The sequence below is a fragment of the Triturus cristatus genome, chromosome 7, assembly GCF_964204655.1.
Source record: "Triturus cristatus chromosome 7, aTriCri1.1, whole genome shotgun sequence".
Lineage (NCBI taxonomy): Eukaryota > Metazoa > Chordata > Amphibia > Caudata > Salamandridae > Triturus > Triturus cristatus.
In genome coordinates, this window is record NC_140590.1 from 214,585,364 (window position 1) to 214,873,721 (window position 288,358).

Sequence of the window (288,358 nt, forward strand, 5' to 3'; positions counted from 1 at the left end):
AAAAAACCTGAAAATTCAGCCTCTATCCGTTAAAGTTCTACAACATCCACTAAACAATATTCGCATGGATATTATAGCAATAGCCCTGTCCAGCAGCTATAAAGAAGAAGCCTTTGTTATGAGGACATCAATAATTTGGGGGATCATGCCAGATATATTTCCAAAAAAAAGAAAACTGAGTTTTCTGATGAATAGAAAAACTGGAAGAGTGTTTCGCACTGCAGCTACTGAGTTATGTTCATGCGGGTGCTTAGAATCAGCCAAACATGTTGGAGAATCTCTTTCATCTGTAAATTATATCGCGATCCGCATCCTGAAACCTCAAATCAGTGCACTTTCTAACATTTTTATTTTATAATAAATTTGAATTTATGACAGGGGCAGCTGGCAGATTCTAAAAGAGGTGGGGCGGAAAGTTCCAATCCAAAATGGACGACTTTCTCGGTCCAAGTTTCCATGCATAACGTTATTAAACCCCAAAATTCATCTATGTCAATGAACTTATCTGTTTATCTCCTTTCAGACCATTACATTTCTAGTGCAACTGACCACAGTATCTCTCGAATCTTTATGACATTATTACAAAACATTGGCGCACGCTGTGTATGGTGGAGGGCATTGTGCTTTTGCAGCCTAACCATCCAAGACTGCCATGGCACACTGCGCCTGCCCATGAATCTTCGGACAGGATGTGGCGTAATGACCAGAGCTGGCAAATCTTTATTTGGGAAACCGGGTTCGAGTTTTGGCATCCGCTCACCATCCTGTGAGTCTGGGCAAATCACTTAATCTCCCCGTGGCTCCCAAAATGAATGTGTCCTTGTGTAATTAAACTGGTGCTTATGTAAAGGGCTCCAATACCTTCAGGCTGAGTGTGCACTATGATAAACGCAAAAAAAAACTTCAAACTAATTTTAACTGGAAATGGAAAAACTAGAACAGCAAAGGTAATTAATGGCACTTGTCTCATATTTTCCCTATTGCAAATGCAGTTGTGTGTTAACATCTGTGTTTGGAAAACTGGTGCTCTGATTTAAATGGTGCTGGGAAAATCACCCAATTATTGACTGCTGCCTTTTCTGAAAACCGACACAAGCGCCTTGAGACCCTCACGGTTGAGTAGCTGCGCTATGCAAACTCCTGATTGATTGACTGATTGATTGATTGAGTAAAAACATAAACAAAACATTTCTCAAGTCTGCATTTTGGAGAGTTCAAAATCAACAAAGTGTTTCAGAATATCCACGTAAATGTGCACTGCCCATGAAACCAGGAGTGGTCATGATTATATTGATTTCTACTGGGGAAAGTAAATTTCCTCTTACCAAGTGTCTCCGGAACTGCAAAGCGTTAATTTATTGTGCAGTTGGTGAAGAGAGGCCTAGACCCGGCTGCCATGCTAATGATGACATCAGGCTGCCTGGTAGCTGCGGGGAGGCGGCATGAGGCCTGCAAAGTTTCGCTGTTCGAGCAGTCAAGAAAATTATTTCCATGTCAGTCAGCCCCATGAGTGACAGGAGCAGCTTCTCTACAGCATACCGACGTCACCTGTTCTTTCACTCCTCATCGTGGCCAGTCCTCTGGCTCTGGGCCAGGAAGGAGCTACAAGACTCCTCCCCAACGAGGGGGCCCCTGCAGCTCAGGCCCCCCGCACTGCGGGGGCTGCGGGGGCCTGTGTTACGCCCCTGCAAGAGAGAAGGAATGCTCTCACATCTTAGAAAAGATCACATACCTACTTGAGTAGGGGGCACATACAAGCTTTTTCGCGACCCACGCTGGAAGCCATAATGGATTTTATCTGGTCAATGAGGGGCGGGAATGTTCACCCCCGACAATAAGGAAGGGTTTTTATCACGAAGAAGAGACGCCACGAGTAACTGCACTAAAGACGGGTCCCTGCATGGGCCACGTGCAGGCTCTGCCCAGACGTCCTCCAGGCGCAGGTGTCATCGCACCTTTCCAGGGATGTTCTTGGAAACCCTTCCTAGGCTAGCAGTGTAGGAGAGTAGGGTCTGCAATCCTATGATCACCCAGATTTTTTGCTTTTGCTTCATTGGTTTACGACTTTCTCCGGCTGTGGGCCTGCCAATCAGACCCACAGCCTAGCTGTTCTCTCTCGAAATTAACACACATGTACGTTAGGTGCATCCACTAATTGGAACTGGGCCGCCTTGTCAGTCCCTGTCTCAGCATACCACAGGTATCCAGGGCACCGGTGTACCCAGGGCCTACCAGGGGCTGAAGCATGTATTATGCCACCCCTGGAATGGCCGCCCAAATCTGACACAACTGGCTGCACGACAGCTGGGGCCACGTGGTGTAATCACCCGTTGCTGTAGGTGTAGTATTCCTACACCTAACCCCTAAAATGGACACATGGATTCCTATCAGTCACTCCTATAGCAGGCCTTATCAATCCTGAAGGCAGAGTGCAGGGGATCCTGTGGGACGGTGCTCTGGCGCGAGCTGAGCCCGTCGACGGCTTGCGGAACCAAGTCCTAATAGCCGTGCCATGGTGACGCGGGCCAACTACTTTTAATGCCTTATAATCCTTGCGGTTATCTGCTAACTTTGGCCTCGCATCACCTACACATGTCGAGTAAGGTGTCATACGAATGGGAATACGAACCCCTCGCCAGTCCTGGTGACGGGGTTGGCATTCCCCCCTTTTAGAGGGACACGACATGGAAGTAACCTTGAACCCCGGTTAAAATTGACTCAAGCCTCAGCATCACAAAATGGATGCTGCCACCAGACACAAGTCTGACCTCCCGCTGCTGGGGGACCTTCCAGCGAGGGGAGCTTGGACAAAGGGTTTCCTGTCGAGGGCGGTGTCAGCACCGTCCCAGACAGGGTTTGTGTATCCCAGGTAGGCAGGGCTGAAAGGAAGGTGATTGCAAGTGGCACCCCGGTTCTCACTGTGCATAGCCCGGCTCAAACCAGTTTCGGGGGCACACCAGCCCCTGAGCTGGCGCGAAGCCGGACAAAGGATAGGGGTGTAACCACCCCCCTCCTGGCTCCACCCATAGGTAGAACCTAGACACGGGCCAGCCCCTTTTTCTTAGAATAAAGGTAGGAGCGAGTCCCCTTCCCAAATTGGATAATCAGATAATCGGATACCTCTGAATCACGAACCACTTTCCACGAAAGGAACTCTTGACTATTTCTGAAGACTCTCCCTTGTGGCTAAGGAGTAGCCACCCTGCACCAGCAGGCACCACCTAAGCGCTTGCGGTTTGCTGTAAGTCTCTCCTACGGATCAAGACTGCCCAGCTCGACGAGACCCGAGTTCCCTGCCATCTCTGACCTTTTACCTCCCTCATCAGCTCAGCTGAGAGTCGTAGGTGTGACGAGACCTGCGGGACCGGCTATCCTCAGAACCTGCACGACGCTTATCTAGCACGCCCACCGAGGGACCCTCGAGTGAGTGCACCTAGGGTTTGAGAAGCCCTAAACCCTGAGCAGCTCCAGCATCGAAGTCTGTCTCCCCAGCATCCACGAGATCTGCGTGGGGGCCCTTCCGCTCCTTGCTGTTCACCGCGTTGTCCGACCACTTGCCGACCGGCTTGTGGCCCTCTTCACGGCGCACCACGTTTTGGTTCCATCACTAGTCTGGTTGCTCCAGACTGGCTCTTGCTCCCCTTCAACAGAGGAGTACCCCGGACCCTCCTGGTCCACTCCCGACGCCATCTTGACTCCCCCGCTTGGGTTGCCACTGCCAAGATCCGCTGCCCCTTCCTGGGCCCAGCATCATCGACAGCAGACACCTTCGTGGGACAGCTCGCCCTCCATCCTGGTCGCCGCCGCGCCTCCTGGTCCGAGCAACAGCCGAGTCCGACGTCACCCACTCACCTGGTCGAGGTGACTTCAGCCGGTACCCTCCTGGTACCCACACGATCGCTGGCTAGCGGTTGAGAACTGAGTCCCCTCTGCTTTCAGGTTTTCCTTCATCACCGATCCAGGCTTGGATCGCTCTGAACATCGTCACTGGTCGCCTGCCAGCAACTTCTTCTTTCAGGCTCCTGAGACTACACGAGGACTCCCGACATCTTGACGAACTTCACGCAGCCGCAGCCTCCGGGCTAGGTAACTCGAGCATCTCGGTGCTCCATCGCAGGTTCGCTCTACAAGTGTCCAGTTCCTTTTTCGTTTAGTCCCACTGATCGGATCACTCCGGAATCAGTACCTCCAGATTCTAACCATTCGCATTTCACTGTTAGTGTAGGTGGTTTCTCGTGCCCTCGGGCATTTGTGTAAATTGTGCAACTGAAGTATTTTCCTAAGAGTTTTGTAGTGTGCTTAGCTCCCTGACTCATAAAGAGCCAGGGTAGTCTTGTTATAAATAAATATCCTTTTATTTTCATAACAACTTGTGTGGTGTCCTTTCACTTGGTGTTCAAGGGGTATATGTGATGGTAAACAGCTGGCTTAACACGCCCTCTAGAGTTTAGCCTAAGACTGCTCGTATCCACGCTACTAGGATAGCTGGTCTAAAAGGTTGACTTACAACCAATCATCAATGAGGGTCGTTTGGAATGATACACAGTGATCACTAGAATAGTGAGCACTACATATCAGGCCAACTTCCCACATTGGTGAGCAGCGGTTGGGATTTGAGCTTGCTGTTGTTTTACCACACACGTATCCTAAGAATATCGCAGTGAAAGATCACATAAGTACCCAGGTACATATAACTTAACTTAGAATACTCCGAGTACTACTGAACCGGCTGTTGTAGTGTAACAGGGCTTAGCACACCCTGACTACAACTCCTAGCAAGGGATCAGTAGGTAAACCCATAGTGTAGGTAGGTGCAACACTTACACCTCACTAGAAAAGCATGTCGATCCACGGAGAGTCTTCGCAGACTCCCTTAGTGGTCAGTGACCCTCCACAGGTCGTGTCACGATATGCAACTCTTAGCTTCAAGGAGATGCGACAACTGTGTGCCTCCAGGAAGCTAAACCAGGGTTCTAACCCTACCATCGCAATACTGATAGGTCTCTTAGAGGCGTACGATGCTAGGAGGTCCTCTAACACAGGTCCCCCCAGTGCAGATGGGAACATGCCGCCCTTAGAGGGAACCCTCGGTGACCCGGACCTCGACCCTCACACAGAGGAGGAGGACGAGGACGAGTTATCGGGAGACGAGGCAGACAAAGGTCCAGTGGTAGTCGGCAGGCTTACAAGGACCAACTTAAGCAGGCATGAGAATGGAACTGGGGGAGCCCCGGGCCCACGCTCAAGCAGGCTTAACCTTGGGAACGGACGGGCTAGGTCTCTCTCCAGAGGCTCTGGCAGATCGGTTCATACACATGTTTCTCAGGCATCTTCTCAGAGAGGAATGACTTCCCCTCAGAGGAGGGAGCATGAAGCGAAGATGCGGGAGGTCAATCTGAGGATCGAGCGGGAAGAACTTGCCCTCGCCAAAGAAAGACTTGCCTTGGCCCGAGAACAGAAATTAAGTGGGTTAGATCCCACTGGTGGCAGCATTCTCCCTAGAGAGAAAGACAGGGGTATAGACACTAGACACCTGAGTAAAATCGTGCCCCCCTTTAAACAAGGGGACGACATCCACAAGTGGATAACTGCCTTGGAGAGGGCCTGCACTGTCCAGTGCGTCCCCCCAAGTCAGTGGGCAGCTATACTGTGGCTTTCCTTTGAAGGTAAAGGAAGGGACAAGCTCCTCACTACAAGAGCTGAGGATGCTAACAACTACCAGGTCCTGAAGAACACACTGATTGATGGGTTCGGCTTAACCACGGAACAGTACCGGGTGCTGTTCCGGGACACCCAGAAAATTCAGTCTCAGGATTGGGCTGACTTTGTCGATTGTGCCACTAAGGCTTTGGAAGGTTGGTTGCTGGGTAGCAAGGTTACTGATTACACGGGATTGTACAATCTTATCATGCGAGAACAGATTTTAAACAACTGTCAGAACCAATTGTTGCATCAGCACCTTGTCGACTCGGATCTGACCTCTCCCCAAGAATTGGGAAAGAAGGCGGACAGATGGGTCAGAACAAGGGTCAAGCAGAACCAGAATCAGAACCAGGGTGGTCAGAAGAAAGCAGACCAAAAGGGTAACAAGAACGAACAAAATGACCAGAAGTCTTCGACAGGTCCCCAACAAACCAAAGAGGGTGGGGGTCAGGCTTCACAGAAGAAGAAGACTCAAGAAGGCCAGTCAAAAAGGTGGTGCCAATACTGTAAAAGTAAGACTCACTGGTTTAGTGAGTGCACCAAGAAAGGAGGGCAAACTCCTGCCACTGCAGCCCCTAAGGCACCTGCACCCCCTAGTACAGTCAGCAGTGGTAGTGCGCCTCCCAAGGCATTAGTTGGGTTAACCTTGGGAACCGAGGGGAGTGACGACTTAGTCGGCACGCTCACTCAGGCCGTCCTTGTCTGTACAGGGGATATGGATATGTCCCCTGACGCCAGTCCCAATACTTTGGGCAAATTCAGACAGACACCTTTGATAAATGGAAGAGTGGCTCAGGCCTACAGGGACACGTGTGCCAGTGTCACCATGGTGACGCCTAACTTCGTGGACCCTGGACAGATCATGCTAGGTACCAGTTACCTAGTGACCAATGCCAGCAACGTCACTACCAATCACAGTATGGCAGTTGTTGATTTCTCCTGGGGAGGGGTAAGTGGCCCGAAAAAGGTTGTGGTTAGTTCAGACCTCCCCGTAGAATGTCTGTTGGGCAATGATTTGGAAACGTCACAATGGTCAGAAGTGGAGCAGAGGACTCACATGGAGATGTTAGGCTTGCCAGCACATGTCCTTGCTGTGACCAGGTCACAGGCCAAAAGATGCCCCACTGAACAGGTGCTGGATCCTGGAAGAACGGACCAGGCACCTTCCAAGAAAAGGAGCAGTAAGGGTAAGGCTTCGCCTTCCCCCTTGCCCCAGGTCGTGGATCAAGTCTCCGAGGAGGCTGACCTTAAAGAACTGAGGGAAACTGAGCCGCAAGAGCTTGAACCTGGTCAGGTTGAGTTTCTGGGCTCAGGGGGACCCTCCAGGGAAGACCTGGGGAAGGCACAGTTAGACTGCCCCTCACTTGAACCCCTCAGACAGCAGGCCGCTGCTGAGGCTGCAGGGAACGCCACAGGTACCCACAAAGTGTACTGGGACGATGGACTCCTGTACTCCGAGGCAAGAGACCCCAAACCTGGTGCGACCAGGAGGTTGGTCATCCCCTTGTCTCTGAGAGGTTTCCTTCTCACCTTGGCCCACGAGATTCCCCTTGCAGGTCACTTAGGCCAGAATAAGACTTGGGACAGAATTGTTCCACACTTTCACTGGCCCCACATGTCCGAAGATACGAAGGAGTTTTGCCGCTCCTGTGTCACTTGCCAAGCCAGTGGTAAGTCAGGTGGCACGACAAAGGCCCCCCTCATACCACTGCCAGTGGTGGGGGTACCCTTTGAACGAGTGGGGATCGACATTGTCGGACCAATGGAACCCCAGACAGCATCAGGGCACAAGTTCATACTGGTGGTGGTGGACCACGCCACCAGGTATCCTGAAGCTATTCCCCTTAGGACCACTACAGCACCTGTGGTGGCACGGGCCCTACTTGGAGTGTTCTCCAGAGTGGGCTTCCCTAAGGAGGTCGTCTCAGACAGAGGTGCAAACTTCATGTCGGGATATCTGACTGCTATGTGGAAGGAATGTGGTGTCAACTACAAGTTCACCACACCCTATCACCCACAATGCAATGGGCTGGTTGAGAGATTGAACCGGACCCTAAAAGGGATGATTCACGGACTACCTGAAAAGCTTCGGCGGAGATGGGATGTCCTGATACCCTGCCTCTTGTTCGCCTACAGAGAGGTCCCGCAGAAGGGGGTTGGCTACAGCCCTTTCGAGCTTCTGTTCGGACATCCTGTAAGGGGACCCCTTTGTTTGGTAAAGGAAGGATGGGAGAGACCTCTCAGAAAGCCGGCATCAAACATTGTGGACTATGTGCTCGGTCTCCGCTCGCGGATGGCGGAGTACATGGAGAAGGCGTCTAAAAACCTGGAGGCGAGCCAAGAATTACAGAAAGCTTGGCACGACCAAAAGGCTGTCCTGACTGTGTACCAGCCTGGACAGAAGGTGTGGGTGCTGGAGCCAGTGGCCCCAGCAGCACTCAAAGACAAATGGTCTGGGCCCCACACGATCATTGAGCAAAAGGGAGAGGTCACCTACTTGGTAGACCTGGGAACTCCTCGGAGCCCCCACAGGGTGCTCCATGTAAACAGGCTCAAGGCATATGTCGACAGGGAGGGCATGGGCTTGCTCATGGCCACAGATGAGGGACAGGAGGAGGAGAGTGACCCTCTCCCAGACCTGCTCTCTCAGAACCCTGACGATGGATCAGTAGATGGTGTTGTCTTTTGTGGCAGCCTCTCTGGACATCAACAAGAGGATTGTAAACAGGTTCTTCAATCCTTTCGACATATGTTCTCTCTGACACCCAGTCAGACCAAGTGGTGTACCCATGAGGTCGACACTGGGGACAGTCTGCCCGTAAAGAGTAAAATCTATCGGCAACCGGATCATGTCAGAGACTGCATCAAGACAGAGGTGCAGAAAATGTTGGAGCTGGGAGTCATTGAACCCTCGGACAGCCCCTGGGCTAGTCCCGTGGTACTCGTGCCGAAACCTCACACCCAGGGCGGTAAGAAAGAGATGAGGTTCTGCGTGGACTACAGAGGTCTCAATGCGGTCACTAAGACTGACGCCCACCCGATACCAAGAGCAGACGAACTTATCGACCGGTTGGCCTCGGCCAGCTACTTAAGTACGTTTGACCTGACAGCTGGGTATTGGCAAATCAGGTTAGCTGAGGAGGCCAAGCCCAAAACAGCATTTTCTACCCCGGGTGGGCACTATCAGTTCGTGGTAATGCCCTTTGGTTTGAAAAATGCACCTGCCACCTTCCAAAGGCTGGTGAATCGAGTTCTCACTGGGTTGGACGACTTCTGTGCGGCGTATCTGGACGATATCGCTGTCTTTAGCTCCACCTGGGAGGATCACCTGGTCCACCTGAGGAAAGTGTTAGAGGCCCTGCAGAAGGCAGGCCTCACTATCAAGGCCACCAAGTGCCAGATAGGGCAGACACAGGTTGTATACCTGGGCCACCTTGTAGGTGGAGGCCAGGTTCAACCATTGGAGAGCAAAATACAGGCCATCCAGGACTGGGCTCCTCCAACCACCCAGACTCAGGTTCGAGCTTTCTTGGGCCTGACTGGTTATTACCGGAAATTTGTCAGAAATTATGGATCCATTGTGACCCCGTTAAACGACCTGACAAGTAAAAAGATGCCAAAAAAAGTTCAGTGGACAGCAAGCTGTCAGAAGGCATTCGATGACCTAAAGCAGGCCATGTGCACAGCACCTATCCTAAAGAGTCCAGACTACTCCAAACCATTCATTGTCCAAACAGACGCTTCGGAGCTGGGTGTGGGAGCTGTTCTATCGCAACTGAATTTTGATGGTCATGACCAGCCCATAGCTTTTATTAGCAGGAGGCTGACCCCCAGAGAGAAGAATTGGTCAGCTATTGAGAGGGAGGCCTTTGCTGTGGTTTGGGCCCTGAAGAAGTTGAGGCCATACTTGTTTGGCACTCACTTCAAGATTCAGACCGACCATAAGCCCCTCTTGTGGCTAAATCAGATGAAGGGTGAAAACCCCAAACTACTTAGGTGGTCCATTTCCCTACAGGGGATGGACTTCACAGTGGAGCATAGACCTGGCACTGATCATGGCAATGCAGATGGGCTCTCCAGGTATTTCCACTTAGAGCAAGAAGACTCACCTGGTCAAGGTTAGCTTATTGTCCCAAAGTTTGGGGGGGGGTCATGTAGGAGAGTAGGGTCTGCAATCCTATGATCACCCAGATTTTTTGCTTTTGCTTCATTGGTTTACGACTTTCTCCGGCTGTGGGCCTGCCAATCAGACCCACAGCCTAGCTGTTCTCTCTCGAAATTAACACACATGTACGTTAGGTGCATCCACTAATTGGAACTGGGCCGCCTTGTCAGTCCCTGTCTCAGCATACCACAGGTATCCAGGGCACCGGTGTACCCAGGGCCTACCAGGGGCTGAAGCATGTATTATGCCACCCCTGGAATGGCCGCCCAAATCTGACACAACTGGCTGCACGACAGCTGGGGCCACGTGGTGTAATCACCCGTTGCTGTAGGTGTAGTATTCCTACACCTAACCCCTAAAATGGACACATGGATTCCTATCAGTCACTCCTATAGCAGGCCTTATCAATCCTGAAGGCAGAGTGCAGGGGATCCTGTGGGACGGTGCTCTGGCGCGAGCTGAGCCCGTCGACGGCTTGCGGAACCAAGTCCTAATAGCCGTGCCATGGTGACGCGGGCCAACTACTTTTAATGCCTTATAATCCTTGCGGTTATCTGCTAACTTTGGCCTCGCATCACCTACACATGTCGAGTAAGGTGTCATACGAATGGGAATACGAACCCCTCGCCAGTCCTGGTGACGGGGTTGGCATTCCCCCCTTTTAGAGGGACACGACATGGAAGTAACCTTGAACCCCGGTTAAAGTTGACTCAAGCCTCAGCATCACAAAATGGATGCTGCCACCAGACACAAGTCTGACCTCCCGCTGCTGGGGGACCTTCCAGCGAGGGGAGCTTGGACAAAGGGTTTCCTGTCGAGGGCGGTGTCAGCACCGTCCCAGACAGGGTTTGTGTATCCCAGGTAGGCAGGGCTGAAAGGAAGGTGATTGCAAGTGGCACCCCGGTGCTCACTGTGCATAGCCCGGCTCAAACCAGTTTCGGGGGCACACCAGCCCCTGAGCTGGCGCGAAGCCGGACAAAGGATAGGGGTGTAACCACCCCCCTCCTGGCTCCACCCATAGGTAGAACCTAGACACGGGCCAGCCCCTTTTTCTTAGAATAAAGGTAGGAGCGAGTCCCCTTCCCAAATTGGATAATCAGATAATCGGATACCTCCGAATCACGAACCACTTTCCACGAAAGGAACTCTTGACTATTTCTGAAGACTCTCCCTTGTGGCTAAGGAGTAGCCACCCTGCACCAGCAGGCACCACCTAAGCGCTTGCGGTTTGCTGTAAGTCTCTCCTACGGATCAAGACTGCCCAGCTCGACGAGACCCGAGTTCCCTGCCATCTCTGACCTTTTACCTCCCTCATCAGCTCAGCTGAGAGTCGTAGGTGTGACGAGACCTGTGGGACCGGCTATCCTCAGAACCTGCACGACGCTTATCTAGCACGCCCACCGAGGGACCCTCGAGTGAGTGCACCTAGGGTTTGAGAAGCCCTAAACCCTGAGCAGCTCCAGCATCGAAGTCTGTCTCCCCAGCATCCACGAGATCTGCGTGGGGGCCCTTCCGCTCCTTGCTGTTCACCGCGTTGTCCGACCACTTGCCGACCGGCTTGTGGCCCTCTTCACGGCGCACCACGTTTTGGTTCCATCACTAGTCTGGTTGCTCCAGACTGGCTCTTGCTCCCCTTCAACAGAGGAGTACCCCGGACCCTCCTGGTCCACTCCCGACGCCATCTTGACTCCCCCGCTTGGGTTGCCACTGCCAAGATCCGCTGCCCCTTCCTGGGCCCAGCATCATCGACAGCAGACACCTTCGTGGGACAGCTCGCCCTCCATCCTGGTCGCCGCCGCGCCTCCTGGTCCGAGGAACAGCCGAGTCCGACGTCACCCACTCACCTGGTCGAGGTGACTTCAGCCGGTACCCTCCTGGTACCCACACGATCGCTGGCTAGCGGTTGAGAACTGAGTCCCCTCTGCTTTCAGGTTTTCCTTCATCACCGATCCAGGCTTGGATCGCTCTGAACATCGTCACTGGTCGCCTGCCAGCAACTTCTTCTTTCAGGCTCCTGAGACTACACGAGGACTCCCGACATCTTGACGAACTTCACGCAGCCGCAGCCTCCGGGCTAGGTAACTCGAGCATCTCGGTGCTCCATCGCAGGTTCGCTCTACAAGTGTCCAGTTCCTTTTTCGTTTAGTCCCACTGATCGGATCACTCCGGAATCAGTACCTCCAGATTCTAACCATTCGCATTTCACTGTTAGTGTAGGTGGTTTCTCGTGCCCTCGGGCATTTGTGTAAATTGTGCAACTGAAGTATTTTCCTAAGAGTTTTGTAGTGTGCTTAGCTCCCTGACTCATAAAGAGCCAGGGTAGTCTTGTTATAAATAAATATCCTTTTATTTTCATAACAACTTGTGTGGTGTCCTTTCACTTGGTGTTCAAGGGGTATATGTGATGGTAAACAGCTGGCTTAACACGCCCTCTAGAGTTTAGCCTAAGACTGCTCGTATCCACGCTACTAGGATAGCTGGTCTAAAAGGTTGACTTACAACCAATCATCAATGAGGGTCGTTTGGAATGATACACAGTGATCACTAGAATAGTGAGCACTACATATCAGGCCAACTTCTCACAAGCAGCACCTGGCTGCTAGGGCTGCAGTACTCTGGGTGCTCACGAGAGGCGACGACCGCTCCAGTAGCAGTCACGGTGCTGTACCCCGAGCTGTTACTCGCACACTTAGCTGATACCTGGCACTTGTATGTAGAAACGAACGAGCTGGGACTGGGGAGAAGGCATGATACGGAGTAACTTGGGTGGAACATCAACATACATCGCCATCTGCTACCAGCAAAATGGAACACCAGTGCCCCGAAAACAAACCTTCTGAAACATTAATCTGATCAAAGCTGTCTCTGGATTCACGCACGAATCCTTCCCAACAGCACACGGCAATCACATCATTTCTGACTTTAGTGGTCTCTGGAGTCAGGCTTAAGTCCTTTCTTACATTATATAAATACTCCTGGACTAAAAAGCTGCGTCTTCCAATTCGGGATGGCAGAGAATTTATTAATATGAGAAATAGATAATTTTTAGCTCGTTTTCTATGGCTTGAGAAAATATGCTAATTCTGCCCTGTGGTGATGATGATGTATTATGGCATAAATGTATTCCTTTATGTTCTTAGATAATAAGTCACTTGCATGTTGATACTTGCGATGCATACTACAAACCTACCTCCCTGAATTAGTGCTGTGGGACAAGACATACAGCACTCGGATTTGGCTGCCACACTTTTCATGACAGTAGTGATTGCTATGGACGTTCATGCCGAATAAACTTTTTGAATAGCTAGCCAGTTCCTATAGTCTGTATTAGCAAAGCCATGCTGGTATCTATCCTGATTGGAGTGAAGCCACCCGGGGTGTCCCTGTTCTCATGGCTTATTCAGCCTTTGTTTTTGGCCGTTTGACTCTTTTGTTTCTAGTAGCACCGAACATCTAACTTTAAGTAGTGGGCGAGTCATTTCCCATTATACTCGTTGCCAACAATATTGCCATAATTACGAATGACCCTGGTTGTGGATAATTGTCAAGAACCCAAATGGAAATGCTGAATATTCAAGGCAAGCTACTCTTTCAAACCCGTAAGAAGCAATATATCTCTCAAGTTGTACATTTTGGGGGATATGAGGTGAATTGTTAATTATGAGATCGGTGTTATTAACCTATGTAGACAACAATAATGCATCCGCTTGCCCCAGTCGAGATGAAAAGGAGCTTTGCATGAGTGGTCATCCTTTGTGATAATATCTATCTACACATGCCACCCCACTATTTCCTTTAAAATTGCATGTGAGTTTATTCAGTTTCTCTTTTGGAGGAGAAAGTGGGTAAAAGGCATCCAGTTTATCCTGACAATGTTGCTTCTGACCTTCTAAGGGACTTGCCCCCCTCATGGCACACCTCTGCCTGGTAGCTGATGCTGCTGCCCCTGTTGCTGCCCCTGGTCAGGAATTCGAGGCCTTCCTCTACCTGCCTGCACCTCACTTCTGGTGGGCTAGTGGTAGAGCGTCTGTGCTCAGCTGCTGGGCTGGGCTGCCCCGCTCTCTTTTCTACCATTGTTCTTCTTTTTTGCCGCCGCAGCAGAGGTTGCCCCCTCCTCCCCAGCACTACTTAATGGTTACCACACCAAAGCCAAGCCTGCCTGCACCTGGACCGTGCCCAGCACCAGGGACACTGGTTCTCGGGCTTTCCACTGCTCCAACGCCAGCATGCTCATCGCCCTCTAATCCCGACTCTATGCCACCTGACATTGCCAAAGGAGACCCAAGGACCCTTTGCCTGCGGAACTGCAGCAAAGCCTTTACCGACGCCGCATACTGTTGCTGCCCAACCGATCAACGCCACTTCCTACAGGCTCAACTGCATCCTGCTAAACGTACGCCCTCCACAAACTTGTCACTAAAAGCTGAGACCTCTTCAGCGCCCCCTCTCCTGACATTGTATTCTTCACAGAAACCTGGACCAATCCCTGCTTCAGCCCAGAGCTCACCACAGCCATCCCTGACGGCTACAAAATCAATCATAAGGACCACACCGATCGACCAGGAGGAGGCATCGCCATCGTCCACAAGTACACCCGCCATCTGACCATTGCCTCTAATGGCCCTACAACAACCATGGAACACCTCCATATCTAGAACAGCCCCAACACCACCCTCCATGGTACCCTCATCTACAGGCCACTCAGACCCTGCCTGTCTTTCACCGACTCCATCATAGACCGCATCGTACCCCAGGGTCTCGTATACACTGACTACATCCTACTCGGCAAAGGCAACTTCCATCTGGACAACCCCAAAAACCAGTACACCATGTCCCTGCTGGACAACCTCTCCAACATTGGACTCAACCAGCGAGTCACTGGCTCAACCACGCAGCCAGACACTTGCTCGACCCCCGTCTTCACCACCAGCTGCAACACTGCCTACAGCCACACCACCCAACTTCTCTGGACCAACCACAACAGCGTGCATTTCACCTTCACCACCAAAAAAGCAACACTCCAGGAAAGCCAGCTGGTTTACTTATGCCCTCGAAGTCCAGGTGCACTTCTAAGGTGACTCAAAGAGATGGAGGAACAACAAACCCCCCAAAACCCACACAGCCTTCAAAACTGCCATCAACACACACCACCAACACCACCTCAAAGCCACAAAGAAAATGGCCCTGCAAGACAGAATCCACGCCAAAACACACAAGCAAGGTATCCTTCACCATTGCCAAGGAGGTCACCAGGCCCAACAGCAACACCATACACACCACACCCTCCCAAGACCTCTGAAACAAACTCAGGACCTTCTTCCACAACAAGGTTATCTGCAACAGTTTTGACACCCAAGTCCCTGCCTCCACACCCGTCACCACTGCACGCAACCACAACATACCCCAACAGATCCTTCTCAACTGGACTCAGCTCACCACAAAAGTTACACTCAAGACCCTGAAGAGCATCTTCTCTGGAACCCCATCAGACCATTGCTAATATCACATCTTCCATAGAACAGCCACCCCCATTGCCCCAGAGCTTCACCGCACCATCCACTGCTCCATCGAAACCGCCACCTCCCTCGATGACTGAAAACATGCAGAGATCAACCCTCTGCTGAAGAAGCCATCCGCCGACCCAACAGACCTAAAGAACTTCAGTCCCATCTGCCTCCTCCCCTTCCCAGCCAAGGTCATCGAGAAGGCCATCATTGCATAGCTCTGAGTTCATTGAGAAAAGCCACATCCTGGACAACTATCAATCCGGCTTCCAAAGCAAACACAGCAACGAAACCACTCTCCTCGCCACCACAGACGGAATCCGATCCCACCTCGACCACAGTGAAACTGCAGCCCTCCTCCTACTTGACCTCACAGCTACCTACGATACACTCTCCCACCGCACACTAATCATGAGACTACATGATGTTCGCATCCAGGACAAATCCCTGGACTGGATCTACTCATTCTTTAACTGCCAAACATAGTGAGTCAGGCTACCTCCATTCCTCTCAGATCCTACAAAGATCAGATGCGGAGTGCCCACAGACTCTTCCCTGTGCCCCACCCTCTTCAACATCTACATGGCCCCTCTTGCGGCCATCATCAGAACCCACTGACTCAACATCTCCTACGCTGATGACACCCAGCTGATCCTTTCCCTCACCATTGAACCTACAGCTGCCAGCTCCCTCTTCCACAGCGGGATAAAGGTTGTGGCCATGTGGATGAAAGATTATTGCCTTAAGCTCACCTGGGACAAGCCTAAAGTACTCCTCCTAGGACTCGCCCCCTTAGCCTGGGACAACTCTTGGTGCCCCCCCCACTTTGGGGCAACCCTCCCACTCCCACAGATAATGTACGCAACCTCTTCATCGCATTGGACTCCTCACTCAATGAACCGCCAGAACAACGCTGTTAGAAGCCGGAGATCCCGCGCGCACCGTTGTTGTCAAGTGCGCAACCCGGAACCCCCCGCTTCCACGTTAGGCCAAGAAAGGACACCGTCCTAGACAGCCCTGCTCACCCCCTTATTAGCTTGACACTAGCAGCCAGGCTTATCTCCTAGGCACGAGTGTTCAGTATGTGTAACCACACCCACAGCAATCCCAATGTGGTCACCACAAATGGACTCCACACGTATAAAAGGAGTATACTTTATATAGAAAGATATACTAAATGACCACACAATACAAATCCAACATATACACAATAGGTAATATTGTTTCCGGTGGGTTGGGCAGTCCTAATCCCCAGCCACTGCTTCTAACCAACAGTTACACTGACTTTTAACCGTTCTCAACAGGTTAGGTACGTTGTATCCCTACAATCACACACGTTGCAAAACAAAAGGAATACTGCCCTACTTAACGATGGGTTCCTGTACCATGCCACAATGAAATAATGCAATGCATAGCATCACGATCATGTACTGAGTCAACACAAGATAATGCAACCCGGATCACTACCAGCATGCCCTGTTCAAGGAAGAAATACAGCAATGCGTCACGCTGCAATTACGGACAGTGCGATGGGCAGACAATGCAATGCGTATCACCACCAGCATGCCCTGTGCAAGGAAGGAATAAGGCAATGTGGGGGAACAACCTTTACAACGCAACTTTTACAACGCACTACACTTACAATGCATTTTTTACAACGCAACATCCACTACAACGCATTCCATTACATCGCATGACACTACAACACATTTTTAAAAACTACCTTTACAACGCATTCCACAACATCGCATACTACCTTTACAACGCATACCATTACAACGCATAATATTACACTACACTATCCAACACTTACCCTACTGTTGCACCCCCTGGAGTTAGAATAGTAATTTTTACCCCTATACTATCCAACACTTACCCTACTGTTGCACCCCCTGGAGTTAGAATAGTAATTTTTTTTCCCATATACTATCCAACACTTACCCTACTGTTGCACCCCCTGGAGTTAGAATAGTAATTTTTACCCCTATACTATCCAACACTTACCCTACTGGTGCACCCCCTGGAGTTAGAATAGTAATTTTTACCCCTACACTATCCAACACTTACCCTACTGTTGCACCCCCTGGAGTTAGAATAGTAATTTTTACCCCTATACTATCCAACACTTACCCTACTGTTGCACCCCCTGGAGTTAGAATAGTAATTTTTACCCCTATACTATCCAACACTTACCCTACTGTTGCACCCCCTGGAGTTAGAATAGTAATTTTTACCCCTATACTATCCAACACTTACCCTACTGTTGGACCCCCTGGAGTTAGAATAGTAATTTTTACCCCTATACTATCCAACACTTACCCTACTGTTGCACCCCCTGGAGTTAGAATAGTAATTTTTACCCCTATACTATCCAACACTTACCCTACTGTTGCACCCCCTGGAGTTAGAATAGTAATTTTTACCCCTATACTATCCAACACTTACCCTACTGTTGCACCCCCTGGAGTTAGAATAGTAATTTTTACCCCTATACTATCCAATACTTACCTTAAATGCAATGTAATATTATGCGTTGTAATTGTATGCATTGTAAAGGTAGTATGCGATGTAATGGAATGCGTTGTAAAGGTAGTTTTTAAAAATGCGTTGTAGTGTCATGCGATGTAATGGAATGCGTTGTAGTGGATGTTGCGTTGTAAAAATTGCGTTGTAAGTGCATGCGTTGTAAAAGTATGCGTTGTGACGCCATACATCCGGCAATGTGTCACAGTGCAATTCAGTACAGTGCAGTAAAAACCAATGCAGTGCGCCACGCTATGATCCTGTATCCTGCTAGAGAAACATAATGAGTTCGTTAAGCACCACTTGTGTCGGAGTTTGTCCAATAGTTTGCTAGCAGCAAATATGCAAAGTGTTATACGACTGTTTTCAGAAGTTGTGAGACTGGTTGCCCCGAACACGGATCAACGATGACACCCAAGTTCCACTCCAGGTCCCAGTCCCTGTACTGCCCCGTCCGGGAGCAGCACGGACCGAGATCTGGGCTGAAGCGATAGGCACACACAGCTACCAGCAGCGAGAGGCCGAGAGAGTGCCCCTCCGAGACCGCACCATGCCCCAGGCGATGATCCACTTTACCTGGGGGGCGCGACCCCACTCCTCTCCTGCAGCAGCAGTTTGGCCTCACTCCAGAACCTTGTTCCCACGGACAAGGCGCACTCGGGATGGTAGTTGGCTTCTGCGGGGCATCCGGGCCACCAACGTGCAGCACAAAATTCTTCCATGAAGCCTTCCACACAACGCTGGTACCACCCCACGTTGCCTTTGAAGGCCTGATCACGTGGCCCTCCTCTCCAGTGCTGTTAGGACTTCTTCGCTCCCCGGTGCTCACCGCTCCCTGGTACTCCTCACCAGCACCTCCGGTGGCACCTTCGACATGCACCACCGGCGCGTCTGAGACTCACTCTGCCTTCGATAACCAGGCGCACCTCACTACGCCTCTGCTGGCACATTGACACGCACCCTGCGCGTCTGCGTCTCACTTCGTCTCCTGGTGCATACGATCTTCCGGCACTCTCCTCTAGCGCCACAACTGCACCCCACACGCACACTGCGTGTTGGAGGTCCACCTTGTTTCCTGGTGCACAGGATGACCCAGGCGCTCTCCACTAACTCTCTGGTTGCACCACGACACGCACACTGCGTGTCTGAGTCTTACCTCTCCTCCTGGTGCACACGAGGTACCAGGCACTCTCCACTAACGCCCTGGCTGCACCACCACACGCCGACCCGCATGTCGGAGACTCATTCCTTCTTAATGCCCACGATGTCCTGGCGCTCTTCACTAGCGCCTTGACTGCACTGCGACACGCACCCCCTGCACGTCCTGAATCTCGGCTCTTCCACGATACCCACAATCCACAGGCGCTCCAACACCTGTAGCCACACCAAGACACGCACCCTGCGCATCAGTCTTGATTCGCTCTGGGTGCCCACCATCACCTAAGGCTCCCCTTCGGAGGTCTCAGGCTGCCACAACACGGTCCCACCACTGCACCCCTTGAGTCTTCCTGGAAACATTTATGTTCCTGTGTTTCTGAACAGGGAGCTAGCTCACCTCGGGCCCTTGGGCTATAGGATGCTGCACACAGCAAAGTCCGGTTCAGAAAGAAGGGGGGGGGCATGACCCACTGCAGCACCCCTTCAGTCTCTCCTCAGTCAAGAGCTACAAACTGGCCACAAGTCCCAGATCACGAAGCAAGGTTCAAGTGTCTCCTGCAGCCTATTCATCAACTCTTCCTGAGGCAGAGGTTTTCTTCCCGATCGTGGACTGGTCAAAGCCGCCAGAGACTCGACCAGTCCACTGCATCTTCAAAGCACTCCTAGCACTTCCCTGAATGATACTGAGACTGTTCTCGATGACCTCATCAACATAACCAAAGTCCTGGGGTTACAGTTCTTCTAGTTATACCCCTTATTGTCTTTGAAGTTTCCTTGTGCTCCGGGGTCCCTGACCCCTCCCTAAATTAGTCTTGCATATCTTCACCCCTCCCCCCAGTGTCACTGTCCTCCCTTTGATACTGGGGGCCTGGATCTTTAATCACTCAAAGGGAGATGGTTCTATTGTTTTATGGCTCTAAACCAGGCCTCTTCACCTCGCTAAGCCTCTCCTTCTCCCCGCTCCAGGTGCAGGGCAGCCTGGCGCCATCTCCTCTCCTCCCCTCGGGCACGACCTCCCTCAACCTTTCTTGCCTCTCCCAGATCCAGGCAGGCAATTCACATTCTGCTGAGACAAACAAAAAGGTCTAAAGCTAAAACTCAGCCAATTTCTCAAACAGCGGCTTCTGGACACACAGCGACAAAACCATCTACCCAAAAAGATGCGTTATGACGCTGTGAGCTCAGACATACCAAACTTCACTGTTGGGAAACTAGGCTAACAATACTACACCCAGCTTCCCCCATTCTGTCCTATGGGCAGGATGGCCTTTCACCAGGGAAAATGAAATGGAGTATTTTCCACTGTCGGCCTAGCACCCACACTGCACCCTACACTGCACCCTGCCTAGTGGTTACCCAGGACGTCCTACAGGGGTGCCCCATGTGTATGTAAAGGGAAAGTAAGGCCTGACAAGTGGTAGCACTTGTCAGGACAACATGCTAATTTAACGTAATGCGCGAAGGCCCTACACTGAAGACCTATGTTCCCTTTCTGCGCATTTCTTTAGTAATAGTCCTGGCACACACAGTGCACATCACTTAGGGATCTTGCAAGTAAGGCAAACATACCAATCAAAGACAACCAATCACCACTACAATTTATACAGGGAACATATGTACGTTCACACTGATTAGCAGTGGTAAGTACCTACAGCAAGTACCTACAGCATCTAATTTCGCAACTCTGTCAGGAAAACGGTCTAGGGGTAAAGCAAAACGTTTAGGAGAACTTTAGCCAAAAAGGCCAAGTCCAACAAACGCCATATCCTCATCCTGTTTCCACACTCTCCGAAAAACATTCAGATGGATCCCCGCAGAATCCAGGAAAGACTGTCACCCTTGCACTCATCACCAGAAGACTAGACTACAGTAATGCACTCTGTCGGCATCACCCAGAAACCTCTCGGGGAATCTTCAAAACGTCTCAGCCAGACTGGCCCTCGACATTCCCCCCCCCTGCAACCACATTACTCAACTCCTCCGCCAACTTCACTGGCTCCAAGTAAACAGAGTCCCCTTCCAGATCCTCACACATGCTTACAACGCTCTTCAGAGTGCAGGAGCAACATATCTGAACCACCACTTATTTCCACGCACCCGCCAGACAGGTTCACTCTGTCCAACTTGCCCTGGCAACCGTCTCACTGATCCACAACACCAGAACCGGAAGAAGATCCTTCTCCTACATTGCCACCAAGACCTGGAATACCCGCCCCTCCACCTTGGCAATCACCCTTGCTGATTCGATTCAGGAAGGATCTCAAGACCTGTCTCTTCGACTGAACCTCCACGCCCAGAAGGATCACCAGTCTACCCCCTCCCCATGCCCCCCTCAGCGCCTTTGGACCCGTACGGGTGAGTAGCAGCGCTATATAAATTCCTGATTAGTTGCTCAGGTTAGGGGCTTGCATTTGCCTAGTTTGAGAGAACGCTTTCTGTTATCAGCCTTATTTTACAGACCGTTTCTCAGTGGATCCCGAACTCATCCTATCATATTGCGGTTTGAGGACTTTGTAGTGGGACATTCCCATGCCAAAAGACGCTTGGCCTTTCTAGAGCATAGATTCTGCATTTGATCTTCAGAATTGTCTTTGCTTCCCTTTCAGTTGAAGGACCTTTGTTTGGGTGACCCCCACTTTACTCTCTTGGTTTTACGAGCACTACTTCCAATTCAAGACTTTTGTTTGGCAACCAAAGGCTTTCTGGGTGTTGATGTCATATTGCTTACTGGTAATATACGTTACTATTGGTCCTTTTATCCTCCTCTCATTCATCACTATTTAAGTATTTCTACCTCAAGAGACAGGAAAAAAACAAGAAGAATGTTAGGTATATGCTCCTATAAGGCTATACTCACCCAGCATTCCTCTTGCAATTCCAAGTTGCCACAAACAGAAGGCTGGGTTGATTAGAGTGGCATACTGAATGGGGCAAGGACAATAGGAGAAAGCCTCATGAAGATTATCCATAAGTAATGACATTACCCTAGATCCCCCATGTCCTCATCCCATTCGTCACTAATGAGGAATAATAAACCCTAGCTGGCTGAAAAGCTCAGCTTTAAGGAATGCTGGGTGAGTCTAGCCTTATAGGATGCTGCCTTGTGGGAGGAGCATATGTGTTGCATTGTTCTTAGTTTTTCTATTATCTTTTTTTCTGTCTTGTGAAGCAGAAATACCCCAATAATGATGAATGGGATGCGGGCAAGGGAGAGCTGGGTGTAATGTCATGTTTTACTTCCATTGACCTAATTAGACTTCGGAAAACAATGTCTTTTAAGTCAAAGTGTCTGGTTTGGTGTAGTGATTGTTATGACCTGGAGTGAGGTGGTCACGCTAGTCTTTATTCAGAAGGAATATTGAGTAGAAAAGCCAGTGGTCATTTTCCTAAACTCCACCATGGGCCTTGAACTGAGAATTTATATGCAGAATTTTGTAACTTGTGTTTATTTATTAGGTGGCACCGTCTGCTTGCTTCCTTACAAGATGAAATGTACATTCAAGAAAGAAAATCTTCTGCTGAGTTTAATGATGTCCTCCAGTAAAGGCACAAGGACTGCCTAAGCCTGTGCCTAAGGGACAGTGGACAAATGGCCCTTTAGTATCGGGTAGATTTAGGAGCAGAAAAGAAAAGTTGTTAATAATTTACGGTGATGATTAAGTACACAAGCAATACAACAGGTGGTTGAAGTGTACCCCTTTATTGTCTGGAGCCTCCTGTAACAACGTCCTTCAGCCCCGCTCTGTCCCTTGCCTAATGACTCTTCTTGTACACTAGGTTCCAGCATGGAATCTCCTGTGTTGCCAAGCAACACATCGATACAAGAACACATCACATCCCCGTTCTTATACAACAAAGCACTAAACTAATACAAACAGAAACTATCCTAATAAAATCTTAATTAGAGAACAAAAGTTAACATGAATGTAGTACCAAAAAAAAAAAAATTAACAATAATGTAGTCACTCTGGAATTACTTATATATCCAAGAGCTCACACCATCACGTACATAATCTTCCAACTATTTAGGGAGTCGCCCGGTTCTACCCACTTAATTTTCTTCTCCCTCCTCGGAAACAACATTCCGTTGCGCCATAGCCACCTCAAGACTCTTGTCCAAATGACTCATCATTTTCCGCACTTACACCACTGGACTGTGTGTCCACACTACACCCAGCACTTGCATCCTCCTCAACCACAGTTTGCTCACTGTTTCTGTCCTTACCATCTCCCTCACAGGCAGAATCAACATCCAAACAATGAAAGTCACCAACAAAACTTGGCATGGAAACTTCTTCCCCAGTCATCCTAGAGGTTAAAGCAATCCGATGCATATCCCTCACCTTACCACTTCTGACAGCATTCTTCAGAACCTCCACAACTTCCTCTAGCTCAAAAAAAAATGGCCCTCACCTTTCTTTACCTTGCCCGGCTTCTTTATGCGGACCCTGTGTCAATTCTAGTAGGTTTTGCTCCTTGTCTACCATCATAGTAATTTTTTTAGTTTGGCCTGGTGCTCCATTAATCTAGTGCAAACTGACGTCAGGGACCAGTGACAAATGTTTGGAATAAACAACCACGCTGGGTAGCACTTAGACCGAGGTTTACGCTTCTCATCACAAATGGAGAAAGTGCAGTACAATCACTTTAGTAACCCTGTACGCCAAAAACTGCCTTATGCAATTGAATCACCCAATCGAGTCTGCTGTTACACGCTGATTGTATAACCCCTTTTATCACTGGATTGATCCTCTCCACAGCACACTTCCCTCTTGGATTATACTGTGCTGTAGTTTTAGGATTGATGCCAACTTTTTCAAAATACTCCTTGGCTGCATCCGAAAGAAATTGTACACCATTATCACTTAAAATGGTCCTGGGTAACCCTTCAGACACAAAGGTGTTGTCCAAAAGCTTCAGAACAGAAGTGTTGATTGCATCCACAACTTCTACCATACGCCACTTAAAGAAGAGATCCAGTAAGACAATGACATACTTTTGATCAGTACCCACATGTCCAAACAAATCAATGGCCACAGAATCCCAAGGATCCTCAGGGGCACACATTTCCAACATTGGAGGGTGCAAGGTTTGTACGGTTTTGTCTGTTGTACTACAATTCCACACATACCTTTCCACATCAGCATCTACCCCCAGTCACCAAAATAGGTCTCTTACTACATTCTTCGTTCTCACAATTCCAAAATGACCATTCTGACATAACTGAATAATCATTTTGCTAAATCCAGATGGTGGTACAATTCTCTCAGCTCACAAAATTGTGTTATTTTCTATACTCAATTGTGACCTGACTTACCAAAAAGGTCTTAGTCACTCATCACACTTGTTTGAGCACTACATCCTTTCCACACTCCAGCAACCACTCCTCCTTGCTCATCGCAGTCACCAGTGCCATGCACAAATGCCACCTGAAAACTGTTACATGCGTCCTTTTCAGCCTTCTAGTTTAAGGGGCAACCTAGACAATGTGCAAGTACATTGTCCTTGCTGGGTAAGTATAGCACCTTGTGGATGAAATCTTGCATGCGCATATAAGGTCTAGCAATTCTTGCAGATGCTCCCACAGTGCCCTCTGTCAGCAACTTAATTAAGGGTTTGTGGTCGCAAAAAATCATAACCGGCTTACCCCACGCAAAGGATCTAAAATGAATCCATGCCCAAGCGTAAGCCAGTGCCTCCCTTTCTATATCTTCTGTGAGAGTTAAGGCCCTTGAGGGGAAAGACACGATTAGTTCTTTACCATTCTTATCTTTCTGCGATAGCACAGCTCCTAACTCTTTAACACTTGCGGCAGTGGTAATGCAACTGTCCAAATTTGGATCAAATCCTTCTAAGGCCTGAACTTTTTCAATAGTTGTGGTGAGTAAATGGAATTCCTCTTGACACGCACTTGACCATTTGAATTTTGCTTAATTTTTCAACAACTGCCTCATGTTAAAACACTTAGATGCAAATTGGGGAATACATTTTGAACAATATTCAACTGGCCCTAAGAAGGACCTCAATTCATCCTTTCAACTAGGGGCTGGAGCTTCCTTGATAACATTTACCAAGGAAGCTTTAGGCTTCACCCCATCAGCACAAATTTCATGTCCCTAATACGATAATTTCTCCTCAGCAAATGTACATTTAAACAATTCAACAGTAAGGCCTTTTTCCCTCAAGATACTCATGACGTTCTTAAGTCTACGGTCTACAGTCGTGAACTTTCTTGTTCTCCCCAAAAATTCGGATATCGTTTGAAAAAATCTGGTGCCCTCAATTTTGCTGAATAAATTAAACCTTAACCTTTGAAATTCTGCGGCAGATGATGCCTACCCAAATGGCATTCTCCTAAATTGGAAACATCCAATTGGTGTAATAAATGCTGTTAACTTCTTGGAATCGGATGACCGAGAAATCTAGTGATAAGCCGCTGATCGATTGTGGAGACAACTTTTGCACCCTTTAAACTACTAACCATCTCTAATTTTTGGTAGTGGAAAAAAATCAATTACAATGTTTTCAGTCAAATGGCGTAGATCAACACACAAACAAATTTTTCCATTACCACGCCGTGTAACTACTAAGGGAGAAATCCACTCTGAACCTTCAGTAGGCTCTATAACATTAGCAGCTACTAATTTGTTAAGTTCATTTGACACCTCCTCCCTTAGCATGATTGCAATATTCCAAACTTTATGGATTTAGGGAGTTGCACTCTCCTTCAAAACTATGCGATGCTTAAAATGTATTAAATTCCCTAATACTTTACTGAACACCTCAGGAAATAAGTCGGACATTCTGCTGGCCACAAGGGTTCCATCATCCACTACTTTGATCTACTCCTCGCTGTTGGGGTCAAATAATTTGAAATTTACCTTGGTCCATCCAACCCAATACTGGTGGACCCTTCTTGGCAATGTACAATTTGGCACGTGTGCTTCTTCCTTTGAAACTGAATGTAAACCACCTGTGCCCCAACATTACAATTGTTTCTCCAGAATACCCTTGCGGATGTATAACAACAAACTAATTTCTCCATAATTCCTCATTTATGATAGTGTATGGTGAGCCGGAATCAGCAAAGATTTTTATTTCCACACCACCTACACTTAACATGCATTCAGGTTTATTCATGATGATGTTGTCATCACATTAAGAATCAACTTGTTAGACAGATTCATAATGTTATTGACATTACCATCCTCAAACTCCCTGTCCAAATCTTCGTCAGGACTTCCCTCTTCTAACACGCACACTTCACGCCAAATCTTTTCCTTCTGCACGCTTTGGCATAATGACAGCTTATACCACAATTGCTGCACTTCTGTTTTGTGGCAGGACAAGATACGCTATGGGCTAAATGATCCTTATTGTCACATCTGTAACACCTGTTTCTACTTGCTGTACCTGTTCTAGTTTGTGGCTTGTACTGCTTAGGAATAACTTACTGTTCACCTTAGTAACTGTTTCCAAGCCATTGCTTTTTCCAGGTAACTCTTTAGCACACCTGCCTGACATTTGCCCTTTACGCACAATTCTAATTATATCAACTAAAGGGGAGTCGCAGTTCACCCACAACCGTTCCTGAACAGCTTGAGTATTTGTATGCATAACAAGCTGATCCCTGATAAAATCATCCAAAAGATTCCCAAACTTACAATCCAATGTCAGTTTTCTCAATTCTGACACATACTGGTCGACAGATTCTCCTTCCACCTGTTTACTCTGAAAAAAATCTATACCTAATTATACATATACACATTTTAGGAGTGAAATAACTATCAATGTCTTTCAAAGCTGCAAGAAATACATCAGCATCTCCCACAACTGGTGCCTTAGACATTTGGTTATAAATTCTTAAGCCATACAGGCCTAAAGTATGTAATAAAATTATTTTCTTTTGTACAGCAGGCATTTTTTCTTACTTATCGATTGCTGCAATGTAGTTCAAAAAGGAATCTTTCCATTCACTCCATTTGAGTTTTGGTTCCACTTCAGACAGCCAGAAAGCATGAGGAGTTGATATGGAGAAATTCTGAGTTGCCATTGTTCTCACTAGTCAGTAAAACTTAGATGCACAACAGTCCATATCCCTAAACGCAGCAGCGTCCGGTAATAAAAGGAAATGCAATGTATGCGTACAGCACCCTGTCTCAGTTAAATCTTGAATGTATCTTAAAGATACTATGCGCCATGTGATTTCTAACTTCCAGTCCCAATCACTTGAGGTACGCGGCTCCTGGATTCCAATGGACAGTGTTGAAAATGGCCATTTTTGCAGGGTTATCCCCAAATATTTTGCTTCTTCCTCCTATTTTTTCCTGACCTGCTGTAGTTGGTTTTAGGACTCGGAGTACTTTACCACTTCTGATCAGTGATAAAGTGCATATGCTCTTTGTGTACATTGTGTTATGGACTGGTGTTTCCATGATTGGCATATTTGATTTACTTCTCAGTCCCTAGAAAAGTACACTGAGTGTGCCAGGGCCTGTAAATCAAATGCTACTAGTGGGCCTGGAGCACTGATTGTGCCACTCACATGAGTAGCCCTGAAAAGGTAACTCAGACCTGCCATTACAGACCCTGTGTGCAGTCTTGTAATGCCATGTCGACTTAGCAAGAACACCCACTTGCCAGGCCCTAACCTTCCCTTTTCTTACCTGTCAGTCACCCCTAAGGTAGACCCAAAGTACCCCTGTGGGCAGGGTGCAGTGTATGTGAAAGGTAGGGCATGCCATGGTGTGTGTGGCATGACCTGATAGTGAACTACTGCCAATTTCATTTTCACTATTGAAAGGCTATCTGGCCCATAGGAAAGCATGGGAGTTAACTTATAACCTCTTCCCATTGGGACCAGATAGGAAATTAAAGTTTAGTATGCCTGAACTCCAAATCTAAAGATGCATCTTTTAGTATATGTGATTTTTACATTGTGTTTGAAAATACTACTTTTAGAAAGTATGTATTTTCTTGCTAGCCATCCTGTGTGCCTCTGCTAGGATGTGTATTGACTGTCTGGCTTTGGAGTGACAGGAGTTGGGGAGGTGCATTCTCTCAGATGGCCACCAGGGGGTCAGGGCTGGGCTGAATAGACCTGGGCTGCATTCAGAGTAGTGGAGGAGTTGTCACTAGCACCTGAATAGGCCCAGTCTGCATTTAGAGTGGTGAGAGGAAATGTCCCTGGCACCTGAATAGGCCCAGTCTGCCTGGGACAATGCTGTCTCCACCTGCTAGGAAGCTGCACCAGAGAGGACCAAACTGGTTTTGGCTAGGTACAGACACTCTCTGCCTTAGGAGAGCAAAGGATTTGGTGATATAGATATTGGGGCACGGAACTTTAGAATTCTTCTGGACCAAGAAGAGCTGTAGAAGCTGTGTGGAGAAACTACCACTTTGCTGAGTGCTTTGCTGTGTTAGCCTGCAGTGGCTGCTTCTGTCACGGGCAGTGAAAGGACTGGACTGAACTTTCTACAACTTCTTTCTTTGAGTATCTCCAAGGGCTTGAGGTAGAGCTTGCTCACTGTTCAAGAAGTCTCAGGAACAGCAAAGACTTCAAGTTCTTCTGCCATCAGCACTGGGGATTGTGTGTTGTGTGCTGCAACAGAAGAAAAAGCAACCCGATGACGCTGCCAACTCCGTGTCCTAAAGGCACCGCAGAGGGCAACGCCGCAATGTGACCCTGGTCTCACCGACTATGCAATCTGACACGGCCACCAAACTGCTGCTTGCACCGTGACCTGTGGGCACTGCACTCCGCACCGCCTCGTTCACGATGCCACCTTGGTATCCCCGCTAACAATGCCGCCGGCACTGTGGTTCGAGGGCACCGCTTGTAAAGTTGCATGATGCTCTACCCTCATCCCGCATCGCAGCCTTGGCCTGCCAGCGCCATTGACTCCAGTTCATCAGCCGACAACAGCGCTCCAGCAACAACGCCGCTGCTTGCAGAGTGACCTGCTAGCGCTGTGACGAGCACTGCATCACTTTGCACTATGACCCTGGTCTCAAACACAATCTGAAGCTGCCATCGAGCCGCTGCTCGCACTGCGACCTGAGGGCATCGCAGGCTGCACTTCGCACCACAGCACCCGACGCCCGCTGACGCCAGCGCTCCTGACTTCAACCGCGAGGAGTTTGATCTGCAACCCGTGTGACTTTGAGGGCCGATGACTCCTGCACCAACCTCCGGAACTGACCCCTACGGACGCTGTGCTTTCAGAAGCTCATCGAGGGGTCGCTAACGCCATCCATTTCTATAGGTACTGTTTTGCAGGTTTCCCCGACACCGTAGCTGGTCCGCGAGGCCACTGTCAGCCAGAACTGTTTGGATTTGTTTGTTCACGACACCGTGATAACCCCAGATAGAGCTATCCACTTCAAGGAACTGTAGTTCAAGGTTATTTTGATAACTGAAGATTTCTAAGTACTATATTGTGGATCTTTATCGTTTTTGGTCTTGTTTAGAGTGTATAAAAATATTGGATATTTTTCTAAACTGGTCAGGTGTCCTTTTGTAGTGCTTTCACTGTACAACTGTTGGTTATGTGCAAATGCTTCACATATTGCCTCTAAGAAAAGCCTGACTGCTCGTGCCAAGCTACCAAGATGCTGAGCAGGGTTTATTTTAGGAGTGGAACTCCCTCATCCTGACCAGAAGGAAGGTCCCTACTTGGACAAGGTGCAAACCATTGCAAACTATAGACCCCCATTTCTAACAAACAGTTATTGTAATAAACATACAAAGCAACATGCTGCTCGGCTTAAGTAATCATGAAGAGTTTGTGAAGATGTTAGAAAGGAACACAATTGCGTCATGCCTGGTCACGCCCATTGACCTGATGCGCTTGCGTGTCAATGCTCAACGAGCTTCCAGACCTTCTCCCCACAAGAAGATTGTGACTGCAATGGTTCCAAATCCTGCTACGGATTCGAGTTTCGCTTTTGGGGCAGGAAGGTTTGTTGCTGAATGGTTCCACTGCGCTGACCACTAAAATGACAGTTTAGCAACTGCCAGCTTCAAAGGTAAACATGTTCTTAAACAGTTGTTAGCGAATACCTCTAATGTCCAAACTTCCACGAAAATGAACCTTCGCAGTGACCACTCAGGTAGAGGTTCCACCAAGGTCCGTCGCAAAATGCCGGATTGTCAACTTAGAGCAGATCAGAGGTCTTAAAACTTTTGAAGGTTGAGCCCCCCCAGCTCAATTTGTTTAGCTGTTGGCCCCCCCCCAACACCTGACAGAAATTTCTGGAATCTGGTACATTACATAATCGACCGCCGCGCGCATATCCTGGGCCATATCCAGCAAATAATGTTCAGCACAATAAGAGTGTTTAGTAAAGTGCAGGTTTGTGAGTAGGTGTGTTGAAATGACAGATTATTACACAGCTCAAACCACCATTTCCTAGATAAAATATGTGCAAATTGTTTTTACTAGGATGCTTTGTTTTACACATGACATTGATTGATAACACCACCAACATAGATGTGACGGGTGTGCCTGTTTTTCGCCACAGTCGGTCAATCTGTGGATGGATTTTTGCTACTGCCATCCTCAGGTTGTCATCCGCATCCAGGGGCAGATCTACAAGGCACTTCCGAAGCACAGGGATGCGACATATTTACAAGACTATGACGCACCTCTGTGCTTCCCCTTGCGCTGGTGCACAAACTGCAGCCATGCGCTAGCGTAGGCATCCTTGCACCATGGTGCAAGGATGCCTACGTCGTGGGGAGATTGTTGTTGTGCAGGAAGGGGCCCCTTCCTGCACATAAACAATCACTACAGGCATTTCCCTCTTTCAATGCATGCTGTAGAATGCAGCACGCATTGAAAGATCAAAAAACAAGGAGAAATTAAAACATTTCTCCTCGTTACGCCTCGCTAAGCCACATTTAGGGTGGCGTAGCATTCAGACGCATTTCCAGATTTACGATTCCTCGTAAATCTGGAGATGTCTTGTTCCATGGGTGTTGCGTGGGAACACCCACAGCAATACCCATGGAACAACCCTTCAACACAAAGTGCTGCGTGTGAAGGGGCCGTATTTACAAGGAGAGGAAACGTCACGTAGTGTGGCTTTTCCCATCCTTGTAAATATGGAGGAGACCCCTGAGCCACCAGTATGTCACGAAAAGTGACGTACTGGTGGCGTAGGGCGCTTGTAAATCTGCCCCCTAGTCTTTAATAGCGCAAGTGCTGAGAACCCAATCTCACATAAATAGGACGAGCTGAAATGCAAGAGAATTTTGATAGCATTTTCTCTCAAAGCTGAATATTCTGCAGACATTTTCAGCCAAGACAGGGACTGTAAGGGAGACAGTGTTGTCAGATTTTTCGAGCACTCCCTAGCTCAAAGCTGGTACACGAGAAACAAATCTTCTCTAGAAATCATTAACAAACGTTTTAGGCAGCTTTATAATGGGATAATTGCCCACCAACCTGTTATGGACCCGAAGACAAAGTTGAAAGTCCACAGAGAGGGCGTTGAACGAACACCTAATTGAGAATTCCTAAGTAGCACGAAAAGTTGCTTGCCTGAAGCAGTTTGGGTTAAGGACACGTCGGGCTTATGTTTAAAAAAAATAGAACTAATAATAAATGAATGATGTCTATTTTACTGCATAGCAATGTTGTCTGACAAACTTTGTGGTGGCAGGGACACGTTAAGGATTTTGGGTGCCCTGGGCCAAAACTATTTTGGGGGACCCTATTTAGTACAGCTTTGAGACTAAATGATTTACTTTCAGCTCTGCCTTACCCTCTTTAGCCAGGCTACTAACGGTGCACAGGAGCTATGGTTGAAATTCTAAAAGCGTTTACATCTAATATTCATAGATAGTGATGTGTGTTTTCACTGTTGTAACAAAGCAGCAGCCCAATAATTTTACAGCGAATAATATCTGTGACATCCTTCAATTTCTCATATGTGAGGAACCGCTTGGATCTAAAATAAACTTTTTTATGGTTGTTGCTTGAAACAAACATTTCTCTGCAAATAGTAATAGACTCCTTACATCAATCACATTAAAAAGAAATAACACAAAACGGTATTTACAAGAATCTGTTTAGGAATTATTCCAGGCCATCAGGGCAAAAACAGAGCTGTCTATCAAGGGGCCCCTGGAAAACAGGATTGCAGTGCATGTAAATGTGCCCTTTTGTACTTTAGGACGAAAATCTTGATGGGGCACGACATGCCCATACTCGTGTACTGGGGCGCAACTAGACCAGAACTTCAGGTGGGGGCTAACACTCCCAGCCAGGGCTGGCCAAGCACTTGTTGCACACAGTGCAACAGTCTTTTTTGGTGCCCCTTCCACATTTCCTCCTTCTCCATGAATTTCCTCACTACCACTCACCAACGATGCATCTCATCTCTCTTCATTTTGTTATAGCGCTACTCATTGTTTACTCACACTCAGTTCTGTGATCTGCATGGTACACATTCTATGGATCAGGCACATTAACCCTCTGAGCTGTGTGGGTGGCAGGAGTGTTCATGTGAGTGCACAGGGAGCCACGCGACAGTTTGCGAGTAGGGTAAGAGGAGTGACTGCAGGGTGAGCGAGGTGACCATATGAATTTGGGTGCAGATATAAGTGTAGAGTGGGACGAATTAATGTATGGTTAGTGGTGGGCTTATTTGAGTGAGATTGCAGATTGAGCAGTGACGGGGACAGGTGAGTGAAGTGTCACTTGAGCGCAGGTTGAGTAGTGTGCTTGTGTGATTGCAGGGTGAGGTACAGGGTGAACAGTGCAAGTGAATTGTGAGTGCAGAGTGATCACTGTGAGTGCAGGGTAAGTGGGTGAATAGTGTGAGTGCATGGGGATCAGTGTGAGTGCATGATGAGCGTGAAAGTGAAGTGCGAGAATGAGGAGCGAGTTGTCTGAATGCAAGGTGCATTCCCCAACATTTGAAGTAACTCAGAATGTTATTGACAGCAGCATAGGGTTTCAAAAGTGTTAAACTATTGCTAATATGGCAGTAACCAGGGATCTGGGTGGAGGAAATAAATAATGTGGTGATCCTGCAACAAACTCCCAGTCTTGTGATTAGGGTTGTCAGCTCATTATTTTGATGTCCGAGGCGGTACAAAAATAAGCAGTCACGTAAAGCTGTTTTGACAGTACTTGTCGATGCATAATCTCAACAGCAAATATAAATAGAAATAACTTTTACTTGTTTTCTAGGGCTGCCCGAATAATCTATGGCTGATAATAAAAGGGAACATGCTTCTTTATTTACAGACAAGCAATTTGCAGTCTGTTTAAAAGAACACATGGCTGGCTGGCATTTTGCGCACCTGCCTGTGTAGTTTTTAAATAAACTTTGTCTCCTTTCTGGGAAGCGCTAACCCTCCCAGGAGGGGGTTAATTCATAGAGCTGAAATGCTTTAAATGCAGTGAGAGGCAGGATGTCTCCACTGCTTAAACTGAAAGCAAACAAACAGACAGGCATTTCAGCTGCAGTGCGAGGCTAGGAGTCTCCTCTACTATAATATCGAATGTGAAGGCTGTCTATTTGTTTACCTTCGGTTTTAGCTGAGGAGACTTCCTGCCTCCTCACTGCAGCTGAAGCTGAATGAATTAACCCCCTCCTGGGACGGTGAACATAATAAAAGCATGGGCACTTCATGCCCCGTCGATTACCCCTCCCTCCTCCCTCCCCAGAGTTCTCTAAAAAGACTTGCGACTCAGGGGAACAAAGGCAAAATTAGTGTGGAGTGTGCACCCCCCTAGGATGGTGTCGCGGCCCCCCAGGGGGGCGCACCCCACAGATTGAAGAAGTCTGACTTAGAGGATGATTCTTTATCCTCACCCATTGAAGGATGCGCTCCACTATAACTGCAACAGCAGAGACGGACGTTGTGGTGAGCCTTCCTTCAGTAATCTTGGTGCCGAATGCTGCTGGTGCCCTTAGTAAAGTATGACAATGCCAGAAAAGTTCATAAATAGCAGAGAAGTTAAGGTATCGTTTTTCAGAGCTGCATTTGGGTCCTGCTCCAGACATTCGTTGCTAATTGTTAAGTACACATGCACTACACCAGGTGGTTGAGTGTACTCCTTTATTGTCTGGAGCCTCCTGTAACGTCCTTCACCCCGCTCTGTCCATTGTCTAGTGACTCTTCTTGTACACTAGGTTCCAGCATGTAATTCCCTGTGTTGCCAAGCAACACATAGATACGAGAACACAAGGATCGAAGAAGGATTTAAAGAAAGACGTGCCAATATTTTAAAAAAGTAAGTGCTGTACCAATTTATTATAAAGACCCAAAAAAATATACATTAAATGTGCTCTAAATAGACCACTTGACTGGTACAAAGTCGCAGAGTTCTTTTGCACAGCTGTAGAAGAACTGGGTATTTCTGAAGGCCAAGCGGAGTCATTTAATTACTTTTTATTATTTTTTATTAGATATTTTTTTTTATATAGGCCACCAACATCGAGGAGCTTCGGCTTGCTCACCCCTTGATGAACATTCATCCTCCATTATAATTCAGAAAGAGGGTTGTGAAGTCGATTATTTATTAAACATACTTTTTAAATGTGTTTTTCTATGAGCAACGCAGAAAATACTTTGCAACAATATAGTTTACCGATTGAAAAAGTCAAATTCTCCTTAAAACACTACTTTACTTTTTTGAAACAACAGAACCCTCAAGTAAGATCAAACAAATGGTCTGTGCACGTAGGCAATTGTGCTATAGGCGAAGGAGACAATCGACGGAGCACATACCAATGACTGAAGTTTGATACGTGGCCATCCAGAGCATGCAATTTGTTTCTGCTCTCTATGAACCCACTGTGGCATCTTAAGGTGTTTCTCCTGTTGCCAGGTGCTTAAGAATGTTTTATTCTGTATGTACTGTGATGATGTAAGCACCAGCAAGGCAGTTGGAACCTGGCTTTCATCCATGCAGGAGCTTCTTGTGGATGGGATCTATTTCTTGCAATAAACTTAAATATCCTTTCAAGCAATCCTGAGTAACCTCATCCTTACATTTGGCGACAGAGGATGGCTTCACCCTTATGGATTGGCTTCAACCTGAAAGGAAGATCTCAACACTACTTCAATTCTTAAAGCAGGTTTTAGAAGAACTTCTCTTGATTTATCTACATTACAGGTACTATTTACTCTATCACCTTGGATTTTGATGTCCTACAGCAATCACTTCCTCACCTTTATATACTAATTTTGACTTGCTAAATTAGATTTATACAGCAAATATGGGTCTAAACTGAATGCTGTCAGGTCTTTGCAGGCTTTTTCTCAATTGGTGGTGTGTGGTGTGCCCGGATTCATCTCTCCCCTACAAGCTTTGACCACTGCATCTTGCTCTGACATACAGATCCTGATTGGATGTGCTTTCCAGCTTGGAGACACTTGCTCCTAATGTGACTGTGCCCCGTGAATTACAACGTGCTGCTCGATTTGTACTCTCTGCTGTTTCGCCGCATAAGGTTTAAAAACGGCATTTCAACTGGGAAAGCATCTTTTGAATTTGTCGGTGAGCGCTCACCTGACGATCGTGTCTACGATCGAAGATGGGAAGCGCTCGCTCTCTTCTACCTCGCGGCTCTAGCTTCCAATCCTTCACGCTCGCACATTTGGAAAATTCTTCAGCAGCGTATCTTCGTGCCGACGCGTCACGTCTGTGACATGTTTTCTCAGTCAATGGACAGCCTTTGGTAACGTTGCTAGGTAACGATCCAACACAGCGCATTTATTGCGCATTCAACGCGTTACCTAGCAGCACTTTGACAAGCAGCACAGCACAGCCTGAGAAATTAAACAAGCCTACAAAAGGAAAATTTTGTGTATCTCTTCAGTGATACACACACTTCAAAAATCAAAGGTAAACCCAAAGTGTGTCATAACAGTGACACACACACTTCCTTAAATAAAAAAGAGGTAATTCTACAACAGTGACACACACACTATTGTGTGTCACAGCTTAAAACTATTGAGCAATCATTTACCTTTCTCAACTTGACTGCAACACAGGTCTAATTTAAAACTTGTACTTTATTTTGTTTTACAGCTTCCTCAGGAGATAATTAATTTAATTGTTTATCAAATTGATTAGAGAAAATTTTAAATTTAATTAATATCTAAAATACATTTGTAAGTCATTTATTTTTTTATTTTACCAAAATGCAAAATGTCACTGCACCTCCGTTCTTTTTGTCATCACCGGGAGATCCTCCTATAAAGTGGCGGAAAGTTTTCGAGAGGTACACAAGAGTGTGCGGTTCTTCCTTAAGTGCAGAGAGGAAAACTGCTTTACTCTTGCATTGCTTAGGATTAGAAGGTCAGGAAGTTTTCAATCACCTTCCTGAACTTGATGATCGTGACCTTAATGAATATGAAATTCGCATTGCAAGTTGAATAAACACTACCTACCCAAGGGCAGTACCATTCTAGATAGGTACCATTTTGGAAGGAAGACTCAATTGGAGGATGAGAGTATTGAGAACTACGTTACGTCCCTTAGGAAGTTGGCATCATCATGTAAATTTGCTGCAACTCTTCATGAAAGAATAAGAGATCAGTTCATGCTGGGATTGTCGGAGAGGAGTTGTGGCAAAAGGATGAGCCAACTTTGGAAGATGTTATTGTAATCGCCAAAAGGATCGAACACTCTATAAAATGTGTTGATGTTATAAAGAAAAATGGCAAAACTAAAGAGAAAATCTCTATTCAAGCTGTCAAGACTATTCCTAGAGGAACTACTAATCATAAAGCAACTATAAAAAATAAAACCTCAAAGGAAACACCCAAGAAATTTGAGTTTTCTAATGTGAAATGCTTCCGTTGTGAGAAAATGTGACATTTTGCAAATGACAGACAGTGTCCAGGATGGAAGGCGATTTGCAGTAAATGCAAAAAGAAAGGCCACTTCACTGTCATGTGTAAAGGGAAGGACTATAAAGGGAAAATAAGTGAAGTTTATTATGATGTCGATGGCAATTATGAATGTAAAGATGAGGTAGATTGTGGTCAAATCCAGGTACAGGTCGTACAAAATGGGGAAGGGAAAAGTTGCCCTATTGATGAAATCCTAGTGGAAGTGAAACCTACTAAAGATCTTTTCGACTCAGGTGCAAAGATTACCATTATCTCGAAAGATTTCTTTATCAAAGAAATTATAGGAAAAGTAAATGTTTTTCGCCCTGACATAAAACCCTTTGCATATGGCGGTGAACCCATTAAGCTGTTTGGTTACTTCTGGAATTTGAATGACTATAAAAACAGGTTTTAATTCAAAATAGGAGAGGGGGGACCGGGACCCTATTAATGGTCCAGTGCCCGTGCTCCACAAGAGTGATTAGTAAATCAAACAGGGGGCACTTTTCCAGGGTGAGTGTTGCAAGGAGTCAACACTCAGTACTCAAGGATGAGAGGACACGAATAAAGAGAGAAGGAGAGGGGTGCCAGGTCAAGGGGTGGGGAGAGACGCAAATTGTCTCTTGTTGCCCTCACACATCCCAAGGGATGTCATGCGTCATCATCAGGCTGTTGCTCCTCGTCGGGCCGGCGGTGCAATGCCCTACGGGTCCCCCGAAGGGTCTCTTTGGCGGAGATCTTTTTAGAGAGCTGCCGATGGGTGCATGTGAGTGTGTGGGTGAAAGGTCTAATGTGGGGAAAAGTGCATGCGTGCAGTGCGTATTAAAACTGCCTAAGGGTTGCCAGAAAAAAGTTTTTTAATGAAGAGGTACCCTTGGCAGGGTAAAAGACCCGTAGGTTAGAAGTTACGAGATGTGCCCAGGTACCTATGCTGAGGTTGACATGTTTCACGCCTGAATTGGTCTGAAAGATCCTTGGCGTTTCATCAGGACCAAGTGTGAGGGTGGTGTGTGGTGAGTGCACGGACGTGTTTACTGTGAGTGGGGTGGCATTGGCCCTCTCACAACTCAATGTGGGGAAGAAGGTCGCCTACAAACTAATTGTGGGAGGTGGCCAAAAATCCGAAGTAAATCTATGCCCCCTTGATTATGACCTGTGCAGAAGATAAGAAGGGAAGGGAGATAAAACACACACAAGGTTCAGGTATATTAGCTCAGTACCCTGCGGTATCGCCTTCACACTAATACCCAGGGCCTTAACGATGAAATCCCCTGGTTGGAGCTATAACTCACTGACAAACACCACCTTTCTGGGCCTGCACCATCTCGCACTGACTTGACATCCTTATGTGATCTGTACCCACAGTTTTAATATGCACTGCACGCACGCACTATTCCCCACATTAGACCTTTCACCCACATACCCACATGCACCCATAAGCAGCCTTCTAAAAAGATCTCCGCCAAAGAGACCCTTTGGGGGACCCGTAGGGCATTGCACCGCCGGCCCGACGAGGAGCAACAGCCCAATGATGAAGCATGACAGCCCTTGGGATTTTTTCAATACATCCGACCGGACCGCTTTGAACTGTTCGACCGCGCCACGTAATCCAAGGACCTATCAAAGCCCTTGTTTGCTCCACAGCTTACCTTTTTCCTGTCTACATTATATCTGACAAATATGCGGCTGGATTTATTTTTTGACACTATCTCCATCAACGACTGCAATACCCAAAACATTGATCTAACTAAAGGACCTTTCAAATATGATGGAACTTGTGGGAAATGGGAACCTAACTTTCCTCGTACAATAATAGTCCATCAATACGCTAACAAGCCTTGATAAAGTTACTTAAAGTAACAAAACACCTGTCGGCTGTCATTGGCTACTTCACAACTGGGCTGTCTTTGACTGTTCTCAATCGTCAAATTTTGGAAAGTTCTAGGACTGGAACTCCCACTTTGACCTATGTATCTGCTCACAGTGCTCTCAGTGAAGAATAACATAAACCAATATTGAAAATTTGTATTGCACTTGAAATTACATACAATGTGTTTAGATGTGCTTTGAAAAAGTTATACATGATACGCTTTGTGGTGTTCAAACTTATCAGTATTGTTGTAATCTGACTCATATATAGCGTTTTGTAAAAAAAAATAAACATTTTTTGGACTGTATAATATTACAAATTCCATACAAGTAAATATGTGCCAGTGATGTTCTCTATTTTCGAACAATTTGTACCTTTCCTTTGCTTTTTTGTTTAATAGGCAAAACAAAGAAATTACCGATATAATGGCCTAAATAGGCCATTCCTGTCATACCTATCTACTTTCTTTTGAAATTATTATTTATTGACTGTAAGAGTGCCGAGGTACAATTTTTCTTAAAACATCTCTTGGGATGTGTGAGGGCAACAAGAGACAATTTGCGTCTCTCCCCACCCCTTGACCTGGCACCCCTCTCCTTCTCTCTTTATTCGTGTCCTCTCATCCTTGAGTACTGCGTGTTGACTCCTTGCAACACTCACCCTGGAACAGTGCCCCCTGTTTGATTTACTAATCACTCTTGTGGAGCACAGGCACTGGACCATTAATAGGCTCCCGGTCCCCCCCTCTCCTATTTTGAATTAGTACTTAGCACGGCGGCTCAGCCGAGGGACCTTATCTCTCTTTCCACACTTCTCTTTCCCTCCTTCCTTTCTGAGACATGACCACCTCCACCATTCGGGACAACCTAGGCCTGAGCTTTGATGAAGACATTGTGGCAGAAATTTTGAGAACTCCGTCACTACTGGATAGTGACGGCAACACAGAGTCAACCAGTGCTCAGGGCGACTGGAACTAGCTAGCCTCTCTTAAGAAATTGCAAATAAAAATCGTCCTCCATGACTCAGTTATGACTGAATACCTTAGAGCCAACGCAGCACATAACGGCCTGCTGGTCCGCACTGCACCCAGGATATACCTGGAAGACCTGTCAAATATCTTGGAAATGCACCCGTGATTGGATTACCTTAATAATCAGCTCTGCCAAACGACTCTCTGAAGCACTAATAATAAACATCAACATAGTAGAGAATGGCCTCAAAACCGGCATCAGCATGTCAGCATATAAAACCCGTCTAGCAGAGATTAACACAGAAATATCGGATCATCGTGACTATCTTCTCAACCAAAAAATTACTAAACTACAGAAAGACCTCAAAAAATTTGATAGAGAAAATATCTATCCATACACAAAAGAGGATTTCCTACCTACAGATACTGATGTCTTGTCAGACGATGGCTCTTCCACATCCAATCAATCAGGACATTCCTCCTATAGCAACTCCAGCAATCAGAGCTGGGGTAGACGACCCAATCAACAAGGCCTCCTACCACCACCTCCAATGCCACCGATGTACGGATACCCAGTCCAACCATATCCACAACCAGGACCTATGTGGTACCCTCCGTACAACGCACCTCAACCAGGGTTCCAACAACCTTTTTTCCACAAACCTCCTCCTCCTTTTCAGAACAGAGGCAGGGGCAGAGGCAGAGGAAGAAGAAGAGGAAACAAACAAGTTCAATGGCAGGACTCAGACAACCAGCAGAGAACAACAAGGAGCATGACGCACCTAAAAAACGGATCGTCAACCTTTCGTCCAGGGTACTCAATCCGGATGAGACCACAGCACTTGAGATGGGGTTAGGATTTGTACCCACGCCCAAAGAAGACAATTTCCGGCTTAACGAAGAACTACATCAACTCTTCTGTAAGGTCAGGCTCAGGGCCTTCTTCAATGACACTACCACACCTGAACAGGAGGACACAGGACTGAGACCACCCTCCAGATTTACACCAATGGCAGGCACGGTCCCAAATGAGGTCCTCACCTTTGAAAAGGCGGTGCTTAAGGAGGCCAATCTTCTAAAACCTCCTACCAGTTACAACAATATGCCCAACAAACTACGCAATGCTGTCAGCTCTTTAAGAAATGATACCACGATCATTATCCAACCCGCAGACAAAGGGGGCACCACAGTGATTCTCAAAATCGAGGACTACGAGCGGGAATGCACCCGCCAATTGAGCAACACCGAATATTATGAAATCCTGGAGACTGATCCAACCTCATGTCTACTTGGACAGATCCGCATAATGGTGAATGAAGCTTCCACGGAAGGCTGGATCACTGCCAAAGAAGCGGCATTTCTTGTGAACAATACACCCAGGATGCCCTACTTCTACCTCCTGCCCAATATTCACAAGGGAGACACCCCTTGCCCTGGCCGTCCAATAGTATCAGGCATCAACTCACTTCTGGAACCCCTCAGCCAATTTAGCGACTTCCTTCTACGCCCTGTGGTCCAATCAACACCAGCGTACTTAAAAGACACCCGAGATGTTCTCAACCTCATCCAAGTGATCAACGACGAGAATACGGAGGACATCAATCTACTGATCACACTTGATGTAGAGGCGCTATATACCAACATTCCTCAGGATGCCACCATTGAGGTCACCAGTAACCTCGTACGAGAGTCTGAACTCCCCACCAACACACCGGCGGATTTCATCACAGCCCTCATTTCAATGGCCTTAGCCAATAACTTCTTCAGGTACAAGACCTACACGTACCATCAGGTCCAGGGCACCAGTATGGGTAGTACCTTCGCCTCAAGCCTGGCAGGCCTGTACATGGCCCATTTTGAAGCTACCCACATCTTCACCGATAATAACCCATTCCACAAGAATCTTGTCACGTAGAAACGTTACATTGATGATATCCTGATCTTTTGGAGGGGCCCTGAGACTACGGCCAAGACTTTCCACGAATGGATCAATAACCAGGACCCACACCCACGCTTCACCATGACGGCCAGCACGAAGGAGATCCCCTTCGATCATGATCAGCCTCGAGAATGGAGTGTTGCACACTACCACCTATAGGAAAAGCACAGACTGCAATAGCCTCCTTAGCTTTAAAAAATTTCATCCCAAAGCACTAAGAGAGAATCTACCTTACGGCCAATTCTTGAGAATTAGACGCAACTGTAGCAGGATAAATGAATTTGAATCCCAAGCCAATCACCTGGCAGATAACCTCGTGGAGAAACACTACCCAGGACAGGTTATCAGGCAAGCCAGAAAGCGGGCCAGGAACAACACACGAGAAGGCCTCTTCGAGACAAGGACACCCAAAACCAATGACCTCATAACCTGCATCACAACTTTCACTCCTCTCTCCAATCAAATCAAGCAGATAATTAATTGGAATTGGAGGATTCTCAACAGCGACACACTTGCTATCCAACCTCCCCGGTTTGCCTTCAAGAGAACTATCAACCTACGCGATCAACTGGTGAACACACGCCCACTAACACCGCAGGCAATCAAGGACACCACCTTGTGGAATCTCCCTGCTGTCACAGGAGACTATCCATGTGGCATGTGTGGGGCATGCTCCTCCACACGGCACACAAAGTAACTCCAACTGGGGAACTTCCGATGGGAACAACGCAAACACACAAACTGCAACACAACCAATTGTGTGTATCTCATCACATGCCCTTGCACCCTGTATTACATTGGAATGACTACCAGAGCCATTAAGACAAGGATCAGCGAACACAAAAGCACAGTGCGATGAGCGCGCACAGCACTAAACTTACTAACCACTTTCTGGAAAAAGGTCACCCGTGTGAGGCCATCCAGTGGACTATCCTAGAGGCCAATTCAGGTTGGAACAGTAACTCCCTCTTTAGACGCGAACAAAGGTGGGTCCATCGCCTTCACACTAATACCCAGGGCCTTAACGATGAAATCCCCTGGTTGGAGCTATAACTCACTGACAAACCCCACCTTTCTGGGCCTGTACCGTCTCGCACTGAATTGACATCCTTATGTGATCTGTACCCACAAGCCGCTCCACTGTACTCTATGGACGACAGTTTCACACACAGACACATACATCCGTGCTACACCAGCACCCCACGCGGCATACTTGTCAAATATCAATGCGCTCTGGCCTTACCGGCCTCCGCCCTCTGCCAACTCTGTACTATCATTTTTTGAAGTGTCCCTTGGGATGAGTTACACGACCTCTTTGTGAACTCCGCCCTCCACTACCCTATCTCAATGCTGTTACTTATTATGCGTTCATGTTAGTGAAGGCAGGGTTTGCGCGCACCAATAATACTGAGTCTAACCATTGGGTGCATTTCTCATATTTCATTCCTTCACCATACTATGTGCCCACCAGAGGACCTAGCTCGTACCCCCCTCTGGACCTAGATGCATATGCCACACACTGCGTGGTAACTTCCCCTCCCGTGTAACCCACTTCTAAGTACCTCCCGCATGCGTACACCCAGCGCACATCATGGCACGCATGCGCGCTACTACACACTAGCGCCTCATGGCACTATGTGGGCTAACTCCTGTGTCACCCCTATCTCAGTACTTCGCGCACGCGAACTTCCAGCGCGCTTAGTGGCATGCATGCGCGCCACCACACACTAGCGTCTCATGGCACGCACACGCGTAGCTAAGCCAATGGATGACAGGGCACTACGGGACCTAACCGAAAGTAGGCACCTCCTCTGTGACCGGCAGCGAACACTGAAAAGACAGCCTAGCTCTCTAGTTCATCACTTACGAGCTGGCGTCCGGACAGGGTAGGCTATCTGCGCCGACACCCAAGAAAACCGTGAGTAACCGAATACCGCGCTGCTTCTATGAAATTGAAATTAATCCTCTGTACCTTTAAAGTGTTAGCGCTACGATATTAATGGTTCGGTGTTTGAACACTTCTCGTTTCTCTTTTCCCCCCTCCGCTTTTTACTCATCTCCCTGGCCTCCCTTCGGCAACCACAGCCCAAGAAGGTGCGGGCATCCCACGCCGTAAGCTCAAGGAGTTATTTTATCTCCGTGTTTAGGTAAGCCGATATCCAGCCCTTGACTTGCGCACTTCAAGCACTTTTTCTTTCGTGGGTATATGTTTAGAGATTGGCCGAGGCACGCGCTAACCCTCTCTGCCACATTAGTAACGACATGGAGGACAAGCAGAGTGTGGCTTTGTGGTGCTGCACACAACCTGGCTTGTCTCTACCTACCACTCACCTTAGGCGTTTGACTGCTGTCACGGCCTAGACCGGGGCAGTACTTTGGGGGGGCTCACCTACTTAGCCCTGGCACAACCGTTGTGCTTGGTCCATTAGACACCCCCCTCCCATGCCTCGCCATGGATGGTGGTGCAAGCAACCCCACGGTGAGAAAACTGTCCTTCCACCACTGACTTGTCATGTCTCTCCTTGTTTTTAGCTATTCGCACTTCCTGGACCTTTGCTGTCTGGGTAATCATACCGCAGGGTACAGAGCAAATATACCTGAACCTTGTGTGTGTTTTGTCTCCCTTCCTTTCTTATCTTCTCCACAGGTCATAATCAAGGGGGCATAGATTTACTTCGGATTTTTGGCCACCTCCCACAATTAGTTTGTAGGCAACCTTCTTCCCCCCATTGAGTTGTGAGAGGGCCAATGCTACCCCACTCACAGTAAACACGTCCATACACTCACCACACACCACCCTCACACTTGGGCCTCATGAAACGCTAATGATCTTTCAGACCAATTCAGGCGTGAAACATGCCGACCTCAGCATAGTTACCCGGTCACATCGCGCTCACTCTGGTAACTTCTAACCTACGGGTCTTTTACCCTGCCAAAGGTACCTCTTCATTAAAAAACTTTTTTCTGGCAACCCTTAGGCAGTTTTAATACGCACTGCATGCACGCACTATTCCCCACATTAGACCTTTCACCCACACACCCACATGCACCCTTCGGCAGCTCTCTAAAAAGATCTCCGCCAAAGAGACCCTTCGGGGGACCCGTAGGGCATTGCACCGCCGGCCCGACGAGGAGCAACAGCCCGATGATGAAGCATGACATCCCTTGGGATGTGTGAGGGCAACAAGTGACAATTTGCATCTCTCCCCACCCCTTGACCTGGCACCCCTCTCCTTCTCTCTTTATTTAGTGTCCTCTCATCCTTGAATACTGCGTGTTGACTCCTTGCAACACTCACCCTGGAACAGTGCCCCCTGTTTGATTTACTATAAAAACAGGTTCACAAGCGCAAAAATTTACATATCACAAAAAGGGGATAGCATATTGAGCTAGTTCCACCAGATCCAAACTATTCACCCCATATTTTATTGAAAAAGAATTTTGACTTGAATTCAATTTCTGTTGTCCAGGACACTACAAGCAAAGAATTTTCTGATGTGCTAAGAAACAAATTTCCGAATGTTTTTTCAGATAAGTTAGGTTGCCTCAATGGGTACCTCCATCGGATTTGTATGATAGATAATACTAAACCTGTGTGCTGCAAGGTTAGGAATCTACCTGTTACAGTTAGGGAAATGGTGAAAGTTGAATTGGAGCGACTCAAATCTGAAGGAGTAATTGAGGATGTAGAAGCAACTCAATGGGTTGCTCCGGTAGTCGCTGCTAAGAAGGGGGATGGGTCTCTTCTTTTGTGTGTGGACCTTCGCAAATTAAACAAAAATGTTGTCATAGACCGTTATCCGCTACCAAAGATAAATGATATGTTGATGTTGTTAAAAGGTGCGAAGGTCTTCAGTACCATCGATCTGAGATCAGCTTATCTCCAAATTAGATTGGACGATGTCTCTAAAGACTTAACGGCATTTGTCACTCCCTATGGAACGTTCCGCTTTGCAAGACTCCCTTTTGGTCTTGTATCAGCAGACTCAGTTTTTCAGAGAGCGCTGGAGAGGGTTTTTAAAGGTCTTACAGGTGTTAGGGTTTATCAGGATGATATATTAATTTTTGGAAGTGATACAAAGGAACATGATGAGAGACTTTTCATGGTACTGAACAGGTTGCAAGAATTCAATCTGACACTGAAAATTGAAAAGTGCATATTCAGGAGAAGCTCGATTGAATATTTGGGGCACACTATCTCCGAAGGGGGTGTTTTACCAAAGGAAAGTTTAATTACTGCCATACAGAACCTAACCTCCCCAACGAATAAGGAAGAACTGATGAGCTTACTAGGTATGGCCGAATATTATAGAAAATTTATAAATGGCTTTGCCTCATTGTATGTTCATATGAGGACTTTGCTCCGCAAAGGTTGTGAATTCATTTGGGATAGTAGCTGTGAACAAGAATTTTATACCCTTAAAGAGAAGTTGAAAACTGCTCCCAGACTGTGTAGTTTTGACCCTGAGAAAAAATCTATTTTAATCACTGACGCAAGTTTGAAGTGGCTGGGAGCTGTCCTTTTACAAAAGGATTGTTCTCATGAACAGGTCATTCTTTTCTTGTCAAGGAGCTTGCGGGGCGCTGAGTTACGCTACTCCGTGATAGAGAGAGAAGCGCTCGCCGTATATTGGTCAATAAAGAAGTTAAAGAACTTCTTCTGGGGTGGTGTATTTGAAGTCAGGTCTGACCATAAACCTTTATGCAAGCTTTTTAGGGTATTGGCGCAGTTTCAAGTAGAATTACCAAATGGGTTGTTGGTCTCAAGGATTATAACTTTGATGTCAAATATTTGCCTGGGGTGGAAAATAAGGTGGCTGATGCTTTGTCCAGACTTGTTGTCAAAAGTGAGCTTAATCTTGATGATGAAATTGAACAAGATGACGATATGGTTTGTGCCATTGAGGAATCTATAATTGACAAGGATAGATGGGAGAAAGCTTTGCAACAAGATCCAGAATTAGTGAAAGTCTTAGAAGCTGTCAACAAGGGTTGGGAGACAAAACACAAAGGTGATGTAAAGATAGAGAAATGTTGGCATGTCAGAGACCAGTTATCTGAACGCAATGGTCTGCTGTTCAGGGGTTTGAGACTTATCCCTCCCAATTCAATTAGGCTAGAACTTATATCTCTTGCACATATGACACATCAAGGCATTTCTAAGACAAAAGAGAGACTTAGGTTGAATTATTAGTGGCCAGGCATGGATTTACAGGTTAAACGGAAAATAAGAGATTGTGTAGAGTGTGAAAGGGTGGCCAAACCCAGAACACAACCCATGATCATAAGAGAAAGACCTGATGCCCCTTGGAAAGAAGTGGGATTAGATATTCTTGGCCCGATACAGTCTTCTGGAACCAACTGGTATTTTTTTGTGTTGGTTGACTTTTTCTCGAGATGGCCAGAAATAGGAATCTCTAGAGGGATTGAAACCAAACATGTAATCAATTTTTTAGAAAAACTTTTCGCTAGAGAAGGGATACCTTCTAGTATCCTTACTGACAACGGCATACAATTTGTATCCAGAGAAATGGAGTCATTCTTGTCAACACATGGTATCAAACACAAAAAATCTTCTTTGTATCACCCAGAAACAAATGGAATGGTCGAGAGATTTAATCGTGTACTAAAAGAAACCATTAACATGGCACGCTCAACTGGTCTAGATTGGCGTAGTCAAATACGGAACAAGGTTGAGGCTTACACGTTGTTGCCTCACTCTGTGACGAATAGTACCCCCTTTGAATTGTTCAGGTCTAGGTGCCCCAACATCTTAGTTGTACCTCCCTGGGTAAATAACATGCAGCCTGAATTACTTTCTGAAAATGAAAAGTCTAACTGGCAATTAAATGAGTCAAAAAAGGTTGAATCTAGAAAAACACTTCATGACTTGAGAAAATCTGTAAATAAACCAGCAGTAAAAATTAGGGATTGGGTTCTCATAAGAAATCCATCCAAAAGGAAATCTTCTTCAAGAGTTTTGAAACCCATTCAAGTAATCAAAATATTTAACAATGCTGTAAAAACTGCTGATCACCGCATTTGGAATTTAAACAGGGTGGTGGTGGTTAGGAAAGACTTTGTGGCTGGTCATCATAATCCCAGTTCTCATGATTTATCTCATCCCTCATGACATTTGCAGATCCTCGAGAGTTTCCTTTCCACCTACATTTTTAAAAGACTTTGTTAAATAGATTTTATGTATTTTGATTTTAAGATATAATTTGATCTTAAGGTATAACTCACCCTCCTTCTTTATAAAGGACGGGGATGTGTGGCATCTTAAGATGTTTCTCCTATTGCCAGGTGCTTAAGAATGTTTTATTCTGTATGTACTGTGATGATGTAAGCACCAGCAAGGCAGTTGGAACCTGGCTTTCATCCCTGCAGGAGCTTCTTGTGGATGGGATCTATTTCTTGGAATAAACTTAAATATCCTTTCAAGTAATCCTGAGTAACCTCATCTTTACACCCACCTTGGGGGGGGGGGGAACCCGAATATGATGGGAGTATAAAAAGACATCACATACTACAGCAGTACAAAAAGAAAAAAAGAAACAAGTAACATTCAACAAACAAGCATTGGCAATATCAATAGGTCTGACTTTAAAGGAATGCTGTATAGAAATGTGAAGCATTATAAGTAAATAACCTGGGAATTAACCCCTTCAGTGCCCGCCCCTTTCCCCGCCCTGTGCCGGCCGTTTCATTAGCGGGCGGGGTTTGTGACGAGCTGGTCTCGTCACGGGCACAGCGCAACCGCGGCCCATGACGAGACCAGCTCGTCACGGGCATTGAAGAGGTTAATATGTATTTGTGAGAAAGCTAAGAACTGTGGAATAATATTGGTTAAAAGGTCAGGCTACAGTTGCCCTCCTCCTATTTCTGCTGATGCCAGAGAAGGGTAAACACCATACATTATCTAGTTATCACACCATCCACTATCTAGTTATTTAAGGCACTTTTATAGCATTATCATGTAAGGTGTGCACCCCTGCAAGTTCAAGCTGAGCCAGCTCCATCAACAAACAAAATGATCACATGGAGGGCATGGGTTTCAGCCACTCTATTCTAATATTCCCTTCTTTTTTTATCAGGTGACCCAATGTCACAACCACCCTAATGGGTTCCGATTGTTCTTGATGCATAAGAAGGCTCTCTTTCTCACCAAAGCTATTGGGTTCAAATCTGGGAATAGCTGATGACTATGTCCTCCTAAAGCCAACTTTTGACTTCCATGATCCCCGTCTCGCGCCTGCTACTGCCCAGAACTGCTTGATTTAGTGGGACAACTATGCTTTTGTCATGACTACGTGCTGAAGACTAAATGTAGTTTCTTCTAGTAGTTCACCCACAGGAGCCACTGATGAGGTGCATTCTGCTCGGTTCACGGGTTCCTCCCATGTTTTCCTTATAAGACGTAGGCCGTGGCATTTGAAGGAATTATTCCTGGATTCTTTTTTCCTGCCGTTGCTCATTCACACCAGACACACCTGTCTGTCAATTCACATATCCCTCATGCAGTTAGACAGCTTACGTTCCATGGCATCCAGCGGGGTCTGCTAGCAGGGCTTCTGTGCTCTCCTGCTGCCACCAATTATGTGGTGTGAGACCACCAATGACAGGTGATCACCGCTCTTGTCACTCTTCAGATGCATCACCTGGATGCCAAAATGACCCCTCCCCCATGGCAGCAGTTTCATTAACCTCACGAGATAATGTTACTGCCACAACTTCCGCAACTCCTATTTTCTATTGCTGTTCCCTCACAAGATATATTTGTCTTTCTTGCCTTCATTATACTCTTGTCTTCGCAATGGTCTGCTTCATGGCTGTCTGTATTGGGTTTCACTTTCTATACATAATAATGACCTGGAGAAAAAATCGAGAATGTCCTCCGATCAAATGCTTAATATACGAAACGGCTCTCCGGATATAAGCAGGTTGCATTAGAAAAGTGGCTTGATTGAAGGAGGGCGATCAATGGGGCAGCAGTGTGTTAGATTACTGAACCCTTGGTAGCCATTACTGCCTTGTCTCTTCCCCTTAAAGTTTTTTTTATTTATTTACTGGCAGCATGCCATCTGAATCATGGTGCCAGTTGTTGCGTATGTGCGAGACAGCCACAGGGCAAATAAAAGCGATTTCAGTATTCAAGTTTGAGGAAATTTTAATGCTGTAAAAGTGGTTCCTGATTTCACAAATTAGGTATGCGAGTGACAACAATAACTATGGGCTTATCATGTAGGAAGTAATTGTGTTGATTTTCCTGCTTCTAGTTATCTTTATTAATTGTGATTATTTAATTGCAGGGCTTTTAAAATGGACAGGAGAGGATTCATTATCCTTGCACTGACTGCAGGTGAGTGAATACCAGCATTTCCTTGTGGGGACATTCCAACCAATTTGAGTATTAAATGGGGGAGATAATCCAAACAGTTGGCCAAAAAAAGAAGGCACACATTTGGTCAGATTCTTTGTGCCAATCCCTTTAATCCACTGTTGTTGGACTTGGCCCTTTTGGCAGGTTCACCCCAAAACTTTTTGCGTTCTCCTAGCCTTTTTGTGTAACCTGGTATTGGTGATTTTAGGCCTTTGAGCACTTTAGCACTGGGGTCCAGTGTAAAGTGTGTGCGCTCTGGGTATGTTTGGTGAGATAGGCCTGCCCTCCCATAGGAATGCTTGGGGAAAATGTGTGTCCCTGGTAGCTCCTGGTGTGAGAGGAGTGCAGGGTCGAGTTTGGTATGTGTGAACTCGTGAAAATAAATGCTGCGCAATGGTGTGCGCAGATTTATGGTGACTGGTGGAGAAGTGCCACTTCTAGAAGTTGGCATTTCTGTGGACTGTGTGTCTGCCTGCCTGGTGTGAAGTGCATGTCTGGCTTGTAATTAACAGGAGCTGAGAGGGCTGGGGAATTCCAGGAGCCAGGGTGAGTCTGCCCGGTAGTGAATGGAGAGATCTGCATGTAGATGGGAGGGAGGAGTTTCACCTAGGACCTGAATAGGGCTGTGCCTTCCCGCCACAATGCCGGCTCCACCCCTGTGGTGCATCTGAGTACCTAGAACCCATCTGACAAAGGAGAGAGGAGCTGAGCACAACAAAGTGCTCCAAAGCTCCCCCAAACCAGTTGCATCTGGTTTTTGCCCCAGCCCTGTGCTGTGTCACAAAGGGAACATTTTGTATAAATATAGGGGCTGTGTCCCCAAAAAATTGTTCAGTTCTTGGTTGCTGTTCCTGCTGGGGGCATGCTGCTGCTGGGGCCCAGGGGGGGCTTCCATGAGGGCTTGCCTACCTGGGCCCTGCCATGCCCCTGGATGCCACAATGACTCTTTGGGGACCTTTTGCTTCATTTCTTCCCCTAAGTAAGGACTGATGCCTTTGATAGAGTGCCATGAGATTCTGAGATTTGTAGGGGTGCATCATATTCACCGTTAGTCAGCACCCACATATTAATCAATGTATGTTTAGAAGTGCCATAGAATTGTATTACTGTAATCGTTTAACATAGAGGTGATTAGAAAAATAATAATTTTTTTGTGAGGATTAACGTTGCAAGCTATTGTGAATGTATTTAGTAGACAGCCCAATGATTAGTTTTCGTATAATGCAATGTATTAGGTTAAACGTGTGCCATGTTAGAATTAAATACGAAGGCTGCTTATTTACTCAAATGAGAATAATGAATTAATGCTTAGAATGTGATTGAGTAGTGCGTTTAATCTTGTAAAGGCCCGATCGCATATACGTTAGAAGAGAAGGTCTGTTCATTTCTTATGTTCGCTAATGTTGAAGGCCGAAAAACGATTCCCGTGTTAAAGGCTTGGGTTGTAGAGAAATGTAAAATCTTGAGACATGAAGTCTTTCTTTTCTCGTTCCCATGTTTCTGTTGCAGGTGTAAGGACATTTAGCTCGTTAGTGAGAATAGGTCTTTGTTTTAGGAGTTAGAGTGCTGTGAGAAGCCAACAGGGGAGTGTATTGGAATGTGAATCAGATACATTTGCCGAGCAAAGGGGCCTGAGACTCAAGGTCAAGCTAACGAACGATGGACGACAGACAGCTTCTGATGGAAAATTACCGAAGGAAGACCTGGCTGAAGAGGTGTGCCGAAGGGCGTGTTCTGTGATTTGGGGGTTTTGTACTAGGGACAGTGCCCCGTGGGTTGAGCAGATGAGAATTAGATGGGAAGCTAGAAGGAGCATCTTAGATTGAGTTCTTACTAAGTCAATGAACTATTTAGGAAGTCTTCACTTCTGACACCTTTTCTTTAATCCTCGTGCCTGGGAGGGAATGCTAAGTAGGGATGTCACCTTAGAGTTAGTGTAGGGATAGAAATGTTTTTTTTTGACTACTGATTCCAAAAATTGATATAAGCATAACGATCATCTTTTCTTTTTTAGCCGAATGAGAATTTTGCGTAGACTTGCATTTGTACTAGTGCCCATTTACCTTTTGTGCCTTGTATTGAGGTGTCTGTGTGTTCAGATGTTTTTGATTATAATAACATCTTACAAATTTTAGATTTGGAGTCAGTGGTCCTTGCCAAATGAAATCAAATTGTGGTAGATATATTTTGATAATTGTGTTTATCCCCTCTACGCTATCTGGCAGATAAAAGATCCTGGCGACCTGTGAGGGTTCTTGTGGATAATCAGGTAGACAAGAATCCGGCCCTATCAGTTGGTAGCAGAGTAGGATGGATATTTCCGATAGCGAGGGAAGATCTAGATTAGGATAAGTGATCCTTGAGGCCCACAGAAGTCAAGTGATGGTGACTCATCGGATGGTGAGCAGCGGACGACGGCGGCTGATGGAGATTGGCGGAGAGTAGCGGTGCGACAGAAAGCAGCAGTTCGAGGAGGAGTGAGTATGAATAGGGTGAGATGTTTGTACATTGTGGTGTTGATTTGGTATGTGATGTCTTGTGGAGTTTGGAGTGAGTGTTGAGTGATTGTGAGATCAGGCTGTGAGCGCGTGCAGCCCAGGAAAGTCTTAGGCTCGACGAGTAGCTTAAGCGAGTGTGGTGTAGAACACACCCAAGGTAGATTTTGTTGACCACTGAAAGGGGATCGTGAGACGTCATCGATCACCCGGACCGAGATAGGGGGTGCGAATGGACGGACAGTCAGAGAAGTAACTTGTTTGGGACAAACATTTATTTCAGCGTATGAATGGAACGAATGCAAGGGTGAGACGTGAATTGTGAAGGAGGGGAACTGCTGCGAGCGGAGGAAAAGTGATGTCAGAAGGTGTCGCGCTGTGATAGGTCGGTTGGTGTGAGTCGCGCTGTTATTGGTAGGTTTGACATCAGGAAGTAGACGAAACATTGCGTACGATTGAAATTTGTTCATCATGAAGTGTTTTAAAGTTTTCCGAGAATTGTGCAGAGGTGACAAACATGTGGTTACTCGTAGGGGTGGGCGGAATTTGAGAAATCCACTTTCGCAAATTATCGCGAAAATGTTACAAATTATCGCAAACACGCGGAAATATCGTGAAGATGCGGAAGTTTTTTCCCGCATGTTCGCGAGATTTTCAGCATGGTTGCGGCTCGCCAACTTACCCATGTCGTTGCTCGCGGGCGCGGCCATCTTGTTTTCAGTTGTCTCACGGTGCATGATCGCGAGAAGAAAGATGTGATCGCGTGACGCATGACATCACTGCGGACGCGAACTGTCGCGAGACAGCGCAAATGGCTAAAAACAATACAACATCTCATGGAGAACGCAACCGGATCAAGAAAACTTGTCGGCGAACGCAGGGATTCAGGTAAGGCGATCGCGCGTGCGCAAGAATGTATTATTTTACAGCGCGAGCAAGAAACAAATTATCGCGAAGCTGCGGAATGCGGAAATTTTGACATTTTCACGCTTTCCGCGGAACGCAAAAATGTCAAATTATCGCAATTTCCGCAAACGGAACGAAATTTTAGCCCAGGCCTACTTACTCGTGGGGGAGAAGAGGCCCCTACCGAGGATACTCCAGCACATTATATGGCAAGAAATGTGGGGTTGCATACCATAATTTGGCTTGAGAATTGGCATAAGATGACTCAAGGTGAAGGAGAATTAGCTTTCCCACGATATGGCTCATTTAGGTTGGAAGTGTTGTATCAGTTGAAATCTGTGATGGCGGCTTTACGACCTTTGCCGAGACCAACTCAGTTTGAAGCATTGCATGCATGGGTTAAAGCAGCACATGATAGGAAAAGAGATCGAAGTCAGGAAAGGGTGAAAAAGTCAATCAAGGCATTTAAGAATGCGAGATGGGATGTAGAAGAGAAAAGATGGAGAGTACAGACAATAGAAGGAGACAGGTTGTATCCCTTATTGGTAAAAACTGATGGCTCTAAGACAAAGAGTGTGGATGATGATGATGACAGTGACACAGATGATAGCCTGCTAGAGAGGTTGTTATCTGAGAGACCACCTCCATACAATCCTGATCTTTGCGAGGGGAAATCGGCTCAGACAGAAGGTACTAGTGGAGTACCGACCCAGTTAGAAGTGAGAGTAGAAGGGAAAATCTCGACAGGAGTTGAGGGTACTAGAAATCAGCCTGTAGCCAGCGCAGAGGTTGGGAGAGGTGTGCGATTACCAGATGCTCTAGAGGTACCGGTCACCATTGGAACTATTGTTTCTGTCTACGACCCAGATCAAGAGAAGGTTGGAAGTTCAGTACAGTCAGTTGTAGGAGCAAGGAGTGTGGCTGAGGGAAATGGATCAGTGAGTGGGATGGAGCAAACTCCGAAGCCTATAGAATGGAGTACGCCATTACCAGCCACAGCAGACTCCTCTAGGGGACAGGGAGAGTCGAGACCAGTGAGACAAAGGTCTTTGGTGGAGTCAAGATCAGATTTGCGAATGTGGGCACCGCCAGTGAGGGATCAGAATCAGAGTGTGAGGACAACAGCAGAAAGCAAACGAGGCACGATAGTGAATCGTTCCGTTCCTATGAGTATGTCTGAAGAGAGTAGATCTCAAGAACGGGAATTTGAGTACAATTAAAGGGATGGTGTAGCTTATCGAGAAGCACTGAAGGGAACTCTGAAAGGGAAGATGTTAGATTTTGTGAGGCTGAAGGCAGAGGTAGATGAGATAATAATTGGAAATTTGCCTCTTGAGAGGGTCTACATGTATGAACAAGATGAGTTACTCTTTGTGGCAAAGGATGTGACTCACAAAGCACGAACTGCACATGAAAAGTTGTCAGAATTGGCCAAAATGTATGAGGTGGACTTGTCCAAAACAAAATCATTGCAAGGAAGTCATAGATTGCAGTATAGTGATCAGGAACTGGAAGAGAAAAGGGTCATGGGATTGCGGGCCCATATCAAAGATTTGATCATAGCAATGCGTGCATGGATCATGCTCAATAAGTGGGAAGAAAGATGGTCCAAGAATAAAAGCTCTAGGAGAACCATAGGAGAGACGCCACCTCCCGGTGGGGGGATGATGGAGGTAGGGAATTACCCTTTACGAGAGGTACAAAATGGAGGACTTGTGCCCAGGGGATTGGGTACTTGTGCGTAAACACGTGAGGAAGAGTTGCCTGGATGCTCGTTGGCGTGGTCCGTACCAGGTAATACTGGTTACGAACACGGCAGTGAAGTGTGGGGGATTGCCGAACTGGGTGCATGCCTCCCATACCTGCAGAGTTCCAGCACCCTTGGAAGATACAGCCCCTCTCGTGAATGAAAATTCAGCTGAGGTGGCAGAGCCATCTGAGAGGGCAAGTCAAGCTGTGAGGGTTGCTGATGCAGTTGGTTGTGCACTAGATCAAGCTGAAAGGAGATGTGAAAGTCTAAATCCAGAATATGACTCAGACGAAGAAAGTGTTGCTGTGTGTGGAGTAGAGTCAAATTCTGCTGAAGAAGGAAGTAGTGCACAGGGTACTCGAAGGGAGAGCAGAAGTGCCACAGAAGCAGAGAGAGTTTGGCCCGTGAACCAGAGACGGGTAAACTTGAGATTGGCACCTGGAAGAGATCTTGCCCCAGTTTCGGAAACATCTGAATCTGAGCAAAGTGACGAAGAACAAGCTCAAGTGAATCTGAGAAGGTCAAGGAGAGCAAGAAAGCCGTGTCAGAGGTACGCCTCACCAGAGTGGACATACGCTGTGACTGATGCCAGGCATACCGAGCACCGGGAGGCTAAGATCCTTGACATTGATCGGCAATTCTCCGAACTTGAAGATAGAAGTGCTATTGAGAGTTCCAGGATTGGAAATCGAAGGAATATTGACCCTCAATATTCCGAATCCACCGCTTCTGAGTAAAGTTCGTGAGTTGATTTTGGAGACATTGGTTTTTCCGACTTTTGCTGTTATACCATCACCTCAGGAGTTGGTGATCCTTCGTCTTGAAATTTTGCAAGGAGTTTTACTGCTTTTGGGAGCGAATATTGTTCTGGACTGAAAGTGAACCTTCCGTTGTATGTAAGTCCGAAAAAAAATAACCTAGGCCCGAGTTGGAGAAGAATACATTTAGGGACTTTCCGCTAGGGACAACGAAAAAGGGTTAGGGAAGTCTTTTGTGGACTCTGTAAATAAGGAACTGAAATTTGCTAGGGGATTTCCAGCTTTGAGACCTTGTGTGAACTGGTTTGACGAGCAATACTCGGATGAGAAAGAGACTTTTACCTGTTGCTGTTGAACTGAACCTTACAAAAATGGGCGACACTGGAAATACTCACCGTAGAGCTAAGTTAGTGATAGGTACACTTTTAGGGGTAGTGATAGCTGCTATAGTTGTGATAGTTGTAGCCTCATATATAGCTTTTCATGAGCAGGAGGGGGAGGTACAGGGGACACCTACACCTACCACCTCTAGACAAAAAGGGGTTACTATAGGAGCTCAAAGGGCTTTGATACTTGAAGAGAGTCGTAGATTCCGTGTAGATTTATCTAGAAGTGATTTCAATCTTAATGCTTAGGCGAAGCTGTTGTATGAGTATGTGGATGTGCCCGTCCGCGCCTGGACCGCGCCCAGCGCCAGACCCCCTGGTTCTCTTCGCCGCCAGCGCACCTGACTCACCAACGATGCTACAACCCTCCTCGCACTCAACGCCGGACAAAACAACACCTGCCACCACGCCACCCCGAGACGCACCCACGGACCCTTCTCCTGCCACGCCTGCCGATTCTCCTGCCTCTGACCCTGCACCGCACCAGCCAAAACGAGCCCCAGCAACAACCATCTGAAGTGCATCCTGCTCAACACCCGCTCCATCCACCGACACGCCGTCGAACTCTGGAACATCCTCGACTCGACATCACCAGACATCGCCTTCCTGATGGAAACCTGGACGAACGCCTCCTCAGCGCCCGACATCGCCATAGCCATCCCGGATGGCTACAAGATCACCAGGAACGACCGCATCAACCAGACGGGAGGAGGCATCGCCATCGCCCACAAGAACACCATCCGCATCACGACCAACTCAGATGACACCCTCACCTCCGCCGAACACCTCCACTTCCAGATACACACCAACCCCAAGACCACTCTCAGAGACACCCTCGTCTACAGACCACCGGGACCACGCACACAATTCAGCGAAGTCATCACTGATTTCGTCAGCCCGCACGCCATCAACTCCACCGACTACATCCTCCTGGGGGATCTCAACTTCCACCTGGAGAACAACAAGGACCGCAACACCGTCGCCCTGCTGGACAACCTCGCCAACCTCGGACTCAAGCAACTGGTAACCACCCCCACCCACTATGCCGGCCACACGCTTGACCCAGTCTTCTCATCCAGCAAGCACGTCGCCTTCAGCCACTCCACCAAACTCCAGTGGACCGACCACAGCTGCGTCCACTTCAGCTTCAGAAAAACGACGACCCACCACCACCCGCAACAACCCCCTCGTAGGAACTGGAACAAGACCACAATCGACCAGCTCACCACCTTCCTCAGCCAGAACCCCCCACCAGCTCAATGGACCCTAACGAAGCCGCCAACAACCTCACTCAATGGATCACCAACTGCGCAGACGCCCTTGCACCACTGAAGAACCCCGCCAGCAGACGCGGCAGCAAGAAAACCTCCTGGTTCACCGACGAACTCATCACCTCCAGGAAGAACTGCCGCTCCCTGGAGAATACCTGGCGCACCAACCAGACCACAGACAACATGACTGCCCTCAAACACGCCGCCCGCAAACACCACCAACTGATCAGCACCACAAAGAAGACAGCCTTCAAGGAACGACTGGACAACAACACCCACAACAGCAAAGAACTCTTCACCATCGTCAAAGAGCTCTCCAACCCCGACGCCGGAAACAACGACATCACTCCCTCGCAAGACCTCTGCGACTCTCTCGCAGCCTTCTTCCACGACAAGATCGCCGACATACACAACAGCTTCGGCCCTCCAACCACGAACCCCACCACCGAACCGATGCCCCCCACCGCCACCCTCCGCGCCTGGACCCCGGTCAGCACCGAAGACACAACTCGCACGATGAACACCATCCACTCCGGATCCCCCACGGACCCCTGTCCACACCACATCTTCAAGTCGGCTGACTACATCAGCGCACCCCACCTCCGCGACATCATCAACGCCTCCTTCAACACCGCCACCTTCCCGGATTGCTGGAAACACGCCGAGATCAGCGCCCTGCTGAAGAAACCTACAGCAGACCCCACCGACCTCAAGAACTTACGCCCCATCTCGCTCCTTCCGTTTCCTGCCAAAGTCATCGAGAAGACCGTCAACAGACAGCTAGCCGCCTTCCTTGAGACCAACTGTTCCCTCGACCACTCGCAGTCCGGCTTCCGAGCCAACCACAGCACGGAGACCGCCCTCATCGCAGCCACAGACGAAATCAGATCCCTACTGGACAACGGGGAAACAGCGGCCCTCATCCTCCTGGACCTCTCCGCAGCATTCAACACCGTCTGCCACCGCACCCTGGTACAACGCCTGAACAACACCGGAATCCAGGGGAAGGCCCAGAGTGGATCACCTCATTCCTCGCTGGAAGAAGCCAGAGAGTCCGCCTCACCCCGTTCCGGTCAACGGCCACTGAAGTCGTCTGCGGCGTGCCCCAGGGATCATCGCTCAGCCCCACCCTCTTCAATGTCTACATGAGCCCCCTTGCAGCCATCGCACGCCAACACAACCTAAAGATCATCACCTACGCCGACGACACCCAGCTGATCCTCTCCCTTACCAACGACCCGGACACCGCCAGAGCCAGCCTACATGAAGGGATGAAAGACGTCTCCGAATGGATGAAGAACAGCCGCCTGAAATTGAACTCAGACAAGACGGAGGTTCTCATCCTGGGGTCATCACCCTCCGCCTGGGACGACTCCTGGTGGCCCCCTGCCCTGGGCGCCACCCCCAAGCCAACGGACCACGCACGCAACCTGGGCTTCATCCTGGACTCCTCCCTCTCAATGTCCAGACAAGTCAACGCCGTCTCGTCTTCGTGCTTCAACACCCTGCGTATGCTTCGAAAGATCTTCCGGTGGATCCCCACCGAGACCAGGAAGACGGTCACCCAGGCCCTCATCACCAGCCGGCTGGACTACGGGAACACCCTTTATGCCGGCACCACCACCAAACACCAGAAGAAACTCCAACGGATCCAGAACGCCTCAGCTCGACTCGTCCTGGACATCCCCCGTCACAGCCACATCTCCGCACATCTGAGAGACCTCCACTGCCTCCCCATCAACAAAAGGATCACGTTCAGACTCCTCACCCATGCACACAAGACCCTCCACGACCTGGGCCCCAAGTACCTCAACAACCGCCTGACCTTCCACCATCCCACCCGCCAGCTCCGCTCCACCAGCCTCGCTCTCGCCACCGTCCCACGCATCCACAGAGCCACCGCCGGAGGAAGATCCTTCTCCTACCTGGCGGCCAAGACATGGAACTCCCTCCCCATCCACCTCCGGACAACCCAGGACCTTCTCGCCTTCAGGAAGCAACTCAAGACCTGGCTGTTCGAGCAGTAACATTCCCCCCCCAGCGCCTTGAGACCCTCCGGGTGAATAGTGCGCTATACAAATACCGTTGATTGATTGGATGCAATGGATGCGAAGGATTGTTATGTGTGCATGCAGCTACCTTCTTCTGTAGATGAGGGCATTAGATACCATCATCTTCCACTAACCTATGGGATTTCTTGTAGCTTGTTGCTTAGCATCTTTTATGAGAGGAAACAGTGTGAGTATTTATTTTCTAATTACGATGCAGTACTTCCTGAAGTGCCGACCTATAAGCATTTGAACAAGTAGGACTATTATAAGTCAGAGGACCGACTTCGGAAGTATTTCATACCGACTTTGAGTTTGGATACGGCTTATGCTCACCGACATAACTTGACATGTTTATTGTTGGAAACTGAATAGAAGTTTATTGGTCAGATAGAAGATAGATATAGAAAACTAACCCAGACTCGAGATACAGGAGAGAGTCCAGTAGATTGGACTGATGAGGAGAGCTTATACAGATCTAAGGGGAGTTATGGTCCCATAGCCCTAGATCAAATGCAGAAGGGGAAGTTGTGTGTGAGACGTCCTCAAACCTATTATGAAAAGGTTTCGGTGGGACAGAGTACGTGTGACCATACCTTTACTATGGAGGACTCTGCTAAGAACTTTCTGCAATGTCCAGTGTAAGTGATTCCAACTGTGTATTTTGTGTGCGGAAGGAATGCTTATGTAAGGTTGCCTGCAAATTGGTATGGTACATGTTATCTGGCTATTATTTTTCCGAAGATTTACCATGCGGAAGATTTGAATCTGTTAGAGACAGGACATCATTCTAAAGTACGGAGAGCTGCAAGTGCAGGAGCAGTGATTGGTGATATCTTTGGAGCAATGATACCAAGTTTAGGTGTGGTTTTGAATGATGTGAAGATAAGAAAGTTGGCGACTGTGGTTGATGAATTGTCGATGAATACTACAAGGTCGTTGTTGTTGGTGGATGGAGAGATGTTGTCGATAAGGACTATGGTTTTGCAAAATCATCTTGCTTTAGACGTATTGTTAGCAAAAGAGGGCGGAGTCTGTAAATTGTTGAAAGTCCAGGAATGTTGTATGTATATTCCAGACAACAGCAAGGATATGGAGAAATATATAGACAACATTACCACGATTCATCAGGAGATTGCAGACCCGACTGAAGTGGGTGTGTGGGAGAAGATTGGTAAAGGATTTGGTTGTGTGGGAAGTTGGTTTGCGAGCTTGGGGAAAGGGTTTCTTGGATTTGTGTTGAAGCCACTCATTATTGTTGTGATTTGTGTTTTCTGCTTGTGGGGACGTATTAGAGCCTGCAAGTGGTACAGGGGAAACAGAGTTGAAAGAGCTCTTAGAGTGAATGAGAGGCGAATGGCGAGACTGCAGGTCAGTCAATACCAGAATCTTAAGCGAATGGAGAGGTTCCGACAGAATAGAATGGCAACAAGCACTGTTTAGGTCGGTTCTTTCTCCAAGGGAATGAGTTTGTGATGGTGTGATGACAATTGTCATCAAAGGGGGAACTGATAGAGTGCCATGAGATTCTGAGATTTGTAGGGGTGCATCATATTCACCGTTAGTCAGCACCCACATACTAATCAATGTATGTTTAGAAGTGCCATAGAATTGTATTACTGTAATCGTTTAACATAGAGGTGATTAGAAAAGTGATAATGTTTTTGTGAGGATTAACGTTGCAAGCTATTGTGAATGTATTTAGTAGAAAGCCCAATGATTAGTTTTCGTATAATGCAATGTATTAGGTTAAACGTGTGCCATGTTAGAATTAAATGCGAAGGCTGCTTATTTACTCAAATGAGAATAATGAATTAATGCTTAGAATGTGATTTAGTAGTGTGTTTAATCTTGTAAAGGCCCGATTGCATATACGGTAGAAGAGAAGGTCTGTTCATTTCTTATGTTACCTAAAAACGATTCCCTTGGTAAAGGCTTGGGTTGTAGAGAAATGTAAAATCTTGAGATATGAAGTGTTTCTTTTCTTGTACCCATGTTTCTGTTGCAGGTGTAAGGACATTTAGCTTGTTAGTGAGAATAGGTCTTTGTTTTAGGAGTTAGGGTGCTGTGAGAAGCCAACAGGGGAGTGTATTGGAATGTGAATTAGATACATTTGCCGAGCACAGGTGCCTGAGACTCAAGGTCAAGCTAACGAACGTTGGACGACAGACAGCTCCTGATGGAAAATTACCGAAGGAAGACCTGGCTGAAGAGGTGTGCTGAAGGGTGTGTTCTGCGATTTTGGGGTTTTGTATTAGGGACAGCGCCCCGTGGGCTGAGCAGATGAGGCTTAGATGGGAAGCTAGAAGGAGCATCTTAGAATGAGCTCTAACTAAGTGAATGAACTTCTTAGGAAGTCTTCACTTCTGACAATGTTTCTTTAATCCTCTTGCCTGGGAGGGAATGCTAAGTAGGGATGTCACCTTAGAGGTAGTGTAGGGATAGAAATGTTTTTTTTTTACTAATGATTCCAAAAATTGATATAAGCATAACGATCATCTTTTTGATGCTTCTAGAATCTGTAATTCTTTTCATTTTTAGACGAATGAGAATTTTACGTAGACTTGCATCTGTACTAGTGCCCATTTACATGTTGTGCCTTGTATTGAGGTGTCTGTATGTTCAGATGTTTTTGATTATAATAAAATCTTACAAATTTTTGATTTGGAGTCAGTGGTCCTTCCCAAATGAAATCAAATTGTGGTAGATATATTTGGATAATTAAGTTTATCCCCTCTACGCTATATGGCAGATAAAAAGATCCTGGCGACCTATGAGGGTTCTTGTGGATAATCAGGTAGACAAGAATCCGGCCCTATCACCTTTTACTGAGGGACCTTTACCTGCTACAGGAGCAGTGGCTCCTAGCGCTTTGTGAGCGCTATATCTTAAGTGCTCAGGGGAGAAGACCGCGTGGGCCTTGCAGCGCGGCGCTGCTTAGAGAGAGAGGGGGAATCCCCAGCTTAGGGATTCCCCCATGATGCTGACCTTGCGCTTATTTTTATATTTACGGTGGTTGCCCACCCCACATGGCAGCCTTCGAGGTATCAACTTTTATTTTTTTTGCCCACCCCGCTCTATATTTTAATTTGGGAGGGAGCCTACCCCTCGTTTCACAGCTGCGGCCCGATCACCGGAAGTGGAAGCCCGGCGCCCGCCTGACTGTGGGCGGGGCGCCAGGTGGAAGTGCTGCAGGACGGGAATGGCAGCGTGCGGAGAGAACGGAAGCCCACCCCGCCTCCGTGAGTTGTGGTGAGCTAAGTCCTGGGTCCCAGGAGGGGGCCTGGGTGAAGGCAGGGAGGTGTTGCGGCATTTCAGCGGGGTTCCCATGTGCGAGGGAGAGCCCCGCCTATGTCTGCAGAAATCCAGGGTCCCAGGAGAGGGCCCAGGTGAACTGAAGTGCCACCGCAGGGGAGAAGTGCTGCCGATCCTGGTGAGGAGACCCGGAGCCACACAAGCGAATCCTGGTGAGTGCAAGAGTCTGAGCGGCCCCGTCTGGTAGCGGGCCGCTCCCACACTTGGGGGCATGTTTATTTTAAGAGCCTGTGTGTGGCTCTAACGCTGAGGGCACAGATGTGCCAGGGCCCCCATCACCTTGTCATTTCAGCTGCCCTGCTCGCAGAGGGCAGCTGCAACGCTATGGGGGCGAAGTATGTTGAGAGTCCCAGAGTGGGCTCCACCGAGGCACACTGTCGGTGCCTGATCGGTCCCGCTGTTGCGGGCCGCTCCAACACGGGGCATGATCGTGTTAGGGGCCCATAAAAGCCCCGCGGGCCAGTAGTGCCCGTGCCCTCCCAGTGTTGACTGATCCCAGCTGTACTGCGAGAGCGCAGGCAGCTGCAACGATGGGTGCAGAGTAACTTAGAGAGCCCAGTGGGGCCCAGAGGGCACAGTCGTGCCAGGGCCCATGTTCCTGGGCCCCAGCTGCGCCGCACCAGCACGGGCAGCTGCAGCATTTTGCCCATTTGCTCAGGAGGCACAGTGAGTGCCAGTGAGGATCCCAGCTGCCCAGCAATTAGTGGGTAGCTGCAACGTTTAGGCCTGTGCGCACTTTCTTCAGCTGCAAGTGGCAGCTTAGCGCCCTGACATTCAGGACAGAGGGCATTTGAGCCCTAGAGGATGCCAGTTGGACTAGGGTCATTGTGAGTGGAAGTGGTAGAGCACCTGGCTGTACAAAACTACACAATGTGTTTTATGCCCCTTGTGATTGCATAATGTGTTTTATGTAATGTGGCGTATGAACCCTGTTTTCATGCCTCTAATGAAGTTGATGATCATGAGGTTATGGCGTAATGTGTTTGGGCTGCTGATGTCCTAGTGCGTAAGGTGTTTATGCTTAGGAGGGTGTCTTATGCTAATGTGGTTGTGCCCAATGGTAGGCTATGATATTTTAGGATGGTGTCTAATATGACTGTGATAATGCTTAGGTCATTATTGTGCCAGTAGTTACTGGTTGTGCTTTACATTTACTTACCTGTTCTGATAGTTCTGACCGTGGCCCGATTGGTCCGGTCCTGTATATAATCCCCTGTGAATATTGCCTAGTGCCAGTTGGCACAGTGTATATTATGTGATTATGTTTCTAATTTGTTTATGACAATACAAAGGCTATTTTTTATATAACCTTGTGTGGAGTTCCTTTTGTGGTGTGCCTGGGATGTTGTTGCTGTGTGCGTGCGCAAATGCTTTACACATGGCCACCGGGATAAGCCTGACTGCTCGTGCCAAGCTACCAAGGGGGTGAGCAGGGGTTATCTTTGGCGTGTAACTCCCTCGCCCTGACTAGAGTGGTGGTTTCTGCCTGGCTGTGGCGCAAGCCTTAGTCAACCAGAAATCCCATTTCTAACAACTGTATGTTCAGCAGCCCTCCAAACAGCCTGAGCGGGTCCACTCTACGAAACAAACCGGATGGACCTCTTCTGCCTTCGTTTTTGACCTTAAATGCCACAGTGCTTTTCTTAATTCAGAATTTAATTTCTTGTTATAAATTTGGGAATTGCTTTAGTTTTTCCCTTTTTTCTTTTCTCAAGACTATTTATATTTATAACCTTTTTGTTGCAGGTATTTTAAACACATTTAAAATCGCCATGTGCAGAGTCCCATTTGAAACGGTGGAAAAAAGGGATTTTCGAACTTATAAAGAATTCCCGACCTAACAAGACAGCTTCTTTGATTGGATCAAAGCACTTCCATAGATCTGAAAATCTAGCATATCCTAACCCACCAAACTGTGTGCACTAAAATACACAGTAATACGGTTCAGCACCTTACACTTAGACTGGCTCGCATCCTTACTCCTAAACATTCTGATCACCTTAACTACATCTTTCTTTATAGCTCTCATCATCCAAACCCCTGTGGTGTATACCAGGGCTATGTAAATGTCAAACTATTTTTAGTACCCACCTCAATCAATATTCCTAAGGGTTTGTATCCTTCAGACTTGCATGCTACAGTAACGGGGAGCACGCTCTGATGCTACCGAACCATAAACCTCATTTAGCTCTCAGTTGCTCTGCATTCTGCTCGTGCTTCTCTGCCATCTCTGCATGGATACCAATAAACCAGCTGAACCTATAGCAACACAAATTATTCCTCTGCAGATCAATGATGCACATGTAATTGGTGCTCTGTGAAAGCTGATACTCCAGTACCATTAGCGTGTGCTATGATATGATTTGGAATAATTTAGAATTCTAACTTTTAGTCTCCAAACTAGCAGTTGTAAAAACATCCTCTCACTTACCACAAATCAAGTTCTCCATCCCCCAACCCTTCTGTATTGTCCTCGCTGGACACCAGTGACCATCAAACTTGCAGTCCCAGTAATTTAGCTTGTCCGCTCAACAATGTGTTACAAATGTTCCTGTGACAGCAAGCAATGGACCAAACATCTACAGCCCATCTCTACATAACTGTGCTTTATCCACCTGTTAAGAATGTCAACAATGCATTACTGGATGGGCTTCATGTGGAGTAGAACTTTCATAACTCAAGGACAACATAATTGCACATTTCAGTCTAGATAATGCACTCAAAGATGCACCTGAGGATCAAAATCACAAATTGAATGTTAAGCCGGACGCCCTTGGGTGGTGTTCGCCCAAACATTTCCCCTTGCACCTCCCCTTTTACTGAAATCAATTGTATTGGCTATAAGACTGTGCACTGCTAAGGTGCTTGTGCTCTCTTCCTAAAACATTGTGTTAGACCTGGCATTTTTGGCACGTTTTCCCCCTGTCTTTTTTTGCTTCTGACCTATGTTTTGACTCGGTGTTGCATTTTTTTTTGCTGGTTTTAGAACTCTGCACTCTTTACCACTACTGATCAGGGCTAAAGTGTTCCCTGTGTAAACTGTGGCTAATATTGGTTATCCCTGATTGGCAAATTTGATTTACTGCTAAGTCCCTAGCAAACACTAAATAAGCCCATGGCCTGCAAATCAAATGCTACTAGTGGGTCTGCAGCACTGATTGTGCCACCCACATGAGTAGCCCTGCAACCATGTCTTAGGCCTGCCACTTTAGTTTTACACTGCCATGTCGACCTGGCAAGTGCACCCACATGCCAAGCCCAAGCCTTCCATTTTTCTACATGTAATGCACCCCAAAAGTAGCCCCATGGGTAGGGTGCAGTGTATACGAAAGGTAGGGCATGTGCTGGTGTGTTTTACATACCCTGATAGTAAAATTCTGCTAGTTTAGTTTTTAGGACTGTCTCTTCCATAACTTATCATTGGTGTAAATTTCAAATGGGAAGAGATGGAGATTTGGAGTTGGGGTCCCTGAATTCACAATGTAAACATATATTTTAGTGAAGGTTGTGTTTTTAAATGGCGTGTTTGATAATGCCACTTTTAGAAATTGGACATTTTGTTGCTCTGACATTCTGTGCCTCTGCCTGCCTATGGAATCCACGTCTGGTTTAGACTGACAGTTGGGCTGGTTTTGCATTCACTTTAGACAGTCACACAAAGGAAGCTGAGGCGTGCCCTACATATCTTGATTGCCCATCACCAGGCTGATGGGTCTCCCTAAGCTAGAGTGGCATGAGGAATTGTCACTGACACCTGAATAGGGCTACGCCTGTACTCACACATCTGTCTTCTCCACCTGTAGTGTGCCTGGGGCTAGGTCTGGGGAAGGCAGGGTGTTGTGCACTACAAAGGCTTTCCTTTGAAGTTTGCCTACTTCAAAGGCAGACACTGGTACACATATTGGACCTCTGGCACTGTTCTATCTGAACACTTCTGGACTAAGAGAAGATTCTGCAAATAAGAAAAGCTGGAGAAGCTGTAGGAGGGGAACTGCCACTCTGCCTGTTGCTGTATTGTGCTAGCCTACTGCTTGCTGATTCTATCTTGGGCAGTGAAAGGGCTGGACTTTGCTTTCTGTATTCAGCTTTCAAATGTTCTCCAAGGGCTTGTGTGTGCTTGCCTCCTTATTTAGAAGTCTCAGGAACGTCAAAGACTTCACCTGTGACCCTTGAACTCCTCAGCTGGCAGTTCTGACCTACCAAGTGGTGCCAATTTCAGTTCCAGGTCCTTGGAGGTGGCTTTGCTGCACAGAACTGAAGAAAATGCACACATCGACATTCAGCGCCTGTCCTGCGGCTAAGAGATCGCTGTAGCCAGAGTCCCGAGCACTGTCTCCAATGCAGGCCGTGTTGTGCATCTAAAGAAACTGATGTATCATCTGCTTCCTGGCAGGGAAATTGAAGCAGCACCTGCTTCACTGCGTCAACCCAGCACGTCTGGATTTTTGACACATCCCAGCTGTTCGCCAAGTGCTTCTTGGACAGGGTGCAAGCCACTGCCAACAAGAGACCCCCCCCCCCCCAATTTGCAACACAGGGTAACATTGGCTTACGCATGATTAGCATATTTAATTTACATATAAGCTCCTAATTAAAGTGGTATACTGTTAGAAATGGGATTTTTGGTTGGCTAGGGCTTGTGCCTAAGCCAGGCAGAAACCACCACTCTAGTCAGGGCAAGGGAGTTGCATGCTGAAGATAACCCCTCCTCACCCCCTTAATAGCTTGGCACATCAGGCTTATCCCAGAGGGAATGTGTAAAGTGTTTGCGCAACACACACAGCAGCAACACACTAGGCACACCACAAAAGAAACTACACACACGGTTATATAAAAAAAAATAGCCTTTGTATTATTCAAAACACATTAGAATCATAATCACACATATAGACTGTGCCAACTGGCACCAGGTAATAACTTACAGGGTATTATATACAGGACGGGGCCAATCGGGCCACTGTCAGCACCCTCAGAAAGTACAAGTAATAAAACACAACCAGTAACTACTGGTAAGACACGGTACTTGGCACTGTATCCTATTCGCATTAGGCACCATCCTAAAATATCATAGCATGACATAAGGCATCAGCAACAATACATTATGCAACATCACATTAGGCATAAACACATTGTGCATTAATCAGCAGTGCAACACAGTAACACTACCACCAGGTGTATACATCACCTTAGGGCCTTGCGCCCTGTCAATATACACAGGTACTCCAAATGGCCCCAGGCCAACTGGCCTTCTCTGGGGCTCAAATGCCCTCTGTCCAAAATGTCAGGGCTCACAATTGTAGGGCCTACCAAGTAGCCCTCTGGCTCCCAAGGCAGCAGTAACAATGTGCGTCATGCACTGGGGGCTGAGGAGTGCACCTCACTCCTTCCTCAAGAAACAAAACATGCCCCCGTCATTGCAGCTGCCCGCGCTCTTGTGGTGCAGCTGAGAAAGCAAGTCCTGGCACCAACTGTGCCTGAAGAGACCCCTTTACTGGGACCCTCCCGGTTCTTCTCTCGGCACCATACTGCGCCCAAACAGCAATCCGCACTGGCACTGCCAGTTCCTCCAGGAGCGCCAATACGGCTCCAGGCACCGACAATGTGCCTCGGTAGGTCCCACTTTGGAAACCAAGTTGCCCTGCGTCGCAGCTGCCCGCTCTTGTGCGGTGCAGCTGTGCCCAATTAAGCACTGGCACTGCTGTGCCTTGTAAGCCCCCTTTACTGGGGTTCTTTAGCTGCCACTCTCTGAAACGTATGGCTTACAATGTGGCCCCCACCCGCCGGGGCCTCTTCGTGGACTCAGCTGGTCTCCCAACCACAGGGGGAAGGCACCGACAATGTGCCTTGGCCGGCCCCCAACAGATTCCCATCTCAGCCCCACTCACCAGGGTTCTTCTCGATGTAGAAGGCAACTCCACGGGGCTCCTTCCAGCTCACGGGAGCCCCGCTCAGCAACAGACCACAACTTAACCTGTCTTCTGGCTACTTCCTTCTGGCCCTCAGCACCGCAGGCCCCACCCACAGCCAGACGGGCGTTTGCCCGACTTCTGCTCGTAGTGTTGGCTGCTGCTTCTTGAGTCTCCACAAATGCGAGGTGGGCTCCCGCTGGACTAAAAATGCTGAATATGCTCCCGTCAACTAATAAGGAGCGCAAAATGTGGGAAGGGCTCCCGCTTTGCCTGGAAGCAAGGGGGATACCCTACGCCGGGATTCCCTTCACCTGTTGCAGCCTCGCGCTGCAGACACCAGCACTCTTCTTGGAATTAAAATACAGCGCTCACAAGGCGCTAGGCCCCCCAAAAGTCCTCAGGGCAAAGGCTGGGCCCAGGCAGGCCAGCACACAGGGCCATCCAGCAGGGAGGCAGTCCCTCGTGGCGGTTCCTTCTGGGGCCCAACACCAGTAAGTCGCCAGGAAGCACAAAAAAGCATCACCTTTTTATGGGGTCACAGTCCCAATATTTGAGGCTTTTTGGAGCAATCTGTTTACAGGGCTCCTCTTTTCCATTGTCAGGTGGGGGCTCGGTCATCCGACCACCACAGAGAGGTGGAGCCAGCATTCTCACATAGGCAGGCACAGACCTATTCAGGGTCAGGGGACTACTCCTCCCGCTACTCCAAATGCAGATCTCCCATTCGCTGACTCACCCTGCCCTCCCTGGAGCCACACACACACCTCCCCATCCCCTGTCACTCCAAAGGCAAACATGCAATCCACATCAGGTAGGCAGACACATAGCACACAGAAATGCCAACTTCTAAAAGTGGCAGTTCTAAAATGGTGATAATAAATCTGCGCACACCATTGCGCAGCATTTATTATTACTATTCCAACCGTACCAGGCTTGACCACGCTGCTCTTCTCATATCCAGAATTACCACTAAAACAGTTATCAGGGAATCCCCATTGCATTCCCATGAGAGGGCAGCCTCACAGCAGTGAGAAACCAAACTGGCGGTTTGTCACTACCAGGACATGTCACACACTTATGGTACATGTCCTACCTTCTACCTACAATGCACCCTGCTCATAGAGCTAGCTAGGGCCTACCTTAAGGGTGAATGACATGCAGTAAAAAGTGGGGTCACAGACATGGCACACACTTTAGGTGCCACGTCACAGCGGCAGTAACACTGCACGCACAGGCCCTGCAATGCAAGCCTACCAGTAGCATTTAATTTACCAGCCCCAGGTATATGAGATACCACTTTACAAGGGACTGACAGGTGTCGACCAATCTTACCATATTTACCACAGAGAGCACACAACACTTTACACTGGACAGCATTGCTAAAGTGCCCAGAGTCCTAGAACCACCAACACCATGTCAGAAAAAAGGCTAGGAGGAAGGCAAAAATTTTAGGGATGACTCTGCGAAAAGGTCCAAGTCCAACATATACCATAAAAGAAACCTAGGGATGGTAAATTAAGTACTTCTAGAGAGCCTGTAGTATTTGTTGCACCCACCTAATTAGTCTTTCAAACCTGTCTCGGGCATGCCATTGTAGCCTCTGTCTAGATTTATGTTGCTATTTTGACCACAAAATGCCAAGCCTCAACTTTCCTTTTTAATACTTATAATAGATCCTAAGGCAGAGCTGCAGTAGACCTAGAGAACGGACCCTGGGTGCCATGCATAGACAGTCTGTGTCCATGGCTACAGAGCACACTTCCCCAGGCTGGGAGGCTTCTGCTCCTTGGGTAGGGTGGAAAGTTCTAATCTGGTCCCCAGTCAGGGATCTGCCAGGCCCAGGATGTGGGCTCCTGGCCCTGATTTACCAGCTTGTACTGTTATAAAGTACAAAGGATGGTCTTCCGCAGGCCTGAGAATTGTCAATGTGAAATACTTGGAATATGGATAACCAGTCAGAATACTTGGTGGTTCATGTGCCTGGATGAGATGCCATTCTGCACTGCCTGGTCCTATGCCCCACCCACCAAGCTAAGTAGAAAATCCCCATGGAAGGCAGGGTGTGACCCGATTGCTGTTCTCTGAATCCAGTATAGGATAATGGGGTAACCCAGTTATGTGCAGAACCTGGGTATTTGTACATTAAGGGAACAGTGGTTCTGCCACCTAATGGCTTTAAAGCGTAGGAGCTTATTTATAAACAATTCAGTCCCTCCGTTCAGATGAGAGTAGTCATAAATGAAATGAGAAATTCCAAACAAAAAGAAAACTCATACTTCTGAATCAGTATAAGATTTTTAGTGAATTTAATTAAATCAAGTACTATGTATATTTAACTACAACAAATATATATACACACGGATATGGACTATGCATTTACATTTAGATGGACGTGAAGTGAACATAAAAAATCTATTTACATATCACACAACAATATGTACATAACACAAACTTTTACGACAAACATTTAAACACAGTGCAAAATATTTTGGATATGATTCTGCCCAGCAAGCAATTCATCTAATTATCTTAGTTGTTCTGGGTGATCATTGACACTCAATAATCTACGTCGACGTTTCGACCCCTGAAAAATATTGCGAATGTGTAATTGTAATCGTCTGTGGGGTTCTTCCTCAGGACTAGAAATTGAATCTGTGTGTGTCCTATTCAAGAGAAATGACAGTAATTTAGAGTCTGTAAACGCTTTGGAATGTAAAATTATGGAGAGACCTTATGTCTCTGCTCACCTTCAGAAAGGTTCCACTTGGATACCAAAGGGCAGCACGGCAACTCGTACAGTTAAGATGCTTAACCTGTCAAAGGTACATTAAATTAGGCCGGTAACCTCATGAGTCCTAAAGGAGCATACTCAATTATAATGTGCCCTTGCAGGGACTGTACCTGATTCAGGCGTAGCTCCTCACGTCAATGGATAGAATTAATCTGTGGCACACCGTGCCTTCCATTCTATAAAGGGACGATGGTTTACATTAGTCATGCCATCTGTTTCCATCTAAATATGACACAGTCGGTACCATTACATTTTTGAATAAGTAATAAAGATTAGATGAGTGTTACTAACCTCCGGCGTCTGGTGCTCGGGGTTTCCGTTAATAAATCACTCTCTGCTTCAGTAAAATACTCGTGGGGGCCCTTCCGCCTCCTGGGAATGCTTTTTACTAACACTGAAGGCTAATTAATCGCCTTTGATTATTCTAAAAGGAAAGTGAATAAGAATGCCTTCATTATGGAACAGCGCAGGGTTAACATCTCACCTCATACTAGCAGTGTGGAGCTTGCATTCTCCGTATCTCACCTCTCTTGCCACGATAAGGAAACCGGGAATCTCCTTCTCCGTAAATTATGGCAGTTTGAAAGTGTCTCTAACGTCCTCGTGTGTGGACGCTACGTACGTGACAAGGCTGCCCTCTTGTGGGGATCAAGTGAGAACAGCATTCCTCATAGGAATTCAAGGGGACAGGGCTAACTAAATTCATGGTTTACGCTATGGCTCGAGGTCCAATGTTTACAGCGTGATGTATGTATGTATTTATAGTGCAAATAGACTTGGTGTGTGTATGTGACCGAGTACATATTTATTGATTCTTAAAACAAAAACAAAATCAAAAAACCACACATGATGAATGTAAACATTGTCGGTCTTACATAAGCCAAAAGGAACAATTAATATTTCACATACATACATGTTGAATATGTTTTTATCGTATGGTCATGCACGTTTTACAATGGCATGTGTATTTGGATGTTATACATAAAAAGGTTATACATTACCTCATTGGAGATAGGCTGTGAGGAGTCATAAAGTAACAGATCCCTGTTGTCATTCCTGCCTAAGTCATGCTGAGCAGAGAGATCTGTCTCGAGATCTCCTCCTGTTCATTCAGACCATCGTTCACAGAATCAAGTAAATGGATCCATTTACATTCACGTAGATTCATTATGGCCGATAGTGAACCACCTCTTGGATTTGGCAATATTCTTTCAAGTATCCACCACTTTAGGTCACTGCTACTATGTTGTTTCTCGCTAAAGTGTTCAACTAGTGGGGCACCCTGCACTTTGCAACGAATACGTGAGCAGTGTTGCAGAATACGTGTCTTTATTTTCTGTTTAGTTTGCCCGATGTAGACCTTTTGAAAAGGACACTTAATCAGATAAATTACGTCCTGCGTATTACAATTAGTGTGATACGCAGGATGTAATTTATCTGATTAAGTGTCCTTGTGCAGGGTGCCCCACTAGTTGAACACTTTATCGAGAAACAACATAGTAGCATTGACCTAAAGTGGTGGATACTTAAAAGAATATTGCCAAATCCAAGAGGTGGTTCACTATCGGCCATAATGAATCTACGTGAATGTAAATAGATCCATCTACTTGATTCTGTGAACGATGGTCTGAATGAACAGGAGGAGATCTCGAGACAGATCTCTCTGCTCAGCATGACTTAGGCAGGAATTACAACAGGGATCTGTTACTTTATGACTCCTCACAGCCTATCTTCAATGATGTAATGTATAACCTTTTGATGTATAACATCCAAATACACATGCCATTGTAAAACGTGCATGACCATACGATAAAAACATATTCAACATGTATGTATGTGAAATATTAATTGTTCCTTTTGGCTTATGTAGTTTATAAATGGTAAAAATATAACCATTGATTGGTAATGCAATCTAGAAATGTGGGACATGCTAGTCCGCTATACACACAATGTTAAGTTTCTTTAACGTGTCTAGATAAGATATGATTAGGTTTTATTAATTATTTTTTTAATTTTTGAATTGCGTATGTGAGCCAAAAATGAGTGCTACACTCGTGACGTAAGACCGACAATGTTTAAATTCATCATGTGTGGTTTTTTGATTTTGTTTTTGCTTTAAGAAACCCTAAATAAGTATGTACGCGGTCACATACACACAGCAAGTCTATTTTGCACTATAAATACATACATACATCACGCTGTAAATATTGGACCTCGATCCATAGCGTAAACCATGAGGGCCTCATTAATGAAAAGTGACGCATCACTGCGTGAAAACAGTGATGCGCCACTTTTCACTGCGCCCTCCCTGCGACTCCAGTGATGCATCATATTTACAGTATGACGCATCATGTCGCAAGGAGTCACAGATACGTCAGTATTTCTGACGTATCAGTAGGCGCAAAAGTGACGCATCGCTGGAGTGTGTCACAAAAGTGACGCAACTCCAGCAATGTGTCCTTTCACATGGGGCAAGCCCCATGTGAAAGGGCCTGCGTCAGTCTTACGCCTGCTGTGAGGCAGGCGCAAGAAATTGACGCATTTGCACACTAGAAGTGGCGCAGTGAAATCTCGTAGATTTCACTGCGTCACTTCTACGACCCTTTGTTGCGTCAAAACGCCCCCCCCTTGCATACATTATACCTGGCGCAGGTATAATGTGGCGCAGGGGCTTACAAAGTGACGCATCTACCTAGATGCGTCACTTTGTAAATATGGCGCAACATGGCGCATGTTTTCTGCCACTGGTGCATCACAAAAAGTGACGCACCGGCGGCGCAAAAGTGACGCAGGGGCTCATAAATGAGCCCCTGAATTTTTAGCCCTGTCCCTTTGAATTCCTATGAGGGATGCTCTTTTCACTTGATCCCCACAAGAGGGCAGCCATGTCACGTACGTCACGTCCACACACGAGGACGTTACAGACACGTTCAAGCTGCCATAATTTCATTTAACGTTACAACAAACAAATGATGGACGGAATGCTGACAATGCAGACATTCTCCCCCAGTCAAGAGATCTGGGTTAAATCAATCGTTCTTTTGCCCACTACGCCACCCCAGTTCAGACATGGCCATATGCAAATCAGTCTTGACCCTGTGCCTCATGGGAACAGTCCAGCCCGAACTGCCAAGCCATGTCTTCCCTGGACCGGAATCAAGCATCCTAGGACCGGTTTCTGGCTATCAGCCGTCCTCAGCCAGGATAGCTTGACTCCAGTGGCGTAGTGAGCACAGGTCCCACGTCTGGGAATACCCATCCCACTTAGGGCGAAAAGCGTTACAACAAACAAATGATGGACGGAATGCTGACAATGCAGACATTCTCCCCCAGTCAAGAGATCTGGGTTAAATCCATCGTTCTTTTGCCCACTACGCCACCCCAGTTCAGACATGGCCATATGCAAATCAGTCTTGACCCTGTGCCTCATGGGAACAGTCCAGCCCGAACTGCCAAGCCATGTCTTCCCTGGACCGGAATCAAGCATCCTAGGACCGGTTTCTGGCTATCAGCCGTCATCAGCCAGGATAGCTGGACTCCAGTGGCGTAGTGAGCACGGGTCCCACGTCTGGGAATACCCATCCCACTTAGGGCGAAAAACGTTACAACAAACAAATGATGGACGGAATGCTGACAATGCAGACATTCTCCCCCAGTCAAGAGATCTGGGTTAAATCCATCGTTCTTTTGCCCACTACGCCACCCCAGTTCAGACATGGCCATGTGCAAATCAGTCTTGACCCTGTGCCTCATGGGAACAGTCCAGCCCGAACTGCCAAGCCATGTCTTCCCTGGACCGGAATCAAGCATCCTAGGACCGGTTTCTGGCTATCAGCCGTCATCAGCCAGGATAGCTTGACTCCAGTGGCCTAGTGAGCACGGGTCCCACGTCTGGGAATACCCATCCCACTTAGGGCGAAAAGCGTTACAACAAACAAATGATGGACGGAATGCTGACAATGCAGACATTCTCCCCCAGTCAAGAGATCTGGGTTAAATCCATCGTTCTTTTGCCCACTACGCCACCCCAGTTCAGACATGGCCATATGCAAATCAGTCTTGACCCTGTGCCTCATGGGAACAGTCCAGCCCGAACTGCCAAGCCATGTCTTCCCTGGACCGGAATCAAGCATCCTAGGACCGGTTTCTGGCTATCAGCCGTCATCAGCCAGGATAGCTTGACTCCAGTGGCGTAGTGAGCACGGGTCCCACGTCTGGGAATACCCATCCCACTTAGGGCGAAAAGCGTTACAACAAACAAATGATGGACGGAATGCTGACAATGCAGACATTCTCCCCCAGTCAAGAGATCTGGGTTAAATCCATCGTTCTTTTGCCCACTACGCCACCCCAGTTCCCCGGGCAAAAGAACGATGGATTTAACCCAGATCTCTTGACTGGGGGAGAATGTCTGCATTGTCAGCATTCCGTCCATCATTTGTTTGTTGTAACGCTTTTCGCCCTAAGTGGGATGGGTATTCCCAGACGTGGGACCCGTGCTCACTACGCCACTGGAGTCAAGCTATCCTGGCTGATGTCGGCTGATAGCCAGAAACCGGTCCTAGGATGCTTGATTCCGGTCCAGGGAAGACATGGCTTGGTAGTTCGGGCTGGACTGTTCCCATGAGGCACAGGGTCAAGACTGATTTGCATATGGCCATGTCTAAACTGGGGTGGTGTAGTGGGCAAAAGAACGATGGATTTAACCCAGATCTCTTGACTGGGGGAGAATGTCTGCATTGTCAGCATTCCGTCCATCATTTGTTTGTTGTAACGCTTTTCGCCCTAAGTGGGATGGGTATTCCCAGACGTGGGACCCGTGCTCACTACGCCACTGGAGTCAAGCTATCCTGGCTGATGACGGCTGATAGCCAGAAACCGGTCCTAGGATGCTTGATTCCGGTCCAGGGAAGACATGGCTTGGTAGTTCGGGCTGGACTGTTCCCATGAGGCACAGGGTCAAGACTGATTTGCATATGGCCATGTCTAAACTGGGGTGGTGTAGTGGGCAAAAGAACGATGGATTTAACCCAGATCTCTTGACTGGGGGAGAATGTCTGCATTGTCAGCATTCCGTCCATCATTTGTTTGTTGTAACGCTTTTCGCCCTAAGTGGGATGGGTATTCCCAGACGTGGGACCCGTGCTCACTACGCCACTGGAGTCAAGCTATCCTGGCTGATGACGGCTGATAGCCAGAAACCGGTCCTAGGATGCTTGATTCCGGTCCAGGGAAGACATGGCTTGGTAGTTCGGGCTGGACTGTTCCCATGAGGCACAGGGTCAAGACTGATTTGCATATGGCCATGTCTAAACTGGGGTGGTGTAGTGGGCAAAAGAACGATGGATTTAACCCAGATCTCTTGACTGGGGGAGAATGTCTGCATTGTCAGCATTCCGTCCATCATTTGTTTGTTGTAACGCTTTTCGCCCTAAGTGGGATGGGTATTCCCAGACGTGGGACCCGTGCTCACTACGCCACTGGAGTCAAGCTATCCTGGCTGATGACGGCTGATAGCCAGAAACCGGTCCTAGGATGCTTGATTCCGGTCCAGGGAAGACATGGCTTGGTAGTTCGGGCTGGACTGTTCCCATGAGGCACAGGGTCAAGACTGATTTGCATATGGCCATGTCTAAACTGGGGTGGTGTAGTGGGCAAAAGAACGATGGATTTAACCCAGATCTCTTGACTGGGGGAGAATGTCTGCATTGTCAGCATTCCGTCCATCATTTGTTTGTTGTAACGCTTTTCGCCCTAAGTGGGATGGGTATTCCCAGACGTGGGACCCGTGCTCACTACGCCACTGGAGTCAAGCTATCCTGGCTGATGACGGCTGATAGCCAGAAACCGGTCCTAGGATGCTTGATTCCGGTCCAGGGAAGACATGGCTTGGTAGTTCGGGCTGGACTGTTCCCATGAGGCACAGGGTCAAGACTGATTTGCATATGGCCATGTCTAAACTGGGGTGGTGTAGTGGGCAAAAGAACGATGGATTTAACCCAGATCTCTTGACTGGGGGAGAATGTCTGCATTGTCAGCATTCCGTCCATCATTTGTTTGTTGTAATAATTTCATTTAAGGCAGTCAGAAACTCAGAGAAGGAGATTCCCGGTTTCCTTATTGTGGCAAGAGAGGTGAGATACGGAGAATGCAAGCTCCACACTGCTAATATGAGGTGAGATGTTAACCTTGCGCTGTTCCATAATGAAGGCATTCTTATTCACTTTCCTTTTAGAATAATCAAAGGCGATTAATTAGCCTTCAGTGTTAGTAAAAAGCATTCCCAGGAGGCGGAAGGGCCCCCACGAGTATTTTACTGAAGCAGAGAGTTATTTATTAACGGAAACCCCGAGCACCAGACGCCGGAGGTTAGTAACACTCATCTAATCTTTATTACTTATTCAAAAATGTAATGGTACCGACTGTGTCATATTTAGATGGAAACAGATGTCATGACTAATGTAAACCATCGTCCCTTTAAAGAATGGAAGGCACGGTGTGCCACAGATTAATTCTATCCATTGACGTGAGGAGCTACGCTTGAATCAGGTACAGTCCCTGCAAGGGCACATTATAATTGAGTATGCTCCTTTCGGACTCATGAGGTTACCGGCCTAATTTAATGTACCTTTGACAGGTTAACCATCATAACTGTACGAGTTGCCGTGCTGCCCTTTGGTATCCAAGTAAAACCTTTCTGAAGGTGAGCAGAGACATAAGGTCTCTCCATAATTTTACATTCCAAAGCGTTTACAGACTCTAAATTACTGTCATTTCTCTTGAATAGGACACACACAGATTCAATTTCTAGTCCTGGGGAAGACCCCCACAGACGATTACACATTCACAATATTTTTCAGGGGTCGAAACGTCGACGTAGATTATTGAGTGTCAATGATCACCCAGAACAACTAAGATAATTAGATGAATTGCTTGCTGGGCAGAATCATATCCAAAATATTTTGCACTGTGTTTAACCCCTTGAGTGCCCATGACGAGATGGTCTCGTCATGGGCCGCGGTTGCGCTGTGCCCATGACGAGACTATCTCGTCATGAACCCCGCCCGCTAATTCAACGCCCGGCACAGGGCGGGGAAAGGGTGGGGCACACAAGGGGTTAAATGTTTGTCGTAAAAGTTAATGTGTTATGTACATTTTGTGGTGTGATATGTAAATAGATTTTTTATGTTCACTTCACTTCATCAATCTAAATGTAAATGTATAGTTCATATCTGTGTGTATATATATTTGTTATAGTTAAATCTACATAGTACACGATTTAATTCAATACACTAAAAATCTTATACTGATTCAGAAGTATGTTTTCTTTTTGTTTGGACTTTCTCGTTTCATTCATGACTAGTCTCATCTGAACAAAGGGACTGAATTGTTTATAAATATTTTCCTACGCTTTAAAGATTAGGTGGCAGAACCACTGTTCCCTTAATGTTCTCTGAATCCAGTCAACTGGTTGTACACACCATAGGAATACAGGGAGGCAAAAAATGGCCATGCTGCCCTGGATGTCCTCATGAGAGCTCTTTTGAAGCTTGTGGCCCAAGCAGGGTTTGCCGAGGGTAGATGAATTTGGTCAAACATCCACCTCTTCAACAAGAGTGCATGGATTACAATCTCTGAAAATGTCCTCGATACACTCAATGTAGTACAGCATGTCTTACAAAAAACCCTACTCAAATGACCAGAACCTTGGCCTTGCATTCTAACATCTTTAAACATTCAAGGTGAGCCACCAATACACCTAGACCTGGCAAAACATTATCAATAGACAATCTAATGAATAAACGTTTGCTCTCATCCTATCAAAATAATACAAGTAACAGCAATCTGCAGTATTCAGCGCCCTGATCTCCCTGCTGATAAATTACCCATCAGCCGAGATGAAAAAATAGAAGAAAAATAAAGCTCCTGATGACCTCATCATACCAATCATTCACATTGACCGCTCATCCTATCGGCCAAATGTAAGGACTACTAACAACCCGTGAAGCCACCAACAGACCTGAAACACTTTTCAAGGCATTGAAGGATAGCTTGACTCTCCTGACTGACACCTATTTCTTACTCCACATAATCCTGCAATGCCATCAGCCTTTTCAGTGGATGAAAATAGAAAATATGACAACACGGACCCTGCTGCATGTTATACTCCCAACTTCTCCGCAGAATGGTTTTCTTTCAACACTCAATCTCTTGCAGATCTCATCATTATCAACTCCCTTAATGTCGCTTATTATGAAGAGGTCTTCCTCTTCTCCTTCGCCAAAGCTCTCTGGGGACACTCCCTCACCGAAACTTCTCAAAGCATCTTGCCAGACGCTTCCATGACAGACCATATTCTACCACATCTAAAGAAACAACACTTTATCCTGATGACTTTGCCAACTACCAGTCCATCACTAACCTCTCTTTCGTTGGCATCATCACTGAAAAAGCAATATATTTTTAAATCCAAGATTACATTAATATTTACCATCTCTTGCATGTCTGCCAATCTGGATTTGTCTCATTCTTCCACACTAATACTGCACCCTTACACATCACAGATGCGGTCCCTGGTTTCACGTTATGTATTTACTTTTTCCATCTGCATTTATCCATATTTATTTTCTGGTTAATGTGGAAAAAGACACTGTAATGGGTACATTTCTACTTTTATTTAACCAACAAATGCTAATTCACGTTTGAACATCTAATGGATTTTAGCTGTTTACAGTACCATCCAGTCATTGGAAACATTTTGCATTGTAGAACAGCTTAGACAGCTGCACTGCTGCAGTTATTTTTAGCTTCATTAGAAAATCTTTGTATTTTTTTGGAGTTTTGGCTTCCTTGTCTGTAAATCTTCACAGCTCTTTCCCTAGCACTTATGATTGACAGTAGTGAGTATCATCCAAAAGAGAACCCATTTTCTGTGTTTAATGAAAAACTGGGAACCTTAATCCCAGACTGTCTTCTTGACCACAGAAGGTGACCTCTGTCTCTTGATACTGAAGTCTGGGCTGCCTTTAACACAGTTGAACATACTACCCTCATGTGCACCCAGAAGTCTTCAATCCAATTCACCCACAACTTCCTCCATGTTTCCATTCAGTGCACTGTCATCTTCAACCTCTACATGGAACTACTTTGTGGCCCACTCAGAAGACTCCATAAAAATTCACCAATATGCAGATGATTCACACCTCTATTTTAATGCTCCTCGGCTTCAGATATCCCATAGCTCAAACACTGCTCGCACATTATCCAGACCAGGATGCCCATCACCTACATGATGCTCAACCCAATCAAGCAATAATTCTGGTTATTTGACGGGAACAAGAAGCCATATAAACCTGGCTTAAAGACATTAACGTTGATGGATTTAAAACCCCAATGTTCAGCTTGGTATCAGTTTTCTTCTATAGAATGTGAATCCGTTGTACACAGAAAGAGGGTTCAGATCTGCTGTTCAAGCCCTTGTACTCTTGCATTTTTATGGTGGTAATCCCTGCTTCATGGCCTCCCAGACGCTACACTGGCACCCTACTAAGACCATACTCCATGCCTATTCAATCTTATCAAGGACCTGAAGAAATATTATACTACCCCTAAAATGATGGAACTCAGTAGGCTAACCTTGCTGGCCCGCACCATATTCAAAACCAGACAGTCCTGATAAAAAGGCAGCAGCAAGACTGCAGCTTGGGCCATATTTTAACTCCACACGGAACCCTAACCCAGCCTGGGCACGGGAAGGAGTGACTGGTTGGCTATTTTTCAATTCTCTGGTGCATGGTTGTTCTTAGTTGGTGAAGTCACTTGGCTGGTTGAATCGGAGACCGAATAGGACTCCTCTATGCTGAGTGGTTATGGACATTCAGATTCTAAGAGTGATAAACGGGTACACGCCTAAAGGTGGCACCACTTCACCAAACAGATCAAACAGTTGACCTCGCATCTGTGAAGAACCAGAACCTTTTGGACCTGGCGGCGCAGGGTACGCCCAATGTCTTCGGAGTTCTCCGGCTTCGCTACACAGAGACACGGGACACTCTGTCGGCGTTAGAGGATCAGGTTTATTTAGCTGCAGCTAGTACAGTTATCTCAGAAGTACACAAAGTAGGCTCTCAGGAGACTGCCACTTCACTCTGTGGCGCACAATCTCTTATAGTACATAGAAACATATTCATTAATTGAATCCACTCCCATAGCATACAAGAAAGAGCCAAATTAGGAAAGTTGGAATACAAGGTAGAACCAATAGGAGAAGTTGGAAAACAAAAGTGTCAGATGACTCGAAGAGACCTCTCCTCCGATTATGTTTGTCATCCCTCCCTCAAGCTAATTCATTAACAGGTTCATAACTAACTTGCAGGTGGCGAGACACGTTTGTGTGTGTTGGAGGACAGTTGTGAAACGAGAGAATGCTAGCAGAAGACAGTGAAGGCCAGACGATAAGATAAAGTTAGGGAAGAATAGTGTGAACCAACAGATAGTTGAGACGGGGATTAGAAAAGCCAGACAGGGATTAGTGTACTCGGCTAGATCTAACACCAGTTTTGCAAATAGAGGCAGAAGGCGTATTTCGACACCAGGCTACAGAAAAAGCAGAATAGACTTTGTTCGCCGTGCTGCCTGAGTGATGGCAACAAAAAATGGCGGCGGAGCACAAAAATGGCGGGTCACTTCGATTGCGATCAAAAATCGAAGTTCCTCATCTGTAGGATCTGAGAGACCCCTGGGTCCGGGTATGTGCGGTTGTCCTCGAGGCACTGCAAGGGTGAGGCTGGCAGAGCAGTGGAACGGCTCTCCATTGCCGTCAGGTGTCCAGTGACCCTGTCCTGTGTGCTGGGCAGGGGTCCGAAGGCTCTGGATTGTTCAGTCCTTTCTTACCATGCCAGTACTCTTGGTCCAGTGATGTCATGCCAAATCGTTACTTTTAACTTGTTACAGATTTTTCACAATATGATTGTGTTTAATCTTTTAAGATACTCTTCTATGCATCCAATGCCATGTTACTATGGAACTTTTCTATTAAGAGAAAAGCCTAATGCTGTGACGTCGAACACCTTATCTATCTGAGTGATTAATCCATAATGGAGACAGCTGCTTCACTCCTTTTATTTTAAATGTTTATTCAATGAAAAGCACAGTAAAAGGACACGAGTCTCAACCAGCAGACATATTTATCTAACGCTGACTTTGTGTAACAGTATTTGTCTACGTGGGCCCATTTTAAAAGCCGAAATGATAGAAGGGCAAATCTCCATGCCCACTCTCTGCACCCTCTATGAACTCCAATATTCTCTCCCAGAATCCACTCCACCAGCACATGCGGCAGCTCGAAGCCAGATACAACAAGCATTTGCAATGCAATAGGTCTCGCATTTTCAAAAGTTTAAGCTATTGGCATTGTTCATGACAATGCCTTTTTTATCTATTTTATAAAACAAACACATAAATAAATGCCATTATCATCTACAATACCAATAGCTAGTGTTGCATTATTAATAGCAATGCCAACTGCTCACACTTTTATAATGCGAGACCTATTGCATTGCAAATGCGTGTTAAATTGTGTGTTTGAAAATGCCACTTTTAGAAAGTGAGGAAGAACAAACAGCCGGTTTATTTTGCACTCCAATTTAAACAAAAGGAACAACAAATTTTTCTTATATCACAATAATCAATGTGGTGTGCATCCAGAGAGGAGGTTCAACCCACCCCCTTTCTGAAAGTAATGCAAAAACTAGGACCAAAGTTTTAGCCTCTGTATGCACTACCTAAAAGAACTCAAATGTGTATTCAACAATATGGTGGGTATTTCTTTCAAATGTGTTAAACAGCACACACACATGGATCCCATGGATAATACTTAAATCCCAATGTATTTCGGGCATGAATGCTGCCCTTCGTCAGAGGATTCTACAGATAAAGTAACTGGATGAGAGTATTCTTAATAACTCAATATACAGATCAAAACACTTATCAAGTATATATCCGCGAGGTGCAGAGCACAAAATAAAATGCGTAAAACAGCATAATGAGAATGAGATACACACAATAATTCTAGCTCAAGCAGAATGTGCCAGAAAGGCATACCAAAAGAGTAAGGGGAGGAGGAGGACACAAGTGGGAGATAAAAAGGTAAAAGATGAAAGATGTCCAAATCGATAGGAGACCAATGGGTGACAAACATATGTGTGCCCAATGTTGAAAAGATAACATGACTCGACAACTAGTACTAATAAGAAAACATGCTTGCATGCCTGAGTGAACAACATTTGTGCGTGAGGGCTCTAAAAGCCAAAGTGCAACGTGTTCCAAAAAAGCATGCAAAGTGAGACGTTACTCACTCGTGCCACCACAACCAACTATGTGAAACTAACTGCATGTTATGCCTGAAACAGGCGATGAGCCACAATGAAGTGTCATGAAAGCTGAACACTACATCATAAAATGGTGCTGAGAAATGAAACGCATGAGCGTTAAGCGTGCGAGAGACCCAAAAGAATAAAAACGTCACCAATTATAACTAAAGAGTGTAATTCACCAGCAAAAAAACATATTAATCGACAGCACACCAAAATAGAACAAGCTTAGTTCACTGGGGAATCTTCCGGAAATATCAGACAATGCCGTAAGACTAGATGAAGAAAAGGACGCCATTATAAACACACCGAAGGTGTGAGTGAACTACGATGAAAAACAAACGTGGAGCTCACGGTATCAAAATTCACCAAATTTGAACTCGCAAGGAGCCTATGGCAGAAGAACCGAGTAGTGCAGAGAAAACCGTATCCCTGTAATCGTCCCAAGTGACCAACATTGGCACTGGAGCTTGCATCTACGCGTATGCGTACGCATCAACAATTTAAATGCCAGCGTCAAAATGTGTGCTACTCTTAAAGGAACAGCGTGATGCACAAAATTAAACTGCCAAAAGTGCTCGCAACATTAACAAGCATTGGCCACGTGGCAGTAAAAGTAACGCCGCGTGGCCGTACATTAGCAGCCCGGGAGTTGTGCGCGCGCGTGCGCTAAAAGAAAATAATAAAAAAACAAGCATTGGCCACGAAAGTCATCGCGATCACGATCGCTGTGAAAGCCAAAGTGATCGCGATGACGCAGAAAGGCGTTCATAAGTACTGCTGGCTGGCCTAGCGCTTGGCGGCTGCGCACGTGCACGCTCACGTGCACGCATGCGCTAGGCCAGCCAGCAGCACTTAAAAAACTCACATACAAAATGTCTCTCCGAGCCAGCGCATGCGCTGGGCTCAGCGAGACCTAAAAACGAACATTCAAAACACGTTATAAAAATTCAGGATCCTTTGATCCATTTACTCCATCCTCCCTTCAGATCAGCAGACCACGCCAGGTTCCATACCTGGACAGTGCCCTAACTTGATGCACACACCGTTCCATCTCTCACAGGTTGTGTCATTCCATCCTGCCTAGTTGCATATTCATGTGTATGCATATGTGCATAAACATCCCCTTCCGGGTCTTACTGTCGTTACCCGCAGAATACCTGCGGTCTAGAGCTAAGCCTCCGCAGGCCTTTCACAGTAGTACTCGAAGACTCCAGTCTTGCTTTTAAATGTGGTACAGGTCTGCGTACACCTCATTGTGGACACCATACTGATGGCAGCAAATGCTGGGGCGCTTTTATTCATGCAGCGCAACGCAGCAAGCTACCTTGCTGTGCTGCATGACCGGGCTGTATTTAACATCGTATGGAGCATTTCTGTCTTTTCCATGTTTGGGGGCACTCTCTGCTGCCTAGCGCCAATGCAGGCTCGCTTGCACCATGGTGAAGGGGTACCTTTGTTTTAAGCAGAATTATTTGCGTGCAGCATGAGACGCCTTCCTGCACAAAACCACCATCTGAGGCCTTTTTCTCTCTATGTGCACTGCACCCCTCTGCTTTGTGTCCTTCCCTTATTCACTGCTAGTTAGTCATGGGGATATTGTGTAAAATGCACGGATAGACTATATCTGCATGTTTCCATTTAAAGAACATTTGCTCTAGGAAAGTGTATCTGTGTGAAGAATAGGCGTATTCTTGACACAAATCATGTCTGCAGAAGATCTGTCACTATCACCCAGTATGAAGCGCCTATAGTCTGCAACCACAATGGGATTCTGTGATGAATGATCCAAGGGTGGCATTTCCGGCAGGTCCTCTCAGCGGCTAGTTCAACCCCACAAGCACTGTTTGGGTTCAATGGATGCTGCTGTTGGAGCCGTTTATTTCCCTGCACGAGCCCATCGCAGACTCTGCCTGAGAGATATCCTCCACCTCAGTTAGTTTTCAACTGCGCATGCATTGCTAAAATAGGAGTGATTTTCTTCAGATGATTTTAGGAAATAAGCAGGAATTGTCCCAATCCAGTTTAGTATACACAAACGGGGCGTTTTATTCCTTAGGGTATTCTTTTATTTTATTTTTAGCGCAGTTTCTGAAATCAAGGGGCAGATTAATATCGGACTTGCACCACTTTTACGCCGCTGTTGCGTCACTTTTGTGACGCAGCGGCGGCGTAAACCCTGCGCCATGTTGCGCCCTATTTACATCGTGATGCATCTATGGAGATGCGTCACGGTGTAAAGCCCTGCACCACATGAAACCTGCGTCAGGTTTCATGTGGGCGTTTCTACTCAGGGGCGGCGTTCCGTCGCAGGAACGCCCCTAAAAAGTGACTCAGTGAAATCTATAAGATTTCACTGAGTCAATTTCCCAACGCTGATGCGTCAAAACCTGCGCCTGCTTGAAGCAGGTGTACGGTTTGACGCACCATGTTAGGGATAGGGTAGGTTGGAACAGTGCTGGAGTTGCGTCGCGCTTGCGACGCAACTGAAGCACTGTGCCAACCTTACACCGGCAGATGCGTCACGTATCTGCTTGTCCTTGCGCCACGATGCACCGCATTGTAAATGCGGCGCATCTGCAGTGGCGCAAGGGCAAACGTGCGTGACACATCTTCCCTGGCGCATCCATGCTGATTTGCAGGGATGCGCCAGGGAACATAAATCTGCCCCAAAGTGTTCTTCCTGATCTGAGGATTTTCGCTGTCCTACTGTGCACAAACCTAGGCAAAGAAACCAGAGAATACAACGGTGACCGGAAATGGGGGCAAAAGGAGTGGGAGCACACTGGGAACCCCAGGTCGCACCGGAACCTGCACAGATCGCTTCCGAGGGAGCCGGCTCCACCCAGCTGCTGCAGGCGCCAATGCTGGAGCACTCGCCACAGCTTACAGTCTAGCGTTCACTTGATGGTGGCCACATTCTCCTTGGTGCCAATCTCGGGATGCATCCAAAAGAATTTACAATTCCACGTCACAGCAGTGTGAAATACGACCCCAGGTGCAAGGAGCCACTATGGAAAAGCTCAGGGCACTGGGCAACGCCACATGGCAGAATCTGATGGAGCTGGCGGAAAGCAGAAGAGGCGATACTTGTTCTAAGGCAGCCCCTCCCCCGAGTGCCTATGCACCTCTCCCTCTCCGGGAGGGCTGAACCTGCTTCTGTGCTCTTCTGCAGCCCTCCAGAAGGGTCGCCAGGGACACCTCCACAAGCACCTACCCCTTCCTTCTTGCTATGTCAATAGCTGACACTGCCGCCTCCTGTGGGCATCGCGGACTGCAAATAGTGTAAAAGAATACAGTAAGAAAGGAAATATTGGCAGACAGGCAGGCAGCTGGCTAGCTTCCCCCCCTGGCATACCACCATTACTACCCGCAGCACTGTTGCTCACCAGCACCAAACATTAGGAGGTGAACTGGGTAGAGTGTACAGTTGTGTAAAATATGGATAAAGATGTGGGCAAATATGAATATTTATGGAGATGAAGGTGAAAATGCAGGTGGCAGGCTGGCTCCCCCACCCACCGAGTGCTTCAGTCTGTCAGCACCACAGTGGCGGCCACCCACTCTGAGCGTAGGTCTAAAATGGCAAATTCATGGTCAGGAGGCAGGCTTTCCTCTGGCAGGTACACTTCCCCCGTGGTAAGACTCCCCTGCCATCAAGCGCTCTAGAGCACTGTGCATCTGCAACATCACAGCTTCACCCACTCCGAGCCGCTCGAACCACCAGCGTACAAATTCCAGCGGCGGCTGCCGCGGGCGGAGCGCCGGCAGGGACGTCGCAGGGCGCTAAAACTTACGACTTAAGAGGTAAGACACAAGTTGATCCCATAGGTCAATTGGACGGGATTTGGCTGGCATTAGGTCCCAGAATTCGGACAGGAGTGTGTGACATCGCAAAGCATTCTCAAGCCAAGTGTCAGCCTTAGGAATTGTACTACTTGGTAGCAATCTCCATACTATAAAGCCCTGCTTTGTCCCAATTGGAGCTTTTTTTCTCAACCTGCATGCTCCAGCTTCAAGAAGCAGTGTCTGGCATGTACACATTTATTGACACCTACAAAGGTTCAGCATCCTCACCAAGTGGAAAAGCTTGACTTTCGAAATAGTAAGTCTACAGGTGGAGCTTTTGACTGGTGTTATCCACAAGGCTTAAACACCACCACGCTTTGACCCTCATCCACACTCTATTGCGGTCCGTGTAAAAATGCTTCCAAATGCTTTCTACTTCAAAAATTTACTTTGATTGGTGATTTGGTGTTTTGCTATTTCTTGTCACTATCTTGTCTTAAATTTTAAAAAACTCGATATTGCGATATTGTTTCTTACATTTTTCTTGGCTGATATTTTTCATTTTTGTAATTTGGGGTCATATCAACAAGGGCTTTATCTCTGCTTTTTTGGCTTTAAAAGCCCAAAAAGCAGAGATAAAACTAGCACCCTATCAACAACAGGGTGCTAACACGCAAATTTGCATGTTAGCACCCTTTTACTCTACGCTTCCCCTTGCATCTCTAATGAGATGCAAAGGGGGTGTTCCAGAGTAAAATAATAGGAGAAATGTCGCTAAGCGACATTTCTCCTATTATCAAGAATATCGCTAACCCTGTTAGAGACAAACCGCGGTTAACACTGCTTTTTTACGTCTAGTATTTTTCTGACTTAGCCATGATATCCTATGGAAGGAGGATATCATGGCTAAGTTTGTCTGTCCCTATCAACACGACAATCTCACGTTAGCCACTTAGCGTGAGGATTTTTATCGCTATTGAGATAAGCGTTGCTAATAGCACGCTATCTCAGCGATAAAAATCAACGCTAGCCGGCGATAATTATCATAGCGCTAAGTGCGCTTAGCGATAATTATCGCCGGTTGTTGTTGATATGCCCCTTGGTTCGGCGATTTTATTGTATTTCCTTAACGCATTGTTTGGTAATGATTAAAACTAACCAATTTTTTGCTCTAGCCACCGGGAGAATCTGAGGAATGTTGTCATTGATTCTGCTAAAATAGGGTCTTCAATTTGAGGGATCCCCTCAAAAATGAAAGGACAGTGTTCCACAACCAATGGGAGTTTACTGTTCTTCGATGCTTGCACAGTGCTAAAGGCACTTAATTTAATCTTTTTAGGACCCACAACAGCATTGGTGAATTATTTACGGATACGAACAATTTACTCATGTTTTGTAAGCTGTTCTATTCTCCTAAATCCGTTAGATGGCAGTAGAGCGCTTTCGGTCCAGCTGAGTGTTTTGTTTGCTGAGTTCAGGAATGCCTGCAACAGCTAGCATGATAAACACCCTTTGCTATGTGCCATGCTTTCTTAACAGAACTAATGGGCAGGCGACCGCATGGAAAAGTGACCCTCGCACTTATCAGATCTCAGTTCGTATTCTATGAAATCCTGAGAAACCATCATGGGTTACACTTATCAGAAGTGTTTAAAGTAAACACGCTCGGAAAGTTTAAATATCCAATTAGTTTGAAGATCCGACAAACCTAATTATCAGTCCAAGGTTAGTTTGCCTATGTATTTATAAACGGGCACTCATAAACTTGAAATATGACATCAGAGTTTCCTACAGCGTAGATCAAAGTGCTAAATTAAAGCCCAAACCCGTCACAACAATTATTTGACACACTAGTCTTATTATGGGAGCGAAGTGGAAGCACTACATAATGGCTAAAAAAAACAAGCACTTGCAATGCAATCGGTCGCGCATTTGTGGAAGTTAGAGGTCTTGATATTGTAAATGATGTTTTTTACTTGTTTTTTATATGCAGTGGAGTGATGTAATTTGCATATCGCTATTGCCTTTCAATAACCTTGCCGCGCTGGAGAACCAGAAAATTGAAAATAGGTTATGAGAGAGAGAAGACAAGAGTAATATACTGGCTGAAACAAAGAGACACTGCATCCTGGAAAACTCAAACACTCATAGGGAATGCAAGATTAAGTTAAGCATGTGAAATGTAAGCAGGAAAAAGATTACCTTAACGTTTTTACACTGGTTCAGAAATCAATGTTTTGGCTTGAAAAAGCTAAGGACATGACTACAGGGCTCCGATAGGGACCCGTTTAAATGCTTGTTGCTTATATCCTTCCAAAACTAAACTAAAGCCATATGGTTTAAAAAGACCACAACCCTGCAAACCGAGACCTGGTACACATTTTATAAACTAAAATAAGAAAAACAGCTGATAAGGATCACATTAAAAGTTTTTTTACTTTACGCATCAACCAGATATTGCAGTACTCCAGGAATGATGCACTTCCCCACCTGGGGAAACCAATGTTGGTCAAAGAAAGACGAGAAAACAAAAGTAGCGCTTCACTGGCAAACTCTGTAAAGTGGCGCTAATGGATGTGGTTGTGAATAAAACCAATTTGGGTACATTGCGACTACCTTGTCTTCCTGTCTTTAGTTTTTCTTTTTCGAATTTTACACCTTTTTTTCCTCTCCGTTCCGATGGTGCACTACTCCAATAGAAAAATGTCAGAAAAAGAAGACCTATTTGTAGCCAAAGTGTATTTCTTTTTTGGTTCTAAAACGTGGCCCAAACCCAATATGTCAAATCTTTGCAGTTGCTCAATGGAAACAGGTGCACACTTAATGCTGCTACGTGAAAGATCTCTGAACGCCCCCTGTGTTTTAAATACAACCCGAGAGGCGGCAGTGAGGCGATAACATCCTGTTACAGAACAGAACGAGGTCTTTCTGACTGCAGCAATAGAGATGTATGTTGCTAGAAAGATAACAAGAGCATTAAAAGGACTGTCCTGGAAGCCCCAGACCTAAACATAGGGGGTGCCTAAACAATTGCACAAGCTCTCTGCTATGGTAGAACGTTGGCGCTGCATAGCTCATGTGATAATCTCCCCTATAGGGACTAGTGGGAGGACCCATTGTGGTCTCCTGAATGGCACTTTAATTACCCGCAGCTCGGTCGGGTCTTTTCGCTCTAGCAGGATGCCGTAAATCTGTATCTCTATTACTCCAATTAGTCTCTGCATAGTCCTTGACAATATTATTGTAATTGCTCTACACCTGATCTGTTTCCATACTGCACAAAGTACCTGAACTTCTTTTTGGGCAGTCACTAGAGATGAAATGATGCACCACAGTTATATAGAAACGTTAAATAGGCGGGGGTGGTTAAGAGGTGTTAGCTTTGCTACAAGATAGGATATCCCCCTTGTTTACCTACTATGTTGTTTAACTACCTTTGCACTAATTTAATGAACATTCGAACAATTACCAGCACAAGCTTCTAACTTTTTTTGACCCTATTTTTAGCTTTCTATCATATAAAATAAGTTGTCGGTTGTCTCCAAGCGCTATCCATGGGTGCAGGAATTGAATTGCCCGAAACCACATGTTGAGTAGACGCCGAGACTCGAACCGGGATCCTCAGCTCGCGAGTCAGCAGCTGTGACCGCTGTGCCACCCCACCCTCTTAACACAAATGTCTGGCCATGTTCATGGTCTTTGTCCAATTTCAGAGTGCTGGTATTTAAATGTTAATACCTTTTTATATTCGCATCTTCACTGAGCTTTTAGTTCCATAAAAGAATCTGCACTAAGCAGCAAATAAATAACGGCAAGTTGAACAATTGCGCTTGGAAAAGACAAATTAGGTAGACCATTACTTCTTCTATGATTTGAGCGTTCAAAGCCCGTTGACTCACAAAAAGAAGCCAAACGTAATGTGATATGGCCTGGTACTACCTATACCCCCTCCTCCATTGTTCAACCCCACAGAATATCAGGGACACGGGTTTAGTTGGAAAAGGGGGTCATAGATAACCCCCGGCCGTATTTATTATCAAAATTAATCAAACATTAAATATCAATTTTTCAAAACCAATCTTTACGCAGACAATCATATTATTGACATTTGATTACATTGATATGTACAGATATCAGATGGCTAACCTTAACATCACTCTAATACAAGTTATTTCCTATCTGAATCTAAGCATACATCATTCATAATCATAATGGCAATCATTTTCTGCGTATCCATGTTTGAGCCTACGGCAAGGTCAATAACTGGTGTCAGATCCTTATCCCTTTAAACCCCGCCCTCCAGCCTGAGTGCGCATGCGCAGAGGCCCCGTTCACCGTGAGGGTACTTCCCCCCCCAGTTACCCCCGTACGCCCTGTATACTCTCTCCATCAGGGGCCCTTGCAGTTCTGCGCCCTTTACTGGCGCCATTGTGCACATGCGGGATGGCCAACAGCCTAGGAAAAGCGTAACTCCCCCCTCCCCCGCACCCATACAGCCACGACGGCTGTAACTGCCCCTGGAGAGTTCTAGGAGTGGACTCCCTTGGGCAACCGCATTCAAGGAATGGCGCCGCCCCTAAGGACCTTAAATTTACTGCTCACCAATCATGACCTTACCGCCTGACCACGGAAATGCACTAAAATACGACAATTTTTTACCTAAAAAGGGAAACAAGATATTTTACACCTTACAATCTGGAAAACAATAAGACAAGCACATGTACATAACACAACCTTTGCTCTAGGGGATGGTGGTTGGGCAAATATTATCCAAAGACCTCCTAAGGAGGTCACACAATAAGGCTGGGGAGCGCGAAAGGCAACAGAGGAAGATTCCTCTGCTCCCCAGCCTTTTATTAGTGGCGAGTGCTCGCCCCACAAGAGGGGCGGGCCCTGGCGACTTCCATGACCCGGAAGTGAAACTTTCACTTCCGGGCCATGTCTCACTGTGGGCTCATTGGAGGGCGAGCCCGTCGCGTCACAAGGAGCGCGACAGGCCTGCCTCCGGTGTCACCAGGTCAGATGCCGGCTTCGCCTTGCTACTTGACCAAAAAGGAAATATGGGCACATCGGCAGTTGTTCTCACCGTATTGGCTGGTAATGGCATCTCGACTGCAAGGTCCGCTGCACTGGAAAATGGCATACTGTGTTTGTGAACTACATGGAAAACCGATTATCATTGAAAACTAAAATAAAGTATTTTCAGACGGAAAGCACCAAAGACACGCCGGAACGATGAACAAGTGATCAAAGAGAGGTCTCTCGGCACCGTGTGTGAGCGGGTAAAAATGAATCATTCCGCTCAGCACAGATGATCCAATTGGAGTTACTTGCAGCAGCAGGCGAGGCAGAGACACCAGTAGGGCATTCTAAACTATCAGCACAGCTGTGAGGCAGGCCAGGCTGGAGCCAGATGACTGATTGAGAGGAAGAGCAGAGAAAATACACAAGAATGAAAGGGGAATCCGTGTGGTGCTCATGAAAGGGGCACAGTGCTGAATGTCCACGATTGATAAAAGAAACAACCCAGCAGGAGCCATGGTGGGGGAGGCCGTAGCAAAAAAGGCAGTAGCAACACAATTGTGGCATTAAGAGGAGGTGGGCGGAGTAATGGTATATTTGAATGTATGCAGCTAGGGCACTTAAGGAAAACACAGACCAATGGTAACGGAGCAGGAAACCCCCCAAAAAATGGTACCCCCAAAGACCAGTACTGTCTCATTCCACTATGGTACTTTTTCGAAGTCCCTGCTCTGTGGGAGGAACAGAGCAGAGAAAGGAGGGACAAAGAGCCAGGAGGGATTTTGAAGGACACTGACATAGATCAATAAAAAGCAATGTCAAGAAAGGGGATGGACTTGATAACCGCAGACCGATTAAAGCAGGTCTCAAAGAGACAGCTGCGCTGTCTAGCTCAACCTAACAAGCATTGGCATAGCCAATAGGTCTGGCTTTTCGGACCTTATAAGTATTTAGTTTTGCAGCACAATATCCTTGGTGCAACAACATCAACTGTTGCATGGCTAAACACTTATAAGGTCCCAAAGGCAAGTCCTATTGGCTATGCCAATGCTTGTTTAATTCTCTCGAAGGTTGTCCGCCTCTCTTGAAGGTATTGCCGTCAGGTTGGTTGGATTGTGGTGTCACACTGCACTGAGCAACTTCCTCCCACTTAATAAAAGTACAGCATTGGGATTGACCTGGTGTCCAAGCCAGATCTCTTCCTGAAGGTATCACGGGTAGGGATAAGAGGACATTTCTAGGTACATGACTAAGGGAACAATATCATTGGTTTATTCGTTCAAATGAACCCTTAAACCTTGTGACCTCAGTAGCCGTCAGAGATCCACAGGTAATACTTGCATAACTGATGCTGAAAAGTACTTAAAATTGCAAAGCTTATCAAAACCCAACCTACTAATGTTCAGACGATACACAGCACATTTTTAAATTCAATTTGAAAGGAATATTAAGTTTAAAAAAACAGAAATAAAGAAGAGTATGAGAATCTGTTTAATGCATAATCCTCAAAGGGAAATGCAACATTATAACTCTGATATTCATGCAATGGAAGATAAAGCATGATTTATAAAATATTATAATGACATTTCTGTTCTTTTAGGTCTGGCTTAGAGGCCGCTTTAGCTCACCTGATGGACTGATGTTCCCCCCCACCCATAAAAGAAATCATAACTGTGCTTCTAGAATGGCAGCCAGGTTGGAAACCACTCGTGTAAAAATATCATGTTAGAATGACGTTTGCCTGCATTTCTTCAAATGATCCCCAGATTGCAGTAACGTTGTTCTGACTATTAGTATGCGAACCTGGGTTTGTACCTATCAAACAATTGCATGACTCTCCCATTGTGTGACTGGAGTTAAATGTACACGCATCTTCTGTTTTTTTTATTTTTTATACACAGCTTGATGAAAGCCAGAGATAAAAGTCAAGTTCGGTATTCTTATATTTCATTTTGAATTCGACAGAAATCTGACAAACGTCCACAAAGACACCCATCCGCAATGTTACCATTCTAACATGGCTCCAATGTTCGCTTCCGGCTCTGTCAAATATTGGAAATGGTTTGTGGGTACACATACTGGTGCTTCCCAGTACCTCACAGCAGTGATGACTAACTCTACGAGTGTGATGTCACAGGTGTGAGTTCACTCGGGGGTCTCCTAAGGACAGGTATCATTTACTTGTAAAACCAACAGCAAGTGGGGGAGGAGAGTGGTGACACGGGAGAGAAGAAAAAGGAGAGGAATTTTGAGGCAGACAAGATGGGGAGAAGAAAGGGAGCGACAGACAGACGAGAGAGGCCAGAGAAAGAGATTTGAGCGAGGGCAAAAGGGAGGGGACAGAAAATGAGAAGAGTGCAAACGAGGAGTGAGAAAGAACAAGACGGCAAAAGTGAAAGCAGGGGTGCGCGCGCTCGCGACGGCAAACTCGCGAGCGGCAAAAGTGAAAGTAATACAGGGTTCAGATGGGGTCTCGGGCGCTGAAAGCTGGTGGCTACGCGCGCTTGTGCGTGTAACAGCAAGCTGGTGGTCGGCTGCCTCTGGGTAGCACTTCCAAAACCCGCTTACTTAATGTCTCTCTTGAGTCAGAGCATGCGCTGGCTTAGGCGAGACCTAAAAATTATCTAGCCTCGCAGGAACTGTTATTTATCTGGATACTAACACCTTATAAAGGCCCTCTACTAGCCACCATCCCCAGTATAAATGCTATGACTCGTAAGCTATCACTGTCTATCAGATGAGGCTCTCTGAATGACATCTCTCACATGGAATTCCTACAGTGGGTGCGCCGGCCCCCCTACCTCCCCACCCCCCATCACCACACAGGGCGGGTATACCAAACCAGTCGTTTGTATCCGGAAACCTTCCAGAGGCTTGATAAAAACTGAAGTTTTCTTGTCCTTGCTAAATAAAAGAGAAAGACAAACCACTTTCTATTATCAGTTATGTCTAAATAGGGGAAAATACTTCGGTCGGTGACTACAAGCACCTCGAGTAACATTCAGGATGCTGGCAAATCAGGCTGTAGACCTGTGATGGGCAGCCTGCCTACCTTGGTCCCAGTGTCTTTTACATTTCTTTCAAATGCATTTAGAATGCATTTGGGTGAGGGTCGGCCTGTCTGCCTCCTCTTTCTTGAATGATCTGCGGCCTTTGACACGGTTAATCACTCTTATGATCAAGGTGTTGTCTGGGCTCCTCATCTGGGACTCAACACTTGCTTGGTTTACCTTCTTGACTGGCCTCAGTTCATCTCTCTCCCTGGTATCCGTCAATTGTCAGTTGTGTGTTTAGTCATTACTATAACATTTACATCTGACCCCTTGTTAATTTCATTTGCCTCCTTTGGACTACATTCATGTGTCCTAAGTTGATGATACACAGCTTCTCTTCTGGTCAGTAACTCAAACCTGGATGAGCATTAGAAGCTCCAATTACATGCAGTCAAGATGGACCAACTAATTTTTGGAGCCATCTTTCTGTAGGGCCAGCGTATGACCTTGTGATCTAGGAACCTATCTGATACCTGGGAGTGTAGTGAAAACTCTGGGTGTAAGTTCAATCCTTGGAACACAAGTCACGGCGGTATTGCTCATAATAAGAACTTAATTTCTCAGTAGTGGCTGCATGCCCTAGCGCCCAACTGTACTATGCTACTTAGGAACTTCTTTAAAACTATTGACCAGACTGCAGCTACTTAAGAGAATGGTCTCTGGTTTACACAAATTTGATCATGGCGGCCAGGAGAAAGTTACAATGGTTCACATGTACAACGTATTCTAAAGCACTATGTGTAGTACCCAGACACTACAAGAAGTGGTGGCATGCACAGTTTGTATTTGTATTTGTTTTTGTAAAGCGCGACATTCATCCTGACGGATATCACAGCGCTGTTTAGCAGAACAAAGGTCGGTTATGGCGGGGGTCTTCAGCTACTTGTCTTTATGGCTTTGGAATAAGGTGTGATTTTAACTGCTTCCTGAATGATATATAATTTTCGGAGAGGCGTAAATACAGAGGAAGTTCGTTCAAATGTTTAGCTGCCAGATACGAGAATGAACGACCACCGGCTCTGACTCTTTTTATACGTTTGGGTCTGGCTAATGCTTGGTGTCTTGATCTCAGGCATCTAGTGGGGACATAGAATTCAATATTGCTCTGAAGGATTTTGGGTCCGACGTTGTGCAGTGCCCTATGCGCATGACTCAACAGTTTGAACCGTGCTCTCTGGCGCATGGGTAGCCAGTGGAGTTCTTTTATGCATGCGGACGCAGAGCTGAATCTACCTTTATTACAAACAAGCCTGGCAGCCGCGTTTTGCAGGACCTGTAGGCGTGAGAAGAGGTAGTCTGCCATGCCCACATAAAGGGCATTGCCATAGTCCAATCTGCTGGTAAGCAATGCCTGTGTGACCGTCCTTCTGCATTCTAGCGGGATCCAAGGAAACAACCTTCTTAAAAGTTTTAGGATAGCAAACCCTCTTCCACGCAGGGCCCGCACATGGTCCTGCATGGACAGAGTGTTGTCAATGGTTATGCCTAAGTTTTTAGCGCACTGTTTGGGCGCTGGGGCCACTCCCAGGGATTGTGGCCACCAGGTTGGGTCCCAAATTAGATGTGCTCCACCAAAGAGTAGTATCTCTGTGTTAGACCTGACATCCTTGGCGTGAATTTTTCCCCTATCTTTTGCCTCTGCTACCTGGATTTTTGATGCTGTGCTGGATTTCGTTTTTGCTGGTTTAGATGCTTTGGACACTCTGCCACTGCTAATCAGTGCCAGAGTGTAAGTGCTCCCTGTGTAAAATATCATCTTGATTGGATATAACTGATTGGCATATTTGTATCACCCTGAAGTCCCTAGTAAAGTGCACTGTGTGTGCCAGGGCTGGTGATGACAGATGCTACGAGTGGGCCTGCAGCGCTGATTGCGCCACCCACATGAGTAGCCCTAAAATGGTGTCTCAGGCCTGCCACCGCAGGCCTGATTGCAGTCCCCGGACTGCCATGTCACCCTGGTCAGTGTCCCCACTGACTAGGCCTAACCCTTCCCTTTTTATGCACATCAGTCATCCCTATAGAAGGCCCAAGGTACCCCCCTGGGCAGGGTGCAGTGTATGTAAAAGGTGTAGCATGTACTAGTGCAGGTACCATGCTCTGGTAGTGAACAGCGGCCATTTTGCGTGTTCACTGCTGCAAGGTTATCTTGCTCCATAGGCTAACATGGGGGAGGCTGGTGCCAATGGCTATCCGCCTATCTTCCCATAGGAACAAGATAAGACATGAGTGTTTGATATCCCTGAGCTCAGCATTTAATAACACATCTTTTAGGAGAGGTTGTTTTTAAATCCTGAGTTGGAGAATAGTACTTTTTAGAGAGTACCTGTTCTCTTGTCTGACCCTTCTGTGTGCCTGGGCATGCTTGTGGATTGACTGTCTGTCTTGAGAGTGACAGGGGCTGGGGATCCCCCAGGAGGTTGGCTGAGTCAGCCCTTTGCTGAATGGCGACATTTGCAAGTAGAGTGGAGGGAGGAGATAGCACCTGGGAGTGCCTGCCTGCCCCACTGCTGGCTCCACCTCCTGCTGGGCGGCTGACGACTCTGCCCCTCACTCTGAAAAGAAAGCAGAAGCCAGGAAAACAAAGTGCTCCAGCAACACCCAGAACTGGATCAGACCGGGCTCAGGACCCACTTGCACAAAGACTTCAAAGACCTTTAGGGGTATAAGTACAAGACCCCTGACAACAGATTTTCAGATTCTACAATCAAGAGGAACCTCTGCTGAAAGACGGACTGTGAAGGACTGAAGGAAGATTGCCTTGCTGTGTGCTCTAAGGGCTGACCTGTTCTGCTGTGCAACTGAAGCTGAGGAGGAGAAGGGGCCTTGCTGTGTGCTGTGGCCCTGCCTACTTGACCTGACAAGACTTTGCTGTGTGCTGTGTCTTCAACACTGAATCTCCAAGGGCCTGAGAAGAGCTGGCCTCCTGTTTTGCAACCCAGGGACAGAAAGGTTGCCAAGACTTTAAGACTCTGCTGCGTCCCCTCTGTGCTGCTGTGTGCTGCAAGGACCGTGGGCTGTTTCTGCCAAGTTTCTAAACATCTGCCCCGGGGAGTGCGCTAGCTGCTCTCTGTGTTGCTTGAGAGCGCCGCGCTGACCCTTGCCTGGAATCGACTGCCGTGAGGAAAAGATCGACGTGCTTATCGGCACGTGTATTGCGGTGGCCAAGAGATCGTGGGCGTCCCCTGAGCTGCTGCGAAAGCTTGGCGGTGTCTCGATCGACCCGCTGACTCGGGGTGCCTCGAGACATCCTGCCCGCAATTCACCGCCACGGCCCGGGGCCCGAAATCGCTTCGAAGCTGTGTTTCCCCGTTCCGCAAAGCCGCGGAGAAAGGAGCGAGAAGGCCGCGACCTGATTGGTTGGCGGTGGAGGCTTGGCCGGTTGAGCCGCACTGCGATTGGCTGACACCCCGTGACGTCCGCCGTCGTCACTGGAGGCTCGTCGAGGGAGCCGCGACCGGATTGGTCCATCGCTCGGGAGCTGGGGAAGCCCCGCACCGAACAGCCTGAGAGGAGCGTGGCTATCTAAACATCAAGAGCCTACAAACTGAATCTTTTTCTGTGAAGTACTGAATCACACAAAGAGACTAGAGACTATCTTCTTACGAACTTGACACCGCAAGAAAGCGAGTAATGTGCAAACCCTTTGATACTTGATTGCCACTGCTGAAACTAGATAAAGTTATATTTTGATATACTTATCTGTGTGGTCTACGTTTGTGGTGTACTAGGGGGGTCATTGTAGTTGTTAAGTGCGAATACCTTACACATTGCCTTGGGGATAAGCCTGTCTGCTCGAGCCAAGCTACCTAGAGGGTGAGCAGGGGTTATCTACCGTGTGTGTCCCTGTACCCTGACTAGAAGCAAGGGTCCCTATTTGGTCTAAGGTGCTTACCTCTGCCAACTAGAGACCCCCCAGATATAACATTGGTGGTCAGCGGTGCGGATTAGAACCAGTATTTGCACTTGACCTGCAGTGATTCTTTGTACATCACTAGTCTAGTTAGCAGTTACATATTGCACAAAGTTTTTGGAAGACCTAGGAAGCATCATGTCTCTGAATGGAGTAGGCGAGGAGGTGGAATTGCAATTTGAAGTAGAAAAGTTGCTCACATATAAGAAGGATCAACTAATGCAATTCTGCAAACAGCTTGGATGCCCAGTGAAGGGCAGCGCTAACAAGGCAGAGCTACAGAAAGCTCTAAGGGCCTGGTGGGAGGCCAAAAATGGTGTGACAGAAGAAGCTACTGGAGAGGATGGTACACCGGAGCACGGATTTGGATCCGATGATTTGCCAGTGAATAGGCCAGCGTCTAGGGCTGGCAGCACCCATTCCAGTAGGGGCCTTTCTCCAGAGGAACTGGAGGAAAATCAGAGGATTAGGGCCCATGAGATTGAACTTTTTAAGCTCAAAGCTCAAGCATAAGAGAGGAAACTGCGCCTTGACAGTGAAAAGAAGGCGGAGGAGAGGAGGAATGCTCTTGCTTTGGAAGAGAGAAAACTCCAGTTGGCTCATGAGTTGACCATGAGGGAGCTGGACATTAAAGCTAAACAGGTGGAGTCCAGTCCGAATGGTGGCAGCGCACAACCAGTACAGGCGGGTAAAGTATACATACCGAAAGATTTGGTGCAGAATTATCAGAGGGGTGAGGATATCTATGCATGGTTTAGATCCTATGAGCTTGCCTTGAAGATGAATGAAGTGCCTGAGAAGAGTTGGGGAGCAGGTTTGTGGAAGCATTTTGAGGCCTCTGGGAGGGATGTCTTGGCACCCTTAGAAGCAGCAGGTACCTTAACCTACCCCACTATGAAGGAGGCCTTATGCCTCAGGTATGGGCTTACACCAGAACAGTACCGCCAGAAGTTTAGGAACTTCAAGAAGCTTGATTCAAGTACTTGGGTGGAGTGTGTGAGTATGTACACGTGTGCACTGGAAGGTTGGATAAAGGGCAGCAAAGTTACTGATTATGTGGGGTTGTGTCACTTGATTAGTTGGGAGCACTTGAGTAGTCTATGTGTTCCAGAGCTGCGCCAGCATCTTTTAGACAGCAAGTTAACTGATCCCAGTGAGCTTGCTAAAGAGGCAGACCGCTGGACTAGCACCAGGGTCAACAAAGGGGTGGTAAGTATCCCAGCCAAGGGTGGACAGGGTCCCCAGCAGAAAGGTGGGGAGGACAAGGGTAACAATAAGGAGTTCTCTAAAGGGCCCCAAAACAGTTCCCAGGAGAAGGAGTCCCAAGCCCCCAAGCCTAAGAAGTCTTGGCCCCATAAGGGCAGACAGGATAACAGACCACCGCCTACTTGCTATGCTTGTAGGGAAGTGGGGCACATCGCCCCTAAATGTCCCAAGAAACCCCCAGCACCAGCTGCTGCTCCAGTCCCAGGGTTAGCTAGTGTAGCTTTGGGAGGGGATTTGATTTCCAGTGGGGAAGAGGGATTAGCTATGATGACCCTTGTCTCTTTAGGAGACCAAGAGATGGTCCAGGATACCTTGATACCCGCTAACACTAAGAAATACGGGCAAAAGGTGACCATCAATGGGAGGGAGATAGAGGCTCTGAGAGACACCCGGGCTAGTGTGACATCTGTCAGGTGTCAGTGGGTGTCTGAAGAGCAAGTCATTCCCAATGTGCTCCTCCCAGTAGTGGCAGCTGACACTTCAGTGCGCCTCTGCAAGATGGCGCATGTTCCCTTTACATGGGGGGGAGTCTCTGGTACCTTGGAAGTCTGTGTCAGTGATGCCTTGCCAGTAGATTGTCTGTTGGGTAACGACCTGGAGAGTTCTCCATGGAAGGACGTAGAGCACAGAACTCACTTGGAGATGTTAGGACTGCCAGCGTGGATCTGTGTATCCACACGTGCCATGACAGCCAGTAAGGGTGGATTAGTAGAACCGGAGCCTGGAACAATGGCCCAGGGAGCTGTCAGTAGAGGAAGGGGCAGAGGGCGCGGGAAACCGGCCCCCACTGTTCCCACGGTCCAGGAGGAAGCAGAACCTGAGGGGGATGCCCTGGACCTACAGGGGAACAGGTAGCCGAACTGGGGGAATTGCCTGAGCTGACCCATTGGCAGCAAGAGGGTGGTCCCTCCAGGGAGGAATTCTGCCAGGCTCAGAAGGAGTGCCCTTCTCTCATTGGTGTGCGGCAGCAGGCTGCAGACCAGGCAGCGGGCCTAGGGTCCAAGGAACATTTGATTTACTGGGAGGATGACTTACTTTATAGTGAGCCTAAGTTTGCTGAGCCCGGTGCAGCCCGTGTGCTGGTGGTACCCGAGCGCTTCAGGAACTTCTTACTGGGTCTGGCTCATGACGTGCCTCTCGCAGGACATCTGGGGCAAGACAAGACCTATCAGAGGCTTGTCACCCACTTCTACTGGCCCCAGATGAAGAAGCACGTCAGTACCTTTTGTAAGTCTTGCCAAACATGCCAAGCCAGTGGTAAGAGCGGAGGAAAGTGCGTGGCACCCCTCCAACCTTTTCCAGTGGTGAGCACCCCTTTTGAGCGGGTGGGCATTGATATCGTAGGGCCCCTGGACCCCAAGACTGCCTTAGGCAACAGGTTCATCCTGGTCTTGGTGGACCACGCCACCCGGTACCCGGAAGCAGTCCCTCTCAGGACAATCACAGCACCCGTGGTGGGCCGTGCATTGATGGGGATCTTTTCCCGCGTGGGGTTCCCCAGAGAGGTGGTCTCCGACCGGGGTACCAACTTCATCTCTAGGTACATGAAGTCTCTGTGGGAGGAGTGTGGGGTAACTTATAAGTTCACCACTCCTTACCACCCTCAAGGAAATGGGTTGGTTAAAAGGTTCAACCGCACCCTGAAAGGTATGATTATGGGCCTAGCGGAGCCCATGAGACGGAAGTGGGACGTCTTGTTACTAGGGGTGGGCGGAATTTGCGGAATTAACCTTCGCAAATTATCGCGAGAATGTTTAAAATTATCGCAAACAAGCAGAAATATCGCAAAGATGCGGAAGTTTTTTTCCGGCATGTTCGCGAGATTTTCTGCATGGTTGCGGGTCGCCAACTTACCCATGTGGTTGCTTGCGGGCGCGGCCATCTTGTTTTGAGTTGTTCTCGCGGTGCATGATCGCGAGAAGAAAGACGTGATCGCGCGACGCATGACGTCACTGCGGGCGCGAACTGTCGCGAGACAGCGCAAATGGCTAAAAACAATACAACATCTCATGGAGAACGCGACCGGATCAAGAAAACTTGTCGGCGAACGCAGGGATTCAGGTAAGGCGATCGCGCGCGCGCGAGAATGTATCATTTTACAGCGCGAGCAAGAAACAAATTATCGCCAAGCTGCGGAAACCGGAATTTTTGACATTTTCGCGCTCTCCGCGGAACGCAAAAATGTCAAATTATCGCAATTTCCGCGAACGGAACGAAATTTTTGCCCAGGCCTACTTGTTACCATGCCTGTTGTTTGCCTACAGGGAGGTGCCTCAGAAGTCCTTAGGGTTCAGCCCCTTTGAACTGCTGTATGGCCACCCTGTTAGAGGACCTCTCACACTGGTGAAGGAGGGGTGGGAGAAATCCCGTGGGAAAACCCCCAAGATGTGTTCAGCTATGTGCTGGCCATCCGCAACCAGACACAGCGCTTCAGGAAGCTCGCTCAAGAGAACCTAGAAGCCAGCCAGGAGGAGATGAAAAAATGGTACGACCAGAATACCACTCTGGTAGAGTTTCATCCTGGGCAGAAAGTGTGGGTGATGGCGCCGGTGGAGCCTTGTGCGCTCCGTGACAAGTGGACAGGGCCATATGAGGTGGTAGAGCGCAAGAGTGAGGTGACCTACCTGATCAACATGAAGACTCCTAGGCAGCCCCTGAGAGTCTTGCATGTGAACCGCCTCAAGCCCCACTTTGAGAGGTCTGAAGTGACAATGCTCATGGCTACAGATGATGGTGGGGAAGAGGATAGTGATCCTCTCCCTGACCTCCTGGCAACCAAGGAGCAAGACGGGTCAGTGGATGGTGTGGTCCTCTCGCCCACCCTGACCCCAGAACAGCAGAGAGACTGTCGCCAGGTGTTGGGTCAGTTCGCCTTCCTGTTCTCCCTGACCCCAGGTGTCACCAATTGGTGCGTCCATGATGTGGACACTGGAGATAGTCTACCTGTGAAACAGAAGTTTTACAGAGTAGCTGACAAGGTCAGGGCCAGCATCAAGGAAGAAGTTTCCAAGATGTTGGCGTTAGGGGTGATTGAGCCCTCCAGCAGTCCCTGGGCTAGCCCAGTGGTCCTAGTTCCCAAGAAAGCTGCTACTCCCGGTGACCCGCCAGAACTTCGGTTTTGCGTGGACTACCGTGGGCTCAATGCGGTCACCAAGACTGACGCGCACCCCATCCCCAGAGCTGATGAGCTCGTGGATCGGTTGGGAGCTGTCAGGTATCTCAGCACCTTTGATTTGACTTCGGGGTACTGGCAGATTGCCTTAACTGAGGGGGCTAAGGAGAGGTCGGCATTTTCAACACCAGAGGGGCACTTCCAGTTTCGCGTCATGCCCTTTGGATTGAAAAATGCCCCTGCCACCTTCCAGAGACTGGTCAACCGAGTACTGACCGGGCTGGAGCAATTCAGCGCCGCATACTTAGATGACATTGCTGTGTTCAGCTCCACTTGGGAGGAACACTTGCAACACCTCTGTGAAGTGTTGAGGGCTCTGCAAAAGGCAGGCCTCACTATCAAGGCCAGTAGGTGCCAGATAGGGCAGGGATCAGTGGTGTATTTGGGACACCAGGTGGGGAGCGGCCAGGTGGCGCCCCTACAGGCGAAGATTGATACCATTCTGGCTTGGGAGCCCCCCAAGACCCAGACAGAGGTGAGAGCCTTTCTAGGACTCACCGGGTATTACAGACGGTTCATCAAGGGCTACGGCACCATTGTTGCCCCCTTGACAGAACTAACCTCTAGTAATCAGCCCAGAAAAGTGAATTGGACCGAGGCCTGTCAAACTGCTTTTGATGCCCTAAAAACTGCAATGTGCACAGCGCCAGTGCTGAAGGCACCTGACTTTTCGAGTGAGTTCGTTGTGCAAACAGACGCTTCAGAGCAAGGTGTGGGAGCAGTACTCTCACAGATGGACGACGAGGGCGGGGACCAACCTGTAGCTTTCATTAGTAGGAGGCTACTCCCCAGGGAACAGAGGTGGAGCGCTATTGAAAGGGAAGCATTTGCTGTGGTCTGGGCCCTGAAGAAGCTGAGGCCCTACCTGTTTGGGACTCACTTCCGTGTTCAGACCGACCACAGGCCCCTCAGATGGTTAATGCAGATGAGGGGTGAGAATCCAAAACTGTTGAGGTGGTCCATCTCCCTACAGGGAATGGACTTCACGGTGGAACACCGTCCCGGTACAGAACACGCCAATGCTGATGGTCTGTCAAGGTTTTTCCGCCTTAGTGATGAGAACTCCCAAGAGGGTGGGTAGTTCTCCCCACTTTCAGCTGGAGGGGACACGTGTTAGACCTGACATCCTTGGCGTGAGTTTTTCCCCTATCTTTTGCCTCTGCTACCTGGATTTTTGATGCTGTGCTGGATTTCGTTTTTGCTGGTTTAGATGCTTTGGACACTCTGCCACTGCTAATCAGTGCCAGAGTGTAAGTGCTCCCTGTGTAAAATATCATCTTGATTGGATATACCTGATTGGCATATTTGTATCACCCTGACGTCCCTAGTAAAGTGCACTGTGTGTGCCAGGGCTGGTGATGACAGATGCTACGAGTGGGCCTGCAGCGCTGATTGCGCCACCCACATGAGTAGCCCTAAAATGGTGTCTCAGGCCTGCCACCGCAGGCCTGCTTGCAGTCCCCGGACTGCCATGTCACCCTGGTCAGTGTCCCCACTGACTAGGCCTAACCCTTCCCTTTTTATGCACATCAGTCATCCCTATAGAAGGCCCAAGGCACCCCCCTGGGCAGGGTGCAGTGTATGTAAAAGGTGGAGCATGTACTAGTGCAGGTACCATGCTCTGGTAGTGAACAGCGGCCATTTTGCGTGTTCACTGCTGCAAGGTTATCTTGCTCCATAGGCTAACATGGGGGAGGCTGGTGCCAATGGCTATCCGCCTATCTTCCCATAGGAACAAGATAAGACATGAGTGTTTGATATCCCTGAGCTCAGCATTTAATAACACATCTTTTAGGAGAGGTTGTTTTGAAATCCTGAGTTGGAGAATAGTACTTTTTAGAGAGTAGCTGTTCTCTTGTCTGACCCTTCTGTGTGCCTGGGCATGCTTGTGGATTGACTGTCTGGCTTGAGAGTGACAGGGGCTGGGGATCCCCCAGGAGGTTGGCTGAGTCAGCCCTTTGCTGAATGGCGACATTTGCAAGTAGAGTGGAGGGAGGAGATAGCACCTGGGAGTGAATAGGGCTGTGCCTGCCTGCCCCACTGCTGGCTCCACCTCCTGCTGGGCGGCTGACGACTCTGCCCCTCACTCTGAAAAGAAAGCAGAAGCCAGGAAAACAAAAGTGCTCCAGCAACACCCAGAACTAGATCAGACCGGGCTCAGGACCCACTTGCACAAAGACTTCAAAGACCTTTAGGGGTATAAGTACAAGACCCCTGACAACAGATTTTCAGATTCTACAATCAAGAGGAACCTCTGCTGAAAGACGGACTGCTGAAGGACTGAAGGAAGATTGCCTTGCTGTGTGCTCTAAGGGCTGACCTGTTCTGCTGTGCAACTGAAGCTGAGGAGGAGAAGGGGCCTTGCTGTGTGCTGTGGCCCTGCCTACTTGACCTGACAAGACTTTGCTGTGTGCTGTGTCTTCAACACTGAATCTCCAAGGGCCTGAGAAGAGCTGGCCTCCTGTTTTGCAACCCAGGGACAGAAAGGTTGCCAAGACTTTAAGACTCTGCTGCGTCCCCTCTGTGCTGCTGTGTGCTGCAAGGACCGTGGGCTGTTTCTGCCAAGTTTCTAAACATCTGCCCCGGGGAGTGCGCTAGCTGCTCTCTGTGTTGCTTGAGAGCGCCGCGCTGACCCTTGCCTGGAATCGACTGCCGTGAGGAAAAGATCGACGTGCTTATCGGCACGTGTATTGCGGTGGCCAAGAGATCGTGGGCGTCCCCTGAGCTGCTGCGAAAGCTTGGTGGTGTCTCGATCGACCCGCTGACTCGGGGTGCCTCGAGACATCCTGCCCGCAATTCACCGCCACGGCCCGGGGCCCGAAATCGCTTCGAAGCTGTGTTTCCCCGTTCCGCAAAGCCGCGGAGAAAGGAGCGAGAAGGCCGCGACCTGATTGGTTGGCGGTGGAGGCTTGGCCGGTTGAGCCGCACTGCGATTGGCTGACACCCCGTGACGTCCGCCGTCGTCACTGGAGGCTCGTCGAGGGAGCTGCGACCGGATTGGTCCATCGCTCGGGAGCTGGGGAAGCCCCGCACCGAACAGCCTGAGAAGAGCGTGGCTATCGAAACACAAAGAGCCTACGAACTGATTCTTTTTCGTGAAGTACTGAATCACACAAAGAGACTAGAGACTATCTTCTTACGAACTTGACACCGCAAGAAAGCGAGTAATGTGCAAACCCTTTGATACTTGATTGCCACTGCTGAAACTAGATAAAGTTATATTTTTGATATACTTACCTGTGTGGTCTACGTTTGTGGTGTACTAGGGGGGTCATTGTAGTTGTTAAGTGCGAATACCTTACACATTGCCTTGGGGATAAGCCTGTCTGCTCGAGCCAAGCTACCTAGAGGGTGAGCAGGGGTTATCTACCGTGTGTGTCCCTGTACCATGACTAGAAGCAAGGGTCCCTATTTGGTCTAAGGTGCTTACCTTTGCCAACTAGAGACCCCCAGATCTACACTCTGATTTCCCTGCATTCAATTTGAGACAGTGCTTGGTCATCCAATTTGCCATCTCTGAGAGGCAGTTGTTTAGCTTGCCCTTGGCGTCTTCATTTCTGTCATCTATAGTAATCATCAGCTGTGTATCATCTGCATAAGAGCAGATGTTGAGTCCCCATTTCCTACTGATCAGTGCCAGGGATGAAACATAGGCATTGAAAAGTGTCGGGCTTAAGGAAGCTCCCTGGGGGACACCACAGCTGATGTTTTTTTTCTTCGAGAAGAACTGCCCCATTTGTACCATCTGGGTTCTGTTTTTAAGAAAGGAGTTGAGCCATTGGAGGGCTTTAGAAGGTCGTGAGAAACCGTGTGGAACACCGCAGACAAGTCCAATAGGATCAGGGCAACAGCTTTACCCTGATCCGTCGATTCTCTTATGTCGTCGAGGGCCGCTAAAAGGGTGGTCTCTGTACTGTTGTTGGCTCTAAAGCCAGTTTGAGAACGGTCTAGGAGTTCATTAGTCTCAAGGTAGTTGGCCAGTTGTCTGTTTACTAATTTCTCCAGAACTTTAGAAAGGTATGGGAGCTGGGAGATGGGTCGATAATTTTCGGGATTGTGAACGTTTGTTCCAGCTTTCTTCAACAGAGGGGTCACTACAGCCTGTTTCCATGTTTCAGGGAATACTGTAGTGTCCAGAGATCTATTAAGGAGATGAGTAACATAGGGGCATATTGTCGGGGTGATCTTAGAGAATATGTAATTGGGGCATGGATCTAAAGGGGATCCTGATTTTACTTCCATCATTACTTATGTTTCAACCTGTTCCCTTCGCTCAGCCCATTCTATTTTAGCATTTGAGCCTCGATACAGATACGGGGAGCAAGTATTTTCTTTCTTGGCCTCTCAACCATAGAACCCCCTTCATCTTTATGAGGATTATCACAGATCACATTTGTAAAACATAAAAAAATATATATTTATACTTGCTGCACTGTATACTTGTACCTTTACTTTGATCTCCTAGCTGTCTGCTTCTTTTTGTTTGATGGACTTGCACAGATTCTTGTTTCATTTATTCATTTAAAGTTGCTACAATGGCTCTTAGGTTGAATCTGTCCCTTAACTTGCACCTACATAGTACGTGACATCACGTTCAGCAGAGCTGGATGCCACACATGGTCTGGCATGCTCATACAGAGCACAGTCTAACCTTGAGCACACAAAGGCGTTTCTTTAAGCACCGAGCTCACATCCCAGACATGCCCGTGGGCTAATTCTAAAGCCCCACAGAAATCATTGGGGAGAACCGTCGGGCAACAAGACTACATAAATATGTAATTGCTCAGCCAATAAGTCTTCTAATAACTGAAAGGGGCTTTCCTTTGATTGGTCAGTTTACATCCTCTTTAAATCCGACTCTTTTTATTTTCTTGTGGCCATTCACTTATAACTCATTTCTGACTTTACCCACTGGCATATCCCCAATACCATACAAACCATGAAGAGGCACTTGGAGTTATGAGCCAGACCTACCGACTTTAACAATACCTGTTATTTGCTGTGTATTTGTTAGTAATTTGTTGGGTGACAGAGGTCCTGGTTTAGTGCTGCCTGTCTGAGGTGTATGATGCTTGGTTAGATATGATCAGGTGTCCTTTCTGGTGGCTTTGTGGATGATTCAGGGGCCTTCAGCTCCCTCCCAGAGAAGCGTTCTCGAAACTTAGCATTGATCCGCTTCAGGAAAGAAATTTAAGTGTTGTGTATACGGGTGGTGCAGGTTTACTATACCATTACAAGGTCCTGTCTGTATTAAGTGATTTGGAATGGCACAAGAAAGGAGTATGCATCCAGTGTAAATTAAACAGGGAGGCAACTAGTCTGTAATTACTTTATTGAAGAACACAACCAGAGCATGGTTATGGTGAACAACCAGGAACCACATGCTTGAACTTGGAATCTGTTCACTATAGTGACAGCACTAAGGACCTTAATTATCATGTAGTTGAGTCTCACTTGTACCACGCCAAAGGATGGCATTCAATGGGAGGTGCATGGGTGTTAGAAATGGGGGTCTCTAGTTGGCAGATGTAGGTACCTTTGTCCAAGTAGGGACACTTACTTCTAGTCAGGGTAAGGGAGATACACTTCTAAAATAACCCCTGCTCACCCCCTTGGTAGCTTTGCACGAGCAGACAGGCTTATCTCCGACACAGTGTATAAAGCATTTGTAAATACATACAGTAATACAGTGAAAACACTACAAATGGACACCACACCAGTTTAGAAAAATAAGTAACCTTTATCTAAACCAAAACAAGACCAAAGGACAAACACCCCCGATACAGTAATACAAATATGACTTTCAGATAGTAGAAATATTTCAGTTGAAAGCAAATTGCAGATGCAACACTTTTCACACAAAGTACCTGGGATGCATCACGCAAACAAAATGGGCCAGGTGGTGCGTCAGTTCCTTACACTCAGGAAAGGTGATGCATCGGTTCCTTGCTCGGTGGGGGGTGATGCGTCTGTTTCTTACCGGAGAGGAGGTGATGCGTCAGTTTCTTACTGCGTGGGAAGGTGATGCGTCGGTTTCTTACTGCATCCCCAAACAATGCAACAAACTTGTCGCCTCGCTGCGACAATCTGGGACGATGCGTGGATTCTTCATGCTCCCAGCAGCAAACAGTCTCTAGAGGTCCAGAACAACAGCAGGCACCTCTTTGCAAGTCACAACTCCCAGCAAGGAAGTTCAGGGGAGCTGATGGGGAAGTCTGTGTCCCTGAGACTGTAGATCAGGAGGCAAGCTCAGTTTCAAGCCATTGGAGATCTTCCTCAAGCAAGGGACATAGCAATTAGCAAAGTCCTTTTCTCCTTTCCATGGCAGCAACTAGCCAACTCCAGACAGCAATAAGCACAGTGGGAGTATTCCTCCTCAGCTTATCCAACTCTTCTCCTTGGCAAAGGTTCCTCTTGATTTCCCTAAAGTGATCTAAAGTCTGGGGTCTGGACCCCTCTTTTTACACCTAAAAATCCTTTGTTCTCTGAAGGCACAGAGTGTCTGTACCCAGCCAAAACCAGTTCTGTGGGGCACTTTACAATTGCACAACAACCTCCATTGTCAGTGTGAGCCCTGGCTCCAGACACTACAGGAGGGCGGAGCAGTCATTGTAGAAGGCAGGCACAGCCCTATTTAGGTGAAGGTGCTACTCCTCCCACCACTTCAAATGCAGACCAGGCCAATTAAGGCCAGCCCTGAATCATCAGACTTCTGGAGCCCCTGCCCCTCTCCAGCCCCTATCATCCAAAAGCCAGACATACAATACACAAACCTAGCTGAGGCACACTGGATGGTTAGGCAAGAAAACACCTACTATCTCAAGGCATACTAAACTTTACCATCTTGTACCCAGGGTCAGTTATGTTTATAAGATGTTATAAACAAACACCCCATTCTGTCCTATGGGAACAGGTGGCCTTGCAATAATAAAAAATGAAATTGGCAGTACTTCACTATCGGGACATGCCACACACATCAGGACATTTCCTACCTTTCACATACAATGCACCCTGCCCACCAGGGTACCTTGGGCCTACCTTAGGGGTGACTAATATGTAGAAAAGGGAAGGTTTTTGGGATTGCCACGTCGACATGGCAATCCCAGACTGCACACAGGCTCTGCAATGGCAGGCCTGAGTCACATTTTACAAGCTGCTTCTTGTGGGTGGCACAATCGGTGCTGCAAGCCTACCAGCAGCATTTTATTTACAGGCCCTGGACACACATAGTGCGCTGTACTAGGGTCTGACAAGTAAATCAAATAGCCAATCATGGGAACACTAATCCATAACACAATTTACAAAAGAGAGCATATGCGCTTTAGCACTGATTAGCAGTGGTAAAGTGCCCAGAGTCATAAAACTACCAACCGGTCACAAAATACAGGAGGAATGTAAAAAGTTCTGGGATGACCCTGCAAAAAGGGCCAAGTCCAACAGTGGGTTTTCCGGTGAAACTCCCATGGATTTTGATGCATTCCAAGATTTACCATAAGTGGTAGGCCGGGGAATGAGCCAAAACTGCTACACCTCCACAGGTATTTATTACAGACAACAATGATCCTCAGAAACGTAAAAATGATTCAAAGGTAAATATAGTTCAGAATCGATGCTATATTCCAGGAGTCCAGCCGGACAACCGATTTAATTTATGCAAATTAAAGAATACATACTTATAAGAACAATTGTGCGTGGGACACAGTCCTGTGCCCAAGGTAGAACAAAGACATTAACAAAACAAACAAGGCATTTCAGGCAAGACAGAGTAGAGCTTGTTCAGAGATGCAATGTTATAAGCTCTTATGAAATAGCAATTGCACTTATTAACACATTGGAGTAACGTGCATGCTATTTAGGGGGGTCGACGGCGTTTCGATCCTTTGTACAGGGTGTCAGGATCATCATCAGGACTTAGATGTGTACATGCCTGATTGTAATTGAAATTGCCTGTGGAAAAACCAAGTAGCAGGGGAAAAGGAGGGATGAGAGAAGAAAAAGGAAGAATGAATAATAGAATTATAGGCAAACCGCTCGAAAAGTTTAGCGCGAGAGTTGGTTGTGCAAGGTGACATGCGTGGCATATGAGCCAGAGTTATACATGTGAAACGTGGGTGAACGGATGAGTGAGGATAGAGGTCGCGTGATGGCTGGGCATGCGATAAGGAATGCAAGGACCATTTAAACGATCAATGTCGGGCGCGTGGAGTGTGAAATTGACCGGAATGGGGTGGTGAGGACAACGTTGGACGGATGCAGGCACGCGTGAAGTGATAACGTGCGTCTATTTGGATTTGAATGGTGTGATCGCCGATATGAGGGGATAGCAGGTGGCGGGCTAAGTCGTGAAAGGGTGCCGTGGAGACTGGCTGCATTAATTGTACTGATACTGTTCTCACCTTAATGAGCGAGAAACCGGAGAGCGTGTTGAATAGACAACAACTGTGAATGGGGCTCACAGGGAGTACGCTCGAGGCGGAACCAAGATAGGTAATTCCGATGGCAGAGAATTCCGCTGAAAATAGATATGCGTGTTAGTGAGGCAGTGAGAAGATTGGGTCGGCGGAAAAAGGAACTGATAATTACCCAGTTGAGGTTGAGGGAGATCCGAAGGAGGTTCTAGGGTAATTTAACCGATGCTTCAGAAGGAGACGGCGTGTCAATGCACTAAGGGGAGAAACAACGGTATGAACATGGTGCTAAAACCATTGTTCAAAACGGAACTGGAGGGAGTAAAGAGCTTACCAGTAGTCCGCCAGGTCCTGTTGGTTGCAGTGAACCGAGTGACGGAGTGCCGCGCGGGAAGTGACAGTAAATACTAAAAGGATGTGTGGGAAAACTAGACCGGATACGAGCGGCGCCATCTTAGAAGGAGGCTTTTACGTGGAGGTAGAAAAAAGACTCGACAGGTAGCTAGTAGAGGTGCGGACCACGCAATACATATAATCCAACAACAAACATATTCTAATTAGATTTCAACCACGATCTTATTGCAAAATAAAGGAATAAAATTTAAGTAGGATGGACCTGTAAGGGGGGAAGGAAACAGACATGGTTTCAATGTTAGGACGGCACAGGGTTAAAATAATTGCAAGGTGTGTCGTCAAGGTAAGAGAAGGGGTAGCACAGAGAATAAACAATCAATTACATAGTATGAAAAACCGGTAACAGATGCACTGAAGGTTAAAATAATTGCAAGGTGTGTCGTCAAGGCAAGAGAAGGGGTAGCACAGAGAATAAACAATCAATTACATAGTATGAAAAACCAGTAACAGATGCACTGAAGGTAAAAGGTTGTAAGAGGAGGTTCAAAAATGTCAGAGAAGGTTGGTCCAATCTTCGCTGCGATTCAGGCCTTGCCTGATGCTGTCAGTACGGATGATCATTCTCAGTTCTTCTCTATTCATGATTTTAGCAATGTCTCCGCCTCTTGGCGGTTGTTTGATGCATTTCAACACTGTCCATTTGATGTCAACATCTTTGTGCCCCATTTCGATGAAATGTTCCACAAGGGGGGCATTTGGGGTTTTACAACGCACTCTGCTTCTGTGTTGGCCAATTCTTAATTTTACCTTCTGTGTGGTCTGGCCAATGTAGATCTTGTTGCAAGGGCAAGAGATAAGATAAATAACATTGCTAGTGTTGCAGTTAGAGAAAGAATTCAAAGTGATAGAGACATTATTAAACATAAAATCCTTTCCTTCCATGGTAGTGCTACAGACATTACAGTTGCCACATTTGGCATGGCCAACGAGAGGGTCTAGTCCCCAGTGTGCATCAAGAGTGACCATTGGGCGAGGGGAGGGAAGGGCGGCCCTAATCAGATGGTCTTTTAGGTTCCGATTCTTGCGAAAGGCAAAAATAGGTCGCTCTACTGATAGGTTGCCTGCGTTGACCACAGGCCAGTGATGTAAGATGGATTTACGGATTTGGTTAGATACAGGGGAGAAGGTGGTCACACAGACTAAACGATTTGCATTAGTTTTGACTTTAGGAGAGAGTAGAATTTCTCTGGGGCAGTACCAAGCCCGTTTTTTGGCATTTTTTATCAGTCTTTTGGGGTAACCACGAGCTTTCAGTTTGTTTGTGAGAGTGAGAGCCTCAGAAAAGTAGTCCTCCTTGGAAAAGCAATTCCGTCTTATGCGGAGAAATTGGGAATATGGCAAAGAGTCTCTGAGTGCTCGGGGGTGATGGCTTTCGTATCTGAGTAGTGTGTTCCTCTCTGTGCTTTTTCTGTATAGTTTGGTTAGTAGCTCACCATCAAAATGGTATATGGTTAGATCAAGAAAAGGAATTTGAGACCTGTCGTATGTGTTGGTAAAGTTTAGGCCTAAACAATTATTGTTGAGCCAATGATTAAATTGGGCGAGTGCAGTCTCATTTTGCCGCCATATCAAGAAAATATCATCTATGTAACGGCGCCAGATGACGATGCCTGGTAGAAATGGATTGGTGGTGTCAAGGATGGTGTTCATTTCAAGGTGATCCATATAGAGGATCGCTAGGTTAGGTGCGAAAATTGCACCCATCGATGTACCCTTCACTTGCTGGTAATAGTCATTCTCAAAAGTAAAAAAATTTCGGGTAAGACAAATTTCCAGCACCTCCACAGGTAGTTATAACTTGGAGAAATATGTCTATATTTCTTCTTTTTTTCCTGCAGCACCAATAGAAAGAGGAAAATGCTTCAGAGGATTGTTTTCTGGCAGGAACGTGTCACTTCCTACACAAAAACAATCCTGCTTTCAACGCAAGCACGCTTGCACTAAGATGCAAGAGTGCTGGAGTTGGCACTAGGCAGCAAATTGTGCTCACTGCTGGGAAAAGACAGCAATGCGTGATATTATGTTAAATTCGGTGCATTCCGGCCCTCTTTTTATCGCACAGTGCAGCAAGGTGGCTTGCTGTAATGTGACATATTGATAAATATGACCCTGAACACCATAACATTCTTTCCAAGCTCTACAGGCATAGCCTCATCTCTGTTTATAGTCATGTCTGAAATGGGGGTCTCTAGTTGGCAGAGGTAGGTACCTTTGTCAAAATAGGGAGATCCTTGCTTCTATTCAGGGTAAAGGGAATACACACTTTAGAGAACGCCTGCTCACCCCCTGGGCAGCTTTGCATGAGCAGGCAGACTTATCCCAAGGGCAATGTGTTAAGTATTAGTACTCCAGATACACAGTAATACAGTGATAACACCACACATGGACACCACACCAGTTTAGAAAAATAAAGTATCTTTACCTAAATTTAACAAGACCAAAACAACACAAATCCAACATACGTGTAATAAGAATAGGTCTTTAAAAAGGTTCCAAGGGGGCGTGGCCAAGATGGCGAGCGGGTAAGACTTGTTTCCCCCAGTCTCCCCACTCCCATCCGCCCAGTCTGGCCCGCATCAGCGAATTATCACATCAAGCGCCTGGAATCGGGGTGGGTTGGGAGGGTCGGTCCTGTTTCCTCTTCTGCTCGTGTATGAGCCCGGATATTGGTGGTGAGAGATCTTGAGGCGGAATGAGAAGAGTGCTGATCAGACGCCTGGCCCGCACAGAAAATGGCGTCGAGTCTCGAGAGCCATTGAGGCCACAACTGGAGGTGACAGACTCCGGAGACGCTGGTGTCCCGGGAGATCAGTGACTCTAAGAGAACAGCGGGGTCCTACAAGGAGCAGGGTCCAGAGGGTACGACTGAAAGCCCGGATATTGGGACTGTTGGCAAAGTACTGGACGAGACAGCATGGGTTTGACAGAGGGGCTTTGGGACCCTGCCACCACGATCGCCAAAGTGGAGCACCCGGGACCCGCGGTACGGTGGAAGACCCTTGCTGCGGTTGCCCATTCCCCCATAGAGACTGACCTCGGGCATTGATCTATTGGTGGATCCCGTGACCGAGCAGGGGCACGGGAGTCAGACAGTGCTCCCAGCAGCGGCAACTCGGTGTCCGGTGGAGGTGAAATCCCCTGACGCCAGCTGCCTGAGGTGGCGGCGGTTGGAACGGGACCCGCCCGAGACAGTGAGTGAGCTGGGACCAGGAGGGGGGCCTGGTGAAGAGGCCGCATGGTCACATAGGAGGCACAGGGGAGGCGAGGCTCTCAGGCTGCGGCCAGATAGCATTCCGTCAGCCAGAGATCTGGGGGACCAGAGGGTCAGGAGGGAGAGTGCACGGGGATCGCCCAACCGGACTGGAGTATACCTTGGACAGGTCAGTGAGCGGGACGCCTGAAAGGAGGTAGAGGGGCCCACAGCCGGAGCGCACAAGAGGCAATTAGTTGGAGAAGCGAGCTGGGCTTCCCTGGCAGCATCCGGGTCTGAGGACATACGTGGGGTGGCAGAAGGAGGAGGAGGCAGGGGTGACCCGGGGCGACGCCACCACAAAAACAGGAAAGCCGTGCTGGAGGTAGGCTACTGAGAATCCATAAGCCCGTGGGAGAAGGCGAGCCCAGAGAAGGACATCTGAGACGATTCCCACACCTGAGCAGAGTAGCAGTGAAATGCCTGACTGCAAGGCAGGGGCTCCTCGAGGCCCTCGCACCCAGTACAGGGGCTCCCAGGCAAAGCTTAGCTCAAAAGCGGCGACAGCGGGCAAAGCTCGCACCAACACGAGGGTGTGCAGAGGCTTCTGCACTTAGTACACCCCGGCCAGCCAAGAAGAATGGCCTGAAGGACATGGTCCACACCACACGCAGGCAGACAATTGCTCCACCGAGGTAGCAGCCAACAAGGAGAGGAATGCAAGACTTGCCTAAAGCCGCTGACGTGACAGGGGCCATGGCCACAGCAAAGAGAAGGAAGGACCGCACTTTGAAGGACATGCTGGTTAAGCCACCACAATCCAATTGCGGGGAAGGTAGACGCTCCCTACCGGATATGGACTCCCAGGATGGCCCAGTCACACAGGCCTTCCTGGAGATACTTTTGGGCACACAGTGAGAGGACTTCCAGATGCTAAAAGGGGAAATTGCGTTGGAGATCAAAGAGGTGCAACGGGACATCGATGCTGTGGGCAAAAGGGAGGCATCCACAAAGGGCCAGGAACAGGCCCAGGGAGAAGAACTGGAACAGCTGCCACAGGAAGTGATCAGGCTGCCGCAGCAGCAAATCGACCTCCAGGCCCACCCGGAAGACCTGGAGAACAGGTCATGATGCAATAACATTCGTGTCCGGGGAGTGCCATCAAAAGAAGGTACGGACATCACACAATACCTACAGGGCCTGTTCTGTAGCATCCTGGCGGCCTGCCAGATTTCGAAATCAAAATAGACAGGGCGCATCGTGTGGTCCTTCCGCGTCGAGCACCTGCCCCCCCCCCCCCCCCCTCCCCCGCCGGACCTCCTGGCCTTTCTCCCGGACTTTAAGCTCAAAGAGCGTATCCTCCGAGCGGCCTGGGAGAAGCAGCCCTTGCAATACCAGGAACACTCTATTCCCCTGTAACAAGACCTGGCACTGATAACCCTTCAGAAGTGTAAGGAATTTGGAGTAGCTACGGCGCACCTCCGAAACCAGGGAATTCCATACTCTTGGGGCCATCCATTCTGGCTAATCTTTAAGTATCAAGGCAAATTGCACCAACTACGCTCTCTACAAGCCACTTGTAAGGTTTTAGGCATTGAAGGCCCACAGCAGCCAGAGACAAGGGCATCCAGCCAGGGCAAGACCTCTAGCGAGAAGTGGCAAACAGTTACCGGGCGACGGAGAGCGCATCCAGCAATGCGACCGGATCCCATGGCAATGGCACCAGAACGGCAATCTTGCTGGAGACAATATCCAGAGAAACTTCCCCCCATGAAGTCTAATAGACTCGAAAAAGGACAGATAAGTGACATACGCAGGGCTGGGGAACGCCTGATGATCCATTAGGAGTCAAACGAGGGGCTGGGGCATCTGGCTGAAGCGGGGAGATCGGGACACAAGGCCATATGTTGCCCATAAACCTTGATTCTACTGCGGACTCGCGAAATGGGTTGGTGAGCCCAGGACAATATGGGATTCAGCGGGGTTAGGGTTGGAAAGGGGCGTCGTTGTCGGGCGGGATTGGGATGTTTCTGGGGTTGGCTTCTGGTCTGTTGGGGTTAGGGAGGGGATGGGGGGGCGTCCGGTATCCATATGTTTTTTTTCTTGCAGGAAGTTCCGGGGGCATACGACGCACCACATCAAGTGGCCACCCATAGGCATCTGCTGCACCTCTTGGTGGGGTGAGTGGTTGTACCAGGGAGGGGGGCTTGCCCTGAGCGCTGCGCTGGATCTCGTTGTTGCCCTTTGTCATGGCTCCTAAGGAAGTGAAAATACTCCCACTCAATGTCAAAGGGCTTTACAACCCTATTAAACGATGGGCAATATACTCCTATTTGGAGCATACGGAGGCTGACATATGTCTTCTACAGGAGACACCTCCTCACCAAAGACTGTCATTGAATGCACTTGAGCGTTTCCCCAGCAATATTTCTCATCCACGGGAGGGAAGACGGCGGGGGTGGACATACTCTTATACAATTGCTTTAGACAGATCCTCCAGCTTTTCGCGATCCACAAAAAAATTGCAAAATCAGCTGACTAGCGCGATTGCCGCGATATTTGCAATTATTTCTGCGATATTTGCAAAAAAGTGTCAGCAAAACAAACCATGCACCTTCATTGGCTGTGGGCGCAGATGTCACTATGTGCCGCCGTCCAGCCGTCCAATACCTGCTTCCTCCTGGTACGGGGGAATCAATGTGCGCCGGGTAATGATGACTGCCTATTGAAGTGTGTTTCCTGACTGGATATAGACTTGCATCAGGAAAGTCCGAGATTGCACTGCCCGTTTGTTCTAAATTTAGTCTGAAAAATTCCATAGCGTAACTCCCTTTTGATATATCTCTGTGCCTGGAATTATAATGATTCAGTATCACGTTGGAAAAACAAGTGATCTCATAACGAGTTGCTGCCTATGTTATGTGACAAAAACACGTGATTAGATATAGCGAATAGGGTAAAGGAATTTCTGTGAACAACCACAGGAGGGCAGCAAACCCAAGTATTTATGATTTAATGGCCCTAAACGCAGGCCCGGTGCAAGGTTAGTCAAGTTCAGAAAGAAAATCGTTTTCTCACGAACAGGCACTTTCGGGAAGAGCAATGTGTATGAACATTCATGAGGAATGTGAACCTGGTTGTTATCTCTTGTCCAACTGGAATATCTGAATAGCTGTGGATTGTACACCTTTTTACATTATGTTTTTGATCATGCCTCTGTATGGTTGTCTAACTTTTGAAAACTCAAATACATTTAAACTTAAAAAGGTTTCAAACAACTTGGTCCATAGAAAACCATGGATGCAATATTTCTGACAAAGTACCTGTAGGTGCGGCAAAATTCACAAGGACAAGCAGCCGCGGAGATGGGAAGCATTGAGAAACAGATGCATCAAGGGAGATAGGGGGGGGAGAGTCTTTGTGTCCCTAAGACTCTAGATTCACAGGAGGCCAGCACACACAGGCCCTTACAAATCTTTAAGCAGGTTCAAAGCAAAGTTCCAGTCTTTTTCCTCTCCTTGGCAGAAACCGCAACTGCTGGCCAACCCCACACAGCACATAGCAAAGGGGCAGTACTCTTCCTCACAGCTCTTCTCCTTGGCAAATGTTCTTCTTGAATTAAGTGATCTAAAGTTCTGGGGTCTTAGGTGTAATACTTATACCCCAAAATGTCTTTGTTCTCTTTTTGCAAGGGTGTCTGATCCCAGTCCAAACCAGTTCTGTCCTCACTGGTGCAGTATGGGGTGGAGACAGCATTGTTGGGAGACAGAACTGGTGGGGGTGAGAAGAGAGCATTGTGCAAGGGAGGCAGGCCCTATTAAACTTACATTCCTGGGTCCCGGGCCCCGCGCCGCCTCTGCTCCTGGGCCTGGTCGCATGTTGGTGTTTTCCTGCACCTGAACAGGCATGCTCCCTCCCCTCCCATAAGCCAATCACAACACTGCAATGGCAGCATTGTGATTGGTGCAGACAACGCCAAGCAGGGCGCCTGTAGGGAGGCAATTTTCTCTATGTAGGCTGCATGCAGCCTACATAGAGAAAATGTTAAGTGCACATGACTGGTTTGGTCTGCCCCAGAGGGCTGACCAAACAGTTAGGGCCCACAACAGTGGACAAGCCACTCCTCCCCAACCCACTCGTCCGCCCCTAACCAGGCATACCCTCCTGCCCGCCCCCAACCAGGCATATCCTGCCTTCTGCTTTCTCGCGGTGCGAGAAGCAAAAACATAAAATTGTGTTTTAATGTTTCTGCTTCTCGCACTGGAAGGAAAAAAGTGGGGCGACGCTCCTCTGCCCTAATGGAGGAGCTGCCCCTGCTAAGCTCGGAGTCATTCAGAAAGGGCCAGGCACACCTCAACCCCCTCACCCCCCTGTGGAAGTCTGCAGTGAATGCACAGTCCCAGCCCCTGTCACTCCAAAACCAGACAGTCAATCTACAAACAGACCAAGGCACACAGAATGGTTAAACAGGAAAATGCCCACTTTTTAAAAGTGGCATTTTCAAACACACAAATTAAAAACCATCTTTACTAAAAGATGTTATTAAATTCTGAGTTCAGACAGCCTTAACTTTATTTATCTATCTTGTCCTAATGGGAAGTTTTAATTGCAAGATGTTACAAAACATTTCCCATTCTATCCTATTGAGCAGTTAGCCTTTCAATAGTGAAAAACCTAATTGGAAGTATTTCACTGTCGGCACATGTCACACACACCAGTATGTGTCCTACCTTTCACATACATTGCACCCTGCAGGGTCGGTACCTTAGGGGTGCCTTATATGTAAGAAAAGGGAAGGTTGAGGTTTGGCAAGTCGGTGCAGTTGCCAGGTCGACAGGGCAGTTAACAAACTGCGCATGAAAACTGCATACCTTTTCAGGGCTACTCATGTGGGTAGCACAATCAGTGCTGCAGGCCCACTAGTAGCATTTGATTTACAGGCCCTGGTACACTCAGTGCAATTTACTAGGGACTTACCAGTAAATCAAATATGTCAATCAGAGAGGACCAATTGCAGTCACAAATTACACAGGGAGCACTTGCACTTTGACACTGATTAGCAGTTGCAAAGTGCTTAAAGCATCTAATCAATCAAAAACTAAATCCAACACAGCATCAAAAAAAGAGGTAGATGCAAAACGTCAGGGGAAAACCACGCCAAAGATGCCTAGTCTAACAATCCAGAACCCAAAGTTGGCAAAATAACTAAAGGAAAACAAAACAAAATGCATTTTCTGCCTTGTGAAGTTTAAAATGTAGCCAAAGTATGTATCTAATGACGCTCAAGAGACATGGAAAAACATCACTGGGCAGGAATTGTGGGGCCTAAATTTGACATGTGAGTCATCTGCAAAGATTTTGCACTCTGATGGGTAGCTGTGCCTCTTTTGTTTTTAGTGTTTTTATTAGTAAACCAGTTGTGCTAAATGGGAAAGGCATGGCCACCTTACATTCACAAGCTTATGGATGTCATTGTCTGACAGGCACTTAGCGCACATGGGCCATTTTGATATGCAGGTGTGTTTTAAGTGAACTTTCCCATAGTTAAAAACTCCAAGGTAGGCTACAACACACAGGCAATGGATGGCGGTGTAGGCAACTATTTGTGCAAATAGAGTATAAATGGCAAACCAGCAGCGGCAGCTCACCCTTGTGGCTTCCTCCCCCCCTCAATAGTTTCTCTCTTTCCTTAATGATTGTTTAACAAAAATAGAGTTACTGATGGCTGGACTGCAGAGCCATTAGTCCCAGTCCCACACTCTTCCCTGTCAGAAAGTAGCCATCTCAGTCAGGCTTGAATCCATCATCCTTTGCCGGGCTGACAAGCTCCCAGCCCTGAGTCCTGTGAGTTAATTGTCTCAGGAGCTAATGACTCTGCAGAGCTGAACTGTACTCATGATGAGGCCAACATTAGTTCAGGGGTTTGAAGATGAAGCACTGCAGTGCTAAGGGGCTCGATGTGGCTCCAATCCATGAATAACAACATTACAAATAATCATAGCTTAACACGAAGTCAACAAACCTGACTGACCCCACCCCCCCTGGTATGAGTTATGAAGGAGTCGAGTTGGTAGCTTTAGGAAGGAGAGTGCATAGTCTGCAAAGTTTCAACGTAACTGGTTTTGGTGTCCCACTGTGCAGGTTTCACTTAGAGCCAGATATAGTAACCGTGATAGTGATTTCCTAATTGCCGAATTGCGATTTTCTACAACTCACAATTTTGTTAAAGCTATTCCTGATGTATGGAACTCTATGTGCCCTACCTTATTAATATTAATGTAAATTACAATTTGCAACCCATTATGATTGATGGCCATCACAGTGATGGTCCATGCTACCATCTCTGTGACTGCTTTTAAATAAAGCAGTCTGTTTTTGTTTTTGTTGTTCGTTCTTAAAGGAAAGCAGACTGTATTTCAAAACAACAATTACATGTTTAACTTGGTTGTGTTTTAGAGTAGGCAGCTGTCTGTGGGACCCCTGCCTGCTATTGATTTTTGTTGTTGTTTTTTTTACATTCTCAAAGGTGAAGGGGTTGTTTGGGGACTCCCCTCACCAAAATATCCGAATGATCAGATTTTGGTTGCAAAACAATAATCCATATCTCCATGATTCGGTGTTTGGAAGGGACACCCTAAAAACCCCCCTTCCAAATACCGAATTAAAAATCCACTTTGTGGTTCTGTAGAATTGGTGTTTGGAGACTTAGAAAAAGCTATTTCCAAATCTCAAAAATGCTTTGTACATCTGACCCATAAGGTATTGCTATGTCCTGGCAGATGCTGGAGAGGGGAGCACACTCTGTTGCCTCAGTTAGGCAGCTAAGTTTGCTGCCATGTGCTCCAACAGAACAAGTCGAGTTATCCTAAGTATTTTCCAGGCCTGACCCTTCTTCAACAAAGTGGCTCTGTGCTTGACCCATGGTCAAGATGTGCGATCCCTTTCAGCCTTTCTTTTTAAAAGATTAATTCCATTGTCTTCTATATGTGTGTTCACTACAAGTGTATGGGTCGAGGCAAGATGGCGGCCGCGCTGCTGGCCGGTTGAGCGGGCTGCTCCTCACTCCCCCTCACTCACTGCTATGGTTACCGTGACTTTTTTCTGACCGCTAAGACGAGAACGGAGCGAAGAGAACGTACTGCGGGAGCCTCCGATGTGCTGGCGGATTTTGCTGTTTTATAATCCCCCTCCCCGGCTGTTTTATTTGGTGTCTTGCAACTATAGCCCGAGGGTGTTCGACTACGGGCTACGAGGCATGATGACTAAACTACCCCCCCGTACAGCGAGACCACGAATTGCTGCATCACAGACCGGCACACCGGTTAAAACGCGGCTTGCTGCTACTGTTGCCTCAAGTAAAAAAACTTCAATGCTATCTGATCCAGAAGGGCTCCGGAGGCATAATCAAGCAGCAACAATAGTGTCAGAAGCTGTGGGACAGACTCAAAAAAGCTCGCTGGATGATCCACAAGGTATGGTCAAAGTGCAGAATCTGGCTATACCGGCGATGTTCACACATAAGGTGAATAGGAAGAAACGAAAAGACGAGTCTGTTACTCGGATGAATCATGGCGAGGATTTGGTCGGCTCGGAGCGCAATGAAAATAAGGAAAGTAATGTAACAGTGGTGAGTGGGGAAATTAGTAAGTCGGGGGTAGCGGAAGATATTACTGAATTCCCAGCTCCAATCCATTTAGCTACCTCGCTAGGCATTGAGCCTGTTGGTGAATCACTCTCACAGGCCATTCTGGGAGTTGAAGTCCTGTCAGCAGACATTATCGAACAGTCTAATGGTATTGGCTCTCTTGCATTTGTGGACGATGATGATGGAGGAGCTAGAAGTGTTTTAAATGAGAATGTCAGGATTGGGGCAAGGACTGAGGTTGTTATGGATTCTGTTGAGATCTCTACGGTGGCGAATATTCAGTATGGTCTGGAGCTCTGTGAACCACTTGATAAACTATCCAATGCAGACGATTTTTCTCTCTGTCAGACCATTCTTCAGATGAGAGTTTCGTAGACGATGGGTTGGAGGAAGTGGGCATTGGTGAAGGTGGAGCTAAAGCGGCAAGGCCCCCTACTGGATCACTTTCAGAGAACGCAATATGTGGCTCGACTACAGCAGAAGGAGCTGGAAGATTGAGCCCACCCGGCTCAGATGCATCGCTCTCCTGGGATTATGAGGGTTCGCCGAATACGATTGCCCCTCCTTTAGAATCTCATTTATCCTCATCAGCTGGTGATGTTGCTGTAAGGAACGAGAATGGGGAAATAATGTTGGCTACTATCTATGATTTGATCATGGCACATAGGGCAGAAACCCAGGCTGAGACCATACGGACGCAAAATTCATCTAAGAAATTACAGACTTCAATCCGGAGGGTGGTGAAGACTTGTACAGATATGTCTAACAGGATCAGCGAGGCAGAAACACGGATTTCCGCTCTGGAGGACGACCTTACCAAGCAGAGAGAACTTACAGGATCTATGAAAGCGCACCGAGATGACTTACAGTGGAAGTTGACTGATTTAGAGAATCGTGTAAGGCGCAATAATCTCAGACTTTTGGGGGTTCCTGAAGGGAAAGAAGGCGCGGATACTCGAAAGTTTGTAGCTGAACTGTTGGGTGAGGCTTCTCCGGAGCTCTCACAATGGGACTGGCGGGTAGAGATACAGCGAGCTCACTGCTTCCCTGTTAGTCAGAGAAAGAAGTCAGGCCAGAATGCTTCGTTTCCTCGTGCAATTTTGATATCGCTAAATAATTTTTTGGCTCGTGAAGCTCTTTATGATATCGCACGGCCTACAAAGAAAGGCCATGCGAAGGACTGTGATTTTTTTGTAAGGCCTCACTTTTGCTAGTCCACAGTTGATCTTCGCTGGAGGATGCGGCAGCTGATCCCACAGTTTCAGGTTAAAGGAGCACAAGTTTTCCTCCAGAACCCTGCAAAGCGAAAGATTGTTGCTAAGGGGCGGACATCGGTGTTTTTTGACGAGTTTTCTGCCAAGGAGTTCCTGCAGTCCTTATAACATTTAATTGATGACTGTATTATTCTCTTCGTAAAGTCTGGTTATGAGCTGATAAGGAGTAATGATTTATTGGTTACAATAACCCGTTTGATTTTGAATTAAAATGCAGATTATGTTTGAATTGGGTGAGGAGGGGAGTGAGAGGGTGGGCGTCCAACTCTACATCGCAAGGGACTATGGTCCCAATGCCTCATGGGGGTGGTAGGGTGGTTTCTGGGTGGAGATGGGGGTGTGGGGTAGGGCTAGGGGTTGTAGGGGTTGTAGGGGATGTAGGGGTTGTTTGCACTGGGTGGGGGAGTTCAGGGGGGACTGGGGGTGAAAATTACAGCAGTAGATGATCTCCTTTTGTTTTTGTATAGAGGGATCCCTTTAAATCGTTTCTATAGCACTAATCTGAAATTGGCAATAGCAGGTTTAAGTCAGAGAATGAAGGTAAACTTAAGGGGGGAGAGTATTGGGGCAGAAGAAATGATGTTTCTGGAACAAATATAATAATATAAATGGGCAAACTCTCAGTCTGTTCTCTTAATATATGTGGGTTGAATGACTCGAATAAGAGGCGGGTTCTGGCAAGGATAATTCAGGTGATGTCCTGGGATATTTTGTGCCTACAAGAGACGCATATATCATGGTCGAATCGAGGTTGGCTTAAGGCTTTGGGTATGGACCTGATTGTCTGCTCACGTCAGTCAATAAACTCAAGGGGGGTTGCTATTCTTTCCAAGAAGGGGGCACTAACGGTTAGGAAGTTTAAGGAGGATAAGTGGGGGCGCTGGGTATTTGCGGAGGTTATTTTTAATAGTAAAATGTTTACAATCTGTACCGTATATGGTCCAAATTTAGATGAGTCTGAATTCTTTGATAAGATTAATCTAGAATCGTCCACCTGAACACAACCGTTTATAATCTGTGGGGACCTAAATACACACCTGGATGGGGGGTTTGATGTTAAAAGCAATCAGACCTATTTTGGTAGGAAGCCTAGAGTATATAAAAGTGTGCGCAGACTGTCTTTGGATCAAGGACTATTTGATGCCTGGAACAAACTTAATGTGGATCAGCCAGGCTACACGTTTTTCTCAGCCCCTCATAAAAAATTGGTTCGATTGGATTATTTTTTTGTTTCTAATTCTTTGCTTAGTAGGGCGAATATATTTACTCCCCAAGGTTTATTTCTGACCATAACCCTTTAGTTTTAAAAATTGAGCTTGATACAGTTACACCACGGAATTCTGAGTGGACATTTGATAGAAAACTGCTGTTTGACTCTGAGTATTGTAACCATATTAAGGATTAGATTCCATGCTTTTTTGAGATTAATAGGAACTCTGCCCTGGAAGAGATGGTATGGGATGCTTTTAAGGAGGGACTTAGGGGTGAGACTCTTAGTTTCGTTGCTTATAAACGCAAAAAATTGAAGGCAGTCTTGGCAAATCGCATTAGGGATCTAGGCAATATTGAATGTGAGGTGGATAAAAAAATTAAAGAAGGAGCGGATTTGACTGAGATATTGAGAAGGCTTGCTATTAATAGATCTGTTTTATTTCAACAGTTTGCTGAGGAGGTGGCTGTTAAGTTTCAGTTATATAAAAGGGAATGTTATGAGTATGGGGAGAAGACTGGAAGAGTTCTAGCCAATCGACTTCGACAAAGAGAGGTGCAGAATAAAATCCTTAAAGTTAAAGATACTTAGGGAGTACTCCAGGAAACGCCCCAAGGGGTGAGGAAAGCTTTTCAAATTTTTAATGAGAACCTATATTGTAACGAGGACACGGACAAGGCGGATAGCTATTTAGCAGGGATTGTCTCCTCCTCCTTAACAGAAGAGCAGAAAGATATTTTATCTGAGCCAATTACATTAGAAGAAGTGGAGGCTGCTATCCTCTCACTTCCATGTGGCAAGGCGATGGGCCCTGATAAAATACCTCTGGAGTTTTATAGTAAGTTTAGGGCGGAGCTGGGGTCAGAGCTAGTGGCTTTAATGAAAAATGCTTTTAAAGGTTCTCCGCCGGATTCATGGTCTAAGACGATAATTATGGTTTTTAAGAAGAAGGGGAAGGATGGGCTACAGTTAGGCTCATATCGACCCATTTCTCTAATAAATAGGCCTGGGCGGTAAAATCCGTTCCGCTCACGGAATTTGCGGAATTTGGGTAATTTCGCGTTCCGCGGAGAGCGCGAAATTGACCAAAAATCTGCGTTCCGCGCCTTAGCGAAATTTTTGGCTTGTTCGCGTACTCAATGTGCGTGTTCACGAGATATTTCACCCCGAGCACGCAAACAGCGATCGCGAACAGGAAAAAAGTATCGCGAACAAGCAATTCCATGTGTTCGCGGAATTTCTGCGTGTTCGCAGAGATTTTTTACCGTTTCGCGGAGATTTGCGTAACGCGATTACGCAAATTCCGCCCACCCCAAACTCAGACAGTAAAATTTATTCAAAACTCCTTGCTAAGAGAATTGTTAAAGTTATGGGGGCCGATTCACAGAACTAACTTAAGACAAAATCCTAAACTTACTACTTTTGGTATTCACAGAAGTTAGGATTTTGTCTTAAGTTTGACTTAAGACAAACTTAAGACAGACTTAAGACAAACTTAAGACAGACTTAAGACAAACTTAAGACAAACTTAAGACAAACTTAAGACAGACTTAAGTCAGACTTAAGACAGACTTAAGACAAACTTAAGACAAACTTAAGACAAAATCCTAACTTCTGTGAATACCAAAAGTAGTAAGTTTAGGATTTTGTCTTAAGTTGGTTCTGTGAATCGGGCCCACCATCTCAATTGTCTCACTGCGTCAGCATGGTATTATTGCTGGACGGGGTACCACAGATCATATTGCCCGGGTCATATCCCTGCTGGATTGGGCACAGGCGACAGACTCTCAGGTTGGTGTGGCCCTGTGGGTGCCGAAAAGGCATTCAACAGGGTCTCCTTGGCCTATTTATGGTCAGTTCTTACTTGGAAGGGATTCCCCCCCCGATTTTTTTAAGGCTATACAGACTTTATATAGAAATCCGGCTGCCACCGTAAGGGTTTCTGGGGTGGAATCGGAGGAGTTTAAAGTGCTAAGGGGCACCTGACAGGGATGCCCATGTTCGCCTCTTCTGTTCGCTCTTTATATAGAGCCGTTAATCTGTAAATTGGAATGTGACTCACTAAATATTTCTGTTAAACCTCAGTTACATGACGTCAAAGTTTTAGCCTATGCTGACGACCTAGCAGTTTTGACAAGGGACGTGGCTAGTGCGCTAATTAGAATTGAGATTGTGACCAACGATTTTGCGTGGTTTTCAGGCTACAAGTTGAATTTAGCTAAGACCCAGATTTTGCACTCGGAAAAGGGACGCCCAGTAGACCCCAAAGTAGTTGATGAGGCAGTTTATTTGGGTATTAAAATCTCGGCAAAAGTACAGGATATTCCTGCCTTGAATGTTGACCCTATTGTTTCAGATTCTAATAAGACCTTGGAGAGATTAGATCATTTGCACTTATCACTTTATGGGAGAAGCAATGTCATTAAAATGCTAATCTTTCCGAAGTTTTTATATGTTTTTCGGGCTGTTCCGCTATTGTTTCCTAATTCTTTATTTTTGAGGATAGAAAGGATGTGTTCTCGGTTTTTATGGAGCTATAAAAGGGCGAGAAGAGCTATGAAGTGGCTTTATCTGCCTATTGTTCGTGGGGGGTGGGCTATCCCTAATTTTCGTTTTCATTATTATGCACCGATGCTTCAATATTTTGGAATTTTGATTTCTGGAGAAACGGTTAGCCAGGACTTGGCTATCTCTCCCTCTATTTACGAATTAGTTTTGGGTCTAGAAGCACGGTATTTATTAGTTAGGGTTATCGAGTCAAGCTATTACAAAAAAACTAGATTTAAAATTTTGTCTGCAGCATTTTTTGTTTGGAAAAAGATACGCTTGCTGGGCAAGTTAAAGGAATTTAATTGCTATACTCCAATTGGTTTGCCAGGGGCTATCTCAACAGTCCTTATGGACTCCGTTGCCCGGAAGTGGCGTACCGTTGGCATTTGGACGGTTGGGGATTTATGTGAACATGGTCAAATAATGTCATATGCCTCACTGAGAGAAAAATTTGAATTAGATAAGGGTGACTTTTTTAAATATTTGCAGCTGCGTAGTTTTCTAGACAAAAACATTATGAAGGGTATCTGCTCTTTAGAGGGAATTCCCATACTGGAGGCTATAATAAGTAGGGGGAAGCTGGCGCAAATATATCAAGAAGTTACTTGAGGACAGCTACATGATCTCTCTATGCAGGAACTAAAATGGGAAAGAAGGCTTGGAATTCAGAATATAGATCTTCTGGAGTCTTTAGAATTGGCAAGTTCAATCTTGCTGTCCGGAAGTCTAACGAGTCAGTGCTTTATGTCAAACTTTTATCTCTAATATACTCCAGCCAAGATCACAAAATGGAAGTCGGGAAGGGGAGATAAATGTCCTCGGTGTGGTGAGATAGCAGCGGATGCTGCACATATGTTCTTTTTGTGTCCATCATTGGCCCCTTTCCTTTCAGATTTGCAATTTTTTTTTAACTCCTCCTTAGAAATATCGGTGGTTTTCAATCCGGGTTGTGTCCTCTTTGGCATTGAGCTTGATTCGATAATTAGTAAAAGGTTAGCACCACATAGGGGTTTTCTATTTTTATGTATGGCTGTGATGCGCCTTTGTATAACCTCACAGTGGCTGAGCCCGGATCCACCCCTTTTTTCTGAATGGAGGGCTAGGATTCGTGCTTTATACCATATGGAAATGGCTCTTTATAAAGTGAAGGGTCATAGAAGAAAGCAACTTGGCGAGCAATTATGAGCACCGATAACCGGATGGATTTGAATAGTGATGAATGTTAAACAGCTTCAGTTTGGGAATTTATGTCTGCCATGTTTCTTTTACTGAATAAAGTTTGGCTATTTTGTAACCTTTATGAAATCTGATACTGCTGAATAAAAATCAATAAATAAAAAAATAAAATAAATAAAAAACAAGTGTATGGGTCTGTCAGCCCACCTCTCTACTGAGCCTGAATTCAGGAAGAGGATAAAACATGTTTAACATGATGTGTACGGTGATGTTCACTTTTAAAACGATTATTTAAATGTGGAAAGTCTATATTACGTTTTTGATCCTTTTCTCTCTAAAAAGGGATGCTCTTGATATTATAAAAACGAATGATTTTAGCCTGTACCATCATAGGACTAGTCCTGTCTTGGGAAAATGTGCCCTAAAGGACTAGCCTCTCTGTTCACAAACCCTGCAGTGTGCACATGCATCATTACCCTTCCCTGTTCTGAAAAAGTTGTTTTGAGAGGGCTCCTTACTTTTTGGGCAGTTGGCCACTTTTTTAGCTGTAGAGATTGCTGGTTGGAATATCTATTCTCCTTTCAAGTAATGATTAGACTCTGAGCTGTGTTGGTTTAGAAGGCTCTGTTCCTTATTGAAGGAGCTAAATCCCTTTATTTCGTTTAGCAGATGTGAAACTCCATTAAATTATGACTGATATCCTGGATGCCGTATTCGTTTGTGACAGAATATTGAACTAGCTGGGACTATTATGAAAAGTTGAAAAATAGTGCAATTGAAAAAAATTATCTTATTTAGGCTGTATATTCATGTTTGGTGAATTGTATTCCTCTGACCATAGTTTCAATTTATTAAAAATGATTTCTTTAGTGCAGTTGTTAGCAGGCGGTGGATAGTTGTGCTTTTAAATAAATAAATAAAGAAAATAATCGCACTGTAATGCAGATTAAGAGGGGAAAGCAGAAAAGGGACAAAGAACACCTAAAAAAGATAAGTCTTGATACAGACCCAGCAGGAGTCATACGGCCACTCAGGAGGACAAGCTTCCTTACAAATCTGGAGTTTTCGCAAATGTTTTCTGAGTGTTTATTAGAAATTCCTGTGGAAAGTATTACTTGTTTTCTTTATATTGAAGAAACTATGTTGAAAACATGCACCACTATACCTCGTAAAAAAAAAAAAATATATATATATAGTTCCCAACTTTAAAAGCTCCTTGATTTTGAACTCTCAAGCAGGAAACTGACTCCAATTTCTTTGTGCTCTTGTTTTTTATTTTGTGCAAAATGCCGCCATGACGCCCAAAGACATCATGATATGACATTTTGCGCCATTATGCATTTGTAAACAATGATAATAATTGTATACATACATTTATTGTTTACAATATCAGTTTTGACTAAAATGCATTGTCTGTTATTAGCGAATTCTTTTACAAAATATTGACCAAGGAATTAAACATAACATGTTAAAAACCTCATTATGGATCAATTAATAAAATTCGGGCGCATTATTTACATGATAAAAAACGAGTCATAAATACTAAAATTGAGGACAGACTGACTTTGTGCAATTATACACTTCATCGTATTTTTTCTCTACTTCCTGCCCCATTTAATAAAAAGACTGGTAAAAGTCATTTTATGATCATCACATAAATAGAGCCCAAGTGGGATACACATACAGCTGCACCAATTGGCATTAATGCTAGGACGTTCAGTTTGTTACTTATCTAAGTGCTTCACGAGTGTTTATAAAGTGCACAAGTGCAAAAGAACTGTTTAAAATTGGATAAAACAGTTACATAAAATTTGATTAAAAAGATGGGAAAAGTGATTACAGGGAATCTTCACAGATGTTACGTTCAATTGGCTAAATGTATACTTATGATATTCGTTTTATATTATTAGTTTTTGAAGTAGCTTTCCTCATCTTAAATGGCTACATAATATACAGATCCCAATTTCTCTGTGAGTGCAAACTATGGCTATACATTGATAATTCTCAGAAATGTATAGCCAAGTATATAAATCTTCTGTTGTATTAAGACCGTTCGGACTTTTGCTATCAAACTCTAAAATGTATTGGGTTTCAAATTTTCTTAGATTGGCTTCTCTATTGCCACCTCTCCTCAGAGGGGTTATGGAGTCCACAAAAAAGTACTTAAAATCTTATATTTGATTGTTGTAGACCTCCTTGATGTGATGGGCCACCGGATAGCTCGGAACCGAATTGGAAATAGCTCATATGTGTTGGAGAATTCTCTTGTGGACTTGCAGCTTCGTACTGCCAATGTACCGCAGTCCACAAGAGCACTCCAAAACATAAATAGCATATTCAGATTTTGTTAAAAATTAGGATTTCTGTGTGGGAGCTGATTTGAAGGGTGTGGTATATGAGCTTTTATTAATGTTCAGTTTGCAAACCTTACAAGAAGAGCATTTCTTGAACCCTTTTGGTCCCGATAGCCAATTCCTGTTAAGAGATTTCTGGGCTACTTTTCACTAGGTAATCACTGGTGGATGGAGCCCTTCTGTACGTGATAGTCAGATTTCTGGGGAGATATTCTCTGATTGTGGGATCATTATGTACTATGTGGCAGTTTTTCCTTACAGCTCGACTTATGTCATCTCTCTGTCTGTTATATGTCAGAATCGGTCTCGGGTTTGAAGATTCATATATTTGATTTCTGGGATTTCGATCAGGTTCATTATTTGGTTTAAACAACAAACAATCCCTACGCAATTGATTAAGTTTTCTTATGGCTGCATCTGTATATAATAGGGAATAGCACCCATGTTAGAAATGGGAGTCTCTAGTTGGCAGTGGCAGGTACCTTTGTCCAAAGAGGGACCCTTACTTCTAGTCAGGGTAAGGGGATGCACTTCTAAAATAACACCTGCTCACCTCCTTGATAGCTTGGCACGAGCAGACAGGCTTATCTCAGAGGCAGTGTGTAAAGCATTTGTGAACACATACAGTAATTTAGTAAAAACCCTACAAATGAACACCACACCAGTTTGGAAAAATAAGTCTTCTTTATCTAAACCAAACAAGACCAAAACGACAAAAATCCACAATACAGTAATAAAAATGACTTTCAAATGGTACAAATAGTTCAGTTCAAAGCAAATTGCAGATGCAACACTTTTCACACACAGTACCTTGGATGCGTCGTACACACAAACAAAAAGCGTCGTAGGGAAGGTGATGCGTACGTTCCTTACACTCAGGGAAGGTGATGCATCGGTGCCTTGCTCTAGGGAGGGTATGCTTCAGTTACTTACTGCTGCTGCGCAGGGAGGTGATGCATCGGTTCTTTACCGGAGAGGACGTGATGCGTCGGTTTCTTACTGCGTGGAGAGGTGATGCGTCTTTCTTACTGTGTCCCCCCCATGATGCAACTGACTTCGCGCCTCAATGCGATGATCCAAGACGATGTATGGGTTCTCGCAGCTGCACAGCAGGGCTTGCATCGGAAAAGGTGCGGTGATCTCAGAGATCGGTGCACTCGGTGCGGTGATTTCTTGAGCCGACGTTTTCGTCGGCTTTGCATCTGAAGCTGGCACAAATGCGTCCTACTACTTGTTGCATTGATTTTCCAGCTCCAAACAGCTGGAACAACCTCCAGAGGCCCAGGGCAGCTACAGGCACCAATTGGCAGGTCAGAAGTCCCAGCAAGGAAGTTTAGGGGAGCTGGGGGTGAAGTATTTGTGTCCCTGAGACTTTAGAACAGGAGGCAAGCTCTTTTTCAAGCTCTTTGAGATATTCCTCAGGCAGGGGATACAGCCAAGTCCTTTTCCCTTTCCTTGGCAGAAAGTAGCCACTGCAGGCCATTCCCAGACAGCAAATAGTACAGGGGCATATTCCTCCTCCGTTTCTCCAGCTCTTCTCCTTGGCAAATTCCTCCTGATTTCCCAGAATTATCTCTGAAGTCTTGTCTATTCCTGAGACTTCCAACGGGAGGCAAGTTCTACTTCAAGCCTTTGGCGAAAACTCTAACAGGATGATAAAAGTCCAGTCCTTTCCCTGCCAAAGACAGAAGCAACCACTTCCGGCCAAACCCAACAGCACTGGGGCAGTACTCCTCCTCCAGCCTTCCCGATTGTTCTTCCTGGCAGGTTCCTTAGTTCAGCAGTGATCTAAAAGTCTGGGGTCTAGGCCCCACTCTTAAGACATGAAATCTTTGCTCTCTCCTGGCCCAGGGCTGTGAGCCCAGTCCAAAACAGTTCTGGGGGGCACTTTGCAAGTTCACAACAACCTCCATTGTCAGTGTGAGCCCTGTCTCCAGACGCACTACGGAGGGGCAGAGCCATCCTTGTGGAAGACAGGCACAGTCCTATTCAGGTGCAGGTGCTACTCCTCCAACCATTCCACATGCAGACCGGGCCTATTCAGCCTAGGTAATATACATAGATGTAGAACAATCTAGGCACATCACAAAAACAAACAGTCAAGAGATGAATAGACAAGCACGCAGACCCCATTATCGCAATTGGTTGATCCATTTGCCCCATATTGTTTGGTGTTTGGCTGGGCATCCCCTCGCCTCGAACACTGGTTTCTATTGGGCAGTGCACCTGTCCACCCCTCTACGACACTTAGATAGTTAGGAGGGGGGGTGGGCAGGTTGTGTCCATGCCCTACCGATATTGAGTTTGGCCACCATAGTAGCTGTCCCCAAAAATTACTTATCTGCTTGGGACCCGTGTAAGCCATCCATAACTCCCAGGAGGAGATGTAGGGGGTTGTGGGGTACCTGCCACCCCAGGACGTGTGAGTTCAGATAGTATTTTATCCCAGTATTTGGAGGACTGGGACAAACCCGGACCATGTGGTAAAAATCTGCTGATTGCTGTCCGCAGCAGGTGCATGCAGACGAGTTACGCAAGCCTGCTCTATGCAGGCGTTCTGGGGTGAGAGAGGTGGTGTGGAGGTAGTATATTTGGATGAGGCAGAGTCTGGTGGACGTGGTGATGGTCTTGGGGGCCATAAGGGCGTCACACTAGTCACCGTCCTCCAGAGGGCCCAGCCATCTCTCCCACACGTGCCTTAGTGGGTCAAGCATTAAAGGGCTGTTATTTGTAAGAGTGCGGTATATTCCTCCCTTCCCCAGATTCCACATCATAACTTCAGCCTCTAGTGGGCTGAACTCAAGGAGTGTGGTTCCTGTTGATAGGTGGGTACTGAGGGCATGTCGCAGCTGTAGGTATTTATAACATTGTGAGGCGTGTAGGGTGAAGCGCCCCTGCAGGTCCTGGAAGGCCCGTATGTGATCTCCCACCCACACATCACCCAGTTGTGATATGTCAATGTGGTAACAATGTTTGAATCCCTCTAGTGCTACCACCTCCTTTAACTATGCACCCTGCCAAAGCGGTGTTTGCTGACTCAATTTGTTGTCCCATTGTGTGTTGCAGGGACGAACACCAGGTTAGGAGGACCGCCCGAGTTAATGATGGCAGTACTCTAGGGATAGGACACCCATACATGATGGCTTGGACTTGGGGGAGGTCCATGTCTCTTAGTTCGGTTCTGTAGGCCGGATCTGACCAATCTCCAGTGAACCAATCTTGAATGACAAGCAGTCGGGTGGCTAGGTAGTATGGGTAAAGGTTAGTCATACCCATGCCGCCATCAAAGGACTGAATCCGACAACGGGCAAGGGCTATACATAGTCTCCCATCTCTCCACAGGAACCTAGTGGCCATGGTGTCTTTCTCTTTAAACCAGCTTCGTGGGAAGTGGAAGGGGGTGTTTTTGATTAATGTATAGGAAGTGGGGGAGGATCATCATCTTAAATACTGCCACCCTCCCGAGAGGATTAGACGGAACAGTTTGCCAGCGCCAGAGGTCTTCCTTGGCCTTCTTGACGAGCGGGGTAACGTTTAGTGCCTATTCCAGTTCAGGGAGCAGAGCGACTCATATGTCCATATATTATGTTTATAAGATGTTATAAGCAAACTTCCAAATCTATCCTATGGGAATAGATAGCCTTGCAATAGTGAAAAACGAAATTGACAGTATTTCTCTCTCAGGACATGCCACACACACCAGGGCATGTCCTACCTTTCACATACAGTGCACTCTGCCCACAGAGGTACCTTGGGCCTACCTTAGGGGTGACTAACGTAAGAAAAGGGAAGGTTAGGGGATGCACTTGGCAGTCAACATGGCAGTATTAGACTGCACACAGGTACTGCAATGGCAGGCCTGAGTAACATTTACAGGCTGCTTATGTAGGTGGCACAACCAGTGCTGTAGGCCCACTAACAGCATTTGATTTACAGGCCCTGGGCACACACAGTGCACCATACTAGGGACTGACTAGTAAATCAAATATGCCAATCATGGAGCTCCCAATCCATAGCAACAATTTAGAGGGAGAGCATATGCACTTTAGCACTGATCAGCAGTGGTACAGTGCCCAGAGACCTAAAACCAACAAAAATGGGTCGGAACGGAAGGCCACAAAGCAAAAATTATGGGGATAGACTTGGCTTTTACAGCGGGTTTAACAACTCCTTTCAAGACACTCATTCTCACTCGTTCATGGAAAATTGATGGGTTTATTTCCCGCCTCACCATTTCAGCTCTTCCAGTCCCCACTCTCAGTAAGATGAGGTAAAAATGCCCATCCTAACTTCAGTTTTAAAATGTAAATTTATTGTAAAGACTTATGTTCCCTTGAGGCTGCGCGCGCGTGGAGACTTGCTTCCTACAGTGCCCAGACACACTGTGGGAGCGCGCTCTGCTCTCCAGGTGCTGAATACATAACAAAAGGACACTGTGAAAACATCCCTTTTCAAAGCGAGTGGCGCACCAGGAGGCCCAGTACAGCAATTGAGTGGCAAAGGGGCTGCTTACAGTATTCCAAGAGGCCCCTAGCAGGTAGTGTGAAACTACTCATATGTGAGTGTGTTTCACACTGTAATGAGAGGGCGTAGATGTGTCATTACGGCCAGTGATGCTGACAATGGAACTAGCGGAACATTGCAGGGCAAGTATATTAAAGTTTAGAAAGCCCCTGCTGCCTCATTCCTAGTCACAATAAAAATTTTAAGATATCTCTAGAATTGAATGTTCTTCCTGGAGTGAGATCCGAGTTTTGTCTAGTGAAAGTTTTGACTCATTGTAAGGTAGCGCAGAGTGTTAATATGCCTTATGCAAAGGACGTGTACCATGCACATCACAGACCTGTATTTATGAAGATAGCTCAGTAGGTTACAGTTTTGTTAGAGGAAGCATCAACTGCAATCAAAGAGCTGCATGCAAACTGCAAGGTATATATTAGAGTGTTATGTTTTCTTTTCCCTGTCTTTCACTTTCTTAGTGTTACAAAAAAGATTTCTTTGGGTAGAAAACAATTGTTATTATTTTCAGAATACCCCCATCCATGTTACATTTTAAATCCTGTTAAAAGGTGGTAGTAAGGGAATCTGTGGCGTAAGTGGTCATTGGGGTGCTAACAAACCATGTCAGACTGGGCACCACCAGCGCTAAAGCCAGCCCTGGAAAAGGGTTCCAGTTTTGATGCTCAAGTAAAGAGCTCCAATACCTTCCAGTCGAGGTTGCTAAAAAAATACATTAAACCTTCAAGTATAGGCAAATACTTTTAAACCAATCCTTTTATTTATCATCACAAAGAATACACCTTCAAATACATTAATTCAGGTTTTGCACTGTACAAAACCCCTGAATTGCATTTTAGTTCACTAATAGCATTTTTTTTTTGGGTGGAGGAGCTGGAACAATTGTAAATTCATTTTTGATAAATACTTTGCACATAATCTGATTTACTAAAATGAGGTGCTTCCGATAGCTTACTATAGTCTAACATAATCTGTGCTGCATGAATGACACAACACATTTTCAAGCCTTAGCTTGTGTATGGGTTCCAGAGCAGGCCCTTGGCTCGGCTGTCCCTGTTAATTTGTTGTCTCACCCACCTTTGCCGTTTGCCATAGTCCGGGTCACTGGAATTATGCATCAGCAGCAGACCAAATTATGCAGCAGGGTTGAATTATGCGGCAAGAAATGGCAAGTTATGCAGGGTAATGCTGCATATTTTATGAAAGTATTACTTTATTATTTTGACATTTTACACATGCTAACACTAACTGGGCAAATGTTTCACCTCATTAGTACCATTTAACACCCAAATACAACTATAAGTAACAGAAAGGTGACCAGTCAACCTTTGCGAAAGGTCTTCCACTTTACAGCAATACGGGCAGACCCAGTTTTAGTAACTTTTTATATATTAGAGCTAGAATCAACTTTTTGGGGATTAAAATCTGCATATTATACAGCAGATGATGAATTATGTGGCACATATGGCATCATGCACGCATGTAAAATATTATAATTCCAGTGCCTCACCTTGGAACAAGTATGTGAGCATTCTGTCAAGCATTGGTTTTTTTTTTTTTTTTTTTTTTTTTTTACTGGAATGGGATCCTTCCATTACAAAAAAAATCCATTAGACATTTCTCTCACTATATGTGTGCTGTAAAGTTCATCATACTTTCAAAGTTTAAAAGAAATTGAGACTTTTAAAAGTGACTTCACTGTTATGCCTGACTTGAGGTTTTTTTTGGCTCTATTCCCCATCTATAAATGTTATTGGATGGGAATTTGCCTCAAAACCCATGGGTGGTTGCTTGGGAATGCCCATGTACCACCTATGGTATGCCCCTCGATGCAAAGTAGCACATTTTAGTGCATAGTGCTACTTTGTGTTACTGTGGGCAACTTACTTACACAAATTATGATGTACGTTGGAAAGTAAATCCAACCATAACACTAGGTGCTGGGTTTGTGTCACTTTTGCTAATAAATCTAAATCAGAATCTCTAAACGGGTACTTGTCAATATTATGAGGACGATTTGTGTTCTTACTGAAAGCTCATATAAGGCTTCCAAATGACAAATGCAGAACAAATGTTGCTTTACTGTGCAAAATCAGAAGGCAATGAAGATGCCACAGAGAAGGGGCCACTTCAGCATGACAGAAAAGTGATTTGCGTCTGGCACGGAGCATGCCAAATGTCTGTAGACTGGTTTCAGATTGGAAGAGAACAGGGATTGGAAAGTAAGAAAAGGTACTGGATAGGAAATTAGAAAAGTAGGGAGGACAGAATAGTAGAGAGTTGGAGAGGAAATATGATTTGGGTGTGAGGAAGAGGGGAGATTTGAGTGTAGAGAGAAAAAGAAACCTATGTGGAGAGGATGATATGGAAGTGAGATAGCAAGCAAGAAAGGGAGATAAAAGAAAGAAAGGGGCGTGAACCAAAAAGTAAGGGAAAAGGTGGGGAAAGAAGGAAAGGAGGATAAAACAAACTAAAGAGAATAGGTGGACCAAGAGGTGGCATACAAGGAGGTCGGAGCCAAGGAGAGGAACAAGATGAGAGAGGAGCATAGTCAAAATAGAGTTGACAGAGTAAGGGTGGAATGAGCGATAACCGGGAGATTAGAGAGACCTTGTGGGAGAGAGAAGGGTAGGACATAGATTGAAGAGAGGAGACCGAATGAGGGAAAAGTGTAGCAGAACGGAAATAGAGAAGGAAAAGGGGCATTGTAAGGAAGAGCAAGGAGAGAAAAAAAGCTTTATAAAAAGGGAGGAAAGTGAGGAGGAGAATATAGAAGATCAAGTGGTAGTAGACAGAGATAAGAAAAGGTACAAGGAGGAGATGATAGTGGGATGGAGATAGCAAATAGAGAGGAATTATAGGTAGAATGATTAGGACACAAGATGCAGTGGCACCTATGCCTAGGGGTGCAAGGAGCCCTCTGCGCCCCAGTAATGGGTGTCTTTTAATTCCAACCCAGAGGAGTGTGAAAGTGTTTTTTTTTTCTTTTTTACCGGTTTGTATTAGGGCCCATGGCACCCTTACTATGCCACTGATTTTGGTAGTTTGCACTCCGCACATGGTTGTATATTAAGTTTTTGCTTATCTTCAGTGCACACAGCCTTGGCTTCAGTGCACGAAGCACCTTTATTGCCGCACATAGAGGAAAAAAAAATTAGAGAAAACATTGGTCAAGACATGTCATCCAGCATAAGATGAATAGTGATAATTATATGATGCTAGATTGGCGTTCCTGCCAGGGGTTACACACAAGTCAGCTGTATGTTGGTGAAATTACCATAAAAGTGTTCAAAGATCAGGGGGTCATGTCTGCTTATTGTTACATGAGATGGTCAATTTGTCCGTGGCTCGGGAGTGCCAGTGATTGTGTTCATAATTCAGAAATCTGACTCGCAGTCCAAGTGTCAAATCCTCTCTTGATCGTCCCAGGTTTTCCCACTAGAATCTGGTACTGCCCTTAGAGTCAGGACCTCCATGCACTGTGCATTCAAGAAACGACTGAATCTTTACCTCCAGTTCCCTTCTCTCCTTCCCTCCAATTCCTTTTTTTTGTTACCCTGTTCGTCTTCGGCCCAGCTTTGATTCGCTCTATTATCCTTTATGTGCTATGACTTTGGCGTTGGCAATTAGTCCAGATTGCCATGTCCTTCTCTTGTAAGTCCCAAATGCTGCCTGTCTCCTCCTTCGTGATTTCTTATTGATTCCACACCTTCGTAGGAACCTGGAGTCCTGTGGTTTACCTCTGTTTCCTTCCCCCCTTGGTCACCAGTGTATTGACCTCAAACCCGTCCAGTAAGTTTTTGCCTTCTGTCGCCAAATATTTTCCGAGCTCTAAACCTTAATTTATAGTGTCTGTACATTCTTACCATCCCGGGATCTTTATATTTTGACCATGCCCTTTTTTTGCTCGAATACCAGGTTTTGTATGATATATGCTTCAGTCTTTGTTCACACCGCTCTCATAGTGTAGACCTCGGTGTTGTCTTCTGTTCGTATATTTGTACTTGAACTAGTTTGCTCTGATCTGGGCCCTTTGTATGCCCTATGAAAAACACAAAGAAAACAATGAATGAGTTATCGAGGCTGCCAGGTATGCCATGATGCCACGTTCAGAAGTGACCCAGTATGGAACGCACACATGTCCACCATGTACATAGAACCGAAATGGTGAGAAGCAACAGCTATTTTCTGCATTATGGTATGCCGCATAACTGCCCTTGCCTCGAAACTGTACCACATACAAATGAAACGCAAGGTGCATGTTTCTGAGTAGTGAGTCTTATGTTCTCTATTTTCAGTGCTCACCTTCGTCACTGGAGATGATGATGAATCGGCGAAAGGCAAGTACAAATGAAGTGAAGCGGAACTTTAAATGCTTTAAGGCTTGCTTTGAATGTGTCTGTAATGAAACCATGTCAAGGTTCTACTCGTGCTACATGCTAGTCATACAGAAACTGTTCCAAGTGTGTTTGGAGCCTTGCACCGATGTGCATGTGACGCTGCTTCTCGGAGTAGAGGCCTCGTACACTGCAAGGGGAGTTAAAATGAACTCTGAGTTCAGTATTGTGAGGGTGACTTCTGCCCTTTAGTAAGACGGGTGAGCATTCACTCTGTTCACATTGTTGCTTATGCCCATGTGTCACTCATGAACTAATATGGAAGAACAGCTTTTTGTTACACCTTATATAAGTCACAGGGTTATTGATGCCCCCTGACCATACTACGCTTATTGCCAGCATTTCACATTGACCAAGAACACTCATAGGCCAAGTCGCCAAATCGAGATTTGGGGGCCCATTAGCATGTCGGGCGGATCGCCATCGCCCGCATGGCGGTGGCGATCCGCCCGACATTTGTGCCCGCCCGCATGCCAATTCCCCCCGCCATATTATTATGGCAGGGGGACCCCGTGGGAACGGAAAGACCGTCCGCTGGTTTTCTGTTGGTAGGCGATCCGCCCGATTGCCTACCGGGCAGAAAAGCTGTTAATATGGTGGCGGTGTCTGGTAGACACCGCCATCCATATTAGTATGCAGGCGAGGGCATGCCTTTCCGTGGTGGCTACGCCGCCACGGAAAGGCATGCGGTTTTCGACATTGGGGGCCCGTAGCGGGACCTCAGGGATTCTGGGGGGTGGGAGTGCACATGGGGGGGTACCCATGGTACCCCCCTGCATTTCAATGTACAACATGGCAGGCACCGCATGGTGCCTGTCACGTTGTGTATTGAAAGGCACAACTTGCTTTTGTGGCATTGGGGCGGGCGGTGCTTTCAGCACCTCCTAATTGTAGGTGTGGGACCGCCGCAAGCATTGCGGCCGGTCCCGTTTCCCGGGGGTATGGCAGGCGGACAAAGTCCTCCCGCCATACTAATGACCCCCTTGCTTTTGGTAGAAATCTTATTGCATGTGCATGGGAACAACAGGAGCTAACAGAACACGAGTAGCTGTTTGAGTCCTGCTCAGTTGTGCACTATGTTTAGTGCAAAATGCGTCCCTGCGTCCAAAATAATGCTAAATGCGGGACCGATACTAAGAGTATGGAATGGAAATGATGCAATTGTCACCATAGCCTAACTAAAGAGGATTAGCAATAAGATCAGTAATGTCAAAGCATTTTAACACTGATCACAAAACACTGTTCGCATTCGCTTCTCAATAGAACTTTTGAGATGAACATCACGTCTGTCATTTCTTTTCACTCATTCGGCCCACATGTATGGCAGCCAACGACCCAGCCCTAGAGGGTGGTGCACTGCCAGGTGAAGAGCACAAGCTGATACCTTTTGAGAGCCTCAAAACTGATAGTGAAAATCCGGGACGCTTTGGGTTCCTAAACCCAGGAACTTAGTGTTACTTTGAAATATCACTTTGCGAAGGGGGCGGGGGGGGGGGGGGTGTAACTTCTAAAGCCCCCCCCCACACTCCTTGAGTTCACTGATGGGCTCAAGTCATCCTGCCATCTATTATCTATTGGCAGGAAAACGTATGCAATTTAGAAAGTCCTGTAGCTCTTTATTGGGCGCTCCTGGACAAGAGCGGTGCATATTTGAACAGCAGCTCCAGCCGTAGACATATTCTTTACCACTGCACTGCCTCACACTGTGCGCCTTTTCTTCCTTTATATTTTTTTTAAATACTTTTTTTAAGGGGGGTGCCTGGTCCCACCCAGAGCCCCGTCCGGCTCTTCTTTATTATGGCCATGCTGGAGACCCACTGCCACCTGTACAGCTCCACATGCAACAAACTGTCCTCGCTGGTGCTGTAGCCTGCTCCCTGTCCGCTCGCTGCAAGTAGGGTGTTTTCCTACTGCGGTGGCTAACTCGCTTGTCCCAGCCAAGAGCATGGGGAGCAGGGTCAAGGCCACCACCATTGGGGGAGGGGGTTGCTTGACGGTGCTCCCTGTCTGTTTAGATATGTTGGGGTCTTTCTTGTATCAGCCCATAGGAAGCTGGGGGACGGGGGCTCCAGGGCCATTGAACCACAGGGTACAGGGCTACATGCATGTCCAAAACACCTAAATGTATTACATCTGGGACTCTGTGCTAACTCCCGACCAGTACGAGCCCTAGCCCACATTGGTGTTCTCTCCAAAATTTCCCTAGAACCCAACACACTTAATTGCTTAGGGGGGGGGGGGAGTCAAGGGAAGCTGACTATCTTGAGCTCCAATGAGCTGATTTTGACCATCTTAGGCTCCTGTTGCTTCTAGTGGTGAGCACTAGTAATGTGGACCCTCTGCAGCAGGACTCCTGGCTTAAAACGGGATTTACTTTGCAAAGGGATGCTCCTGGAGAGACCCACTGGTTCTGGGGTCAACTGTACACAGAGTCCTAAGTCCATCAGGGGCTTTTCCTTCCAGCTTTCTCTGGTGTTGTCACAGGCCAGGTCCAGAATACAACTCCAACAACTGATTTACTTTTTACAAGAGTTTTTAAATGGAGATAAAGTTCTGGAAGCCAGGCACCACTGGCCATTCCTAAGGTGCCACATCACTCTTCCACCCAAACCTCCTGGTCAAGATTGCACCATCAAGAAGTCACTGTTAACATATTCTCTAGTGGCCTTAACTCCACCCTTAGCTGACCTCATTGCCAAAGTACTTTTCACCAAACTTAAACTGTGTTGGCCTCAAATGTCTGTGCTTCCTTCTTTTTTCAGGGGGCCTTGGCTCTCCCAACCCTTGTACATTGTGACATCGATTTAACAGATGCACATTATTTTCCCCTCCCCTTCCTCAGGAACTGAGTGAAGCCCTGTTAACTACTCCCTTTGTGTGAGGAGGCATTTTTTCCCAGTGCTGGGTAGCAAAGTAATTAACTTGGGCCTAGCAGGATTGAAAAAGGCCTAGACTCTGATCCGCAGCTGAATCAGAGAAATTGCAAATTCTTGACGACCCATAAGGTGTACATGCAGGATCTGGAGACCTGCTGATTCAAACAGGACACACATGTTTCAACCCGGTTTCATACCATACACAACTCTGCAGGTCTAAAGGAAGCAAAACTGACCCCCCCCTCCCCCATGAGTACACAAGGGCCCCTACAGATAAAACAGTAAAACCTACTGACCTTACCTATGTGTACCCACTAATATTATGAGACCCTTCCCAGGTCCACATCTAAATTTGCAGAATCAACTTAGTGCCAGGCTACCTGTGCGCAGTTACCAAGCTGTGCTCAATGGAAGTCATGCATGCGTAGCCTGCACACATGTTCAAACAGGTTTGCTTGTAAACAGTCAAGTGCCCCTTACCCTAGCTTCACGGTATCAGACTTATTTTAAAAGTTAGATGGAATAGATATGTCCAGTCCATTTACCATGTGATTACTGTGGGTGATGCACAAGTAGTGAGACACGCCCACAGCAAATCTGGACATAACGAAAGGGCGTAACCCAGTTGCAACAATCAACCTGCTGTTTGAATGAGCTTAGCTTGATCCATGGCTTACTTTATAGTTGTCTTATTGTTTTGTGAGTATGTAGTCTGTTTTGAGGATCATAGGTCCATATCAGCTCAGCTCCATTAAAGGGTCACTGCACCTCTATATACCTGGTGCATGAAATGCAAGCTCATCCGTGCCAGTCTGCAGACTAACATTGTGAGCCAACTGCCATACTGCACTGCGAGATATCTTATCCTCGCCCTTACCTGTTGTGTAGACATGCTATGCATTTTCCCTGTCTATATATCATACATGACCTCCTCTCTGTACTTTAGAGGGAAATCTACAGCAAGTCATTCTTTTAAATAAATCGGTTTCTAAATCTCTAATAAAGCCTTTCAAATAGATCTGTGGAGACTAGCTGTGCAATATGGACGCTGCAGTAAACCAGCAAACCATGATGTGGGCCTTGTCCAGCAACCTAGTCTGTAGCTTCTCCTTTTGACTGAAACTAGGCTCACTTAAAGACTCTGATCGCTTTGTGCTAAGTTCCGGCTGGAACTATTGCTCTTTCTGCTAGCCTATCCCCGAGGTAGGAACAGGGGTCACAAACTCGCATCCTTTGGCTGCAACAACAGTTCTCCAAAGGATACCCTGCATTTTACTATGTCCTGTAATTTGTATGCAATGCCTCGAAAGGCTTCTATTATTCCTAAAAGGGAACATTTCTCTGACGTTTCACTGGCCCTTGTGTATCTACAGTTGCTCCAGGGAGATATCATTTTTAACGTACTTAGCTTTTTTTAAAGTCGCTGTAACGCTGAGAAAGTTGTGACTAGGCATCCCATGAGATTAGAGGTGGTTATTTCTTTTGGAGATTGCCTACTCATCTTTTTTTTTTTTTTTTGTATGCTTTTCATACTGTATGTACGCTTTTTTCTGTATTTATTGATTGGATTTTAACAGATTTTTTATTTTATGGTGCTTTGGTTTTATGGTTTTTACTTCCAAAACCGAATAAAGCTTACTTTGATTCTGCCCATTTCCTAGCAGAATTTGTTTTGACAAATTTTAAAATCCTCTCTAGAGATCAAGAGATGCTCCACTACAGTCCTCAGAAATAAAAGTTCAAAGATAAAATACAACACCTTACCTGACATTGGAAGTACGATGTCTTGTTTCTTGTCACTTGTCCAATTAAAAGCAAGATACATGGCTGCCTGTGTATATACTGCCCAACCGAGACTGCTCTTGTTGAAAGAAAATTTATAATATATAAGTTTTAATGCTAAAGATAATAAAACTGTCTCCTACTGGGAGATATGAATTAATGCTTCAAACACCAACTGGAATAATAACAACATTATTCTGTGACCATCTTATCAAACTGGATCTAAATGTCTAGTCCTATCCTACCCATTAAGTGTTGAATTCAATACTCTGATTTCTCTTCTGTTTCTTCTTCATAACCGATCCAGCTGGCTTCGACTGACATTTCTGCTACTACTATTTGAATACATAACTAAGGCTTGCAGTTTTGACCTCGTAAATGAGTTGGAAAAAGGGCTAACGAGACGCCATTCAATTTAGGAGCATCAGATAGCTAAAAGCTAGACATATATATGTGCTGCGGTTTCAGCATGTTTAGATTCCAACACTTCTAGCCCCAATATCTGGCACGAAATCAAACATCACTTTGACGCGAACCTTATGCTTCCTGTAAAATCTGTTAAAACTGCACCCGATGAGACCAATGCTCATAATACCCTTCTAAAGGAGGAACGGTTATTCACCTACCTTTCTAAAAAAATATATATATATATATATATATATATTCACTGAAAAAACCATAGGTTTCAGGGGTGTTATAGTTAGCTGGACATTTCCCTTGTACAAAACCCTAGAAATTCCCCTGTTATAGTTAGTTCAGCTAACTATAACTCGCGCCCCCGCAATGCACTGCTGATGACGTCACATATTACATCACTCATGACATGGTCAGTGACATCACTGATGACATCACTGATGACATCACTGATGACATCATCCAGTGAATTTGTGTTTTTCTTAAAAGTTTAAATATGTTTTATATATTTATAGTGAAAGGCCTATGGAAGAATGAGTCGGTGTATAAGTGTGTGAATGGGAGATTTTCTAGGTGCGTAACTGACTCTATAAGTGAGTCATTAAATGTATCTTACTGCAGACTAGTGACTAAACTGTGTGAATGTCTTTATGTGTCTGTGTGTTGGTGTATAAGTGGCTGCATGGTTTTGTGAATAGCTATATGAGTGTCTATATGGGTTATTGATTGGTTGTCTGAGTATCTGTACGGGTGCCTGAGTGTTTGTGTGGGTAGGGTGTGTGTGACTCTGTACATAGATGTGTGAGTGGGTGATTCTATGGTGCATGGTTTTAAGAGTGCAACTGTGATGGACTGTATGGTTGGGTGACTGTATGTAAGGGTGTGTTAGTGATTGAATGTATAACTCAGTTGTACATGTGTCAGTAACTACATAAGTGAAACACAGTGTATATGTGTGTAAGAGTATATAACTATCTATATGTGAGAGTGTGTGATTTTGGGAGTGGCTGTATGCACCATAGTGCAAGGATATCTGTGTCATGTGCTGTTTCTTTTTTCTGCAGGAAGACACAAAATGTGTTAGTATGTTTATGAGTAAGTGAACTTGAGTGTGTTTAACTGTATAGGTGAGTAAATTGGACTGTGATTAATTATTTGCATGACTGACTAGATGTGTCAGTACCTCAATGGATGATTGGTGGTATGTGAGTGTCTATATAGGTGTATAAATGCACAGAGTGACTGTAAGTATGAGTGACTGTAGAGGTGAGTGAGTGGACATGTATGTAGAACTAAAAGTCAATGAGTGGGTGAGTAGTTATTGGTATTGGAGTATCTATGGTTGTCAAAATGGCTGTCTGAAATTTTGAGTCGGTGTATCAAAGGTTATATTAGGGTGTGAGAAGATGCACTAATTTATCACATGGATGACGTCATCAGTGATGTCATCAGTGATGTCATTTGAGATGTCATCCATGATGTCACTGACCATGTCATGAGTGATGTAATATGTGACGTCATCAACAGTGCATTGCGGGGGCGCGAGTTATAGTTAGCTGAACTAACTATAACAGGGGAAATTCTAGGGTTTTGTACGAGGGAAATGTCCAGCTAACTATAACACCCCTGAAACCTATGGTTTTTTCACTGAATTTCTAAGGTTTTTTAAATGCCAATTCCTAACTATAACGCCCCTGAAACCTTTGTTTTTTTCAGTGAATTTCAAAGGTTTTTTAAATGCTAATTCCTATCTATAACTTATCTCTAAAGATATCATGAAAAGCATTCTTTTCTAAAAGTAGGGTGCACATTAGTTTTGTGGAAAAGCATCTTTGTGATTGGTTAAGAAAAAGCAGTTTCAACGTGGAGTACATATCATAGGATAAAATTTGCTCAGCTCAACCACACCTGCTACTTGCATTTGGAAGGCACTGTTCGAACTTAAAACAATCGTCAACTTTTAACCTGCATGTGTCGTTAAATGTTCAAGAAAATGTTACAAAAAAATATCGTAAAGTTTTAAAAAATTGATGAACTTTTTACCTGCACGTATTGTAGAATGTTCTAGAAAGTGTGTTGATAGAATACGTTGCACTTCTGAATTCTATGTGTTGTTGAATATTTAAAAAAACGGTTCATATGGAAAATTAAAAAGAAACCAATAGAGAAGTTTTGAAACCTAAAAGAATCATGGAACTATTCTAATTTATTCTTTACATGTATTTTTGTGTGCAGCAACAAAATTATAGACACAACAGCACTAGGAAGAGGAAGAAGCAGGGAGTGGGGGGACGGGGGGAGATGGGCAGAATGGCACACATGCAAAATTAAGTACAGCACAAGTATAGACAAACAATGGCCAAAATGAAACACACTAACAAGGAGAACAAGTCACACAACCCGCCAACATCACACCACTGAACGAGCATAGATGTGAAAACCACGCTGTATTCATACAGGATGTGTACAAAGGCCAGTTGTTGGTGTTGTGGGATGTCTGCGACCGTGGTCATCATGGATGAGATGCCCAGCATGTGGCACATGGTCGAGTTCACTTTGTGTTATGCTGCCAAACGGCTGCTCCTCCCTCCCACGAGCCCCCACACTTTTGTACAGTGCGCTGTTGTATCTCGTGCACTCGTACGGCACACCATTGTAATGCCTATTTGCGCATGTCCTGCTACATTCCAACTACAACATCACAGTGCCATTTGGAGGTGGTGCATGCCACTTTACAACATCGACTGCTGCGGCTCTTGTAACAGGCCACACCAGAACACAGAGACACACTTACCGCACTTCCTGTACACGGACATGTCCGAGACACCCCGTTCCCCTTGCCGGATAGGCACACCCCTGCACTGACCGGTGAACCCCAGACCAGCACACGCCAGTTGTGCATGCAGGAGGATGCGTGCGTAGCTACACATCCAGGCTCACTGCCAACGCTGAGGTGACAGCACACTGTGATGTTGCAGGGCTTGTGCCTATCATGCTAAGACAATGACTAAAGGGACACACTTACTAAGATGTGGGTTTGGGGGGCATTGGCGGTCCTGGAGTTGTTGAGATAAGTCTTCTGGCCCTCATGGATATCCCTGTATCATGCTCATTGACTCTATGGCACCTGTGGGTGTTCTGGTGTGGCTCTTGGCTGTGTTCCCTTTCATGGTGCAGGTAGTTGTCCTCCTTAACACCAGCAGAAAGCAGGTGTAAAATCCCTGGTGATAACATGTCTTATCGCCGGAATTTGTTTTGCATTGCAATTGGTGTGAAAGTTGTGATGTGATTTTTTTCGTGTGCACAACAATATACGAACTGAGCAGTGTATCTCGTCAAGATCCAGCACCTGACGCACTATTCCCAATCAATATAAATACAATGAGATTTCTTAATAGATTTTCTGTGTACACTGTAAGTGCAGCCAATACCTCAGTGCAATTCAATACAGGATTTTAGTATTTAGAATAAATCGGAAAGGTGCACCTCGTGTCTTTTTGCACGGGAACGGCTACTCTCCATTTCATTATCAGCACTTTAACGGAAGTAAAGTTGAGATAAATCTAACACACTATTCAGAAGTTGGTGCAAACTGCAGATATCACCAGTATTCCAGCGATAAGTGCCCCAAAATTTAACACCATGGTGGACTCCATCAAATAACAGTAATAAGAACAAGAAAGAGTCACACAGCAGCTAAGAGAACAACCAAAAACATTATTAATTTGTTTTCCAAACTTTATTTTTTATAATAATAAATATCAAAATGCAACAACAATAATACAAAACAACAAGGCGGAACACTCCTGTGGGAACCATGGATGTCGACGACAGACCTGGAAAATCAGAAAGATTGTTAAAAAAAAAACAACATGGTATTCTCAACAAAATACAACAAGACACAAATCACAGATATATAAAATGCATACAGCTATCAAAATGTTATAAGTTTAACTTACATAAACTGTAAATGTTGCCGCTTTAAAATATTTACCGAATCTGAGGAAACATTTTTGCAGAAGGCACCATGCCCACAACGTTTTTCTTCAGTGGTGAGGAAATTTTTTACTTTTTCCAAGGAGCAAACAAAGACCAATGCCACCTTCGCCACTCGCAAGATTTGCCAAAGAGTTCTGTTACGAGGGGATCCTAACAAAAAATACTCGTGCGGCACAGCAAGTATGATGAAACACCTAAGGACCCTTCATCCAAACAATCTTGCACAAGAACAGTGCAAACAGATGAGAAACACTCCTGTTCTGTATCTGTAAAAAAGAATCACAAATAAATGTATATTAATAACTTTCTAATTTATTCTATTCCATTACTGTACAAACACATTTTATATAAAAACTGACTAAGAAACTATAGCCCTGAAACACAAGTGTGACAATCGTTAAAACACTTCATGCATAGTGCATACTACTTTGAAGCAGTTCATGCCCTAAAGCCTACCTCACTAAAAGACTACATGCTAACTGACTAAATGATTACAGTACTATAAGGAGACACACTGGGTGAGTGACAGGGTGTTTGCTAGAAGAGTATCAATACTAACTAGGGAATTGAAGGTGTGAAACACAACTGTGTAGGTGATTAGAGGACTGCATCCATACTGCATAGGCATTTAAAGCAGTCCATGTGCTAAGGCCTGGCTCACTGCATGACTACTTGGGTACTGACTGAATGATTAGAGTACAGCAAGGAGAGTGCCTAGGTGAATTTATAAGTGCTAGGCTTTTCGCACAGGGAATGGATTAGTACTTGGTACTGAATGGGTCACTAGAGGAGTGCAAAGGCAGTGACAAGTGCTGGACTGTATGGATACTGATTAGGAAATTGAAAGTGTGAAAGACAAGTGTCTAGGTGGTTAGAAGACTGCATGCATAGTGCATAGGGGTTTGAAGCAGTCCATGTGCTAAGGCCTGGCTCAGTGTATGAATACTTAGACACTGACTGAATGATTAGAGTACTGCAAAGATAGTATCTTGGTGAATTTATAAGTGTTTGGGATTTAGCACAGTGAATGGATTAGTACATGGTGCTGAATGGGTCACTAGAGGTCTGCAAAGGGAGTCACAGGGTATTTCCTGGAAGTGTATGGATACTGACTAGGGAATTGAAGGTGTGAAAGACAATTGTGTAGGTGGTTAGAGGACTGGATTCATAGTGGATAAGGGTTTGAAGCAATCCATATACTAAGGCCTGGGTCACTGGATGAGTACTTGGGTACTGACTGAATGATTAGAGTACTGCAAGGAGAGTGCCTGGGTGAATTTATTAGGGTTTGGCGCAGTGAATGGATTAGTACATGATGCTGAATGGGTCTCTAAAGGACTGCAAAGGAAGTGACAGGATGTTTCCTGGAAGTGTATGGATACTGACTAGGGAATTGAAGGTGTAAAAGACAAGTGTATGTTAGAACACTACATGCATACTGCATAGACATTTGAAGCAATCTATGTGGTACTTAGAAACTGACTAAATAATCAGACTACTTCTAGGACAGTGCTTAGGTAAAACTTTTACATTTTCAGTTCTGCCACAGTGAACAGAATAGTACATGGTACTGCACCTTAGTGTCAAACCCTGACTCATTTTATCAATGCATAAGCAAAGACTAGCTTCTAATGCCACTAAAACTTGACAACATGAGAGGTTTTAAATTAGTTATCTGTCAGCAAATACACGATGTTACCAAATGCTTCTCTCACAGTGGTTCTCAAATGCAGACAGACTCAGAGTGTGATTCTAGACAACAACCACTATACCTAGGAGTTTACCAAAAATCATTCACTACAGTGGAAGTGGTAAGGGAACTGCACACAATCTTCATATTTCAGGACTGCACTTTTATGTCAAAGTCTGACTCATATAATCAAAGCATAAGCAAAGACTGGCTTCTAATGCTACTAAAACTTCACAACATGACCGGTTTTAAAACAGGTGTCTGTCAGCAAATACACAATTTTACCAAATGCTTCTCTCACAATCCTTACCCAAATGCACACAGACTCACAGTGTGATTTTAGACAAGCAACACTATCCTAGGAGTTTACCAAAACTCATTCACTAGTCTGGAAGAGTTAATGGTACTGCACACAATCTACATATTTAAGTACACCACATCAGTGTCAAAGCATGACTCATTTAATCAACGCATAAGCAAGGACTGGATTCTAATCCTACTAAAACTTCACAACATGACAGGTTTTAAAACAGTTATCTATCAGCAAATACATGATGTTACCAAATGCTTCTCTCACAGTGATCCCAACACACTAACTCACAGTGTGATTCTAGACAAGCACCACTATCCCTATGAGTTTACCAAAACTCATTCACTACATTGCAAGTGGTAAGGGAACTGCAAACAATCTACATATTTCACAACTGCAATTTACTGTCAATGCCTGACTCATATAATGAAAGCATAAGCCATAACTGTTTTCTAATGCTACTAAAACTTGACAACATGACATGTTTTAAAACACTCATCTGTCAGCAAATACACGATGTTACCAAACATTTCTCTCACAGTGGTTCCCAAATGCACACAGACTCACAGTGTGATTCTAGACAAACAACATTATCCCTAGGAGTTTACCAAAACTCATTCACTACAGTGGAAGTGGTAAAGGAACTGCACACAAGCTACATATTTCACGACTACACTTTAATGTCAATGCCTGACTAATTTAATCAACGCATAAGCAAAGACTGGCTTCTAATGCTACTAAAACTTGACAACATGGCAGGTTTTAGAACAGGTATCTGTCAGCAAATACGCGATGTTACCAAATGCTTCTCTCACAATCCTTACCCAAATGCACACAGACTCATAGTGTGATTTTAGACAAGCAACACTATCCTAGGAGTTTACCAAAACTCATTCACTAGTCTGGAAGAGTTAATGGTACTGCACACAACCTACATATTTAAGTACAGCACATCAGTGTCAAAGCATGACTCATTTAATCAACATATAAGCAATGACTGGATTCTAATGCTAGTAAAACTTCACAAGATGACAGGTTTTAAAACAGTTATCTGTCAGCAAATACATGATGTTACCAAATGATTCTCTCACACTGATCCCAAATACACACTAACTCACAGTGTGATTCTAGACAAGCACCACTATCCCTATGAGTTTACCAAAATTCATTCACTACAGTGCAAGTGGTAAGGGAACTGCACACAATCTACATATTCACGACTGCAATTTACTGTCAATGTCTGACTCATTTAATGAAAGCATAAGCCATAACTGTCTTCTAATGCTACTAAAACTTGACAACATGACTGGTTTTAAAACAGTTATCTGTCAGCAAATACACGATGTTACCAAATGCTTCTCTCACAATCCTTACCCAAATGCACACAGACTCACAGTGTGATTTTAGACAATCAACACTATCCTAGGAGTTTACCAAAACTCATTCACTAGTCTGGAAGAGTTAATGGTACTGAACACAATCTACATATTTAAGTAGAGCACATCAGTGTCAAAGCATGACTCATTTAATCAACGCATAAGCAAAGACTGGATTCTAATGCTACTAAAACTTCACAACATGACAGGTTTTAAAAAGTTATCTGTAAGCAAATACATGATATCACCAAATGCTTGTCTCACACTGATCCCAAATACACACTAACTCACGCTGTAATTCTAGACATGCACCACTATCCCTAGGAGTTTACCAAAACTCATTCACTACAGTGCAACTGGTAAGGGAACTGCACACAATCTACATATTTCAGGACTGCACTTTTCTGTCAAAGCCTGACTCATTTAATCAAATCATAAGCCATAACTGTCTTCTAATGCTACTAAAACTTCACAACATGACAAGTTAAAACAGTTATCTGTCAGCAAATACACAATGTTACCAAATACTTCTCTCACAGTGGTTCCCAAATGCACACAGACTCACTGTGTGATTCTAAACAAACAACATTATCCCTTGCACTATACCAAATCACATTTCTTCATCTAGAAGTAGTACTACATTTTAGTATAGAAACATAACATAACTTATTTCACAAATTCATAAACAATGACTGGTTTCTAATTCTACCAAAATATAAAAACAGCACAGTTATCTGTCTACAAACACATGAAAAACACAAATGCTTATCACAGAATGGTTTCTGCATGCACACACATTGTAGAGAAAAAAAGTACTCCCTACACTTTAGCAGGAAAAATACATTAGTCTGATTAAAATCAAAATAGTCTACATACATCCCCTCACATTTAAATAACTCATCTTTCAAGTTCTTTTGTAGATTAAGAAGTATATCAATCACTCACCATATTTTCTTTTACAGAATCTCTGCACTGTACACCTCTCAGCAAAAGCAAAGAATGGAAAAGTTTCCCTTTCATTTTCCACACATATAGATATAAACATCAAATCACAATCCTTCGCACATAAACTCAAAAGCAAACACACATTTCTATTGGTTAAACATTTCAACCCTTTCCAACTGAAATACATTTCAACCCTTCCCCAAATCTGCCTTCTGCCTGTTACCATAGAAACAGGTCATTGAACACTGCACTGAGCTCACAGGCCACAAGTTCAGCACACAATGTTCCTACACAAGTGTGCTTGACTTTTCAACATATCAGCTTATCATATATAATGTTCCTTACAATCTGTTTTTGTTAACCAATAACAATGATACCTTTAAAAAACAGAAATATACACCCTACCTTTCTGTGTAGAAAGTTGTCATACAACCAATGATTTCTTGTCGTTTTTCAAAAAACGTTGCCGTGGATCCGCGCACCCACCGCGAGAGAATCCGTGCATCCAACGCGATAGGATGCGCGCACCGTGCGCTCATTTACCCGTTTTTTTTTTTTTTTTAAAAAGGGGGCCCCAGGGGGTCCTTCTGGGACCCCCTAAGCACCTCTAGAGGGTCAGAGTATTTCCACTCTGCCCCCTTTATATGTTTTACACACTTTTTCCACTTGCTTCTTCAGCCTCGCCTCTACCGAGGCAGAAAATGGCCGCCAACAGTTCCTGGTTTCGAATGTAGAGAGACACTCAACAGCCAATTAGCATACAGTGCGCGATCGGGAGGGTGTGTGCTCGGTTCGGGTAGGGTGAGCTTACGGTGCGGGTAGGGTGCGCGGATCCTCCCCGGCCATAGATATCACTAACTTTTTTACCCTAATTTTCTCAGGAACTACTGAACAGATTCACACCATATATGCAAAAGGCACGAGTCCGAACTGAGGACTACCTCTTTGCCAAATTTGGTGTCATTCTGTTCAGTGGTTCGGGCTGTAGCTGCGACAACAGATCCTATGGGAAATTGCATGGGGATAACGCGTATTGGGACCCCCCTTTTTTCTCGGCCCCCGCTTGACGGATCACCGCAAAACTTTCAGGGTAGGAGCGGAGCGGAGCTGGCCAAAAGTTTATCAGATTTCGTGAGGATTCGTCAACCGGCGCCAGACTTATTGGTAATAGAATGTTGCGGATTTCCTATGGAAAATAGGTCCTAACTATAACTACCTACTGGCGACCGCCAGTAGGTAATATATGTGTATATATATATATATATATTTGTGAATTCTATTTTTGTCATTGTTAGTACTGTGACGCAGCTATCCTGTGTCAGAGTGCATGTACGCTGCCCCTAAATAGTAAAGTTGTTTTCAGTTATTTTGTGTATTAAGCTCCCTAGTAAGACCATTGTAAGTTTGTTCAGAAATTGCACAAATTCACAGGAGATAAATGTATTTATTGGACAGCAGTGTCCATTTAAATGACCCACATAGATGACAAATATATAACTGAAAAAAGTACCCTTGAGCCACAGCGTTACTGAATTTTCATCTCCCTGAAATAACCGTGCCATCGCATTGTATGCAAACCTATGCATTGTTCAACCTATTTATTATTTAATTGGGGATTAGTCATCCCTAAAGTGGCCCATAAATTCAATAACAATATGGGATTCCGCACAGTGGAAATGGTGTGTTCTCAAAGTCAACAAAATACTGAAATGGTGTCTTCACTGTGTAGGTAAGTCTAGAGTTTCCCTGGACCGGTCTAGTTGTAAGTAAAATCTATATTTCATACCTCTCAAAGTTGTTTTCCAATAGTTTCAAATATATAATTGAATGGTGAAACGAGTATTGTGATGTATATTTAGTAGAAAATTAACTTTTAGAAAGGGTACTTCGAGCTGGCAGAGAGAAGTGGCTCCGAACCAGATTGCCTCCGCTCCTTTCCAAAGACCAAATCTATGTTCCTTGCTGTGAATTAAGATCTTGCTCTTGGAGGACAATGACTTGGCTCCTGGGTACAGTATGGCAAGTTACTGTTCACAAATGGTTTTTAACAGCGATTTAGTCATTGGGAACAGGAACAACTGGCAAAATGAATTTTCTCAGACATTCCCAGGGCCATTCTAGACTTTGTAGTGGAGACTCGCACCCTTGCAGAGACTGGCACCTCAACTGAACCTGGAGATATCAAATATACACACAAAATACTTAAACAGGTAAGTGTCATAGGAAAACACATGGACCACTATGGGGGGGGCGAACCACATGCTAAAATAGTGGAATGTGAAATGGTCACCAAAACAGAACTAATACCCAAGGATGAAGGACCCCAGGGAAAACACTGAACCCCCAAAGGTGAGTAATTAGGGACCCTAAGGCACCCAGGTGCAGAGGGGTTACACCGGGTCTAACGTCAATAGAATAACACGGGGTAAGTTGCGGTTGGATTTGTACTGTTCTAGGACCCATTCCAAAAGACCCCGAAGGAACCACTTGGATCAAGGAAGGTTGGAGAGCCACCCCACCCGTGGCTACTCAGGAAACTAGGATAACTACACCAGGGAGCCCCGGTGAATTGGTGTCGGAACCACCCATTGATGCCAATGGAGTATAGTAGAACCAGGGACCAGTGGAACCTGGACATGGAATCCAGACAAGAAGAACCTGAAAGCAGAGGATACAGAGTCCAAACCACCCGGAATGGACCAGGGAGCACAGGATCACAATACCAGTGGTTGTCTGAGGTTCTTGCTGTAGCACGGTGAGGCTGAAGCAGCAGCAGAGGTGGAGACCAGGCAATTATGCAGGAGCACAGGAACCATCCATGAGCTGTCCTATGCCAGTCGATGAATGCAGGAAGGTCAATGGCCGGCAGGACCATCAACCAGCCTTGGCAAACGCAGACAGGGGAGAAGATGTTGTGTTGCAGACTAGCAAGGTCCGTGGGATTAACGCAGCAACGGTAAGTCATAGCCAGCCCTCACCACACAGGAGAGCCATTGGGAATCGATAGTGCTCCCTCAAGGACCCTCTGGCAGCAGGAACATGAGTCACAAGGAATCCTCAGCAGCACATGGAAAATATAGTCCCACGATGCAGAATATGCAGGCAGGACATAGTTCTTGAAGCTGTGCAATGCTGGAGAATTGGGCTTCTTGTACCTTGAATATCTTCCATGAAGAAAACCAACAAGTCTTAGCAACGGCTAACAGATGCGGTGCACAGGGAGGTGGTTCCGTTGGATAGAGAAGGATTACAATCACTCAAGTTACAGTGAAGACTGCTCAGGCCTCTGTAGAACCAACAAACCACCACCTGTGTTGCGGAGCTAGGTGATGTCTGTTGGGAACAGGATCAGCAAACCGGTCGCTGACTTGGAGGTACCTCTGGGTTCAAGGAAGTGACTCCTTCACTCCAAGGAAGATTCCTTCTGGCTTGGATGTGGAGCGAGTGACCACACAATTGCTCCTTCTCACTATCTGCCTCTCCAAACCATCAAGATTTGGCTTGTCATTCTGTGGAAATGTGGATTTTCCTGATCAGTTATGTCCCCTATCTTGGACCCCAACGGTTCTATATGCATGTTACAAGTACATGTATGTTCCCTCCAGTTCCAGTTTCTAAGACGCAAACATATGTGTGTCTACCGTCGACATGTTCTCTGTCAGATCCGCCATCAATGGGCTGGATATTCGATTCCTAAGTATGAAAGACCACCGACTTTATATGGCTAAGTTATTCCATTTTTACCGTTCAGGCAAGTAGGCCCGATTCTTTCCTCAAAGCCTTTCCCTGCTCTCTGTCTCTGACAGTTTCAGCTTGAGCTCGCATCTGTATCCATGAACTTTGTCCTACTCCCTGTGCAGCTAACGGTGCCTGCCTCGGCCAGTTTTCGCCTGCCTGCCAAGAAGCTGTATTTCACCTTCGAATTATCTATTTTGCTCTTCAGCCGATGCATTCCTGTCTAGTGATTTAGGTAAACATTTCCTTTTGCTCACAAGCAAAGGACTCAGCCTTTCCGTCCTCCTGCAAGTGATTCATAGCCCTGTTGCCATGGAAAGTTTTCTGCCCCTCGCATCTCATATAGGCACTTAGACGCTTGTACACGCACACACAGTCAGTATAGAATAGATTCTGTCTGAGAGTCCTTCCTTGTGGATAACATCGTTCTCTAAACATAGGATGTTAGATATGATTTGGGATTAGGTTGACTTGACCCCCCAGACTTCTCGTCTCCACATGTAGAGCTAAATGTCAAGTCCCCTTCACCCCCTAGTTGCACGTCAATCACACGTCATGCTGCTGCGCGCGCATCTATGTTAAGGATTATCTTATAGATCCACCTATGTAAGATAATCAGAGCCAATCATGTTTCTTTTTGCTCCTTATTACGCCTAGTTTCGATTACGTATTACCATGTCATTTATCTTATCAATTGTTACGCCTTTTGCATTCGTTTCATTGTAATGTATGACCTATAAAAGTTACTTCTTGTCAATAAAGTATTGTACTTCACTTCCTGAACCCTCGTGGTGACGGAACCTGAAGGCCGCGACTCGAGTCGGCCATTTTGGAATAAAGCCCATTTAGAAAACCTCTTATACCACGGATTCTGCCTCTTGTTATTCTGAGCTATTTTACTTTATTTTAAGATTCCGTATGAAATTCAGTTTAGGTGAAAAGAATATTTACCACATAATGGCGCCCGAACAGGGACACTTTCTCATCTCACGCGCCGGCGGTGCGTTGCAGGCCCGGTCTCCTGCCACAGCTGGACGGACCATAAACGCGTACCAGCAGGATTTCCTGTAAGCTCCCTCCGGTCAAGCGGGGGCGACTGAGGCTGCGATCAACCCAGACGAGGCGGTGAGAAGTGCGAAGTATCCCGACCAGAGCCTAGCTGAGAGAGCAAGATCCGAGGTATACAGAGGCCCACCAGGTTTTTTCGAAATCCCGATGTCCAGAGGGTCCGCTGTCCGCAGTCATCGAGTCCCGTCCATTCTCTGAGGCCTTCCGTTTCAAGGAGCTACTCGGTGAGTACCATCGCCGGGGAGGCGTGTTGACGCGCACATAGGTTGTGCCGGTCAAGACGGATTTGGGTACACAAATCCGGTCTGCACTGTTTAGCAGTGTATATGTACTGTTTAGCAGTATATCAAGTATTCCGAAGTATTCAGTTATTGTCAAGAATTCAGCGTGGTGATTAGTTAGGCAGACTGTCATCATTGTCGGTCATTTTTAAAATGTTTAATGTTTAATGTTTAAAGTGTTCAAATATTGTGGTATGAATGATTGTTCATTGTTCACTGTTCATTATTGTGTTTTTCGTATTAAGTGAATTCAAGAGTAAGTATCAGATCAGTTGTCAAGATGCCGCTCTTCTCGAAGTTAAGACAGATTACTACCAGAAAAGGGGTGCTTGAAGAAGCAGTTCCTATTCCTCCTAGGGACACTCCAGGGCATTTTATGTATCACAAGCATGGCTTAGATGCCATATTGTTTCTTGATCTATGGGTAGATTATACCAAGGGATTGCCGGAAAGTCAAAGGTGGCCCGCAGCGGGAACCTGGGATGCAGAGTGCATCATGAAAGTGGAGGAAGAGTTATGGAAAAGAAAGGTCAGACAGTCACAGAAAGACGCTGTTGAGTTATGGCGTAAAGAATCTCATAGACGCACAGAAAAAGCACGTAGACAAGAAGAGAGGAGCAAAGAAAGTTCAAAGGAAGTTCAAGAAAATCTATTAATTGAGGAAGGTATCCGAGTGAAATCAGAACAAGTAAATAGACAAAGAAATGCTCTTACGAATGGTATGTACCCCCTTCTAGCCGAAGGACTACCTAAGGCTGTTCCAGAGATGCCAAAAGACTTGCCACCCCCATTATTTCCAATTAAGGTACATCCAGAAGGGCATCCCAGAACCGCAGAAGATGTTTTTCTTTCCTCATATCTAGACGACGCAGCTCCCGAGTATGCTAACGCCACACCACATAGACCGTCTGGCGGAGGGGTTCAACGTCAGGATCAGGTATCCGTCCCCGTGCAACAGCAAGTCCCGATACAAGCTTCAGCAAGCACATCTGTTTCCGCATCTGTCCCCGCAGTCGATTCTACAGTGGTATCGACACCCATAGTTGCTGTGTCACGTTCAACGAACCCATTCACACCCGACGCCCCAGATGGGGCCACGGGAGGTGCTAGCAATACCTTTACACCACCTAGAATAAATAAACTTGTCTTTCAAGAGTCAGCGCATTCACATACACCCAAATTCGTAAGTGAACGTACGCTTAAGGAACTCCTTGTAAATTGTAGATATGACCCGGTGGTTGGTAAAGAGGACGAAATGGTCCTGGCATCATTACGTATCAGACGAGCCGCAGAGTATTTAGCGAGGTTACCAGGAATGACTACGCATCTAGACGAAATATATCATTTTGTTCAAACAGGGCGAGATCCAGAATGTATTAACAGAGCTATGGAATTCCAGAAAGTAGAGATACAGGGGGAACTGTTACGTTTCCTCATAAACTGTGTGATCAGAAATCAAGACCGTCCGGGGGTAGACCCGAATGCAATGCTTATTTTTACAAGATGGAGCCAGAATATATCAGAAGGGAGACACGATAAGAAAAACTGTATAATAGCCATGTGCCGAAAAATCCGTAGAGAGATAGAGCGTATTCATGAAGAAAGATTGGAAACAGACGAGTTCGAGCAAGATGAAGTGTCCGAATCAGGGAATTCCGCAAGACAGTCAGAGACCATAGCCTATGTAGGCAGAGGAAGATCCTGTGATAATACTAGATGTTTTTCTGATCCCATACACTCTGTATGCCCAAATAACAGCAGAACGTACCCGACGCCTGTAATAAATCTGAAGTCTCCTGAACATTTGTTTCAAGCCGCAGATAAAATACTACGAGAACGAAGGGGTTACCACCTCCTCGATTCCATGGATGAGCAAGAATTAGCCAGATCAGCCGTTCACTGGATTGACAGTCCTGAAAAATACGGTGATGAGACCGTAGCACACACGTTTTTTAATCTCAGTGCAGATGAACAACGTTTAGCTGGAATCTATATGATTCAGCAACTCCTTATATTATATAAGAGCCAACATGCTGACCCTGGTCCTTTACCTGATATATTAACGGAACTACTCACGAACAGATGGAGAGGTTCTAGTAACAAGTTAATTAAAGAGATATTAGTGTCACGTAAACAGTATGTCCTTTTTGTAAGTCCGGATTCTCTCTCGCTGCCCCGCAGAGAAAGAACGCCGTACTATATGGATAGACAAAATCCCTTACGAGAAGTGCACCCAATAAAAGGCGAAGACAATCAGTTTCACCGTGTATTTGTATACACACCCATATCAAAAATTGAATTGTTAGAAATGAAGAAAGTAGTACCAAGTCATGACAAAGACCCAGCGGGTTTCCACCGAGAAATTAAGGACATGTTACTGATGGGAGAGTATACCTATCCTGATATTATGACGATATTAAAGGTGCTCTTACCTGCTGGCATTTATGAAAAACTGAAAGAAAAAGAGTGGGAAGTGGGTGACCAAAAGATAGATTGGACAGCATTAGAAACGGAGGAAAAGGCCCGAACTGCAGGTTCAGGACTCGGGGATAAAGTCAAAGCATTACCAGGTTTACTAGTACAAGTACTGCCACGTTTATTAACTACGAAAAAGGAAGATTGGGGTGCAATCACGGCCTGTAAACAAAAGCATGATGAAGACACAAGTGATTATTATGCCAGATTTGAAAAATGTTTTGGAATAAATAGTGGGATAAAAACAAGTAGTGAATCGTATCCACACTTATTTGTGACAAAATTAGTAGAAAATGCATTACCTCCAGTAAAGAATAGAATATTGAAATTCGAGAGTACCTGGCAAAGTAACACTCCGTCACAAATGCTACAAATGTTACAGTATCATCACAATAGAATTAGAGATGAACAAGAACACGAACAAAGACGTATGAAAGATACAAAAATGAAAATGCTAGTGTCTCAGACAGTACCGGCTGAAGGACATAAAAAGGGTATGACACAGTCCGATTCAGCAGGACCGGTAAAAGGAACATGCAATTATTGCAAAAAGCCAGGTCATTACGTACATGATTGTCCAGTTTTAAAACATAATATCGCCATAGGTAAAACACAAGAAAGATCACGGCCACTCAGACAAGATCAGAATGAACAAGGAGCTATGCCGCATCCCCAGGCCATGCCAGCCGCACAACAGCCAATACAGTTTGTGCCAGCTGCACCACCGTTGCCTGCTACTGCCACACAAACCACAACACGACAAATGTATCAGACTGCACAGTATGAATATCCTGAGTATCAGCGTTACGCATGAACAAGCCTAGAGAGGGAAGTTGACTTACCGCTTATCGAGATTCCTGTAGATCAAGAAGGACCTTATGTACATAGTGAATTATTAGGTCAAGATAGAAAATTCTTACTCGATACAGGGGCAAGTCGAACAACTATAAAACGTAGTGAAGTTCCAGGGGCACCCCTCTCAGGCTCACAAAATGTTTCCCTTGGTTTTTCAGGAAAACCTATTGTTAATGAAGTATCACAGCCTCTCCCACTTACGATAGGACCTTTGACACGAACTACAGATTTATTGCTTACTAAATCATGCCCAGAAAATCTGTTAGGAATTAAAACTCTGAAAGCACTAGGAGCCATAATATGTTGTTCTCCGGAAGGAGTAAGGTTGTTTTTACGTGATTTTAAAGGTCACTATGTGTCTAGAGACATGGATCCCCGACTACAGACTTTACCAGTACATCTATGGGCACAAGGCCCTACGGATGTCGGCTGCATGAACATTACACCATACCGAGTCACATTGAAAGCAGGAGTGGTACTGCCACGAATGCGACAATACAAGTTACCGCATGATGCTGTAGTGGCTTTGTTGAAAATCACTGATGAGCTAATTGCCCAGGGAGTAGTTGTAGAAACAGACTCCAATGTATGTAATTCACCGATAATTCCGATTCTTAAACGAACTGATCCTACTGCCCCACCAGTATACCGATTGGTTATTGATTTGCGTGAACTAAACAAGTGCATTGTACCACAATTTCCTGTGGTCCCTGATATATCATCATTATTGACAGCAATTGATTCCGAAGCAACATTCTTTACTGTAATTGATCTCAAGAATGCCTTTTTCAGCGTCCCAATAGATCCGGAAAGCCAATACTTGTTCGGATTCAGTTTAAATGGGCGCAGCTTTAAATTCTCACGCGCTCCCCAAGGATTCACAGAAAGCCCCAGCATCTACAGCCAAGCACTGAAACGAGAACTTGACAGTATCCACATGCCAGTCAATACTGCACTGCTTCAATATGTCGATGATCTGCTGATCACCGCGAGAAGCGAACCTGAATGTGAAAAGGCTTCTCTGACAGTTTTACATTTTCTAGCCGACAAGGGGCACAAGGTGTCTCCTTCTAAGCTGCAATTCTGTGTCCAGCGAGTTATTTATCTTGGTCACTCGCTGTCCAAGGAGGGAAGGCAGCTTACACCAGATCGCATCCAGTTAATTGCTAACATGTCAATACCCCAGACACAAAAGGAGGTGCGGGCTTTCATAGGCCTCACTTCATATTGTAGGCAGTGGATCCCTCAGTACGCATTTCTAGCAAAACCACTCATTCAGTTAACCACACAGGAGGCAGCCACATCGACTGTTCTCCCTTGGACTCAGGAACATACACAAGCTTTTGAAAGCCTAAAGGAAGCCTTATGTCAAGCACCTGTTTTAGCAACACCATGTTATAGCAAACATTTTACACTCTTTGTTACAGAACGTGAAGGTACGGCCTTGTCAGTACTCACTCAGGATCAAGCAGGATCACGCAAGCCATGTGCTTATTTTTCCAGTACATTAGATCCCGTAGCTCAGGCTTTGCCTGCATGCCTGAAATCAGTGGCAGCGACAGCTTTAGCAATCAGACAAAGCGATGCCATAGTGTTAGGACATCCATTGACAGTACAAGTACCGCATGCAGTAGAGGTTCTTGTGAACCGAACACAAACACAACACTTGACCATAGCAAGACTTACCGGTTATGAACTGACATTGTTTCAGCCACACATAGAGATCCGACGGTGTAATACATTGAATCCTGCTACACTATTACCTGTAATTGGAACAGACCCACTAGCTCATGATTGTGTTGAAATCATTGAAATAAAGACGAAACCTAGACAAGACTTGACAGACGTTCCATTGTTAGATCCAGACCTGACGTTGTATGTAGACGGATCGTGCATGAGAACAAGTACAGGAGATTTAGTGGCCGCGTATGCAGTCACAACAGACACTGAAGTTATTGAGACAAATTGTATAGATACTTTGTCAGCCCAAGCAGCAGAACTTATTGCTCTAACACAAGCCTGTATTCAAGCCACAAATAAGAAAGTTAATGTATATACTGACTCACGTTATGCATTCGGAGTTGTACACGACTTCGGCGTGCTGTGGCGAGAGAGAGGCTATTTAACCTCCCACGGTGCCCACATTCAGCACGGACCCCTCATTCATGCCTTGTTAGACGCAATACATCTGCCCACTGCTATATCGATTATGAAATGTAAAGCACACACGAAGGTTACTGATATCATTTCTCAAGGCAATGATTTAGCTGACAGAACAGCTAAACAGACTGCTCAGAACCGCACATTAGACATGACAAAGCCAATAGTTCAGACACCAACACAGTGTATGACAATTAAGGATCCCGCACTTGACGTAATTGACATACAGACACATGCTACTGCAGAAGAATTAAAGAAATGGACTGAACTAGGAGGGATCCAGACAGATCAGGGATGGATGACGAAGGAGAAATCTGTATGGTTTCTTCCTGACTCTATGGTCCAAGCCATTATAGCTACAATTCACAGCCCGGCGCATTTAGGAGAAAAAGCTATGTTAGATAGCATTCAACACATTTGGTTCAATAAACATTTACGAGCAGCAGCTAAACAAAAGGTCCGTACCTGTATGATATGTTGTCAGTTCAACCCAGGAAAAAGTGTTCCCGTAGAACAGGGTGGATTCCAGACTCCTGATCATCCTTTTGAAGTGCTCCAAATGGATTATATCCAGATGGAACGATGTCGAGGATTCAAATATGTTCTTGTAGTTGTCTGCGCTCTCTCCCGATGGACTGAGGCGTACCCAGTATCAGATTACACGGCCCCGACTACTGCCAAACAGTTAGTTCGAGAATTCTTCCCACGGTACGGTTTACCACGTGTTGTATATTCAGATAACGGCCAGCCTTTCTCATCCGAATTAATGAAACATGTCTCACTTTTGTTGGGATATCAGTGGAAATTCCACTGTGTCCGACACCCCGAGGCAGCAGGCCTCGTGGAACGACATAATCAAATTTTGAAAATCAGATTGTCTAAAATATGTAAGGAGAAAGGTGTTGACTGGATAGTAGCCTTACCAGTTGCACTATTTTACATAAGAATGGTAGCACACTCTCGAACAGGGCTATCCCCGTATGAGGTGATCTTCGGAAGGCCACCAAATATGTGGGGGACGCCTATACCACGTAAAATAACTGATGTTAATTGTAATATGCTGACAGACTACTTGGCTTCCTTGATGTCTGCACTACAATCTTGTCGTTCACAGGTAGCTGCAGCTTTTCCTGACAATACTGCGGTGAAACCCCATGACGTTGCTCCGGGTGATCTGGTATTTGTGAGGAATTTCGATCGGAAAACCCAGTTGGAGCCCAGGTGGAAAGAACCGAAGCTAGTCCTGCTGACCACAAGAACAGCCGTGAAAGTTGAGGGCCGCAAGGGCTGGATACATTCCAGCCACATTAAGAAATTTCATGGACTATCCTCGGATATAGACACTGTGCCCTGCACTCCCTCACAGACTGATTCAAACCTTCCTTTTGTTGAAAAGAATGACTCTCAGTGCTATAAATTAAAACTTAGGCCCAAACAGTCGAGCAATTTGATTGTTTAAGTCCTCTCCAAGGTGAAGCGGTTGAATTGTCTCTGACATGTATCCCTTGGACCTGAGTAGAGAAAATACCAGAGAAATGTTGAAACGACAGGCGTATTGTAAATCACTGCGTAGCTACTGTGTGAGGACATTATTAATTCTGTTTTTATTGAGTGTTTTAATAATTATTACGAGTGTGATTTTGCATATATATCATCCTATTTCTAGACATGTTTATAATGTTGCTGCTGAACATTCTTTTAGTGACCTACCGCCACATGAATTATCTTATAGACTTGCGCTGCGCAATAACACTTTCATTAGTATGTTACATCATTCCCATCAGACTAGTAATGCCACCAATTGTTGGGTGTGTGGCCGACTCCCTCCCTATCAGAATAACCAAGGAGTTCTGCCTTTCTTTCCACATCCGTTCACACACAATGGCTCCTGTGGAGCATGGTTTAGTTTACTAAATTCCATAGACCCAGACACAGCAGTTTATCAACAACATTGGATATGGGGAAATCTGAATCTAGTTTTATTCAAAGTCTGTCACCCTAATAAGGAGGGTCACCCCAGTAGAACAGGAACTGATTTAGAAAACGAAGTGTATAAATTAGGTAATTTTACGCCTAATCTTATGATTCTGAATGTCAAATCCGAAGTTGAACTAATTCTGCCCACTATGTCAGTATTTCCAGTTAAGGGTGAATTATGTGTAAGAAAAGTTGGTTCCATACATATGGGCCATAGCCAATGCGTTACTACAATAGAATATAGGGATCAAGGTAAATCTTCATTTAGAGCTTCTCGCCATTCTTACTTTATATGTGGTCAGACGGCATATATGCGTCTGCCTCTAGATTGGGATGGTACCTGTTACATAGCATTCCTTTTACCACCTGTTTTCCTAGCCCCCCCTGATTATTATCGAAATGTTCATTTAGTACACAAAAGAGAGCGAAGAGATCTCCCAGTTGTCGATTATACTGAGACGGCATGGGACAAGTATGTAGATTTCAATAAAGGTATCTTTCCCTATATAGGTACAATATCAAATAGTAAGCTGATACGCAGACTAACCAAGACTCTTGAAGCTGTAGTAAACGAGACTATAGCCGCCCTAGGCAATCTGACAGAGGAACAATCAGTGATGAGAATTGTTGTTCTCCAGAATCGTCTTGTCCTTGACGTCATCCTGGCCGATAGGGGCGGAGCTTGCAGGGTCATCGGATCCAGCTGCTGCATATTCATACCAGAAAATTCGCCATCTGTATATAAAGCTATAACACGCCTTCATAAGATTGTGAGCCAGATACACGAGAATCCAGGCACTTGGACGTGGTCCGGGTGGTTTTGGAGTGTGATATCAGCCTGGGGATGGAGAGTTCTATCCTTCCTAGGTATTGGCCTTCTTATGCTCTTCAGTTGTTGTTTATGCCTGCAATGTGGACCAGCGATTTGTGGTCTGTGTGCCACATCATGCATTCCATATCAAAGTTCTCGTTCAAAATGCCGGAAAAAGAAGGAAGAAGAAATGATGCTCCATGAGCAAATCGATGGAATGATGAAGATTGATATCTCTTGAAGGGCAAGTAGGGGACAAGGAGGGAATGTGGAAATGTGGATTTTCCTGATCAGTTATGTCCCCTATCTTGGACCCCAACGGTTCTATATGCATGTTACAAGTACATGTATGTTCCCTCCAGTTCCAGTTTCTAAGACGCAAACATATGTGTGTCTACCGTCGACATGTTCTCTGTCAGATCCGCCATCAATGGGCTGGATATTCGATTCCTAAGTATGAAAGACCACCGACTTTATATGGCTAAGTTATTCCATTTTTACCGTTCAGGCAAGTAGGCCCGATTCTTTCCTCAAAGCCTTTCCCTGCTCTCTGTCTCTGACAGTTTCAGCTTGAGCTCGCATCTGTATCCATGAACTTTGTCCTACTCCCTGTGCAGCTAACGGTGCCTGCCTCGGCCAGTTTTCGCCTGCCTGCCAAGAAGCTGTATTTCACCTTCGAATTATCTATTTTGCTCTTCAGCCGATGCATTCCTGTCTAGTGATTTAGGTAAACATTTCCTTTTGCTCACAAGCAAAGGACTCAGCCTTTCCGTCCTCCTGCAAGTGATTCATAGCCCTGTTGCCATGGAAAGTTTTCTGCCCCTCGCATCTCATATAGGCACTTAGACGCTTGTACACGCACACACAGTCAGTATAGAATAGATTCTGTCCGAGAGTCCTTCCTTGTGGATAACATCGTTCTCTAAACATAGGATGTTAGATATGATTTGGGATTAGGTTGACTTGACCCCCCAGACTTCTCGTCTCCACATGTAGAGCTAAATGTCAAGTCCCCTTCACCCCCTAGTTGCACGTCAATCACACGTCATGCTGCTGCGCGCGCATCTATGTTAAGGATTATCTTATAGATCCACCTATGTAAGATAATCAGAGCCAATCATGTTTCTTTTTGCTCCTTATTACGCCTAGTTTCGATTACGTATTACCATGTCATTTATCTTATCAATTGTTACGCCTTTTGCATTCGTTTCATTGTAATGTATGACCTATAAAAGTTACTTCTTGTCAATAAAGTATTGTACTTCACTTCCTGAACCCTCGTGGTGACGGAACCTGAAGGCCGCGACTCGAGTCGGCCATTTTGGAATAAAGCCCATTTAGAAAACCTCTTATACCACGGATTCTGCCTCTTGTTATTCTGAGCTATTTTACTTTATTTTAAGATTCCGTATGAAATTCAGTTTAGGTGAAAAGAATATTTACCACAATTCTTAGCATACCTTTCGATACTCCTGGCCACCCCAAGAGGGCTGCCAGACCTGTGCAGTCCCGCCGCCACGGCGGTTCAGCGCTCTAGTCTCCTTCCTAAAGAACAGGTCATAACCATCCACGTCACCACTGGGAGTACTATCCCGGAGACGGGTAGGTGCAGACATGCTGTCCGCACGCCAGAACTGTATGTACTATGGTAGTCTGCCTCCAGGGCCGGCCAACTTCTCTTTTCTACCTGCTCTTTCCTGTGACCACAAGACCTGATTTAATTTCAGCTGGGCACGCTTTAACGTGGCACGTCCGCGCCACCCAATTTTGCAACATTCCTGTTTATTTTAGGTAAGCGCCATGGCCCATGTCTTGCTGCCTGTTTTAAAACCTCAATAGTATAAGCACTACATGTGATGACACCACACAATTGATTTGTGAGCACGGTGTCAAGGGTATAGTGCAGATGTGTTTTTCTGTCAAATCGTTTAATATATGTTTATGTATCAGTTGCCATGAGCACATTGAGGCACGAGAAACCATGGACATTATTACGTGTTATTTATGTCTGTATGTGCTGTTTGTTTGCGATGTTGGTCTTCAATTCATGAAGGAGATGGTCATTCCCCTCCCACAGCTCTGCTATAGGGTATTATGTTCTGTGACAACAAGCTGTTTTGTTTTTCTAAAAGACAGTGGTCCCTACGGAAAGTCAATGAAGGCAGGGAATGAATATAGACCCGGTCCGTGCTATATTTAGAAAGCTGTCCAGCCGTACAGGTGTTTAATGTTCAATATTTTAATCATACATGAATGACACACAAAAAACAATTTAAGTGGGACACAAGCCTGCATCCAACTTTAACGAGCAAGACATACAACGAGGGACAGAAAAAGGCTCAGGCAGAACTATTTGTTTGAGAAACATTTTTGATATAACAAACAAATCATAAAAGAAACACCTTTGCACATAAATAGCAAGTTAAAGGAGTGTAAAACAAGTCGATGGTGTTTCCATCCATCCTGTGTACATATGCCTGTAATAAACAAAATCGTGCCAGCGTGGGTTTGAGGGGGAGCAACAATTGGTGCAGCTACCTCCGTGCACAATTGCAAAGTGAAGGACCAAGATTGGAGCGGAGAGGGAGCCAGGAGAGAGCGTTTTTGTGGCATAAAAAATGTGATACATGCAACCTGAGAGTTCCTCTAGCCAGCACTGGTGAAGCCACGATGTAACCTCAATTATTTGACGATTTACATTTACAAGGCCATGCCTTCGATACATATCCCTGACACAAATGGCTGTTAAGTATACTGACCATGTTTACCGGCGTCGCAATGACAGTGTCTCCTACTGACATCACTGTCAGCTCTACCTTGGGGCGCCGCACAGTGGTACTTGCTTTGTATCTTACCAGTTTTTATCCAAGTTTGCACCTTTACATGCCTTTATGTCCGTTCCATCATACTATATGGTTTGGGTACCAAGCTTCGGGTCCTTGACTTTGGGACACTAATGGTGGATGGTGCTATGCTCTACCATGGTTTTTAATCCTCTTCTTTCATGATGTTCTCTGTCCCACCTGTAGGGAAGAGGAAACACACATGGTAGGTAGCCCCGAGGGGCACCACATCAGTGTGGGGTAGTTTGTCCACTGTTTTCTGTCCTGATGAAGCGCCGCGGATCCCTAAGACCAAAATAGGCACGAAACATGTCGACACACTTGTAAAGGGGTGACCGGAGTCAGGTCCCTCCCTCTAGACGATCGGATACTTCTCCTATAGTCTCAACACTCAGACTACCATGGTTCCTTTAAAACCCTGAGGTCACACTCACCTTCCATAGGTTTGTTATCCCTGGAAGGGCAATTCCCTCATTAAAGTATAGTGCAGGATCTCCCTTACCAGTTTTAACTTTATTCACACCCCACCCCTTCACATCATAAATCACCTCACTTGCATTATCATACGACAGCCTCTAAAAAGATCTTTGCCAAAGTGACCCATCGGGTGACCTGTAGGGCATTACAGCGCCGGCCCGACTAAGAGCACTGCCCTATGATGAAGCATGACATCCTCCAGGGGATGTGTGAGGGCAACATAAAACAGTCCTGCTAACTGTCCCCATCCATAACTGTTCCAGGCACTCTTCACCACTAGAGACCCTGCCTCTCCTTTTTTCTTAGGAACATTAGCTCTTTATTGATGCTTTGATGCCAAACATGAGCAGGTTTGAGGTAGCCATTATGTAGCTATACATCTCCACTTGCTACTGTCCACTACCTGTCTTTAAAATGGCTACTCGAGCTTACAAAGCCCAGAGAATGGAGTCTGGGGTTTGTAGGGGTTGCCTTTGCTTGTGCAGGGGAACCCACACACATAGAACTATGCACCCTGACCTTGGACCGAAGGGCCTACTTTAGGGGTGACTTATGGGCTAAAAGTGCAATGACTTGGATATAACAGAAACCTTCCATCTAAAGTGAAAAGTACAAGCACCATTTAATGCAGACAGAATACATGGGCTCCCATGGGTGACATAATAGATACTGGAGTCCCTGGTGTACCAATGCCCTGGGTACTTGAGTACCACATACTAGGGACTTATCGTGGTAACCTATTATGCCAATTGTGGGGTCTACAAAGTACTTACCAGCAAATTTAGAGGAGAGCACACTGTCACTGGGGTTCTGGTTAGCAGGATTCCAGTGAAATACAGTCAACACACATTGAAACCCGGCATAAAGTAGGCATATCTATGCCAGAAAGATTATACTTTCCAACAACAAGCATTCTACATTGGTGTGTATTTTTGCTTTATAGGCTTTTTTCCCTTAAATGAAAGAAATCCCCATTACTGTTTCCGCTGGGTTTTTTTTTTTGGGGGGGGGAACTGGGTGTTTCCCTCCCTAAATTAGTTTCAGAATGCTATTGCGGTGTGTTCTTATATTTAAAAGTAATGGTACTGCTTGAGCTTCACACATGTCTTTTTAAAATTTGCTTGATGATTGTATCACATGCGTCCGTGATTGAGCGTAGATTCTAGAAGAATTTTGGTTTAGCTGAAGTAGGGCATTTGTATTAAGTTAAAAAATTGATAACCTTTTAAAAGAGCTTTTCAAAACTGTTTCTGAACTTATTCTTTCTGTGGCCCTTCAATCTAATATTTGGCTTCTGAAACTCTATTATAAAGTTTTTGTTTTTTTTTACATTTTATTTTTAAAAGAAAATTGCTAAAATTTGTTTTTAGAATGAAACGAGAATGCCACAGCCATTTCCATGTATAAACAGGCATATTGCCAATTGAAGGAGCACGTTCAAGTTAATTAAGAATCGCTGAGGTAGATTGATGGTTATCAACCCTCCACATCCCTTTTAGATACTTTCCCTCAAAATATATTAAATAATGGCATTACTACATCCCAGGTGGCAGTTAAAAATCTGTTTGCATGATAATGCCTGCAGCTTTCATGTTCTTGTGGCACGTTGACACTGGCCTTGAAGTCTCCTAAATTGTTCCTAGGTCCAAGTGTACCACACCCATAGAAGCTATGCTGTTCCTTGGTGCTTTTTGACTTTGTAAATGTATATTTCTAGTTCCCTTCATTGATTGGCAATAATTTTTGCAATTGTTTTTTATTAAGTTTAGAAATTGGTTGCAGGATTGTTATTGTGTTGTATTTTTACTATTTGTCTAGTGTGGTTATGCTAAATTCTAAGCACATTTTCTTAGGTTAAGCTGGTCTGCTCTGTGCCATAGCTACTAAGGACCAGGTTTAAATTATTAAAACTCTGTTCCTAAATTGACCAGATTTAGGGAATTATTTACTTGAGGTGGACTCCTATCCATTTCAACTAAAAATCAACTTTCTTACAAATATCCTCTGGGAAATGTGAAAGGATCCTTTTCAGCATGATACATCCCAGATGGAGTGCTATATTACAGGGGAGGACAGTCTTTATTGCCTGTTTTTTATTATTTTGTATTTAGTTTTATTTTTGTAGAGTGTGTAAATACTAGAGTGTTCTGGTACGGATCATAACAACAATGGGATGGGTGGAATGCTCAAACTATTCTCAGCCATATGCAAATATGCCTTGACCCTGCTCCTCCTGGGAACAGTCCAGCCTGAACTGACAAGCCAGGTCCTCTCTGAACTGGAATAAAAGCAAACTAGGGCCAGTTTTTCCCTTGATAACGGGCCGTCGGCCAGTAATAGCTTGATTCCAGTGGCACAGTGAGCAAGAGACCCATGTTTGGGCATGTCCATCACACTTAGGGTGTCAAGTGATGAGCCCATAACCAGTGCAATCTGATCCTGGGTTGCATGTGCTCTGGTTCAGGGAAGACTAGCTTGTAACTTCAGGCCTGGTCTGTTCCCATTGGAGAAGGGTCAAGGCTGATTTGCACTAGCTGGGTCCAAACTGAGGTGGACTGGTGTGCAAAATAACAATGGATTGGACTGCTACCCTGAGCAACTGCCAGCGGTTAGACAAATTGCAAGCATTCCTCCCATCAACCTTGTGTGTTTCATGTACTGGGATGTTAAAAAATGTGGAAAAAACTAGAAGACCAATGGGGATTGTTAAAAATGGGGGTCTCTAGTTGGCAGAGGGAAGTACCTTTGTCTAAATAGGGACGCTTACTTCTAGTCAGGGTAAGGTGGATACACTTCTAAAATAATCCCTGCTCACCCCCTTGGTAGCTTGGCATGAGCAGACAGGGTTATCTCAGTGGCAGTGTGTAAAGCATGTGTGAACACAAACAGTGATACAGTGAAAACATTACAAATGAGCACCACACCAGATTTAGGAAAATAAGAAATCTTTATCTAAACCAAACAGACCAAAACTACAAAAATCCACAATACAGTAATCAAAATATGACTTTCAAAAGGTACAAACAGTCCTGTCCATGGCAAATTATGGATGCAACACTTTCAACACAAAGTACCTTGGATGCGTCACAGTCACAAACAAAAAACGCTACAGGGAAGGTGATGCATCGGTTACTTACGCCCAGGGAAGGTGATGCGTCTGTTCTTTACTTCAGGGGAGGTGATGCGTCAGTTTCTTATTGCCACACAGCGGAGGTGATGCATCGGTTCCTTACTGAAGGGGTGGTGATGCGTTGATTGCTTAGTGTGCGGGGAGGTGATGCATCGGTTTCTTATTGTGGCCCCGGTGTTCTTGTAGACCTTGCACCCCAGTGTGATGTGTTGCGCACCAGAGGTGAGGCGTCACTTTGTGAGGCTTCGCATCGGTGCTGGGGGCTGCGAGGCTTCATGTCGCCCAGTGGGGCGCGGCTTCGCATCACCCGTCGTCCGTTCCGAGAAGCTTTGCATGGTTTTGCGATGCTTCACGCTGGTTCTTGCAGAGAGCAGCTGCAAAAACCCACTTCTGGGGCATTTTGACTGCAGGAGGCACCTCAGGCAAGCTTAGGACTCCCAGACGGAGGAGTCCAGCAGAGTTGCAGAACGTTTTTTGTGTCCCTGAGACATCTTAACAAGAGGCAAACTCAATTTCAAGCCCCTGGAGATCTTCTTCAAGCATGGGACACAGCACCGTCCTTTCTCCTTTCCGTGGCAGAAACTGCCACTGCAGGCCAACCTCAGATAGCAAACAGCACAAGGGCAGTTTTCTTATCAGTTTCTCCTTGGCAAAGGTTCCTCTATTTATACACAAAAATCATTCCTTCTCTGAAGGAAGAGAGTGTTTGTACCCAGCCACAACCAGTTCTGTCCTCACTGGTGCAGCTTCCTGGCAGGAGGTGAAGACAGCATTGTTAAAGGCAGACCAGGCCCCTTCAGGTGAAAGGAATTCCCCTCCCCCTCCTCTAAATGCAGCCCAGGTCTATTCAGCTAAGCCCGGACTCATCAGACATTTGGAGCCACTGCCCCTCTCCAGCCCTTGTCATCAAAAAGCCAGACATGCAATACACAAACCTGCAAAGGCACACCGGATCGTTAGGCAAGAAAACACCTACTATCTCAAGTGGTATTTTCAAACCCAGAATGTAAAAATCACCCTCACTAAAAGATGCACTTTAACATTCCGAGTTCAGGCATACCAAACTTTAATTTCCTACCTTGCTCCCAGGGCCAGTTATGTTTATAAGATGTTATAAACAAACTCCCCATTCTGTCCTATGGGAAAAGGTAGCCTTGCAATAGTGGAAAACGAAACTGACAGTAATTCACTATCCAGACATGCCACACACATCAGGCATGTCCTACCTTTCACATACACTGCACATTGCCCAGAGGGGTACGTTGGGCCTATCCGAGGGGTTTCTGACATGTAAGGGAAGGGTATGGCCTGGCAAGTGGGTAAGCTTGCCAAGTCGACATGGCAGTGCCAGACTTCATACAGGCTCTGCAATGGCAGGCCAGGGTTACATTTAGAGACTGCTTCTGTGGGTGGCGTAATCAGTACTACAAGCCCACCAGCAGCATTTGCTTTACAGGCTCCGGACACACACGGTGCACTGTACTAGGGACTGACTAGTAAATCAAATAGCCAATCATGGAATCGCCAATCTATAACAGTAATTTACAAATGGAGCACTTGTACTTTGGCACTGAACAGCAGTGGCAAAGTGCCCAAAGCATCTAGACCAGCAAAACGGAGTTTAATACACAGTAAAAACACAGGAGGCAAAGGCAAAAAATGCAGGGGAGACCCACGTCAATGGTGCCAGGTCCAACCCATGTCCCCTCCCGCTGAAATGTGGGGAGAACTACCCACCCTCTTGGGAGTGCTCTTCACTAAGGCAGAAAAATCAGGACAGACTCTCAGCATTGGCGTGTTCTGTACCAGGGCGGTGTTCCACCGTGAAGTCCATCCCCTGTAGGGAAATGGACCACCTCAACAGCTTTAGATTCTCACCCCTCATTTGCATCAACCATCTGAGGGACCTGTGGTCGGTCTGAACCCGGAATTGAGTCCCAAACAAATAGAGCCTCAGCTTCAGCGTCCAGACCTTAGCACATGCCTCACACTCAATTGCACTCCACCTCTGTTCTCGTAGAAGTAACATCCTAATGAAGGTTACAGGTTGGTCTAGGCCCTCTTCATTCAGCTGTGAGAGCATATCTCCCACACCATGCTCTGAAGCATCTCTCTGCACAATGAGCTCTTCTGAGAAGTTGGGTGCCTTAAGAAGGGGCGCCGTACACGTGACTGATTTCAGGGCATCAAAAGCTATCTGGCAGGCTTCAGTCCAGTTCATTTTCTTGGGCTGCTGCCTGGAAGTCAGCTCTGTCAAGGGGGCAACAATGGTGCCATACCCCTTAACAAATCTCCTGTAATATCCTGTAAGTCCTAAAATGGCTCTTGCCTCTGTCTGGGTCTAGGGAGGGAGGGGGGTTGCAAGACAGAATGGTATCACTCTTGGGCAGTAGGGGCACCCCCTGGCAGCTCCCTATCTGGTGTCCCAAGTACATCACAGTACCCTGCCTGATATGGCACTTACCTTGATTGTGAGGCCTGCCCTCTGCAGAACCTTCAACACTTCCCAGAGGTGGTGCAGATGTTCCTCCCAAGTGGCACTGAACAGTGCGATGTCATCCAGGTAGGCGGCACTGAAATCTTCTAGTCCATCCAATACCTGGTTGACCAACCTCTGAAAGGTGGCAGGGGCATTCTTCAACCCATAGAGCATCATCTGGAATTGGTAGTGTCCCTTTGGTGTTAAGAATGCTGGCCTCTCCTTTGCCTCATCAGTTAAGGCAATCCATCAGTCCCCAGACGTCAAGTCAAATGTGCTGAGGTACCGGGCAGCTCCTAACCGATCAATGAGCTAATCAGCTCTGGGGATGGGGTGTGCATCAGTCCTGGTGACTGAATTGAGCCCTCAGTAGTCTGCACAGAACTGGAGTTCTGGCGTGGCACCAGGTGTGGCAGCCTTTGGGACCAATACCACTGGGCTGGCCCAAGGGCTGGTTGAGGGCTCAATCACCCCTAGCATCTTGGAGACCTCCTTGATGCAAGCCTTAACACTGTCAGTCACTCTGTAAATGTTATGTTTCACTAGGGGACTGTCCCCAGTGTCAACATCATGGACACACCACTGAGTGACACCAGGGGTCAGGGAGAACAGAGCACCAAACTGCCCCAACCCTTGACGACAGTCACACTGCTGTTCAGGGGTCCGGGCGGGGGAGAGTGATACACCGACCACTGACCCATCATGCTCCTTAGTTTGCAGACAGGAGGTCAGGAAGAGGCTCAGTCCCCTCTTCCATTCCAGCATCTGTTGCTAGGAGCATGCCCACTTTGGACTCCTCCAAGTGGGGCTTCAGGCAGTTCACATGCAGGACTGGCAAAGGGTTCCTAGGAGACTGCAAGTCCACCAAGTAGGTGATGTTACTCTTGTGCTCCACCACCTCAGTCTGGTCCACTTATCCTGGAGTGCACAAGGCTCCACTGAGGGCATGACCCATACTTTTTGTCCAGCCTGAAACACGGTCAGTGGCATTCTGATCAAACGACCATTTCATCTCCTCCTGGCTTGGCTTCCAGATTCATGTGAGCAAGGTGTCCAAAGTGCTTTGTCCCGTTTCTGAAGGCCAGCATGTAGCTATATACATCCTAGGGAGGGTTACTGGGAGCTTTCTCCCAGCCTTCTTTCACCAATCTCCGAGGTCCTCCTACAGAAGCTGTACAGCAGCTCAAAGGAACTGAACCCTAAGGACTTCTGGGGCACATCTCTAAGCCAAAAACAGGCATGGTAAGAGGACATCCCACTCACACCTCATGGGTTTACCAAGACCCGTAATCATGCCCTTTAGGGGCTGGTTGAAATCCTCAACCAGCCCATTACCCTGGGGGTGGTAAGGAGTGGTGAACTTGTATGTAACACCGCACTCCTGCCACAGGTACCTCATATACTTCTATATGAAGTTGGTACAGTTGGACACCACCTCTCTGGTGGACCCCACATGGGAGAAAATCCCCATCAACGCATGACCTACCACAGGGGCCGTCACTTTGGAGAGGGATGGCTTCTGGGTACCAGGTGGCATGGTCCACCAAGACGAGGATGAACCTGTTGCCCATGGATGTCTTGGGATCCAGAGGCCCCACAATGTCAATACCCACCCTCTCAAAGGGGGTGCTGACCACAAGGAAGGTTGGAGAGGAGCCTTACACTTCCTCCCACTCTTACCACTTGCCTGGCAAGTCTGGCAAGACTTGGTGAGTATCAGAACTCTTACGCATTTGGGGCCAGTAAAAGCGGGTGACCAGCCTTTCAAAGGTATTGTCTTGCCCCAAATGTCCTGCCAACGGCACATCATGATGAGCCAGACCCAGTAGGAAGGCTCTGAAGTGTTGGGGTACCACCAGCACACATACTTATCCAGGCTCAGGAACCTTAGGTTCACAATACAGGAGACAATTCTCCCAGTCAATCCAATGTGACCCAGACTGATCACCTGCTGCCTAGTTTGTAGCCCGTTGCAGCAAACCAACAAGAGAAGGGCACTTCTGCTGCTCCTGGCAGAATTCCTTCCTGGTAGGGCCCCCTTCCTGCTGCACATGGGTCAGCTCAGGCAGGTCCCCCAGTTCAGCCACTTGTTTCCCTGTAGGCTCTATGGCATCCCCCTCAAAGTTTGCCTCTTCCTGGATTGTGGGAACTTCGTGGGCCGGTTTCCCATGCCCCCTGCCTCTTCTCTTTCTGGCAGGCACCTGGGCCACTCTTTCAGGCTCCAGGTCCTCTTGAATACCATTACTGGCTGCCACTGACCGAGAGGTCACACATGCCCACTCAGGCAGACCCACCCTCTCTAAATGAGACCTCCACTCCCCCTTCACCCAGAGCTTTCCAAATCATTGCCTAGCAGACAGTAAACAGGCATGGCTGGCCTCACAGCTACTTTCAATGTACCGGAGACCTCTCCGCCCCACTTAAAGGGAACCTGGGCCTCTTAGCGGAGGCACTCTGAAGTGTTAGTGGCAACTATTAGGCAGAATGTTGGGGACCACCTGCTCCTCAGACACCAGCAGACAACTGCCAGCTGTCATACTGGCTCCAGTGTCGCTCAGAGCCTCCACACTATGGCCATTGATTGTCACCCACTGCCTGTACTTCTTAGTGTTATCAGGCAGATGAGCTCTTGGGACCATCTCACTGTCTCCTAAAGAGACCAGGTCATTTCTGCGGGACCCCACCCCTCTTGGGCACCTGACTCCTTCCCCAAGGCTACATTAGCCATTTCCCAGGGCAGTACACCAGTGGGTGCAGTGGTAACCTTTTTGCGGCACCTAGGATCCCCTTGGAAGTGGCCCACCCGACCACAACCAAAACATGCCTTTGAACCCCTATGAACAGGCTTACCTGTTGGAATCCATGGCTTCTTCTCAGTGGGACGCTGGGAACCCTTAACTTTGTTCCCTTGGGGATTACTTTGGGGCCCTTTTTGGAACACCTCATGTTTACACTTGTCTCCCCCGACTCTTCTGCTGGGGACCCTGCCCACTTTTGGAAGAGTCTCCCATACAACCTTTTTGATCCAAGGTGCTGACCCAGCGGTTTGCCTCCACAGCAAGCTTCCTGGCATCAGTCAGCTTACTGTCATTCAAGTGCTGGTGTAGCTCTGGAAAACAATTATCTGACAAGTGCTCCCATGCAATCAAATCATAGAGCCCCTGCAAATCCTTCACTTGCAGCCCTTCGCCCAAACATCCAGAGTTCTGCAAAAATAGGACACATACTCCACCCAAGTACTTTACTCCAGATTCTTGCAGTTTCAAAATGTCTTCCTTCACAGCTCTGGGGTCAACCCATACCTGCCTTCCAAGGCTTCCTTCATTGGGGCATAGGACATCTGATCCTCAGTGGGCAAAGCTAGCAAGGTCTCCCTTCCTTCACTGACAAAGCGGCCCCATAACCCGCTCCCCAATCCTTCTCAGGGACTCCGTGGGACCTCCTCGCTACTTCATAGGCCTTAAACCACTGCGCAATCTCCTCATGATTCATGAAATCGTTGATAACATCTTTGGGAATGCATACCTTTCCGTCCCTCTCATGCTCTAATAGCATCTTTCCCTCCATGGCCAATTTCTTGCTCTCTAACTCCAATCTCTTATTCTCTGTCACTCTGGCTCCCCAGCTTGAGCTTAGCAAGCTCCCATCCATGCACTCTGCTTCTATCCCTGTCCTCCAACTCCTCTGGAGACAGATCATTTGAAGACCCACTGCTGCCGTCCCCCTCCCTGGAAGGAAACTCCCCGCCCTCCCCCCCAGTCAGGCCCAATAGCCCCTCCTGCTGCCCATCTAAATTCTCTTCCTCCACCATAGGCTCGTTGGTATGCTTACTGGCATTCCTTGATTCGTACCAGGCCCTCTGCGCCTTTTGGTATTCCTCCTTTCTGGTGAGGCCTCTCACAGATTCTAAATTTTCTGCAGACCGCTTTTAGTTGTGGCACAGTATAGGTTTCAACCCTTTCCTCTTCAAATTCGATATCCACCAATGCAATGGATGCTGGTTTACTCATGGTGAAAACTGGCAGTTTTTAAGATGCAAAGAATTCCCAGGAAAAATTCTCTACCAAATGTACATGGTTGCATAATGGTCTGCAACATACTAGTAGTGTACACCAATCACTGTATGTAAGTCACAAATGCAATTCCAGTTCCTCACTGCTGACCACCAATGTTAGAAATGGGGGTCTGTAGTTGGCAGAGGTAGGTATCTTTGTCCAAATAGGGACCCTTGCTTCTAGTCAGGGTGAGGGGGATACACTTCTAAAATAACCCCTGCTCATCCCCTTGGTAGCTTGGCATGAGCAGACAGGCTTAACTCATAGGCAGTGTGTTAAGAATTTGTGAACACATACAGTAATATCGTGAAAACACTACAAATGGAGACCACACCAGTTTTAGAAAAAGAAATCTTTATCTATCTAAACCAAACAAGACCTAAACGACAAAAATCCACAATACAGTAATCACAATGACTTTCAAAAGGTAGCAACAGTTCTGTCCATAACAAACTATGGATGCAACACTTTCAACATAAAGTATTTTGGATGGCATCCCAGTCACAAACAAAACCGCCACAAGAAAGGTGATGGGTCGGTTCCTTACGCCCAGGGAAGGTGATGCATTGGTTCCTTACTTCAGGGGAGGTGATAAGTCGGTTCCTTACTGTGTGGGTAGGTGATGCGTTGTTTCTTACTGCTGCCCCGGTGTTCTTGTAGAATTGGCGCCCAAGTGCGATGTGTTGCGCACCACCGGAAGTGAGGCGTCGCTTTGCGAGGCCTCACGTCCTCCGGCATCAGTGCTGGGGGCTGCGTGGCAAGGCTTTGCGAGCCCGGTGGGACTCGGCACAGCTTCACGTCACCTGGCATCGGTTCCAAGAGGCTTTGCACGGTTTTGTGATGCTTCACGCCAGTTCTTGCATTGAGCAGCTGCAAACCCCTCTTCTCTGGCCTTTTGACAGCTGGAGGCACCTAAGGCAAGGGTAGGACTCACGGATAGCAGAGTCCAGCAGCACCAGCAGAGTTTGAGGAAGTCTTTTGTGTCCCTGACACTTCTTAACAGGAGGCAAGCTCTATTTCAAGCCCTTGGAGAAATTCTTCAAGCAGGGGACACAGCACACAGCAAAGTCCCTTTTCCTTTCATTGGCAGAAACAGCCACTGCAGGCCAACCCCAGAGAGCAAACAGCACAGGGGAAGTATTCATTATCAGTTTCTCCAGCTCTTCTCCTTGGCAAAGTTTCCTCTTGAGTCCCAGAAATAATCTAAAAGTCTGAGCCCCTCTTTTTATACACAACTCCTTTTTTCTCTGAAGGCAAAGAGTGTCTGAATCCAGCCAAAAACAGTTCTGTCCTCACTGGTGCAGCTTCCTGGCAGGAGGTGGAAATAGCATTATTGAAGGAAGACCAGGCCCATTCAGGTGAAAGGAAATCTCATTCCCCTACTCTAAATGCAGCTCAGGTCTATTAGGCCCAGCCCTAACTCCTCAGACTTCTGGAGCCACTGCCCCTCTCCAGCCCCTGTCATCCAAAAGCCAGACATGCAATACACAAACCTAGTAGAGGCACACTGGATGGTTAGGCAAGAAAATACCTACTATCTAAAAGTGGAATTTTCAAACCCAGAATGTAAAAATCACCCTCACTGAAAGATGCACTTTAACATTCCGAGTTCGGGCATACTAAACTTTATTTTCCTACTATGTTCCCAGGGCCAGTTATGTTTATAAGATGTTATAAACAAACTCCGCATTCTGTCCTATAGGAACAGGTCGCCTTGCTATAGTGAAAAACGAAATTGGCAGTAATTCACTATCAGGACATGCCACACACATCAGGCACGACCTACCTTTCAATTACACTGCACCCTACCCACATGGGTACCTTGGGCCTACCTGAGGTGTGTCTAACATGGAAGGGAAGGGTAGGGCATGGCAAGTGGGTGCAGTTGCCAAGTCGACATGGCTGTACCAGACTGAACACAGGCTCTGCAATGGCAGGCCAGGGTTAAATTTCGAGGCTCCGTCTGTGGGTTGCACAATCAGGGCTGCAAGCCCACCAGCAGCATTTTATTTACAGGCCCCGGTGCACTGTACTAGGGACTGACTAGTAAATCAAATAGCCAATTATGGAAACACCAGTCCAGAAGAGTAATTTACAAAAGGAGCACTTGCACTTTGGCACTGAACAGCAGTGACAAAGTGCCCAAAGCAACTAGACCAGCAAAACTGAGTCCAACATACAGCAAAGTCACAGGAGGTAAAGGCCAAAAATGCAGGGGATACCCACGCCAATGGTGCCAGGTCTAGCAGGGATAAGTCTATCTTCCATCAAAAATGGAAATTTCATTCCTGTATAGAGTGCCTACCTTGCAATGCATTCTTAATGTTGTGGCCTGTATCCCCACTTATTTTGGGGAACTGTTCTGCATCAACTAAACTCAAAATCTGCACTCAATATTGAACTATATATGACATCTTCCAGGACTAGGCTTAGGTATTGCATGCTGTTAGTAAAGTGCATATAGACCTGATCCTGGATAGATTCTGGCTATGGTCTGTAAGTCAAGAGGAGTATAATTAGCTAGGTCAGGCAATGCATAATTTGAGCCGGTTGTTTCTGGCGCTCAGCACTGGCCCTTAATTGTCAACACCGACGACACTTATAGCACTGTTGTATGGTGGTGTAGTTTTGTCGGCATAATCAAAAGGGGGACGTTAGAGCTTGTTATTTAACGAGGTCCTGTTTCCGTGCTCCAAGGCAAGTCTATAAATATCAAAAGGGGAAAACAGTTCCTCTCTATGGGCCTAAGTAGAGAGTTCCAATGACTAACTACGCTATTAGGGATGGTATCTGGGGGGGATCCGCAATTCCAGATCGTAATGCCCTCACACACCTGTTAGGGTGTCATGCTTCATCATTGGGCGCTCCTCGTCGGACCGGCGCTGCAATGTCCGACGGGCCTGGTGGCATCTTTATCGGAGATCTTTTGATCTGGGAACGCCGTTTGGTGAATGAGGTGTGTGGGGCTATAAGAGAAACATTGTTTGCTAGAGGTGTAGATTGTGATTGTTAAAAAGGCTCCTATCCTTGTTGGTTCACTTTATTAAATGCTCAAGGAAGGGACTTAATTAAAAACTGTGAGGCTATGTGTGATAATTAAAGGTATTCAGATAGCCATTTGTGAATTAAGTCAGGTCAACATGTTTCGTGTCAAGTGCTCTAAAGTAAAGCGACACTTCTTCAGGACCGGAATGATATGACCGCTTGTGAGCAGTCACGGAAGGAGAAAACCCTTTCTGAGTGCTAGGGTCCTTTATTTAAGGTTCTTGTTATGGTATTCACCAGGTGAGATGACGACGAGTAGGTTCTAAGACGAGCCCACGTCTGTTTCAGGTACACCCGCACAAGTGGTCGGGTCGTCTTCCCTCATCTCTGAGGCTCTTCATTCTACCCCAAGGAGGAAGAATACCATAACAAGAACCTTAAATAAAGGACCCTAGCACTCAGAAAGGGTTTTCTCCTTCCGTGACTGCTCACAAGCGGTCATATCATTCCAGTCCTGAAGAAGTGTCGCTTTACTTTAGAGCACTTGACACGAAACATGTTGACCTGACTTAATTCACAAATGGCTATCTGAATACCTTTAATTATCACACGTAGCCTCACAGTTTTTAATTAAGTCCCTTCCTTGAGCATTTAATAAAGTGAACCAACAAGGATAGGGGCCTTTTTAACAATCACAATCTACACCTCTAGCAAACAATGTTTCTCTTATAGCCCCACACACCTCATTCACCAAACGGTCAAAAGATCTCCGATAAAGATGCCACCAGGCCCGTCGGACATTGCAGCGCCGGTCCGACGAGGAGCGCCCAATGATGAAGCATGACACCCTAACAGGTGTGTGAGGGCATTACGATCTGGAATTGCGGATCCCCCCCAGATACCATCCCTAATGGTGTAGTTTTGTCTAAAACAAAAAAACTGTTGTTCATTAATTTAATATACTTTAAAATGACGAATACCTGCTGCCAAAGCCATTCCTATAGCTTTGGATGGGGAGGGGAGGGGGGTCTGGAATAGTCAGAATTTTCAAACTTGTAGGAGTGTGAGAGTTAGTTGTGTTGAAACTGTAATTGGCAGCGCTGGCAGTGGCAATCGACGGTGCAAGCAGAAGTGGACTCCCGACAGGGCCCTGGCACTTATTTTTTCACAAATGAAGCACCAGGACAGGAGACCTGGGAATATTGTGCTGGGATAGAGAATGAAATGAAGCCTGTTTGCCTGTAACCTTTGAGGGTATGCCTGTTGTAGTAAGGTGTAGCCTAGTGTGTGTATATGTACACCCAGATGTCGATTCCTTGCGGATTGGTCTACAAGACTCAAGCTGTACCTCACTTGTGAGGCCTAGTTGGTGTAATTGTTTGGGGTTGCTGTACTCCGATCGGAAGGGGAGCTATCCTGGCCGTCTGCTCTCAACTCTTCTAATTGGAGAAGGACTACGGCTCATTTCCATTCAGCTGGTCTAGAGTGGCACAGTAGGCAACATGGATGGACTGGAATTCAGCCGAAGACGTTCGCAGTGGCTGGGATGAATGTAAGCATTTCATCTACATGTGTGTCTTAATGAGGCAGGCAGGTGTGCAGCTCTATCAATAAGGTGCGGACAAAGTTTAAGCGAGCATGGAAACTGGGTTGCTGTATAATTTAGGCCCGTTGTTGGGCGACGATGGGTCTACCAGGGCAGGAATGAACCCGGATTCAAGAAAATGGCCGTCTCGGTGCTCCCCTCAGCTTCTAATAGCCAGAGTCCGCGAATGAGGATGTGGGCCGTTGTCTGCCCTTCTCTCTCATGCCCCTACAGGCTTTGTACCGGAAAAGTCGAAAGGACATATGAGGGGGTTTCACCCAACGCATTTTTAAAGTACTGGCATCTGAGTTCATTCTGTATCGAAATGAAGCCAAGAGCATGTCTGAAGGAGTGTGAGGACGAGCTCCATAGGTTTGTCTGGGAAGGGTTCTAAAATGACTTGGAAAGAGGGATCGCCGAGTGAGATGTTTTTTCTTTGTGCTGCAAATCCTGCCATGTGGACCAAGCAAGAGTTTGACTAATTGTTCCCGCGAATGTTTAGAAGGGTACCCTCCCGTGTCAGGGAGGTCCTTTTCAAAATCAATCGCGGTGGCAAGACTTGCATTAAAACATTCATCCACGTTGCCAAGGATGGCAAAGTGTCTATTGTGTGATCGACTTCGCCAAAGGTGTGCAGCCTTTACAAACTAAATCATTCGCCCAACTTTCCATGTATGTGTAATTTTTCGTGGTTTAATGAAAGCTTCATCCCACTATTTTGCTGGCTCCCCCATTACTAGCTATACTGCGGATAAGGTACTTCTACAAACCTGCACTTACACGACTTGCAATCATTGTTTTTCTTACTCATTTAACCTTTGTAACGTTTTACAAAGTTTTTCCAGACGTTTAACAAAACATAATCATTGCCACATTGCACCCTTCCCGTGCTGAGCGTCTTAGTGCTGTGTGCTCTCCTTGACAGTTTCTGTTGTCGAGCTAAACAATCCTGCGTCTCCTCTCTGACGTCACCAAGATGGAGTACAGTTGTGAGAATGTAGCTGTGCAAACTGAAATATTTTATGAGCTGCACGTGCCGTGTTCGAAGTTGTGTTTTGCCACACATTATTTATTTGTGTTTATTTTTACAGGGACTCGCGTTTAAATTCATACACATGTAGGTTTATAATTGGAAACGGTGACCATTTATTAACAGTGGCGTCACTAGGGGGGTGCGGACCGCACCGGTTGACACCCTCACATGGGGTGACACCAACGTGCTAAATAATGGGACCCCCGACGCGGACCAGCCTGCATGGGGAGACCCGCGCCCGGAGCCCAGGCAGTGACAGCACACCACGGCTGTGCAGTACAGAGAGTGCAGCAGTGCGGGGCCCCCTCAGCACAGTTCCATAGCCCGAGAGCTCCAGAGTGACCTCCACGGAGTGCACAGCTCTTTACTTGCCTGCTGGCTCTTCTCGTCCGACAGGCTTGAGGGGGCTGGCTCAGCTCCCAGCTAGCTACAATGTTCTACGTGATACCGCGCATTATTTGACGTCATAAGCATGCCCCGTGATTTAATTTGCCCAATCACCATAGGCGGGCGCGGCTGCGCGGCATAGTTTCAGTTTCAGTTTTTGTTCAGCCAGGACACTGGGCCTGCGCTGCAGCACTCAGCTCGCGGGCGTTATGAATCGGCCGTGGTGGTGCATCAGCATGACTGACTCTGCTCCGGTGCCGCCTTCAGCGAGTCCAGTGCAGCCAGTTCTGCCAATACTATGCACGTCGGTCGGAGAGGAGTGTCCGATCTGGACTGCGGACTGTGCAATCGTCGCAAATGGCCTTACTGTCAATAGGGCTCTGCGCTGACAAAGTAAGTGAAGTGTCATGCGCTATTTCTTCTTTTCTTCCCATTGTAATTTACTTTTAGGAGTCGCGATTCATTCAGCCTGCGTACAGTTACATACAACAGCTCTGTATGTAGTCTGCACACAGTTTAATTCAGCCGCCCAAGTAACATCAGTGCAGCACTGCAGCAGAACATAAAGAGTACACTGGAGTCGACTTCTGCGTGTTACATCATACAATACGCTGCGTTATCCGTGAAGGGTCGGCTCGAGTCAGTCTGATTGGAATTTACGATGTAAAGGTCACACATGCATGCCCTCAATGTCTAATTATCGTGCACATCGAGCGGAACATGCCTGTGTGAGTTAGTATACTTAAGGTTATTTAACAGGTCGGACCGGCAGGCAGTTTTGGCCCGGCGGCGGCAGTGGCACCTTTATTTGTCTGGCCGGATGCGCAGTGTTGTCCCACTGAATGTTGAGCCATTTAATTGTGCTAACTTGGCCCAAAGGTATTGGAGGGCTCCTGCCGAGTGCTCGGGGTCTTGTGTTTGCAGGGGCAGGCAGACCCTCACTCCACAGCACCACCATGCTCACAGGTGTGCCGAGAGAGATTGTGGCCCCTGTCTATGTCCGCTCACATCCATGCAGGGGGGTCAGGGTTGCCACCCCCTCAGCTAACCCGCTCGGCCTTTAGCAACGCCGTTCAGCTGCAATTTTATTACCGCAGCCCTGGCCTGAGAACACCAATCCGAGCAGGCTGGGGTCACCAAGCCATTGCCTCCACACTCCTGGGGCCAAAGGGGGCACCCCCATGGTGTCGGTTAGGGGTGCCACACTCTCTGCTTCCCTGTGCCCGCACTTCGTCTTTAATGACTAACTCACTCTCTATTTTAGCAACGCGGCTGCGTGACTGCCGGGTCAGGCCTTGGAGTGTCAATCCGGGATGGCTGGGCCTCTCTGTTGCTACTTCTTCTGTCCTGGAGAGTAGGGGAGGCAACCTCCAACTATGAGTACTAACCCCCTCGGCTTACTTTTAAGGAAGGATACTGCTGAATCGGCTCCGCCGGCTGAAAGCTTTGATTTTTGCTCCTGATTCCATCTGTTTGTTTCAGAAGAACTGAAGTATTAATGATAAGTGAGGCAAAGGCTTTCATTAACTCTTGGCAGCTATGGGCAGACTGGCCTGTACCCTCATCTGGAAGAATGCCTGACCAAGGTTTCAGATTGCTACATGTGACATTTTCATAATTTCAATGTCATTATGGGTCAGCCACCGCAGTGGTTTGCACCAGTTTTAAGATCTTAGAGTTCCTCGGTCTAATTCATTTCTGACATTTTTAAGTTTCACTTTCTTCATTGCTTGACTTTTTTGCTCGCAAGAAAGCGCTACTCATACTCGTCGAAATCTCACTCATAGTTGCATTGAAATTTTGAAAATGTGACACATAGCAATCTGAAACATTGTCAGCTATGAGTAAGTCTGGAAGGAGGCCCCTCCATGCACATTGCAGGGGGGCCCCCTCAGGTTTCGTTACGCCAGTGGAGTGCAGGTTACTAACAGTACAAGTGTAGAGTTTGCTGGGGAGACACGAGGGAAGAACCCGGCGGAGGCAGGGCAGAGGCGAGGGCACGAGATGGAATAAAATAAGGGAAAGGGGAGGAGATCTAAAAATGTGCAGAGGAGAGTGGGCAGGGAGGTAGAAACGGTTATTTAGCGGAAAGAGAAGATTGTTCTTTGTGTGACGCTTTGTTTTTCACAATCCCTACAACTTCAGTGCTGAAACATCGATGGCAGCACCAACACTGAAAATAATTCCAGCACCATTGGGTTGTGGTTCTGTTCCTGAAAGCGACAGTTCACTACTTGCATGAGTGACGTGTGTCGCATCCGCACGAGGCCGGAGCGCCCAAAGGTAGAAACAAAAGATAGCTTGGCGCTCGAGGCAGTTCCCAGACCACAGTACCCAGTGGGCGTGGCTATTACTGGAGGCTACACTTCCGCTGGTAACCCGCCACGGATCGGTCTGTCACCACTACAGAGCTCTGGTGCTAATGTACCCACCATAATTCCTATATTTCAATATTAAATCGTTTCCCTTTGTCAGAGATTTTAACGGAAATACATATTTAAAAAAGATTACAAATAATTTCCGTCCGAATGGCTCAGTGAGTTGAATGTACGGCAGTAAGATGCGGTTTTTTGTAGGTTATGGGTTAGAATCCCAAGGGCCAATTATAGTGTTCCATGCTTCTGAGATCTGCAATTAAGTACATTACATTGTGCAATTCCAATGATTATAAAATGCAGCTATGCGTTATTAAAACAATGTACTGTTTAGATTTAGTAGATGTTAGACGGACCGGGAGGGTCGGCCGAGGACAAGGGGAGAGGTCTCCGGGGAGAGCCGTCTCCAGCGATCGTACAGATAAATAACTTCCCCCCCCACAGACAGACACCACACAAGGGGAAGATTTAGCGTTCTTTATAGGCAATTTCTTACGGTACGATGGAAGGTACAAGGAGGTCTGGACTCAGGGGTCCCCTCGATTCAAGTCTCTCAAGATGGGGAAAGGGGGTAGCGGGACAGTCTGGTTACCAGTCTGGTAGTTGAGGTGGTGCGGTGGATAGCTCACAATCCTCGAGCTCGGTGTTCTAGCTGGGACGGGCCGCGGCAGCGCCAGCAGGTCCCGGTGGAGATGGTTGATACACGGTCCGCGGCAGCGCCAGCAGGTCCCGGAGAGATGGTCGATGCACGGTCCGCGGCAGCGCCAGCAGGTCCCGGTGAGGATGGTCGTTACAACGGGCCGCGGCAGCGCCAGCAGGTCCCGACGAGGATGGATGTTGCAGAAGGCCGCGGCAGCGCCAGCAGGCAGGACGATAGTTCACAAGATAGGGCTACGGCAGCGCCAGTAGTCCGTCAAGGCTGAGTTCTCTCGGTGTCTCTCGACTCCAGGATACAACTGCCGTCCTGCTCCGGAGCTGCCCTAGTTATAGGTCTGGCGCCCTTTGATGTCCGGACCCTCGCACTTGGAGGTCGGAGGGTCCGGGATGAAGGTGTCCAGACACCCAGCAGGGGGTGGAGCCAGCGCCTGGGGGAGCTGGAGGCGATCGGCACCTGGCGGGGGAGAGCCCTTGACGCTTCGTTCTCCCATTGACCTGCCAAGTGGTCCGCTCACCTCCTGGGTGGATGGTGGTGCCGGGATGCCGGGGCCGGCCAGGCCCAGGGTTAGGGTCGGGTGGAGGCCACGCGGCCTCGTGGCGCAGGGCCCAAGATGGCGGCTTGATCCGGCCGGGGGAGCCGGTGGTGGCTCGGTCCCGTGATACATGGAGGTCCGGGGGCAGGAGTTCCGTCGGGAGACGGAGTGCGGGTGATTCGTGTGGGTCACGCCTGGCGGGCCGGGGCTTAGGCCCTGTCATGCGGGGAGGGAGCAAGCCCCTCGTGTGGCCTGTCCAACAGTAGAACTTCGAAAAAATTGAGTAAATATTTGAGAGATCCATATGCTTTTGACTTGTCCCAGGGCCATGACTCAGCCACGAGTGCCTCTAAACCTGCCAACCTTGGAGCCCGAAGCTGGACCAATCACGGTCTCCCTGTGTCATCTTCGATGTTAAGGCTCGGTCATTCAAAACCCCTCGCTGGCGTTTCCCTGCTCTCATTTTTTTTGTATCAAATTAGCGACATATGGAAACGGACCCTTCTACTGTGAGACACAGACCTCTCGCACGGCAGGTGGACAGCCAAATCTGTGATACACAGACCTCTCGCACGGCAGGTGGACAGCCAGTGGTGTGATACACAGACCTCTCGCACGGCAGGTGGACAGCCAGTGGTGTGATACACAGACCTCTCGCACGGCAGGTGGACAGCCAGCGCTGTGATACACAGACCTCTTTCACGGCAGGTGGACAGCTAGTGGTATGCAACAAGCAGCTGACATTGTTAATTAGAAGGGGTGTGATTGTTAGCTTGCAGAAGTGCAGTCAAGGTGTGATGTGGGTGTGACCATGTAAGTGTGGGTGTGTGCGTTAGCACACATGTTTGTGGGTACCTTTTTGTGTACATGTGTATATTTGTTTATATGAGTGTGCGTGTGTGTATGTATGTGTACATGTCTGGGCATGTGTGTGTATATGTCTGTCTGTGCGTGCCCCGTGTGAATATGTGCATGTGCTCATTAAGCCTTTCTTCAATCACAGACCCTTAATTATTAACGTCGCGAGGATCTGGTCGTTCACCAGCCTCAGTCATGCAGAGGGGAGGTTTCTGCGCGAAGGTGGTGCCCCGTGAGAGGCCAGTGAATGCAGGGGCAGCGTACTGCTCATCTCACTTGCACTTTAGAGCCTGGCACCTTGCTTGGCATTGCTAACTAGGGCTGTGAGGAAAGCACAGTGTTGTAATGTGCTGCAGCAAGCTCGTGCATACAATCTCCTGCACCCCAGGACAGTGCATGCCCCGGGGCAGCCTTTGCATCACTCCCGGTGACGTCTGCAAAGTCCAAAACTCCACCTGACCCCACATGTCAAGGGGGTGACTGATTATTACATTACAATTGCCCATAGGTAAGGTGTGCCCACGTAAGCTAGCCATAGTTAAAGTAGGAGTCAGTTTAACAATGAAAACGCATTTGGTTGCTGTGAGTCTTTCCCTCATTCTCTCATTTCAGGAGCCGGCTAACCACCAGATTATTGCAAATGTTACTATAAGTGTGAGAACTGTTTATCTAGTGAGTTTCACTGAAAGCTGAGTAATGAACTCCCTACACCTGTGCCTGGGCCAAGCACTGAGGTCCCATCCTAGCACGAGACAGCGTTGAAGGCCGTGCAGCTGACATCCGCCTTCTGTCATCCGCTATTCCTCCTCAGACTCGGCTGATCAATGCTACTGACTCGATCAGTGACAGCGGCGTCGTCACTAGGGTTGGTGTCACCCAGTGCAGTGGCGTCACTAGGTGGATGCGGACCGCACTGGATGACACCAACCCTAGTGACGCCACTGTTTATTAACATATGTTAACAAAAAATATGCTATTTTATAAACTGGCTATGGTACATGCTTCCTGTTTTAGAGATATTAAGCGTTTGAAATCCTACGGAAGGGTTTATTAGATCGGAACTTTTTTGAAAACTGTGTTAGTATTTTCAAGAAAGTCCAAATCGAAATATTTAAATCTAATAAACATTAACATCATTTATGATGCATCCTTCTCTCTCTATTCTTTCCTACTCAGGTACATGTCCACCTAACATGCATTTTACGGAGTGTGGCTCGAGATGCCCGAAGTTTTGCTCGGATGGGACAGCCCAGCATCACTCTCCATGGATCTGCATCCTGCCTTGTGTGAGCGGCTGCGTTTGTGATGAAGGCTACATCTACGAAAGCATGGCTTACAAACACTGCATCCCTTCTAGTGACTGCAAGAAAACCTGCCCAGCCAATTCACAATACACAGAGTGTGGTACAGCCTGTCCTCTCACCTGTGATAATTACCACAACCCTCCTGTAGCGTGCACAAAGCAGTGTGTCCGGGGATGCTTCTGTGAGCAAGGGTATGTGTTGGAAAGTGCAACCTCCAAACGTTGTATTCCACAGAGTAACTGTAAAAAAGCATGTCCAGACAATTCACGATACACAGAGTGTGGTACAGCCTGTCCTCTGACCTGTGATCATTATCACAACCCTACTCTAGTGTGCACAAAACAGTGTGTCCGGGGATGCTTCTGTGAGCAAGGGTATGTGTTGGAAAGTGCAACCTCCAAACGTTGTATTCCACAGAGTGACTGTAAAAAAGCATGTCCAGACAATTCACAATACACAGAGTGTGGTACAGCCTGTCCTCTGACCTGTGAAAATTACCACAACCCTCCTGTAGCGTGCACAAAGCAGTGTGTCCGGGGATGCTTCTGTGAGCAAGGGTATGTGTTGGAAAGTGCAACCTCCAAACGTTGTATTCCACAGAGTGACTGTAAAAAAGCATGTCCAGACAATTCACAATACACAGAGTGTGGTACAGCCTGTCCTCTGACCTGTGATAATTATCACAATCCTCCTCTAGTGTGCACAAAGCAGTGTGTCCGGGGATGCTTCTGTGAGGAGGGGTATGTGTTTGAAAGTGCCACCTCCAAACGCTGCATTCCTCGGAGGCAATGTAAAAGGACCTGTGGGCCCAATTCAAGGTTCACAACCTGTGGTACAGCCTGTCCTCTCACGTGTGGCAATTACGAGAACCCCCCTCAAGTGTGTACTGCACAGTGCGTTGCGGGTTGCTTTTGTGATGAAGGGTATGTGTTTGAAAGTGCAACTTGCAAGCGCTGCGTTCCACAGAGTGACTGTAAAAATGCCTGTGTAGGCAACTCCAATTACACCGACTGTGGTACAGCCTGTCCCCTCACCTGTGCTAATTATAAGAATCCCCTTCAGGCGTGCACGCTGCAGTGTGTCCCGGGGTGCTTCTGCAATGAAGGCTTCGTGCTCGACAGTGCAGCTTCCAAGTGCTGTATCCCACAGAGTGACTGCAAAGTCGCATGTCCGGACAATTCACGATACACAGAGTGTGGTACAGCCTGTCCTCTGACCTGTGATAATTATCACAACCCTCCTCTAGTGTGCACAAAACAGTGTGTCCGGGGATGCTTCTGTGAGCAAGGGTATGTGTTGGAAAGTGCAACCTCCAAACGTTGTATTCCACAGAGTGACTGTAAAAAAGCATGTCCGGACAATTCACGATACACAGAGTGTGGTACAGCCTGTCCTCTGACCTGTGATAATTACCACAACCCTCCTGTAGCGTGCACAAAGCAGTGTGTCCCGGGATGCTTCTGTGAGCAAGGGTATGTGTTGGAAAGTGCAACCTCCAAACGTTGTATTCCACAGAGTAACTGTAAAAAAGCATGTCCGGACAATTCACGATACACAGAGTGTGGTACAGCCTGTCCTCTCACCTGTGATAATTACCACAACCCTCCTCTAGTTTGCACAGAGCAGTGTGTCCGGGGATGCTTCTGTGAGCAAGGGTATGTGTTGGAAAGTTCAACCTCCAAACGATGTATTCCACAGAGTGACTGTAAAAAAGCATGTCCAGACAATTCACGATACACAGAGTGTGGTACAGCCTGTCCTCTGACCTGTGATAGTTATCACAACCCTCCTCTAGTGTGCACAAAACAGTGTGTCCGGGGATGCTTCTGTGAGCAAGGGTATGTGTTGGAAAGTGCAACCTCCAAACTTTGTATTCCACAGAGTAACTGTAAAAAAGCATGTCCAGACAATTCACAATACACAGAGTGTGGTACAGCCTGTCCTCTGACCTGTGAAAATTACCACAACCCTCCTGTAGCGTGCACAAAGCAGTGTGTCCGGGGATGCTTCTGTGAGCAAGGGTATGTGTTGAAAAGTGCAACCTCCAAACGTTGTATTCCACAGAGTGACTGTAAAAAAGCATGTCCAGACAATTCACAATACACAGAGTGTGGTACAGCCTGTCCTCTGACCTGTGATAATTACCACAACCCTCCTGTAGCGTGCACAAAGCAGTGTGTCCGGGGATGCTTCTGTGAGCAAGGGTATGTGTTGGAAAGTGCAACCTCAAAACGTTGTATTCCACAGAGAAACTGTAAAAAAGCATGTCCAGACAATTCACAATACACAGAGTGTGGTACAGCCTGTCCTCTGACCTGTGATAATTACCACAACCCTCCTGTAGCGTGCACAAAGCAGTGTGTCCGGGGATGCTTCTGTGAGCAAGGGTATGTGTTGGAAAGTGCAACCTCCAAACGTTGTATTCCTCGGAGGCAATGTAAAAGGACCTGTGGGCCCAATTCAAGGTTCACAACCTGTGGTACAGCCTGTCCTCTCACGTGTGGCAATTACGAGAACCCCCCTCAAGTGTGTACTGCACAGTGCGTTGCGGGTTGCTTTTGCGATGAAGGGTATGTGTTTGAAAGTGCAACTTGCAAGCGCTGCGTTCCACAGAGTGACTGTAAAAATACCTGTGCAGGCAACTCCAATTACACCGACTGTGGTACAGCCTGTCCCCTCACCTGTGCTAATTATAAGAATCCCCTTCAGGCATGCACGCTGCAGTGTGTCCCGGGGTGCTTCTGCAATGAAGGCTTCGTGCTCGACAATGCAGCTTCCAAGTGCTGTATCCCACAGAGTGACTGTAAAGACGCATGTCCGGACAATTCACGATACACAGAGTGTGGTACAGCCTGTCCTCTCACCTGTGATAATTACCACAACCCTCCACTAGTGTGCACAGAGCAGTGTGTCCGGGGATGCTGCTGTGAGCAAGGGTATGTGTTGGAAAGTGCAACCTCCAAACGTTGTATTCCACAGAGTAACTGTAAAAAAGCATGTCCAGACAATTCACAATACACAGAGTGTGGTACAGCCTGTCCTCTGACCTGTGATAATTATCACAATCCTCCTCTAGTGTGCACAAAGCAGTGTGTCCGGGGATGCTTCTGTGAGGAGGGGTATGTGTTTGAAAGTGCCACCTCCAAACGCTGCATTCCTCGGAGGCAATGTAAAAGGACCTGTGGGCCCAATTCAAGGTTCACAACCTGTGGTACAGCCTGTCCTCTCACGTGTGGCAATTACGAGAACCCCCCTCAAGTGTGTACTGCACAGTGCGTTGCGGGTTGCTTTTGCGATGAAGGGTATGTGTTTGAAAGTGCAACTTGCAAGCGCTGCGTTCCACAGAGTGACTGTAAAAATACCTGTGCAGGCAACTCCAATTACACCGACTGCGGTACAGCCTGTCCCCTCACCTGTGCTAATTATAAGAATCCCCTTCAGGCGTGCACGCTGCAGTGTGTCCCGGGGTGCTTCTGCAATGAAGGCTTCGTGCTCGACAATGCAGCTTCCAAGTGCTGTATCCCACAGAGTGACTGTAAAGACGCATGTCCGGACAATTCACGATACACAGAGTGTGGTACAGCCTGTCCTCTTACCTGTGATAATTACCACAACCCTCCACTAGTGTGCACAGAGCAGTGTGTCCGGGGATGCTTCTGTGAGCAAGGGTATGTGTTGGAAAGTGCAACCTCCAAACGTTGTATTCCACAGAGTGACTGTAAAAAAGCATGTCCAGACAATTCACGATATACAGAGTGTGGTACAGCCTGTCCTCTGACCTGTGATAATTATCACAACCCTCCTCTAGTGTGCACAAAGCAGTGTGTCCGGGGATGCTTCTGTGAGGAGGGGTATGTGTTTGAAAGTGCCACCTCCAAACGCTGCATTCCTCGGAGGCAGTGTAAAAGGACCTGTGGGCCCAATTCAAGGTACACAACCTGTGGTACAGCCTGTCCTCTCACGTGTGGCAATTACGAGAACCCCCCTCAAGTGTGTACTGCCCAGTGCGTTGCGGGTTGCTTTTGCGATGAAGGGTATGTGTTTGAAAGTGCAACTTGCAAGCGCTGCGTTCAACAGAGTGACTGTAAAAATACCTGTGTAGGCAACTCCAATTACACCGACTGCGGTACAGCCTGTCCCCTCACCTGTGCTAATTATAAGAATCCCCTTCAGGCGTGCACGCTGCAGTGTGTCCCGGGGTGCTTCTGCAATGAAGGCTTTGTGCTCGACAATGCAGCTTCCAAGTGCTGTATCCCACAGAGTGACTGCAAAGACGCATGTCCGGACAATTCACAATACACAGAGTGTGGTACAGCCTGTCCTCTCACCTGTGATAATTACCACAACCCTCCTCTAGTGTGCACAGAGCAGTGTGTCCGGGGATGCTTCTGTGACCAAGGGTATGTGTTGGAAAGTGCAACCTCCAAACGTTGTATTCCACAGAGTGACTGTAAAAAAGCATGTCCAGACCATTCACGATACACAGAGTGTGGTACAGCCTGTCCTCTGACCTGTGATAATTATCACAACCCTCCTGTAGCGTGCACAAAGCAGTGTGTCCGGGGATGCTTCTGTGAGCAAGGGTATGTGTTGGAAAGTGCAACCTCCAAACGTTGTATTCCACAGAGTGACTGTAAAAAAGCATGTCCAGACAATTCACAATACACAGAGTGTGGTACAGCCTGTCCTCTGACCTGTGATAATTACCACAACCCTCCTGTAGCGTGCACAAAGCAGTGTGTCCGGGGATGCTTCTGTGAGCAAGGGTATGTGTTGGAAAGTGCAACCTCCAAACGCTGTATTCCACAGAGAAACTGTAAAAAAGCATGTACAGACAATTCACAATACACAGAGTGTGGTACAGCCTGTCCTCTGACCTGTGATAATTACCACAACCCTCCTGTAGCGTGCACAAAGCAGTGTGTCCGGGGATGCTTCTGTGAGCAAGGGTATGTGTTGGAAAGTGCAACCTCCAAACGTTGTATTCCACAGAGTAACTGTAAAAAAGCATGTCCAGACAATTCACAATACACAGAGTGTGGTACAGCCTGTCCTCTGACCTGTGATAATTATCACAATCCTCCTCTATTGTGCACAAAGCAGTGTGTCCGGGGATGCTTCTGTGCGGAGGGGTATGTGTTTGAAAGTCCCTCCTCCAAACGCTGCATTCCTCGGAAGCAATGTAAAAGGAGCTGTGGGCCCAATTCAAGGTTCACAACCTGTGGTACAGCCTGTCCTCTCACGTGTGGCAATTACGAGAACCCCCCTGAAGTGTGTACTGCACAGTGCGTTGCGGGTTGCTTTTGCGATGAAGGGTATGTGTTTGAAAGTGCAACTTGCAAGCGCTGCGTTCCACAGAGTGACTGTAAAAATACCTGTGCAGGCAACTCCAATTACACTGACTGCGGTACAGCCTGTCCCCTCACCTGTGCTAATTATAAGAATCCCCTTCAGGCGTGCACGCTGCAGTGTGTCCCCGGGTGCTTCTGCAATGAAGGCTTCGTGCTCGACAATGCAGCTTCCAAGTGCTGTATCCCACAGAGTGACTGCAAAGACGCATGTCCGGACAATTCACGATACACAGAGTGTGGTACAGCCTGTCCTCTCACCTGTGATAATTACCACAACCCTCCTCTAGTGTGCACAAAACAGTGTGTCCGGGGATGCTTCTGTGAGCAAGGGTATGTGTTGGAAAGTGCAACCTCCAAACTTTGTATTCCACAGAGTAACTGTAAAAAAGCATGTCCAGACAATTCACAATACACAGAGTGTGGTACAGCCTGTCCTCTGACCTGTGAAAATTACCACAACCCTCCTGTAGCGTGCACAAAGCAGTGTGTCCGGGGATGCTTCTGTGAGCAAGGGTATGTGTTGAAAAGTGCAACCTCCAAACGTTGTATTCCACAGAGTGACTGTAAAAAAGCATGTCCAGACAATTCACGATACACAGAGTGTGGTACAGCCTGTCCTCTGACCTGTGACAATTATCACAACCCTCCTCTAGTGTGCACAAAACAGTGTGTCCGGGGATGCTTCTGTGAGCAAGGGTATGTGTTGGAAAGTGCAACCTCCAAACGTTGTATTCCACAGAGTGACTGTAAAAAAGCATGTCCAGACAATTCACAATACACAGAGTGTGGTACAGCCTGTCCTCTGACCTGTGAAAATTACCACAACCCTCCTGTAGCGTGCACAAAGCAGTGTGTCCGGGGATGCTTCTGTGAGCAAGGGTATGTGTTGGAAAGTGCAACCTCCAAACGTTGTATTCCACAGAGTGACTGTAAAAAAGCATGTCCAGACAATTCACAATACACAGAGTGTGGTTCAGCCTGTCCTCTGACCTGTGATAATTACCACAACCCTCCTGTAGCGTGCACAAAGCAGTGTGTCCGGGGATGCTTCTGTGAGCAAGGGTATTTGTTGGAAAGTGCAACCTCCAAACGTTGTATTCCACAGAGAAACTGTAAAAAAGCATGTCCAGACAATTCACAATACACAGAGTGTGGTACAGCCTGTCCTCTGACCTGTGATAATTACCACAACCCTCCTGTAGCGTGCACAAAGCAGTGTGTCCGGGGATGCTTCTGTGAGCAAGGGTATGTGTTGGAAAGTGCAACCTCCAAACGTTGTATTCCACAGAGTAACTGTAAAAAAGCATGTCCAGACAATTCACAATACACAGAGTGTGGTACAGCCTGTCCTCTGACCTGTGATAATTATCACAATCCTCCTCTAGTGTGCACAAAGCAGTGTGTCCGGGGATGCTTCTGTGAGGAGGGGTATGTGTTTGAAAGTGCCACCTCCAAACGCTGCATTCCTCGGAGGCAATGTAAAAGGACCTGTGGGCCCAATTCAAGGTTCACAACCTGTGGTACAGCCTGTCCTCTCACGTGTGGCAATTACGAGAACCCCCCTCAAGTGTGTACTGCACAGTGCGTTGCGGGTTGCTTTTGCGATGAAGGGTATGTGTTTGAAAGTGCAACTTGCAAGCGCTGCATTCCACAGAGTGACTGTAAAAATACCTGTGCAGGAAACTCCAATTACACCGACTGCGGTACAGCCTGTCCCCTCACCTGTGCTAATTATAAGAATCCCCTTCAGGCGTGCACGCTGCAGTGTGTCCCGGGGTGCTTCTGCAATGAAGGCTTCGTGCTCGACAGTGCAGCTTCCAAGTGCTGTATCCCACAGAGTGACTGCAAAGACGCATGTCCGGACAATTCACGATACACAGAGTGTGGTACAGCCTGTCCTCTCACCTGTGATAATTACCACAACCCTCCTGTAGCGTGCACAAAGCAGTGTGTCCGGGGATGCTTCTGTGAGCAAGGGTATGTGTTGGAAAGTGCAACCTCCAAACGTTGTATTCCACAGAGTGACTGTAAAAAAGCATGTCCGGACAATTCACGATACACAGAGTGTGGTACAGCCTGTCCTCTCACCTGTGATAATTACCACAACCCTCCTGTAGCGTGCACAAAACAGTGTGTCCGGGGATGCTTCTGTGAGCAAGGGTATGTGTTGGAAAGTGCAACCTCCAAACGTTGTATTCCACAGAGTAACTGTAAAAAAGCATGTCCAGACAATTCACAATACACAGAGTGTGGTACAGCCTGTCCTCTGACCTGTGATAATTATCACAATCCTCCTCTATTGTGCACAAAGCAGTGTGTCCGGGGATGCTTCTGTGCGGAGGGGTATGTGTTTGAAAGTCCCTCCTCCAAACGCTGCATTCCTCGGAAGCAATGTAAAAGGAGCTGTGGGCCCAATTCAAGGTTCACAACCTGTGGTACAGCCTGTCCTCTCACGTGTGGCAATTACGAGAACCCCCCTGAAGTGTGTACTGCACAGTGCGTTGCGGGTTGCTTTTGCGATGAAGGGTATGTGTTTGAAAGTGCAACTTGCAAGCGCTGCGTTCCACAGAGTGACTGTAAAAATACCTGTGCAGGCAACTCCAATTACACTGACTGCGGTACAGCCTGTCCCCTCACCTGTGCTAATTATAAGAATCCCCTTCAGGCGTGCACGCTGCAGTGTGTCCCCGGGTGCTTCTGCAATGAAGGCTTCGTGCTCGACAATGCAGCTTCCAAGTGCTGTATCCCACAGAGTGACTGCAAAGACGCATGTCCGGACAATTCACGATACACAGAGTGTGGTACAGCCTGTCCTCTCACCTGTGATAATTACCACAACCCTCCTCTAGTGTGCACAAAACAGTGTGTCCGGGGATGCTTCTGTGAGCAAGGGTATGTGTTGGAAAGTGCAACCTCCAAACTTTGTATTCCACAGAGTAACTGTAAAAAAGCATGTCCAGACAATTCACAATACACAGAGTGTGGTACAGCCTGTCCTCTGACCTGTGAAAATTACCACAACCCTCCTGTAGCGTGCACAAAGCAGTGTGTCCGGGGATGCTTCTGTGAGCAAGGGTATGTGTTGAAAAGTGCAACCTCCAAACGTTGTATTCCACAGAGTGACTGTAAAAAAGCATGTCCAGACAATTCACGATACACAGAGTGTGGTACAGCCTGTCCTCTGACCTGTGACAATTATCACAACCCTCCTCTAGTGTGCACAAAACAGTGTGTCCGGGGATGCTTCTGTGAGCAAGGGTATGTGTTGGAAAGTGCAACCTCCAAACGTTGTATTCCACAGAGTGACTGTAAAAAAGCATGTCCAGACAATTCACAATACACAGAGTGTGGTACAGCCTGTCCTCTGACCTGTGATAATTACCACAACCCTCCTGTAGCGTGCACAAAGCAGTGTGTCCGGGGATGCTTCTGTGAGCAAGGGTATGTGTTGGAAAGTGCAACCTCCAAACGTTGTATTCCACAGAGTAACTGTAAAAAAGCATGTCCAGACAATTCACAATACACAGAGTGTGGTACAGCCTGTCCTCTGACCTGTGATAATCATTATAACCCTCCTCTAGTGTGCACAAAGCAGTGTGTCCGGGGATGCTTCTGTGAGGAGGGGTATGTGTTTGAAAGTGCCACCTCCAAACGCTGCATTCTTCTGAGGCAGTGTAAAAGGCCCTGTGGGCGCAATTCAAGGTACACAACCTGTGGTACAGCCTGTCCTCTCACGTGTGGCAATTACGAGAACCCTCCTCAAATATGCACATATCAGTGTGTGAGAGGATGCTTCTGTGAGCAAGGGTATGTGTTGGAAAGTGCAACCTCCAAACGTTGTATTCCACAGAGTGACTGTAAAAAAGCATGTCCAGACAATTCACAATACACAGAGTGTGGTACAGCCTGTCCTCTGACCTGTGAAAATTACCACAACCCTCCTGTAGCGTGCACAAAGCAGTGTGTCCGGGGATGCTTCTGTGAGCAAGGGTATGTGTTGGAAAGTGCAACCTCCAAACGTTGTATTCCACAGAGTGACTGTAAAAAAGCATGTCCAGACAATTCACAATACACAGAGTGTGGTTCAGCCTGTCCTCTGACCTGTGATAATTACCACAACCCTCCTGTAGCGTGCACAAAGCAGTGTGTCCGGGGATGCTTCTGTGAGCAAGGGTATTTGTTGGAAAGTGCAACCTCCAAACGTTGTATTCCACAGAGAAACTGTAAAAAAGCATGTCCAGACAATTCACAATACACAGAGTGTGGTACAGCCTGTCCTCTGACCTGTGATAATTACCACAACCCTCCTGTAGCGTGCACAAAGCAGTGTGTCCGGGGATGCTTCTGTGAGCAAGGGTATGTGTTGGAAAGTGCAACCTCCAAACGTTGTATTCCACAGAGTAACTGTAAAAAAGCATGTCCAGACAATTCACAATACACAGAGTGTGGTACAGCCTGTCCTCTGACCTGTGATAATTATCACAATCCTCCTCTAGTGTGCACAAAGCAGTGTGTCCGGGGATGCTTCTGTGAGGAGGGGTATGTGTTTGAAAGTGCCACCTCCAAACGCTGCATTCCTCGGAGGCAATGTAAAAGGACCTGTGGGCCCAATTCAAGGTTCACAACCTGTGGTACAGCCTGTCCTCTCACGTGTGGCAATTACGAGAACCCCCCTCAAGTGTGTACTGCACAGTGCGTTGCGGGTTGCTTTTGCGATGAAGGGTATGTGTTTGAAAGTGCAACTTGCAAGCGCTGCATTCCACAGAGTGACTGTAAAAATACCTGTGCAGGAAACTCCAATTACACCGACTGCGGTACAGCCTGTCCCCTCACCTGTGCTAATTATAAGAATCCCCTTCAGGCGTGCACGCTGCAGTGTGTCCCGGGGTGCTTCTGCAATGAAGGCTTCGTGCTCGACAGTGCAGCTTCCAAGTGCTGTATCCCACAGAGTGACTGCAAAGACGCATGTCCGGACAATTCACGATACACAGAGTGTGGTACAGCCTGTCCTCTCACCTGTGATAATTACCACAACCCTCCTGTAGCGTGCACAAAGCAGTGTGTCCGGGGATGCTTCTGTGAGCAAGGGTATGTGTTGGAAAGTGCAACCTCCAAACGTTGTATTCCACAGAGTGACTGTAAAAAAGCATGTCCGGACAATTCACGATACACAGAGTGTGGTACAGCCTGTCCTCTCACCTGTGATAATTACCACAACCCTCCTGTAGCGTGCACAAAACAGTGTGTCCGGGGATGCTTCTGTGAGCAAGGGTATGTGTTGGAAAGTGCAACCTCCAAACGTTGTATTCCACAGAGTGACTGTAAAAAAGCATGTCCGGACAATTCACGATACACAGAGTGTGGTACAGCCTGTCCTCTCACCTGTGATAATTACCACAACCCTCCTGTAGCGTGCACAAAGCAGTGTGTCGGTGGGTGCTTCTGTGAGGAAGGGTATGTGTTTGAAAGTGCCACCTCCAAGCGCTGCATTCCTCGGAGGCAGTGTAAAAGGGCCTGTGGGCCCAATTCAAGGTACACAACCTGTGGTACAGCCTGTCCTCTCACGTGTGGGAATTACGAGAACCCTCCTCAAATATGCACATATCAGTGTGTGGCGGGATGCTTCTGTGAGAAGGGCTATGTGTTTGAAAGTGCCACCTCCAAAAGCTGCATTCAGCCAACAGACTGTGAGAGAGTGTGCCCACACCATTCAAAATACACCAAGTGTGGCAGTGCCTGCCCCCTGACCTGTGATAATCATGAAAGCCCTGTCGGGGCATGCACAGAGCAGTGTGTCCGGGGATGCTTCTGTGAGGAGGGGTATGTGTTTGAAAATGATGCTTCACATCGGTGTGTCAAGCGAAGTTCCTGTAAACCCCGCTGTAGTGCCAATGCCCACTACCAGCAGTGTGGAACAGCCTGTCCAAAGACCTGTGCCGATGTTACTCACCCTGTGCCCCGTCCATGCCCACTTCACTGCACGAACGGATGCTTCTGCAATGAGGGTTATGTGCTGGAGAATGCTGCATCTAACCTTTGTTTGAAGGAAAGCCACTGTAAGAGCTGTGATGCCAACAGCTACTACAGCACGTGTGCCACTGCGTGCCCCCTGAACTGCCAGAACCTCAGCAACCCCCCTCAAATATGCCCCCTCATCTGCCTGGAAGGGTGCATCTGCAACAAAGGCTATGTCTTCCAGTCTGGCCAGTCCGGCCCGTGTGTGCCCGCGGGAGACTGCCCGGGTGGCACCGAGGAATAGTGCAAAGTGTGACGCCTGCTGGCCTCAAACGCACACAGGGGCCCCTGAGACTGCCAGGGAGGGCTCCAAACATTACCGCGGGAGGCGCTGGCTGGGCAGTGGAGTTAATGGCATCGGGAGTTCATGTTCCACACGGGCCATAGCCCGGCTTTCATCCTGGGGGGCCACTTTTATAAGAATAGTTTTTTACTGATGGTTTGTTTTGTGGGGGGGATCATTCCCGTACTTTATGTTCGTTTCCATTCCAGCACGGTCTTGAATCTGGACATTGAATATTAAATAATATGCAGGGTGAAGTTTTTTACAATCATATCAACACCACTTTTCTTTTGTAATGCTAATTGATTTCTTTTATTATTGATAAAACCACTTATTCTCAAATAGTAGCGAGTACACAAACGTGGCTCCTCGCTTTACCCATTCTTGAACCTACAATGTCAACTGGTTGGTGTCAGGGATTCCCTCAGGGCCATCACTGGCATTTGTTTCCAAAATATCATTCTAACCTGAAGTCTTTTCACCACCCTCCCAAATCTTAATTTCTCGACAGCCCTTTCCATCCTACTCCATGTCTTGAGGTCAGCCCCTCTCTGGGCCGGTTATCTCTTTGTTGCCAATGCTTATTCGTGCCATAGGCTTGATGTGGCCCTTCGAGAACTGATACCGGTGGATCACCATAACCTCGCTTTGTTCTGTTTTATCATAAATCCCCTTGATTTGGAGTTTGATTTTCAGGGTTAGTTCCATCATTTGTATCTTTGAACCCATCACCCCAGGTTACCCCGTTTATGGTATACATTTTATGAATTCTATCAAGATGTGTTCCTCGAACCTAACTAATTTAAATCTAATCTAGCACCAATCCCTACTCATGGGCGCTGTTCCTTCTTCTAGGAGTTATGGTAACAGATACAGCACAACGATAAATGCCACCTCCACATGATGCAGTGCCATTTACGGGATATTAGGGAATCTTTCTGAAAAATCTATTTTCTAAATTTTAAGCCCCCTGAACCTGAGATTGGGCAACATGACAAAGGAGGAAGCATGCATTTCACATTAAGAACACTTTCTTTCAAATGATCCCTCATTTTAATTAGGTTATTGAGTACTTTCCTCTCTCATTTGAGGACTGAAGACTTTGCTTTAACACTTAACTTTGGAACAGTTTATTGTAATGCAAATGATAATGCTGCGGTTCAGTGCGGCCTAGCTTTATTCTTCCTGCTTCCATGCCGGTGGTCTTCGCCTCAGTAATCGCTGAGTTTGTTGGGACAGGAAAAACACCAGAGTGAATGAGATAGAAAAATAGTGTTGAGTAATGTAGACTGCTCCATTAGTGGATGAACTGATGAAAAATGTGTATTCCCCCCAGCGCCATGGAATGCCAGACTTTGCCCAGCCCAGTGTGGGAGGAGGCAGCGGTCTTCTAAGGAGGCGCTAGCACAGCAGGGTCCTCCTATCTCTTGGTGGAGTCTCCAGTGCTTTTGTCTATGTGTGTACCTTTGTTAATCTAATTTGCTTGTTTTTATACTTAGCCAGTCCTGTTGGGGTGGGGTGCACTCTGCCGTGACACCCCTAAACCATCAGAATTTATAGAGGAAAAAAGAAGGGGTTAAACGCTGCCCTGGTGTGTACCTCTAAATGTGAACAAGGTGCACAGAAATTGTCTGCTTCACAGATATCAATACATCCAACCCTGAACATTCTCATCTGGGACCAGGCTCTCCTTGAGTGCCTAAAAATATATATATTATGAAGAGGGTATATTTTTGTCCTACTTTCTTTCTTGCCTGGGAGTTGTTGCGCATCAAAGGGTCACACCATGCAGCTAAGAAGCGTTTGTTCAGTTTCAATGTTGTATTGTACTAAATGTAGTACACAAACGTGACAAATGTATGAAATAGTCTGTACATATGCATTTTATTTCAATTTATTCATGTAATTTGAAAAACACCTCAGTCCAATATTGTTCTTGCTTATTTGTATATCCTTCTTCTAATTTCTCTGAGGTTGTTGCCTTAAATCTACAATGTTAATCCTTCCCAGGATGAGGACACCCTAAACCGTCGTTCCCTTCCAGTTCAGTGTTCCAATCTGTTTTTTAATGAATATTTGATTACTGGAATAAATATACTTTAAATCATTCATTCTGTGTTCAAGTGGTTTTCAGTGGCTTTTGTTATCCATACTGCAGGGTTCGAATGTGAAACTGTCATTGCCCAGTCACGTGATACGCCCTTTAACCTCTTCAGTGCCCCGCCCTTTCCCCGCCCTGTGCCGGGCGTTGAATTAGCGGGCGGGGTTCATGACGAGATAGTCTCGTCATGGGCACAGCGCAACCACGCTCCATGACGAGACTATCTCGTCATGGGCACTGAAGGGGTTAAATGATCTCTTAAACATCTAGCCGTAAATTACCCACCGGATCCTTAAGCATTTGGAACTGAACAACCCAAGCTCCATTACAGCGGGCTTCGGTATTACTATATAAACAACCACAGCGTAACGTTTATCATAAAGCAATTTTCATCACAGACTGGGGAGGGATGGAACTGACTATGACACTGTAGAATAAGATGAGGCTCCAATGCAACTTCTAAAGAGTGAGAAACTAATCGGAGGCAAGCGAAAGATTTCTCATAATAACAATTAATATTCTTGGCCCATGCGTTCACGCGTATCTTTTCCCTTTACAGGCAACTGCCCTGTTCCTTAGCGTATCAATTGCTTACCAGTGCAGTCTTTCCTGCCCTGCTCGTTGTTGTTTTATTTTTTTAGGTCTCGCATAGCGTTGCAGTGCTACGCGCTGCACGCTTTGTGAGACATGCAGTATACACTATGGTGTGGCGCTCCGCCCACTTTCCATGGACCTATTCATTGGCTTAAATTGTATTTGCTACATTCTCATTTGTTTTCAGCTTGTTAGTCCCTCCTCCTGAAGGCCATGGTGTCATTTTTATCCTTCCATGGCTATCGGTCCCTTTACTTTAAAAACACTTTTATTCCCCTGCCTCCCCCTGTTCCCTCCGCAGTCTGTGACTTCTCTGCCCACCAACTCCACCCCTTCCCCAACTCCCGTTTGTACGTTCTTGGACGCCCGAGCTTTTGTTTACAATTCAATAGGTCTCGTGTAATTACGAGTCCTATTGCATTTAAAAATGTTTGTTTTCTTCTGGGATTGGCTGGGTGAGTTTGCACTATATTTTTCCTGACCTGTCCTATCCTGTCCAGAACACATGCGCATACAACGGCGGAAGGAAGAGACAGCACAAGCAGCAGAACGAAGACCCAGACTTTAGAAGTCTGCTGTACTCTAGCCGGGCAACGCGTGATTACTGTAATATTTTTTACAATGGGGACCCAGGGGAGCATGGCGCGAGCCGGTATCCCCCTGGGGTTTTTTGTGCGGTGGAACAATCCACGCAGCGCGATAGGTGCAGGTAGGTTGAGGGGCAAGACACGTAGCTACGTGTTAAATAGGTGTGCTTTTGGCGGGAGGGCACTTTGGCGGTTGGAAAATAACGGTGACAGTATTTGTTGAAGTTTTTTCATTCCTGCCAGTTTGTCGCTCTTTGTGTACAGTAGTGTGGTAATTTTATAATATCATAATTGCGGATGGTGTGGCAGTACGTGATGTGTTGCGCGTTCTTTGTGCTGCGGGTCAAGAGGACCTTTTGAGGCCCGGTGTGTCTGCTGCTGTGGTGGCAGGCACGGTGCGCCCGAGAAGGAAGGCGGCGCGGGGAGTTGCTGAGGCGGTGGTGGCATGTTTGCCTTCACACAGCCGAGCCCCACTGACGCTGGTGAATGGGGACCGCGTGGCGGCAGTCAAGCAGAGCCGCGGCCGTCCATACGGGGGGGCAGCGGCGACAGGCTTGCGATGGCGCGGAGTTGCTCAGCTTCTGCAGTGGAGGCAGGTCAGTTAGGGGCAGTCTCCGCCCCTCGTGGGGGCCGGGTTAGGAGAGGAGCTTCGCTGAGGGGTGGGGCTGCCTCACGGAGACATTCTGCTTCGCTCCTTCGTGGTGGGCTGGAGCGGGGGCGGTGTTTCCCAGGAGAGGCGGCAGTTTCTTTCTTTGCCGGCGAGCCCCTCCCTTACAAAACGGGCCAAAGTTACATTAAATGTAGTCACGAAGCGCTCCTATTCTAGTGTGGGAGGTGCTAAAATTAGGATAGTGCCTCAAGTGGTTTCAGGCAAGCGCTCTGCCACGTTAGTGGATTAGTCAAGTGACAGTGGGGAGGTTATTTTGGGGGATCAGGTATTGTTCCCTGCACCCAAACAAGGAAAGAATAAACAGATATTGAAGAGTTTCAAGGTACCTGGGACAGTATTGGTGGGGGATAATTCTGTTGTTGTGCAGTCCCCTGTGCCCAGAAGCCCCCCTGGTTGCAAATATCAGTTGTCAAGTGGGGATTTGTTTGCAACTGGACATTTTGAGGGCATAGTCATCGGTGCATGAGTATTCTCATGAGGATTTTGATGTTAAGTTTTTTCCTCACAGTGAGCAGGCTGCTCCAACGCCTGAACAGTTGAGGGGTTCATCTGGGAATGAGTTTATTTTTCCAACATCCCGTCCTCCTCCTGGTCAGCCTCAGTGCATCAGTTTAGTTTTGATTCATCTTTTGGGCCTCAGGCTGGTCAATGGGTGTGGGTGGAGCATTCCAACGCCCGCTGGCTACAGGTGGCAGCTCTGAATGTGGGTTTGGGGGAAACAGTTCGGAGTTCTCAGCTTTTTCAGGCAGGAGAGGCATTAATGTGCAAGCATCATCTGGAATACAGACAGCGACTGGAGTCTCCAGTTCTTTGAACATGGAGCATTTTGCGGCTTTTGGTAAAAAAATCAGACAAACAATGTAGATCACGTGCGTATTTTAAGTGTACGGCCGGGCATTCGGAGCAGATGCCTGTGAGCAATTGGAGGATGGGGAAATGCCTGGAAGTAGTAACACTGATTTGGACTTACATGAGGAGCAATTGGACGATGGGGTTGATTATGATCTAGAAGAAGGGGAGTTGAGAGAAGGAATTGTTGATGGTAATGTACATTCTATAATGCACAATAATGTGTTTTCAAAGGGTGAGTCGGGGCAACAAATGTTCTTAGTACGTTGCAGAAGTCAGGAGCGGACAGGGCAATGGAACTAAGATCAGCGACACGGTCATCGTAAGCGGGATGATTCCAAAGAATTTCAGAAACGCTCCACTCAGTTACCGACAGGGAAGCCACATTGGTGGGCTTCTTGGACGCAACCCATGATTGGCAAGTGCAATACACATTCTGTGGGTGTTATTGATTCCTCATTGTCTGATTTGGGGGTGATTTTTGGGGAGGGTGTGGGGCATGTGGCTGCGCAGTTTCCAACTGGTAGTAGCGTTGCTGTGGTAAACAAGGATACAAGTCAGGCTAAAAAGGTTGATGAGGAAAGTAATGCTAGTAATGTGAAGGTGGGAGAAGTTAATAATATTCATAAGAAGCTCCCTTATATGGGTATAGCTATGCCATTAGAGACGCATCTTTCAGATAAGACAAAAAACAGGATTTGGCAGCACGAGTTTGTTGATATGTTTAAACTACTTCATAGGGACATACAGGCTAAAGAGGGGTCCAAAGAAGAGGAATGGGAGCTTGCCAAACGTCCCAGGGTCCCCAAGAACATCGAGAATTGGACATCAACCTTCTTGATAAATGCGAGTGTATATTGCGAAATACATCTGGATAGGGCAGTTGCCATGTTCAAATACATGGACATCATTCGTAAGGCCCAAATGCACTTTGGTGAATTTGCGTGGCTCCGCTACGACGAGGAATTTAGGGTCAGGGTCAGTATATTCCACGACAAACCTTGGGGTGACGTTGATGCTGAACTTTGGCTTCAGTGGATGTCCTCTACCCAACCGCCTGCAACGACTCATACAGCAAGTGGTTTACGAATTACATATCGGCCCTTTCAGCCTCGGCCTGCCCAAATCAGGGCGGGTTAGTTCAGAAGAGGAGAGTTTCCAGTATCCGCAGCCTGTTGGATCTTTAACCGGGGTTTCTGCACCTGACAGTTCTGTAGATTTAAACATTAATGTTCTCAATGTGAAGGAAAACATGCCATTACACTATGTTTCACCAATCAAAGGTTTGGGGAGCAGGGGAGATTTCAAATGGGAAGGGGTACAGCTTTTCAACCAATGCCTAAGGGCTCATACCCCAATTAGGCTGTTGATTCTTGAATCATGGCTTACTGAGTACCCTGATTCAGAAGTTGCTTCCAAACTTTATTGGGGATTCAGGGGCGGTTTCAAGATTAGTTATCAGGGGCCAAGGTATAATCGATGGACTGATTACTTGAAATATGCCAAGGAGTCACCACAGATTGTGCAAAAGAAATTAGATGCGGAACTGAAAGCAGACAGAATAGCGGGTCCATTCTGGCAGAGCCCCCTGGAAAACTTGATTGTATCGCCTTTGGGCTTAGTACCCAAGATGGTGGATGTGAAATTTTGTTTGATTCACCATCTATCCTGGCCTGAGGGGCAATCCATTAATGATTTCATTTCTCCTGCTGATTCTAATGTTTCTTATTCCTCAGTAGATGATGCATTAAAATTGGTAAGGATGGTTGGGACTCCGGCTGAATCAGCTTTTCGCTTATTACCAATACATCCATCGGATTTTGAGCTTTTGGGCATGTTTTTTGATGGAGTATTTTATGTAGACAGAGTTCTCCCTATGGGTTGCTCAGTGTCCTGTGCTCTTTTTTAGATGTTTAGTACCTCTTTGCAATAGGTGCTTTACCAAGAGAAGCGGTCATAAATATCTTTACCATTATCTGGATGACTTTATGTTCATTGGAGCCACACATTCAGATCAGTGTAGCAGGGCTCTGGGCATTTTTGACGTCATGGCTAAAGAGTTGGGTGTCCCGCTGGCTCCGGAAAAGACGGAAGGTCCCAGCACCAAACGAACTTTTCTGGGTATCAAAATCGACACACAGGATTTGATAGCTCGTTTGCCGGCTGAGAAGTCCCAGGAAATCAGGTCCTTTTTGTTGGGTGTAATTGATAGACATGATTGAGCTAGGGCAGGTTCAGCGCTTACTGAGCTATTTAAAGTTTGCTTGTCGGGTGGTCAGGGCAGGTAGGACTTTTCGCAGATGTTTGGGGATGGCAATGTCAGGAGCGTACCTTCCTCACCATAGGTTTAGAATTTCTAAGGCCATCTAGAAAGACCTTTTCATTTGGTTAAAGTTTCTGGAAGATTTTAACGGAGTTTCCCTATTTTTTGTGGAGGACAATACCATTTGGCATATCCAACTCTTTTCAGATGAGTCTGGGACCCATGGATTCGGTTTGTTTTGGGAGGGTCACTGGTGTGCAGAAAGGTGGCCCCCTCATTGGCTTCAGTAAGGTTGCAGTATTGCCTCCCTGGAATTATTCCCTCTCATTGTCACTTTGCTGGTTTGGGGGGAGGAATTTCAGGATAGATGTGTGCTTTTAAACGTCAACAATATGTCTGTGGTAGATCTTATTAATAATCAAAGAGCTAAAGATCTACGTGTGCTACGCCTTTTGCAGGTTTTCATGTTACAGAGCCTTAAATTGAATATTGTTTTTAGAGCTAGGCACATTCCGGGCATTAACAATTCTATTGCAGATGCTTTGTCTCGCTTTAATTGGCAGAAATTCCGCAGCTTGACGCCAGGGGCAGATAGCTTCAAAACTTTGATTCCGCAGAGCACCTGGGTGCTGGGGGATTGAGGATCGTCGAATTAGTGGGAAAATCTATAGCTCCTTCCACCAGACGAAGCTATCAGCAGGCTTGGAGCGAAATTTTAAATTATGCAAAATCTCAATGTTTTGGGGGGAACTTAGATGGTAACAAATGTTTCATTCTATAGTTTGTGTTAAATTTAATTAACAAGGGTTTATCGCACACGACCATTTCAGGGAAATTAGCTGGGATTTCTTTTTATGGCCAATTATGGTGGGGTCTGGACCCGGTGGAAGATGTTTTGTTAGGAAGAATGTTGAAAGGTTTTAGCAGAGAGCATACTTACTCTTTGCCCTTAGTTAACCAGTTACTTTTGCTTTATTGCAACAGTTGTCACAATTATCTGTTTTCTGTTATGATGATTGAGAGGTTTCTCGTTTTAGGTTATGCATGATCTGGTTATTTTTTGGTGCTTTCAGGGTTTTCCGAATTATTGGTCCTGCATGATAAGGTGGGCATTCAGAGCAGTGAGGTTCAGTTGCATGGAAAGTAAGGATCTGGTTGAGAAGGTCAAACTGACCAACTAGGCAAAGGCTTGTAGGTTCAATTAAACAGCAGTGTGGTCATGGATTGTTGTCCTTTGGGGGAGTGGGAGTCATTCTCTGAATCTCCTATTTTCCGGTCTGCGGTAATATTTCCTCAATTTAAAGGGAATAAGATTTCTAGTGCCCACTTATTGGCCGTGTTAAGTAAGGCCTTGGTTAATCTTGGTAAGGACCCTCTATTGTTTGGTACACACTCTTTTAATATAGGGGCAGCTACTGAGGCGGCCAGGTTGGCTTGGGATTGGGAGGATATCAAGAGGATTGGGAGGTGGAAATCGGCCTGTTCTAATTTTGTTTTTCCGTTTAGGTCGCGTGAAGGGTTCTTTGTCAACAAAAATGCGCACCTGGATAGTAGGACACTCTTTCATTAAATGGGCAGTTATCTTTGCTGAACAGCAGATATATGGCAGATCACTCGGACTTCCATGCAAAGGGCACAAAGTTTTCTGGAAAGGGAAAGGTGGTATGGAGTGGGTGGGTTTGTTGCTCACGTTAAAGGATCTGTCTTCTGCACCAGGCTTTCCTGACATGTTAATTATACACTTAGGTGAAAATGACTCAGTGCCTTTGTCAGGTTTATCCCTTATTAAGCAGATGAAGCTGGACCTTGCAGTTTTAAAGAACAATTGGGTGGGCACATGTTTGGTGTGGACAGAGTTTATATATAGACTACATTGGAGGGAGGCATGTAACCACGCTGTGATTGAAAAGGCCAGAAGGAAGCTTAGCCGGGCGATCGAAGTTTTTGCCAGGCTATGGGTATTAAAGTTTTATCACACGACAATATTACAGGTGCTGAAGATCATCTATTCAGAGAGGATGGTGTTCATTTATCACAGCTGGTTCAAGCGTATTTATTGGAAATTAGGGATTTGCTGGCGACTTTTTTGAACAAAAATCTATGGTACATTAAGTGTCATAAAAATTTCTTTCAGCAGCCATTTGGGTGGGACCAGGAAAACTCTGTGGTTTTTCCTAGGTGGTGTTTTGGGGGGGGGGGTTTGGATAGTCTGGAGCGGGCTTATCCATCCCTATGGGGTGGGGGCGTGGGGGGAGGGTCAATAAGCAAAGGAGGGGAAAGGAAATGATGGGATTGTTGCATTACATGGGGTGTATTTCTGCAAGTTTTGTTGGAACTATTTGGGTTTATTATGATAAAATGTTTTGGGGTTTTGGTTGAAGCATTATGCAAAAAGGGGTTTGATATGTCAATGATTGTTTATAGTCTTTGCATAAGGAAAATATTTGTTTTACCTGTCTTAATAAAAGTGGCCTTTTCTGCTAGGTCAATAACTTTGAGTGCATTGTGTTATTGCGCGATTGTTGCGGCCTCGCTGCTTTCCCCTGTAATCCAGACTTGTTTTAATTACCATGGGGCCCACATCATGTATACTTAAGTAGTCGGGCCCCACTACGTCACGTGACACGCCCTAAAACACTTTTGGATAGATTCTTCCATCGGACCGCACTTCCATCCTATCTATGTGCTACAGCACAGCGCCACAGCAGTTTCTCTGGGGATGTGCAGGAAGTCGCTACTCCTTTGCTACATGTGGTATGAGTTTAAAAATGAAACTAGTCCCACGAGTTTCACAGCGCCAGCTTTTATTTTTTTTCTTCAAATTATCATGGTGCCCACTTGATGCATACGTTTTATGTAGGCGGGCACCACTACGTGACATACGTTTTATGGAGAAGACGAGAGGGTTGAGTAATATTGTTTGTTTTTATGGTAAAGACAGGCATTGTCGTGACATTCATCACTGTCGTTATGACAAGATTCCTCTGGCATTGGAATGAAGCCATCATGGCTCCGCAGTCTGACATTTCCCCACCTGCAAATACCTCCAAGGACCTAATCTCACCCGCTGGCGCTCTGACTTACTACAATGGGCAGATTCTGAAGAGGCAGCCCTACTGAGAGAAGCACATCGCCGCTTTTGGCTGTGGCTCACGCACATGCCTAGCACACCAGATTGCAGGTTTGCCCTCAGATAGATGGTTTGGGCATGATTATCTACCTCCAGCATAGCAAAATTGATACCGAGGACTGAGTGAACCACTCCAAGGTGAGACTTGCCCTCTAAACCCTCCCTCTCAGCAAGTGATCTCGAGTTCCCCAATACTGAAGTTAACGGTTATATCAGCGTCCCCACAGTTCCATTAATGTGATAGCTCTACTTAAAGTAAGCTTGTTTTCTTTCATCATGCGCACACCACTTGCGGGACGCTGTTTTGTAATTTATGTTAGGCGTTTTGTCTGTGCTTTTATTAGTTGCTTTTCCCCGCTTCCACTTTAAATGCTGCTAATCGCTTATAATGGCGTTCCTGGGCTGCCTCTGCTGCCTGTAGGAGAGCAGGAAACAGGACAGGTTTCTTTAAAAAAAAGTGCAGCACCGTCTTGAGGTGAAACATGCCTAGCATCGGCCATGCAGATCGACCTGTGTTATGGGACAAATTGTTTTTTACAGATTCTGGGCTACTTCATCAATGAAATTACACAATATAAAATATTGTATTAATAAGGATAGCAAAGGTGCTAGATTTGATCAATGTATTTCCTGCAATTGCGTTTAACAAACCAGATATTACATGATTTGTTCACTATGTGGTTTCCTCACACATCCCCATATATGTTGGTTAAAACATCTTGCATGTGTGAACACCTTTTTAACAGAGGGCTGCCAGCTTCTTCAGTGACACTATAGTTAATTCATAGCCACTCACTTTCGCTCAAATACATCACAATACTCAAATTGCTTTGCTAACATTTGTGTACATGTTTTTTTCATTGGACTATACCATAATTCTCAAACTCTGAACGCTGCAGAATCTGCAATAGCTGTACATTTTCGGATTGCCCAGCTCTCCCGTGTTGCTGCATTGCTCTCTTCTGTTTTTGCCTAGTTTTTGCTGCACTACTATCAACTTCACTTCTCTCGTACCCTCTCTCACATACACTTTCTCTTTCTCAGACACTACACTTTGCCAAACAGACCTATATATGAACTGCTTCCTAAGTTGTTTATCAAACACATTCTCATGCACACATTTTCTCTCAAACACACCATCCAACTTATACTCGCACACACATTTCTATTGCACATGCTTTCAGACACCCCTCCCTTCTCTCACACACCGTTTCACCCTCACAGACACACACTCGCTAAAGCTCTCTCACGCACACTCTCAGCTTGCCCTGTCTAATACACCCCATCATCGGCAACCCTTAACTTAGGGAAGAATTCCAATGTTAAAGCACAGTAGATGTTGCAGTGCCCAGTATAATGTGCTACATATCTAAATACTTATAAGGTCCCAAAGGCGAGACCGATTGCATTGCAAATGCTTGTTTAGGGCCTTACAGCTGCAAAGTGTGCTGCCATGCCATTTGCTTCTTTTTCACTCATCCTACGCACTTTTATTTTTCTTCAATCTACCATTTTTAAATAGCTATCCTCCATGTTGGAACGTCACAACGCACACTCGTGCATACTTCACAGCACACATGCTTTGTGATGCTGTGACAGCCATGGGACACTAATGCATAGGAGCAAAGCCGGGGTAGGCTCTTCCCTTTCAAAGGCGTAACCAATAATGGTTCTTTCTCTTTCTTTTTTCTGTCCATTAAACTCCTAATATTCACTTCCTCAAACCAGGTTACACATTTCTGTAAATTTCCACATATTTATTGGGGTCTTATGAACCTTCTGAATTAGACTGTGATTCTGTTTTTATTTTTTTATGAGTTTCATAGTGATATATCATTCTGGCACAAATGCATTTTCTAACACTTAAATGATAATGGCTTTACATTTATGTGGAATTTAATTACAGAAGCACAATCTAAATATACAATGCAAAGATAAGAAATATGTATTAATAAATATAGAAATTCAAAATTTAAATGTTAAAAGGGGTTCTGGTTTAGACCTTTATGTATGGTTTTGAAGCACTCTAGATGATAATGCACTATTTTGAATACATATTTCTAAGATAGTTTGAATAAGATGTCATTTCTCAGTTTAAATGCCTGCTCTGTGGAAGTGAGATAATCATTCATTTGAGGGGGTGCACCACAAATTTCCTAATCCACTGCCTTGCTAAATTACAACACAGTATTCCAGAGAAAACTCTGCTCAGCCCCTGGTAGCTATGGCACAAAGTAGGCTTTACCTAAAAGAAAATCAAACAAGTATTTGCAATGTGCAAATTTGAGTTATTGGCATTGTAAATGAGAATGCCTTTAATTTATGTTTTGGATTTTAAAACATAAATAAAAGCATTGACATTTACAATGGCCATAGCTTAAACTTGCGTAAATGCGAGACCTATTGCATTGCAAATGCTTGTTATATCCAGAGCTCAGTTATAGAAGTTGCTGCATATATGAATGTAAATATGTGTACACAATTAATGTATTCATATGTAAACCAAACCTACATGTAGGTCAACTTGGTGTCTGGGAGTGCAAAGCAGTGAATTTTAATGACCATAAATAAGTCTGCATTGAAAGCATACATGTAATTATTTCCAGTGCAAGAAACAATGGGCAAATATGGAAGGTTCTTTGGCTCGAAACTGCGTAATTTATAGAGACTTACTGTACATATCGCCAGGGCAACTCTACCAGTCTATGCCAGATTATTCAAAGAAACAAGCTTGCCCACATACCTGTTGCTCATAACTACACAGCCGGGCCTTCACAAAGGTGCTTGACAAATTCTTATGGTACATGGACAATTAACAGTTGTATAAGATTAGGATATGTGTTTGACAAGGCAGCGGAAATTAAACTCTGAAAGCATCAAAATGGAGTCTGATCTATAAGAAACAGAAAGATTTCACCATCCTCAGGTCCGGTACTGGGCTCTAGAGCAGTCCACCAGGCCACATGCTAGCTAGCTGATAAAGTCTGAAAAACTGCCTTTGGTAAAAAGTGATTAAAGGCTTATCCCAGAGATGTATATGTTTTTTGTAGATGGACTCTCACGGGAGCGTTCACCTGGATAGAAACGATGGGAAACAGAGTACGGAAGACACTTAATTGATAGAAAGAGGAGATATATTTGATGTCTCAGCGAGGTGAGCTGCAGGAAAAGAAGCCATGATGGAAACCATAACGTACTGGTCACAAACACACCTGTCAAAGAGCACAGATCGGGTTCACAGAGGTTTGATGGTTATCCCCGAGGATGCGACAATGCAGCACATTAACCCTGGTTTAATGGCATTGTCCAAAGCTTCATTGACACTGGATAAAGGTAGTTGATGTGACTGATAAAATGTTTGACACTGATACCCCCCTTTTCCCTGTCTTCATTCTACATCCCCCAAACTATCAACCATATCCTCTACATTCCAAAAGGGGAAACTAAGGCAGGTAGATGGGCAACTACCGCACCGAGGGCACGACTCGGGTCCCCGAACCCAGAGACTGGCTGTATAGTACATGAGAACTGTGCAGCAGCTTTACTCGATGGTAGGAGAAACAAGTCACAAGTATACCTGAAAGCAAAGATTCCGACACTGCCACAGGGTGAATGGACACGTTCGCACGAATGTGCAGAGCAGAGAGGAGGCGAGGCCTGCAGAGAGAAGCTGCGGCCTGCAGAGAGAAGCTGAGGCCTGTAGAGAGAAGCTGCGGATGGAGAAGTAGAGTAGGGATATGTTATACGGCCGCCTTCTCTTGAGCGAACGCGCAATACTGCCGGCCTATGACTCCCTCCCCGCCAGCATATACCTGCAGGGAGGCACCGCACCCCCGAAATGTTTTCTTAGTCTCTTCCCCCCCCCCCAAAAATTTAGCTCTAGTTGCGCCTCTGCTCACAACAGTGCAGGCTGAACTGAGGCAAAATACCGAGCCCTTCATTATGCTACTGTATTCTGTGCTGGTTCAAACTGTGCACTGCAGAGCCACGCTTCCGCGCCGCCTCCGGCCTACCTATTGTAGCGTCTTTATGACGCGAGTGCATATCCTCCTTGTTTCAGCAGTAACACTTGGGCAAAATCAGACTGACTTATGACGTCAGTGCTGGATGCCTTGGTGTCTGTGTACAAAGCAACTCAGCTGACCCAGACCGCAAGACTAATCATACTTAAAGACGATAGGTGCAGATAAGGAATGTGCAAATAACACAGCATTTTTACAGCATGACTGAATAAGAAATAAACAAAGCAACAACATAAAGCAATGTAAGACTCTTCATTTCAGGAAAGGGTTGTCTGCTAGCCCATCGCAGCTTTCCCAACAAGCATTGGCAATGCAGTAGGACTCGCATTTACGCGAGACCTATTGCATTGAAAACAGGATTCCAGGCGGGCGCGAGAAGGCATGAGCATGACCAGGAGTGCACGGGAGGGGGGTGGGAGTGCCCCTAAGAAGTCACAGACTGTTAGAGGGGGGGTAGGGAGGGACAGGAAGAAAGTAGTCTGTGCAGTGAAGGGGCTAGTAGCCATGGAAGGATACAAATGACTGACATGGCTGTCATGGGGAGGGACTAACAAGCGTAAAACCAATCAGAAGGCAGCATTTATAACCTAAGCCAATGAAGATGCTGGGCCGGAGAGTGGGCGGAGCATCCACAAAGCTTCCACACTATAGTGTATACTGCATGTCTCGCAAAGCGATACCAGCGCATTTGCGCTGCAATACTAGGAGAGACCTAAAAAGTACACAATAACATTAATAAATCTGTTTAGAAAAATAAAATGCAGAATTACCCACAGTGATAAAGTGGGAGAGTGAGAATCTGAGATGGGAATTGTTAGAAATCGGTTGTTTGGGGGTGTGGTCAAGCTATAATAACAATCTTATTCAAGGTAAGGCACCGGTAATCCCCAGACTTACTTGAGCTCAACCCTCCGGTTGCTTGGCACAGAGCAGTCAGACCTAACTTGAAGGCAATGAGTAAAGTATTTGTGCAACACTTGAAACAATAAAAACAGTGAGAACACCACATAAACAGACCCCACACCAGTTTAGAAAAATAGAGGATATGTAAACAAATAAAACGCGACCAAAATAACAAACATCCAATAAGTAGAACTTGAGTTATGAGGTGTTAATGAATAAACTGTAAAATAGTGCTTAGAAGCAATAAGCTCATACTGCAGATATCTGGTTGCGAAGGGCTGCAACTAATTCAAACGTTCAGACTGACCGTGATGGAGGGTGGGTCAGATACAGGTACCCAGTGTGGTTCGCTGAGCAAAAGTACCTGAATCCTGGATATTTCTCTGTCGAGAAAGTGTGGTGCAGATAAAGCTATTTGCCAGTGCCGATCTATGCAGTGGAAGCGCTGTGCTGTTCCTGATCGGTGCTGCATCAAGGATTCATCAGATCTGATGAGCAGGGTCCTGTGATGCGGAGTAGTCATTGAGGCTGCTGTTGATGGAGATGCAAGAATGCAGCACCGGAGAAGAACGTGGCACAGTGGTGGTTCCGAAGGTGATGTGTTGAGTCTTCTTCACCCAGCAGTGGCAATGCTTCGTTGTCGATCCACCCAGCTGAGTTGGTGCGCCAGTTCTGATACATGCAAAAGGGATGATGCATTGGTTCGACAGAGAATACATTGACTCTGCTGAAACAAGTACCTTAGGCCCACTACCAAGAGTCCAGGACTGGGATGGCACCACTTGGCAGGGTAGAGTCACAGATGGCAGAATCCTTTTTTTTTTTTTTATAATTAGTTTTTTATTTTATTGGTCACAAGACACAGATAGAACGAGTACATGCCATATTATCATCCCAAATGATACAAAAATTACAATTACAAAAAAATACAATCACAGTAGCTACAGATGGATATAAGCACTAAACAGAAAGACAAGTATCATGATAGATAGTACAGAACTTAAATAAATGCTATTAGCCCCACTGAAGGCTGGACCAAAGCCTGCCAAATTTAACCATCGATCGCAACCCCCTTGCTTTAGCAAGTGCGAGTTCCATTTCATAGACCCCCCTCAGATGGCAGAATCCAGGTGCAGAAGATGGGTAAGTGGAAGTATTTTATTACCATGAGACTTTGGATCAGAAGGCCAGCCTACTAGCCCTTGGAGTCACTCTGGGTTCTGAGTTTAAGGGATGCAGGTCCAGTCCTTCTCACCCAGGCAAGAGGTCAGCAGATTAGCACAGTAAAGCAGGAGTCCAGCAGAGCAGCTGTCCAACTGAGTGACAGTCCTGTCAGCAGCTCAGAAGTCCTTCTCCCTGGCAGAGTATCCACAAGTCCAGGTAAGTGTACTGAAATGGTAGTGTCTGAGGTCCAGTACTTATAGCCAGTGGTGCCTTTGAAGTGGGGAAGACTTCAAAGACAAGCCTTTTAGTGCCTAGATGGCCTACCCTGCCAGCCCTGGCTCCAGACCAACCATTTATCTGAGCTCCTAACCACCCCCTGGGCCTTTACTTCCAGAAATGAGGAACCATCCCTCTGCCTGATCTAGGAACGTGCATTTTATCTACCAGAAGCTGAAACTGTCTACACGAGCTCCACTTATAAAAGGTTTGTAACACAGCATCCCTCAGTAAATCGGAACATTGCCCCTTTATTGACCACCTCTTACTTTCATTCCCAACTGTCACATGTCTCTCAGAAGAGCTATTGTCTAAATAGCGGGCACAACAGTCCATCAGAAATGAATTGCTGCTGGAGACCTAAGACAGAACAAATAATTTTTAAAATAGGATTGCTAACTGTGTCTAGCTACACAATTAAACTAGATTTATGGGAAATAGGAAAAGGAAGTTAGAAGAACATTTTGAGATTCTCGTGGCTAAAACTGTAAAATTAAACATCTTTAAAATGGACTTCACCAATGAATAGCTAATAGGTCCAACCTAGGCAATACAACCAATGGATTTTCCTTTTTATTTTTTTTTACACAAATTTGCAATCAGTAACAAACGTCTAAAAGTAATAATGAAATGAAAAGCTGTGGAACAAACATGCAGTACATGTGTCTTTTTTTAAAAAAGGTTAAAAATTGCCCAAAACAAAAATAAAGAAAACACAGGAAACTGCAGAAATTAAATGGATCGACATGTCAGCCATGGCAAATAAGTCAACGTTTTTTAGGCAGAGGTATTCAAGCCATAAACCATCACTTACACTTAAGAGAACCAATGTCTGACTTTTGCCCCATGGTTTAAGATGTGGTGGAAACAAAATGTGAATGACTCTTGAACAAGCTACTAAAGAGCGATGTCCCCCCAAAAAATCATAATCTAGGATTTTGGTCAAAGCGAGGTTGCAGTCCCTAGGCCAGTCTTATAAAAACAATATGCTGCCTATAATGTGGCAGCTGGATTGGGTGGATTAGGGAAAATCTACACAAAGGTCTCGGGGGTAATGGTGGGAGTAGAGGTCGCTGTAACTGCTTTTGGCTGTTGTGGAGATTTGGCGATATAATGCCGATGCATATCTTTGAGCTAGGTGTAAAAGGGAACCTGTTAAGTAATGTTAAAAAAGAAAGAAAATGGCAGCCCTAGTCTAGCTATAACAATTGTTAATTTGAAATCAGTAATCATCACCTTCACACTGAAGTACCCTATCCAGTGGATTGTGCACATTGATTAGTCACATTACGATCACTTAGTAAAAACAAACGTTGTTGCACTCACTGACTGCTAGAAATGGGGTTTCTGGTTGGCCAGGGTGTGCACCGAAGACATCAGTTACTTTGCCAACTAAGTAATTGTCATTACACTATATTTAGTGCAATAAAGCAAATATGCATAACTCGCACAGGTCATCAATCACTTTGTAGTATAGGTAAAGCACATCAGATCACCATTACTTGGTCACCATAGGGAAAACTCATTAGATCACCACAAATTTGTTGCCTAAGCAAGTATCCTTAGTAATGCAGTGTGAACATGCCTAAACTGAATTAGCAGCAGAGTTCAATTTCATAAAGGTACTTCCCCTACACATAACACAAAGGTCCTGCAATAGGTCGCCTTATGCAGTCTTCCGCAGGAGAAAAGGAAGGGACAGTTGCCACGAGTATCAGGAAATATGGATCACGAGGGAAGAGCACTCTATCACCCCATTTCTCCTCAGTCCCCCTTGCAGTAAGTGAAAGCCCTGCTGCCCGTGCTCATGTGGCGCATCGGTAAGTGTTTTCCAAGAAGATATATATTTGCTGCTGCACTGGTTGCGGCCTGGTTTGCGAAGAGTGCGCCTGTACTTGAGCAATGGGGCCAAGCGGGACCTCTGTTGAGGATTGCTCCCCGCTCGGCTGACTGGCCTTCTTGGTTCCAAAGAAAAGGGGGCCTGCGTTGGCCTGGCCCAAAGGCAGCAAGTCGCTCCCTCGGTTCTTTCTCAGTCCTGTTTGGACTCCCAGCACACCCACAAGACTTTGTCCTGGGCGTGACTGGGTGAAGACTGCTTCATGCAGTTCCAGTTGCCAGGCAACACCTGGAGCTTCGAAGAATACTGACTTCAGGTGGCGAGAGGCCGAGCAAGCATGCAGAAGGCCGCTTCCCTCCCTAGGGCATTCTGATGCAGCACGGCGGCACCTCATGCCCTGCCCCCAGCTGTGAAGGGGGGAAATCAGCCGAGCGATCAGGCCGCATAGCTGGCCACATTGCATGGGGAGGTTTCCCCACCCAGGATCTCCTGACAACTGAGTGCTCAACACGTGCTTACTTTTCACCATAAAATGAAGTGCCCACCGTGCAATGCTTGGCCCAGAAATAGGGCAAATTAAGCGCTCACCATCAATCAATCAATAAATCCATTTATAGAGCGCGCTGTGGGGTGTGGGGGGGTGCTGCTACTGCTCGAATAGCCAGGTCTTGAGGTGTTTCCTGAAGGTGAGATGGTCCTCGGTCAGTCGTAGGTGTGCAGGGAGGGGGTTCCATGTTTTGGCTGTCAGGTAGGAGAACGATCTTGCTCCGGTGGTGGTTCTGCGAATCCGTGGGACGGTGGCGAAGGCGAGGCTGGTGGAGCGGAGCTGGCGGGTGGGGGTGTAGAACAAGAGGCGGCTGTTGAGGTATTCGGAGCCTTTGTCATGGAGCGCTTTGTGTGCGTGGGTGAGCAGCCTGAACATGATCCTCTTGCTGACGGGGAGCCAGTGCAGGTTTCTTAGGTGGGCGGATATGTGGTTGTGGCGAGGGATGTCGAGGATGAGTCGTGCGGAGGCGTTCTGTATGCGTTGTAGTCGTTTCTGGAGTTAGGCGGTGGTTCCAGCGCATAGGGTGTTTCCGTAATCCAGTCGGCTGGTGACGAGGGCTGGGGTGACGGTCTTTCTGGTTTCGGTGGGGATCCACCTGAAGATCTTTCGGAGCATGCGCAGGGTGTTGAAGCAAGAGGACGAGACGGCGTTGACCATTCGCTGCTTGTGATGGTACACCCATAAGGAAAAATTAAGTGTCCACCCTGCGCTTCCTTCTGGGCAACACAGGTGAAGAACATGGCGCTCACCATGCGCTGTTTGGCTAATTGGAAAAAGAACTTTCCAGTCCTTTGTCTGCTCCAGGCAGGAGCAACCACTGCAGGCCATCCTACCCCACACAAGCGGGGGCAGCGCTCATCACTCAGCTTCTCCAGCTCTCCTTACAGGCAGGTTAGTTTCTTCTTAGATATATCATAGGTCTTTCCTTGAAGTCTTATCTCCCTGAGACTTCAAGCAGAAGGCAAGCAGAAGTGGAGAGTCTTCACAAGCAGGTTACCACAGCAGGACAAAAACAGTCAGTCCTTTTCCTCCACCACAGACCAGAGCAGCAACTGCAGACCAACCCACATCTGTAGTAAGAGTCTCACTCAGAAAAGGCAGCACTCCTCGCACAGTCCTTCTATTCCTCTTGGCAGGGTCCTCTTGTTTCTTGACATACTTTAAAGTCTTGGGGTTTTAGGTCCAATACTTGTACCCCATTGTGTCATTGTTCTCTTTGTGGCAAGGGTCTCTGAGCCTAGTCCTGTCCTCCCTGGTCCAGCATGACCACATGGGATGGATACCGTATTGTGCAAAGGAAACAGCCTATTCAGGTGCAAGCGAAACTCCTCCCACCACTCTAAATGCAGACCAGGTCTATTCAGCCTAATGATGAGTCACCCAGGCAAGGCAGGGCACTCCTCAACCACCCTTGTGACTGTCTAGAGTGAATGCACATCCCCAACTCCTGTCACTCTAAAACCAGCCGCTGAATACACAAAGAGTCGAAGGCACACAGAATGGCTGTTAGAAATGGGATTTCTGGTTGGCTAGATCTTGCGCCTAAGCCAGTCAGAAACCACCACTCTAGTCAGGGCAAGGGAGTTACACGCTGAAGATAACCCCTACCCAGACCCCTTGGTAGCTTGGCACGAGCAGTCTGGCTTATCCCAGAGGCAATGTGTAAAGCGTTTGCACAACACACACACAGCAGAAACACACTAGGCACACTACAGAAACTCCCCACAAGGTTATATAAAAACAATATCCTTTGTATTATCATAAACACATTAGAATCATAATCACAAATGTACACTGTGCCACTGTGCCTACTACGCAATACTTCACAGGGGATTTTTTACTTGACAGGGCCAATCGGGCCACTGTCAAAACCATTAGAACAGGCAATAACACAACCAGTAACTACTGGTAAGATACTGTACTTAGTGGAAACACTTTATGCATAAACACATTATGTAACACATGAGGGACTTGCGCCCTGCCAGTACCGCAGGTACTCACTGGCCAACTGGCCTTCCTTGGGGGTCCATCTAGGACTTCCCCGCAAATGCCCTTTGTCCAAAAGTCAAGGCTCTTTGCTGCCACAGCAGCAGGGTGCAGGCCTAACAGGCCAGCACCAGAAATGAGGGCAAGGGTGTAACCCACCCGGGTCTCTCGAGAGACCAAAAACAATGCCCACAACATTGCAGCTACCCGCAATCTCGCGTGCAGCTGTGCTGAAAAATTGGCACCCACAGGGCTTTGGGAGGCCCTCCTTCCCCGGGTCCCGTCTTGTAGCACGTCTGCCCAATAGGCACTCGCAGTGCCTCGCACCATCTGTGCCATGTGAGCCGCTCTTTCCCGGGGCTCGTCTGGTGCCACTACCAGGCACCAAAGAAAATGGCTCAATTCCAGCCAAACTCACTGGGGCTCTTCTTTTCTCACCGGCCCCACCGAGGGGAGGTCACAGCAGGAAGCATGGATGCTCGTATCCCCTTTTCCAGCATCAGGGCAACCGGCAAAGTTCCGTCTTCCTCTGGCCAGCTTCCGGGGCTCTCCTCAGTGCACAGGAGCCTCGCCCACACTCAGGCACAAGACGCCTGGCTCCCGCTCTGGCAGGGAGAGCCCGCGAGGCTCCGTCTCTGGTGCGGACGCTCCTCTCTTGATCAGGAGGACTTGCCTGACTTCCGGTCTGGGATGTCCGGCATCTGGAGCGGAGTCTCCTCTGGCTGGACTCCTTTCGGCTCCCCTGGCCGCAGAGGATGTCCCAAGCTGGGAATCCTAGACATTGTTACTCTGCTGGACAGCTAAGGACCGCATAGCAAAGCCCTAGCTGCTACGCCAGAAGCACCGCCCACACCCAGGCGATGCCTGACTTCCTGGCTGCACGGGATTCCTTCGGACCCACTTTCTCGAGCGCAAAACCCTTAAGGCACTCTTCTCGTCTTCTGGCAAGGTTGGAGTCCCCCTCTCTGGGCCTCCAGCAATAAAGAGGTAGCACTCACAAGGCTAAAGAATCCAGGAGGTTTAGAGAGGCAAAGCTGGGCCCAGGCAGGCCAGCTCACAGGGCCCTCCAGCAGAGGGACTGTCCTTCGTGGTGGTTCCTCCTGGGACCCAGTAGGTACAAGCAGCACCCTCAAACAGCACACAGACATGGGGTCACAGCCCCAATATTTATATTCCAATTCTTTGTTCTGCCCTGGCACAGGGTTTGGAGAACTAGTCCCAACTTGTTCTGGGGGGTACTGAAGCACATGCAATACACATCAGGCAGGCAGAGGCACATAGCACACAGAAATTGTGTGAGAAAGAGGCCTGGTTTATGCTGTCCATTAATTAAAGTGGGCACCCTGTACCAGTCCACACAACCCTTATGATGTATGAGGTCAAAATAGCCTTTAACAAGCTATCCTAGTGGTTGCTGTGGAGAGCAGCCTACAGGCTTAAACTTGAAGGAATGTAAAGCAGCTTGTTTTACCAGATCACCTCCTGAATGAGTAAATGAAAGGAGAACCACACAGTAGTTATATAAGAATATGTATTTATTACTATAACACGGTCTACTAATCTCTACACAAGATTAGAACATAAAGCACACAGTACTGAATCAATAGAACATTCGTAAGTGGCACAATACACAGCGGGCTCCAGGGGGAGACCGAACCCCATACTGAAAAAATGGTTTAATAGTCACGACTTGACTAGACACAGTGCCTAGAGCATGTAGACTCACTAGGACCCCAAGGAACCACCCAAGGCAGTCACAAAGGGAGCCCACGGAAGACAGGTGCAGTGAGGAAACACAACCGCGTGCTCCGTACAACTGTATGGGAAATCGCGGTTGCAAAGTTAAGTTTAAGGACACTTCTACGAGGACTTCAAGCAAACCCTTTGGAATATGAGAGGTTCTAAGGCCAACCCACCCGTGGATACCAAGGTACCAGAGTTACGAATCTCAGAGGAGCCGGGTCATAGGAGTCAAGTGGTGTCGGAAACCTCTGTCGTTTTCAATAGAGATTGGCAAAGAGGTACTGCTGCCAGGAAGGCAAAGGGTTTCTGGTGGAATCCAAGCCTGTATTCTAGGTGAGAGGAACCTGAAAGCAGAGGGGACAGAGTCTGGGTCACTTTAGGTGACCAGGGGCTCAGTAGTCGAATGCCCACTGATGTCGGGTGCTTCAGGTGCAAAGAAGAGATGCTTAACTCTGCAGCCACCGGGACCAGCAAATGTCGAGGATCACCAGGATCTGGAGGTGAGCTGTCACACGCAGGATGTCGAGTGCTGAGGGGTCGGCGTCCGGCTAGAGCACCAACAAGTCTTGGCAAATGCAAACCATTTGGACAGAGCAAACAGGTTATGGTGTGGACCAGCAAGGTCCAGGGAACTCTCCAAGCAATGGGTAGTCAGGGCACATCTGGAGCAACCAGGGAAACCCAAGAACAAACAAGGTGAGCCACGCCAGGACCCTCAGGCCAACATACCAGGGATTGCGAGGAGACCTCTAGCAAGTTTGCAATGCCCCAGCCCACGGAGCACTCTGTGTGAGGAGGCCGGATATCTTCAGTGCAAATATTCTTTGGGGTCAGGACTACTCGGAGTCCAATGTACAAGCTCACGAATTTCCAACAAGCATATGTATTTCCAAATGTACGCAGTGCACAGGGGTTCGGGTCACACGTCCCCCACGAGGGATACTGGTCTCAGAATTGCTGAGAGGTCAGATCAACCTCACGGACCTTCAGAAACCCCCCTTATGTGTTGGTGAAATCTTTGGATTCCTCAGGAGAAGCAAACCGGTCAGTTGCGCTTAGGTGCCTGCTTCTGAAGGGGAGTAACTCCTTTACTCCAACACAATTGAAGTACTTGGTTTCTTCTTAGCAGAATCTTGTCCCGGTAAAATCCAAAGTCCTGTAACCAGGTATCCCACTTTATACCCACGGGAAAGGTTTGGACAGATTCAGGGGACTCTCCTAGGGGACGGGCAGAACAGAGGGGTGGCTACACCCATGTCCAGTTTCGCGCCAGAGCAGGAGCAAATGGATCCCAGAACTGGTTTGAGCTGGGCTATGCACAGGGACACCAAATGTGCCCCCAGTGCAGACTTTCTGGCACTCTCAGAGTGCACCAATCCAGCCCCAATACACTAAACCCTGCCTGTGACAGGATGCCTATTGTCATGCCTTCCTCTGCTCGAGCTTGGCTCAGTAGCAGGAGAGCAGAATCGTGTCTGTGGCTGGCAGCATCCATTTTCTGCTACCCGGGTCGAGAAAGCTGGTACCGGGTAGACCGGTGGCCCACACATCTCCCCTTTGAAAGGTTGGAATCATACCTCCACACCAGTTACTGGTGTGGAGGTATGATTCCAAGGTGTTTGATACCAAACACAACATTTTTCTAAGCAGCAGTTTTAAAGTTAGCATTTACCGCGAGGGGCACCCTCTCACGTAAGACCCAGCACCATGCCTTCAGGATTGATAAGTCCTGCCATAGGGGTGACAGGTTTTTAAGTGTAGTGATGTAGATAGATATAGTGAACCTATATCTAAGTAAGTGGTGCAAGCACCAGCTTACACAGGCTGCTGTAGCAGGCCTGTTGTGTCATTTTGAATGGCCTCTTGTGGGTGACATAATACATGCTTCAGCCCAGGGGAGGCCTCCTGGGTACCCATGCCTTGGGTACATGGTGTACCATATACCAGGGACTGATAAGGGTACCCAGTATCCAATCTGGAGTGTACCTAAAGTACATACATAGCAGTTTAAGGGAGAAAGCAGATAGACTGGGGTCCTGGATAGCAGGATCCCAGTCGAACTAGTCCAAAAAGAGTGAGGCATCAGTAAAAAGTGGGGGTAACCATAGGAAGCAGATACTACTTTCCTACACAACCCCCCTCATGTGCAAGGACATTAAACTAACCTTGACCAGTTGAGTCTTCATGGTCTAAGTGGAAATATCTGGAGAGTCCATCTGCATTGGCATGGTTACTTCAAGGTCTATGTCCCACTGTATAGTCCATTCCTTGTAGGGAAATGGACCACCTCAAGAGTTTGGGGTTTTCACCCTTCATCTCTTTTAGCCATAAGAGGGGCTTATGGTCTGTCTGAACAATGAAGTGAGTGCCAAACAGGTATGGCCTCAGCTTCTTCAGAGCCCAAACCACAGCAAGGGCTTCCCTCTCAATGGCTCACCAACGTTTCTCTCTGGGGGGTCAGCCTTCTGCTTATGACAGCTACTGGCTGATCCTGACCCTCTTCATTCAATTGTCATAATACAGCCCCTACCTCCAACTCGAATGCATCAGTTTGAACAATGAATTGTTTGGAATAGTCAGGACTTTGCAGAATGGGAGCAGTGCACATGGCCTGCTTCATGTCATCACATGCCTTTTGACAGCTAACTGTCCACTGAACTTTCTGAGGCATTCTTTTGGAAGTTAAGTCATTCAAAAGGGTCACTATGGAGCCATATCCTTTGACAAACCTCTTGTAGTACCCATTCAGGCCCAAGAAAGCTCTGACCGGAGTCTGGGTAGTTGGAGCAACCCAACCCATGATGGTTTAGATTTTGCTCTGCAATGGTTGAACCTGGCCTCCACCCACAAGGTGGCCCATGTACACAACCTTACTCTGCTCTATGTGGCACTTGGTGGCCTTGATAGTGAGGCCTGCATTTTGCAGTTCCTCCATAACATTTCTCAGGTGGACCAGGTGCTCCTCCCAGGTGGAGCTAAAGACAGCAATATCATCTAGATAAGCTGCACTATAGGCTTCCGGACGTGTGAGAACTTTATTCACCTGCCTTTGAAATGTGGCAGGTGCCTTCTTCAAGCCAAAAGGCATCAACACAAATTGGTAGTGCCCACTAGGGGTTGAGAATGCTGTTTTTAGTTTAGCATCCTCAGCTAATCTGATTTGCCAGTAACCAGCTGTCAGGTCAAATGTACTTAAGAACTTGGCTGAGGCCAAAGTATCAATCAATTCATCTGCCCTTGCAATTGGATGAGCATCAGTCCTAGTGACTGCATTGAGTCCCCTGTAGTCTACACATAACCTCATCTCCCTCTTACCACCCTGGGTGTGAGGTTTTGTTACCAAGACTACTGTAATAGCCCAAGGGCTATCTGAGGGCTCAATCCCTCCCAGTTCCATCATCTTCTGGACTTCGGTCCTGAGACAGGCCCTGACATGATCACGTTGCCTGTAAATCTTATTTTTAACAGGCAGACTGTCACCTGTGTCCACCTCATGTGTACACCAGGTAGTCTGACTTTGAATCGGTGAAAACATATGTCTGCACTGATTGAGGACCTTCCAACAATCAGTCTGTTGCTGTTCAGTGAGGCTGCCTGCCAAGGCTACACCATCAACTGAACCATCACCCGGGTTCTGTGAGAGGTGGTCAGGGAGTGGGTCACTCTGTTCCTCCTGTCCCTCATCAGTAGCCATGAGCAAGCCCATGTCTGCCCTGTCCACATAGCTTGAGCTTGTTCACATGGAGCACCCTGTGGGGGCTCCTGGGAGTTCCAAGGTCCACCAGGTAGGTAACCCTCCCTTCTGCTGAAGAATGGTATGGGGTCCACTCTACTTGTCTTGGAGAGCTGCTGGGGCCAAAGGCTCTAAAACCCATACCTTCTGTCCAGGCTTATACACAGTCAAAACAGCCTTTTGGCCATGCCAGGCTCTCAGTAATTCCTGGCTAGCCTCAAGGTTTTTGGATGCCTTCTTCATATACGCAGCCATCCTGGACCAGAGAACAAGTACATAGTCCACTATGTCCTGTTTAGGTGGTTTGAGAGGTAACTCCCACCCCTCCTTAACCAAACATAAGGGACCCCTAACTGAATGTCCATACAGAAGTTCATTAGGGCTGTAGCCAACCCCCTTCTGAGGAACCTCTCTGTAGGCAAAGAGAAGGCAGAGCAAAAGGATATCCCATCTACGCTAAAGCTTTTCAGGGAGACTGAGGGTTTTGTTGAATCTCTCAACTTGTAATTCACTCAATACTCCTTCCACATTCAGTAAGATAGCAGTAAGAGAACCAGACATAAAGTTTGCATCTATGTCTGATACCATCTCCTTAGGAAAACCTACTCTGGAAAAGATTCCCAGGAGGGCCCTAGCCACAGCAGGTGCTGTTGTAGTCCTAAAAGATATTGCCTCTGGATACATAGTGGCATGGTCAGCCACTACTAGTATAAATCTGTGCCTAGATGCAGTTGGAGGATCCATGGGACTAACAATGTCAATCCCAAACCTCTCAAAGGAGGGGCATTGTAGTACCGCCTGCCTTACTACTGGCTTGGCAAGTGATACAGGAGCGACAAAACTCCTTTGTGTCTTCTGACATGTGAGGAGAGTGAAAGTGAGGGACAAGCATGTCCCAGTTCTTACTTTGGCCAATGTGTCCTGCTAATGGGACGTCACGTACCAGTGTTAATAGGAAGCCTCTAAACTATAGAGGTATAACCAACCTCCTAGTAGCACCAGGCTTGGGGTCTCTACCCTCTGAATACAGACGTCCATCATCTCAATAGATCCTCTGGGACCCACTGGCACTCCCAGGAGCCTCAGCAGCAGCTTGCTGTCAAAGGGGTTCAAGAGAGGGGCAGCTCAGCTGCTTCTGGCTCAGATATGCCCTGGAAGGGCCCCCTTTCCCCAAGAACTCAACCTGATCAGGTTCAAGTTCCGACCAGACAGTTCCTTCACAGGGACTGAGATCATCTCCCTCAGGAGACTGATCCTTACTCTGAGGCAGGGGGAAAGACACTGCCTTACCCCTACTGCTCCTTCTCTTGGAAGGCACCTGGTCCATTATTCCAGGATCCAGGGCCTGTTTAGTGGAAGACATTTTTGCCTGCAGAGATGCCCAACATTTCAGCATGTGTCCTGAGTTACACTTAAGCTGAAGTCTCCAAATCATTGCCCAACAAGCCATCCACAGGGAGGTCTGAGTTAACCACAACCTTCTTAGCGCCAGTTACCCCTCCCCAGCTGAAATTTACAACTGCCAAGGAATGGTCTGTCCTGACATTGCTTGCATTGGTCACTTGGTACATCTCACCAAGTATGATGTGTTCAGGGTCCACAAGATCTTTTGTCACCATTGTGACACTTATCAGTGTCTCTGTATGCCATGGCCTCCTTACCATTGATTAAAGGTATGTACTTGCCCAGATTACTGGGACTGACAAATAGGGAGGCAATATCCACGCCTCCATCACAGACCAAAACAGCCTGAGTTGGAATTTTGACTAGGACAGAATCCATCTCAGATCCCAAGGTTAACCCCACTATTCCCTAGTTCTGTGTGCCACCACTTGAAACTGTGCTGGGGGGACAGTTGCCTTAGGGGCAATGGTGGTAGGAGTAGAATCCTGGGCCCTTGGACAATTTGCATCCTTTGTTCGATTGGTTTTCTCTTTACAGTTATGACACAAAGGTTTCTTTTTGCCTTTTCCCTTGATAGACTGTGACTCCCCTCCAGATGCAAGTTTTTGGGGTCGTGGTGAAGACTTCTGGTCTTTACCCTTTTCCCCGTCCTTGTCTGAAGTTTTAGCATCTTGCTTCTTTCACCTTTATTCTGAGTTTTCTGCTTCACCCTGGTTCTCACCCATTTGTCTGCTTTCTTTCACAATTCTTGGGGAGAGGTCAGATCAGAATCAACGAAGTACTGATGCAACAACTGTTTTTGGTAATTATTAAGGATCTGCTCTGTCATAAATAAATTGTACAATCCCTTAAAATCATTCACTTTAATGCCAAGTAACCAGCTTTCCAGAGCCTTAGTAGTACAATCTACAAAGTCAACCCAATCCTGAGTCTGTGTCTTCTGGGTGTCTCTGAACTTAATCATGTACTGTTCAGTGGTTAAGCCAAACCCATCAATGAGAACACTCTTCAGGACTGAATAACTGTCAGCATCCTCTTCTCTAACAGTGAGGAGCTTATCTCTACCTTTGTCAGCAAAAGTGAGCCACGCGATAGCTTCCCAATGCTCTTGGGGGACCCTCTGTACCTTACAGGCCCTTTCTAGTGCAGTTATCCATTTGTGGATGTCATTCCCACTCTGCTAGGGAGGGACTATCCTGTTCAGGTTCCTATGATCATGAGTATACTCTTAAACCCTAGGGACACCTTTGATGCCACCATGGGAATTTAGTTCCAATCTCTTTGTTGCTCTCTTGAGTTCTAGGAATTCCCTGTCCAGAGCCAACTGCTCCTCCTTGAACCTAAGCTTGATTTTCTCAAGCTCCAGAAGTTGGCACTGTCTATCATAAGAGGATTCACTCTTGCTTGATATGGAAGTTCCTGAGTGTCGAGATTCTACAGAGGGATTCTACAGAGAGATTCTCATAGGTAAACTCTGTACTCTTCCTGGTGGAGTAAAGAGAGGGCCACTGGGGCCTTCTCCCTCATCCAAAGGAAGATCTATGTTGTCCAAGTTAGAGTCATTTTGACCCTCGTGGTCAGGGTTTGAGGACAGGTCAAAGAAGGCTTCACTTCCTGGCCTTTCCTCATTCCCTGCTCCACCCACTCTATCTACCTCATCCAACCCTGGGTTCTTCCTAAGGTCATCTAAGAGAAAAATCTCAATAAGACGTTGGGTGTTTGCACTTCTCCCTGTCCTCAACACCCCAGACACACACATGGCTTTCAATTCTTGAAATGAGAGGCCATTGTACCTAGTTGGCAGAGAGCCACTGGCTTCTACTCTTTAAGGCATACTAGTGTTATGTGGTGTAGGCACCTACCTAACCTATTGGAGACTAAACTCTCTTGAGTTGGAGAAAGGGTGTGCTAGACCCTTGACTTACCCAACTCCAAGTTCAGTAGAACTTACTTATTTAGATCTTGATGTATTATATGTGCCTAATACTTAGTGGTTTTCAGTTAATCACTCAGTGAGATTTATCTGGTAAAACAATAGCAAGCTTGAATCCCAACCACTGCACACCTATGTGAGAAGGTGGCCTGGTATATGCTGTTCACTAATTAAAGTGGGCACCCTGTACCAGTCCACACAACCCTTATGATGTATGAGGTCAAAGATAACCTTTAGAAAGTTATCCTAGTGGTAGCTGTGGAGAGCAGCCTTCAAGCTTAATCTTGAAGGAATGTAAAGCAGTTAGTTTTACCAGAACATCACCTCCTGAATGACTAAATGAAAGGAGAACCACACAGTAGTTATATCAAAATATGTATTTATTACTATAACACTGTCTACTAATCTCTACACGAGATTAGAAATTAAGGCACACAGTACTGAATCAATAGAACATTCGTAAGTAGCACAATACACAGCTCGCTCCAGGGGGAGACCGAACCATATACAAATTCTGTTTTATAACAGTCATGACTTGACTAGACACAGTGCCTAGAGCATGTAGAATCACTGGGACCCCATGCAACCACCTAAGGCAGTGACACAGGGAACCCACGTAGGACGGGTACAGTGAGGAAACACGACCGCATGCTCCGTACAACTGTATGGGAAAGTTGCGGTTGCAAAGTTACAGTTTAAGGACACTTCCAAGAGGACTTCAAACAAACCCTTTGGAACTTAAGAGGTTCTAGAGTAACCCCGGGCGTAGCACTACGCTTCGCCCACGTAGTGTACGTAGCGCTGCCTGCTTCGCACTTTCCGAAGTAGGCGAAGCAGGGCAGCGCTACGCACACGCCGAGGGCGAAGCGTAGCTGCCTGCCACCCGCCACCCACCTCCCGCCTGCCCTCCTTTTAATAATATCAGCAATGAAAAATAAATTAAAGTAAAGCGACTTACCGTAAGCGCGGCGTCTCCGGGGCTCCCTCTTTCTCGTTTCTAATTTCTTCTGGCAAATGCGCATGCGCGGACACCCGCGCATGCGCATTTCTTGCGAGAAATGCGCATGCGCGGGCGTCCGCGCATGCGCATTTGTCAGAAGAAATTAGAAACGAAGAATAGGGAGCCCCGGAGACGCCGCGCTTAAGGTAAGTCTCTTTACTTTAATTTATTTTACATTGCTGATATTATTTAAAAGGAGGGCGGGCGGGAGGTTGGTGGCACGTAGTGGGGCTACGCGAAGCGCGTAGTGTGCGTAGATTTGGGCACACTACGTGCTGCTTCACGTAGCCCCACTACGCCCACTACGCCCACCCTTATTCTAGAGTCAACCCACCAGTGAGTACTGAGGCACCCATGTTACCTATCCCAGAGGAGCCGGGTGCCTAGGGGTCAAGTTGTGTCGGAAGCCTCCGTCGGTTTCAATGGAGAGTGGCACAGAAGTACTGCTGCTGGGAAGGCGAAGAGTGTCTGGTGGAATCCAAGCCTAGATTCTAGGTGAGAGGAACCTGAAAGCAGAAGGGACAGAGTCTGGGTCACTTCAGGTGACCTGGGGCTTGGTAGTCGAATGCCCACCAATGTTGGGTGCTTCAGGTGCGAAGAAGAGATGCTTGACTCTGCAGCCACGGGGACCAGGAGATGTCGAGGAAAACCAGGATCTGGAGGTCAGCTGTTCCACAAAGCCTGTCTAGTGCTGAGTGGTCGGCGTCCGGCTGGAGCACCAACAAGCCTTGGCAAATGCAACCAATGTGGACAGAGCAAAGAGGTTACAGTGTGGACCAGCAAGGTCCAGGGGACTCTCCAAGCAACGGGGAGCCAGGGCACATCTGGAGCAACCAGGATAGCCCAAGATAAAACAAGGTGAACCTCAACATGACCCACAGGCCAATGGACCAGGGATCGCGAGGAGACCTCAAGCAAGTTTGCAAAGCACCAGCCCACGGAGCACTCCGTGCCAAGAGACCAGATATCTCCGGTGCAAATACTCCTCGGGGTCAGGACTACTCGGAGCCAAATTCACAAGCTCAGGAATATCCTACAGGCATATGCATTTGCAAATGTACCCTGTGCACATGGATCCGGGTCACACATCCCCCACGTGGGATACTGGTCTCAGAATTGCTGAGAGGTCAGATCAACCTCATGGACCTTCGGAAACCCACCTACTGTGTTGCTGAAATCTTTGGAGTCCTCAGGAGCTCGGGAGAAGGAAACCAGTCAGTTGTGCTTAGGTGCCTGCTTCTGCAGGGGAGTAACTCCTTCACTCCAAGGGAGATTCTTCAGTCATCCAGCGTCGTGCAGACAGTCAAAGTACTTGGTTTCTTCTTAGAAGAGTCTTGTCCAGGTAAAATCCAAAGTCTTGTAACCAGGTATCCCACTTTATACCCACGGGAAAGGGTTGGACAGATTTAGGGGTCCCTCCTAGGGGAGGGGCAGGACAGAGGTGTGGCTACACCCATGTCCTTTTTCCAGTTTCATGCCAGATCAGGAGCCAGTGGCTCCCAGAACTGGTTTGAGCTGGACTATGCACAGGGACACCAAATATGCCACCAGTGCAGACTTTCTGGCACTCTGAGTGCACCCACCCAGTACTAGTACACTAAACCCTGTCTGGTAGGTGGTCACACCTCCCTGTGACAGGATGCCTATTGTCATGCTTTCCTCTGCTCGAGCTTGGCTCAGCAGCAGGAGAGCAGAATCGTGTCTGGGGCTGTCAGCATCCATTTTGTGCTGCCTGGGTCGAGAAAGCTGGTACCGGGTAGACCGGTGACCCACACATCTCCCCTTTAGAAAGGTGTAATCATACCTCTCACACCAGTTACGGTGAGGAGGTATGATTCCAAGTTGTATGATACCAAACACGACATGTTTCTAAGCAGCCGTTTTAAAGTTAGCATTTACAGCAAGGTTATAATGCAGTTGGACCTATATGTCTGGCTGCATCACAGACAATCCTGGAGTATGGTCTCTGAAGGCTGCGTAGGGGCTCCGCTCATGCAGGGGCACCCTCTCACATGAAAACCAGCACATTGCCCCCAGGATTGATAAGGCCTGCCATAAGGGTGACTGATAGGTCTTTAAGTGTAGTGATTTAGATAGAAATAGTGAACCTCTATCTAAGTAAGTGGTGCAAGCACCAGCTCACACAGGCTGCTGTAGCAGGCCTGTTGTGTCATTTTGAATGGCCTCTCGTGGGTGGCAAATACATGCTTCAGACCAGGGGAGACCTCTAGGGTACCTATGCCCTGGGTACATGGTGTTGCTGAAATCTTTGGAGTCCTCAGGAGCTCGGGAGAAGGAAACCAGTCAGTTGCGCTTAGGTGCCTGCTTCTGCAGGGGAGTAACTCCTTCACTCCAAGGGAGATTCTTCAGTCATCCAGCGTCGTGCAGACAGTCGAAGTACTTGGTTTCTTCTTAGAAGAATCTTGTCCAGGTAAAATCCAATGTCTTGTAACCAGGTATCCCACTTTATACCCACGGGAAAGGGTTGGACAGATTTAGGGGACCCTCCTAGGGGAGGGGCAGGACAGAGGTGTGGCTACACCCATGTCCTTTTTCCAGTTTCATGCCAGATCAGGAGCCAGTGGCTCCCAGAACTGGTTTGAGCTGGACTATGCACAGGGACACCAAATATGCCACCAGTGCAGACTTTCTGGCACTCTGAGTGCACCCACCCAGCCCTAGTACACTAAACCCTGTCGGGTAGGTGGTCACACCTCCCTGTGACAGGATGCCTATTGTCATGCTTTCCTCAGCTCGAGCTTGGCTCAGCAGCAGGAGAGCAGAATCGTGTCTGGGGCTGGCAGCATCCATTTTGTGCTGCCTGGGTCGAGAAAGCTGGTACCGGGTAGACCGGTGACCCACACATCTCCCCTTTAGAAAGGTGTAATCATACCTCTCACACCAGTTACGGTGTGGAGGTATGATTCCAAGTTGTATGATACCAAACACAACATGTTTCTAAGCAGCCGTTTTAAAGTTAGCATTTACAGCAAGGTTATAATGCACTTGGACCAATATGTCTGGCTGCATCACAGAAAATCCTGGAGTATGGTCTCTGAAGGCTGCGTAGGGGCTCCGCTCAGGCAGGGGCACCCTCTCACATGAAAACCAGCACACTGCCCCCAGGATTGATAAGGCCTGCCATAAGGGTGACTGATAGGTTTTTAAGTGTAGTGATTTAGATAGAAATAGTGAACCTCTATCTAAGTAAGTGGTGCAAGCACCAGCTCACACAGGCTGCTGTAGCAGGCCTGTTGTGTCATTTTGAATGGCCTCTCGTGGGTGGCAAATACATGCTTCAGACCAGGGGAGACCTCTAGGGTACCTATGCCCTGGGTACATGGTGTTGCTGAAATCTTTGGAGTCCTCAGGAGCTCGAGAGAAGGAAACCAGTCAGTTGCGCCTAGGTGCCTGCTTCTGCAGGGGAGTAACTCCTTCACTCCAAGGGAGATTCTTCAGTCATCCAGCGTCGTGCAGACAGTCGAAGTTCTTGGTTTCTTCTTAGAAGAGTCTTTTCGAGGTAAAATCCAAAGTCTTGTAACCAGGTATCCCACTTTATACCCACTGGAAAGGGTTGGACAGATTCAGGGGATCCTCCTAGGGGAGGGGCAGGACAGAGGTGTGGCTACACCCATGTCCTTTTTCCAGTTTCATGCCAGATCAGGAGCCAATGGCTCCCAGAACTGGTTTGAGCTGGACTATGCACAGGGACACCAAATATGCCACCAGTGCAGACTTTCTGGCACTCTGAGTGCACCCACCCAGCCCTAGTACACTAAACCCTGTCTGGTAGGTCGTCACACCTCCCTGTGACAGGATGCCTATTGTCATGCTTTCCTCTGCTCGAGCTTGGCTCAGCAGCAGGAGAGCAGAATCGTGTCTGGGGCTGGCAGCATCCATTTTGTGCTGCCTGGGTCGAGAAAGCTGGTACCGGGTAGACCGGTGACCCACACATCTCCCCTTTAGAAAGGTGTAATCATACCTCTCAAACCAGTTACGGTGAGGAGGTATGATTCCAAGTTGTATGATACCAAACACGACATGTTTCTAAGCAGCCGTTTTAAAGTTAGCATTTACAGCAAGGTTATAATGCACTTGGACCTATATGTCTGGCTGCTTCACAGACAATCCTGGAGTATGGTCTCTGAAGGCTGCTTAGGGGCTCCGCTCAGGCAGGGGCACCCTCTCACATGAAAACCAGCACACTGCCCCCAGGATTGATAAGGCCTGCCATAAGGGTGACTGATAGGTTTTTAAGTGTAGTGATTTAGATAGAAATAGTCAACCTCTATCTAAGTAAGTGGTGCAAGCACCAGCTCACACAGGCTGCTGTAGCAGGCCTGTTGTGTCATTTTGAATGGCCTCTCGTGGGTGGCAAATACATGCTTCAGACCAGGGGAGACCTCTGGGGTACCTATGCCCTGGGTGCATGGTGTACCATATACTAGGGACTCATAAGGGTACCCCAGTATCCAATGTGGAGTGTACCTAAATTACATACATAGCAATTTAAGGGAGAAAGCAGATAGGCTGGGGTCCTGGATAGCAGAATCCTAGTCTGATTAGTGAGGCATCAGCGAATAGTAGGGGTAACCATAAGAAGCAGATACTACTTTCCTACAAATGGCAAATTCTAAAAGTGGTATTTCTAAAATAGTGATATTAAATCTGCGCACACCATTAGACAGCATTTATTATCAGTATTCCACACTTACCAAACTTGACCACGCTGCTCCTCTCATATCCAGAATTACCACTGAAACACTTATCAGGGATTGCCCAATGCATACCTATGAGAGGGCAGGCGCACAGCAGTGAGAAATCAAAATGGCTGTTTGTCACTACCAGGACATGTCACACACTTATGGTACTTGTCCTACCTTTTTCCTACAATGCACCCTGCCCATAGGGCTAGCTAGAGCCTACCTTAGGGGTGACTGACATGCAGTAAAAGGGGGGTCACAGACGTTGCAACCACTTTGCTTGCCACATCACAGCGGCAGTAACAAGGCGCGCACAGGCCCAGCAATGGCAGAGGCCTGAGACAGGTTTGGAAGGCTACTTTGGTGAGTGGTGCAAGCAGCGCTGCAAGCCTACCATTAGTGTTAGACCCAGGATCCATGGTTGGCTGAGGTAGGTACCCTAGGCCAAATAGGGGCCCTCGGTTCCACGTCAGGGAAAGGAAGGACACCTTCTGAGATAGCCCCCGCTCACCCCCTAAGTAGCTTAGCACGAGCAGCCAGGCTTATCTTCAAGGTAAATATGTAAAGTATATGCAACCACGCTCACAGCAACCCAATGATGACACCACAAATGGACTCCACACGAGTTTCATAAAAACGAGTATACATTTTATATAAAAGATATACGATAAGACCACACAATATATATCCAACATATGAGTATTTGTAATATTCTTCCTGGCCGGCCATCCAGCCCTTGTAAAATCTGGCGATATTAGTGAGCACTTCTAAACATTCCACTGTAGTCCTAACACAATGGTATGCAGTTCGTAATGCTAGAATCAGCCACTTTGCAATGTAAAAATAATGCAAGGCGTAACAAAACAATCAGGCACTTTGAAATGTAAGAATAATGCAATGAGCAACGCAACAACCAAGTACTTCGTTATGCAGAAATAATGCTATGCGTAATACACTAATCAGGTAGTTCGTTATGCAGAAACAATGCAATGCATCCTACGACAATCAGGTAGTTCGTTATGCAGAAATATTTCCCTGCGTAATACACTAATCAGGTAGTTCGTTATGCAGCAATAATGCAATGAGTAATACAATAATCAGGTAGTTTGTTATGCAGAAATGATGCAATGTGTAATACGACCATCAGATACTCCGCTGTGCAGAAATAAGGTAGTGCGTATTACACTCCAGCACCGATCACGGTGCTTTAAGTGGTCCCTCAGCCACTCGTGATAACTTGCAGTCAGCTTTGTCAACAGTTGCCCCCAACACGGGTATGGTGAAACAAGAAGTGCAGCTCCGCCGCGATATGAGCCGAAGCAGAGGCTTGTGCTGCCGGAACTAGAGAGGCCGAGGTCATTTCCCTCCGAGCCCAGACCCCGCACCAGGCATCGACACATGTTACCTGGGGGGTACAACCTCGATCTCTCTTCTTACAGCAACTTGGGCCTCCGATGCAATCTTTGTCAATTCAGGGCATTGGGACTCGGGCCCTCCCCCCACAAGGTTGGCTCTAGGTCTCGCTCTGGCAATGGCGGGCTCGGGCCGGTGGCTCAGCTCCTCCGGGGCTGCCGGTCCGCTAATGCTACGAAAATCTCAGGCTGCCACAGGGCACACAGTGTCGCTGAAACTCACTTGGATTCTGGGTGTGCACGTTAACAAGGTAATCCTTACGAAGGTCTCAGGCTGAACAAAGCACATGCACACAGCGTCGCTGAGACTCACTTGGACTCCGATGCAGGGTAAGTAGTCAAAATATCGAAATTAATATATTGATATACAAAATAATGAGTTTTATATATCGATGGTATAAAATCTCGATGTTCTGAATGTCAATGTAAAAAATATAGTTTTTAAGTGTAATCAAAAATATCAAAGGGGTCTATTGCGATGGGGGGCGGACAAAGTCCACCTGCCACCGCAACAGCTAAAGGGACCACCCACCATAGGTGCGGTGGTCTCGCCGCTGGCATTAGGATGCGCCCGCTACACAGGCGGGCGCATCCCGTATTTTTTACATTACGGCGGGCGGTGCTGCAAGCAGCACCCGCTGCAAAGTAAAAAATGCATGCTGTGCATTTGAATGCACAACGTGACAGGCACCGAGCGGCGGAAGACCGGCGGACGGTTTTCCCATCTGCCGGGGTCCCCCCGCCATCGTAATGTGGCAGGGGGAAATTGGAGGCGGGCGGTGGATTTTGGCAGGTGGATCGCCACCGCCATGCGGGTGGTGGCAATCTGCTTGCCAACATAATCGACCCCAAAGTATTTAATATCGAATGACAAAATATCGTTAAGTGAAAATATCGTCAAAGTATGGTATAGGGGTAATTTTTTTATGTGTTTGTAAAAGTATAATATTTAAATAACGTAAAAAAAATATGCAAAATATCTTTTAGGAGTGGGATGTTGGGTTTATAGGGGATAATGTTGGGTAGCGTTTTAAAAATATGTGTAAAAATATATTAATAATTTAAAATGTATAGATTACATTTTGAAATTATATATTAGAAATTAGATATATAATTTTAGGAGCAGGATGTTGGGTTTATAGGGCATAAGGGTGGGGAATGTTTTAAAAATATAGGTAAATATATAGTAATTTCAAATTTATTAATTTAATTTAGAAATTTAAATTTCGAATTTAGAACTATTTGTTAGGAGTGGGATGTTGGGTTTATGGGGGATAAGGGTGGGGAGTGTTTTAAAAATATGGGTAAAATATATTAATTTACAAAATTATTAATTTAATTTATACATTTAAATTTCCAATTTAGAAATCTACATTTTTTTAGCAGTTTGTTGGGTTTATAGGGAATAAGGATGGGGAGAGTTTAAAAAATATGTGTAAAAATATATTAAAAAATTTAAATTTATAAATTTAATTTCGAACTTTAAATTTCCAATTTAGAAATCTATTTTTTTTGAGCGGGATGTTGGGTTTATAGGGAATAAGGATGAGGAGTGTTTAAAAAATACGTGTAAAATATATATAAAAAAATTAAATGTATAAATTTAATTTAGAAAGTAACATTTAGAAATTACAAATATATTTTTATGAGCGGGATGTTGGGTTTATAAGGGAGAAGGGTGGGGAGTGTTCTAAAAATATGGGTAAAAATATATTAAGCATTTAAAATGTATAATTTTAATTTCCAAATTAAAATTTCTAATTTAAAAATATAATTTTAGGAATGGGATGTTGTGTTTATAGGGGATAAGGCTGGGGATTGGTTAAAGAAAGTAATTTTAAAAAATTACAAAATTGATAAAGTATAAATTTTAACAATATAAAAAATATCTCAGTTAAAAAATTCATTTTTTATTAATGACCTGTTATGTTTATAGGGGATAAGGGTGGGGAGTGCTCTGAAATAATGATTCACTATTTATTTGAAAGTAATGAATTTAAAATTTAAATATAAAATATAAATTAAAATTTTAATTTTAATGAGTGAAACTGTGTTTAAAAGGGAGAAGGATGTCATGTTATAAATACAATTTATAAAATATATTTAAAAAAAAATTAAAATATTTCATTTCAATAAAATATTTACTATTTTAAGATATATTTTTAAGATTGGGATGTTGGATTTTTAGTTATTATATGAGAGAAGTAATTTACAAAAATTATAAATTAATATGGTCTGTTCATTTTCATGCAAGTTTCAAAGTGTTATACTGTTTGTAGTGTTATTATTCAAAAAATAAAGTGTATAGTTTAGTATTTATATCATTTTTAATTTTAATGTAATGTGAACAGTAAGTTAATTAAATGCAAGTTAACCAGAACTACCAAATTTGATACTGACTGGAGTGGGAATAGTAAATTAATTAAGTTTAATATCCAGCACCTACTTCAATTTATTAGTTAGCGGAGTGGGAATAGTAAATTAATTACGTTTAGTGTCCAGCACCTTCTTCAATGTAATCCTGACTGGAGTGGGAATAGTAAATTAATTTAGTTTAGTGTCCAGCAGCTATTTCAATTTCATGGTGATTGGAGTGGGAATAGTAAATTAATTAAGTTTAGTGTCCAGCACCTACCTCAATTTAATCCTCAATGGAGTGGAAATAGTAAATTAATTAAGTTTAATGTCCAGCACTTACATGAAATTAATCCTGACTGGAGTGAAAATAGTAATTTAAATAAGTTTAGTGTTCAGTATGTAAATTGTATTTATGTAAAGTGTAGTTGTTAAAACGTTTTGGGAACAATTACAATTATAAAATATTATAAATATATTTATAAATGTTTAATTAGTATAAACATATACATTAAAAAAGCTTGTGTATGACATTTATAAATATAAAATATACATCATGACACATTGGGGCTGATTCCGATGGGCAGGAGCCGTAACCGACCGACCTGCTGTCGTCTGTTACGGCCCTGCTAGTACGATGCGACCAAACAGGGTTCGGTCGCATTCGTATACCTCACAATGCAGGCATGCATTCCGAGCGGAATGCATGCCTGCAGTGCGAATAGCAGGGGTGCAGTTCATCCCTGCACCCGGGTGCCCCCAGGCCGCCATTCGGCAGCCTCACACCCGTGGGGGTCCCACTGGGGGCCCCCAAAGACAGTTTCTGACTGCCTTTTCTTGCCGGAAAGATGAGAAAGACGAGAAGGCAGTGAAAAGCTGCCATCGTACTCCCTCGATCGCAAAGAGACGGCCGGGGGAGTACTGAGGGATTTCCGGGCGGCGGACAGGCTCTCCGAGCCTGTGGTCCGCAATCCGGAAATCCGAGTCGGATTCCCTTCCGACCGAGCCCATCAGAATGGCTCGGTCGGAAAGGAATCCGGCCGACACCTTCCGACCGAAATCGTAATCGGCCCCACAGTGTAATATATTGTAATTTATATAAATATATGTAAAAAAACATTGACTTATAAAATATGAAATGGTAGACAATAAAATAGACATAATGATTTTGTAAAGTATTTAATATGAAGAAAAGATAGTATGTAGATGTATTATGTGTTATTACATATAAAAAAATGACAAAATACCAATTGTACATTATTATAGAAATAATATAAATATTTTTTAATAATTATAGAACAAAAATAAATTAAACATATTTCAGTACATGACTTCATTTCTTAATATATTTGTGAAGTAATTTTTGATACAAAATAATGTACATTTACAAGAGTTTGCATACATTTCAAAATATACCATTTTTTTAGAAAATATTGTTAATAATTGTTTTGTATTCATATTTTTTTATATTATCACATTAAGGGGCCGATTCCAATTCCGGTAGCAAATCGTACCGACCGCCACAGACCTGGACCGGATACCGACCGACACGGACCAGTGCCGTACGACCCGTGCAGTACGATGCAACGCGTGTGAATTACAACCGACACGTACGGAATACAAGCCATACGACCGAGCCGTAGGGAAAATAGTGAACCGGCCGGAAAACCGACGCAATTCTCACCGACCGACACGACCCCGGAATGAACCCGACCGGCCCGTACCCGCAATGTCCGACCCGTGCAGTACGATGCAATGCGCGTAAAACCAGACCGACTCGCACGGAGAACAAGCCGCACAACCGACACGCACAGAAAACCGGGCCCACAAGTAATAGAGATCTCCGCGACCAACGCGTATGAAACACAGAAGATAGGCAGCGTGAACGAGGCGGAGAAGCCCACATGAGACAACATCAGTGTCCGTTTCCGTCAGATGAACGTCTCCTTCATGCCTACAAAACCCGAAGGAAAAAAGACAAAAAAAGGACCAAACAAGCAATGACAAAGCCAATAAATATCAAATAAAAACAACCTGGGACAAAGACACACCCACAACTCCAACTATATAAAGGACTACAATCACTACCATGATCCCTTGCAAACAGGAGACACAGCCAGCAGCAAACACCATTACACAGCAACCACAGACACACTCACAACTCACCCATCACACAACTCACACACCATCAGCACCTCATCCAAAAGCACACACACATACAGCCAGCAAAACCAACACCAACCCACCCACACTTGCACCCTCACACACACTTCCCTCACCACCACCACCCATCACCATGCCCCCAAAGAAGAATCCAAAGTTCACAGATAGTGAGTTAGAAGTGCTGGTAGACGAGATCATCAGAGTAGAGTCACATTTGTTGGGTACATTTGTCCAAAGGACCCCCATGTCATAGAAAACCAAGATGTGGGTGAGGATTGTGGACAAGGTGAATGCTCAAGCACCAGCAAGGCGCACAAAGGACGATATCCAGAACAGGTGGTATGACATGCGCAGGAGGGTCAAGAAACTCCTCGAAAAAGATCACGCCCTGAGTCAGTGCACCGGCGGTGGCCCTCCTGCCAAACCAGTCTACTTCAGGACCTGGGAGTAGATTGTGTGGCAAGGGGTCAGTGAAACCATGCACCGCAAGCAAAGCTACAGTAAACAATAGATAATCATCCCAAGATGTGTATGCCAGTCAGACAAACGCAATACCTGCCATCTCATAGTGACTTGGAACTGTGTCATGACATGCACCAACCTACAAACAAATAGAGCAAGGCAGTGGCACAAAGCTAAATCGACACTGCCAGACAGTTTGCCACCACAAACACACTACCTCACAGTATAGCGGACTGACAGGAAGGAATAGTGGGGATGTAGGTGAAGTGAGTGTATCCAAAAGCATGATGGGGTCTGTAGTCACAGATAATGCTCCCCCTCCTGATTGGCCCATCAAGACCTCTCTGAAACATGCCCACATCACAGGGAGTGGAAAATGACTGACAAGATGGCTGACACTGGGTCCTGCTGTGGGGAGCACAAGGCCCTGGTAGGGCATGTGCGCAAATCAGAAGCAGGACACCACTAACTGACATCCTGAAAGACAACTTGCACACCCTACAATGGAAGCACGTTTCATGATGGGATGTCTGGCCAGGTGGGAAGGAGGACTGACAGCTCTGACCATACTTACCAGCATGTGGAGACACCCCCCCTCAACAAAACCTCCACACAACTCACCGGGTAGAATGCTTTGACCCACGCCTCTGTGAAATATCATCAAAAGATACCCCGTACTGGGTGCTGCTGTGTGAAGCACAGGGGCTCTCTTTGGACTTGTAGCCAAACAAACACCAGGATTTCACAGTCAGCCATCTTGCCATTGCCGTCACACCCCCTCACAGGGAAGCAGAGTCAAGAGGGAGGAAGTATGGGCATGCTGGGAAGGGGGGTATAGCCAAGAGTATGATGGGAGTCGCAGTCACAGACAATCTACACCCACCCACATGGCCCAGCAAGCATGCACTGAACCATGCTCGCCTCACAGGGAGTGGGAAGGGACTGACAAGATGTCTGACACTGGGCTCTGTTGTGGGGAGCACAAGGCCCTGGTGGGAAATGGGCAACAACAAACACCAGGACTTCACAGTCAGCCATCTTGCCATTGCTGTCACACCCCCACACAGGGAAGCAGAGTCAAGAGGGAGGAAGTATGGGCATGCTGAGAAGGGGGTGTAGCCAAGAGTATGATGGGAGTCGCAGTCACAGACAACCCACACCCACCCACATGGCCCTGCAAGCATACACTGAACCATGCTCACCTCACAGGGAGTGGGAAGGGACTGACAAGATGTCTGACACTGGGCTCTGTTGTGGGGAGCTGGAAAAAGCAGTGTACAGGCAGGCATCCATTCATACAGTAGAAAATGTCATGTTTTTGAACCATTGATGCCCGTAGAAACATAACTCACAGTGTCTGTCTCTTCCAAACACAGGTGGTGCTGGGGACCCAGCACCAAATGAAGAGGATTCCCAGGCCCAGACTCTGGTGGACACTGAGCTTCTGGTTTGACTATGTCTCTTTCCTCTTTGGATGACGACGACCAACCTGGCCCCGTCGGTGTGAGTTATCATGCAGCACCAGCAGCATCAACATCTGCACCCCCTGTACCCACGCCTCCAGCATCTGGACACCGACAGGCCACCCCCGCCAACATGGACAGACCAGGGCCACTGAACACCCACAGCACAGGGACACAGGACCCCCCGGAAGCTACAGCAAACACCACCAGCAACACCACCCAAGGGGTCCCAGTGTCACCGGTGCATCCCGCCGCTGGTCCTGCCCATGTGGATAGGGGTGCTGGGAGGGGTGGGAGACAGAGGGCGCAGCTTGCAGAGGGGTCTGAACTGCATGATGACCCCCAACTGGCACGCATCATAGATGCGTACCAGGATAGCACCGGAGGATGTGGCCAGGTAGTGGGGATACTCAAGGACATGCAACAGGAGCAGGCTGCCCACCATGCACGCATGGAGGCCAAGTGGGATGCCCTTACTGCGGTGCATCGGGACATACTCCAATGCCTCCGCCAGATCAACACAAACCTGTCCACACCTCCCTGTGTGGCCACAACATCTGTTGCAACACCATCTGCCAGCGCCACAGGGAGGGAGGAGGACTCTGGCGGAGAGTCCCCTGCACCGCAGAAGCCTGCACCTGAGGATCCCCCCCCCCCCCAGGAAGAAAAGGGGTTGTCCAAAGAAGGAAATGTGAGAGGCAGATGTCCAAGCACATCCCCCAGGGCCTCTAAACCTGTTCTGGACAATGTTCTTTGTGCGCAACCCATTCACCTTGTTCAATCGCACACAACTCGCCCACATGACATGGAGGGTTCAAGTTAGGCCAATGTAGCAGATGACTGTGGACTTTACTCTGGACATTTCATCTACCAGCACTTCCAACTGTAATGTGAACTTTGGATTCCAAAACCAATGTACAGCACCCACCATCCTGTGCACTTTCCTCACACATGTTCGAAAATAAACGCACCAGTACACCATACTTGCCTCTGTTGTGATTCTAAATTGTCATGTGTCATGGAGATGTCGATCTGCTACACAACACAGTGCATGCCAAATGCTGCAATAATGTGACCGACGTTAGGTGAGTCATGGTGATGTGACACATGTGAGGGAGACACACCACTATGGCAACATAACACATACTCACCATGGCCATGTTACTCATCACACACAATGATGTTGACCTGAAACACATAGGTAGGCATAACCACAACATCTATCCACAGTCAGTGGTAACAAGTCCACAGGTGAGGTAAGCAAATGTGACTCAGATGTGGGAAGACAGACAACGCACCTAACAAAGCATAGCACAGGTTCATTACACATCAGCAACATGTTTATTCAAAAATAGTTGCAAGGCAATTGTACGTTACGGTGGACACACGGTCACAGAGTGTCTGAGAATTGTAGTCCAGAGTGTGTGACACATTACTTGATGTCAATTGACTACTCCCACACTGGTGTCGGATTCTGGGTGTTGGGGGTCAGTTTTGAACAAACAACAGGCAAATTACCCTGTGAAGGACAGACACAAGACACAGTCAAAAGCACAGCAAAACAGGAGAGAAATGCAATACACATGCACAAAACATGTCACAATAAACCTACACAAAAGCAAGTTAGCAGCACTACCCTATTGTGGAGTACACACCACCTGAATGGACACATCACTGCACGCATCCAGTCAAGTGGCACATAGACACACTAAGACAGCAACAGAGCAGCCACAACACATTCCAGGCTAACTCCATACATTGACATAACAACCCTGGAAACTCACATTCAGGTGAAGAAGTTGTTGATGAGCTGTGAGCGGACGTCACCCTCATCCTCATCATCACTGGCATCTTGGCCCAGGCCGGGATCCTCCACAGGTGCCGGAGGTTGGACATCATTATCGTCATCCTGGATGAGAGACACCTTCTTCCGCACTGCCATGTTGTGTAGCATGCAGCATACAAGGATTATTTTGCACACCTTTGCAGGTTCATATGGGAGGGCCCCTCCGGTCTTGTCCAGGCAACGAAAGCGGCTTTTCAGGAGACCGAATGTCTGCTCAATCACGCTCCTGCTCCGACCATGTGCCTCATTGTAGCACATCTCGGCTGGTGTCACAAAGATTCTGAGGGGTGTCAGCAACCATGACATGTTGGGGTATCCGGAGTCACCTACACACACAAAAATGAACAAGTAGCTGAGTTTTGTAGGAGTGCGGAATACAACATTGACAAACACACACAATGATGAACAGTCAGTACACACCGACAAGCCACGCATGCTGAGCTGGCATCTGTGACATCAGCGTTGCAATGCGACTACTCATTATGTAGGCATCGTGCGCAGAACCAGGGAACCGTGCACTCACATGTGTGATACACATGTCTGCAAGACATACCAACAGAGCACTGATCGAGTGGAAATGTTTGCTGTTACGGTATGCCTGCTCGTGTGCCTGTGGTGGTATCAGGGCCACATGTGTCCCATCAGTAGATCCGATGATGTTCGGCATCCTCCCCAGTGTATAAAAGGCATCCTTTATTTCAGGGAGTTCAGCTGGGCTAGGGAACTTGATGTACAGGTCAAGGAAATGCAACATCCCCTCCAAGACATCGCGTAGCACACGACTAAACATAGTTTGCGACATACCACCTGCTGTAGCCACAGTGTACTGGAAGATACCAGTAGCAAAGAAGTGCAGGGCTGCCATCACCTTCACCTCTGGGGTCAGTGCTGTATGGTATGTCCAGCCAGGTAGCAGATGTGGCGCCAACTGCTTCGCCAACTCCTCAATCAGTGGCCTGGTGAAGTGGTATCATTGGATTCAGTCTCGTTCGATGGACAGCTGGTACCCTGCAGAACAGAGATGAACAAAGGAAGATTGTCGGTTCATCCACCCATGTGGCCATGACCAGGCTCAATATCACATGATAGATCATGACATTACACAATGTACTGAGGTGTGTGCTGTTAGGCATGGACACATATGTCACCTACATGACCATCACCTCACATCTCAATTCCTCATGTCCACATGAGTCCCATGTAGTGCAATGGCCAATCATCTGGCTGTGTCACCCGACCTATGTACTGCTGTGACGTTACAAACACACACCACAGTGACAAGTGAGGCCTGATGTCTCCCACACATCACAGATCTTTGTCATGCAGATACCCAGGGTCCCTGTATTGCCACATCGACAATGCCATGGACATGGCGTATCACGTACACACCACAAGGCAAGCGTGAGTCCCACAGGTAGTGGCCACTGTTGTCCCTGCAGGCCCTACACGTACGTCTCTTAGACACACACACACCATCAAGGTAGATGCATATACCACATGGATGTGGAGACTGTCTCCCATTGGGCACATTTGATCAGCCACATCTGAGGCACAACATGCACACAGACTGTGGGTGCAGATCAGAATTGTGGCTACAGGTCTCAATGTGACGTACATGCCATCACCCCCAGGACTCAGGGTGTATGTGACATGTCCTAAACATATCCAACATGAAACTGTCCGTGACTCATGCCCATTACTGTACATTTGCACATCACATTGGTAATGTGCACGACACACAAAGGATTCTGCCCCCATGTACACATGCACAGCCTGGGAGTGGTTGCACAAAAGTGCCACCCAACAAAACAAATGTGCCCCCCCCAACACACAGGGAATGCAGCCTTACATGCCATGGGACACTGTGTGGCCAATGCTGTAGTGTGGTAGGTGTGCACTGGTGTCTCTGGCAAGTAATTGTGTGTTGAATCAGTCGAATATTCATACCAATGAGGTCCGACACGGGTGACAATGCGTACGCATTGCACGGTTCATTACCGAGCCGTGCGTACGCTTTGCCATTGACTGCAATGAGGTGCGACGCGGGTGACAATGCGTACGCATTGCACGGTTCATGACCGAGCCATGCGTACACTTTGCCATTGCCTGCAAGGAGGTCTGACGCGGGTGACAATGCGTAGGCATTGCACGGTTCATGACCGAGCTGTGCGTACGCTTTGCCATTGACTGCAATCAGGTCCGACACGGGTGACAATGCGTACACATTGCACGGTTCATGACCGAGCCATGCGTACGCTTTGCCATTGACTGCAATGAGCTACGACGCGGGTGACTATCATGCATACGCGTCGGGCAGGCATGGCCCGAGACAGGCGTACGCCTTGGCCATTGAATCGTATGGAGACGGGTGCATGTGTATTTTCCAAATACGCGTTGTACTGTCAGTTGACCGAGCCGTGCGCACCCATTGGCTCTGGACTGTCATGAAGACGGATGCGGATTCAAAACTTGTACGAGTTGTGCGCTGGAAATTTAGTTGGATGCCTACAACAATGTTGCAATTACTAGTGTGTCATGAAGGTGAAGATTTGAACGATGCGGAAGGCGTGAACGAGTCGTACATTTCCATGGATTGGCCAGATTCGTAGAATGCAACCGTGTTGGACCTATCACTTGGGACACATGGCACAGATTCTGCCTCTGCAGCACAGATATAGGGCTGACTGTCCCCCAGGGAGCTCACTTGCCTGCACTAAATGCTCCTGGACCACATCCCTGCTACCACTGCTGCTGTGTCTGCATTCTCTGGCTCCTGCTATGGCACGTACTCTGGAGAGGGCCCCAGCCTTCACGGAGGAGGAGAACCAGGCCCTGCTGGACGGGCTCCTTCCACAGTACAGCAAGCTGTATGGGAAACCAGGGGAGCAGGTGAGTGTGCAGTCCACTGCCTTCCTAATTGTGCATGTTGTCTGACTAGCAGTAATAGCAGTGTGTACACCAGTGGCAAGCATTCTCACCGACTACTTTCATCACCCAAAGTGTGTAGAGACATGTAATGAACAGGTGTTCTGCTGCTAAAGTGCATTAGTGTAAGCTTAAACTTCCCAGGCATTGTTAACATGTCAGACATGCAGGTGAGTTGTCCTTCCCCATGGTTGCACTACCTGTGTAACTCATTTCCCTTTGTGATGATGACATGTATACCCAAATGTGTGCAGCACAAATATGGGGCATGTGTGTTTAATGTACTTTTAAGTTTGTCATCCTCACAGGTTGATGCCCACCAGAAGCAGGAGATATGTCTGACCATCGCCCGGGCAGTTCGTTCGGTGGGGGTCTACAAGCGCTGGATTCGCAACTGCCAGAATAGGTGGCAGGACCTTCAGGGCTGGACCTGGAGGATAGCTAGAGTCCAGCTGAAGCTGTCGCCACCATGCAGGAGGGGCGGACACCAGACCCTGACCCCCCACATGCTCCGGATCCTGGCGGTGGTCTTCCTGAACCTGGATAGGCAGCTGAAGGCCAGACAGCAGCAAGAAGGGGGTAAGTTCATGCCTAATCTGTGCACTATGTCTGACATGAGAATTGCAGTCTTTTGGCCTGGTCACACTTCCACATTATGTAGGTCTTGTAGTCCAATACTCAGGTCCCTCAATTGTGTGATGCACCCTCCTCATCTGTTCCACAGGTGTGGCCCCTACAGTCTATTGCTTGTGTCACTAGGGCAATGTATCCCTGCAGTCAGCTATGCTTCAGCTACCGGACAGCATCTGTTCCCGTGACTCTGTTGTGTGTTTCATAGGTGGTTCAATTGTTTGCCCAATGCCTGTTATCTGACATGTGATCTGTGTGTGCCTTTGATATGTGTTACAATTGCTGGTCTGACTCGCCACATGTGGCTGGGGTATTTCAAACAAAACCATGCAGCAGGGGACTCCAATTTAGGGGCCTCAGGAGTATGTCATACTTGCTTAGCCACCTGACTACTGTCCAGGGCCAAACACTGTTTCACGTAGGCCAGGGCAGTCATGCCTCCTCAAGGGTGTTAGAAATGAGGGGGCTCTGGTTGACGCAGGTGTGAACCCACAACAAGCAGGGACCCTTTACTTCTTGTCAGGGCGAAGGATGACTCCCCAGAATAACCCCTGCTCACCCTCTAGGTGCGTGGCGCGAGCAGTCTAGGCTAAGTCTCAGGCGTACACGGTTAAGCAAATGCAATTACACATACAGTAAACCCCTTGCATGCACCACAAACGGACACCAATCAGGAAGTATATAAAAATAAGCTTTTATGTAGATTCAGCAGATTCAAATACAAGGCCCAGTAACGTTGAACTGATGGGGCCACAATTCTTAGGAATACGGTAAAGTCTCTTTGTTACGGAAAGTTCTTTAGGCGGGCACAAGGTAACTGTAGGCCTCAGCGCACTTCATGCTGAGGCAGCGCCCGGGAAGCACACGGCAGATGACAGGGAAATCAGAACGTTGCGGACCCTGGATCCGATGCGAGCTCGCGGTCGAGTTCGTAAGTACAGTACCTTGTTTCTTGACGCAAAGGCGGGTGCGGGATTTCAGCGGCTCTTCGACAGAAGAGCGAGGCGGCGTCCGAGGCTCCCACACTTCACGATGGGGGTCTGATCTTCAGGCTCACGACAAGAGCGGGTGTTGCAGGTGGCGGGTGAACAAAGCGGGGCAGCCGGGCACGCAGATTACGTCCGGGCCGTCCGAGGCTTGGAGATGCTCACAACGCATGTTCCGGCGGGAGGGTGAAGGTGCACAGCGAGCCTCCAGCGAGCGAGGTGACAGGGGCAGCCTAGCACAGCGTAGGGGGAGCGGCTCCGATCGAGCGAGGCTCTTCCCAAGGCGGGGGCGGCTAAGCAGTCCTGGTCACGGCTCAAGGAGGGACTGGGGCACGAGGGTCACAGCTCCGGCGTGGGGAAGGACACTACAGTCCAGCGGCAGGCGAGTGAAGATCAGGTAGAGCCCAATGGTCCTGGGGCTCAGTTCAGGGGGCAAGCTCAGTTCCAAGCCCTTGGAGATCATTTTGGAAAAGCACAAGTCTTGAAAGTAAAAATAAAGCAAAGTCTTCAGCAACAGTTTCTCTTCTCCCCCTTGGCAGCAAGGTCACCACTGTAGGCCAATCCCCCAGGATAGGGACAGTCTTCCTCCTACAGCTTTCCCGGTGCCTCCTCCTCAGGCAGAGATTCTTCTTGATCAAAAGCGGATCTAGTTTCTTAGGAGCAGGGCTCCTACATTTATACAGCAAATCTTTTGTTCTCCCAGGCCAGGGGGGCCCTTGCCTAGTCCAGTCCGGTTTCTGAGCACTTTGTTTACGCGATGCAGGCTTCTTCTTTCAGAGTGCAGGGCAGAGTCATCAGACGCTCCACAGGGGGCGGAGCCGGCATTGAGTTGGCAGAGCACTGTCCTATTCAGGGCCTAGGAGTACTCCTCCCACCCATCTACCTGTCGATCGTCCTATTCACCACCAGGCTACCTAGCCCTGCCCATCTGGGTTCCCCCAGCCCTGTCACTCACACCAGCCAGACATCAGATACACATCACGCAGAGGCGGGCTGAAATGTTTAGGCAAGCAAAGGCCAGCTTTCTAAAAGCGGCATTTGCAAACCCGGAATATTAAAATAAACCTTGCGAAAAGATGTACCTTATTATTCCGAGTTCAGGTATACTAAACTCGACCTTCTACCATGTTCCCTGGGTCGATTAGGATCATAGGGTGTAACAATCCAAGCCGCCCATACTGGCCTATGAGAACAGGGTAGCCTTACAGTAGTGAACAACAAGATGGCGGTCATTCACTACTAGGACATGCCACGCATCCAGGCTTGTCCTACCTTATGCTCACAACGCACCCTGCCCGTGGGCCTACCAGAGGGGTGACTAACATGCAGCTAAGGGAAGGTTTCAGGGACCGGCAAGTGTGGGCACTTGCCAGTCAGCATGTCAGTACCAGACTGCACACAGGTTCTGCGATGGCAGACCTTAGACATATTTTACCGGCCGCTTCTGTGGGTGGCACAACCAGTGCTGCAAGCCCACCAGCGGTGTTTGCCTTTACATGCCCTGGCGCTCCTGGCGCACTTTACTGGGGTCTGACAGTAAATCAAACAATCCAATCATGGAATCCAACCAACATATACAATTTACATAGGGAGCACTCGCACCGCGACACTGGTTGGCAGTGGCACAGCGCGCTGAGCGGCCAACACCATAAAAACACATGAGGCACAGCGACAAAAAGAGGAAGAGAGACTCACGCCAAGGTGCCAGGTCTAACAAAGGGCATTTACAAACACTCTGTAATCCCACTCCTGTGTATCAATTTACAGGTTTTGCTTAGTGACATGTGCCTTCAGGTGTCTGCCTCTGTGTCATTATGGTGTGGCTTCCTGTTACGTATAACTGGGTGTCCATGATTTTGAGGGTCAGCAGGACATCTGAGATGTGACTTTGAGAGACAAGACCTGTGTGACATATACGTGTGTGATTATCTGACAGCGCACAATGGTGTATGCAACTGTGTACTTCAGGCAGCTGGGTTACATGCACGGCAGACTGTGATGTGCTAATGTACATGGAGTTGTGTTTGCAGAGACTCATATGTCTGATTTGCATGATGTGGGGTCTTCTGGGTCCTGGATATGTTGTTTGCAGGGGATGGGCAAGTGCACTTGTCAGCTGCAGAGTTTGCTTACCCCTGAGATATGATTGTGACACAGTGCATACTGTTGTTGTCTGGATGCCCTGCCCCTGTGACAGGAGACAGTGTTGACTGACTTTCCAGGCATGCCAGTGCCATGGCATTTAATTTGCTCTGAGTGATCCTGCATTGTGTTCAAGTGTGCACCATGCACCCCATTGGGGCATTGACTATCAGGACATGAGAACATCAAAGTGTGTGTTGCTGGCATGCATCACAAGCATGTGAAATGAGTCTCTGCCCATCCCTTCATCCGGACACCTGTACTGAGTCAGTGGCAAGAGATGTGCTGTGTGTATAGTGACATACTCCTACATGTTCACTTGCATGTCCAACTGATGTGTGGGTAGTGCATGTAACATGCAACAGACATATGGGTGCAAGTCAAGGAGGGATATGTGTGTCATGGTTGATGTTGAGAATGACAATTGGCTTATTCTAAACAGTGTTGGCACTTTGAGCAGTGTTCAGCTGATAATGCCAGGGCTTGCCCTGTGATGTGATGTACTCACTGTGGTGTGTGCAGTCAGTGCAGGTGACTGATGTTGTTCTCTTTCTTCCTATTCCTATCCAGATACATCCACGGCCACAGGAGGAGACAACTCCACGGACCAGGAGGAGCCACAGAGCCTGACAGGGACAGAAGGAGAGGTGTCGGGGGGACCCAGTGGCACGGAGGGCGAGTGGAGCCACACCGAGGAGTCGTCAGCACCATCCCCCCAGCTGAAGGCCACAGCAGCTCTGAGGATGACTCCCTTGTGGAGTCGGGTGTCAGCAGCCACCAAACCCCAGCTAGTGAGGCTGTCCCCGCCACCGCCCCCACCACCACTATCACCACCCTCACATCAGCTCCCATCCCAGAGGTCCGTGGAAGCTCCCGTGTTCGGGAGCATGTCTCCTTTGTACCAGGCACTGCACCCCCTGCCCCTGTGTCCCCTGCTGTCCTGAGAGAGGAGTCTGTGGACTTACTTAGACAGATCCATGTAGGGCAGACATCGATGCTGAGTGTCCTCCATTCACACACCACTCTGTTGACGCAACTGGTGTCGTTCATGGAGGGCATTTCATCGGGCATGTCTGCCCTACAGAGGACCAATCAGTCCGTGGCCTCCTCCCTGATGGCAGTAGTGTCCCTCCTCCAACAGTCCCGCACCCCTCCTAGCCCTGCACCACCCCCGATTCCTAGCAGCCTACCTATCCCAAGCACACACACACCTGCACATTCTCACAAAGCCACAGACACGGGCAGCACACAAACACCCAAACCAAGGGCTAGATGTGCACACAAGCAAGTGCAGAGGACTGATACCACACTCACAGGGGATGGTTTGCAGTCACACACAGTCATCCACAACCACTCCGCAGTCCTCCGAAATCTCTCCCTCCCATCCCCCTTCCCATGCCTCACCTGCAACCCCATCGCCACAAAAGCGCTTCCTCTGTGACCATGGCCTCTTCCCCACTGACCCAGCATATCCATCTAACAAGGGAATCAAGGGGAAGAGGAAGTCCCCACACACAGAGAGGAGTGCCCCTCACACCTGGACACACTCCCCTAGGTGCAGTCAGACTGAGACCCCCACCCACATGTCCCCCTGGAGCCAGAAGAGCAAGACCCCACCACTGCCACGCAGCTCCAAGGCAAAGTCTCCGTCCTCCATCCCCCAGGCCACCACTCCAGAGGTTCCACCGCCACACCCTGCCCCGGGTTCCCCCACCCACAGATACACCATCCACAAAATGCTGAGGTCCTCCCCCTACCACTTGCTCCTCCACACCCAGTCAGACGGTTAGTGCCACTGATGTGGGGACCGTGTCACCCACCTCTGTCCTGCCGACCTCACCTGCACCCCATTCCGCTCACATGGATTTAGGCAGTGCAGTGGAGTCCACGACCACCCCGTCTGACTTGGGCACTGCAGTGGGGACCCAATCCACTTCATCTGACCTGCCCACTGAAGTTGTGCCGGCACCCACCCCATCTGACTTGTGCCCCACATTTGTGACTGCACCCACCACTTCAGTCAGCTCCACTGCAGTTGCAAGTGACTCTCCTGCATCCACCACCCCTACACTGCCTCCTTCTGCTGCGCCCTGATCCTGTCCCTGCGGTGCCTGGCCTGCCCCAATGTATGCCCCTCCGAGGTGATGTCCCCTGTCCTTCCAGTGCAGGCAAGCAACGTGTGACAGTTGTCACTCAAGTTCACCCCTTGTAATTTGACGATGGACTGGCCATTGGCCTTTTGTTTGAACGGACTTTTCAATTTTCACATGCTGAATAAAACTTTTTTCTTTATCTTTGTGAACTTGATTTAGCTGTACATTAGGTTGATGCTGTTTAGCATGCCCTTGCACCTGTAATGATTGGTTTACAATGTTGAATACTGAGGTGTTGATGTGAGGTACTCCATGTGGTCCATGAGATATGTATCCTATTCTGGTTGGTATCCATGTCATCCTCTGCAGCTAACTGTGTGTGTCATGATCAACAATTTGTGGACATCTCTGTGAACATTTCATTTGCATGGTCACATCTGTGGCTTGTACCCATGCACATATGATGTGCTTCCCATTGTCCAATTTATCTATTTCCCTGACTTTGGGCGCATCTCCACTGAACCTACAGGTGTAGGCATCATTGGTATAGGAGCAACTGGGACCTCTGTGCAACCTGCTGTACATATGTGTTGAGTATGTGCAGATGACTTAGGGGAGACTCACGTACCCAGGCAGTTGTGACCAGAGCCTTCATTTTGTGATAACTGATGGCTGACTGACCAAGGGTTCTGCTGACATGAGTGGGATGTGATGTGACTATGTTTGGCACAGCTGGACTTACACAGGAGTTGGGTCCCCTCAGGCTATGTCACGGATGTGTTGTCCCGTGACAGAGCCTGGGCCCATGGTGTGTGTTGTATGAGCATGTGTGTGTGTGTCCACATCCCTTTTCATACACAGGCAGTGTTCCCTTGATATGTTCCTGTTGTTGATGCTTGCTGAGTGGTACTGTGTTCATCTCACAACTTTGCCAAGGGCTACCAGATGTGTGGGTGCATGACACACTACTGTTAATTGGTGGTTCATCATTGGGATTTGTCTGTTCTGAGTGGTGATGATGTGGTCAGACGCAGATGGGACACAGTCAGGGTTCCCCAAGGCACTTGTTTGTTCGCAATATCAAGTAGTTGTCCCTAGGTGGTACCTTTCAGTGATTGTGACATGTGTATGTGTGTGTGACTGCTCCCACTTGTCGGGTTCAGGGCTGCAATGTTTGCAGGTGTCAGCATGTGTGCCTTGTGGTTCTCCTTGGGTTCTGCATTGCCCTGGGACTTTGGCAGGTATTCGGAAGGTTACGTGAGCTTTGACGTCATGGCCATGTACTGCATACTGTGCAGTACGTCTGTCATTCACCAGGGTTGTAAACTTTCCTTGTGTGATGAGTCTGTGCACCTTAGTTCCTCCCAACATTCCTGTGTTAGTCATGGGTGCATGTGCAATGTCACTTGTCCATGTGGGCTTCACAGATGCACATTGTTGCAGTTCAGGTTGTGTGGTGTTGAGGGTGGACTGATGTAAATGTTTGCATGGATGGGCCCCTAGCTCCCATTTGTCCATGGATGACGGGCCATGCTGAGTGATTTGCGTTTGTGTAGGTGTAATGTACGTTTGTGGCACAGGACACATGTTTGGGTTTCGCAGTTTGTACGACATCTACCTTTGTCATCACAGTGGAGGTGTCATGCATGCTTGTGTCACCCCAATGTCTGGTCCCTGGGGGTAGTGCTGTTGTGTGTCAGTCTCTTGCTGTGTTAGTTGCTGTTCATTCCAGCTTGCGTCACATGTGTCTGTTGTGCTCCCTCTCATCTCACAATGCCTGATTGCCCACTAAGGGTATCCCAATGATGGTTTACTTTTGTATGGCACTGTATCCACATCTGTGTCACTGTGGTTCAGCCCCCCTCATGTGTTGTGTAGTTGCCTGGGGATACTGAGACACACATGTTGTGTCAGATGTGCAGTGTGAGTTTGCCTGTTTGTGTTTGTGCATCTGCATCAGTGCATTGTTATTGCTGTTGTGGGCCATTGTCTGGATGCAGTTTCTGTGATTTTCCCTGCAGTCCCTGTGAGTCATATCACATCATTGTGAACATTCATCCTGGTTGTTAGGTGCCATTGCTGGCATGGAATGGGAGTTTGTGAGCTGACACCTACAGTCTACACAGGTTGTTTTGATTAGTGTGTCTATTTTCGAGATGTGTGTATGCTTTGTGATGGTCACTTCTGCTCTTGTGTCATTGTACACTGTATGCATTGTCAGCCCGCATGTGTGGTGCTTGTCTGCACATGGCCGAGAGTATGTTTTGTTTTCACTGCACTGTTAGCCTCACCACATCTCTGTGGGTATGGGACACAACCACTAGTTTGCCCCAGAAGTGTTTGATGTGTTGGGAGCAGGCATCATACATGCTGTTTGTTATTTGTAGCTTTGACCATGATGACACTTACCTTTTGGTCACTGTGATGAGGGGGGGTTTAGACCGCATCACCAAAATGCTCAACATTTGCTTCAGTTTGGAACCCCACACTTAACTTTTGTTCTACACAGTGAGGGGTGTCTTAGTTTTACATTGAAAAAGTGCTATAGTGATGCTTGCCTTGTGTAGGGCACACTCATTTGTTGATCACACATGTGCTGTTAGTTACACTGTATGTTCGAAGTCATAATCACTGTTGTGGGCATTTGTCACAGACTACACACTGTTGTCATGATGTTGGGGGATGTATTTTGCTGACATACCTAATGTTGGAGTATGATGGATGTGTGGCGCATCACCCATTCTATGGGTGGGGGTAGCAGTGGTGATGGGCAACAGAAGCCCTATGGGTGGGGGTGGCAGGGGTGATGGGCAACAGGTCCCCTATGTGTGGGGGTGGCAGTAGTGATGGGCAACATGAGCCCTATGGGTGGGGGTGGCAGAGGTGATGGGCAACAGGTCACCTATGGTTGGGGGTGGCAGTAGTGATGGGCAACAGGTCCCCTATGAGTGGGGGTGGCAGTAGTGATGGGCAACAGGTCCCCTATGGGTGGGGTTGGCAGTAGTGATGGGCAACATGAGCCCTATGGGTGGGGGTGGCAGTAGTGATGGGAAGCAGGTCCCCTATGAGTGGGGGTGGCAGTAGTGATTGGCAACAGAGTCCACTATGGGTGGGGGTGGCAGTAGTGATGGGCAACATGAGCCCTAGGGGTGGGGGTGGCAGTATTGATGGGCAACCGGTCCCCTATCAGTGGGGGTGGCAGGGGTGATGGGCAACATGAGCCCTATGGGTGGGGGTGGCAGTAGTACTGGGCAACAGGTCCCCTATGGGTGGGGTTGGCAGTAGTGATGGGCAACATGAGCCCTATGGGTGGGGGTGGCAGTAGTGATGGGCAGCAGGTCCCCTATGAGTGGGGTGGCAGTAGTGATGGGCAGCAGGTCCCCTATGAGTGGGGGTGGCAGTAGTGATTGGCAACAGGTCCCTTATGGGTGGGGGTGGCAGTAGTGATGGGCAACATGAGCCCTAGGGGTGGGGGTGGCAGTATTGATGGGCAACAGGTCCCCTATGAGTGGGGGTGGCAGGGGTGATGGGCAACATGAGCCCTATGGGTGGGGGTGGCAGTAGTACTGGGCAACAGGTCCCCTATGGGTGGGGTTCGCAGTAGTGATGGGCAACATGAGCCCTATGGGTGGGGGTGGCAGTAGTGATGGGCAGCAGGTCCCCTATGTGTGGGGGTGGCAGTAGTGATGGGCAACATGAGCCCTATGGGTGGGGGTGGCAGAGGTGATGGGCAACAGGTCACCTATGGGTGGGGGGGCAGTAGTGATGGGCAACATGAGCCCTATGGTTGGGGGTGGCAGTAGTGATGGGCAACAGGTCCCCTATGAGTGGGGGTGGCAGTAGTGATGGGCAACAGGTCCCCTATGGGTGGGGTTGGCAGTAGTGATGGGCAACATGAGCCCTATGGGTGGGGGTGGCAGTAGTGATGGGAAGCAGGTCCCCTATGAGTGGGGGTGGCAGTAGTGATTGGCAACAGAGTCCACTATGGGTGGGGGTGGCAGTAGTGATGGGCAACATGAGCCCTAGGGGTGGGGGTGGCAGTATTGATGGGCAACCGGTCCCCTATCAGTGGGGGTGGCAGGGGTGATGGGCAACATGAGCCCTATCGGTGGGGGTGGCAGTAGTACTGGGCAACAGGTCCCCTATGGGTGGGGTTGGCAGTAGTGATGGGCAACATGAGCCCTATGGGTGGGGGTGGCAGTAGTGATGGGCAGCAGGTCCCCTATGAGTGGGGTGGCAGTAGTGATGGGCAGCAGGTCCCCTATGAGTGGGGGTGGCAGTAGTGATTGGCAACAGGTCCCTTATGGGTGGGGGTGGCAGTAGTGATGGGCAACATGAGCCCTAGGGGTGGGGGTGGCAGTATTGATGGGCAACAGGTCCCCTATGAGTGGGGGTGGCAGGGGTGATGGGCAACATGAGCCCTATGGGTGGGGGTGGCAGTAGTACTGGGCAACAGGTCCCCTATGGGTGGGGTTCGCAGTAGTGATGGGCAACATGAGCCCTATGGGTGGGGGTGGCAGTAGTGATGGGCAGCAGGTCCCCTATGAGTGGGGGTGGCAGTAGTGATGGGCAACAGGTCCCCTATGGGTGGGGGTGGCAGTAGTGATGGGCAACATGAGCCCTAGGGGTGGGGGTGGCAGTATTGAGGGGCAACAGGTCCCCTATGAGTGGGGGTGGCAGGGGTGATGGGCAACATGAGCCCGATGGGTGGGGGTGGCAGTAGTACTGGGCAACAGATCCCCTATGAGTGGGGGTGGCAGTAGTGATGGTCAACAAGTCCCCTATGGGTGGGGGTGGCAGTAGTGATGGGCAACATGAGCCCTAGGGGTGGGGGTGGCAGTAGTGGTGGGCAACAGTTCCCCTATGAGTGGGGGTGGCAGGGGTGATGGGCATCATTAACCCTATGGGTGGAGGTGGCAGGGGTGATGGGCAACAGGTCCCCTATGAGTGGGGGTGGCAGGGGGGATGGGCAACATAAGCCCTAGGGGTGGTGTTGGCAGTAGTGCTGGGCAACAGGTCCCCTATGAGTGGGGGTGGCAGTAGTGATGGGCAACATAAGCCCCATGGGTGGGGGTGGCAGGGGTGATGGGCAACATGAGCCCTATGGGTGGGTGTGGCAGTAGTGATGGGCAACAGGTCCCCTATGAGTGGGGGTGGCAGGGCTGATGGGCAAGATAAGCCCAATGGGTTGGGGTGGCAGTAGTGCTGGGCAACAGGTCCCCTAGGGGTGGGGGTGGCAGTAGTGCTGGGCAACAGGTCCCCTATGGGTGGGGGTGGCAGTAGTGATGGGCAACATGAGCCCTATGGGTGGGGGTGGTAGTGGTACTGGCCACACAACCCCTATGGTGGCCTGTTGTTAGTGGCAAGGATGTGGATCCCCTGTGTGTGTGTGCCATTTTGCGGGTATGTGTTGTTTGTTTGTGTGGTAGGTGTCTGACTTACCATCTGTGCCATAGGCGTCGGTTCCTGATCCGGTCATAGATGTGGAGTACTGGTATGACCTGCGCGATGGGATTCATGATGTGTTCGTGTCGTACATGCTGCTTGTTGCTCCGTCTCGTACCCATTGCAAGCTGGTCCGTCTTGTAGCTGTGGGTTGAGTTGTGGCACGAATCGTAGCTGATATGCTTGTTTTCCAGATGCTGTGACGTGCCGTACATGGCGACCCGTCCGGCGCGTAGGAAGTACGCATCGTACTTGTCAGGGCGGAAACTGCTATGGATAGTGCTTTTGGGTGACTCGGTTCGACGTTTGCAGTTACGGCTCGGACGGAGAATGAAGCTTGAATCACAACCTACTTGTCGGTCGTGTTTTTGGCAGTTATGCGCATCGTACTTCATCTACAGGACGGACCGGCTACGGGTACGTGTCGGTCGCACGGTAAGGCTAAGGACAGCAGCTCTCGGAGAGCTGTCCGACCCGGATCGGAATCGGCCCCATATTGGTAACATTTTAAGAAATTACATTTTAAACATTTCTAATGTAATTGAGAGGAATACACATCCTTTTATTCGGTTTACAATAATATAATACATTTAATTTACTAATATTAATATATTAAATATTAATATTATTTAATTATTACATAGGTTTTACATTGTATTTCTTTAACAATGTATATTTTTATAATAATATAAAAACTTTAGTACAGTTCAATATATTTTTTCTATATATTTTCCATTTTATGGAATTATGATAATAATAATTATTGAGGTGCCAATTCCGATCCTGTAAAAGCTGGGTACGAATGGTCGTACGGAGCGTATTCTCCGTCCGACTCGTCCCCGCGTAAAACACCTTACAAACCCGCAAGTACGATTCGTACAGAAATACAATTTCCGTACGAGTCGTACAAAAGATCAACCGACAAAAAAATACCCACAATTCCGATCTGGGACACCGCGTACGTGACGTCCGGACGGAGTCAGGCAGCATTTTACGAACCAGCAAGTACGATCCGTGCCTACGTCACTCGGCACGGCTCATATTTTACGGCAGCCAAAAACTCCCGGGAAATTGAGGACCACGCGAACAAGGAGCACCGGTACGTGACGGACAGCCATGGACCCCATCCTACGTGTCATCCCGGCCCTCATAGCCTACGACCTTGTGTACAGAAACCGACGCAGACGCCGCAGAAGGTCAGAACAACCCTCAGGTGAAAAGGGGGAGGGCAAGGGGCAGGAAACATAACCCACACCCCACAAAAAACAAATATATCCTGCACATTAATTACCTCCATGGTCTGGTCACTTCGGGGGGTGTGTCCACCAATCCCACGTCCCGCCACAACGGTAGTGGACGTGAATGCGTACCCGTCACCACCACAATGGTGGTACGGGACGTACCCACGCCCCTCAGAGCGTGGGTACGGTCCGTACACGCGTACCCCTACATCACCACTACATTGGTGGTACGGACTGTACCCATGCCCCCCAGAGCGTGGGTATTGTCCATACACGCGTACCCCTATATCACCACTACAATGGTGGTACGGACCGTACCCACACTCTGGGGGGCGTGGGTACGGTCCGTACCACCATTGTAGTGGTGATGTAGGGGTACGCGTGTATGGACCATACCCACGCTCTGGGGGGCATGGGTACAGTCCGTACCACCAATGTAGTGGTGAGGTAGGGGTACGCGTGTACGGACCGTACCCACGCTCTGGGGGCATGGGTACGGTCCGTACACGCGAACCCCTACATCACCACTGCAATGGTGGTACAGACCGTACCCACGCCCCCCAGAGCGTGGGTACAGTCCGTACACGCGTACCCCTACATCACCACTACATTGGTGGTACGGACTGTACCCATGCCCCCCAGAGCGTGGGTATGGTCCGTACCACCATTGTACTGGTGATGTAGGGGTACGCGTGTACGGATCGTACTCACGCCCCCAGAGCATGGGTACGGTCCATACACGTGTACCCCTACATCACCACTACAATGGTGGTACGGGATGTACCCACGCACCTCAGAGCATGGGGTATGGGCCGTACCACCATTGTAGAGGTGACGTAGGGGTACGCGTGGACGGACTGTACCCACGCTCTGGGGGTGTGGGTACGGTCCGTACACGCGTACCCATACATCACCACTGCAATGGTGGTACGGACCGTGCCCACACCCCCCAGAGCGTGGGTACAGTCCGTACACGCGAACCCCTACATCACCACTACAATGGTGGTACAGATCGTACCCACGCCCCCCAGAGCGTGGGTACGGTCCATACACGCGTACCCCTACATCACCACTACAATGGTGGTACTGACTGTACCCACGGCCCCCAGAGCGTGGGTACGGTCCGTACCACCATTGTACTGGTGATGTAGGGGTACGGGTGTATGGACTGTACCCACGCCCCCCAGAGCGTGGGTACGGTCCATACACGTGTACCCCTACATCACCACTACAATGGTGGTACAGACCGTACCCACACACCCCAGAGCGTTGGTACGGTCCGTACCACCATTGTAGTGGTGATGTAGGGGTACGTGTGTACGGACCACGTGTGTACGGACCGTACCCACGCCCCCCAGAGCGTGGGTACGGTCCGTACACGCGTACCCCTACATCACCACTACAATGGTGGTACGGACCGTACCCACGCCCCCCAGAGCGTGGGTACGGTCCGTACCACCATTGCAGTGGTGAATTAGGGGTACACGTGTACGGACTGTACCCACGCCCCCCAGAGCGTGGGTATGGTCCGTACACGCGTACCCCTACATCACCACTACAATGGTGGTACGGATCGTACCCACGCCCCCCAGAGCGTGGGTACGGTCTGTACCACCATTGCAGTGGTGATGTAGGGGTACGCGTGTACGGATCGTACCCACGCCCCCAGAGCATGGGTACGGTCCATACACGTATACCCCTACATCACCACTACAATGGTGGTACGGGATGTACCCACGCACCTCAGAGCATGGGGTATGGGCCGTACCACCATTGTAGAGGTGACGTAGGGGTACGCGTGGACGAACTGTACCCACGCTCTGGGGGTGTGGGTACGGTCCGTACACGCGTACCCATACGTCACCACTGCAATGGTGATACGGACCGTACCCACACCCCCCAGAGCGTGGGTACAGTCCGTACACGTGAACCCCTACATCACCACTACAATGGTGGTACGGACCGTACCCACGCCCCCCCAGAGCGTGGGTACGGTCCATATACGCGTACACCTACATCCCCACTACAATGGTGGTACGGACCGTACCCATGCCCCCCAGAGTGTGGGTACGGTCCATACACGTGTACCCCAACATCACCACTACAATGGTGGTACAGATCGTACCCACGCCTCCCAGAGCGTGGGTACGGTCTGTACCACCATTGCAGTGGTGATGTAGGGGTACACGTGTACGGATCGTACCCACGCCCCCAGAGCGTGGGTACGGTCCGTACACGTGTATCGCTACATCACCACTACAATGGTGGTACGGGACGTACCCACGCACCTCAGAGCATGGGGTATGGGCCGTACCACCATTGTAGAGGTGACGTAGGGGTACGCGTGGTACGGCCGGTACACACCCTATGAATGTAGGGGTACAGTCCGTACCACCTGTACCCCTGCGGCCCCATTACATGATGGATACAAGGCGTACACACGCCACAAATGTTGGTCTACCGCTTGGTGTAGCACATCAGCTGTAAATTGGGGGTGGTGTATGCCCAGGACAGCAGTGTACCACAGCAAGGGGGCAAGTGGGTGGGTGCAGAGGAATGCCAGCAGTGGACACAGACATGGGGGTGGGTGCCTATCACTCCCAGCAGTGGACAGAGACATGTGAGGGGTGGGAGCCTATCACTCCCAGCAGTGGACAGAGACATGGGGGTGGGTGCCTATCACTCCCAGCAGTGGACAGAGACATGTGAGGGGTGGGTGCCTATCACTCCCAGCAGTGGACAGAGACATGTGAGGGGTGGGTGCCTATCACTCCCAGCAGTGGACAGAGACATGGGGGTGGGTGCCTATCACTCCCAGCAGTGGACAGAGACATGTGAGGGGTGGGTGCCTATCACTCCCAGCAGTGGACAGAGACATGGGGGTGGGTGCCTATCACTCCCAGCAGTGGACAGAGGCATGTGAGGGGTGGGTGCCTATCACTCCCAGCAGTGGACACAGACATGGGGGTGGGTGCCTATCACTCCCAGCAGTGGACACAGACATGGGGGTGTGTACATCCTTATCAGATGATCCCAATTCCATGGGTGGATGTACGCATCCCGATATTTGGACTATGTTGATAGTGCCATAACAACACATCACTGACAGCAGTGTCCCACTCCCATGAGGATGGATGTCTTTCCCCCACTGCATGACACACCACATGTGGGTGTGAGGACAAATCACACATGCATACCCACCCCTGGCGGATGCAGCACAATACACACACAGAGATCATGCCACTAGACTGTATGGTCATGTCAATGCCTACTAAACTAAGAGAGACAAAGGGAACACACACTGTCACGCACATCCCAGGACTGATTGGAATGTACAGGTGCTGGGACAGCCACCAAGATGTTGTCTGTCATGAAAGGAATAGGGTGGAGTTCCCACAGATACAATGCCCACAATTGTGAGTCAGGTGTTCAAATACCCAGCAGAACAAGTACCATATGTGTGCTAGGCTTGGATTACACACATGCATTGTGCGGAAAAGGGACAATTTCTCCATGAAGGCATGGCAAAATACTCTAGACACAAGTACAGTGAGTACCAAGGATGGCACAGACGATGCAGCCGGAGACATTGCTGAGCAGGCATGGCCAGAGTTGAAGGGAGCCATCACCAACAAAGGAAATGTAGACACAGGGCAACACAACAAATGTGCAACCCTCTGCTGGGGATATGTCAGGTGCCACAGGGGAAGGAACACTCCTAGGGACAATGTCTCCAAACACAAAGAGCAGACACAACCAAAGATTCTTTGCAGAGACCTTGTGAGGGCACGCAGATACCAGGTTCCACCCCATGAGATGCAGACTATAACATTTCCATAAAACATAACACATTCCCACAACCCCAACTCCTGGAACCTCAGCATCAACATCAATACATAAAATGCAAGACTTTTCAAAACGGAAAAGAAAATGCTTTATTCAGCATGAAAAAATAAGATGTAGTAAAGAACACTATGTACAAAGGCCAATGGCCAGTCCAGATATGAAGTCCTTGGGGGGACACATGGCCACGCGTGTCCCCTAGCTTGCCTGCACATACTAAACCTCTGGTTCAGCGACTGGGGGGGGGCATCATGTGGGGAAGGACCAGGCACCGCAGGGACAGGAGGGGGAAGGGTAGGTGTGGTGGGTGCAGGGATGGACGACTTCACCACAGGGGGTGGGGCAGCGCCAAAGGTGGAGGCGAGCTCGGCGCTGCACACTTCTGCCAGATCTTCAAGCGTCTCCCCCACACCCGGAGAAACAACAGACCCCAGGGAGGGGGGGGGTCAGAGGGATGGCCTGCAGCGCTACTGGGGAAGATGGTGGTGGACAGGCTGGGGGACTTAACTCCCCTACCCGTGGAGTGCCTTGACCGTTTGCGGCCAGGTGAACTAGTGGGGCTGAGGCCCAGCCCAGCGAAGTAGGCCTCCTTCTCCGATTCTGGGGCAGGGGAGCCAAGGGGAGTGACATCGGAGGGACTGGGGAGTGAGTCATGTGGACGAGGACTGTGGCTGCGTGCCTGCCTGTGTGCCCCAGACCCAGTGGGTGTGCCTGCTTCCCCCCGAGTGTGCGTGTCAGGAGGTGTGTGCTTGCCCTTACGTGGTGGTGTGCTGCTTGTGTCTGGTGGGGTGCGTGTGTGTGGATGTCTTGGTGTGCTTGGGACAGGCATGGGTGTGGGACTTGTGTTTGGTGCAGGGGTAGGGGGGGATGCAGCGCTGCAGGTGACTCACTACTGCCGTCAGTGACGAGTCCAGGGACCTCAGCAACATGCGTTGGTCAGACATCGCTGATGACATGCCCTTCATGTACGGCACCATCTGGGTCAGCAGTCTGGTGTGGCCATGGAGGACAGTCAGGATCGATGTCTGCCCAACCTGCAACAGCCGCTGAATGTCCACAGACTCGGCAGTGAGGGCAGCAGGGGGGACAGGGGCAGGGGGTGTGGTGCCTGGCACGAAGGAGACATGTGGTCGCCTAGCACGGACAGAAGGGACCTGAGCAAGTGGGAGGGCGGTGATGGGAATGGAGGAGCAGCCTCCGCCCCCTCAGGGAGTTCAGCCTCGGACCCCTCAGCGTTGGTACTGGGCAGGTCCTCCGCCTCACTCCCCTCGCCCTCCGTGCCACTAGATTCCGCCGACTCCTCAGCAGTGGTGGCACCAGTGCTCAATCCCTCCTCCACGTCCGTGCCGGTGTCTCCCTCGGTGTCCTCCGATGATGCTGGGGGCAAGGTGAAGAGACAGGAAAAAATCAGTCACCTGTATACATCTGACACATGAGTCCAAACAAAATAGGCAACAGTGCATAACAGGAATGGCATCATGAGTAACATCTAGAATACTCCCCACATATGTAAGCCCTGCACTCCCCAGTTGGTTGACCCACCATGCCACTTGGAAAAAATGAAAATCAGGACACAACAGCAAATAACTTGAAATCCCAAGATCCTGAGAATCTAGTGTCTGGGATCAGTTGAGCACAGCAAGACTATGAAGGCATGCCACCTCTTGTTCACTGTGAACCCAACAGTAATGTCGCACCCAAGGCCAAATACCACATGCCAATGCCGAAGGTGTCCCCACACTCAGAGACCTGTGAGTACTTAGATAACCCCAAAGAAATACATTGTGATTCCTGGAGAATCACAACCCTTTACACAATGGACATGTCTAGAATGTGTGAATGTGCCACTTTATGAACAGAACACACATGTGTCTGTATAACAGAAGTCACACAAGGAGGTACACACCAAACTACATGTACACAGTCATTGTCTGAGCTGCCAGACTCATTCAAATAAGCCACTGTTAGGCAGAAATGGGGTATCAGTAAGTACATATCCATGGCACCACGGTGGTCTGGATGACTTGACACTCGTAAGTTGGTATCAGCAACAACCAAGGACTAACCCAAATGCAACCACACTGTGTATATGTATGAACTCTAAACAAGTTTTGTTCAAACTGTGCCTTACTTTAAAATGTGCCAGCGGGTCCCTGGAAAGTGTAAAGGTGGTGTCTTGTGCACGTCCTTGGGAGACATCTGTCATGCAGGCACATTATTGTCCTTCACAACAAAGCAACAAGGTCAAGCATATGAAACATTGAGACATGTTGACAGGTGTAGTGATTGCCAAGGGACAATTTCTCTGAGTAACAACTTGAATAATGTCATTTGTCACATGGCTATCTGTCACCTGATTACACAGTTGGCTACACATATGACCTACTGACTGTCATCTGGAGTGGCACACATGTCCACACCCAGGACAATGAATAAGCTAATGGGCCTGCAATTGTTTTGTACTGTGGGGACACCCTCATGGCAAGCCAGAATGTACCCACAGATGTCAGCACACAAAGTCACAACTGTGTAGCATCTGAACCACACACAGGTGCAAAAAATGTACAAGCAGGATACATGATTGTCAAAAACTGACACAGGCTACGAAGCACAAACATTAAGCACTGGCCAACATCACGGGGGCACTGCACGGTGACTTTATGTACTGCGAATTATCACACACAAGTCAGAACTGGCAATGAAAAATCAGGGTTGAACATGTACGCCCCTCCCGCACACACTAACCCATACCTGAGTCAATGTGACTGATACCGATCAAGAAGTGACACCTCTTATTCATGGTTACAATAACTGTGCTTGAAAACTCGCTTCATTAACACAACATCACCTTGTAGGGCTGGCAAAACATATTTGTCACAAACAACCATCAACAGATTGTTGTGAATAGCCACATAGGCACTGCCCAGTGTGAGTATACACAAGCAAACTGGTGTATCCCTGTCCAGTGAACACATGTAGCACACATGTGAAAAATACAACCTAGGCCAGGGAACAATGCCACAGAGGCAGGGCCATGCTGAACCCACAGTGAATGTGCACAGTGTTGGATGACACACATGATTAGGAGGGCAGGCTGTGTCAGTGGACTGTATTGGGCACACTGCTCCATGGTCCTGGAATGAGCTGACTGTAACAGGAGCAACCGTCCCGGCACTATGCATATCTCCCACTCATGCACATCATGTCTGAGGCCACAACATTGGTAATGCATGCTGCAAGTCTGTTCTTTTAAAACCTCACACTCCTATGTTGAGACTCAGCATCAGTGCCAACAATTATGCACCCCCAAATGACTGAACAGGACAGGGACCAGGCAGACCACCCCCACACATGATGGTGAAAGCAGTGTGCACCTTGATTAACTGGCAGCCCAGATGACCATGTGCAATAGTGATAACACACAGACCAGGTAACACATGTCAAGGAGGGGAAGGGAGGAAGAACAGCACAGGTTGACTTGGGGGAACAGGATATGCACTGCACATATATACCCTGGCAGTGTCTCCAGGCGACTGAGCAGCAACAAAAGCTGGCGACACACAACAAACACACATGTACCTACCCCCTTCCTGCTGCAGTAACTCCTGTATCCGTCTATCCAGGTCAGGGAAGACCACCGCCAGGACACGCTTCATTTGGTGGGTCAGGCGCCGGCGCCCGCCATGCTTGCGGGGAGCCTCCTCCTTCAGCATGACCCGGGTGATCCTCCGGGTCCAGCACCGGATGTCTTGCCATCTCTTCCTCACTTGTGGCAGGCGCCGACTGCGACCCTCCACCAATTGAACGGCCTTGACGGCTTCCTTCCAGATCTTCCCCTTATGGTAGACGGTTACCTGTGAGGATGACAAAGTGGGACAACATCACTACACCTGCACCATGTCACAGAGACACACATTTTAACATCTTTGATTTGTTGAACAGAGCATAGTATGCTGGCAAGTAATAGCACCTTAGTCATAGGGACATTTGCCACTGTGGACGCACCAATGCACTACATGGCATAGTAAGTACACAGGTGGAATGAGGGGTGCAAACCAATCCCTGATCATGGCACACACTGTGCATCCCAAGCAACACAAGGCTGATGGCCAGCGCCGCAAAGCAGTCACATGCCCCAGGCCACTGACGAAACCTCAGCAGAGTACATAGACACACACAGGCACAGATCAATCACCTGCCATTGTCAACAGCGGATACAAAGCTCACTCTGCACATGTGCCACTTGCCAGGGGGGTGTCACAGGTGTGGGGCTAGCTCAGCAAGTCAGACACACAGCACGGCTTCCTTCTCACATCAGATGGGTCGAGCAGTTGCCTCCTCCATGCAGCTGTGGTGCAACACTCCACATAGACACTCACCCACATGACAAGGAACATTCACACACATCAATGTCAAGTGGGCGTACACATCATTTGGACACTCTCACCACTCTCACCACAGCTCCACTCAACTCACACACATCTGTGGGTGCAGTCACCTGTCACACCGGGGTGACCACTGAATCACCGCAGGACAATAGAACAAGAATGCCCAAGAGGATTAGCCAGGCTGAATGTGCCATGCACTCTGCAGTGAATGTCACAGTAAGCACAATGCAAGTGAGGAGTGCACACATGAACTACATCAAGCCCTGCATGAGAGACATAAGCCATCCACCCCCCCCCCCCCGGGACCCACTCTAAACAACATTGCATGTCTGTCACACCTGGACACAATGCCAGAAGTGACACACACAAAAAGGTGCACAGGCAAAGGTAGTGGAGTCAGCCCTCACCTGCTCTCCTGGTCGACCATACAGCATGGGGTACCATGGGAGGATCACATCCAGCAGGGCCTCATTCTCCTCCTGGGTGAAAGGCTGGGCCCTCTCCACAGTCCTTGACATGGTGCCAGAGGGAGACAATACAGCAGCAGTTGTATCGACTGACATGTTGTGCAGGCATGTGCCCTCTCATGGGTTCTGCCTGCCTTATATCTGCATTGCTGGCCTATTTCATTTACAGGAGTACAGAGTGATTGGTCAGACTCATTTGCATCCTACTTTTCCTCCAATCCCTTTAAACATACACCAGTGACAGCCTTAGCATCTTTCGAATTTGCAGCATCATGTCAAGTCAACAACCACTTTGCAACAATGTATAATGTGGCCAACTGCTTTTTCCAGACCACATGATGTAAAGTTTTGAACTTGAAACTCGGTATCCATGACAACCAGCATGCATTTATGCCCTAATACTTGTCCCTCATGTGTCCCCATTGTAATTTTTAAATCCCCACACAGATACGGCGCGTTTAACACGTACCCCTAGGGCACCATCACTACAGTGATACGGCCCGTACTCACGCATGTACGGGCCGTACACGCGTGAGTACGGCCCCTATCACTATAGTTGTGTTACCGTAGGCCATAGTGATAGGGGCCATACTCACGCGTTTACAGGCCGTACACGCGCGTGTACGGCCCGTACTCACACGTGTACGGCCCATACACGCGTGAGTACGGCCCCTTTCACTATAGTTGTGTTACCGTAGGCCATAGTGATAGGGGCCGTACTCATGCGTGTACGGGCAGTACACGCGCGTGTACGGCCCGTACTCACTCATGTACGGCCCGTACACGCGTGAGTACGGCTCCTTTCACTATAGTTGTGTTACCGTAGGCCATAGTGATAGGGGCTGTACTCACGCGTGTACGGGCTGTACACGCGTGAGTACGGCCCAACTACCTGGAGAAACTCACAGTTCCTTCAGGTAGTGTGGATGTGCCAAGCATTCCTCTCAATGTCCACTTGGGGATGGGTATGTTGCGGGGGACAGATTGATATGTTCTCCTGAGTGTTTGACCTGTAGAATTTTGGCTAGGATGCTTATTTGGCTATGGATTGGTCTTGTGTCACATGTCCATTGTGAGAGTGTGCAAATCCGTTGCCTGCCCCGGGGGTGTGTGCTTGTGTAAGGGGGGTGTGTGTGACCGGGCCTGCTGTTGGGTGTAGTGTGAGTTGGCATTGGGTCTCCAAGGTGATGTGTCTGTCCCCTCATGGTGAATGCTGGCATGACAGTGAGTGTGAGTTCCTGTGCTAGTTACCTGTGCTTGTGGAGTTGGTGTTTGAGTGTACAGTGGTCCCAGGAAGGCCTTGTGCTGCATACAGCAGGGCCAAGTGTCAGCTACCTTGTCAGTACAGAGGGCATTGGTGTCTGCTTCTCATTTTCACAATGTGTTGTGTGAGGCCCACCCTCCCAGCCTCCCGGACATCCAGTCTTGGGTTTGTGGTTGGTGTAGCCTGGGATATGGCATTGGCTTGATTTGTGAATGGTGCATGGAGACGTTGGTGGCATGAGCGTGGTATTTGAGTGTGGTTGTGTGCGGTGAGTGCTTGGGGGAAGTTGCGTGCATTTGGTGTATTTGTGGTGTGGACCCCATTGGCCACATGTTACGTAAGTTGTTTGTGTACTCACCAGGCTCTGCGACTCCTTCAACTCCGTGTACTCCCACCGGCGGAAGAAGGGCCATCACCTTCTCCTCCCAGGGATGGTAGTGTACGGGTCTGCGGGGCAGCCCGCCTCCAGTGATGTTACTCTGGGCGTATTCCTCATTCATCTTCCTCTTGACTGCCCTGCGCAGATCGTACCACCTGGCTTGGCATTCATGCCTGGTCCTTCGGATGGGCGAAACAGCATTCACCTTATCGACGATCCTCTGCCACAGGCTGTTTTTGTGGGCTATGCTGGTCTGTCTGACCAATGTTCCAAACAGCTGTGGCTCGACTCTGATGACTTTGTTGACAAGGAGCTCCAGCTCCGCCCTTGTGAACTTTGGATTCTTGTCTGTGGGCATGGTGTGGGGTGTGGGTGTGGATGGTTGTGGGTGTGTGGGTGTGAATGTGACGGTGTGTGTGTGAATGTGAGTGGGGGTGTTTGTGAAGGAGGTTGTGTGAAGGTGTGTGAGTTAAGGTGTAGTTAAGGGGTCAGTAAGGTGCAGTTGTTTGTGTGTGGGGTCTGGCAGCAGTGGGTCTGTTGCAAAGGCTCATGGGTTGTGTGTGTGGGCCCTTTTTATTGGTCCATTTTCGGGTGTGGCTGTGTTTGAATTTTGGTGGGTGTGTTATAAGAGGTGGTTGTGAGTTTGGGCCTCTGTTTGCCTGTTTGGATGTGCCAGGTCAGTCTTTGAGATATAGTTTGTCATGTAGATGTGTTTTGTGGTGTTGTGCGAGTCGAATTGACCCTCCTTGTGCTGTTTTACAGTGTCCTGTTTCTGTACGAGTATTTTTCGCGTAGGTACGGTCCGTACATATGCGATGCTGGGTGAGGGTGCTGAGGTACGGGGTTGGGGTGCTGCGCGTACATGCGGTGGGGGTACGGCGCATACAGGTGTGGGCCTGGGGTGGTGGGGGTACGGCGTGTACAGGTGTGGGCCTGGGATACCAGCGTACATGGGGGGTACGGCATGTACATGCAGGGGTACGGCGCGTACAGGTGCGGGCCTGGGGCGGTGGGGGTACAGCGCGTACAGGTGCGGGCCTGTGGCGGTGGGGGTATGGTGCGAACAGGTGCGGGCCTGTGGTACCCGCGTACATGGGGGGTATGGCGCGTACATGCGGGGGTACGGCACATATAGGGGCAGGCCTGGAGTACCCGCGTACATGGGGGAGGTATGGTGCATACATGCGGGGGTATGGCACGTACATGCGGGAGTACGGCGTGTACAGGTGTGGGCCAGGGGTACCCGCGTATATGGAGGGGGTACGGCGCGTACATGCGGGGGTACGGCATGTACATGCGGGGGTACGGCGCGTACAGGTGCGGGCCAGGGGTACCCACATACGTGGGGGGGTTTGGCGCGTACATGCGGGGGTACGGCACGTACAGGTGCTGGCCTGGAGTACCTGCGTACATGGGGTGGGGGTACGGCACGTACATGCGGGGGTACAGTGCGTACTGGGGGTGTATGGCGCGTACAGGTGCGGGCCTGGGGTACAGTGCGGACAGGGGGGTGTACGGTGCTGACATATTGGGGGGTGGTGGGGCTGTATGGCTCGTACATGGGTACAAGTTTACCCGTGTACATGTGTGCTACTGCGTTGGCTCCGTACGGGGCCTTTTACATGCGGTTCTGTATTCGGACGGGCGGTACGAATCGTACTTGTGCGTTCGGACTTTTGTCTTACGATTTGCACGTAAAAATGTCCGGCTCCCTCTCGTACACTTTTCACGAGGCCATTCGGACGTAAAAAATTCCGACTCCCTCTCGTAGACATTTCCCAACGCTATTCGTAGGTATTTTTCACGTCCGAATCGTACTTGGCCGTTTGTACGTTACTTGTACGATTCGTACGTAAAAAAATACGGATACGAGTCGTACGCAAAAAAAAATTCCCGGATCGGAATCGGCACCTATGTGTTATAATATTTGGTATTATAATTTTGCAAAGTTTCAAAGTATTGCAATACATAAAAAAAATAACATATTATTTGTAGTATTTAAATTAAATACAATAACATTTTTAATATGTGAAAAAAACATTTTATTAATTAAAATGCATTAATTTTCTAAGTTTAAAGCTGCCATATTTGTTTGGATCTTATATTTTGTAACCGCACGCTATTGTTTTGGGTCATTTGGAAGCTCGGGGTTGGAAGCTGCTTCACGTCAAGCAAGGTAAGATTTATTTTCTTTACTTTAACTATATTTTACAGTTATCTAGAGTATTTAGAGATTTTTTACTGTTATGATGTTTTATAAGCAATAGTTAGGTATAGACTGTTATCGCGATTTACGTAATAGAGGCCTAGTCAGAAAGATAAAAATTAGAGTGTTTAATGTGTTTATTTTGATAGTACAATGTTAGTAGTAATGAAATTAAGAGGTCGATTGCAATGGCACCGCAACGGCTAAAGGGACCGCCCGCCATAGGTGCGGCGGTCCCGTCGTTGGCATTAGGATGCACCCGCCACACTTTCAGGCGCATCCCGTATTCTTTACATTGCGTCAGGCGGTGCTGCAAGCATGCACAACGTGACAAGCATGGCGCGGTGCCTGCCACCTTGTGCATGCAAATGCTAGGTGGTACACTAGGTAACCCCCCATGACCATCCCCCCACCCACCCAACGGGCCCCCAAAGAAAAGACCGCATGCCTTTCATGGCGGACTCTCCACTATGGGAAGGCAATTCACCACCCTCTACCTAATATGGATGGCAGTGCCTGCAAGGCACCGCCACCATGTTGCTGCCCTTTTGCGCCCGGTAGGCAATCGGGCGGATTGCCTACCTGCAGAAAACCGGCGGACGGTTTTTTCGTCCGCCGGGGTCCCCCCGCCATCGTAATGTGGTGGAGAGGAAATGGGAGGCGGGCGGTGAATGTTGGCGGGCGGATTGCCACTGACATGCGGGCGGTGGCAATCCGCCCGCCCACATAATCGACCCCTAAGTGAATTATGTGTGGTTTTGTGTGGGTGGGAAAAAAGAGAGAGTCCTAAGTAGGGTGGGCCCATCAAACAGGGGAAAGAACATGTCTTGCCTCTTGTTGCCCTCACACACCCCGAGAGGTGTCATGCTTCATCATCGGGCATTTGCTCCTCGTTGGGCCAGCACTGCAATTCCCAACGGGTCCCCGAAGGGTCGCTTTATCATAGATCTTTTAAGGCATGCCGGATGGTGCATGAGGGTATGTGGGGTGTGCGATCCTATATGAGGGTAACAAAGCGCGTGTATAGTGAATTAAGACTGACAAGGGGAAACCCATAGAAGGTTATATTGATTCAGTAACCCTCTTGGCAGAATAAAACCTCTCAATTAGAGTAAAATCCCAAATGGCACATTATGCCTAAGTATCATAAAAACGGTCAACATGTTTCGCGCCTCTGTTGCCGCTAAGGTCATTGGCGCTTCTTCAGGACCAGGAAATAAGAAGAATAATGACGTGCGCGTGAATGAAAAGGTAAAAGATAAATACCCAGAATACTTGTCAGGGCGGGCCATTGTGCTGCTCCTGACAAAAACCTAGGACAAGAAAGAAAAAGAAAGAGAAAACACATAGGACGTGCAACTTTACGGCGGTGCTGCTGGCAACAGCGACCGCCGCAATGTTATTCGCCAGAATCTGACTGCCGCGGTCGCATTTCGACTGCGGAGCATCCTAATTGGACCGGCGGTTATCCCTTGGTCCTTGCGGGCGGTGTTTTACTGCTACCATGACGGTCAGGGAGATTTTCCGACCGCCATCCTAATAGGTCCCTAAGAGTCTGTTTTTTTTTCTTTCTGTTTTTGTTTACAATTATTTGTTTGTGTGTTACACTATATATGAAGTGCAAGAAGATGATTTTATATGATGAAAGTGTATATGTATTAAGGTTTTAAATAGTGTATTTTATAGTTTAATTTTTGATATGTATTTATTCTATAAAAAAATATGTCTTTAATTTAATTTGATATGTAATGTATGTTTAGGTATTTATTTGTATTTATGATAATTAGAAAATAACTATATTTTTATTGTTGATATGCTTGTGGTCGATATTTTAGACATAGGGACCGATTCCGATCTCGGTCGGAAGGGCACCGAATCGGGTTCGGCATTAGCAGATCCGATTCGGAGGCTAATTTTCCGTCCGAGTCGTCCACAGGTGCGGATGTCAAAGTACGATGCGAACAAGCGCGAAATCTCTGTCCGAATCGTTTCCGGCTCCTAATCGTTCCGTACGACTCGGTCACAAGCAAATCATGGCACGCAATGGAGACGTTTCACGACCGAACTAGTACGATGCTCGATTCGGACAGCCGGATTGAGTATGAGCGTACGGCTCGCAAAAGCTCCCGGAGTCGGACTTCGAGTGTCCGCGTCGGACCCCCGTCACCCGCAGCCTTACAACTCGGACACAGGGGGAGACCCATAGGTCTCCCCAGCACAGGCTTGTACGGTGCGGATGGCACCAACGCGTACACACTGTAGGGGTGCCCTTGTCCGCGACGTACCCATTCAGTCAATGGGAGCCCATGCACGCGTCGTACGACCGGCTTCTATTGACTTCTATGGGAGTCCGACCGAACCGAGTCCAACAGCATACGGCCGTATCGTACTCGCTCGGTCGGACTGCAGGAGTCCGGATCGGTCGGAAAACACCCCGCATCTGGCTCGGTCGGAGTGCTTTCCTACCCAGATTGGAATCGGCCCGTTAGTGTATGTATTTAAACAATGTTTGATATTTTTTAAAACGATAATAATGTGTACGATATTTTTGATGTCGATATTTTTGAAGAAATATATTGTTTCAAAATTATCGTTGTTTTTTAAATAAGTATTTAGGGGGTCATTAGCATGGCGATCCACCCGCCAAAAAACCTTGCTGGATGGTCTGTTACCACCGCCACATTAGCATAGCGGGGGGTACCGCGGCAGACAGAAAGACCGTCTGCCGCTTTTCCGCCTGTAGGCAATCGTCACGATTGCCTACTGGGCAGAAAAGGCCCACAATATGGTGGCGGTGCCTGATCCATATAATGATGTTTGCGGTTTCATGCCTTTCCATGGTGGAGACTCTGCCATGGAAAGGCATGTGGGAATCTCTTTGGGGGCCTGTTGTGGGCCCCCGGGGTGTGGAGAGGTGGGGGGCTGCACTTGGGGAGTACCCATGGTACCCCCTACATTGGCATACACAAGGTGGCAGGAACCGCGCGGTGCCTGTCACGTTGTGCATGCCAATGCACAACATGCATTTAAAACATTGTGGCGGGTGTTGCTCACATCTCCGCCCGCCACAATGTTGTATATGCGGGATGCGACCGCCACGGTGGTGGTTGCATCCTAATTGGCGGTGAGGGACCGCCGCTCTACTGGTGGCCGGTCGCAGCACTGCCAGGGTGGCGGGCAGACTCCCCTTAGTGACGATATTATTGCTATTGATAATTTTGTGTCGATAAAAATGTAGGTAGATTGTGTCTGTTGTTATTATGTCAGTTATTCCCGATGCACATGATCACAGGACGATCCTCACAAAGGGCTCAGGCTGCAAAAAGCACACGCACACAGCGTCGCTGAGACTTGCTTGGCTCCAGGTGCCCATGATCACATGGCACTTTTTACGCAGGGTCTCAGGCTGCAAAAAGCACACGCCCATAGCTTTGCTGAGACTCTCCTGGAAACATTTGTGTTCCTGAGTTTCTGCAACAGGGAGCCAGCTCACCTCGGGCCCTTGGGGATAAGTTACTTCAAGACACAGCACAGCAAAGTCCTTTCAAGCAGGGGGACAGGGCACACAGAAAAGTCCTTTCAGCCTTTCCTGACCCTGTCAGACTGATTTGCATATGGCCATGTCTGAACTGAGGTGGTGGAGTGAGCTAAAGAATGATGATGGATTAAACCCAGATCAGTTGACTGGAGGTGAGTGTTTGATTAGCTCAAACACTCCGTCCATCATCCCCTTTGGTATCGCTTTGTTCGCCCTAAGTTGGCAGGGTATGCCCAGACGTGGGTCCCTTGCTCACTTTGCCACTGGATTCAAGATAGCCTGCCTGATGAGGGTTATGAACCCGAAACAGGTCCCAGGATGCTTGTTTCCGGTCCAGGAAAGACGTGGCTTGGCAGTACGGTCTGGACTGTTCCCATGAGGCACAGGGTCAGACTGATTTGCATATGGCCATGTCTAAACTGAGGTGGTGGAGTGAGCTAAAGAATGATGATGGATTAAACCCAGATCAGTTGACTGGGAGTGAGTGTTTGATTAGCTCAAACACTCCGTCCATGATCCCCTTTGGAATCCGTTTACCAAACTGAGTGTATGCACTGCAATGGCAGGCCTGAGTTCCCTCTTTAAGGCCACTTGTGTGGTTGGCACAATTAGTGCTGCAGGCCCACTAGTAGCATTTGCATTACCAGCCCTGGCACACATAGTGAACTTTACTAGGGACTTTACTAGTAAGGCAAACATACCAATCATGGACAACTAATTACCATTACACTTTATAAAGGGAGCACTTGCACTTTGACACTGATCAGCAGTGGCAAAGTGCCCAAAGCATCTAAGTTGGCAACACCATGTCAGAAAAAAGGTCTAGGGGGAAAGCAAAAAGTTTAGGGAACTTTAGCCAAAAAGGGCCAAGTTCTACAAGTAGCATTTAATTCCCTGGGTGAATTAAATACGTCAAAACAGGTGTAGAGCAATCTTACCATGTTTACCACAGAGAGCACACATACTTTACACTGGACAGCAGTGCTAAAGTGCCCATAGTCCTAAAACCACCAACAACAGGTCAGAAAAAAGACTAGGAAGAAGGCAAAAAGTTCAGGGATGACCCTGCAAAAAGGGCCAAGTCCAACAATGGTAAAGTAAGAAAATGTCTACTTTCTAAGAGTGGCATTTTCAAACACAATTTAAAAGCCACCTTTATAAAAGGTTTTATTAAATTCTGAGTGTAGAAAGCCTAAACTCCATTCTTCTATCTTGTCCTAATTGAAAGTTACAATTGTAAAATGTTACAGTGCAGTCCCAATAACAAAAGTGAAAAAAAAATACACAATATTTGACTATCAGGACATGTAGCACACACCAGTACATCCCCTACCTTTCATATACACAGCACCCTGCCCTTGGCGGTACATTGGGTCTACCTTGTGGTTGCCTTACATGTAAGGAAAGAAAAGGTTGGAGCCTGGCAAGTGGGTGCAACTGCTTACGCAAACATTATAGTAGTAGTGACTGAGACATCTTCACAGGGCTACTCATATGGGGGGTCCAACCAGTGCTGCAAGCCCACTAGTAGCATTTGATTTACAGGCCGTGGCAAGCTCAGTGCCCTTTACTAGGGACTTACCAGTAAATCAAACATGCCAATCTTGGATAACCAATCAATTTCAACATTTTACACAGAAGACATATGCACTTTAGCACTGATCAGCAGTGGTGAAGTGCCCAGAATCCTAACACCAACAAAAAAAAGGTCAGAAAAATAGGAGGCAAAAAGCAAAACATTTGGGGATAAGCCTGCAAAAAAGGTAAGGTCTAACACTGACCTAATCTGCGTGCATAGTGAGTGGTCTCTGACAAATGACTAGACCAGTGAGTGAAAAGAGCTGAGCTGATGCAGGTAACTTTCTGCATTTGAAAATGCATTATCTAGTTTATTTTTTCTAATTTTTCTTTATTATAGCAAGAGACTATCTGTTCAGCTGCAGAAGTCTTTAGGCAAGACATTAAAAGAAAGCTATGAAAAGAATGAGCAGGAGTGCAAGATTGAGGACCGGTAGAGGAAAGGCATTGAGGGAAATAGAGTGTTAGTCCATAATTAACTTGTGGCCCAGTCAGAAGAAAAACAGCGGGCAAGCAGAAATAAGCAGATTAATTAATAAATAGGGAGTTGCTTGGAAAGTGGTCAAAAAAAGAGCAAGACCGTGAAAGGAAGAGGGTAAACGGGGACAGAGAGGACAAATTGAGTGTTTGAAATCGGGTTTCTGATTGGCAGAGGTATTCGTCCTGTCCAAGCAGGAACCACAACCCTAGTTGGGGGAAGTCTCAACACAACCTACATTATCATGTGCTCACCCTATGGTAGCTTGGCACACAGAAGTTGGGCATAACTCAAGAGGCAATGTGTAAAGTATTTGTGGAACATCATATACAATAACAGTGAAAACACCACAAAAATACTCCACACTAGGTTAGACAAATAGATTAGGATTTTATAAATAATAGCAGACCACAATGACAAAAATCCAATGTGTAGAAGTAGAGATTTGAATTTTTAAGGATTAAATGCAAAAATAGCACTTAAAAGTAAGTAGCGCTTAAAAAGTTAATTGGTTGCGCTGGACCAGGACAAAGGCAAGCCTTTAGGCAGGCCGCACTGGACTGTGATCCAGATACATGACCCACACATGGCTGGCTGAAACAAAGTACCTTGATCCGGGTCACAACTGCGAGATGTGTCTGTGATATCCTCGCAATTGAGGTGTTGCAGCAAATTTCTCCATGCAACTGCGATGGTACATCAGTTTAGTGAGCGAAGCAGCATTTCCGAATGTGATGCGCAGGATGTCTCCACGTTGTTGAGGTGGTTAGCATATCTGCTCTATGCAGTGGTGGTGATGCATCAGTTCCGAAGCAGTGGTTGCAAGTGCGAAACAGCAGTTTTGAGTGTGATGTGCTGGTCCAGTTCTGGCAAAAGCAGCATTGCTTAGATTCTGCTCTCACAACAGAGGACTTGACCAAACCCCTAGGCCCACTCTCAAGGGTCCGGGTCTGGGGTGGCATCTAACCCTGGGTGGCGAACGACGCTACGCTCACAGCGTTTGCATAGTTTCGGCAACTTCGCGGTTCGCATAGAACGCGTAGTTACTGAACACTATGCAATCTGCAACCTAGCGTTGTTGTTTTTCTTCTTTGCGCACTCAATATGCGTTCTCACGTGCGCGGTAACAACTTACCGGCATTCTGCATTAGCCGTCGATATTTCCTATCCGTTTCCGTGCGCCACGAGATTTGGTATCCGGCTGCACGATCATGCAAGAGTGTGCAAACACGAACATGTCATTCGGACGCGCCATCTGACTTCTGGCGGAAGTGTTGGTAAGATCGCAGTCCCGAAAAAGCAGAAATTGCAATCTGGTGAAGAATATCTCTCGAGCATCATAAAATCTTCTCGAAAATTAACATTTTGCTCAAAAAGCTCCTCGGATTGTGATTTGGCTGTAGTTTTTTGTGCAAGGAGTCCTTTTTCTTTTTTTACTTTTGTTTTCCAGAGGAAGGAAGTGCCCCTGAGTCTCCAACTTTCGTTCCTGTCCAGCAGGATCCTCCCAGTGCTCTGTCCATGTGCTGTTCACTTGGATTTGGAGCTGGAAGGAACACTTTTTGTGTCTGTCTGCTGCATCACATCATTGGATTGGATTTGAGGACTTTTGGATTTGAGATTTTACAAGTAAGGGGTCGATTCCGATCTCGGTCGGACAGCTCACCGGGAGCTGTCCGCAGCCTTACCTTACGACCGAATCATTCCAGGAGCCGGACCATCTGGGCGAAAAAATACGATACGGAAATGTGCCAAATTCCCGACCGACACGTACGCTCCGACTCCATCCAAAATTTCCACCCGAGCCAGGTCCGTAAACGCCCAATCGAGTCGCAAGGAACCATTTTTACTGCATTTACAAGGGCGGACAAGTACGATGCGTACTTCCTACATGCCGAACGGGTCGCCACGCACAGCACGTCACAGCATCCGGGTAAGCAGCATATTTGGTACAATTCGTGCCAGAACACAATCCACAGCTACGGGACGGACCAGCAAGCAACGGTTATGAGACGGTGCAACAAGCAGCTTGTACGAGACGAACACATCAAGAATCCCATCGCGCAGGTCATACCAGTACTGTACATCTATGACCGGATCAGGAACAGACGCGGATGGCGCAGATGGTAAGCCAGACACCCACCACACAAACAAACAACACGTACCTGCCAAATGTCACCCACACCCAGGGGGTCCATATCCCGTCCACTAGCAACAGGCCACTGTAGGGGTTGCATGGCTATCACCACTACCAGCCCCACTCATAGGGGACTTGTTGCACATCACTACTGCCACCCCCACTCATAGGGTACTTGTTGGTAATCACTACTGTCACCCCCACTCATTGGGGGTATGTTGCCTAGCACTACTGCCACCCCCACTCATAGGGGGTATGTTGCCTATCACTACTGCCACCCCCACTGCCACCCCCACTCATAGGGGGTATGTTGCCTACCACTACTACCACCCCCACTGCCACCCCCACTCATAGGGGGTATGTTGCCTACCACTACTGCCACCCCCACTCATAGGGGGTATGTTGCCTATCACTACTTCCACCCCCACTCATAGGGGGTATGTTGCCTATCACTACTACCACCCCACTCATAGGGGGTATGTTGCCTATCACTACTTCCACCCCCATTCATAGGGGGTATGTTGCCTATCACTATTGCCACCCCCCCTCATATGGGTATGTTGCCTATCACTACTACCACTCCCACTCATAGGGGACTTGTTGCTTATCACTACTACCACCCCATTCATAGGGTGCTGTGTGACTATCAATAGCAACACCCACACCCATTGGATGGGGGATGTGCCACACATCCATCGTACACCAACATTAGGTATTTCAGCAAAATACATCCCCCCTAACATCATGACAACAGTGTGTAGTCTGTGACAAATGCCCACAACAGTGAATATGACTTCGAACATACAATGTAACTCCCATCACATGTGTGACCAAAACCTGAGTGTGGGCTACATCACAATAGCACTGTGTCAATGTGCACTACCCCCCCCCCCTCACTGTGTAGAACAAAAGTAAAGTGTGAGCTTCCAAACTGCAGCAAATGTTGAGCATTGTGGTAATGGGGTCTAACCCCCCATCATCACAGTGACCAAAAGGTAAGTGTCATCATGGTAAAAGCTGCAAATTCCAAACAGCATGTATGATTCCTGGTCCCAACACATGAAACACTTTTGTGGCAAAGTAGTGGTTGTATCCCATACCCACAGAGATGTGGTGAGGCTACCAGTTCTGTGAAAATAAAACATACTCTCGGCCATGTGCAGACAAGCACCACCCATGGGGGCTGACATTGCATACAGTGTACAATGACGCAAAAGCAGAAGTGACCATCATAATGCATACCCACATCTCGAAAATAGACACACAAATCAGTACATCCTGTGTAGACTGTAGGTGTCTGGCCACAAACTCCCATTCCATGGCAGCAATGGGACCTAACAACCAGGATGAATGTGCAGAATGATGAGATATGACTCAACCCAAACACTATCCAGCCAATGGCCCACAACAGCAATACCAATGCACTGGTGCAGATGTACAAACAAACAAGCAACCTCACACTGCACATCTCACACAACATGTGTTTGTGTGTGTCTCAGTATACCCAGGCAACTACACAACACATGAGGGGGGCTGAACCACAATGACACAGATGTGGACACAGTGCCATACAAAAGTAACACATGTATTGGGCACCCCTTAGTGGGCAAACAGGCATTGTAAGATGAGAGAGATCCCAACAGACACATGTGACACAAGCTGGAATGAACAGCAACTAAAATATCAAGAGACAGACCCACAACAGCACTACCCCCAGGGACCATACATTGGGGTGACACAAGCCTGCATGATGCGTCCACTGTGATGACAAAGGTAGATGTCGTTCAAACTGTGAAACTCAGACATGTGTCCTGTGCCACAAACGTACATAACACCTACAAAAACAGAAATCACTTAGCATGGCCCGTCATCCAGGGACAAAAGGGAGGTAGGGGCCGAACCATGTAAACATTCACATCTGTCCACCCTCAACACCACACACCCTGAACTGCACCTCTGTGCATCAGTGAAGCCCACATGGACTGGTGACATTGCACATACACCCATGACAAACACAGTAATGTTGGGAAGATCTAAGGTGCACAGACTCATCACACAAGGACAGTCTACAACCCCGGTGAATGACAGACATACTGCACAGTTTGCGGCACATGGCCATGACGTCAAAGCTCCTGTAACCTTTGGAATGCCTGCCACGGTCCCAGGACAATGCAGAAGCCAATGAGAACCACAAGGCATACATGCTGGTACCTGCCAACATTGCATCTCTGAACCTGACGAGTGGGAGCAGTCACACACATACACGTCTCAATCACTGAAAGGTACCACCTAGGGACAACTACATGATATTGCAAAAGAACAAGTGCCATGGGGACCCCTGACTGTGTCCCATCAGCGTCTGACCACATCACCACTCAGAACAGACAAATTCGAATGATGACACACCAATGAACAGTAGTGTCATGCACCCACATTTCTGGTATCCCAGGACAAAGATGTGGGATGAACACAGGACAACTCAGCAAGTATCACCAGCAGGAACATATTAAGGGAACACAGCCTGTGTAGAAAAAGGGATGGGAGCTCACACAACACACACCATGGGCCCAGGCAATGTCACGGAACAACACACTTACTTGAGGGGACTCAACTCCTGTGGAAGCTCAGCTGTGCTATCAGGTCCCAGTCATGTCAGCAGAACACTTGGTCAGTCAGCCATCAGTTACCACCCAATGAAGGCTCTGGTCACATCAGCCTGGGTACGGGAGTGTCCCTTAAGTCATCTGCACATACTCAATACATATGTCTAGCGAGTTGCACAGAGGACACAGTTGACTCCTACACCAATGATGCCCACACCTGCATGTCTAGTGGAGATGGGTCCACAGTCAGGGAAATAGACAAATTGGACAATGGGAAGCACATCAGATGTGACCATGCAAATGAAATGTTTACATCTATGTGCAAAATTTGTTAATCATGAC

At 47.2% G+C, this 288,358-nt stretch overlaps 1 protein-coding gene across 1 annotated transcript; it reads left to right on the forward strand.

The window, feature by feature from the left end:
• Positions 1-45,327: 45,327 nt before the first annotated feature.
• Positions 45,328-204,542, forward strand: LOC146809247 (zonadhesin-like). The gene is made up of 6 exons (XM_085614847.1): positions 45,328-45,985; positions 46,423-46,704; positions 123,688-124,245; positions 124,296-124,928; positions 192,754-199,905; positions 200,083-204,542. Exons 1-6 carry the CDS (start codon positions 45,328-45,330, stop codon positions 204,489-204,491), a joined length of 13,692 nt encoding a protein of 4,563 aa, XP_085470973.1. The 3' UTR covers positions 204,492-204,542.
• Positions 204,543-288,358: the final 83,816 nt, after the last annotated feature.

Excerpts from the sequence above, each read along its gene's own strand:
- LOC146809247 (XM_085614847.1), top strand. The coding sequence starts at position 45,328 with ATGGTGAAAGTTGAATTGGAGCGACTCAAATCTGAAGGAGTAATTGAG. Across the intron at positions 45,986-46,422 it reads AGAACTGATGAGCTTACTAG|TTTCAAGTAGAATTACCAAA; the intron begins GTATGGCCGAAT and ends GTATTGGCGCAG. Across the intron at positions 199,906-200,082 it reads GAGTGACTGTAAAAATACCT|ACGCATGTCCGGACAATTCA; the intron begins GTGCAGGAAACT and ends GTGACTGCAAAG.